This window comes from Lactuca virosa, chromosome 1, assembly GCF_052849685.1.
Source record: "Lactuca virosa cultivar CGN04683 chromosome 1, Lactuca_virosa_CGN04683_v6, whole genome shotgun sequence".
NCBI lineage: Eukaryota > Viridiplantae > Streptophyta > Magnoliopsida > Asterales > Asteraceae > Lactuca > Lactuca virosa.
Window position 1 is genome coordinate 256611194 of NC_136426.1, and position 225665 is coordinate 256836858.

General features: G+C 46.1%; 453 non-coding genes and 50 pseudogenes across 453 annotated transcripts; 2 read left to right on the top strand and 501 right to left on the bottom strand.

Annotated features, from left to right (window-relative positions):
* Positions 1 to 41707: 41707 nt before the first annotated feature.
* Positions 41708 to 41826, bottom strand: LOC145151106 (5S ribosomal RNA). Its single transcript, XR_013731897.1, has one exon. It is a non-coding gene; the product is annotated as a 5S ribosomal RNA (ribosomal RNA).
* Positions 41827 to 42044: 218 nt separating this feature from the next.
* Positions 42045 to 42163, bottom strand: LOC145149294 (5S ribosomal RNA). The gene has a single exon (XR_013730144.1). It is a non-coding gene; the product is annotated as a 5S ribosomal RNA (ribosomal RNA).
* Positions 42164 to 42380: 217 nt separating this feature from the next.
* Positions 42381 to 42499, bottom strand: LOC145145762 (5S ribosomal RNA). Its single transcript, XR_013726720.1, has one exon. It is a non-coding gene; the product is annotated as a 5S ribosomal RNA (ribosomal RNA).
* A 219-nt stretch (positions 42500 to 42718) lies between these two features.
* On the bottom strand, positions 42719 to 42837 carry LOC145147835 (5S ribosomal RNA). The gene has a single exon (XR_013728724.1). It is a non-coding gene; the product is annotated as a 5S ribosomal RNA (ribosomal RNA).
* Positions 42838 to 43055: 218 nt separating this feature from the next.
* On the bottom strand, positions 43056 to 43174 carry LOC145148971 (5S ribosomal RNA). The gene has a single exon (XR_013729832.1). It is a non-coding gene; the product is annotated as a 5S ribosomal RNA (ribosomal RNA).
* A 220-nt stretch (positions 43175 to 43394) lies between these two features.
* On the bottom strand, positions 43395 to 43513 carry LOC145148261 (5S ribosomal RNA). Its single transcript, XR_013729154.1, has one exon. It is a non-coding gene; the product is annotated as a 5S ribosomal RNA (ribosomal RNA).
* A 217-nt stretch (positions 43514 to 43730) lies between these two features.
* Positions 43731 to 43849, bottom strand: LOC145149017 (5S ribosomal RNA). Its single transcript, XR_013729879.1, has one exon. It is a non-coding gene; the product is annotated as a 5S ribosomal RNA (ribosomal RNA).
* A 523-nt stretch (positions 43850 to 44372) lies between these two features.
* LOC145147018 (5S ribosomal RNA) lies at positions 44373 to 44491 on the bottom strand. The gene has a single exon (XR_013727936.1). It is a non-coding gene; the product is annotated as a 5S ribosomal RNA (ribosomal RNA).
* Positions 44492 to 44710: 219 nt separating this feature from the next.
* Positions 44711 to 44829, bottom strand: LOC145143813 (5S ribosomal RNA). Its single transcript, XR_013724848.1, has one exon. It is a non-coding gene; the product is annotated as a 5S ribosomal RNA (ribosomal RNA).
* Positions 44830 to 45046: 217 nt separating this feature from the next.
* LOC145150661 (5S ribosomal RNA) lies at positions 45047 to 45165 on the bottom strand. The gene has a single exon (XR_013731471.1). It is a non-coding gene; the product is annotated as a 5S ribosomal RNA (ribosomal RNA).
* Positions 45166 to 45379: 214 nt separating this feature from the next.
* On the bottom strand, positions 45380 to 45498 carry LOC145147836 (5S ribosomal RNA). Its single transcript, XR_013728725.1, has one exon. It is a non-coding gene; the product is annotated as a 5S ribosomal RNA (ribosomal RNA).
* A 217-nt stretch (positions 45499 to 45715) lies between these two features.
* LOC145147926 (5S ribosomal RNA) lies at positions 45716 to 45834 on the bottom strand. The gene has a single exon (XR_013728826.1). It is a non-coding gene; the product is annotated as a 5S ribosomal RNA (ribosomal RNA).
* Positions 45835 to 46048: 214 nt separating this feature from the next.
* On the bottom strand, positions 46049 to 46167 carry LOC145147838 (5S ribosomal RNA). The gene has a single exon (XR_013728727.1). It is a non-coding gene; the product is annotated as a 5S ribosomal RNA (ribosomal RNA).
* Positions 46168 to 46379: 212 nt separating this feature from the next.
* Positions 46380 to 46498, bottom strand: LOC145147927 (5S ribosomal RNA). Its single transcript, XR_013728827.1, has one exon. It is a non-coding gene; the product is annotated as a 5S ribosomal RNA (ribosomal RNA).
* Positions 46499 to 46718: 220 nt separating this feature from the next.
* Positions 46719 to 46837, bottom strand: LOC145148263 (5S ribosomal RNA). Its single transcript, XR_013729155.1, has one exon. It is a non-coding gene; the product is annotated as a 5S ribosomal RNA (ribosomal RNA).
* A 217-nt stretch (positions 46838 to 47054) lies between these two features.
* LOC145146401 (5S ribosomal RNA) lies at positions 47055 to 47173 on the bottom strand. Its single transcript, XR_013727347.1, has one exon. It is a non-coding gene; the product is annotated as a 5S ribosomal RNA (ribosomal RNA).
* Positions 47174 to 47698: 525 nt separating this feature from the next.
* LOC145148160 (5S ribosomal RNA) lies at positions 47699 to 47817 on the bottom strand. The gene has a single exon (XR_013729058.1). It is a non-coding gene; the product is annotated as a 5S ribosomal RNA (ribosomal RNA).
* Positions 47818 to 48034: 217 nt separating this feature from the next.
* LOC145149019 (5S ribosomal RNA) lies at positions 48035 to 48153 on the bottom strand. Its single transcript, XR_013729881.1, has one exon. It is a non-coding gene; the product is annotated as a 5S ribosomal RNA (ribosomal RNA).
* A 219-nt stretch (positions 48154 to 48372) lies between these two features.
* LOC145145096 (5S ribosomal RNA) lies at positions 48373 to 48491 on the bottom strand. Its single transcript, XR_013726087.1, has one exon. It is a non-coding gene; the product is annotated as a 5S ribosomal RNA (ribosomal RNA).
* Positions 48492 to 48711: 220 nt separating this feature from the next.
* Positions 48712 to 48830, bottom strand: LOC145148272 (5S ribosomal RNA). The gene has a single exon (XR_013729164.1). It is a non-coding gene; the product is annotated as a 5S ribosomal RNA (ribosomal RNA).
* A 220-nt stretch (positions 48831 to 49050) lies between these two features.
* On the bottom strand, positions 49051 to 49169 carry LOC145148905 (5S ribosomal RNA). Its single transcript, XR_013729769.1, has one exon. It is a non-coding gene; the product is annotated as a 5S ribosomal RNA (ribosomal RNA).
* A 217-nt stretch (positions 49170 to 49386) lies between these two features.
* On the bottom strand, positions 49387 to 49505 carry LOC145148103 (5S ribosomal RNA). Its single transcript, XR_013729002.1, has one exon. It is a non-coding gene; the product is annotated as a 5S ribosomal RNA (ribosomal RNA).
* Positions 49506 to 49724: 219 nt separating this feature from the next.
* On the bottom strand, positions 49725 to 49843 carry LOC145148620 (5S ribosomal RNA). Its single transcript, XR_013729496.1, has one exon. It is a non-coding gene; the product is annotated as a 5S ribosomal RNA (ribosomal RNA).
* Positions 49844 to 50061: 218 nt separating this feature from the next.
* LOC145145764 (5S ribosomal RNA) lies at positions 50062 to 50180 on the bottom strand. Its single transcript, XR_013726722.1, has one exon. It is a non-coding gene; the product is annotated as a 5S ribosomal RNA (ribosomal RNA).
* Positions 50181 to 50398: 218 nt separating this feature from the next.
* On the bottom strand, positions 50399 to 50516 carry LOC145148423 (5S ribosomal RNA). Its single transcript, XR_013729308.1, has one exon. It is a non-coding gene; the product is annotated as a 5S ribosomal RNA (ribosomal RNA).
* Positions 50517 to 50733: 217 nt separating this feature from the next.
* Positions 50734 to 50852, bottom strand: LOC145145794 (5S ribosomal RNA). The gene has a single exon (XR_013726751.1). It is a non-coding gene; the product is annotated as a 5S ribosomal RNA (ribosomal RNA).
* Positions 50853 to 51069: 217 nt separating this feature from the next.
* LOC145150630 (5S ribosomal RNA) lies at positions 51070 to 51188 on the bottom strand. The gene has a single exon (XR_013731441.1). It is a non-coding gene; the product is annotated as a 5S ribosomal RNA (ribosomal RNA).
* Positions 51189 to 51406: 218 nt separating this feature from the next.
* LOC145150561 (5S ribosomal RNA) lies at positions 51407 to 51525 on the bottom strand. The gene has a single exon (XR_013731378.1). It is a non-coding gene; the product is annotated as a 5S ribosomal RNA (ribosomal RNA).
* A 217-nt stretch (positions 51526 to 51742) lies between these two features.
* LOC145148972 (5S ribosomal RNA) lies at positions 51743 to 51861 on the bottom strand. The gene has a single exon (XR_013729833.1). It is a non-coding gene; the product is annotated as a 5S ribosomal RNA (ribosomal RNA).
* Positions 51862 to 52081: 220 nt separating this feature from the next.
* Positions 52082 to 52200, bottom strand: LOC145149172 (5S ribosomal RNA). Its single transcript, XR_013730027.1, has one exon. It is a non-coding gene; the product is annotated as a 5S ribosomal RNA (ribosomal RNA).
* Positions 52201 to 52418: 218 nt separating this feature from the next.
* On the bottom strand, positions 52419 to 52536 carry LOC145150643 (5S ribosomal RNA). The gene has a single exon (XR_013731454.1). It is a non-coding gene; the product is annotated as a 5S ribosomal RNA (ribosomal RNA).
* A 238-nt stretch (positions 52537 to 52774) lies between these two features.
* Positions 52775 to 52893, bottom strand: LOC145135034 (5S ribosomal RNA). The gene has a single exon (XR_013719519.1). It is a non-coding gene; the product is annotated as a 5S ribosomal RNA (ribosomal RNA).
* Positions 52894 to 53113: 220 nt separating this feature from the next.
* LOC145147134 (5S ribosomal RNA) lies at positions 53114 to 53232 on the bottom strand. Its single transcript, XR_013728048.1, has one exon. It is a non-coding gene; the product is annotated as a 5S ribosomal RNA (ribosomal RNA).
* A 219-nt stretch (positions 53233 to 53451) lies between these two features.
* Positions 53452 to 53570, bottom strand: LOC145149866 (5S ribosomal RNA). The gene has a single exon (XR_013730706.1). It is a non-coding gene; the product is annotated as a 5S ribosomal RNA (ribosomal RNA).
* Positions 53571 to 53789: 219 nt separating this feature from the next.
* LOC145150468 (5S ribosomal RNA) lies at positions 53790 to 53908 on the bottom strand. Its single transcript, XR_013731292.1, has one exon. It is a non-coding gene; the product is annotated as a 5S ribosomal RNA (ribosomal RNA).
* Positions 53909 to 54126: 218 nt separating this feature from the next.
* LOC145149605 (5S ribosomal RNA) lies at positions 54127 to 54245 on the bottom strand. The gene has a single exon (XR_013730460.1). It is a non-coding gene; the product is annotated as a 5S ribosomal RNA (ribosomal RNA).
* Positions 54246 to 54463: 218 nt separating this feature from the next.
* LOC145145480 (5S ribosomal RNA) lies at positions 54464 to 54582 on the bottom strand. Its single transcript, XR_013726451.1, has one exon. It is a non-coding gene; the product is annotated as a 5S ribosomal RNA (ribosomal RNA).
* A 378-nt stretch (positions 54583 to 54960) lies between these two features.
* On the bottom strand, positions 54961 to 55078 carry LOC145151263 (5S ribosomal RNA). The gene has a single exon (XR_013732022.1). It is a non-coding gene; the product is annotated as a 5S ribosomal RNA (ribosomal RNA).
* A 229-nt stretch (positions 55079 to 55307) lies between these two features.
* Positions 55308 to 55426, bottom strand: LOC145147169 (5S ribosomal RNA). Its single transcript, XR_013728081.1, has one exon. It is a non-coding gene; the product is annotated as a 5S ribosomal RNA (ribosomal RNA).
* A 220-nt stretch (positions 55427 to 55646) lies between these two features.
* Positions 55647 to 55765, bottom strand: LOC145148931 (5S ribosomal RNA). Its single transcript, XR_013729794.1, has one exon. It is a non-coding gene; the product is annotated as a 5S ribosomal RNA (ribosomal RNA).
* Positions 55766 to 55984: 219 nt separating this feature from the next.
* LOC145146809 (5S ribosomal RNA) lies at positions 55985 to 56103 on the bottom strand. Its single transcript, XR_013727736.1, has one exon. It is a non-coding gene; the product is annotated as a 5S ribosomal RNA (ribosomal RNA).
* Positions 56104 to 56321: 218 nt separating this feature from the next.
* On the bottom strand, positions 56322 to 56439 carry LOC145150645 (5S ribosomal RNA). Its single transcript, XR_013731456.1, has one exon. It is a non-coding gene; the product is annotated as a 5S ribosomal RNA (ribosomal RNA).
* Positions 56440 to 56666: 227 nt separating this feature from the next.
* Positions 56667 to 56785, bottom strand: LOC145155256 (5S ribosomal RNA). Its single transcript, XR_013735705.1, has one exon. It is a non-coding gene; the product is annotated as a 5S ribosomal RNA (ribosomal RNA).
* Positions 56786 to 57005: 220 nt separating this feature from the next.
* On the bottom strand, positions 57006 to 57124 carry LOC145147137 (5S ribosomal RNA). Its single transcript, XR_013728050.1, has one exon. It is a non-coding gene; the product is annotated as a 5S ribosomal RNA (ribosomal RNA).
* Positions 57125 to 57342: 218 nt separating this feature from the next.
* On the bottom strand, positions 57343 to 57461 carry LOC145145027 (5S ribosomal RNA). The gene has a single exon (XR_013726020.1). It is a non-coding gene; the product is annotated as a 5S ribosomal RNA (ribosomal RNA).
* Positions 57462 to 57679: 218 nt separating this feature from the next.
* Positions 57680 to 57798, bottom strand: LOC145150478 (5S ribosomal RNA). The gene has a single exon (XR_013731302.1). It is a non-coding gene; the product is annotated as a 5S ribosomal RNA (ribosomal RNA).
* A 221-nt stretch (positions 57799 to 58019) lies between these two features.
* Positions 58020 to 58138, bottom strand: LOC145150469 (5S ribosomal RNA). Its single transcript, XR_013731293.1, has one exon. It is a non-coding gene; the product is annotated as a 5S ribosomal RNA (ribosomal RNA).
* A 219-nt stretch (positions 58139 to 58357) lies between these two features.
* On the bottom strand, positions 58358 to 58476 carry LOC145148723 (5S ribosomal RNA). Its single transcript, XR_013729594.1, has one exon. It is a non-coding gene; the product is annotated as a 5S ribosomal RNA (ribosomal RNA).
* A 219-nt stretch (positions 58477 to 58695) lies between these two features.
* LOC145145481 (5S ribosomal RNA) lies at positions 58696 to 58814 on the bottom strand. Its single transcript, XR_013726452.1, has one exon. It is a non-coding gene; the product is annotated as a 5S ribosomal RNA (ribosomal RNA).
* A 376-nt stretch (positions 58815 to 59190) lies between these two features.
* Positions 59191 to 59308, bottom strand: LOC145151245 (5S ribosomal RNA). The gene has a single exon (XR_013732006.1). It is a non-coding gene; the product is annotated as a 5S ribosomal RNA (ribosomal RNA).
* A 230-nt stretch (positions 59309 to 59538) lies between these two features.
* Positions 59539 to 59657, bottom strand: LOC145147170 (5S ribosomal RNA). The gene has a single exon (XR_013728082.1). It is a non-coding gene; the product is annotated as a 5S ribosomal RNA (ribosomal RNA).
* A 220-nt stretch (positions 59658 to 59877) lies between these two features.
* Positions 59878 to 59996, bottom strand: LOC145150836 (5S ribosomal RNA). The gene has a single exon (XR_013731648.1). It is a non-coding gene; the product is annotated as a 5S ribosomal RNA (ribosomal RNA).
* A 219-nt stretch (positions 59997 to 60215) lies between these two features.
* Positions 60216 to 60334, bottom strand: LOC145146810 (5S ribosomal RNA). The gene has a single exon (XR_013727737.1). It is a non-coding gene; the product is annotated as a 5S ribosomal RNA (ribosomal RNA).
* Positions 60335 to 60551: 217 nt separating this feature from the next.
* LOC145150941 (5S ribosomal RNA) lies at positions 60552 to 60670 on the bottom strand. The gene has a single exon (XR_013731745.1). It is a non-coding gene; the product is annotated as a 5S ribosomal RNA (ribosomal RNA).
* Positions 60671 to 60890: 220 nt separating this feature from the next.
* On the bottom strand, positions 60891 to 61009 carry LOC145148928 (5S ribosomal RNA). The gene has a single exon (XR_013729791.1). It is a non-coding gene; the product is annotated as a 5S ribosomal RNA (ribosomal RNA).
* Positions 61010 to 61226: 217 nt separating this feature from the next.
* Positions 61227 to 61344, bottom strand: LOC145148592 (5S ribosomal RNA). The gene has a single exon (XR_013729470.1). It is a non-coding gene; the product is annotated as a 5S ribosomal RNA (ribosomal RNA).
* Positions 61345 to 61562: 218 nt separating this feature from the next.
* On the bottom strand, positions 61563 to 61681 carry LOC145149736 (5S ribosomal RNA). Its single transcript, XR_013730585.1, has one exon. It is a non-coding gene; the product is annotated as a 5S ribosomal RNA (ribosomal RNA).
* A 218-nt stretch (positions 61682 to 61899) lies between these two features.
* On the bottom strand, positions 61900 to 62018 carry LOC145155191 (5S ribosomal RNA). The gene has a single exon (XR_013735644.1). It is a non-coding gene; the product is annotated as a 5S ribosomal RNA (ribosomal RNA).
* A 156-nt stretch (positions 62019 to 62174) lies between these two features.
* LOC145151496 (5S ribosomal RNA) lies at positions 62175 to 62283 on the bottom strand (annotated as a pseudogene).
* A 219-nt stretch (positions 62284 to 62502) lies between these two features.
* Positions 62503 to 62621, bottom strand: LOC145145978 (5S ribosomal RNA). Its single transcript, XR_013726927.1, has one exon. It is a non-coding gene; the product is annotated as a 5S ribosomal RNA (ribosomal RNA).
* Positions 62622 to 62843: 222 nt separating this feature from the next.
* Positions 62844 to 62962, bottom strand: LOC145145996 (5S ribosomal RNA). Its single transcript, XR_013726945.1, has one exon. It is a non-coding gene; the product is annotated as a 5S ribosomal RNA (ribosomal RNA).
* Positions 62963 to 63180: 218 nt separating this feature from the next.
* Positions 63181 to 63299, bottom strand: LOC145146208 (5S ribosomal RNA). Its single transcript, XR_013727152.1, has one exon. It is a non-coding gene; the product is annotated as a 5S ribosomal RNA (ribosomal RNA).
* Positions 63300 to 63518: 219 nt separating this feature from the next.
* LOC145147228 (5S ribosomal RNA) lies at positions 63519 to 63637 on the bottom strand. The gene has a single exon (XR_013728137.1). It is a non-coding gene; the product is annotated as a 5S ribosomal RNA (ribosomal RNA).
* Positions 63638 to 63856: 219 nt separating this feature from the next.
* On the bottom strand, positions 63857 to 63975 carry LOC145145979 (5S ribosomal RNA). Its single transcript, XR_013726928.1, has one exon. It is a non-coding gene; the product is annotated as a 5S ribosomal RNA (ribosomal RNA).
* Positions 63976 to 64196: 221 nt separating this feature from the next.
* On the bottom strand, positions 64197 to 64315 carry LOC145149801 (5S ribosomal RNA). Its single transcript, XR_013730646.1, has one exon. It is a non-coding gene; the product is annotated as a 5S ribosomal RNA (ribosomal RNA).
* Positions 64316 to 64533: 218 nt separating this feature from the next.
* On the bottom strand, positions 64534 to 64652 carry LOC145148600 (5S ribosomal RNA). The gene has a single exon (XR_013729478.1). It is a non-coding gene; the product is annotated as a 5S ribosomal RNA (ribosomal RNA).
* A 219-nt stretch (positions 64653 to 64871) lies between these two features.
* On the bottom strand, positions 64872 to 64991 carry LOC145149212 (5S ribosomal RNA). The gene has a single exon (XR_013730065.1). It is a non-coding gene; the product is annotated as a 5S ribosomal RNA (ribosomal RNA).
* A 218-nt stretch (positions 64992 to 65209) lies between these two features.
* On the bottom strand, positions 65210 to 65328 carry LOC145142382 (5S ribosomal RNA). The gene has a single exon (XR_013723443.1). It is a non-coding gene; the product is annotated as a 5S ribosomal RNA (ribosomal RNA).
* A 219-nt stretch (positions 65329 to 65547) lies between these two features.
* On the bottom strand, positions 65548 to 65667 carry LOC145148498 (5S ribosomal RNA). The gene has a single exon (XR_013729380.1). It is a non-coding gene; the product is annotated as a 5S ribosomal RNA (ribosomal RNA).
* A 218-nt stretch (positions 65668 to 65885) lies between these two features.
* On the bottom strand, positions 65886 to 66004 carry LOC145144651 (5S ribosomal RNA). The gene has a single exon (XR_013725659.1). It is a non-coding gene; the product is annotated as a 5S ribosomal RNA (ribosomal RNA).
* Positions 66005 to 66222: 218 nt separating this feature from the next.
* LOC145145797 (5S ribosomal RNA) lies at positions 66223 to 66341 on the bottom strand. Its single transcript, XR_013726753.1, has one exon. It is a non-coding gene; the product is annotated as a 5S ribosomal RNA (ribosomal RNA).
* Positions 66342 to 68187: 1846 nt separating this feature from the next.
* Positions 68188 to 68306, bottom strand: LOC145149756 (5S ribosomal RNA). Its single transcript, XR_013730604.1, has one exon. It is a non-coding gene; the product is annotated as a 5S ribosomal RNA (ribosomal RNA).
* Positions 68307 to 68524: 218 nt separating this feature from the next.
* On the bottom strand, positions 68525 to 68643 carry LOC145147999 (5S ribosomal RNA). Its single transcript, XR_013728895.1, has one exon. It is a non-coding gene; the product is annotated as a 5S ribosomal RNA (ribosomal RNA).
* A 218-nt stretch (positions 68644 to 68861) lies between these two features.
* On the bottom strand, positions 68862 to 68980 carry LOC145147148 (5S ribosomal RNA). The gene has a single exon (XR_013728061.1). It is a non-coding gene; the product is annotated as a 5S ribosomal RNA (ribosomal RNA).
* Positions 68981 to 69199: 219 nt separating this feature from the next.
* Positions 69200 to 69318, bottom strand: LOC145147475 (5S ribosomal RNA). The gene has a single exon (XR_013728377.1). It is a non-coding gene; the product is annotated as a 5S ribosomal RNA (ribosomal RNA).
* A 217-nt stretch (positions 69319 to 69535) lies between these two features.
* Positions 69536 to 69654, bottom strand: LOC145146308 (5S ribosomal RNA). Its single transcript, XR_013727259.1, has one exon. It is a non-coding gene; the product is annotated as a 5S ribosomal RNA (ribosomal RNA).
* A 218-nt stretch (positions 69655 to 69872) lies between these two features.
* LOC145149012 (5S ribosomal RNA) lies at positions 69873 to 69991 on the bottom strand. Its single transcript, XR_013729874.1, has one exon. It is a non-coding gene; the product is annotated as a 5S ribosomal RNA (ribosomal RNA).
* A 222-nt stretch (positions 69992 to 70213) lies between these two features.
* LOC145149035 (5S ribosomal RNA) lies at positions 70214 to 70332 on the bottom strand. The gene has a single exon (XR_013729897.1). It is a non-coding gene; the product is annotated as a 5S ribosomal RNA (ribosomal RNA).
* A 217-nt stretch (positions 70333 to 70549) lies between these two features.
* Positions 70550 to 70668, bottom strand: LOC145149740 (5S ribosomal RNA). The gene has a single exon (XR_013730589.1). It is a non-coding gene; the product is annotated as a 5S ribosomal RNA (ribosomal RNA).
* Positions 70669 to 70886: 218 nt separating this feature from the next.
* LOC145148635 (5S ribosomal RNA) lies at positions 70887 to 71005 on the bottom strand. The gene has a single exon (XR_013729510.1). It is a non-coding gene; the product is annotated as a 5S ribosomal RNA (ribosomal RNA).
* A 218-nt stretch (positions 71006 to 71223) lies between these two features.
* Positions 71224 to 71342, bottom strand: LOC145155192 (5S ribosomal RNA). The gene has a single exon (XR_013735645.1). It is a non-coding gene; the product is annotated as a 5S ribosomal RNA (ribosomal RNA).
* Positions 71343 to 71561: 219 nt separating this feature from the next.
* Positions 71562 to 71680, bottom strand: LOC145147378 (5S ribosomal RNA). The gene has a single exon (XR_013728284.1). It is a non-coding gene; the product is annotated as a 5S ribosomal RNA (ribosomal RNA).
* A 220-nt stretch (positions 71681 to 71900) lies between these two features.
* LOC145147963 (5S ribosomal RNA) lies at positions 71901 to 72019 on the bottom strand. Its single transcript, XR_013728862.1, has one exon. It is a non-coding gene; the product is annotated as a 5S ribosomal RNA (ribosomal RNA).
* Positions 72020 to 72241: 222 nt separating this feature from the next.
* LOC145148709 (5S ribosomal RNA) lies at positions 72242 to 72360 on the bottom strand. Its single transcript, XR_013729581.1, has one exon. It is a non-coding gene; the product is annotated as a 5S ribosomal RNA (ribosomal RNA).
* Positions 72361 to 72579: 219 nt separating this feature from the next.
* LOC145149860 (5S ribosomal RNA) lies at positions 72580 to 72699 on the bottom strand. Its single transcript, XR_013730701.1, has one exon. It is a non-coding gene; the product is annotated as a 5S ribosomal RNA (ribosomal RNA).
* Positions 72700 to 72918: 219 nt separating this feature from the next.
* Positions 72919 to 73037, bottom strand: LOC145142791 (5S ribosomal RNA). The gene has a single exon (XR_013723857.1). It is a non-coding gene; the product is annotated as a 5S ribosomal RNA (ribosomal RNA).
* Positions 73038 to 73257: 220 nt separating this feature from the next.
* On the bottom strand, positions 73258 to 73376 carry LOC145148821 (5S ribosomal RNA). Its single transcript, XR_013729688.1, has one exon. It is a non-coding gene; the product is annotated as a 5S ribosomal RNA (ribosomal RNA).
* Positions 73377 to 73594: 218 nt separating this feature from the next.
* Positions 73595 to 73713, bottom strand: LOC145135604 (5S ribosomal RNA). Its single transcript, XR_013719924.1, has one exon. It is a non-coding gene; the product is annotated as a 5S ribosomal RNA (ribosomal RNA).
* A 232-nt stretch (positions 73714 to 73945) lies between these two features.
* On the bottom strand, positions 73946 to 74063 carry LOC145151286 (5S ribosomal RNA). The gene has a single exon (XR_013732042.1). It is a non-coding gene; the product is annotated as a 5S ribosomal RNA (ribosomal RNA).
* Positions 74064 to 74282: 219 nt separating this feature from the next.
* Positions 74283 to 74401, bottom strand: LOC145146844 (5S ribosomal RNA). Its single transcript, XR_013727769.1, has one exon. It is a non-coding gene; the product is annotated as a 5S ribosomal RNA (ribosomal RNA).
* A 221-nt stretch (positions 74402 to 74622) lies between these two features.
* LOC145148782 (5S ribosomal RNA) lies at positions 74623 to 74741 on the bottom strand. The gene has a single exon (XR_013729650.1). It is a non-coding gene; the product is annotated as a 5S ribosomal RNA (ribosomal RNA).
* Positions 74742 to 74958: 217 nt separating this feature from the next.
* LOC145146354 (5S ribosomal RNA) lies at positions 74959 to 75077 on the bottom strand. The gene has a single exon (XR_013727302.1). It is a non-coding gene; the product is annotated as a 5S ribosomal RNA (ribosomal RNA).
* A 218-nt stretch (positions 75078 to 75295) lies between these two features.
* Positions 75296 to 75414, bottom strand: LOC145140671 (5S ribosomal RNA). Its single transcript, XR_013722234.1, has one exon. It is a non-coding gene; the product is annotated as a 5S ribosomal RNA (ribosomal RNA).
* Positions 75415 to 75928: 514 nt separating this feature from the next.
* On the bottom strand, positions 75929 to 76046 carry LOC145151248 (5S ribosomal RNA). The gene has a single exon (XR_013732009.1). It is a non-coding gene; the product is annotated as a 5S ribosomal RNA (ribosomal RNA).
* A 219-nt stretch (positions 76047 to 76265) lies between these two features.
* Positions 76266 to 76384, bottom strand: LOC145148938 (5S ribosomal RNA). Its single transcript, XR_013729800.1, has one exon. It is a non-coding gene; the product is annotated as a 5S ribosomal RNA (ribosomal RNA).
* Positions 76385 to 76605: 221 nt separating this feature from the next.
* On the bottom strand, positions 76606 to 76724 carry LOC145146127 (5S ribosomal RNA). The gene has a single exon (XR_013727077.1). It is a non-coding gene; the product is annotated as a 5S ribosomal RNA (ribosomal RNA).
* A 219-nt stretch (positions 76725 to 76943) lies between these two features.
* On the bottom strand, positions 76944 to 77062 carry LOC145146355 (5S ribosomal RNA). Its single transcript, XR_013727303.1, has one exon. It is a non-coding gene; the product is annotated as a 5S ribosomal RNA (ribosomal RNA).
* Positions 77063 to 77284: 222 nt separating this feature from the next.
* LOC145150899 (5S ribosomal RNA) lies at positions 77285 to 77402 on the bottom strand. The gene has a single exon (XR_013731706.1). It is a non-coding gene; the product is annotated as a 5S ribosomal RNA (ribosomal RNA).
* A 219-nt stretch (positions 77403 to 77621) lies between these two features.
* LOC145145939 (5S ribosomal RNA) lies at positions 77622 to 77740 on the bottom strand. The gene has a single exon (XR_013726889.1). It is a non-coding gene; the product is annotated as a 5S ribosomal RNA (ribosomal RNA).
* Positions 77741 to 77962: 222 nt separating this feature from the next.
* Positions 77963 to 78081, bottom strand: LOC145148783 (5S ribosomal RNA). Its single transcript, XR_013729651.1, has one exon. It is a non-coding gene; the product is annotated as a 5S ribosomal RNA (ribosomal RNA).
* A 217-nt stretch (positions 78082 to 78298) lies between these two features.
* On the bottom strand, positions 78299 to 78417 carry LOC145146356 (5S ribosomal RNA). The gene has a single exon (XR_013727304.1). It is a non-coding gene; the product is annotated as a 5S ribosomal RNA (ribosomal RNA).
* A 218-nt stretch (positions 78418 to 78635) lies between these two features.
* Positions 78636 to 78754, bottom strand: LOC145140674 (5S ribosomal RNA). Its single transcript, XR_013722235.1, has one exon. It is a non-coding gene; the product is annotated as a 5S ribosomal RNA (ribosomal RNA).
* A 513-nt stretch (positions 78755 to 79267) lies between these two features.
* On the bottom strand, positions 79268 to 79385 carry LOC145151249 (5S ribosomal RNA). Its single transcript, XR_013732010.1, has one exon. It is a non-coding gene; the product is annotated as a 5S ribosomal RNA (ribosomal RNA).
* A 219-nt stretch (positions 79386 to 79604) lies between these two features.
* LOC145148939 (5S ribosomal RNA) lies at positions 79605 to 79723 on the bottom strand. Its single transcript, XR_013729801.1, has one exon. It is a non-coding gene; the product is annotated as a 5S ribosomal RNA (ribosomal RNA).
* Positions 79724 to 79944: 221 nt separating this feature from the next.
* LOC145146128 (5S ribosomal RNA) lies at positions 79945 to 80063 on the bottom strand. Its single transcript, XR_013727078.1, has one exon. It is a non-coding gene; the product is annotated as a 5S ribosomal RNA (ribosomal RNA).
* Positions 80064 to 80281: 218 nt separating this feature from the next.
* LOC145146357 (5S ribosomal RNA) lies at positions 80282 to 80400 on the bottom strand. The gene has a single exon (XR_013727305.1). It is a non-coding gene; the product is annotated as a 5S ribosomal RNA (ribosomal RNA).
* A 221-nt stretch (positions 80401 to 80621) lies between these two features.
* LOC145151344 (5S ribosomal RNA) lies at positions 80622 to 80739 on the bottom strand (annotated as a pseudogene).
* Positions 80740 to 80957: 218 nt separating this feature from the next.
* On the bottom strand, positions 80958 to 81076 carry LOC145148320 (5S ribosomal RNA). Its single transcript, XR_013729209.1, has one exon. It is a non-coding gene; the product is annotated as a 5S ribosomal RNA (ribosomal RNA).
* A 219-nt stretch (positions 81077 to 81295) lies between these two features.
* LOC145138956 (5S ribosomal RNA) lies at positions 81296 to 81414 on the bottom strand. The gene has a single exon (XR_013721798.1). It is a non-coding gene; the product is annotated as a 5S ribosomal RNA (ribosomal RNA).
* A 218-nt stretch (positions 81415 to 81632) lies between these two features.
* On the bottom strand, positions 81633 to 81751 carry LOC145149836 (5S ribosomal RNA). The gene has a single exon (XR_013730678.1). It is a non-coding gene; the product is annotated as a 5S ribosomal RNA (ribosomal RNA).
* A 217-nt stretch (positions 81752 to 81968) lies between these two features.
* Positions 81969 to 82087, bottom strand: LOC145143830 (5S ribosomal RNA). Its single transcript, XR_013724863.1, has one exon. It is a non-coding gene; the product is annotated as a 5S ribosomal RNA (ribosomal RNA).
* A 226-nt stretch (positions 82088 to 82313) lies between these two features.
* LOC145149040 (5S ribosomal RNA) lies at positions 82314 to 82432 on the bottom strand. Its single transcript, XR_013729903.1, has one exon. It is a non-coding gene; the product is annotated as a 5S ribosomal RNA (ribosomal RNA).
* Positions 82433 to 82660: 228 nt separating this feature from the next.
* Positions 82661 to 82778, bottom strand: LOC145151250 (5S ribosomal RNA). The gene has a single exon (XR_013732011.1). It is a non-coding gene; the product is annotated as a 5S ribosomal RNA (ribosomal RNA).
* A 219-nt stretch (positions 82779 to 82997) lies between these two features.
* On the bottom strand, positions 82998 to 83116 carry LOC145148940 (5S ribosomal RNA). Its single transcript, XR_013729802.1, has one exon. It is a non-coding gene; the product is annotated as a 5S ribosomal RNA (ribosomal RNA).
* Positions 83117 to 83337: 221 nt separating this feature from the next.
* Positions 83338 to 83456, bottom strand: LOC145154178 (5S ribosomal RNA). The gene has a single exon (XR_013734663.1). It is a non-coding gene; the product is annotated as a 5S ribosomal RNA (ribosomal RNA).
* Positions 83457 to 83674: 218 nt separating this feature from the next.
* LOC145146358 (5S ribosomal RNA) lies at positions 83675 to 83793 on the bottom strand. Its single transcript, XR_013727306.1, has one exon. It is a non-coding gene; the product is annotated as a 5S ribosomal RNA (ribosomal RNA).
* A 222-nt stretch (positions 83794 to 84015) lies between these two features.
* Positions 84016 to 84133, bottom strand: LOC145151451 (5S ribosomal RNA; annotated as a pseudogene).
* A 218-nt stretch (positions 84134 to 84351) lies between these two features.
* Positions 84352 to 84470, bottom strand: LOC145150276 (5S ribosomal RNA). Its single transcript, XR_013731095.1, has one exon. It is a non-coding gene; the product is annotated as a 5S ribosomal RNA (ribosomal RNA).
* A 221-nt stretch (positions 84471 to 84691) lies between these two features.
* Positions 84692 to 84810, bottom strand: LOC145154179 (5S ribosomal RNA). The gene has a single exon (XR_013734664.1). It is a non-coding gene; the product is annotated as a 5S ribosomal RNA (ribosomal RNA).
* Positions 84811 to 85028: 218 nt separating this feature from the next.
* Positions 85029 to 85147, bottom strand: LOC145146360 (5S ribosomal RNA). The gene has a single exon (XR_013727307.1). It is a non-coding gene; the product is annotated as a 5S ribosomal RNA (ribosomal RNA).
* Positions 85148 to 85369: 222 nt separating this feature from the next.
* LOC145151405 (5S ribosomal RNA) lies at positions 85370 to 85487 on the bottom strand (annotated as a pseudogene).
* Positions 85488 to 85714: 227 nt separating this feature from the next.
* On the bottom strand, positions 85715 to 85832 carry LOC145144002 (5S ribosomal RNA). The gene has a single exon (XR_013725024.1). It is a non-coding gene; the product is annotated as a 5S ribosomal RNA (ribosomal RNA).
* Positions 85833 to 86051: 219 nt separating this feature from the next.
* On the bottom strand, positions 86052 to 86169 carry LOC145151341 (5S ribosomal RNA; annotated as a pseudogene).
* Positions 86170 to 86388: 219 nt separating this feature from the next.
* Positions 86389 to 86507, bottom strand: LOC145148942 (5S ribosomal RNA). Its single transcript, XR_013729804.1, has one exon. It is a non-coding gene; the product is annotated as a 5S ribosomal RNA (ribosomal RNA).
* A 220-nt stretch (positions 86508 to 86727) lies between these two features.
* On the bottom strand, positions 86728 to 86846 carry LOC145141373 (5S ribosomal RNA). The gene has a single exon (XR_013722623.1). It is a non-coding gene; the product is annotated as a 5S ribosomal RNA (ribosomal RNA).
* A 219-nt stretch (positions 86847 to 87065) lies between these two features.
* LOC145146362 (5S ribosomal RNA) lies at positions 87066 to 87184 on the bottom strand. The gene has a single exon (XR_013727309.1). It is a non-coding gene; the product is annotated as a 5S ribosomal RNA (ribosomal RNA).
* A 220-nt stretch (positions 87185 to 87404) lies between these two features.
* Positions 87405 to 87522, bottom strand: LOC145151390 (5S ribosomal RNA; annotated as a pseudogene).
* A 219-nt stretch (positions 87523 to 87741) lies between these two features.
* Positions 87742 to 87860, bottom strand: LOC145149165 (5S ribosomal RNA). The gene has a single exon (XR_013730021.1). It is a non-coding gene; the product is annotated as a 5S ribosomal RNA (ribosomal RNA).
* A 221-nt stretch (positions 87861 to 88081) lies between these two features.
* On the bottom strand, positions 88082 to 88200 carry LOC145144988 (5S ribosomal RNA). The gene has a single exon (XR_013725983.1). It is a non-coding gene; the product is annotated as a 5S ribosomal RNA (ribosomal RNA).
* Positions 88201 to 88418: 218 nt separating this feature from the next.
* LOC145150586 (5S ribosomal RNA) lies at positions 88419 to 88537 on the bottom strand. The gene has a single exon (XR_013731401.1). It is a non-coding gene; the product is annotated as a 5S ribosomal RNA (ribosomal RNA).
* A 216-nt stretch (positions 88538 to 88753) lies between these two features.
* Positions 88754 to 88872, bottom strand: LOC145143832 (5S ribosomal RNA). Its single transcript, XR_013724864.1, has one exon. It is a non-coding gene; the product is annotated as a 5S ribosomal RNA (ribosomal RNA).
* A 226-nt stretch (positions 88873 to 89098) lies between these two features.
* On the bottom strand, positions 89099 to 89217 carry LOC145146228 (5S ribosomal RNA). The gene has a single exon (XR_013727171.1). It is a non-coding gene; the product is annotated as a 5S ribosomal RNA (ribosomal RNA).
* Positions 89218 to 89442: 225 nt separating this feature from the next.
* Positions 89443 to 89560, bottom strand: LOC145151251 (5S ribosomal RNA). Its single transcript, XR_013732012.1, has one exon. It is a non-coding gene; the product is annotated as a 5S ribosomal RNA (ribosomal RNA).
* Positions 89561 to 89779: 219 nt separating this feature from the next.
* LOC145148943 (5S ribosomal RNA) lies at positions 89780 to 89898 on the bottom strand. Its single transcript, XR_013729805.1, has one exon. It is a non-coding gene; the product is annotated as a 5S ribosomal RNA (ribosomal RNA).
* Positions 89899 to 90119: 221 nt separating this feature from the next.
* LOC145154180 (5S ribosomal RNA) lies at positions 90120 to 90238 on the bottom strand. The gene has a single exon (XR_013734665.1). It is a non-coding gene; the product is annotated as a 5S ribosomal RNA (ribosomal RNA).
* A 219-nt stretch (positions 90239 to 90457) lies between these two features.
* LOC145146363 (5S ribosomal RNA) lies at positions 90458 to 90576 on the bottom strand. The gene has a single exon (XR_013727310.1). It is a non-coding gene; the product is annotated as a 5S ribosomal RNA (ribosomal RNA).
* Positions 90577 to 90797: 221 nt separating this feature from the next.
* Positions 90798 to 90915, bottom strand: LOC145151404 (5S ribosomal RNA; annotated as a pseudogene).
* A 219-nt stretch (positions 90916 to 91134) lies between these two features.
* On the bottom strand, positions 91135 to 91253 carry LOC145149551 (5S ribosomal RNA). The gene has a single exon (XR_013730407.1). It is a non-coding gene; the product is annotated as a 5S ribosomal RNA (ribosomal RNA).
* Positions 91254 to 91474: 221 nt separating this feature from the next.
* LOC145154181 (5S ribosomal RNA) lies at positions 91475 to 91593 on the bottom strand. Its single transcript, XR_013734666.1, has one exon. It is a non-coding gene; the product is annotated as a 5S ribosomal RNA (ribosomal RNA).
* A 219-nt stretch (positions 91594 to 91812) lies between these two features.
* LOC145146364 (5S ribosomal RNA) lies at positions 91813 to 91931 on the bottom strand. Its single transcript, XR_013727311.1, has one exon. It is a non-coding gene; the product is annotated as a 5S ribosomal RNA (ribosomal RNA).
* Positions 91932 to 92152: 221 nt separating this feature from the next.
* Positions 92153 to 92270, bottom strand: LOC145151408 (5S ribosomal RNA; annotated as a pseudogene).
* Positions 92271 to 92494: 224 nt separating this feature from the next.
* On the bottom strand, positions 92495 to 92612 carry LOC145144003 (5S ribosomal RNA). Its single transcript, XR_013725025.1, has one exon. It is a non-coding gene; the product is annotated as a 5S ribosomal RNA (ribosomal RNA).
* A 221-nt stretch (positions 92613 to 92833) lies between these two features.
* On the bottom strand, positions 92834 to 92951 carry LOC145151253 (5S ribosomal RNA). The gene has a single exon (XR_013732013.1). It is a non-coding gene; the product is annotated as a 5S ribosomal RNA (ribosomal RNA).
* Positions 92952 to 93170: 219 nt separating this feature from the next.
* LOC145148944 (5S ribosomal RNA) lies at positions 93171 to 93289 on the bottom strand. Its single transcript, XR_013729806.1, has one exon. It is a non-coding gene; the product is annotated as a 5S ribosomal RNA (ribosomal RNA).
* Positions 93290 to 93510: 221 nt separating this feature from the next.
* On the bottom strand, positions 93511 to 93629 carry LOC145145479 (5S ribosomal RNA). Its single transcript, XR_013726450.1, has one exon. It is a non-coding gene; the product is annotated as a 5S ribosomal RNA (ribosomal RNA).
* Positions 93630 to 93848: 219 nt separating this feature from the next.
* Positions 93849 to 93967, bottom strand: LOC145146365 (5S ribosomal RNA). Its single transcript, XR_013727312.1, has one exon. It is a non-coding gene; the product is annotated as a 5S ribosomal RNA (ribosomal RNA).
* Positions 93968 to 94194: 227 nt separating this feature from the next.
* Positions 94195 to 94312, bottom strand: LOC145151345 (5S ribosomal RNA; annotated as a pseudogene).
* Positions 94313 to 94534: 222 nt separating this feature from the next.
* LOC145144004 (5S ribosomal RNA) lies at positions 94535 to 94652 on the bottom strand. The gene has a single exon (XR_013725026.1). It is a non-coding gene; the product is annotated as a 5S ribosomal RNA (ribosomal RNA).
* A 219-nt stretch (positions 94653 to 94871) lies between these two features.
* LOC145151255 (5S ribosomal RNA) lies at positions 94872 to 94989 on the bottom strand. Its single transcript, XR_013732015.1, has one exon. It is a non-coding gene; the product is annotated as a 5S ribosomal RNA (ribosomal RNA).
* Positions 94990 to 95208: 219 nt separating this feature from the next.
* LOC145148945 (5S ribosomal RNA) lies at positions 95209 to 95327 on the bottom strand. Its single transcript, XR_013729807.1, has one exon. It is a non-coding gene; the product is annotated as a 5S ribosomal RNA (ribosomal RNA).
* Positions 95328 to 95547: 220 nt separating this feature from the next.
* On the bottom strand, positions 95548 to 95667 carry LOC145148997 (5S ribosomal RNA). Its single transcript, XR_013729858.1, has one exon. It is a non-coding gene; the product is annotated as a 5S ribosomal RNA (ribosomal RNA).
* Positions 95668 to 95884: 217 nt separating this feature from the next.
* Positions 95885 to 96003, bottom strand: LOC145149837 (5S ribosomal RNA). The gene has a single exon (XR_013730679.1). It is a non-coding gene; the product is annotated as a 5S ribosomal RNA (ribosomal RNA).
* Positions 96004 to 96226: 223 nt separating this feature from the next.
* On the bottom strand, positions 96227 to 96344 carry LOC145149084 (5S ribosomal RNA). The gene has a single exon (XR_013729945.1). It is a non-coding gene; the product is annotated as a 5S ribosomal RNA (ribosomal RNA).
* A 221-nt stretch (positions 96345 to 96565) lies between these two features.
* On the bottom strand, positions 96566 to 96683 carry LOC145151185 (5S ribosomal RNA). Its single transcript, XR_013731953.1, has one exon. It is a non-coding gene; the product is annotated as a 5S ribosomal RNA (ribosomal RNA).
* A 219-nt stretch (positions 96684 to 96902) lies between these two features.
* LOC145148845 (5S ribosomal RNA) lies at positions 96903 to 97021 on the bottom strand. The gene has a single exon (XR_013729711.1). It is a non-coding gene; the product is annotated as a 5S ribosomal RNA (ribosomal RNA).
* A 223-nt stretch (positions 97022 to 97244) lies between these two features.
* Positions 97245 to 97363, bottom strand: LOC145144352 (5S ribosomal RNA). The gene has a single exon (XR_013725362.1). It is a non-coding gene; the product is annotated as a 5S ribosomal RNA (ribosomal RNA).
* Positions 97364 to 97582: 219 nt separating this feature from the next.
* Positions 97583 to 97701, bottom strand: LOC145146366 (5S ribosomal RNA). Its single transcript, XR_013727313.1, has one exon. It is a non-coding gene; the product is annotated as a 5S ribosomal RNA (ribosomal RNA).
* Positions 97702 to 98173: 472 nt separating this feature from the next.
* Positions 98174 to 98296, top strand: LOC145151413 (5S ribosomal RNA; annotated as a pseudogene).
* A 160-nt stretch (positions 98297 to 98456) lies between these two features.
* On the bottom strand, positions 98457 to 98574 carry LOC145146071 (5S ribosomal RNA). Its single transcript, XR_013727023.1, has one exon. It is a non-coding gene; the product is annotated as a 5S ribosomal RNA (ribosomal RNA).
* A 222-nt stretch (positions 98575 to 98796) lies between these two features.
* LOC145151186 (5S ribosomal RNA) lies at positions 98797 to 98914 on the bottom strand. The gene has a single exon (XR_013731954.1). It is a non-coding gene; the product is annotated as a 5S ribosomal RNA (ribosomal RNA).
* A 219-nt stretch (positions 98915 to 99133) lies between these two features.
* LOC145148748 (5S ribosomal RNA) lies at positions 99134 to 99252 on the bottom strand. The gene has a single exon (XR_013729618.1). It is a non-coding gene; the product is annotated as a 5S ribosomal RNA (ribosomal RNA).
* Positions 99253 to 99471: 219 nt separating this feature from the next.
* On the bottom strand, positions 99472 to 99590 carry LOC145148243 (5S ribosomal RNA). The gene has a single exon (XR_013729137.1). It is a non-coding gene; the product is annotated as a 5S ribosomal RNA (ribosomal RNA).
* A 223-nt stretch (positions 99591 to 99813) lies between these two features.
* Positions 99814 to 99932, bottom strand: LOC145147127 (5S ribosomal RNA). The gene has a single exon (XR_013728040.1). It is a non-coding gene; the product is annotated as a 5S ribosomal RNA (ribosomal RNA).
* Positions 99933 to 100152: 220 nt separating this feature from the next.
* LOC145146367 (5S ribosomal RNA) lies at positions 100153 to 100271 on the bottom strand. Its single transcript, XR_013727314.1, has one exon. It is a non-coding gene; the product is annotated as a 5S ribosomal RNA (ribosomal RNA).
* Positions 100272 to 100495: 224 nt separating this feature from the next.
* Positions 100496 to 100613, bottom strand: LOC145147230 (5S ribosomal RNA). The gene has a single exon (XR_013728139.1). It is a non-coding gene; the product is annotated as a 5S ribosomal RNA (ribosomal RNA).
* Positions 100614 to 100836: 223 nt separating this feature from the next.
* Positions 100837 to 100954, bottom strand: LOC145151277 (5S ribosomal RNA). The gene has a single exon (XR_013732034.1). It is a non-coding gene; the product is annotated as a 5S ribosomal RNA (ribosomal RNA).
* Positions 100955 to 101177: 223 nt separating this feature from the next.
* On the bottom strand, positions 101178 to 101295 carry LOC145149196 (5S ribosomal RNA). Its single transcript, XR_013730050.1, has one exon. It is a non-coding gene; the product is annotated as a 5S ribosomal RNA (ribosomal RNA).
* A 223-nt stretch (positions 101296 to 101518) lies between these two features.
* Positions 101519 to 101636, bottom strand: LOC145151348 (5S ribosomal RNA; annotated as a pseudogene).
* Positions 101637 to 101855: 219 nt separating this feature from the next.
* Positions 101856 to 101974, bottom strand: LOC145148222 (5S ribosomal RNA). The gene has a single exon (XR_013729116.1). It is a non-coding gene; the product is annotated as a 5S ribosomal RNA (ribosomal RNA).
* Positions 101975 to 102196: 222 nt separating this feature from the next.
* LOC145154612 (5S ribosomal RNA) lies at positions 102197 to 102315 on the bottom strand. The gene has a single exon (XR_013735079.1). It is a non-coding gene; the product is annotated as a 5S ribosomal RNA (ribosomal RNA).
* Positions 102316 to 102534: 219 nt separating this feature from the next.
* On the bottom strand, positions 102535 to 102653 carry LOC145146368 (5S ribosomal RNA). The gene has a single exon (XR_013727315.1). It is a non-coding gene; the product is annotated as a 5S ribosomal RNA (ribosomal RNA).
* A 227-nt stretch (positions 102654 to 102880) lies between these two features.
* Positions 102881 to 102998, bottom strand: LOC145151349 (5S ribosomal RNA; annotated as a pseudogene).
* Positions 102999 to 103217: 219 nt separating this feature from the next.
* Positions 103218 to 103336, bottom strand: LOC145148223 (5S ribosomal RNA). The gene has a single exon (XR_013729117.1). It is a non-coding gene; the product is annotated as a 5S ribosomal RNA (ribosomal RNA).
* Positions 103337 to 103556: 220 nt separating this feature from the next.
* LOC145147612 (5S ribosomal RNA) lies at positions 103557 to 103675 on the bottom strand. Its single transcript, XR_013728510.1, has one exon. It is a non-coding gene; the product is annotated as a 5S ribosomal RNA (ribosomal RNA).
* A 219-nt stretch (positions 103676 to 103894) lies between these two features.
* Positions 103895 to 104013, bottom strand: LOC145147744 (5S ribosomal RNA). The gene has a single exon (XR_013728637.1). It is a non-coding gene; the product is annotated as a 5S ribosomal RNA (ribosomal RNA).
* Positions 104014 to 104237: 224 nt separating this feature from the next.
* LOC145151350 (5S ribosomal RNA) lies at positions 104238 to 104355 on the bottom strand (annotated as a pseudogene).
* Positions 104356 to 104574: 219 nt separating this feature from the next.
* Positions 104575 to 104693, bottom strand: LOC145148224 (5S ribosomal RNA). The gene has a single exon (XR_013729118.1). It is a non-coding gene; the product is annotated as a 5S ribosomal RNA (ribosomal RNA).
* A 220-nt stretch (positions 104694 to 104913) lies between these two features.
* Positions 104914 to 105032, bottom strand: LOC145155995 (5S ribosomal RNA). Its single transcript, XR_013736422.1, has one exon. It is a non-coding gene; the product is annotated as a 5S ribosomal RNA (ribosomal RNA).
* A 217-nt stretch (positions 105033 to 105249) lies between these two features.
* On the bottom strand, positions 105250 to 105368 carry LOC145149838 (5S ribosomal RNA). The gene has a single exon (XR_013730680.1). It is a non-coding gene; the product is annotated as a 5S ribosomal RNA (ribosomal RNA).
* A 223-nt stretch (positions 105369 to 105591) lies between these two features.
* Positions 105592 to 105709, bottom strand: LOC145151187 (5S ribosomal RNA). The gene has a single exon (XR_013731955.1). It is a non-coding gene; the product is annotated as a 5S ribosomal RNA (ribosomal RNA).
* A 220-nt stretch (positions 105710 to 105929) lies between these two features.
* LOC145146761 (5S ribosomal RNA) lies at positions 105930 to 106048 on the bottom strand. The gene has a single exon (XR_013727689.1). It is a non-coding gene; the product is annotated as a 5S ribosomal RNA (ribosomal RNA).
* A 220-nt stretch (positions 106049 to 106268) lies between these two features.
* LOC145147208 (5S ribosomal RNA) lies at positions 106269 to 106387 on the bottom strand. The gene has a single exon (XR_013728118.1). It is a non-coding gene; the product is annotated as a 5S ribosomal RNA (ribosomal RNA).
* Positions 106388 to 106606: 219 nt separating this feature from the next.
* On the bottom strand, positions 106607 to 106725 carry LOC145146369 (5S ribosomal RNA). Its single transcript, XR_013727316.1, has one exon. It is a non-coding gene; the product is annotated as a 5S ribosomal RNA (ribosomal RNA).
* A 223-nt stretch (positions 106726 to 106948) lies between these two features.
* On the bottom strand, positions 106949 to 107066 carry LOC145151326 (5S ribosomal RNA; annotated as a pseudogene).
* Positions 107067 to 107285: 219 nt separating this feature from the next.
* On the bottom strand, positions 107286 to 107404 carry LOC145148225 (5S ribosomal RNA). The gene has a single exon (XR_013729120.1). It is a non-coding gene; the product is annotated as a 5S ribosomal RNA (ribosomal RNA).
* A 221-nt stretch (positions 107405 to 107625) lies between these two features.
* LOC145147933 (5S ribosomal RNA) lies at positions 107626 to 107744 on the bottom strand. The gene has a single exon (XR_013728833.1). It is a non-coding gene; the product is annotated as a 5S ribosomal RNA (ribosomal RNA).
* Positions 107745 to 107963: 219 nt separating this feature from the next.
* Positions 107964 to 108082, bottom strand: LOC145146371 (5S ribosomal RNA). The gene has a single exon (XR_013727317.1). It is a non-coding gene; the product is annotated as a 5S ribosomal RNA (ribosomal RNA).
* Positions 108083 to 108307: 225 nt separating this feature from the next.
* On the bottom strand, positions 108308 to 108425 carry LOC145151351 (5S ribosomal RNA; annotated as a pseudogene).
* A 219-nt stretch (positions 108426 to 108644) lies between these two features.
* On the bottom strand, positions 108645 to 108763 carry LOC145148226 (5S ribosomal RNA). Its single transcript, XR_013729121.1, has one exon. It is a non-coding gene; the product is annotated as a 5S ribosomal RNA (ribosomal RNA).
* A 219-nt stretch (positions 108764 to 108982) lies between these two features.
* LOC145145377 (5S ribosomal RNA) lies at positions 108983 to 109101 on the bottom strand. Its single transcript, XR_013726352.1, has one exon. It is a non-coding gene; the product is annotated as a 5S ribosomal RNA (ribosomal RNA).
* Positions 109102 to 109320: 219 nt separating this feature from the next.
* Positions 109321 to 109439, bottom strand: LOC145146372 (5S ribosomal RNA). The gene has a single exon (XR_013727318.1). It is a non-coding gene; the product is annotated as a 5S ribosomal RNA (ribosomal RNA).
* A 220-nt stretch (positions 109440 to 109659) lies between these two features.
* Positions 109660 to 109777, bottom strand: LOC145151353 (5S ribosomal RNA; annotated as a pseudogene).
* Positions 109778 to 109996: 219 nt separating this feature from the next.
* LOC145148227 (5S ribosomal RNA) lies at positions 109997 to 110115 on the bottom strand. Its single transcript, XR_013729122.1, has one exon. It is a non-coding gene; the product is annotated as a 5S ribosomal RNA (ribosomal RNA).
* A 220-nt stretch (positions 110116 to 110335) lies between these two features.
* Positions 110336 to 110454, bottom strand: LOC145155996 (5S ribosomal RNA). The gene has a single exon (XR_013736423.1). It is a non-coding gene; the product is annotated as a 5S ribosomal RNA (ribosomal RNA).
* Positions 110455 to 110671: 217 nt separating this feature from the next.
* Positions 110672 to 110790, bottom strand: LOC145149840 (5S ribosomal RNA). The gene has a single exon (XR_013730682.1). It is a non-coding gene; the product is annotated as a 5S ribosomal RNA (ribosomal RNA).
* Positions 110791 to 111008: 218 nt separating this feature from the next.
* On the bottom strand, positions 111009 to 111127 carry LOC145145209 (5S ribosomal RNA). The gene has a single exon (XR_013726195.1). It is a non-coding gene; the product is annotated as a 5S ribosomal RNA (ribosomal RNA).
* Positions 111128 to 111350: 223 nt separating this feature from the next.
* LOC145149085 (5S ribosomal RNA) lies at positions 111351 to 111468 on the bottom strand. The gene has a single exon (XR_013729946.1). It is a non-coding gene; the product is annotated as a 5S ribosomal RNA (ribosomal RNA).
* A 218-nt stretch (positions 111469 to 111686) lies between these two features.
* On the bottom strand, positions 111687 to 111805 carry LOC145146762 (5S ribosomal RNA). Its single transcript, XR_013727690.1, has one exon. It is a non-coding gene; the product is annotated as a 5S ribosomal RNA (ribosomal RNA).
* Positions 111806 to 112024: 219 nt separating this feature from the next.
* On the bottom strand, positions 112025 to 112143 carry LOC145146763 (5S ribosomal RNA). Its single transcript, XR_013727691.1, has one exon. It is a non-coding gene; the product is annotated as a 5S ribosomal RNA (ribosomal RNA).
* A 220-nt stretch (positions 112144 to 112363) lies between these two features.
* On the bottom strand, positions 112364 to 112482 carry LOC145147209 (5S ribosomal RNA). Its single transcript, XR_013728119.1, has one exon. It is a non-coding gene; the product is annotated as a 5S ribosomal RNA (ribosomal RNA).
* A 219-nt stretch (positions 112483 to 112701) lies between these two features.
* LOC145146374 (5S ribosomal RNA) lies at positions 112702 to 112820 on the bottom strand. Its single transcript, XR_013727320.1, has one exon. It is a non-coding gene; the product is annotated as a 5S ribosomal RNA (ribosomal RNA).
* A 470-nt stretch (positions 112821 to 113290) lies between these two features.
* On the top strand, positions 113291 to 113413 carry LOC145151414 (5S ribosomal RNA; annotated as a pseudogene).
* A 155-nt stretch (positions 113414 to 113568) lies between these two features.
* On the bottom strand, positions 113569 to 113686 carry LOC145146072 (5S ribosomal RNA). The gene has a single exon (XR_013727024.1). It is a non-coding gene; the product is annotated as a 5S ribosomal RNA (ribosomal RNA).
* A 224-nt stretch (positions 113687 to 113910) lies between these two features.
* On the bottom strand, positions 113911 to 114028 carry LOC145151188 (5S ribosomal RNA). Its single transcript, XR_013731956.1, has one exon. It is a non-coding gene; the product is annotated as a 5S ribosomal RNA (ribosomal RNA).
* A 219-nt stretch (positions 114029 to 114247) lies between these two features.
* LOC145148749 (5S ribosomal RNA) lies at positions 114248 to 114366 on the bottom strand. Its single transcript, XR_013729619.1, has one exon. It is a non-coding gene; the product is annotated as a 5S ribosomal RNA (ribosomal RNA).
* A 219-nt stretch (positions 114367 to 114585) lies between these two features.
* On the bottom strand, positions 114586 to 114704 carry LOC145149792 (5S ribosomal RNA). Its single transcript, XR_013730638.1, has one exon. It is a non-coding gene; the product is annotated as a 5S ribosomal RNA (ribosomal RNA).
* A 222-nt stretch (positions 114705 to 114926) lies between these two features.
* LOC145147128 (5S ribosomal RNA) lies at positions 114927 to 115045 on the bottom strand. The gene has a single exon (XR_013728041.1). It is a non-coding gene; the product is annotated as a 5S ribosomal RNA (ribosomal RNA).
* Positions 115046 to 115266: 221 nt separating this feature from the next.
* LOC145146375 (5S ribosomal RNA) lies at positions 115267 to 115385 on the bottom strand. Its single transcript, XR_013727321.1, has one exon. It is a non-coding gene; the product is annotated as a 5S ribosomal RNA (ribosomal RNA).
* Positions 115386 to 115607: 222 nt separating this feature from the next.
* On the bottom strand, positions 115608 to 115725 carry LOC145147231 (5S ribosomal RNA). Its single transcript, XR_013728140.1, has one exon. It is a non-coding gene; the product is annotated as a 5S ribosomal RNA (ribosomal RNA).
* Positions 115726 to 115949: 224 nt separating this feature from the next.
* On the bottom strand, positions 115950 to 116067 carry LOC145151256 (5S ribosomal RNA). Its single transcript, XR_013732016.1, has one exon. It is a non-coding gene; the product is annotated as a 5S ribosomal RNA (ribosomal RNA).
* A 219-nt stretch (positions 116068 to 116286) lies between these two features.
* LOC145148946 (5S ribosomal RNA) lies at positions 116287 to 116405 on the bottom strand. Its single transcript, XR_013729808.1, has one exon. It is a non-coding gene; the product is annotated as a 5S ribosomal RNA (ribosomal RNA).
* A 221-nt stretch (positions 116406 to 116626) lies between these two features.
* LOC145154182 (5S ribosomal RNA) lies at positions 116627 to 116745 on the bottom strand. The gene has a single exon (XR_013734667.1). It is a non-coding gene; the product is annotated as a 5S ribosomal RNA (ribosomal RNA).
* A 219-nt stretch (positions 116746 to 116964) lies between these two features.
* Positions 116965 to 117083, bottom strand: LOC145146376 (5S ribosomal RNA). The gene has a single exon (XR_013727322.1). It is a non-coding gene; the product is annotated as a 5S ribosomal RNA (ribosomal RNA).
* Positions 117084 to 117308: 225 nt separating this feature from the next.
* LOC145151354 (5S ribosomal RNA) lies at positions 117309 to 117426 on the bottom strand (annotated as a pseudogene).
* A 219-nt stretch (positions 117427 to 117645) lies between these two features.
* On the bottom strand, positions 117646 to 117764 carry LOC145148229 (5S ribosomal RNA). Its single transcript, XR_013729124.1, has one exon. It is a non-coding gene; the product is annotated as a 5S ribosomal RNA (ribosomal RNA).
* A 222-nt stretch (positions 117765 to 117986) lies between these two features.
* LOC145155997 (5S ribosomal RNA) lies at positions 117987 to 118105 on the bottom strand. Its single transcript, XR_013736424.1, has one exon. It is a non-coding gene; the product is annotated as a 5S ribosomal RNA (ribosomal RNA).
* A 219-nt stretch (positions 118106 to 118324) lies between these two features.
* Positions 118325 to 118443, bottom strand: LOC145146377 (5S ribosomal RNA). The gene has a single exon (XR_013727323.1). It is a non-coding gene; the product is annotated as a 5S ribosomal RNA (ribosomal RNA).
* A 222-nt stretch (positions 118444 to 118665) lies between these two features.
* LOC145151355 (5S ribosomal RNA) lies at positions 118666 to 118783 on the bottom strand (annotated as a pseudogene).
* Positions 118784 to 119002: 219 nt separating this feature from the next.
* On the bottom strand, positions 119003 to 119121 carry LOC145148231 (5S ribosomal RNA). The gene has a single exon (XR_013729125.1). It is a non-coding gene; the product is annotated as a 5S ribosomal RNA (ribosomal RNA).
* A 221-nt stretch (positions 119122 to 119342) lies between these two features.
* LOC145155998 (5S ribosomal RNA) lies at positions 119343 to 119461 on the bottom strand. Its single transcript, XR_013736425.1, has one exon. It is a non-coding gene; the product is annotated as a 5S ribosomal RNA (ribosomal RNA).
* Positions 119462 to 119680: 219 nt separating this feature from the next.
* LOC145146378 (5S ribosomal RNA) lies at positions 119681 to 119799 on the bottom strand. Its single transcript, XR_013727324.1, has one exon. It is a non-coding gene; the product is annotated as a 5S ribosomal RNA (ribosomal RNA).
* A 223-nt stretch (positions 119800 to 120022) lies between these two features.
* Positions 120023 to 120140, bottom strand: LOC145151356 (5S ribosomal RNA; annotated as a pseudogene).
* A 219-nt stretch (positions 120141 to 120359) lies between these two features.
* Positions 120360 to 120478, bottom strand: LOC145148232 (5S ribosomal RNA). The gene has a single exon (XR_013729126.1). It is a non-coding gene; the product is annotated as a 5S ribosomal RNA (ribosomal RNA).
* Positions 120479 to 120698: 220 nt separating this feature from the next.
* Positions 120699 to 120817, bottom strand: LOC145155999 (5S ribosomal RNA). The gene has a single exon (XR_013736426.1). It is a non-coding gene; the product is annotated as a 5S ribosomal RNA (ribosomal RNA).
* A 217-nt stretch (positions 120818 to 121034) lies between these two features.
* Positions 121035 to 121153, bottom strand: LOC145149841 (5S ribosomal RNA). The gene has a single exon (XR_013730683.1). It is a non-coding gene; the product is annotated as a 5S ribosomal RNA (ribosomal RNA).
* Positions 121154 to 121371: 218 nt separating this feature from the next.
* Positions 121372 to 121490, bottom strand: LOC145146379 (5S ribosomal RNA). The gene has a single exon (XR_013727325.1). It is a non-coding gene; the product is annotated as a 5S ribosomal RNA (ribosomal RNA).
* Positions 121491 to 121712: 222 nt separating this feature from the next.
* On the bottom strand, positions 121713 to 121830 carry LOC145151357 (5S ribosomal RNA; annotated as a pseudogene).
* A 219-nt stretch (positions 121831 to 122049) lies between these two features.
* LOC145149455 (5S ribosomal RNA) lies at positions 122050 to 122168 on the bottom strand. Its single transcript, XR_013730316.1, has one exon. It is a non-coding gene; the product is annotated as a 5S ribosomal RNA (ribosomal RNA).
* Positions 122169 to 122389: 221 nt separating this feature from the next.
* On the bottom strand, positions 122390 to 122508 carry LOC145156000 (5S ribosomal RNA). The gene has a single exon (XR_013736427.1). It is a non-coding gene; the product is annotated as a 5S ribosomal RNA (ribosomal RNA).
* A 219-nt stretch (positions 122509 to 122727) lies between these two features.
* Positions 122728 to 122846, bottom strand: LOC145146380 (5S ribosomal RNA). The gene has a single exon (XR_013727326.1). It is a non-coding gene; the product is annotated as a 5S ribosomal RNA (ribosomal RNA).
* A 224-nt stretch (positions 122847 to 123070) lies between these two features.
* On the bottom strand, positions 123071 to 123188 carry LOC145151358 (5S ribosomal RNA; annotated as a pseudogene).
* Positions 123189 to 123407: 219 nt separating this feature from the next.
* On the bottom strand, positions 123408 to 123526 carry LOC145148233 (5S ribosomal RNA). Its single transcript, XR_013729127.1, has one exon. It is a non-coding gene; the product is annotated as a 5S ribosomal RNA (ribosomal RNA).
* Positions 123527 to 123746: 220 nt separating this feature from the next.
* On the bottom strand, positions 123747 to 123865 carry LOC145156001 (5S ribosomal RNA). The gene has a single exon (XR_013736428.1). It is a non-coding gene; the product is annotated as a 5S ribosomal RNA (ribosomal RNA).
* A 218-nt stretch (positions 123866 to 124083) lies between these two features.
* Positions 124084 to 124202, bottom strand: LOC145146381 (5S ribosomal RNA). Its single transcript, XR_013727327.1, has one exon. It is a non-coding gene; the product is annotated as a 5S ribosomal RNA (ribosomal RNA).
* A 226-nt stretch (positions 124203 to 124428) lies between these two features.
* Positions 124429 to 124546, bottom strand: LOC145151360 (5S ribosomal RNA; annotated as a pseudogene).
* A 219-nt stretch (positions 124547 to 124765) lies between these two features.
* LOC145148234 (5S ribosomal RNA) lies at positions 124766 to 124884 on the bottom strand. The gene has a single exon (XR_013729128.1). It is a non-coding gene; the product is annotated as a 5S ribosomal RNA (ribosomal RNA).
* A 220-nt stretch (positions 124885 to 125104) lies between these two features.
* Positions 125105 to 125223, bottom strand: LOC145156003 (5S ribosomal RNA). Its single transcript, XR_013736430.1, has one exon. It is a non-coding gene; the product is annotated as a 5S ribosomal RNA (ribosomal RNA).
* Positions 125224 to 125440: 217 nt separating this feature from the next.
* On the bottom strand, positions 125441 to 125559 carry LOC145149842 (5S ribosomal RNA). The gene has a single exon (XR_013730684.1). It is a non-coding gene; the product is annotated as a 5S ribosomal RNA (ribosomal RNA).
* A 218-nt stretch (positions 125560 to 125777) lies between these two features.
* On the bottom strand, positions 125778 to 125896 carry LOC145145210 (5S ribosomal RNA). The gene has a single exon (XR_013726196.1). It is a non-coding gene; the product is annotated as a 5S ribosomal RNA (ribosomal RNA).
* A 223-nt stretch (positions 125897 to 126119) lies between these two features.
* On the bottom strand, positions 126120 to 126237 carry LOC145149586 (5S ribosomal RNA). Its single transcript, XR_013730442.1, has one exon. It is a non-coding gene; the product is annotated as a 5S ribosomal RNA (ribosomal RNA).
* A 222-nt stretch (positions 126238 to 126459) lies between these two features.
* LOC145151189 (5S ribosomal RNA) lies at positions 126460 to 126577 on the bottom strand. The gene has a single exon (XR_013731957.1). It is a non-coding gene; the product is annotated as a 5S ribosomal RNA (ribosomal RNA).
* A 219-nt stretch (positions 126578 to 126796) lies between these two features.
* LOC145144205 (5S ribosomal RNA) lies at positions 126797 to 126915 on the bottom strand. Its single transcript, XR_013725220.1, has one exon. It is a non-coding gene; the product is annotated as a 5S ribosomal RNA (ribosomal RNA).
* A 220-nt stretch (positions 126916 to 127135) lies between these two features.
* Positions 127136 to 127254, bottom strand: LOC145147210 (5S ribosomal RNA). Its single transcript, XR_013728120.1, has one exon. It is a non-coding gene; the product is annotated as a 5S ribosomal RNA (ribosomal RNA).
* Positions 127255 to 127473: 219 nt separating this feature from the next.
* Positions 127474 to 127592, bottom strand: LOC145146382 (5S ribosomal RNA). The gene has a single exon (XR_013727328.1). It is a non-coding gene; the product is annotated as a 5S ribosomal RNA (ribosomal RNA).
* A 223-nt stretch (positions 127593 to 127815) lies between these two features.
* LOC145151432 (5S ribosomal RNA) lies at positions 127816 to 127933 on the bottom strand (annotated as a pseudogene).
* Positions 127934 to 128152: 219 nt separating this feature from the next.
* Positions 128153 to 128271, bottom strand: LOC145148235 (5S ribosomal RNA). The gene has a single exon (XR_013729129.1). It is a non-coding gene; the product is annotated as a 5S ribosomal RNA (ribosomal RNA).
* A 219-nt stretch (positions 128272 to 128490) lies between these two features.
* Positions 128491 to 128609, bottom strand: LOC145156004 (5S ribosomal RNA). Its single transcript, XR_013736431.1, has one exon. It is a non-coding gene; the product is annotated as a 5S ribosomal RNA (ribosomal RNA).
* Positions 128610 to 128828: 219 nt separating this feature from the next.
* On the bottom strand, positions 128829 to 128947 carry LOC145146383 (5S ribosomal RNA). Its single transcript, XR_013727329.1, has one exon. It is a non-coding gene; the product is annotated as a 5S ribosomal RNA (ribosomal RNA).
* Positions 128948 to 129173: 226 nt separating this feature from the next.
* On the bottom strand, positions 129174 to 129291 carry LOC145151361 (5S ribosomal RNA; annotated as a pseudogene).
* A 219-nt stretch (positions 129292 to 129510) lies between these two features.
* On the bottom strand, positions 129511 to 129629 carry LOC145148236 (5S ribosomal RNA). Its single transcript, XR_013729130.1, has one exon. It is a non-coding gene; the product is annotated as a 5S ribosomal RNA (ribosomal RNA).
* A 220-nt stretch (positions 129630 to 129849) lies between these two features.
* On the bottom strand, positions 129850 to 129968 carry LOC145135144 (5S ribosomal RNA). Its single transcript, XR_013719627.1, has one exon. It is a non-coding gene; the product is annotated as a 5S ribosomal RNA (ribosomal RNA).
* Positions 129969 to 130185: 217 nt separating this feature from the next.
* LOC145149843 (5S ribosomal RNA) lies at positions 130186 to 130304 on the bottom strand. The gene has a single exon (XR_013730685.1). It is a non-coding gene; the product is annotated as a 5S ribosomal RNA (ribosomal RNA).
* A 218-nt stretch (positions 130305 to 130522) lies between these two features.
* LOC145147743 (5S ribosomal RNA) lies at positions 130523 to 130641 on the bottom strand. The gene has a single exon (XR_013728636.1). It is a non-coding gene; the product is annotated as a 5S ribosomal RNA (ribosomal RNA).
* Positions 130642 to 130864: 223 nt separating this feature from the next.
* Positions 130865 to 130982, bottom strand: LOC145149086 (5S ribosomal RNA). Its single transcript, XR_013729947.1, has one exon. It is a non-coding gene; the product is annotated as a 5S ribosomal RNA (ribosomal RNA).
* Positions 130983 to 131203: 221 nt separating this feature from the next.
* LOC145151190 (5S ribosomal RNA) lies at positions 131204 to 131321 on the bottom strand. The gene has a single exon (XR_013731958.1). It is a non-coding gene; the product is annotated as a 5S ribosomal RNA (ribosomal RNA).
* A 219-nt stretch (positions 131322 to 131540) lies between these two features.
* Positions 131541 to 131659, bottom strand: LOC145146764 (5S ribosomal RNA). Its single transcript, XR_013727692.1, has one exon. It is a non-coding gene; the product is annotated as a 5S ribosomal RNA (ribosomal RNA).
* A 220-nt stretch (positions 131660 to 131879) lies between these two features.
* On the bottom strand, positions 131880 to 131998 carry LOC145149218 (5S ribosomal RNA). Its single transcript, XR_013730071.1, has one exon. It is a non-coding gene; the product is annotated as a 5S ribosomal RNA (ribosomal RNA).
* A 219-nt stretch (positions 131999 to 132217) lies between these two features.
* Positions 132218 to 132335, bottom strand: LOC145151243 (5S ribosomal RNA). The gene has a single exon (XR_013732004.1). It is a non-coding gene; the product is annotated as a 5S ribosomal RNA (ribosomal RNA).
* Positions 132336 to 132555: 220 nt separating this feature from the next.
* Positions 132556 to 132674, bottom strand: LOC145145746 (5S ribosomal RNA). The gene has a single exon (XR_013726704.1). It is a non-coding gene; the product is annotated as a 5S ribosomal RNA (ribosomal RNA).
* Positions 132675 to 132893: 219 nt separating this feature from the next.
* On the bottom strand, positions 132894 to 133012 carry LOC145148244 (5S ribosomal RNA). The gene has a single exon (XR_013729138.1). It is a non-coding gene; the product is annotated as a 5S ribosomal RNA (ribosomal RNA).
* Positions 133013 to 133234: 222 nt separating this feature from the next.
* Positions 133235 to 133353, bottom strand: LOC145147130 (5S ribosomal RNA). Its single transcript, XR_013728043.1, has one exon. It is a non-coding gene; the product is annotated as a 5S ribosomal RNA (ribosomal RNA).
* Positions 133354 to 133577: 224 nt separating this feature from the next.
* On the bottom strand, positions 133578 to 133696 carry LOC145146385 (5S ribosomal RNA). The gene has a single exon (XR_013727331.1). It is a non-coding gene; the product is annotated as a 5S ribosomal RNA (ribosomal RNA).
* A 217-nt stretch (positions 133697 to 133913) lies between these two features.
* On the bottom strand, positions 133914 to 134032 carry LOC145140682 (5S ribosomal RNA). Its single transcript, XR_013722237.1, has one exon. It is a non-coding gene; the product is annotated as a 5S ribosomal RNA (ribosomal RNA).
* A 223-nt stretch (positions 134033 to 134255) lies between these two features.
* LOC145148856 (5S ribosomal RNA) lies at positions 134256 to 134373 on the bottom strand. Its single transcript, XR_013729721.1, has one exon. It is a non-coding gene; the product is annotated as a 5S ribosomal RNA (ribosomal RNA).
* Positions 134374 to 134597: 224 nt separating this feature from the next.
* On the bottom strand, positions 134598 to 134715 carry LOC145151336 (5S ribosomal RNA; annotated as a pseudogene).
* A 219-nt stretch (positions 134716 to 134934) lies between these two features.
* On the bottom strand, positions 134935 to 135053 carry LOC145146115 (5S ribosomal RNA). The gene has a single exon (XR_013727066.1). It is a non-coding gene; the product is annotated as a 5S ribosomal RNA (ribosomal RNA).
* A 221-nt stretch (positions 135054 to 135274) lies between these two features.
* On the bottom strand, positions 135275 to 135393 carry LOC145144022 (5S ribosomal RNA). Its single transcript, XR_013725043.1, has one exon. It is a non-coding gene; the product is annotated as a 5S ribosomal RNA (ribosomal RNA).
* A 220-nt stretch (positions 135394 to 135613) lies between these two features.
* Positions 135614 to 135732, bottom strand: LOC145149855 (5S ribosomal RNA). The gene has a single exon (XR_013730696.1). It is a non-coding gene; the product is annotated as a 5S ribosomal RNA (ribosomal RNA).
* Positions 135733 to 135950: 218 nt separating this feature from the next.
* LOC145146997 (5S ribosomal RNA) lies at positions 135951 to 136069 on the bottom strand. Its single transcript, XR_013727915.1, has one exon. It is a non-coding gene; the product is annotated as a 5S ribosomal RNA (ribosomal RNA).
* A 222-nt stretch (positions 136070 to 136291) lies between these two features.
* On the bottom strand, positions 136292 to 136409 carry LOC145149011 (5S ribosomal RNA). The gene has a single exon (XR_013729872.1). It is a non-coding gene; the product is annotated as a 5S ribosomal RNA (ribosomal RNA).
* Positions 136410 to 136628: 219 nt separating this feature from the next.
* Positions 136629 to 136747, bottom strand: LOC145148245 (5S ribosomal RNA). Its single transcript, XR_013729139.1, has one exon. It is a non-coding gene; the product is annotated as a 5S ribosomal RNA (ribosomal RNA).
* A 219-nt stretch (positions 136748 to 136966) lies between these two features.
* LOC145149041 (5S ribosomal RNA) lies at positions 136967 to 137085 on the bottom strand. Its single transcript, XR_013729904.1, has one exon. It is a non-coding gene; the product is annotated as a 5S ribosomal RNA (ribosomal RNA).
* Positions 137086 to 137304: 219 nt separating this feature from the next.
* On the bottom strand, positions 137305 to 137423 carry LOC145149142 (5S ribosomal RNA). Its single transcript, XR_013729999.1, has one exon. It is a non-coding gene; the product is annotated as a 5S ribosomal RNA (ribosomal RNA).
* A 223-nt stretch (positions 137424 to 137646) lies between these two features.
* Positions 137647 to 137765, bottom strand: LOC145149539 (5S ribosomal RNA). The gene has a single exon (XR_013730396.1). It is a non-coding gene; the product is annotated as a 5S ribosomal RNA (ribosomal RNA).
* Positions 137766 to 137988: 223 nt separating this feature from the next.
* LOC145149763 (5S ribosomal RNA) lies at positions 137989 to 138107 on the bottom strand. Its single transcript, XR_013730611.1, has one exon. It is a non-coding gene; the product is annotated as a 5S ribosomal RNA (ribosomal RNA).
* A 219-nt stretch (positions 138108 to 138326) lies between these two features.
* On the bottom strand, positions 138327 to 138445 carry LOC145144522 (5S ribosomal RNA). Its single transcript, XR_013725533.1, has one exon. It is a non-coding gene; the product is annotated as a 5S ribosomal RNA (ribosomal RNA).
* Positions 138446 to 138664: 219 nt separating this feature from the next.
* On the bottom strand, positions 138665 to 138783 carry LOC145155500 (5S ribosomal RNA). The gene has a single exon (XR_013735936.1). It is a non-coding gene; the product is annotated as a 5S ribosomal RNA (ribosomal RNA).
* Positions 138784 to 139005: 222 nt separating this feature from the next.
* On the bottom strand, positions 139006 to 139123 carry LOC145150476 (5S ribosomal RNA). Its single transcript, XR_013731300.1, has one exon. It is a non-coding gene; the product is annotated as a 5S ribosomal RNA (ribosomal RNA).
* Positions 139124 to 139348: 225 nt separating this feature from the next.
* Positions 139349 to 139467, bottom strand: LOC145149764 (5S ribosomal RNA). Its single transcript, XR_013730612.1, has one exon. It is a non-coding gene; the product is annotated as a 5S ribosomal RNA (ribosomal RNA).
* A 218-nt stretch (positions 139468 to 139685) lies between these two features.
* Positions 139686 to 139804, bottom strand: LOC145145576 (5S ribosomal RNA). The gene has a single exon (XR_013726541.1). It is a non-coding gene; the product is annotated as a 5S ribosomal RNA (ribosomal RNA).
* A 217-nt stretch (positions 139805 to 140021) lies between these two features.
* On the bottom strand, positions 140022 to 140140 carry LOC145150223 (5S ribosomal RNA). The gene has a single exon (XR_013731046.1). It is a non-coding gene; the product is annotated as a 5S ribosomal RNA (ribosomal RNA).
* A 220-nt stretch (positions 140141 to 140360) lies between these two features.
* Positions 140361 to 140479, bottom strand: LOC145146618 (5S ribosomal RNA). Its single transcript, XR_013727554.1, has one exon. It is a non-coding gene; the product is annotated as a 5S ribosomal RNA (ribosomal RNA).
* A 221-nt stretch (positions 140480 to 140700) lies between these two features.
* LOC145144085 (5S ribosomal RNA) lies at positions 140701 to 140819 on the bottom strand. The gene has a single exon (XR_013725105.1). It is a non-coding gene; the product is annotated as a 5S ribosomal RNA (ribosomal RNA).
* Positions 140820 to 141042: 223 nt separating this feature from the next.
* On the bottom strand, positions 141043 to 141161 carry LOC145149765 (5S ribosomal RNA). Its single transcript, XR_013730613.1, has one exon. It is a non-coding gene; the product is annotated as a 5S ribosomal RNA (ribosomal RNA).
* A 219-nt stretch (positions 141162 to 141380) lies between these two features.
* On the bottom strand, positions 141381 to 141499 carry LOC145155501 (5S ribosomal RNA). The gene has a single exon (XR_013735937.1). It is a non-coding gene; the product is annotated as a 5S ribosomal RNA (ribosomal RNA).
* Positions 141500 to 141721: 222 nt separating this feature from the next.
* Positions 141722 to 141840, bottom strand: LOC145149179 (5S ribosomal RNA). Its single transcript, XR_013730034.1, has one exon. It is a non-coding gene; the product is annotated as a 5S ribosomal RNA (ribosomal RNA).
* Positions 141841 to 142059: 219 nt separating this feature from the next.
* LOC145146588 (5S ribosomal RNA) lies at positions 142060 to 142178 on the bottom strand. Its single transcript, XR_013727525.1, has one exon. It is a non-coding gene; the product is annotated as a 5S ribosomal RNA (ribosomal RNA).
* Positions 142179 to 142398: 220 nt separating this feature from the next.
* On the bottom strand, positions 142399 to 142517 carry LOC145145822 (5S ribosomal RNA). Its single transcript, XR_013726777.1, has one exon. It is a non-coding gene; the product is annotated as a 5S ribosomal RNA (ribosomal RNA).
* A 224-nt stretch (positions 142518 to 142741) lies between these two features.
* On the bottom strand, positions 142742 to 142860 carry LOC145149768 (5S ribosomal RNA). Its single transcript, XR_013730615.1, has one exon. It is a non-coding gene; the product is annotated as a 5S ribosomal RNA (ribosomal RNA).
* Positions 142861 to 143082: 222 nt separating this feature from the next.
* On the bottom strand, positions 143083 to 143201 carry LOC145149769 (5S ribosomal RNA). The gene has a single exon (XR_013730616.1). It is a non-coding gene; the product is annotated as a 5S ribosomal RNA (ribosomal RNA).
* Positions 143202 to 143420: 219 nt separating this feature from the next.
* Positions 143421 to 143539, bottom strand: LOC145134831 (5S ribosomal RNA). The gene has a single exon (XR_013719377.1). It is a non-coding gene; the product is annotated as a 5S ribosomal RNA (ribosomal RNA).
* A 219-nt stretch (positions 143540 to 143758) lies between these two features.
* On the bottom strand, positions 143759 to 143877 carry LOC145149856 (5S ribosomal RNA). Its single transcript, XR_013730697.1, has one exon. It is a non-coding gene; the product is annotated as a 5S ribosomal RNA (ribosomal RNA).
* Positions 143878 to 144096: 219 nt separating this feature from the next.
* LOC145146555 (5S ribosomal RNA) lies at positions 144097 to 144215 on the bottom strand. Its single transcript, XR_013727494.1, has one exon. It is a non-coding gene; the product is annotated as a 5S ribosomal RNA (ribosomal RNA).
* A 224-nt stretch (positions 144216 to 144439) lies between these two features.
* On the bottom strand, positions 144440 to 144558 carry LOC145146386 (5S ribosomal RNA). The gene has a single exon (XR_013727332.1). It is a non-coding gene; the product is annotated as a 5S ribosomal RNA (ribosomal RNA).
* Positions 144559 to 144776: 218 nt separating this feature from the next.
* Positions 144777 to 144895, bottom strand: LOC145155609 (5S ribosomal RNA). Its single transcript, XR_013736040.1, has one exon. It is a non-coding gene; the product is annotated as a 5S ribosomal RNA (ribosomal RNA).
* Positions 144896 to 145116: 221 nt separating this feature from the next.
* On the bottom strand, positions 145117 to 145235 carry LOC145150462 (5S ribosomal RNA). Its single transcript, XR_013731287.1, has one exon. It is a non-coding gene; the product is annotated as a 5S ribosomal RNA (ribosomal RNA).
* A 219-nt stretch (positions 145236 to 145454) lies between these two features.
* On the bottom strand, positions 145455 to 145569 carry LOC145151328 (5S ribosomal RNA; annotated as a pseudogene).
* Positions 145570 to 145788: 219 nt separating this feature from the next.
* LOC145146767 (5S ribosomal RNA) lies at positions 145789 to 145907 on the bottom strand. The gene has a single exon (XR_013727695.1). It is a non-coding gene; the product is annotated as a 5S ribosomal RNA (ribosomal RNA).
* A 218-nt stretch (positions 145908 to 146125) lies between these two features.
* Positions 146126 to 146244, bottom strand: LOC145140402 (5S ribosomal RNA). Its single transcript, XR_013722159.1, has one exon. It is a non-coding gene; the product is annotated as a 5S ribosomal RNA (ribosomal RNA).
* Positions 146245 to 146459: 215 nt separating this feature from the next.
* On the bottom strand, positions 146460 to 146578 carry LOC145143854 (5S ribosomal RNA). The gene has a single exon (XR_013724885.1). It is a non-coding gene; the product is annotated as a 5S ribosomal RNA (ribosomal RNA).
* Positions 146579 to 146797: 219 nt separating this feature from the next.
* On the bottom strand, positions 146798 to 146916 carry LOC145146558 (5S ribosomal RNA). Its single transcript, XR_013727497.1, has one exon. It is a non-coding gene; the product is annotated as a 5S ribosomal RNA (ribosomal RNA).
* A 219-nt stretch (positions 146917 to 147135) lies between these two features.
* Positions 147136 to 147254, bottom strand: LOC145155502 (5S ribosomal RNA). The gene has a single exon (XR_013735938.1). It is a non-coding gene; the product is annotated as a 5S ribosomal RNA (ribosomal RNA).
* A 252-nt stretch (positions 147255 to 147506) lies between these two features.
* On the bottom strand, positions 147507 to 147625 carry LOC145149204 (5S ribosomal RNA). Its single transcript, XR_013730057.1, has one exon. It is a non-coding gene; the product is annotated as a 5S ribosomal RNA (ribosomal RNA).
* Positions 147626 to 147845: 220 nt separating this feature from the next.
* LOC145138865 (5S ribosomal RNA) lies at positions 147846 to 147964 on the bottom strand. Its single transcript, XR_013721768.1, has one exon. It is a non-coding gene; the product is annotated as a 5S ribosomal RNA (ribosomal RNA).
* A 219-nt stretch (positions 147965 to 148183) lies between these two features.
* Positions 148184 to 148302, bottom strand: LOC145147766 (5S ribosomal RNA). The gene has a single exon (XR_013728658.1). It is a non-coding gene; the product is annotated as a 5S ribosomal RNA (ribosomal RNA).
* Positions 148303 to 148521: 219 nt separating this feature from the next.
* Positions 148522 to 148640, bottom strand: LOC145149310 (5S ribosomal RNA). The gene has a single exon (XR_013730158.1). It is a non-coding gene; the product is annotated as a 5S ribosomal RNA (ribosomal RNA).
* Positions 148641 to 148860: 220 nt separating this feature from the next.
* Positions 148861 to 148979, bottom strand: LOC145145118 (5S ribosomal RNA). Its single transcript, XR_013726107.1, has one exon. It is a non-coding gene; the product is annotated as a 5S ribosomal RNA (ribosomal RNA).
* A 219-nt stretch (positions 148980 to 149198) lies between these two features.
* On the bottom strand, positions 149199 to 149316 carry LOC145150823 (5S ribosomal RNA). Its single transcript, XR_013731635.1, has one exon. It is a non-coding gene; the product is annotated as a 5S ribosomal RNA (ribosomal RNA).
* A 218-nt stretch (positions 149317 to 149534) lies between these two features.
* Positions 149535 to 149653, bottom strand: LOC145145462 (5S ribosomal RNA). Its single transcript, XR_013726434.1, has one exon. It is a non-coding gene; the product is annotated as a 5S ribosomal RNA (ribosomal RNA).
* Positions 149654 to 149872: 219 nt separating this feature from the next.
* On the bottom strand, positions 149873 to 149991 carry LOC145147793 (5S ribosomal RNA). The gene has a single exon (XR_013728683.1). It is a non-coding gene; the product is annotated as a 5S ribosomal RNA (ribosomal RNA).
* Positions 149992 to 150209: 218 nt separating this feature from the next.
* Positions 150210 to 150328, bottom strand: LOC145140406 (5S ribosomal RNA). The gene has a single exon (XR_013722160.1). It is a non-coding gene; the product is annotated as a 5S ribosomal RNA (ribosomal RNA).
* A 215-nt stretch (positions 150329 to 150543) lies between these two features.
* LOC145143855 (5S ribosomal RNA) lies at positions 150544 to 150662 on the bottom strand. Its single transcript, XR_013724886.1, has one exon. It is a non-coding gene; the product is annotated as a 5S ribosomal RNA (ribosomal RNA).
* A 219-nt stretch (positions 150663 to 150881) lies between these two features.
* On the bottom strand, positions 150882 to 151000 carry LOC145146560 (5S ribosomal RNA). The gene has a single exon (XR_013727499.1). It is a non-coding gene; the product is annotated as a 5S ribosomal RNA (ribosomal RNA).
* Positions 151001 to 151219: 219 nt separating this feature from the next.
* Positions 151220 to 151338, bottom strand: LOC145155504 (5S ribosomal RNA). The gene has a single exon (XR_013735940.1). It is a non-coding gene; the product is annotated as a 5S ribosomal RNA (ribosomal RNA).
* A 252-nt stretch (positions 151339 to 151590) lies between these two features.
* On the bottom strand, positions 151591 to 151709 carry LOC145149205 (5S ribosomal RNA). Its single transcript, XR_013730058.1, has one exon. It is a non-coding gene; the product is annotated as a 5S ribosomal RNA (ribosomal RNA).
* Positions 151710 to 151929: 220 nt separating this feature from the next.
* On the bottom strand, positions 151930 to 152048 carry LOC145154744 (5S ribosomal RNA). The gene has a single exon (XR_013735204.1). It is a non-coding gene; the product is annotated as a 5S ribosomal RNA (ribosomal RNA).
* A 220-nt stretch (positions 152049 to 152268) lies between these two features.
* On the bottom strand, positions 152269 to 152387 carry LOC145145119 (5S ribosomal RNA). Its single transcript, XR_013726108.1, has one exon. It is a non-coding gene; the product is annotated as a 5S ribosomal RNA (ribosomal RNA).
* Positions 152388 to 152606: 219 nt separating this feature from the next.
* Positions 152607 to 152724, bottom strand: LOC145150824 (5S ribosomal RNA). Its single transcript, XR_013731636.1, has one exon. It is a non-coding gene; the product is annotated as a 5S ribosomal RNA (ribosomal RNA).
* A 218-nt stretch (positions 152725 to 152942) lies between these two features.
* LOC145145463 (5S ribosomal RNA) lies at positions 152943 to 153061 on the bottom strand. The gene has a single exon (XR_013726435.1). It is a non-coding gene; the product is annotated as a 5S ribosomal RNA (ribosomal RNA).
* Positions 153062 to 153279: 218 nt separating this feature from the next.
* On the bottom strand, positions 153280 to 153398 carry LOC145149426 (5S ribosomal RNA). The gene has a single exon (XR_013730284.1). It is a non-coding gene; the product is annotated as a 5S ribosomal RNA (ribosomal RNA).
* A 219-nt stretch (positions 153399 to 153617) lies between these two features.
* LOC145148985 (5S ribosomal RNA) lies at positions 153618 to 153736 on the bottom strand. The gene has a single exon (XR_013729846.1). It is a non-coding gene; the product is annotated as a 5S ribosomal RNA (ribosomal RNA).
* Positions 153737 to 153953: 217 nt separating this feature from the next.
* Positions 153954 to 154072, bottom strand: LOC145149362 (5S ribosomal RNA). Its single transcript, XR_013730219.1, has one exon. It is a non-coding gene; the product is annotated as a 5S ribosomal RNA (ribosomal RNA).
* Positions 154073 to 154292: 220 nt separating this feature from the next.
* On the bottom strand, positions 154293 to 154411 carry LOC145150751 (5S ribosomal RNA). The gene has a single exon (XR_013731559.1). It is a non-coding gene; the product is annotated as a 5S ribosomal RNA (ribosomal RNA).
* A 220-nt stretch (positions 154412 to 154631) lies between these two features.
* LOC145145547 (5S ribosomal RNA) lies at positions 154632 to 154750 on the bottom strand. Its single transcript, XR_013726514.1, has one exon. It is a non-coding gene; the product is annotated as a 5S ribosomal RNA (ribosomal RNA).
* Positions 154751 to 154960: 210 nt separating this feature from the next.
* LOC145149226 (5S ribosomal RNA) lies at positions 154961 to 155079 on the bottom strand. The gene has a single exon (XR_013730078.1). It is a non-coding gene; the product is annotated as a 5S ribosomal RNA (ribosomal RNA).
* A 220-nt stretch (positions 155080 to 155299) lies between these two features.
* LOC145144892 (5S ribosomal RNA) lies at positions 155300 to 155418 on the bottom strand. Its single transcript, XR_013725893.1, has one exon. It is a non-coding gene; the product is annotated as a 5S ribosomal RNA (ribosomal RNA).
* Positions 155419 to 155637: 219 nt separating this feature from the next.
* Positions 155638 to 155755, bottom strand: LOC145151415 (5S ribosomal RNA; annotated as a pseudogene).
* Positions 155756 to 155975: 220 nt separating this feature from the next.
* LOC145151434 (5S ribosomal RNA) lies at positions 155976 to 156093 on the bottom strand (annotated as a pseudogene).
* Positions 156094 to 156314: 221 nt separating this feature from the next.
* On the bottom strand, positions 156315 to 156433 carry LOC145150151 (5S ribosomal RNA). Its single transcript, XR_013730978.1, has one exon. It is a non-coding gene; the product is annotated as a 5S ribosomal RNA (ribosomal RNA).
* A 219-nt stretch (positions 156434 to 156652) lies between these two features.
* LOC145151040 (5S ribosomal RNA) lies at positions 156653 to 156771 on the bottom strand. Its single transcript, XR_013731838.1, has one exon. It is a non-coding gene; the product is annotated as a 5S ribosomal RNA (ribosomal RNA).
* A 219-nt stretch (positions 156772 to 156990) lies between these two features.
* LOC145150568 (5S ribosomal RNA) lies at positions 156991 to 157109 on the bottom strand. The gene has a single exon (XR_013731384.1). It is a non-coding gene; the product is annotated as a 5S ribosomal RNA (ribosomal RNA).
* Positions 157110 to 157329: 220 nt separating this feature from the next.
* Positions 157330 to 157448, bottom strand: LOC145149901 (5S ribosomal RNA). The gene has a single exon (XR_013730739.1). It is a non-coding gene; the product is annotated as a 5S ribosomal RNA (ribosomal RNA).
* A 220-nt stretch (positions 157449 to 157668) lies between these two features.
* LOC145148006 (5S ribosomal RNA) lies at positions 157669 to 157787 on the bottom strand. Its single transcript, XR_013728903.1, has one exon. It is a non-coding gene; the product is annotated as a 5S ribosomal RNA (ribosomal RNA).
* A 220-nt stretch (positions 157788 to 158007) lies between these two features.
* Positions 158008 to 158126, bottom strand: LOC145148670 (5S ribosomal RNA). Its single transcript, XR_013729543.1, has one exon. It is a non-coding gene; the product is annotated as a 5S ribosomal RNA (ribosomal RNA).
* A 220-nt stretch (positions 158127 to 158346) lies between these two features.
* Positions 158347 to 158465, bottom strand: LOC145150338 (5S ribosomal RNA). The gene has a single exon (XR_013731156.1). It is a non-coding gene; the product is annotated as a 5S ribosomal RNA (ribosomal RNA).
* Positions 158466 to 158685: 220 nt separating this feature from the next.
* Positions 158686 to 158803, bottom strand: LOC145151318 (5S ribosomal RNA; annotated as a pseudogene).
* Positions 158804 to 159023: 220 nt separating this feature from the next.
* LOC145151471 (5S ribosomal RNA) lies at positions 159024 to 159141 on the bottom strand (annotated as a pseudogene).
* Positions 159142 to 159360: 219 nt separating this feature from the next.
* On the bottom strand, positions 159361 to 159479 carry LOC145149380 (5S ribosomal RNA). Its single transcript, XR_013730241.1, has one exon. It is a non-coding gene; the product is annotated as a 5S ribosomal RNA (ribosomal RNA).
* Positions 159480 to 159699: 220 nt separating this feature from the next.
* On the bottom strand, positions 159700 to 159817 carry LOC145150872 (5S ribosomal RNA). Its single transcript, XR_013731683.1, has one exon. It is a non-coding gene; the product is annotated as a 5S ribosomal RNA (ribosomal RNA).
* Positions 159818 to 160037: 220 nt separating this feature from the next.
* LOC145145664 (5S ribosomal RNA) lies at positions 160038 to 160156 on the bottom strand. Its single transcript, XR_013726626.1, has one exon. It is a non-coding gene; the product is annotated as a 5S ribosomal RNA (ribosomal RNA).
* Positions 160157 to 160376: 220 nt separating this feature from the next.
* On the bottom strand, positions 160377 to 160495 carry LOC145147384 (5S ribosomal RNA). Its single transcript, XR_013728290.1, has one exon. It is a non-coding gene; the product is annotated as a 5S ribosomal RNA (ribosomal RNA).
* A 221-nt stretch (positions 160496 to 160716) lies between these two features.
* Positions 160717 to 160835, bottom strand: LOC145151050 (5S ribosomal RNA). The gene has a single exon (XR_013731847.1). It is a non-coding gene; the product is annotated as a 5S ribosomal RNA (ribosomal RNA).
* Positions 160836 to 161055: 220 nt separating this feature from the next.
* On the bottom strand, positions 161056 to 161173 carry LOC145151453 (5S ribosomal RNA; annotated as a pseudogene).
* A 141-nt stretch (positions 161174 to 161314) lies between these two features.
* Positions 161315 to 161433, bottom strand: LOC145150830 (5S ribosomal RNA). The gene has a single exon (XR_013731642.1). It is a non-coding gene; the product is annotated as a 5S ribosomal RNA (ribosomal RNA).
* A 220-nt stretch (positions 161434 to 161653) lies between these two features.
* On the bottom strand, positions 161654 to 161772 carry LOC145150599 (5S ribosomal RNA). The gene has a single exon (XR_013731413.1). It is a non-coding gene; the product is annotated as a 5S ribosomal RNA (ribosomal RNA).
* Positions 161773 to 161987: 215 nt separating this feature from the next.
* LOC145136416 (5S ribosomal RNA) lies at positions 161988 to 162106 on the bottom strand. Its single transcript, XR_013720445.1, has one exon. It is a non-coding gene; the product is annotated as a 5S ribosomal RNA (ribosomal RNA).
* Positions 162107 to 162326: 220 nt separating this feature from the next.
* On the bottom strand, positions 162327 to 162445 carry LOC145150681 (5S ribosomal RNA). Its single transcript, XR_013731489.1, has one exon. It is a non-coding gene; the product is annotated as a 5S ribosomal RNA (ribosomal RNA).
* Positions 162446 to 162606: 161 nt separating this feature from the next.
* On the bottom strand, positions 162607 to 162725 carry LOC145150727 (5S ribosomal RNA). The gene has a single exon (XR_013731534.1). It is a non-coding gene; the product is annotated as a 5S ribosomal RNA (ribosomal RNA).
* Positions 162726 to 162945: 220 nt separating this feature from the next.
* On the bottom strand, positions 162946 to 163064 carry LOC145150985 (5S ribosomal RNA). The gene has a single exon (XR_013731786.1). It is a non-coding gene; the product is annotated as a 5S ribosomal RNA (ribosomal RNA).
* Positions 163065 to 163284: 220 nt separating this feature from the next.
* On the bottom strand, positions 163285 to 163403 carry LOC145147455 (5S ribosomal RNA). The gene has a single exon (XR_013728358.1). It is a non-coding gene; the product is annotated as a 5S ribosomal RNA (ribosomal RNA).
* Positions 163404 to 163623: 220 nt separating this feature from the next.
* Positions 163624 to 163742, bottom strand: LOC145150752 (5S ribosomal RNA). Its single transcript, XR_013731561.1, has one exon. It is a non-coding gene; the product is annotated as a 5S ribosomal RNA (ribosomal RNA).
* A 220-nt stretch (positions 163743 to 163962) lies between these two features.
* On the bottom strand, positions 163963 to 164080 carry LOC145151376 (5S ribosomal RNA; annotated as a pseudogene).
* Positions 164081 to 164300: 220 nt separating this feature from the next.
* Positions 164301 to 164419, bottom strand: LOC145150608 (5S ribosomal RNA). The gene has a single exon (XR_013731421.1). It is a non-coding gene; the product is annotated as a 5S ribosomal RNA (ribosomal RNA).
* Positions 164420 to 164639: 220 nt separating this feature from the next.
* On the bottom strand, positions 164640 to 164758 carry LOC145149125 (5S ribosomal RNA). The gene has a single exon (XR_013729983.1). It is a non-coding gene; the product is annotated as a 5S ribosomal RNA (ribosomal RNA).
* Positions 164759 to 164978: 220 nt separating this feature from the next.
* Positions 164979 to 165097, bottom strand: LOC145150188 (5S ribosomal RNA). The gene has a single exon (XR_013731012.1). It is a non-coding gene; the product is annotated as a 5S ribosomal RNA (ribosomal RNA).
* Positions 165098 to 165316: 219 nt separating this feature from the next.
* On the bottom strand, positions 165317 to 165435 carry LOC145150849 (5S ribosomal RNA). The gene has a single exon (XR_013731663.1). It is a non-coding gene; the product is annotated as a 5S ribosomal RNA (ribosomal RNA).
* A 220-nt stretch (positions 165436 to 165655) lies between these two features.
* Positions 165656 to 165774, bottom strand: LOC145149557 (5S ribosomal RNA). Its single transcript, XR_013730413.1, has one exon. It is a non-coding gene; the product is annotated as a 5S ribosomal RNA (ribosomal RNA).
* Positions 165775 to 165994: 220 nt separating this feature from the next.
* On the bottom strand, positions 165995 to 166113 carry LOC145150672 (5S ribosomal RNA). The gene has a single exon (XR_013731481.1). It is a non-coding gene; the product is annotated as a 5S ribosomal RNA (ribosomal RNA).
* A 220-nt stretch (positions 166114 to 166333) lies between these two features.
* On the bottom strand, positions 166334 to 166451 carry LOC145150842 (5S ribosomal RNA). The gene has a single exon (XR_013731655.1). It is a non-coding gene; the product is annotated as a 5S ribosomal RNA (ribosomal RNA).
* A 220-nt stretch (positions 166452 to 166671) lies between these two features.
* LOC145151232 (5S ribosomal RNA) lies at positions 166672 to 166790 on the bottom strand. The gene has a single exon (XR_013731995.1). It is a non-coding gene; the product is annotated as a 5S ribosomal RNA (ribosomal RNA).
* Positions 166791 to 167010: 220 nt separating this feature from the next.
* Positions 167011 to 167129, bottom strand: LOC145148552 (5S ribosomal RNA). The gene has a single exon (XR_013729432.1). It is a non-coding gene; the product is annotated as a 5S ribosomal RNA (ribosomal RNA).
* Positions 167130 to 167460: 331 nt separating this feature from the next.
* LOC145154739 (5S ribosomal RNA) lies at positions 167461 to 167579 on the bottom strand. The gene has a single exon (XR_013735199.1). It is a non-coding gene; the product is annotated as a 5S ribosomal RNA (ribosomal RNA).
* Positions 167580 to 167799: 220 nt separating this feature from the next.
* On the bottom strand, positions 167800 to 167918 carry LOC145150915 (5S ribosomal RNA). Its single transcript, XR_013731721.1, has one exon. It is a non-coding gene; the product is annotated as a 5S ribosomal RNA (ribosomal RNA).
* Positions 167919 to 168138: 220 nt separating this feature from the next.
* Positions 168139 to 168257, bottom strand: LOC145150329 (5S ribosomal RNA). Its single transcript, XR_013731148.1, has one exon. It is a non-coding gene; the product is annotated as a 5S ribosomal RNA (ribosomal RNA).
* Positions 168258 to 168477: 220 nt separating this feature from the next.
* Positions 168478 to 168596, bottom strand: LOC145148696 (5S ribosomal RNA). Its single transcript, XR_013729569.1, has one exon. It is a non-coding gene; the product is annotated as a 5S ribosomal RNA (ribosomal RNA).
* Positions 168597 to 168816: 220 nt separating this feature from the next.
* LOC145149468 (5S ribosomal RNA) lies at positions 168817 to 168935 on the bottom strand. The gene has a single exon (XR_013730332.1). It is a non-coding gene; the product is annotated as a 5S ribosomal RNA (ribosomal RNA).
* A 220-nt stretch (positions 168936 to 169155) lies between these two features.
* LOC145149808 (5S ribosomal RNA) lies at positions 169156 to 169274 on the bottom strand. Its single transcript, XR_013730653.1, has one exon. It is a non-coding gene; the product is annotated as a 5S ribosomal RNA (ribosomal RNA).
* A 220-nt stretch (positions 169275 to 169494) lies between these two features.
* Positions 169495 to 169613, bottom strand: LOC145149353 (5S ribosomal RNA). Its single transcript, XR_013730208.1, has one exon. It is a non-coding gene; the product is annotated as a 5S ribosomal RNA (ribosomal RNA).
* Positions 169614 to 169833: 220 nt separating this feature from the next.
* On the bottom strand, positions 169834 to 169952 carry LOC145150753 (5S ribosomal RNA). Its single transcript, XR_013731562.1, has one exon. It is a non-coding gene; the product is annotated as a 5S ribosomal RNA (ribosomal RNA).
* Positions 169953 to 170172: 220 nt separating this feature from the next.
* LOC145149987 (5S ribosomal RNA) lies at positions 170173 to 170291 on the bottom strand. The gene has a single exon (XR_013730819.1). It is a non-coding gene; the product is annotated as a 5S ribosomal RNA (ribosomal RNA).
* Positions 170292 to 170511: 220 nt separating this feature from the next.
* LOC145154552 (5S ribosomal RNA) lies at positions 170512 to 170630 on the bottom strand. Its single transcript, XR_013735024.1, has one exon. It is a non-coding gene; the product is annotated as a 5S ribosomal RNA (ribosomal RNA).
* Positions 170631 to 170850: 220 nt separating this feature from the next.
* On the bottom strand, positions 170851 to 170969 carry LOC145149177 (5S ribosomal RNA). The gene has a single exon (XR_013730032.1). It is a non-coding gene; the product is annotated as a 5S ribosomal RNA (ribosomal RNA).
* Positions 170970 to 171189: 220 nt separating this feature from the next.
* LOC145148757 (5S ribosomal RNA) lies at positions 171190 to 171308 on the bottom strand. Its single transcript, XR_013729627.1, has one exon. It is a non-coding gene; the product is annotated as a 5S ribosomal RNA (ribosomal RNA).
* Positions 171309 to 171528: 220 nt separating this feature from the next.
* LOC145150364 (5S ribosomal RNA) lies at positions 171529 to 171647 on the bottom strand. Its single transcript, XR_013731183.1, has one exon. It is a non-coding gene; the product is annotated as a 5S ribosomal RNA (ribosomal RNA).
* A 221-nt stretch (positions 171648 to 171868) lies between these two features.
* LOC145150527 (5S ribosomal RNA) lies at positions 171869 to 171987 on the bottom strand. Its single transcript, XR_013731348.1, has one exon. It is a non-coding gene; the product is annotated as a 5S ribosomal RNA (ribosomal RNA).
* Positions 171988 to 172207: 220 nt separating this feature from the next.
* LOC145151273 (5S ribosomal RNA) lies at positions 172208 to 172326 on the bottom strand. Its single transcript, XR_013732030.1, has one exon. It is a non-coding gene; the product is annotated as a 5S ribosomal RNA (ribosomal RNA).
* A 220-nt stretch (positions 172327 to 172546) lies between these two features.
* LOC145148758 (5S ribosomal RNA) lies at positions 172547 to 172665 on the bottom strand. Its single transcript, XR_013729628.1, has one exon. It is a non-coding gene; the product is annotated as a 5S ribosomal RNA (ribosomal RNA).
* A 220-nt stretch (positions 172666 to 172885) lies between these two features.
* LOC145148159 (5S ribosomal RNA) lies at positions 172886 to 173004 on the bottom strand. Its single transcript, XR_013729056.1, has one exon. It is a non-coding gene; the product is annotated as a 5S ribosomal RNA (ribosomal RNA).
* Positions 173005 to 173224: 220 nt separating this feature from the next.
* LOC145147203 (5S ribosomal RNA) lies at positions 173225 to 173343 on the bottom strand. Its single transcript, XR_013728114.1, has one exon. It is a non-coding gene; the product is annotated as a 5S ribosomal RNA (ribosomal RNA).
* Positions 173344 to 173563: 220 nt separating this feature from the next.
* On the bottom strand, positions 173564 to 173682 carry LOC145151261 (5S ribosomal RNA). Its single transcript, XR_013732020.1, has one exon. It is a non-coding gene; the product is annotated as a 5S ribosomal RNA (ribosomal RNA).
* A 220-nt stretch (positions 173683 to 173902) lies between these two features.
* LOC145145796 (5S ribosomal RNA) lies at positions 173903 to 174021 on the bottom strand. The gene has a single exon (XR_013726752.1). It is a non-coding gene; the product is annotated as a 5S ribosomal RNA (ribosomal RNA).
* A 214-nt stretch (positions 174022 to 174235) lies between these two features.
* Positions 174236 to 174354, bottom strand: LOC145150596 (5S ribosomal RNA). The gene has a single exon (XR_013731410.1). It is a non-coding gene; the product is annotated as a 5S ribosomal RNA (ribosomal RNA).
* Positions 174355 to 174574: 220 nt separating this feature from the next.
* On the bottom strand, positions 174575 to 174693 carry LOC145151004 (5S ribosomal RNA). Its single transcript, XR_013731802.1, has one exon. It is a non-coding gene; the product is annotated as a 5S ribosomal RNA (ribosomal RNA).
* A 221-nt stretch (positions 174694 to 174914) lies between these two features.
* LOC145145322 (5S ribosomal RNA) lies at positions 174915 to 175033 on the bottom strand. The gene has a single exon (XR_013726301.1). It is a non-coding gene; the product is annotated as a 5S ribosomal RNA (ribosomal RNA).
* A 183-nt stretch (positions 175034 to 175216) lies between these two features.
* LOC145146855 (5S ribosomal RNA) lies at positions 175217 to 175335 on the bottom strand. The gene has a single exon (XR_013727779.1). It is a non-coding gene; the product is annotated as a 5S ribosomal RNA (ribosomal RNA).
* A 220-nt stretch (positions 175336 to 175555) lies between these two features.
* LOC145151194 (5S ribosomal RNA) lies at positions 175556 to 175673 on the bottom strand. Its single transcript, XR_013731962.1, has one exon. It is a non-coding gene; the product is annotated as a 5S ribosomal RNA (ribosomal RNA).
* A 220-nt stretch (positions 175674 to 175893) lies between these two features.
* On the bottom strand, positions 175894 to 176011 carry LOC145151196 (5S ribosomal RNA). Its single transcript, XR_013731964.1, has one exon. It is a non-coding gene; the product is annotated as a 5S ribosomal RNA (ribosomal RNA).
* A 220-nt stretch (positions 176012 to 176231) lies between these two features.
* Positions 176232 to 176350, bottom strand: LOC145149803 (5S ribosomal RNA). The gene has a single exon (XR_013730648.1). It is a non-coding gene; the product is annotated as a 5S ribosomal RNA (ribosomal RNA).
* Positions 176351 to 176570: 220 nt separating this feature from the next.
* LOC145147661 (5S ribosomal RNA) lies at positions 176571 to 176688 on the bottom strand. Its single transcript, XR_013728557.1, has one exon. It is a non-coding gene; the product is annotated as a 5S ribosomal RNA (ribosomal RNA).
* Positions 176689 to 176908: 220 nt separating this feature from the next.
* LOC145143806 (5S ribosomal RNA) lies at positions 176909 to 177027 on the bottom strand. Its single transcript, XR_013724841.1, has one exon. It is a non-coding gene; the product is annotated as a 5S ribosomal RNA (ribosomal RNA).
* Positions 177028 to 177247: 220 nt separating this feature from the next.
* Positions 177248 to 177366, bottom strand: LOC145150570 (5S ribosomal RNA). The gene has a single exon (XR_013731386.1). It is a non-coding gene; the product is annotated as a 5S ribosomal RNA (ribosomal RNA).
* Positions 177367 to 177586: 220 nt separating this feature from the next.
* On the bottom strand, positions 177587 to 177705 carry LOC145150860 (5S ribosomal RNA). Its single transcript, XR_013731671.1, has one exon. It is a non-coding gene; the product is annotated as a 5S ribosomal RNA (ribosomal RNA).
* Positions 177706 to 177923: 218 nt separating this feature from the next.
* On the bottom strand, positions 177924 to 178042 carry LOC145149080 (5S ribosomal RNA). The gene has a single exon (XR_013729941.1). It is a non-coding gene; the product is annotated as a 5S ribosomal RNA (ribosomal RNA).
* A 218-nt stretch (positions 178043 to 178260) lies between these two features.
* LOC145149203 (5S ribosomal RNA) lies at positions 178261 to 178378 on the bottom strand. Its single transcript, XR_013730056.1, has one exon. It is a non-coding gene; the product is annotated as a 5S ribosomal RNA (ribosomal RNA).
* A 220-nt stretch (positions 178379 to 178598) lies between these two features.
* On the bottom strand, positions 178599 to 178716 carry LOC145149899 (5S ribosomal RNA). Its single transcript, XR_013730737.1, has one exon. It is a non-coding gene; the product is annotated as a 5S ribosomal RNA (ribosomal RNA).
* A 220-nt stretch (positions 178717 to 178936) lies between these two features.
* Positions 178937 to 179054, bottom strand: LOC145151308 (5S ribosomal RNA; annotated as a pseudogene).
* A 220-nt stretch (positions 179055 to 179274) lies between these two features.
* Positions 179275 to 179393, bottom strand: LOC145150723 (5S ribosomal RNA). The gene has a single exon (XR_013731531.1). It is a non-coding gene; the product is annotated as a 5S ribosomal RNA (ribosomal RNA).
* Positions 179394 to 179613: 220 nt separating this feature from the next.
* Positions 179614 to 179732, bottom strand: LOC145151104 (5S ribosomal RNA). Its single transcript, XR_013731896.1, has one exon. It is a non-coding gene; the product is annotated as a 5S ribosomal RNA (ribosomal RNA).
* Positions 179733 to 179951: 219 nt separating this feature from the next.
* On the bottom strand, positions 179952 to 180070 carry LOC145150835 (5S ribosomal RNA). The gene has a single exon (XR_013731647.1). It is a non-coding gene; the product is annotated as a 5S ribosomal RNA (ribosomal RNA).
* Positions 180071 to 180259: 189 nt separating this feature from the next.
* Positions 180260 to 180378, bottom strand: LOC145150318 (5S ribosomal RNA). The gene has a single exon (XR_013731138.1). It is a non-coding gene; the product is annotated as a 5S ribosomal RNA (ribosomal RNA).
* A 220-nt stretch (positions 180379 to 180598) lies between these two features.
* LOC145151470 (5S ribosomal RNA) lies at positions 180599 to 180716 on the bottom strand (annotated as a pseudogene).
* Positions 180717 to 180935: 219 nt separating this feature from the next.
* LOC145150964 (5S ribosomal RNA) lies at positions 180936 to 181054 on the bottom strand. Its single transcript, XR_013731766.1, has one exon. It is a non-coding gene; the product is annotated as a 5S ribosomal RNA (ribosomal RNA).
* A 220-nt stretch (positions 181055 to 181274) lies between these two features.
* Positions 181275 to 181393, bottom strand: LOC145155510 (5S ribosomal RNA). The gene has a single exon (XR_013735946.1). It is a non-coding gene; the product is annotated as a 5S ribosomal RNA (ribosomal RNA).
* Positions 181394 to 181613: 220 nt separating this feature from the next.
* LOC145150926 (5S ribosomal RNA) lies at positions 181614 to 181732 on the bottom strand. The gene has a single exon (XR_013731731.1). It is a non-coding gene; the product is annotated as a 5S ribosomal RNA (ribosomal RNA).
* A 220-nt stretch (positions 181733 to 181952) lies between these two features.
* LOC145151192 (5S ribosomal RNA) lies at positions 181953 to 182071 on the bottom strand. The gene has a single exon (XR_013731960.1). It is a non-coding gene; the product is annotated as a 5S ribosomal RNA (ribosomal RNA).
* A 220-nt stretch (positions 182072 to 182291) lies between these two features.
* Positions 182292 to 182410, bottom strand: LOC145148816 (5S ribosomal RNA). The gene has a single exon (XR_013729682.1). It is a non-coding gene; the product is annotated as a 5S ribosomal RNA (ribosomal RNA).
* Positions 182411 to 182630: 220 nt separating this feature from the next.
* On the bottom strand, positions 182631 to 182749 carry LOC145150901 (5S ribosomal RNA). The gene has a single exon (XR_013731708.1). It is a non-coding gene; the product is annotated as a 5S ribosomal RNA (ribosomal RNA).
* Positions 182750 to 182969: 220 nt separating this feature from the next.
* On the bottom strand, positions 182970 to 183088 carry LOC145149598 (5S ribosomal RNA). The gene has a single exon (XR_013730453.1). It is a non-coding gene; the product is annotated as a 5S ribosomal RNA (ribosomal RNA).
* Positions 183089 to 183621: 533 nt separating this feature from the next.
* Positions 183622 to 183740, bottom strand: LOC145147843 (5S ribosomal RNA). The gene has a single exon (XR_013728731.1). It is a non-coding gene; the product is annotated as a 5S ribosomal RNA (ribosomal RNA).
* Positions 183741 to 183960: 220 nt separating this feature from the next.
* Positions 183961 to 184079, bottom strand: LOC145150808 (5S ribosomal RNA). Its single transcript, XR_013731620.1, has one exon. It is a non-coding gene; the product is annotated as a 5S ribosomal RNA (ribosomal RNA).
* A 220-nt stretch (positions 184080 to 184299) lies between these two features.
* On the bottom strand, positions 184300 to 184418 carry LOC145148527 (5S ribosomal RNA). Its single transcript, XR_013729408.1, has one exon. It is a non-coding gene; the product is annotated as a 5S ribosomal RNA (ribosomal RNA).
* A 220-nt stretch (positions 184419 to 184638) lies between these two features.
* On the bottom strand, positions 184639 to 184755 carry LOC145151378 (5S ribosomal RNA; annotated as a pseudogene).
* Positions 184756 to 184975: 220 nt separating this feature from the next.
* LOC145150430 (5S ribosomal RNA) lies at positions 184976 to 185094 on the bottom strand. Its single transcript, XR_013731256.1, has one exon. It is a non-coding gene; the product is annotated as a 5S ribosomal RNA (ribosomal RNA).
* A 220-nt stretch (positions 185095 to 185314) lies between these two features.
* LOC145150896 (5S ribosomal RNA) lies at positions 185315 to 185433 on the bottom strand. The gene has a single exon (XR_013731703.1). It is a non-coding gene; the product is annotated as a 5S ribosomal RNA (ribosomal RNA).
* A 219-nt stretch (positions 185434 to 185652) lies between these two features.
* On the bottom strand, positions 185653 to 185771 carry LOC145147636 (5S ribosomal RNA). The gene has a single exon (XR_013728533.1). It is a non-coding gene; the product is annotated as a 5S ribosomal RNA (ribosomal RNA).
* Positions 185772 to 185847: 76 nt separating this feature from the next.
* Positions 185848 to 185965, bottom strand: LOC145148836 (5S ribosomal RNA). Its single transcript, XR_013729702.1, has one exon. It is a non-coding gene; the product is annotated as a 5S ribosomal RNA (ribosomal RNA).
* A 219-nt stretch (positions 185966 to 186184) lies between these two features.
* LOC145151306 (5S ribosomal RNA) lies at positions 186185 to 186303 on the bottom strand (annotated as a pseudogene).
* A 220-nt stretch (positions 186304 to 186523) lies between these two features.
* Positions 186524 to 186642, bottom strand: LOC145149777 (5S ribosomal RNA). The gene has a single exon (XR_013730624.1). It is a non-coding gene; the product is annotated as a 5S ribosomal RNA (ribosomal RNA).
* A 220-nt stretch (positions 186643 to 186862) lies between these two features.
* On the bottom strand, positions 186863 to 186981 carry LOC145151262 (5S ribosomal RNA). Its single transcript, XR_013732021.1, has one exon. It is a non-coding gene; the product is annotated as a 5S ribosomal RNA (ribosomal RNA).
* Positions 186982 to 187201: 220 nt separating this feature from the next.
* On the bottom strand, positions 187202 to 187320 carry LOC145150495 (5S ribosomal RNA). The gene has a single exon (XR_013731318.1). It is a non-coding gene; the product is annotated as a 5S ribosomal RNA (ribosomal RNA).
* A 220-nt stretch (positions 187321 to 187540) lies between these two features.
* Positions 187541 to 187659, bottom strand: LOC145151329 (5S ribosomal RNA; annotated as a pseudogene).
* Positions 187660 to 187879: 220 nt separating this feature from the next.
* LOC145151056 (5S ribosomal RNA) lies at positions 187880 to 187996 on the bottom strand. The gene has a single exon (XR_013731853.1). It is a non-coding gene; the product is annotated as a 5S ribosomal RNA (ribosomal RNA).
* A 219-nt stretch (positions 187997 to 188215) lies between these two features.
* Positions 188216 to 188334, bottom strand: LOC145151013 (5S ribosomal RNA). Its single transcript, XR_013731811.1, has one exon. It is a non-coding gene; the product is annotated as a 5S ribosomal RNA (ribosomal RNA).
* Positions 188335 to 188554: 220 nt separating this feature from the next.
* LOC145150720 (5S ribosomal RNA) lies at positions 188555 to 188672 on the bottom strand. The gene has a single exon (XR_013731527.1). It is a non-coding gene; the product is annotated as a 5S ribosomal RNA (ribosomal RNA).
* A 220-nt stretch (positions 188673 to 188892) lies between these two features.
* On the bottom strand, positions 188893 to 189011 carry LOC145149535 (5S ribosomal RNA). Its single transcript, XR_013730392.1, has one exon. It is a non-coding gene; the product is annotated as a 5S ribosomal RNA (ribosomal RNA).
* Positions 189012 to 189231: 220 nt separating this feature from the next.
* On the bottom strand, positions 189232 to 189350 carry LOC145151274 (5S ribosomal RNA). The gene has a single exon (XR_013732031.1). It is a non-coding gene; the product is annotated as a 5S ribosomal RNA (ribosomal RNA).
* Positions 189351 to 197800: 8450 nt separating this feature from the next.
* Positions 197801 to 197920, bottom strand: LOC145151400 (5S ribosomal RNA; annotated as a pseudogene).
* A 220-nt stretch (positions 197921 to 198140) lies between these two features.
* Positions 198141 to 198258, bottom strand: LOC145151007 (5S ribosomal RNA). Its single transcript, XR_013731805.1, has one exon. It is a non-coding gene; the product is annotated as a 5S ribosomal RNA (ribosomal RNA).
* A 220-nt stretch (positions 198259 to 198478) lies between these two features.
* LOC145150073 (5S ribosomal RNA) lies at positions 198479 to 198597 on the bottom strand. Its single transcript, XR_013730902.1, has one exon. It is a non-coding gene; the product is annotated as a 5S ribosomal RNA (ribosomal RNA).
* Positions 198598 to 198817: 220 nt separating this feature from the next.
* Positions 198818 to 198936, bottom strand: LOC145151323 (5S ribosomal RNA; annotated as a pseudogene).
* A 221-nt stretch (positions 198937 to 199157) lies between these two features.
* LOC145146300 (5S ribosomal RNA) lies at positions 199158 to 199276 on the bottom strand. Its single transcript, XR_013727251.1, has one exon. It is a non-coding gene; the product is annotated as a 5S ribosomal RNA (ribosomal RNA).
* Positions 199277 to 199496: 220 nt separating this feature from the next.
* On the bottom strand, positions 199497 to 199615 carry LOC145151097 (5S ribosomal RNA). Its single transcript, XR_013731889.1, has one exon. It is a non-coding gene; the product is annotated as a 5S ribosomal RNA (ribosomal RNA).
* A 220-nt stretch (positions 199616 to 199835) lies between these two features.
* Positions 199836 to 199953, bottom strand: LOC145151247 (5S ribosomal RNA). Its single transcript, XR_013732008.1, has one exon. It is a non-coding gene; the product is annotated as a 5S ribosomal RNA (ribosomal RNA).
* A 220-nt stretch (positions 199954 to 200173) lies between these two features.
* Positions 200174 to 200292, bottom strand: LOC145150887 (5S ribosomal RNA). The gene has a single exon (XR_013731696.1). It is a non-coding gene; the product is annotated as a 5S ribosomal RNA (ribosomal RNA).
* A 219-nt stretch (positions 200293 to 200511) lies between these two features.
* LOC145151380 (5S ribosomal RNA) lies at positions 200512 to 200631 on the bottom strand (annotated as a pseudogene).
* Positions 200632 to 200851: 220 nt separating this feature from the next.
* LOC145147082 (5S ribosomal RNA) lies at positions 200852 to 200970 on the bottom strand. The gene has a single exon (XR_013727997.1). It is a non-coding gene; the product is annotated as a 5S ribosomal RNA (ribosomal RNA).
* Positions 200971 to 201190: 220 nt separating this feature from the next.
* Positions 201191 to 201309, bottom strand: LOC145150995 (5S ribosomal RNA). The gene has a single exon (XR_013731794.1). It is a non-coding gene; the product is annotated as a 5S ribosomal RNA (ribosomal RNA).
* Positions 201310 to 201529: 220 nt separating this feature from the next.
* Positions 201530 to 201647, bottom strand: LOC145150343 (5S ribosomal RNA). The gene has a single exon (XR_013731161.1). It is a non-coding gene; the product is annotated as a 5S ribosomal RNA (ribosomal RNA).
* A 220-nt stretch (positions 201648 to 201867) lies between these two features.
* Positions 201868 to 201986, bottom strand: LOC145151179 (5S ribosomal RNA). The gene has a single exon (XR_013731947.1). It is a non-coding gene; the product is annotated as a 5S ribosomal RNA (ribosomal RNA).
* Positions 201987 to 202174: 188 nt separating this feature from the next.
* Positions 202175 to 202293, bottom strand: LOC145151024 (5S ribosomal RNA). Its single transcript, XR_013731822.1, has one exon. It is a non-coding gene; the product is annotated as a 5S ribosomal RNA (ribosomal RNA).
* Positions 202294 to 202512: 219 nt separating this feature from the next.
* On the bottom strand, positions 202513 to 202632 carry LOC145151292 (5S ribosomal RNA; annotated as a pseudogene).
* A 220-nt stretch (positions 202633 to 202852) lies between these two features.
* On the bottom strand, positions 202853 to 202971 carry LOC145150479 (5S ribosomal RNA). The gene has a single exon (XR_013731303.1). It is a non-coding gene; the product is annotated as a 5S ribosomal RNA (ribosomal RNA).
* A 220-nt stretch (positions 202972 to 203191) lies between these two features.
* On the bottom strand, positions 203192 to 203310 carry LOC145150996 (5S ribosomal RNA). The gene has a single exon (XR_013731795.1). It is a non-coding gene; the product is annotated as a 5S ribosomal RNA (ribosomal RNA).
* A 220-nt stretch (positions 203311 to 203530) lies between these two features.
* LOC145150345 (5S ribosomal RNA) lies at positions 203531 to 203648 on the bottom strand. Its single transcript, XR_013731163.1, has one exon. It is a non-coding gene; the product is annotated as a 5S ribosomal RNA (ribosomal RNA).
* A 220-nt stretch (positions 203649 to 203868) lies between these two features.
* Positions 203869 to 203987, bottom strand: LOC145150529 (5S ribosomal RNA). Its single transcript, XR_013731349.1, has one exon. It is a non-coding gene; the product is annotated as a 5S ribosomal RNA (ribosomal RNA).
* Positions 203988 to 204175: 188 nt separating this feature from the next.
* Positions 204176 to 204294, bottom strand: LOC145151235 (5S ribosomal RNA). Its single transcript, XR_013731998.1, has one exon. It is a non-coding gene; the product is annotated as a 5S ribosomal RNA (ribosomal RNA).
* A 219-nt stretch (positions 204295 to 204513) lies between these two features.
* Positions 204514 to 204633, bottom strand: LOC145151381 (5S ribosomal RNA; annotated as a pseudogene).
* Positions 204634 to 204852: 219 nt separating this feature from the next.
* Positions 204853 to 204971, bottom strand: LOC145145825 (5S ribosomal RNA). Its single transcript, XR_013726780.1, has one exon. It is a non-coding gene; the product is annotated as a 5S ribosomal RNA (ribosomal RNA).
* Positions 204972 to 205191: 220 nt separating this feature from the next.
* On the bottom strand, positions 205192 to 205310 carry LOC145150997 (5S ribosomal RNA). The gene has a single exon (XR_013731796.1). It is a non-coding gene; the product is annotated as a 5S ribosomal RNA (ribosomal RNA).
* Positions 205311 to 205530: 220 nt separating this feature from the next.
* Positions 205531 to 205648, bottom strand: LOC145150592 (5S ribosomal RNA). Its single transcript, XR_013731406.1, has one exon. It is a non-coding gene; the product is annotated as a 5S ribosomal RNA (ribosomal RNA).
* Positions 205649 to 205868: 220 nt separating this feature from the next.
* Positions 205869 to 205987, bottom strand: LOC145150530 (5S ribosomal RNA). The gene has a single exon (XR_013731350.1). It is a non-coding gene; the product is annotated as a 5S ribosomal RNA (ribosomal RNA).
* Positions 205988 to 206175: 188 nt separating this feature from the next.
* On the bottom strand, positions 206176 to 206294 carry LOC145151025 (5S ribosomal RNA). Its single transcript, XR_013731823.1, has one exon. It is a non-coding gene; the product is annotated as a 5S ribosomal RNA (ribosomal RNA).
* Positions 206295 to 206513: 219 nt separating this feature from the next.
* On the bottom strand, positions 206514 to 206633 carry LOC145151382 (5S ribosomal RNA; annotated as a pseudogene).
* A 220-nt stretch (positions 206634 to 206853) lies between these two features.
* LOC145145826 (5S ribosomal RNA) lies at positions 206854 to 206972 on the bottom strand. Its single transcript, XR_013726781.1, has one exon. It is a non-coding gene; the product is annotated as a 5S ribosomal RNA (ribosomal RNA).
* A 220-nt stretch (positions 206973 to 207192) lies between these two features.
* On the bottom strand, positions 207193 to 207311 carry LOC145150998 (5S ribosomal RNA). The gene has a single exon (XR_013731797.1). It is a non-coding gene; the product is annotated as a 5S ribosomal RNA (ribosomal RNA).
* Positions 207312 to 207531: 220 nt separating this feature from the next.
* Positions 207532 to 207649, bottom strand: LOC145150346 (5S ribosomal RNA). Its single transcript, XR_013731164.1, has one exon. It is a non-coding gene; the product is annotated as a 5S ribosomal RNA (ribosomal RNA).
* Positions 207650 to 207869: 220 nt separating this feature from the next.
* LOC145150532 (5S ribosomal RNA) lies at positions 207870 to 207988 on the bottom strand. The gene has a single exon (XR_013731352.1). It is a non-coding gene; the product is annotated as a 5S ribosomal RNA (ribosomal RNA).
* A 188-nt stretch (positions 207989 to 208176) lies between these two features.
* Positions 208177 to 208295, bottom strand: LOC145151026 (5S ribosomal RNA). The gene has a single exon (XR_013731824.1). It is a non-coding gene; the product is annotated as a 5S ribosomal RNA (ribosomal RNA).
* A 219-nt stretch (positions 208296 to 208514) lies between these two features.
* Positions 208515 to 208634, bottom strand: LOC145151384 (5S ribosomal RNA; annotated as a pseudogene).
* Positions 208635 to 208854: 220 nt separating this feature from the next.
* LOC145150079 (5S ribosomal RNA) lies at positions 208855 to 208973 on the bottom strand. Its single transcript, XR_013730908.1, has one exon. It is a non-coding gene; the product is annotated as a 5S ribosomal RNA (ribosomal RNA).
* Positions 208974 to 209193: 220 nt separating this feature from the next.
* On the bottom strand, positions 209194 to 209312 carry LOC145150999 (5S ribosomal RNA). Its single transcript, XR_013731798.1, has one exon. It is a non-coding gene; the product is annotated as a 5S ribosomal RNA (ribosomal RNA).
* A 220-nt stretch (positions 209313 to 209532) lies between these two features.
* LOC145150593 (5S ribosomal RNA) lies at positions 209533 to 209650 on the bottom strand. The gene has a single exon (XR_013731407.1). It is a non-coding gene; the product is annotated as a 5S ribosomal RNA (ribosomal RNA).
* Positions 209651 to 209870: 220 nt separating this feature from the next.
* Positions 209871 to 209989, bottom strand: LOC145151075 (5S ribosomal RNA). Its single transcript, XR_013731871.1, has one exon. It is a non-coding gene; the product is annotated as a 5S ribosomal RNA (ribosomal RNA).
* A 191-nt stretch (positions 209990 to 210180) lies between these two features.
* Positions 210181 to 210299, bottom strand: LOC145150898 (5S ribosomal RNA). Its single transcript, XR_013731705.1, has one exon. It is a non-coding gene; the product is annotated as a 5S ribosomal RNA (ribosomal RNA).
* A 219-nt stretch (positions 210300 to 210518) lies between these two features.
* On the bottom strand, positions 210519 to 210638 carry LOC145151385 (5S ribosomal RNA; annotated as a pseudogene).
* Positions 210639 to 210858: 220 nt separating this feature from the next.
* LOC145147624 (5S ribosomal RNA) lies at positions 210859 to 210977 on the bottom strand. Its single transcript, XR_013728521.1, has one exon. It is a non-coding gene; the product is annotated as a 5S ribosomal RNA (ribosomal RNA).
* A 220-nt stretch (positions 210978 to 211197) lies between these two features.
* Positions 211198 to 211316, bottom strand: LOC145151001 (5S ribosomal RNA). The gene has a single exon (XR_013731800.1). It is a non-coding gene; the product is annotated as a 5S ribosomal RNA (ribosomal RNA).
* A 220-nt stretch (positions 211317 to 211536) lies between these two features.
* LOC145150728 (5S ribosomal RNA) lies at positions 211537 to 211654 on the bottom strand. Its single transcript, XR_013731535.1, has one exon. It is a non-coding gene; the product is annotated as a 5S ribosomal RNA (ribosomal RNA).
* A 220-nt stretch (positions 211655 to 211874) lies between these two features.
* LOC145151076 (5S ribosomal RNA) lies at positions 211875 to 211993 on the bottom strand. The gene has a single exon (XR_013731872.1). It is a non-coding gene; the product is annotated as a 5S ribosomal RNA (ribosomal RNA).
* Positions 211994 to 212181: 188 nt separating this feature from the next.
* Positions 212182 to 212300, bottom strand: LOC145151027 (5S ribosomal RNA). The gene has a single exon (XR_013731825.1). It is a non-coding gene; the product is annotated as a 5S ribosomal RNA (ribosomal RNA).
* A 219-nt stretch (positions 212301 to 212519) lies between these two features.
* On the bottom strand, positions 212520 to 212639 carry LOC145151386 (5S ribosomal RNA; annotated as a pseudogene).
* A 220-nt stretch (positions 212640 to 212859) lies between these two features.
* LOC145142693 (5S ribosomal RNA) lies at positions 212860 to 212978 on the bottom strand. Its single transcript, XR_013723761.1, has one exon. It is a non-coding gene; the product is annotated as a 5S ribosomal RNA (ribosomal RNA).
* A 220-nt stretch (positions 212979 to 213198) lies between these two features.
* On the bottom strand, positions 213199 to 213317 carry LOC145151002 (5S ribosomal RNA). The gene has a single exon (XR_013731801.1). It is a non-coding gene; the product is annotated as a 5S ribosomal RNA (ribosomal RNA).
* A 220-nt stretch (positions 213318 to 213537) lies between these two features.
* LOC145150347 (5S ribosomal RNA) lies at positions 213538 to 213655 on the bottom strand. Its single transcript, XR_013731165.1, has one exon. It is a non-coding gene; the product is annotated as a 5S ribosomal RNA (ribosomal RNA).
* A 220-nt stretch (positions 213656 to 213875) lies between these two features.
* LOC145150533 (5S ribosomal RNA) lies at positions 213876 to 213994 on the bottom strand. Its single transcript, XR_013731353.1, has one exon. It is a non-coding gene; the product is annotated as a 5S ribosomal RNA (ribosomal RNA).
* A 220-nt stretch (positions 213995 to 214214) lies between these two features.
* LOC145151121 (5S ribosomal RNA) lies at positions 214215 to 214333 on the bottom strand. Its single transcript, XR_013731912.1, has one exon. It is a non-coding gene; the product is annotated as a 5S ribosomal RNA (ribosomal RNA).
* A 219-nt stretch (positions 214334 to 214552) lies between these two features.
* Positions 214553 to 214671, bottom strand: LOC145146830 (5S ribosomal RNA). The gene has a single exon (XR_013727756.1). It is a non-coding gene; the product is annotated as a 5S ribosomal RNA (ribosomal RNA).
* A 220-nt stretch (positions 214672 to 214891) lies between these two features.
* LOC145149873 (5S ribosomal RNA) lies at positions 214892 to 215010 on the bottom strand. The gene has a single exon (XR_013730713.1). It is a non-coding gene; the product is annotated as a 5S ribosomal RNA (ribosomal RNA).
* A 220-nt stretch (positions 215011 to 215230) lies between these two features.
* Positions 215231 to 215348, bottom strand: LOC145150750 (5S ribosomal RNA). The gene has a single exon (XR_013731558.1). It is a non-coding gene; the product is annotated as a 5S ribosomal RNA (ribosomal RNA).
* Positions 215349 to 215673: 325 nt separating this feature from the next.
* Positions 215674 to 215791, bottom strand: LOC145147513 (5S ribosomal RNA). The gene has a single exon (XR_013728413.1). It is a non-coding gene; the product is annotated as a 5S ribosomal RNA (ribosomal RNA).
* A 220-nt stretch (positions 215792 to 216011) lies between these two features.
* On the bottom strand, positions 216012 to 216130 carry LOC145150442 (5S ribosomal RNA). Its single transcript, XR_013731268.1, has one exon. It is a non-coding gene; the product is annotated as a 5S ribosomal RNA (ribosomal RNA).
* Positions 216131 to 216351: 221 nt separating this feature from the next.
* LOC145149499 (5S ribosomal RNA) lies at positions 216352 to 216469 on the bottom strand. The gene has a single exon (XR_013730365.1). It is a non-coding gene; the product is annotated as a 5S ribosomal RNA (ribosomal RNA).
* Positions 216470 to 216688: 219 nt separating this feature from the next.
* On the bottom strand, positions 216689 to 216807 carry LOC145148959 (5S ribosomal RNA). The gene has a single exon (XR_013729821.1). It is a non-coding gene; the product is annotated as a 5S ribosomal RNA (ribosomal RNA).
* A 220-nt stretch (positions 216808 to 217027) lies between these two features.
* Positions 217028 to 217146, bottom strand: LOC145151234 (5S ribosomal RNA). Its single transcript, XR_013731997.1, has one exon. It is a non-coding gene; the product is annotated as a 5S ribosomal RNA (ribosomal RNA).
* A 220-nt stretch (positions 217147 to 217366) lies between these two features.
* LOC145147374 (5S ribosomal RNA) lies at positions 217367 to 217485 on the bottom strand. Its single transcript, XR_013728280.1, has one exon. It is a non-coding gene; the product is annotated as a 5S ribosomal RNA (ribosomal RNA).
* Positions 217486 to 217705: 220 nt separating this feature from the next.
* LOC145148378 (5S ribosomal RNA) lies at positions 217706 to 217823 on the bottom strand. Its single transcript, XR_013729265.1, has one exon. It is a non-coding gene; the product is annotated as a 5S ribosomal RNA (ribosomal RNA).
* A 220-nt stretch (positions 217824 to 218043) lies between these two features.
* Positions 218044 to 218162, bottom strand: LOC145151017 (5S ribosomal RNA). Its single transcript, XR_013731815.1, has one exon. It is a non-coding gene; the product is annotated as a 5S ribosomal RNA (ribosomal RNA).
* Positions 218163 to 218382: 220 nt separating this feature from the next.
* On the bottom strand, positions 218383 to 218500 carry LOC145150142 (5S ribosomal RNA). The gene has a single exon (XR_013730967.1). It is a non-coding gene; the product is annotated as a 5S ribosomal RNA (ribosomal RNA).
* Positions 218501 to 218720: 220 nt separating this feature from the next.
* On the bottom strand, positions 218721 to 218839 carry LOC145148475 (5S ribosomal RNA). Its single transcript, XR_013729358.1, has one exon. It is a non-coding gene; the product is annotated as a 5S ribosomal RNA (ribosomal RNA).
* Positions 218840 to 219059: 220 nt separating this feature from the next.
* On the bottom strand, positions 219060 to 219178 carry LOC145151108 (5S ribosomal RNA). Its single transcript, XR_013731899.1, has one exon. It is a non-coding gene; the product is annotated as a 5S ribosomal RNA (ribosomal RNA).
* A 533-nt stretch (positions 219179 to 219711) lies between these two features.
* Positions 219712 to 219829, bottom strand: LOC145147514 (5S ribosomal RNA). Its single transcript, XR_013728414.1, has one exon. It is a non-coding gene; the product is annotated as a 5S ribosomal RNA (ribosomal RNA).
* Positions 219830 to 220049: 220 nt separating this feature from the next.
* Positions 220050 to 220168, bottom strand: LOC145151018 (5S ribosomal RNA). Its single transcript, XR_013731816.1, has one exon. It is a non-coding gene; the product is annotated as a 5S ribosomal RNA (ribosomal RNA).
* A 220-nt stretch (positions 220169 to 220388) lies between these two features.
* LOC145151293 (5S ribosomal RNA) lies at positions 220389 to 220505 on the bottom strand (annotated as a pseudogene).
* A 220-nt stretch (positions 220506 to 220725) lies between these two features.
* On the bottom strand, positions 220726 to 220844 carry LOC145150812 (5S ribosomal RNA). Its single transcript, XR_013731625.1, has one exon. It is a non-coding gene; the product is annotated as a 5S ribosomal RNA (ribosomal RNA).
* Positions 220845 to 221064: 220 nt separating this feature from the next.
* LOC145151375 (5S ribosomal RNA) lies at positions 221065 to 221183 on the bottom strand (annotated as a pseudogene).
* Positions 221184 to 221403: 220 nt separating this feature from the next.
* On the bottom strand, positions 221404 to 221522 carry LOC145144629 (5S ribosomal RNA). Its single transcript, XR_013725639.1, has one exon. It is a non-coding gene; the product is annotated as a 5S ribosomal RNA (ribosomal RNA).
* Positions 221523 to 221742: 220 nt separating this feature from the next.
* Positions 221743 to 221860, bottom strand: LOC145150642 (5S ribosomal RNA). Its single transcript, XR_013731453.1, has one exon. It is a non-coding gene; the product is annotated as a 5S ribosomal RNA (ribosomal RNA).
* A 220-nt stretch (positions 221861 to 222080) lies between these two features.
* On the bottom strand, positions 222081 to 222199 carry LOC145150607 (5S ribosomal RNA). Its single transcript, XR_013731420.1, has one exon. It is a non-coding gene; the product is annotated as a 5S ribosomal RNA (ribosomal RNA).
* Positions 222200 to 222419: 220 nt separating this feature from the next.
* Positions 222420 to 222538, bottom strand: LOC145150745 (5S ribosomal RNA). Its single transcript, XR_013731552.1, has one exon. It is a non-coding gene; the product is annotated as a 5S ribosomal RNA (ribosomal RNA).
* A 220-nt stretch (positions 222539 to 222758) lies between these two features.
* On the bottom strand, positions 222759 to 222877 carry LOC145144517 (5S ribosomal RNA). The gene has a single exon (XR_013725527.1). It is a non-coding gene; the product is annotated as a 5S ribosomal RNA (ribosomal RNA).
* Positions 222878 to 223096: 219 nt separating this feature from the next.
* LOC145151208 (5S ribosomal RNA) lies at positions 223097 to 223212 on the bottom strand. The gene has a single exon (XR_013731976.1). It is a non-coding gene; the product is annotated as a 5S ribosomal RNA (ribosomal RNA).
* Positions 223213 to 223432: 220 nt separating this feature from the next.
* LOC145151178 (5S ribosomal RNA) lies at positions 223433 to 223551 on the bottom strand. The gene has a single exon (XR_013731946.1). It is a non-coding gene; the product is annotated as a 5S ribosomal RNA (ribosomal RNA).
* A 220-nt stretch (positions 223552 to 223771) lies between these two features.
* Positions 223772 to 223888, bottom strand: LOC145151309 (5S ribosomal RNA; annotated as a pseudogene).
* Between the last annotated feature and the right edge of the window lie 1777 nt (positions 223889 to 225665).

Consider the following 225665-nt stretch of genomic DNA (forward strand, 5'->3'; position numbering starts at 1 on the left):
GTCTAGTAATGCTCTAACGCCCATGCATGTCTAAATGGTATTACTGGGCATTCTAACGTAGTCAAACTACTAGCAACAACGATGGTTTTTAAGTTCACTCCGTCTTTCTATCCTTGCATTATGGGGGTTGATATACTACCATGCCACAACAAGTAGCAACTCTATCCACTAGTTGCTTCACCCCAACGAAGGCTGTAATTCTTTTGTCGATCATTTTGATTACTTCCTTCCTAAATCTCACGACTAAAGTCGACACTATGTCGGACAAGGTTCTCAGAACCTAACTCACTTACACAAATCTACTTAATGTGGATTCGATTATCTCATGGACACTTGGGCCTGAACTTAGAGCCACTCTTTTAGACATCACCATAGAACAGGTGGAAACAAATTCATAGGTTTAGCCACACTTTCTACCTAACTACCAGTGCCTTAGAAACTTTGTGACTCTTCCTGATCCGAGTGTGAGTCATATGCTTCGGGAGTATAGGCATCTACTACCTTTCACACTTACTCATACTCGTCCCAAGAGTTACCTCACAGTTTCCAATTCACTACTCAACACAACTCAACGATTTCTAAACATATATATGTATGTGTCCCAAACGAGCACACACAACAGATTTTCCTAGACTCCACTAGCATTTTGCATATTTACTGATGCCCGATCAAGCACTTACTATACTTCCTAAACTATCTTTCTAGGATTCCTTCCGCTTCACCCTACTACTTACCAAGGAAAAACTTCTACATACATTAACTTGTTATGAGGTGTAAGCCTATAGGACCATATCGTAATAGAAAATATCATTTCATAATAATTCTTGATCATAAAGATCTTTCAGATGGAGCCTTCGCATACTAAATTTTATAATGTATTTTATCTACTTTTTAGTTGTTGTTTGTATTCAAAATATAAATGATAGTGAGTAAGGTATAATCCCAAAAGAAAATTATAAAAGAAGATAAATTATATCGATTAGAAAGTAAATCGTATATAGTATGACTTAATCCATCCTTTGTTATCTATACGGCTTTTATATAGTGCTGCTAATTTTTTTTCTTAGCTTTATATTTGAAACTTCAAAAGGCTTCACATTTATCTTTTATCATATAAAATATAACTATAATGACTATAGTTGTTTATTAAGTTGATAAGGATATCTTGTATTAAATCTAGACATCCATTAGAAACTAAGTCATACATAGTTTCCTAATAATTATTTTTTTCTACTATTTAGTTAAAATATCTGTAGTAATCTTTTATACATAAATAAGATTCGCATATGTCAAATAAACTACAGTATTTTCCTTCAAAAATCCATTTCTTGAAGTTGTAATATGTGTATTTTGTTTATATAATAAAGATAAAATGTCATAGATAAGTTTGATTCAAATCATGTTTAAGTCAAAAGGTGTTTACTTTTAGAACTTGTTATTCAGAAAAACTTTTATATTTACTTTTTAATTCTATTAAGAGATTTATTTCTCTAAAACATAATTTAATCATTTCAGAATATGAAGGTGATTGTTGTGAAAAAAGATTAAGTATATAATCGAACATTTAATTAATTAACTGAGACATATATTTAGTCAAGCTAAAATTCAATAAGACATTGTTCAAAACAAACCTTGTTTTACAATACATGTATTTTATGTTCAAAGTATAAATAATAAACTCCAAGAGTGAATTTCCAACTTGCTTGTTCTCAGCGGCTTACTCTTCTTGAATTTTTGAAAAACATTTAAAAATATTAGATTAACACCAAGTATCAAGTACTTGAGTATTAAATGAAAAGAATAAGTTGTATTTTATAGATACCTGAAGCTCTATTCTCCCCATACTTGCTCAGATTAGTAAGATAAGATGAGTAATTCCTCTTCTAGTGTCTTGTTTCTCCACAATAGAAACGAGATCAATCTTTAAGGGCCTTTCATGATTTCTGATCATTCTTGAGAACAATTTTTTCTATACATGAAATTATATATTGAAATTATAATCATTAAATGTCATTGTATCTTTTAGATCATTAAGAGAAGGATGATACATGGTAGTGAGAGTGGATTTTGTTATCATCTAAAAAATTTAACAGAATTCATTTAGTATTTTCAATATTTAAATATTCAATAACTAATATAGTTTAAGTTTCTAAAGCATTAATTATCAATGTTTAGGATCCAAGTTGCAAAATAAATAAATGATTAGGTATCTTTTATCCCATTTATTTAATTCAAATAGGTAGATAGTGATTATCAATTATATGCTAATACATAATTCCTAGTTGTATAAGATCGCTAACAACTTATGTTGGTAGACATGTTTGATCTCATATGTTCCTCATATCTTTCTTGATTAGGTGCCTTTATCACAAAAGATTTTTTTATCAAGACATCCATTTTAAAAGACATGTAGAACCGGCACATAACTAGCGGTTAGGTATCATTTATCCCAATAGAAAGCCTGAAACTACCTCAACCATTAAGAGATAATGCAAGTGGTTAGGTATCCTTAATCCCACAAGTTTTGTGTTTATTAAGGGGTCTTTTAATGTTTTTATAATTATAGTTTTAAAAACATATGATATCATGGTTATTGCACGTATCCAATAAGTCATGGTATACTTTTAGAAAAATCACATTTTAATAAAATGCTTCTTTTATAAAATTCAATTTTATATAATCAACATGATCAAATTTTAAATTTAATATCTTGTATGGAGTTTTGAAGTTTGAGCGCTAAAGAAACTTTTATAAACCTTTTAATAAATCTTTGATTTCATTATATAAGGTTTGGACTTTGATACATCTCAAAAATCTCAATTTTAAACTTGTAAAATTTAATCGTCAAAATTTGTCGTTATTAAGGTTTTTATAAAAAAACATTTTTATTTATCAAATAACAATTTATTACATCTTATATAAAAGACAAATTTTATTAAAACTAAAATGCATATGATCATTTTATGTATACAAAATATCTAGCATTTATAATCTTATTTTACAATCATGTATAATATATAAACATAAAACAAGCATCAAAAAGCATAAAACATACGTGCATAAAACAATCATAAACTAGTGACATTTTGTGAGCCATCACAAAAATGTTAAGTACATTCCTAAGAGACATAAGGGACCAAATCTTCTTATGATGTTTTCGCAGTGCTATATGCTTTGTTTTGGAGTGTTGCACTGGATTGTGGTAGATTCTTATTGCACTTTCGGAATCATAATACAAGGGAATTCGCTTCATATTGATTCCATAATCTCTTAACTGAATATGAATCCACACCACTTGGGAAGTGCATGATGCTGCTGTGATGTATTCTTCTTCAGCTGTAGACAATGAGGCACATGTCTGCTTCTTAGATTGCCAACTAACAAGCTTGCCATGCAGAAACTGACATCCTCCTGATGTACTTTTCTGATCAAGATCACAGCCACCTAAGTCAGCATCAGAGTAAGCATGCACAAAGAAACCTGAATTGGATGGATACCATAGACCAAGAGAAGTGGTTCGCTTCAGATACCGGAGTATGTTCTTAACTGCCAACATGTGTGGTTCTCTAGGATTTGCTTGAAACCTGGCACAGTAAAAGACAACAAACATAATGTCAGGACGACTAGAGGTTAAATATAACAAGGATCCAATCATCTGACGATATAGAGTGATATATGCTGCTAGTTTATCAATAGAAGGTGTGAGTTTCGTTCCGAACGCCATAGGGACTTTGACTTTTGAATCACCCATCATTCTGAATATACCTTTTTCTTAGATTTAAACCAAGAAAAAAGTTAATTTTACCTATAGAACTCATTTCAAATTTAGTTTCCATTAGTTTCCGAAATTTGGCAGTTAAGTTGGGATTAGTTGATCCGAAAATAATGTCATCAACATAAATCTGAACAATCATTACATGGTTACCTTCCTTATTTCGAAAGAAAGTAGGATCAACAGAACCTTGTTTGAACTTAGACTGTTTAAGAAAACGAGTTAGAGTTTCATACCATGCCCTCGGAGCTTATTTAAGACCATACACTGCTTTATCCAGAATGTAACAATGATTTGGAAATTTTTTGTTCACAAAACCTGGAGGTTGTTCGACATAGAATGTTTCTTCGAGCTCCCCATTCAGAAATGCACACTTCACATCCATTTAATAGACATCAATTTTTTTGTGAGCAGCATAGGCGAGAAATATGCAAACTGATTTAAGTCTAGCCACATGTGCGAACGTCTCTTCGTAATCTATTCCTTCTTCTTGACAATAGCCTTTAACAACCAAACGTGCCTTATTGTGAATAATGTTCCCTTCTTTGTCCGTCTTATTTCGGAATACCCATTTCATACCAACCACAGATGTATCTTCCGGAGTAGGAACCAATCGCCATACTTTGTTACGATCAAACTCATTCAGTTTTTCTTGCATAGCTTGAACCCAATCTGCATGGTCAAGAGCAACTTTAATAGTTTTAGGCTCAATTTTTGAGATAAATGAATTAAACATGTAAATTCCATTTTAAAAAATAATGTAGTTTGCTTTGCTTTTTGTTGAGCACGCGTAAGAACTCCTGATGAAGAGTGCCCTATCACTTGAGATTGAGGATGATCTTTGGTCCATTTTGTCATTGGAGGATAGTTTTGATCATAGGCTGGATCAATTTCAGCAAACACTTCTTCAAATTCTGGTTGTGCATCCAAGTCATTATTTTCATTATTCTCCCCCTAAGAAGTTTGCATGCGACCCGATATTCAGAATTGGATTCTCCCCCTGGAGAGGAATATCGATATTGAAGTTTGGAGTGGAACTCTCCCCCTGGATTGGAGCATCGAAAGATTATGGTTGAGATTCATTCAAAATTGGTTGCTCGTGAGGAATCTATATATTTTTAGCAGCTTCGTCAACAATCTTGATCAATTCATCCTCTTGATTGTCTTTTGCTTTTGATTCTGAGGAAATTGACTTGTCAGGTTCATCAAACAAATTTAGAAAATCCTCATATAAATCCATAAGGGGAATAGTCTTAGAATTTGTTGATGGAAAATTTCCTCAGCTTGACAATCTTCTTTTTGATATTTCTTCATGTAATTGTCATTAAACATAACGTAGTAGGTTTGCTCAATCTTCTTTGACTTCTTGTTCAGAACTCGATAATCCTTTGATGTCAATGAATACCCCAAAAAGATTCCTTCGTCTGCTTTCACATCGAATTTATTCTGATTTTCTTTTGAATTGAGTAAGAAGCACCTGGAACCAAACACATGAAAGAATTTAACGTTTGGTTTCCGATTGTTCAAAATTTCATATGGAGTAATCAGAAAATGTTTGTTGATGTAGGATCATTTCTGAGTGAAAACAAGCGGTGGCAATAGCATCTGCCCAGAAATACAAAGGAAGATTCGCAAATGATAGCATTGTCCTTGCAGCTTCACAAAGAGATCGATTTCGTCTTTCAACTACACCGTTGTGTTGTGGAGTGTAAGGCGAAGAGAAATTGTGAGAAATCCCTTTCCCGATCAGGAATTCTTCAAACACATGATTTTTGAATTCTGATCTATTATCACTACGAATTTTCCGAACTGGTTTTCGTAATTGTAGCTCAACCTGCTTGATGAAATCTACCAGCTTCTGTGTAGCTTCGGATTTCTGTTTAAAAAAGAATACCCACGTGAATCTAGAAAAATCATCAAAAATAACCAAAATATATTTGTTACCACCAATACTCTCGATAGATGAAGGACCACAGAGATCAATATGCAGTAGTTCCACTGGCTCAATGATTTTGGTATTGATGATAGATGAATAGCTCTTTCTACTTTGTTTTCCGAGCTCACAAGCAGCACATAAGTGTTCCTTTTCAAATTTCAGAAGAGGTAGTCCGCGTACGAGATCACCAATCACAAGCTTGTTGATATCCTTCAAGTTCAGATGAGAAATCCAAGGGGAGAGTTCCACTCCAAACTTCAATACCATTTTCCTCTCCAGGGGGAGAATCCAATTCCAAATACCAGGTCGCATGCAAACTTCCAGGGGAGAATAATGAAAATAATGACTCGGATGCACAATCGTCAGATGATTGGATCTTTGTTATATTTAACCTCTATTCGTACTGACATTATGTTTGTTATCTGTTACTATGCCAGGTTTCACACAAATCCCAAAGAACCACATATGTTGGCAGTTAAGAACATACTCTGGTATCTGAAGCGAACCACTTATCTTGGTCTATGGTATCCATCCAATTCAGGTTTCTTTGTGCAAGCTTACTCCGATGTTGACTTAGGGGGTTGCGGTCTTGATCGGAAAGTACATCAGGATGATGTCAGTTTCTGGATGGCAAGCTTATTAGTTGGCAAGCTTGTTAGTTGGCAATCTAAGAAGCAGACATGTGTCTCATTGTCTACAGATGAAGTAGAATACATCGCAGCAGCATCATGCACTTCCCAAGTGGTGTTGATTCAGAATCAATTAAGAGATTATGGAATCAATATGAAGCGAATTCCCTTGTATTGTGATTCCGAAAGTGCAATAAGAATCGGCCACAATCCAGTGCAACACTCCAAAACAAAGCATATGGCACTGCGATACCACTTCATAAAAAGATCATGTCGAGGATGGAAATGTAGAAGTTCACTTTGTTAGATCCTCAGATCAGTTAGCTGATATATTCACTAAGGCCCTACCTGAAGCATCATTTAATCATATTTTACAAGGGTTAGGAATGGTTAAAGCCAAATCTGTTCCGAAATCCGCTTCGTAATGATCATTGTTCGGAAGTTACTGTTCACATTCCGAATGGTTCCGAGCTTCGGAATGGTTCAAAATCTACTGTTCATATTCTGACTTGTTTTGAGCTTCAGAATGGTTCGAAATTCTTTGTTTACTTTCGACTCGCTTCGATCGTCGGAATGATTCTGAAGTTATTGTTCATTATGGCTCTGAAATCTTTCATCTTTGTTAGTCTTTTCTTATTTTCTTTACTTTTGTATACTTCTTTGTTTATGTTCTGAAGGTACTGTTTAATTTCATTATTTTTAGAAAATGAAAATTCCAAAATATTTATTTGTTTCTGTATTTTTCCTTTTCAAAATTAAAAAATATCAAAAATATTTTCTTTTTTTTAGCGTTTTCAAAAATCAAAAACATTTTCGTTTCTAAATTCATTTATGTTTTTAAGTCTGCAACAAGGAATTGACGGTCGACTTAATCAACTCTTTCTACCATATCTCATTGCAACTTTCATGTAGCTTCCTTGACCATCGGAACAAAACCAGTTTCAGTATAGGGCTACAAAACTCTAGTTAACGATCGTAAAATTATTTTCAACATGATTTTCGTGAAACTCCCAACCATTCTACTACCAATCTTACTTATGTATCATAACCCCTAAGACTCTCAGATTTTACGAATGAAGTTTAGGTTATAAAACATTTGTGTTTGTGATCTTGAAATTGTTATTACCATGATTTTGAGTGAAACCCAAAATCCGAAAATACCATTTCTGAATTGACGGTCAACAGTTCATTGTTCTAGTTATATTACCAAGTGAATTGACGGATAAAACCTTTTTGGTTTGTACCCTTGTGTGTTTAAAATCTCATATTTTATTTTTGAGTGATCTTAATGAAATGCTCTTGACCTAAGACATTTCTTCCTCATAGATCCAGTTTTTTTATGAGATTTCGTAATAAAGATTTGCCAAAATTACAAGCTACTTTCAAAGAATATCCCACGCTTACTTGTTTTATGGCTACACTGGTCAAACAAGTATTTCTTTCAGATCTTCGGACTTATTTTAAGTTTCGGAATCTGGCTGAAGCTGAAACCACCCCTTAAAGCCTTTATAAAAAAAAATCCTTTCACGGTTTCTCAACAAACTGATGATCGTAATTCAACGGGACACCACACAAGCACTTCATAGTCACTCTTGACTCAAAAGGAAAAGATCGTTTCCCGGGATCAATTAGTCTTTCTGTAAAACCCAAAATGCTACAATGTATCAATCGGATTCACTTGATGGTGCAGAATCCTAATCAAGTGAATTAGACAAGACGAAATATAGAATAAGAACACAATGGTTAATCTTCAATGCACACTATTATTGAATAGTCGGGTACATAAGATTCTTGATTACACTTGGTTCTCTCTTGTTTCTTTCCAAAATCACGTTCTAAGCTTATGGCAGCCCCCCAAAACGTCCCACTCTCTTTACAAGGCTCAAATGACACTATTTATACCTAGACCTAATAACCAAGGCCCAGGCCAAAACCCAAACAAAATAATATTAAGCCTAACCGAAATCACATGTGATTTCGGTCCAAACAACACCAAAACATGGTGTTTTCGTTCCTAGACCGAGAACTCTAGTATCTAATGAAAAGCAAAGTATAAACCACAATTTATGACCTAACAATCTCCCCCTTGGTTTATAGCTTTCTTTTCTTATGTCCTAACAATCTCCCCATTGGTTTATAGCTTTCTTTTCACTTAGAATAAACCATAATTTAGCCCTAACAATCTCCCCCTTGGTTTATTGCTTTCTTTTCTTTTCAGTCTTCCTTGATCTTTGGCTTTCAACTCTAATCTTCGATTTCTTCACAACTTCAAGATGAACATATGAATTTTCTTCATGAATAACTTCATCTTTAGTAGTTGGACTTCCTTCTAAGAATTTGACTTTGAACGCACATTGGGTGTAGGGGCTTCTTGTAAAGATTCTTGAAAACTAACACTTTCAGCTTTGAAATACTTCAAAGAAAATAACAAAGAAAATGATTCTTCTAGATCGCTTCAGCAAGTTCATAGATAGCAACAAATTGATTGAGGAGGCTTCAATGCAATCTATCACATAACTTCAAGTACAGCTTCACCGTGCTTCTGGGTTGAAAAATTGAATGTTGAAAAATAATCTTCACTTCTAGTTCCTTCGAATAAGTATTCTTTTGTAAGAACCTAACTTTCTAAACTTTCGTATTTCTGAAAACATTGTTACTCAAAAACATGCTACATACATATTCATAAAACAATATTTTACATTGATAATTTATTTACATAGACTGGATACAAACTATATTGGATGCTTATCACCTGCAATAGTTTTATATTACATATTAAGATTTTTACAAAGTTTTATATATTACATATTTTCCCAGGAATACATTACAAAAGTTATAATATTATCTATTCTACATCTTTTACCAGTATAAAACTATATTGGATGCTTATCACCTGCAATAGTTTAAACATTGAGAGGGATAAGCGGGTGACGCTTAATGAGTTCAATAACAGTTACAATATAACATTATGCCATATACGTATCAATATGACAGAAGCAAAGAGGGACAATGAACAAGAAAGACAAATGAGTATCATATGACAGGCTTTCCATATCAACGAATAATCTGATTCAAAGATTTGTAATAAATGAGACATAACAATTTCAATGATAGCCCCTGTATATCCTAGATCACGGAGGAACGCACTGCGATTTGTTGAGTATCGGAGAACTACTCATGGCCTTTTTAATGATAGCCCATGTATATCCTAGATCAAAGATCTCAATACAGTTTTTCAAGTTAACAAGTTAACTTGGCCCTTGGCGAGACTTTCAGCGATAATCGTGCCTTGCGAGGTGCATCGCCCTAGTACCATGACATCTGTACAGTTTTAGACTTTTAATTTCTTAAATACGACAGTTCTTAGAAAGAAACTGCCTAACTGACAATTTGTAGAGTTTCAATTCTTCAATTCCATGTGAAAATTGAGTGAAGTGTAATGACCGTCAATTCCTTTCCAAGTTTCTTCTCCTTGCTCAGAAAATTCTGACACAGTCTCCTTGAGTCTCTTCTTCTTTTTGAATTCGATTTATAAGACAAATGAAACTTTAAGATAAAAAATAAAAGTAAAAATAAACTTAGCACACAATAAAAGTAACTAAGAAATAAAAATAAAATATTTTTGGATTTTTAATTTTCTGAAAAGGAATAAAACATAAATAAACATATTTTTGGATTTTTAAATCTTTTGATTTTTGTTTTTTTTAATTATCCCCCTAAATTTGTGTATAGAGGAAAAATATGAACAAATTTAAGAAAAACAAAAATAAGATACAAAATGTACAAAACAGAAACTTTTGAGATCAAAGTTGTCAAGCAATTCAATATCGTTTATCGGCACACACATGCATGTTTAGCCCTGGTCAATCACCAATATTGTGGTCCACTTAAACACAAAGGATAGTGACAAGTTGTACATATTATAAATGACAAGACATTGTGATTATATTCCTAAATAGACCATTTTGCTGACGACGACCAAGGATATTGTTGTCCACTTAAATTCAGCAGTGAGATCTACAGTCAGGCTTTGGCTAGTTCAATTTTAAGTGCACTAGAACATATTCCCCAGTTCACGACATACCCTAGCAATCAAGGAATTCCAAAGAGCTCTTTACTTTAGGTGAGTGCTCAATTATTTGAGAGAGAAGATAGATATAGAGATGCATATGTTTTTTTTGGAAAGGGAACTTCCCTAACGAGGGTTTTCGGGCCAGCTTTCGCGCATCGACTAATCCCCCGCTGCAAACATGAGGCTTTGCTTCATGCCCTGGAGTCACTGCAGGCGAACCTCCATGGCCACAAAGGCTGAGTGGTGCCAGGATTTGAACATGGGTCAATAGGTTATCCACCATATCTTCCACATGTCTTACCAAGTCACCACAACCCAAGTGGTTGAGATGCATATGTTGTATCCCATGTCAGATGTCTTCCAATCACGCAGAGGGACACCATATGACTAACATAGATAGAGGGTTAGAGAGATAGAAAGTTACATATGCTGTGTCCCAGGTCGGATCTTCCAATCACGCAGAGGGGACAGCATATGACTGACATAGATAGATAGAGAGAAGCATAAATAGAGATGTATAGAAATAGAGGTGCATATGTTGCGTCCCAGGTCGGATCTTCCGATCACACAAAAGGGGCAACATATGACTGACAGAGAGGATAATAAAGAAAAACAATTTCACACCGACCTACTTTATCAAAACCCCGAGTCACCCTATCAGCACCCGAATTAAGGACATAAGTCCGTACACCGAAGAAATGTTGAGCCACAGTTCTAAATGATAAGTAACTGTAATGTATCTCATAGGCTCCCTTGTTTATCTCACTGCTCAATCTATCCAAGTGTCGTATGGTCAGTCCAAATGAAACTATCTAAGTCCAGATGAGTCAACATTGTCAAGTCCTTTCATTGTTAGATATGTCTAGTCCTTTTGAATCCTTCGTGCCTACCAACACATTGAACACAGAGTCTAAACAATTTGGCTTCAGTGCATTACACACATCTCATATTTCCCTTTAGCACTAAACTTCATATCACTTCCCAATAATACTTACAAAAGAAAACATATTTTTGTATTTTTGAATTTTATAAATTTCTTTGTATTTTGATTTCTCCCCCTTAATTTGGGCATGGGGAAGAAAGAAAATAAAATAAATGCGCAAATTTAAAAAAATTTATCTTCAAAACAAATCATTTTAAGAAAAACTTAGAAGTATCGAAAAGAAAACTCAAACTGTAATTCAGCAATTGATGTTGCATCCAGATGATCTGAGAACAGCACGCATATACAGCAACACATTCAACCTTAGCTGTGTTTCAATTCCGTAACAGATTCAAAAATTCTTCACATCGTTAAGTACAATCCCCATTTGTGATCCTCTTCTTTCTTCCCTTCCCGCAAAGGATACATGCTCTCAATTAAAGTTCTGAATGTAATGTAGTTGAGAGATGTCTCCTATCATATGCCTGGAACAGCCACTATCAACAAACCAAAGTCTGATGATATTCCTCCATAGCTGCTCCGACACAGAGTGCGGGATTAGTTAGCTTTTGGAACCCATACCATTTTGAAGTTGGGTTGACCGTTATCATCTACACAAGGTACTCTCTCCCACGACATATCCTGTTTATAAGACACAAAAGATGAAGAAATGTTAGAATCATTAGATGATTTGGGAGTGTGAACCTTCGGTACCCATCTGTAGTCGGGTTTAACCCATTTCTTGTTCGATTGAATGGATGCCTCAGCACTCATTTTAGAACTTGAAACCGACCGCCGAGATGACTTCGACCTAACCGATCTTGATCTAACATAACCATCTCTTGAATTTGGCTTCTTGTCAGGCATTCCCTTATTATCCTTGGGAGATTGATTCTTGCCCTTCTTAGCATTCCAGTCACCATTGTGTGAACGTGACCTCGAAGGGTTTCTTTTGGAGGATCTCCCTCTTGGCATATTCTGCCAACCTTGTGCATAGTAGGGGACATAAGCACGATTTAGACAATTTCTGGAAATGTGTCCAGGTGTTCCATAGTGGAAACATGTCTGTTTCTTCACGTAATAGTTGTTTCTGCCTGCCCCTGGTAGCATGCCCATGCCTTGTCTCTGATTGTTCCCACAAGCACACTTACAACAACCAGTCTGTTTCGTTTGTTTTGGTGGCCTGTATTTACCAATAGCATGTTTATTAGAAGTAACAGAATTAGAATCAACAGATTCAGAGTTAAAAGAGACATTGGTTTGACAGTCAACATAATTAACAGAAGTAGAATTATTTATGTTCTCATTTTTCTCATCTTCCACTACTTTACCTGCACATGAAGTAGAAGCATTAGTATCGTTCACCTCAATATTCTTAGTTGGGCCAGATTGTTCAGTCTTAACTAAAGCTGGTACAGGGGGCAGGCCAAACTGAGCAGGTGTCTCTACCTCATTGGTTTCAAGGGGTGGGGTATAGTTGTCATTGAAAGGAGGTGGAACACTGTGATACCCTAGACCCTTATTCTGATTATCTTTATATTTTAATTGTTTCTCAATCATGGACACAACTACCTCACCTAACACGTCAAATTTCTTAAAGTTAAATTCAACATCTTTATATTTAGCTTTTAGTGCATCAAGTTCGGCAGTTAAGCTGGCAATCTATCTCTTAACACGGTTATAGTTCTCACATTTGTTACTATAGTCTTCCTGAAGCTGTCTAAAGTCTCTTGTCTTGGCCTCTAGTTGTTCTTTTAGAGGTTTTTGGCCCTTCCTGAGAGTATAGCCTTCATACCTAAGGTCCTCATTGTCTCTACGTAATATATCAATTTGATCACGATAAAGTTTAATTTTAGCTTCACAGGACTGAGAACATGAAGTTTCATTAACCTTGGTGATTGGAGAACTCATTATTCACCAAAAAGAATAATTTGCCAAAACTAGAAGTGATTGTGAAACCAAAAAAAATGCCCTTTGACTTGAAACCTCGAAAGTCAAACTTGAAAAGTCAAACTTGAAAGTGAAAATTGAAAGTCAAACCTAAAAGTCAAAATTGAAAGTCAAACTTGAAGGTCAAACGTGAAAACTTGAAAGTCAAAGGTCAAATTTGAAAGTCAAACGTCAAATTTGAAAGTCAAAAGTCAAACTTGAAAGTCAAAAGTCGAAAGTCAAAACTTTAGGCTGAAAACGAGGCTTCAAAACCAAAAATTTGATTTTTAGACCGAAATCGCGAGGCTTCTCATCCACACCGAGAAGTCTCGCACCAAAAACAGCAGAGCCAAAAGCCGATACCGAAATGTGAAGACACCGAGAAGCGAGACCGAAATGCGAAAAGACCGAGAAGCGAGACCGAAAACGAGGAAGCGAACCGAAATCAGGCGCGCCGAGAACCTCGCAGTGAGAACCCTCGCCGCCGCCGAAAACTGGTACTGACCTAACCGCGAGCGAAGCCACCTCCGAGATTTCCTAGGAATCTTGACCGAGACCGAGGTTTAGCACCGAAATCTCGCAGATTTTGACCTAAAACACCCAAAACTTGCCAAAAACGAGATTTTCAAATCTTTTATGCCAAAACTCAATCAAAACTCCAAAAATATGAAGAACACGAAGAACAAACAACCAATAATTTGTCCAAAACAATTCAAAAACACCCGGAAATCCAAGAAAAAATCCAAGAAACTCTTAATATCTTGTCAATTCGATTGATACTGATCCAAGCTCTGATACCAATTGTAAAACCCAAAATGCTACGATGTATTAATTGGATTCACTTGATGGTGCGGAATCCCAATCAAGTTAATTAGACAAGATGAAATATCGAATAAGAACACAATGGTTAATCTTCACTGCACACTATTGTTGAATAGTCGGGTACATAAGATTCTTGATTACACTTGGTTCTCTCTTGTTTCTCTCCAAAATCACGTTCTAAGCTTATGGCAGCCCCCAAAAACGTCCCACTCTCTTTACAAGGCTCAAATGACAATATTTATACCTAGAACTAATAACCAAGGCCCAGGCCAAAACCCAAACAAAACAATATTAAGCCTAACCGAAATCACATGTGATTTCGGTCCAGACAACACCAAAACAAGGTGTTTTCTGGCCTAGACCAAGAACTCTAGTATCTAATGAAAAACAAAGTATAAACCACAATTTATGACCTAACAATCTCCCCTTTGGTTTATAGCTTTCTTTTCACTTAGAATAAACCATAATTTAGTCCTAACACTTTAATATCAACATTGCTTGATATCACTAAATCCCACATATTATTTGCTTTATTTCTTTTTCTTTGGCATACTCTTGAACTAAAATCCTCGTGATTTTACCAAGTCTGGTTTCAATTCTGACTGGATGTTTACAGAGTTGGAAGGTAAAACAACAATTCTGAAACGACTAGTTCAGAACATGGTGAATCTGAAACGTCTAATGGCTTTTGGATAACTTCACTTCTTGGCGCGGTTTTTGAATTTCCCTGACACGCGTGGTTGTTGTAACGGATTCTGACAGTCATTGATTAGTTGTCACGGTTTTATTGGCTGATTTTTCGGCGTGCACGAATATGAAACGGCGGTTTCTCTCACCACTCATCATATACCAGGACAATACAATTAGACATGAGGAAGAGGATACTACAGCAACTTCGGAACCAACCCCTACAGAACAGATTCTGAAGGTATCTTCTCCACCATCCTCCATTGTTCCAACTTCTGACATTTTTTGGGAACATTCTGAAAGAACCATTTCTGAACCACTCTACTACTCCATCATCACCAGTTATTATTCCACCAACTTTACCCATGTCATCCTCACCTACTACATCCACAATTTCGATATCATCCATCCCTCCCTTACCACCAATGAATTTTATTGGAATTTCTCTTCCTCAGATTTCAATCCCTCTATCCTCACCCATCTTTACTGATTCAACCGCTCCTACTACATCATCAGTCTCAACTCCACCAGAAGTCACAATAATCAAATTTGTTTCGGAGGAGATACAAACTTTAGGCGTCCCTGTCAACATATCTTATACGGGGGCAAATGCCAATATCAGTGTGACTTCCGAACCTGGTACATCTACTGCTTCTCCTTTCAATGAGGATGAAGAGATGCTACTCGGAGATGAACAAGAACCCATAGAGGACTTCGTTTTTCAACTATTCAATCTTAACATCAATAGTGATGAATACGAAGCTCCGATGACGAAGGGACAGTTCAAGCAGTTACAAGATAAGCTTGACTCAATTTTGGATTCCTCTTAAGCCTTTTCGTCTTCTAAGTGGGAAAATATTCTGACCACCCATCGAGCAACTGTGGAGATGCTCACTTCTGCAAATTCAAAGGTCATTGAAGAATCCACTAAGGCTACCCAAGCCTCAGACAAGAAAATCACTGAAGCTGTGGAAAAGGTTTCACTCTTACAATCCGAAGTCAAAGAACTCATGGCTGATTTTAGGGCGTCTTCGGATAAGAGTACAATAGATATGAACAAAGTTATTGAATCTTTTGGTTCTTCTTTGAAGGCTGAGAAGGAAGATTTGTCCAAGATTTGTGTTGATATTAAGTTGGACAACGTCGATCTGAACTCCACCCACTCAACTTGATAACTTAAAGGATGACTTGGCTACAGAGAATAAAATCATGGATGTCGTAGCAGAGCAAACTCAGAAGGCAAAAGTTCTGAATGAAAATTGAAGCATGCCAAATCAGAAGTTGCTAGGCTTCAAGAGGAGAAGTTTTCTATATAGGCTTGCAATTCAAAAATTCATCAAAGACTGTTGAGAATCGTTGAGACCAGATCTCATCCATTCAATGATACAGTACGCCTTGCTCTCTCAAAAAACCTTAATCCAGTGTTCGCCTTGCTGAATCAGATCCTTGGTGGTTCGAGAAGCGGTGCTCTTTCGAAACAAGGGGGAGAAGAGGAAGTTAAAGTGAAAGATGAAATCGATTAGAAGGGTAATGAGGCTTCTGGATCAAGGAAAGACAAGGGAAAAGAAATTGATGAAGACGATGAAGAAGAAGAGTTGTCCGAATCAGAGAAGCTTGTAAAAAAGAAACGGGACAAAGAGCTTGATGATCTCATTGCTCTTCGACAGAAGCTTAAGGCAGAAGAGGCTGAAGTCAAAAATTCAGCTTTCATTCTCGAAAGTCAAAAGTCCTTGTTTCCTGTTTGGACTATTCAGCGAATTTAGAAGGAAGCCATCGATCTTCCAGAACTATACTGGCTGTAACCAAAGACATCATTTGATACTTGCAATGACATCGAATGCCAGTTGGACTTTCCCCTCATCCCAGGAGCATTTCTGTTCCGATGCTTCCAAAAGATTGAGAAGACTCAAATCTCCAACAACACGATCAACAGAAAACTCTTCAACTTTTATCTCAAGTATGGAAAGCCTCAATATGAGTCCTGGAGTCTGAAGAGGATCGTAGGTTTGAAGGTTGGATTACCTATTGATACTGAAGATTTTCCGAACATTCACTTCAAAGGATTTCGGGGTTCGAATCATGTGCTTCATGAATTTACTTTGCCTTATTTGCCTTTCATGAATCCATATGATCAGATTTCGCTATTCAACATAATTGCAAAGGATGTAAACAAATACGAGCCCATCTTCAACCATCTGAAGAAGATGATTAAATGCTACATCATAGAGATTGCGAAGATGGATATAGAGATCGCCTCAGTTCTGAACAAAATAGCCTTAATGAAGCCATTTGAAGAACCTGAGGACATCCAAGATATGCCAGGAGGATTAATCGAGAAGGAATATTGGAGCATCGTGTATAATAAGAAGGATGGTGGTGTTCTGAAGAATCACGTGCTCTTTTTAAGAGACAAACACTTGTATTCCACAAGCGCAATGAATCAGATTCTGGCAAGGGCTAAAGCGAACAAGGCCAATACTGATTCGGATTTAAAATGTGTGTTGGATATGATTGAGTGGTATTAAGCTGTCAGGGCATCCCTTCTGAAAATAATGCCTAAGGTTTTTGAAGTGCAAAGACAACAATGAAGACTCTCTTCCGATTTGACATAAAGGGGGAGATTGTTAGGTCTAAATAATATGTTGTGTCAAATGTATGCTCTTAAAGTTTTGTTTATTCTGAAATGGGCATGTCCATGATTGGAATTAATATCATTTTCTTAGTCTATAAATAACGTGCGTGTAATCTTTTAGGGTTACACTTTTCAGAGGCAAGTACATAGTAGTTCCTCCTTAAGAACTATTCTATTGTCGTGAATAATAATCATTCGGCACTCTTTTGATCTTCATTATTTCTCATCTTTAATTTGTGTTGCAAATATAGAATCTATCGATCTTTATTGTTTTTACAAATTATTTAAGAGACAAAACTAGAGAGAATATGGATAGGGGAAGTCCAATTTTTTGTGGTTTTTGGCTAATAAAAGAAGAGACATATGTTGTAACGTCCCAAAAGTTAAGACTAAAAATTTTGATTTTTAAATAAATAAAACCATTATCCAAAACATCATCATAATAATCATGGTGAATAAGAGTGTATCAATAACATCAAAATAAATCAGAGTAATAAAGAAATACAGAACGAGGTGGTGTGTGCACTACAATCATCTTGGGCTCTTCCCATTCAAACCAGCAGTACCTGAAAACATAAACTGAAAACCGTAAGCACAAAGCTTAGTGAGTTCCCCAAAATACCATATACCATACATATCAAACATATAGTAGGCCCCGCCCGACATCAGGCCCCGCCTGGCATCGATCCCCACTCGATATACAGATATGTCAGTCATCGGGCCCCGCCCAGTATACATATAACATACAAACACATAATCATACAAACACATGCAATAATCACACAAAAAACATATAAACACATATCACATGCCAGAATCACACAGAAAACTATCATACTAAACATACAAACCATGGGTTGGCATTATTGCCTTCGACACGCTAAACACAGTGAGGAAACTCACCTATAGCTGCTGAAACACTCGATGAATCTCTTTCTGCTGGTCCAGAAAATCCTCTTGCTATCATCATCAAAATAATGTCCAATTAATAATTGGATCCTGACCCAAGACCAAGAGTCTAAGCTTCCTAGCCCATAACCAGGGTAAAAGACCATTTTATCCTTGTTCATACATGGCCCAAAATCAAGGCCCAATCCACTATTTAAAAGACCCAAATCCTATTTGGCAACCCAAAGCCCAATATGGCCCAATCTTCCAAATTGGGCCCAAAACCCACCATGGTCCTAAATCCAAGGAAGCCCAAAAGTACAAGCAAGTCCAAAATCAGAAGTATAATGGCCCTGCAAAGGCCCAAATCTTAATGGTCTAAATCATGGCCCAAAAATACAAACCCACAATCTATTCAGCCCAGACTAGCATAGGCTCGGCCTACCATGCTTGTATGCCCTGCGTACGCGATCGATGCAGACACAGACTCGTAGCTAGTACACTCAGCGTACCCAGGAGTACGCCCCGCGTACCGACCTGATCCCAAATCTTTGGCCAAATGACTTAATCACTTCAGAACTTACTATCCCTTCCATTGCTTGATGACCCGGCTTGGGACTTTCCCTTCCAATTATGCTTTGGAGGACCTTTCCTCTTATTCCCTTTTCCGTACCCAATGGCAAGGACTGGAGCAGCAGCAGGGGTGGAGGCAACACTTTTTCCCTTCATTCCTGCTTCAGCAGTTCGCAGGAGGTTCTAAAGTAGGGCCAATGTGGTCTCTTGGTTGTTCAGATGATAAGTTAAGATAAACTGATCATAACAACTGGGAAATGAGTGCAAGACTATATCAATAGCCAATTCCTCATCAAAGTTCACATTGAGCTTTAGCAAGCGCTCCATGTATCGTTGCATTCTTTGCGCGTGGCTACTGACGAACTCTCCATCTTTCATCTTGCTAGTGATAAGGGACTTTACTACCTCATACTTCTCTTGAAGAGCTTGTTGATGGTACTTTTCCATGAAGTCCTTGTTCATCTCGTATGGCCAGTAATCCTCGTAGAATCTTTGTAGCTCGGGAGTCATAGTCGCCACTATGATGCATGCAACTTTAGTTGTATCATTGTAATGTTTCCTATACTCAGCTAGTTCTGCGGCAGTAGCTTTGGTTTCATCAATCTCGAGAAGTTCCTTTTCGAGCACATACTCCTTGTCCTCGAAACGTAGAGCCATTTTGATGTTTCGCATCCAATCATTATAATTGGTGCCATCAAAAGTAACCCTCGAGCAGATGTTCAAAAGTGAGAAGTTGTTGTTGGAGGAGTTGTTGTTGGAGGAGGAACCATAAGCATCGTTAGGAGTAGACATCTGAAATAGAAGAAAGATAAGTTTTGGTTAGATAGGAGTAATCCTCAATATAACACCCAAATGAAATATTAAGTCTAGGATCCAACTAGATAATTCATAACTTAGAAAAGGGATGTAGTAATCTAATTGTGAAATAAATAAAGGTAGGTAAATGACGATTTACCAATTTCACCACGAAAAACGAAATTTGAACGAATTAGGTTTTTAATGAGATTCCTAGATCTTTTAAGATTCATTGAACTATTCAATAGCATGTTTAATCTCGATTATGCTCTTCCATTTGTGACTGGGATACCGAGGATCACAAACAAGATGTGAATAACCATGCAAATTAGCTTGGTACTCTCGATGTCATTTATCATCTCAATTTAATGTGCCGGTTAGCCGCACGCGCTCCATTAATCAAAGATAATTTCTGAGGCACCCATTGCCACTCTTTATAAGCCCATATTAGTGTGTTGGTTAACCATGAACGCTCCACTAACGACTTATAAACTGCAATGTGCTATAACATGGGTTAGCATACAAATTCACATTTTTTCCTAAAGTAACTAAGATTGGGAATTTTATAAAAGATTTAGTTACTTTATAATTCATTATACTTATTAATGAGATTTATTTGTCCTATCAAACCCATTCGGATAACGACCCTCCACCAATCAAGGAAGCGCTGAGTGATAATGGACACCCATTCAACTACCATTTTATAGGCAGTTTCCTTATACCTCCCTTATAGACCGGCTTCGTGAATGAGATGTACTAGCGGTTCGACTGACTTGGTCTTATACATATAGTAAATATTAAACATTTAATTTTGCATATAGTATAAGGTGTATTTTAAACATTTCAAAATACTAGGTTTAATTACTAAATTTCGAAAATTAAAACCTTTAATTTAATTTTAAAATTAAACCATATGATTTAATAATTGTCCATTAATTAAAAATTTAATTAACTTACTAAATCAATCTGAGGATTATCCAATTAAATTAATCAAGATAGTTTAACCTAATCATCTCCCCCTAAATTTCAAAAATCATGGGAGGGATAAATCAAATTTTATAATTATTCAGTTAATCAAATAAGGAGATAATTACCAAAAATAAGATAACCCTACCAGAAACCCTAATATTTGAAAATTGGCTTATCTTGGGGAGGAAGGCAAGGATTTGAATCATTGACATTTTCAAAATTCTTGAGGGTTAAGGAAACCCTAATTTCGAAATTTGTAGGGCAAGGGAAAGGGTTAAAACCCTTTCTAATTTTTCGAAACCTAGGGTTCAAGAAACCCTAAAATTGAAAATCCCTAAGTCCAAAAGGGTTTAATTGCCATAAACCCTGATTCCTAAGGCTAAGGGGTCTATTTATAGTGTAGATAGGATGTCCTGGATAACCCTAATCCGAATATAATATTATTAATTCAAATTGGTAATTATCCAGCTCCTTATTTATCCACATGGGATAATCTAGAAACCCCAGATTATCCATATGAAACCGTCCACCTCCTTCCCTACGAAGGTTCTGGAACCTCTTACTCAACTATTGAAAAATTGCATTTTAGCCCCTCCACTTTTAATTAATTATTTTAATCCCAAAAATAATTCCAATTAATTTCTCATTAAATATTAATTAAATATTGATATTTATAAATAATATATTATTCTCATAATATATTAACAAATTATTTATTTCAATTTATTAATCAAAAAATAAATTCAACCTCTCTCTCCAAAAGTCATCTTGTCTAGTTGCTAGTTTTGAGGGCAACCCAAAATGACTATGCTACTATCAATTCAAGTATATACCAATTATAGTTATGGGCTTAGACACCTAATCCAACAGGACCAACCAAAAGGGACCAAAATAAGACATAAATCAACCCAAACTAGATCTACACAAGGATTTGTCAAGCTAAGAACTTTATACCTTCAATGGCTTGCAAAATAGGTGATAATTCTGGATCTCTAGACTTCACTCCAAGAAATGAGTTTTCAATACCCTTCTATCACTTCAAAATGTATAAGAAAACACCAATATTTTTCACAAGATCTCAAGAGCACAAAAATGGTGGCTAAGGGTCCAAATTAGGGGTTGGGAGATATGGAGGCTGGTAAGACGCTAAGCTAATGGGACTTATGAGGTTATATAGGGGTAAAATCCTAGAAATTAGGGTTTCAAGTTGGTCAGACTACGCTCCGTGTTCTCCCACGTACGCCCAACATATGTGGGTGCATCTGCGATCCGAAGGAGAGCCAGTACCCATAGGGACCAAAGGAAACATAGCAAATAAAAGTCAAGAGTTATAACTCGGGGTAATGCTCCCTTTTCTCGTCTACCGGCCCCTACATCCACTCTGAACCCTTGCGGTGCTGCCACTGAACTTTCACCAGCTCAACAACCTTGTTCCTCAAGGTTTTCGTCTTCCGATCAAGAATCGCCACTGGTCTCTAGATATAATTCAACTGATCATCCACCTGAATATCCTCTAATGGCACCACCGAGGAATCATCCACTAAATACTTCCACAACTGAGAGATGTGGAATGTGCTATGGATCTGACTAAGCTCCTTGGGAAGATCCAAGTGGTAAGCAACTCGGCCCACTCGGGCCAAAACCCTTAAAGGACCGATGAACCTGGGGCCCAATTTGCCCCTCTTCCTGAATCGGATGACACATTTCCAAGGTGACACCTTCAAGAGAACCATGTCTGTCACAACTGGCAGTTTAGCTAGGAAATTCTATTCATGTGTAACCATTCTTCAATTGTAAAACATATACTTTAAGTAAATCTCCCTCAATGCTCATTTAGATTCACCATTCATGTTCATCAAAGAGTCTGAAGCCCTAAGATCCATGGTTTAAGTCCATATTGGACTAGGGGTTCCTTATCGGGCCAAATGGACCAATAAGTACCCAATTCAACTTTATTGGACTTAGAAGCCCTAATTGGATCCTAATTGGACCCAATTCATAAATCTAAAACAATTTAGGCCATTTGGGTCTAGAATGATTCATTCTAACCCTAATGGGCCTTATTGGGCCATAACTAATCCAATTAACCTTAGTGAGCCATAAGCCCATTCTTTTATTCTAATTGGGCCGTGAATGCTTCCAAGAGCCCAATGGGCCGAAAAACCTTATGTTTAGGGTCCAAGTATCCTAGCTAAAGTTAATGGGCCCAAACTACTCTTTCCTCCTAGCCCAAATCTCGGCCCATGTATAATAAAAAAAGGGAAAAGAAGAGAATTAAGGGGGGTTTGACTTGGAGATGCCACCTCCATATTACCCAACATATATCCATAAAATTCTCATATCTCAATGCAACCATCACCTCAAGACTTCTTTCTCTCCCCTCTCTTCTTCTCTCGGCCGAAGACAACAAACACACACACCCACACACATTACACAAATTCTCTCAAACACTCTCAAGGATCATCCTACTCCTTCCATCAAAAATCTCGAAAATTGTGTGTGTTTCAAGAAGGATTTCACAAGATAATCATCACCTCTTGGTAAGTATTTACACATCCAAGTTTATAACTCCATTCTTATGTTAGATCACTCTTTTAAGCAAAGTTTTTGGTGATTTTGCTTCCTAGAACTTCTTAAGTTCGAAATCTACTCAAGAAAGCTTCCTAGGACCAAAATCTTCTTCATTTCTTCTTCAAAACCGAAACATCAAAGCAAAGGTGAGTTCATACCCTCTTGTTTTCGATTTTCATATGATTTTTGGGGGAGAATACAAGTAAAATATGTAGGTATATGTGTTATATGCATGTTTGGTGTGAATACTTAGTTTATTTGGTAAAAATGTGTTGGATCTCAACAAATCTCGAAATTCTAAGTGTTATTTAGCAAAGTTCTATGAACTATAACATTATATACAACATATTATTATGCCAAAAATGATTACATGTTTTAGATACAAAGGATTCCAACAAAAACCTTGTTAAGGGTCAAAATTGTCAAGAAAACAAAAGATAAAGGCAAAAAGGGTCATTTACGTTTTTAAAAGGGCCAAACAGGTTCTACATGTATAAAGAGGTATTTTTATGCTAAACATACTTTTAAAAGGGTAAAAAATGCAAAATTAAGCTTATTGGGCCAAACTTTTGGGCCTCACGGCTTTTGGGCCCAATTTGCAAAAAAATGAAGATTTGAGGTTAAAAATGTTATTTGGCCAAAGTTTGAGTCATAAATGTAAACAAACCAAATTTAGAGGTGAAAATATCATTTATTTTCAAATTGGACCAAAAATGTACAGTTTTCCAAAATTGGGCCGAAAGTGTAAACTTTTACCAATAAGGGGCTGAAAATGTATTTTTCTGCGAAACAGGGTTTTAAATGTGAAAATATAACATTTTGGGTCAAACCGTAAATTTACAGACATTTGGGACAAAACTGCAAACTTTTATAAATTATTGACTAAAGCGTCATTTTTTTTTACAAAACTTTGGGCCTTAATTAAAGATTTGAGTATTATTGGCCAAAAATGTCATTTTTACAAAATGAAAGCTTTTTATCATCAATCTATTAAGCCTCGAACTAAAACAAACAACTGAATCGAACGAACGAAATACGTCAAAAAAACTATTTATTGGGCCCAAAATTCACATTTCTTGGCCATTGGGCCCTAAGGGCCCAATTAAGTGTGTATAAGCCCAATGTTTTCCATGACATGTTTATTGGGTTTTGTGGCCCACTTACATGTTAATTTGGGCCTAAGTTATGGATTACATGTTTATTGGACTTTTGTGGCCCATTTACATGCCTATTGGGCCTAAATTACCCTTTTACATGTGATTGAGCCTTTGTGGCCAAATTTCATACTACTAGGGCTTGGAATGGAAATTTCATGTGTTAGTAAGCCATAACGATACCCTTATGTAATCATTAAACTTCGTGAACTTATTCAAGTACTTTTCGAATACAAAAACATCTCACAAATACGTAAACATTAAACATAATACAAAAAGAGGTTGAGAATCTAGTGAGACTTGTCGGTTGGCACCACTGAGTGTACAATCGTAGCCTGTAGTTATAATCAGAGTTTCCTGGTAGGAAAGCGGGAGTTTGTGTATAGATCTATATGGGGGTGACCCCCCACGCCTTAGCTATTCGCTACAGCTAGACTAGGCCAGTCTAGGGCGACAACATCCTTAGCAAGACTGGCATTTGGAAAAATACCAAGACGGTCAACCTAGTCAATATCATGCATGGTTATAACGACTCATATAGGGATTCAATACCAAAAGTAAACTTTCGAAGATAAACTCTTTGATTGTGTCGATACAAAACAACTTATTTAACGATACACAAATCTAGACATTGTTATAAAACAGAAAATATCGGATTTTCTGGGGGAAATTATTCATATACATTTATCATTCATTCACAATACAATGAAACTAAACTACTCTCTTATAAACAATAACTATGAAATTCACACATGCATTTACACTTGATTTTCACAACATTTTCAGACATTTTACAGAAAATATCGGATTTTCTGGGTTTTTATGAAAGATACATAGACTTTTACTCAAACATACTTATGAACTCACCAACATTATATATGTTGACCGTTTTCAAAATAACTTGTATTCTCAGGTAATCGTTAAGCCGGAAGATATGCAAGTGTGTATGGTTTTGTTTTATGTAACAACACTTATCGTACTTTTAACAATGTGAACTTATGTATTTTAACAATGTACTTAATGTAAACAATGACAGTTGTATTATGTAATGTTGGTGATGATCATGTTATGATTCATGTATATTCATTGTGATGCTTATTCAATTGTTAGTCACACGAGCCCCCGGACGTTTCCGCCGTCTGGTTCGGGGGTGTGACAATGTCCCCAACCTGGAACTATAGATATAATCGGTGCTTGTCTGCATAACTCTTTTGCCGACTCTGAGCTGTCTGGAGTCTACTACGACCCTGCTGTATGAACTCAATAGTCTTGAGTACCACCTCGGTACTCCCCATGACTCGCTGACCAACCCCACCTGAACAAATCGGGGTCCTGCATTTCCTCCCATAGAGCATCTCAAAAGGACGTCGATCGATGATGGCATGATAGTTGTTGTTATACGAAAATTCCGATAATTGAAAATATGTATCCCAACTCCCACCGAAATCCAAAACACACACCCGAAGCATATTGTAACGACGTAAATTTCCAAAACAATTTTTCATTTTAAAAACATGCTTTCATTCATAAAATATCATAGTATTCCAATGTATCACGTGTTATCACAATAACAATTCCCAAGATCCTCAAATACATAAATCCTCTCCGTGTGTACGGATCATGTCGGCGCCTTCCCGCGATCATCGCTAGTACCTGAAACACATAACACAACAACTGTAAGCATAAATGCTTAGTGAGTTCCCCAAAATACCACATACAACACATACGCCACTCGAGGCTATAATACGACCCTTCGGTCGATGTGTCTCAGTGGGACCCCCCAGTCCCGTAGCTCGTTGGACCCTCTGGTCCGGTCATAGCTCGTCGGACCCTTCGGTCCAGTCTATGTCGTTGGACCGTTCGGTCCGGTCTATATCGTTGGGCCCTCCGACCCGGTCTGTTCAACACATAGCATACATATAACACAATGCACATAATCTCATACATACACATAGCACATAAGACCCTCTGGTCTACACATAAATACCACTCTAGGTAATGTATAGTGAGAAGACTCACCTCGGGTATCTCGGATAATCTCGCACACGAAAACACTGACCTAGTCCCCGCCTAAACACATAAACAGTACTCTCGAATAAATAATGGCTCTCAAAGACTAGATCACATCCCTTCCTACAATCCCACAGAAGGGTAAAAGACCATTTTACCCCTCCCTGACCCAAAAGTCCAAACGTTGACCAAAACCCTAAAAGTCAATGAAAGTCAACAGGGGCAGTACGCGGCACGTACTAGCTCTTGTACGCTGGGCGTACTCCGGCGATCCAGAATCGGGGTCTCAGACCCTTACGCTGCGCATACTGAGATTTACGCCCAGCGTAAGTCTCAGTTTCATGCATTCATGGATTTTGGTCTTAAATGGTTAAGACATAAACTCAAACTCCAGATCTAACTTCTCTAAGACCACTTAATCCATAAAGTCGAGACCTTTAAGCCTTTGCATGGCTGTAAAGGTCCCTAATCACTTTAACACCTTTCCCTCTTCCTCATAAGGTCTAGATCTCATGCATGGCTCAATATTCACGTCCAAGATTGGATTTTTATGAACCTACAACTCATTTTACTCTGAAATATAGCAGATCTAGGCTTATGGAGACCATTTGCTCATAAAGTCTCCACCTTGGGACCAAAAACCCTAAAAGTTGGTCCAAGAAACACAAATCACAAATGACAAGGAAAGCTTTGAGCTTTTTACCTCAGGAAGAAGCTCCAACCTCTGTAGAACTCAGATCTACTCTTGTCCACCAACTTCTAGCTCCTAAAATGGCCTCCTCTTCTCTTTCACCACCTTGAAATGACACTTTGAAGCTTAGAACACACACACAAAAGCTAGGAGCGAAGGGTAGCTCTCTATTAGGGTTTCACTCTCTAAAATGGTGGCTGAGGATAAGGCCTTAACATTCCTTTTATAGTGCACAAGCCACAATTTAGGGTTTGCATCTGGGCCGGTTACGCCCGGTGTAACCTTGGGTACGCCCAACGTACCTAGGCGAGTCCGCGTCCAAACATGAGTACGCGCAGCGTACTCTTCAGTGCGCCCAGCGTACTCATTTGCTTTAATATTTCCTTTAAGGGCCAAACTTGACAACTTGGAAAAGAAGAAGGGTATAAGAGATGCACCTGAATTTCGGGATGTTACAATTCTCCCCCACTAGAACCAGACTTCGCCCTCGAAGTCTCATGTTGTAAACAACTCCGGATGCTGCTCCCGCATCTCTGACTCTGTCTCCCAAGTCAGCTCAGACCCCCTCCGATGTTGCCACTAAACCTGAACCAGGGGCACCTCCTTGTTCCTTAGAACCTTGATCTTTCGATCCACAATCGCGATTGGCCTCTCAGCATAATTCAGGCTCGCATCCACCTGAATATCCTCCAGCGGTACCACCGCCGACTCGTCGGCTATACACTTCCTCAACTGAGACACGTGGAAGGTATCATGAATCGGGCTCAACTCCGCAGGTAGCTCCAGCCGATATGCTACCTTGCCCACCCTCGCGGTCACCATGAACGGACCGATGCACCGGGGCCCCAGCTTGCCCCTCCTCCTGAATCGGATCACTCCTTTCCAAGGGGACACTTTCAGGAGTACGAAGTCCCCCACCTGGAACTCCAGCTCGGATCGTCGCTGATCCGCATAACTCTTCTGACGACTCTGAGCCGTCAGTAACCTCTATCTAACCTGCTGTATCTGCTCTGTCGTCTGCAGCACTATCTCAGTGCTACCCATCACCCGCTGTCCTACCTCTCCCGAGCAAATGGGAGTCCGACACCTCCTCCCATACAACAACTCGAAGGGAGGCATACCAATACTAAAATGGTGGCTGTTGTTGTAGGAAAACTCAGCCAACGGCAAGTACGTGTCCCAACTTCCTCCGAAGTCCAACACACATGCTCGAAGCATGTCCTCGAGCGTCTGAATTGTCCGCTCACTCTGTCCGTCTGACTGGGGATGGTAAGCGGTACTGAAGTGCAACCTCGTGCCCAACTCCTCATGTAACTTCTTCCAGAACCTGGAAGTGAAACGTACATCTCGATCTGACACAATCAAGATCGGTACTCCATGACGCGATACCACCTCCCTCACATACAACTCTGCCAACTTCTCAGTTGAAGAGTTCTCACTGATAGCGAGAAAATGCGTGCTCTTCGTCAGCCGGTCGACGATCACCCAAATTGCATCGACACCCCTCGCGGTCCTCGGCAATTTGGTGATGAAATCCATGGAAATCTGTTCCCACTTCCACTGGGGAACCTCAAGCGGCTGCAACTTGCCATGCGGACGCTGGTGCTCGGCCTTAACCTTGCGACAGGTCAAGCACCTCTCGACAAACCACACGACATCCCTCTTCATACAGGGCCACCAATAATCCTTCTTCAGGTCCAAGTACATCTTCGTGGCCCCGGGATGGATCGAGAACCTCTATCTATGCGCCTCCTCCATCAGGATGGTACGTGCCCCGCCTGCATACGGCACCCAAATCTGACCTTGAAAGGTCATCAGCCCTCGACTATCGGTAACGAATTCGGACACCTGCCCGATCACCCGCTCCCTCTTGCGGTTCTCCGGTATCACGACCTCTGCCTGGGCCTCCCGAATGGTGTCCAACACCTGATTCATCACTGTCAGTCGCATACAAATGTCTCGAATCAGGGCACTCTCCGCCCTACGGCTCAGCGCATCAGCTACAACATTAGCTTTGCCCGGGTGGTACAGGATCTCACAATCGTAATCCTTTACCACATCCAACCATCTCCTCTGGCGCATATTCAGGTTGGGTTGATTCATCAGATACTTCAAACTCTTGTGGTCCGTGTATATGGTACACCGAACCCCGTACAGGTAATGGCGCCAGATCTTGAGGGCGAACACCACTGCCCCCAACTCCAGATCGTGGGTGGGATACCTCGTCTCATGAGGCTTCAGCTGCCTCGATGCATACGCTATCACATGCCCTCTCTGCATAAGCACCGCACCCAAACCTGATATCGATGCGTCGCAGTACACCACAAAATCCTCCATTCCCTCTGGAAGGGATAACATCGGGGCTTCGCACAACCTCTGGCGAAGAGTCTCAAATGAGGCCTGCTGCTCAGGACCCCACGAAAAAGTAACGCCCTTCCGGGTCAATCTGGTGAGAGGCACGACGATCTTGGAGAAATCTTTAATAAATCTCCTATAATAGCCGACCAACCCCAGAAAACTCCTGATCTCGGTGGAGGTTCTCAGCACCTCCCAACTCATCACCACCTCAATCTTGGCCGGATCGACCAATATCCCATTCTGATTAACGAGGTGTCCCGGGAACTGGACCTCTCGTAACCAGAAATCACACTTGGAGAATTTGGCGTAAAGCCTCTCCGATCTCAGAACTCCGAGGATCTCCCTCAAATGCTCCTCATGCTGCTCTCTGGATCTCGAATACACCAATATGTCATCGATGAACACGATCACCGATCGATCCAACATCGGCCTACACACTCTATTCATGAGATCCATGAACGCTGCCGGTGCATTGGTGAGCCCGAAAGGCATCACCACGAACTCGTAATTCCCATAACGAGTCCTGAACGCCGTCTTATGGATATCATCATCCCGCACTCTCATCTGATGATATTCAGACCTCAGATCAATCTTGGAGAACCAAGACGCTCCCTGTAACTGATCAAACAGATCATCAATCCTCGGCAGTGGGTAACGATTCTTGACCGTTAACTTGTTCAACTCCCGGTAATCAATGCACATCCGATGTGAACCATCCTTTTTTTGACAAAAAGGATCGGCGCTCCCCACGGTGAGCTACTTGGTCGAATAAACCCCTTCCCCAACAGCTGTGAGGATAACTCCTGCATCTCTGGTGGTGCAAGGCGATAGGGCGCCTTGGCGATAGGCGCCGCTCCCGGAACCAAATCGATGCGAAACTCCACCTGCCTCTCAGGAGGCACACCCAGTAACTCCTCGGGGAAAACGTCCGGGAACTCATGCACTATCGGCACATCATCAATAGAACTAGGTCTCTCCGCTGCTACTCGTGTGTCCATCACATAGGCCACAAACCCACTACATCCCTGCTGTAGACTCTGCCTCGCTCTAGCAGCCGAACAGAATGCTGACCCTGAACGGGTACCCTCGCCGTACACCGTAAGAACTCCCCCACTAGGGTTTCGTATCGTCACCAACTGTCGCTCGCAGTCTATAACTGCCCCAAAACGGCTCAACCAATCCATACCCACTATAACACACACGTCCCCCATCGCAATCGGAACCAGATCAATCGAAAACTCAACCCCGAAGATCTCAAGTACACATCCCCGAATCACCTCCGTAGCATATACCGCTCGCACGTCAGCTATGGAAACTCGTTGAGGTAGTCTCAACGCCTCCCGCTGGATACTGATGTGTTGACTAAACGCTAACGACACAAAAGACCGACTCGCACCCGAGTCAAATAACACCAAAGCAGGTACAGAACTCACAAGAAAAGTACCTACGCATAACATTATATAAGCACAAAATCTCAAACTCAGCATAAATAAATGAAAGAATACATACCAGCCACGACATCGGGCACTGCGCGGACCTCCTCTGCTGTCAACTGGAAGGCTCTCCCGCGAGCCTTCGGTGCCTCGGCCTTCACTGGCCGGGTCTCAGTAGCTCGAGCAACAGGTGCAGATCCCTGCGCTGATCCCTGCAGCAACTATGGGCACTCAGCCTTCCGATGGCCGGTCTGGTTGCAACGAAAGCAAACCGAGAATCCCTTGGGGCAATCCCTCGCGTAATGCCCCTCCTTCCCACACTTGTAACACACCCCAGCCCTGCACCCTCCCTCGTGGCTCTTGCCGCACTTTCCACAAGTGTGGCCCTTCGGACCCCCAGATCTTGAATCAGCGGCCTTTGCCCACTTGGCTGCCGGCTGCACCTGTGTCGGTCGCCTGTCCCTCCTCTGAGACTCGGCCTCCTCCCTAACCTGAGTCTCCAACTCAATCTCTCTCTTCCAGGCATTTGCCTGAAGCTCGGCAAATGTCCGGTATGACGAGTTCGCCACGAACTCCCGGATATCCCTCCTCAGTATGCTCAAGTACCGGCTCATACATGCCTGCTCAGTCGACACGTGCTCAGGGCAAAACAACGCCCTCTCGTGAAACATCCTCGTAATCACCGTCACAGACTCAGTTCCCTGCTTGAGGGATAAGAACTCCTGGGCCAGACGTTCCCTCTCCACAGGGGGAACATACTCATCTCGAAACATCGTGGTGAACCTCTCCCAGGTCACCGCAGTAAGCTCTGCCGTAATGAAGTCTGCCGTCACAAACTTCCACCAGTCCTTCGCTCCCAAGCGAAGCTGGTTCAGCGCAAACCTAACCCTCGGATGCTCCGGACACGAGCAGGTGTAGAAGCATCCCTCGATATCAGAAATCCACCTCATCGCAGCAATCGGGTCCTGCGTCCCATCAAACTCTGGTGGCTTCGTGTTGCTGAACTCTCGGTACAACAACGAGTCACCCCCTGCGGCCTGGCAGCAGCGACGGTTGCGGTGGCCGCAGCAACAGCAGCCTCAGTAAGAGCAGCGTACCGCTCATCAAAAGTCTCGATCAGCGTGGTCTTGATAGACCCGAACATCTCTGGTTTCTCAGCTCGAATGGCCGCAGCCACCTCCTCGTGAATCAACTTACGAATCTCCTCATCGCTGGTACCACTGGTACCACTGCCTCCTGGGTGGTGGCGCGTCCCAACCATGATGTCTCTGAAACACAACACAAAAGAATCAGAGACTCGTTCGAGTATACTCGCACTCGATACTCAACCCTACTTGTTCTTTAGTACCCTGAGGATTCTTACTTGGACTGCTCACCGATCCGGTGTTTCCAGTAGTACAGGCCCTTATACTACCTTCCACAGCGCATCGGTATTCAGCCCAAGTCCTCCTCCTAGGATCCCAGATCACAAGTACACTATATCTCACTAAACTTAGGCTACTCTCTAGTAGACCACTCATAAGTTCCTCGCTGCTACCTACTTACTCTCGAAGCATCTCATAGTAGCAGTAACTCCTAGGCTAAGGCATTACAGATCAGGCCACTCTCGTCCTAATAAGAACACCTAGCCTACTCGAGCATGCATATCATATCATAACATATCTCATAACACATAATGTAAGGGTATTTTGGGAAATCATCGTTCAGGCGCTGGCTGATCGTACACACTGCTCCGTTCTACTTTTCTCAAAATCTTTTACTCTCTTAGAAAAATTGTTTATTTTATGAAAACTTTCTCAATTCCTCAGTTTGAGTTCAGATTCATCCGAAGATGCACCCGAATCCCTCAAACCAAGGCTCTGATACCAACTGGTAATGACGTAAATTTCCAAAACAATTTTTCATTTTAAAAACATGCTTTCATTCATAAAATATCATAGTATTCCAATGTATCACGTGTTATCACAATAACGATTCCCAAGATCCTCAAATACATAAATCCTCTCAGTGTGTACGGATCATGTCGGCGCCTTCCCGCGATCCTCGCTAGTACCTGAAACACATAACACAACAACTGTAAGCATAAATGCTTAGTGAGTTCCCCAAAATACCACATACAACACATACGCCACTCGAGGCTATAATACGACCCTTCGGTCGATGTGTCTCAGCGGGACCCCCCAGTCCCGTAGCTCGTTGGACCCTCTGGTCCGGTCATAGCTCGTCGGACCCTTCGGTCCAGTCTATGTCGTTGGACCCTTCGGTCCGGTCTATATCGTTGGGCCCTCCGACCCGGTCTGTTCAACACATAGCATACATATAACACAATGCATATAATCTCATACATACACATAGCACACAAGACCCTCTCGTCTACACATAAATACCACTCTAGGTAATGTATAGTGAGAAGACTCATCTCGGGTATCTCGGATAATCTCGCACACGAAAACACTGATCTAGTCCCCGCCTAAACACATAAACAGTACTCTCGAATAAATAATGGCTCTCAAAGACTAGATCACATCCCTTCCTACAATCCCACAGAAGGTTAAAAGACCATGTTACCCCTCCCTGACCCAAAAGTCCAAATGTTGACCAAAACTCTAAAAGTCAACGAAAGTCAACAGGGGCAGTACGCGACGCGTACCAGCTCTTGTACGCTGGGCGTACTCCGACGATCCAGAATCGGCGTCTCAGACCCTTACGCTGCGCGTACTGAGATTTACGCCCAGCGTAAGTCTCAGTTTCATGCATTCATGGATTTTGGTCTTAAATGGTTAATACATAAACTCAAACTCCAGATCTAACTTCTCTAAGACCACTTAATCCATAAAGTCGAGACCTTTAAGCCTTTGCATGGCTGTAAAGGTCCCTAATCACTTTAACACCTTTCCCTCTTCCTCATAAGGTCTAGATCTCATGCATGGCTCAATATTCACGTCCAAGATTGGATTTTTATGAACCTACAACTCATTTTACTCTGAAATATAGCAGATCTAGGCTTATGGAGACCATTTGCTCATAAAGTCTCCACCTTGGGACCAAAAACCCTAAAAGTTGGTCCAAGAAACACAAATCACAAGTGACAAGGAAAGCTTTGAGCTTTTTACCTCAGGAAGAAGCTCCAACCTCTGTAGAACTCAGATCTACTCTTGTCCACCAACTTCTAGCTCCTAAAATGGCCTCCTCTTCTCTTTCACCACCTTGAAATGACACTTTGAAGCTTAGAACACACACACACAAGCTAGGAACGAAGGGTAGCTCTCTATTAGGGTTTCACTCTCTGAAATGGTGGCTGAGGATAAGGCCTTAACATTCCTTTTATAGTGCACAAGCCACAATTTATGGTTTGCATCTGGGCCGGTTACGCCCGGCGTAACCTTGGGTACGCCCAGCGTACCTAGGCGAGTCCGCGTCCAAATTAAGCGCATGAGTACGCGCAGCGTACTCTTCAGTGCGCCCAGCGTACTCATTTGCTTTAATATTTCCTTTAAGGGCCAAACTTGACAACTTGGAAAAGAAGAAGGGTATAAGAGATGCACCTGAATTTCGGGATGTTACACATATCCTCCAATGTTTGAATAGTCCACTTGCTCTGACCGTCAGTCTGCGGATGGAATGTCGTGCTGAAATGGAGACGAGTACCCAACTCGTCGTGGAATCTCTTCCAAAATCTGGAAGTGAACCATACGTCCCTGTCTGAAACCACCAAAACCGGCACCCCATGACGTGTTACGACCTCCCTGATGTATACCTTAGCCAACTTCTCCGCAGAGATACTCTCCTGAATCGGGATCAAATGTGAGATCTTGGTCAATCGATCCACGATAACCCAAATCGAATACGCTCTGCGCGCAGTCTAGAAACTTTGTAATGAAATCCATGGTAATCTCCTCCCATTTCCACACTGGAATATCCAACGGCTGCATCTTGTCATGAGGTCGCTGATACTTGGCCTTGACTTTCTTGCAAGTCAAGCACCCCTCCACATACCAAGCTACATCCCTCTTCATACAGGGCCACCAATAATTAGGACGAAGATATCTATATATACATATATATATATATATATATATATATATATATATATATATATATATATATGTGTTGCCCTGGGATGAATAGAGAACCTTGATTTATGCGCCTCCTCCATCAGAACCTTATTGTCACACCCCAAAACCGGAACGGCGGAAACGTTCTGGGGTGGAGGACGTCATGTTAAGTATCACAAGACATGCATCATAGTAAGCAAAGTAATAAACAACCATTTCATTAGAAAGAAAGTGTTTACAAAGTATGATTCACACAATATAGACTACAAAGCAAATAACAAAAAGACATGAAGCTATACTGCTCCATCTTCTGAATCCCAGTGCGCGTACATGTCTACTGGTCTCCTGAGAATACAAGTTATTTTGAAAGCGTAGATCAGCATTTAAGCTGGTGAGTTCATAAGATTTTAGTGATGTAAGTAAGTTTTAAGTAAGTTGTAGTAGGTTTGTAAGTTCTGTTTAGAAAAGTTCGCATGTTCCTCCAGAAAATCCAATATTTCCTGCTTTGATGAAAGATAAGTAAAAATGACTCTACAATTCTTTCTATGAGTACTAAATGGATACAAGTTATATAAAAGCCAGAGTAAACAAACAATCGGTTGTGTGTATCTGCCCTAAGCCCACAACCAAACAAGGAACAGGAAATGAGGCGGAAGACACACATCTCATTGTTTGTTAGATCATTGTTGTATATAACCCTGGCGTATTCACTTGGTACTCACGGAGTTAACTGTAATAGTTCCTTTATATTTGATGAAAAGATTCTTTAAGAAAACCCTTATTTCTTATAATTAAAATGGTAACCACAGTGGTTCCTTCTATAATCACTTAGTTTATACTAGCTATATATAATCTAATATCGAACAGATAGCTAATTGTGTGAATCTGCCCTAAGCCCACAATCAAACAAGGAACAGGGAATGAGGCGGAAGGCACACATCCAACTACCTATCGGGTATTAATTATATATAACCCTGATGTATAAACTAAGGTATTATAGAATTAACCACCTAAGGTCCTTTAAGTTATACTGGTTTAATAAAATGGATTAAACCCTTTACTGGTAAGTTTCTAGTTTTGTTTATCAAAGTTCTATTTGAAAAGTATGTTTTGTACTAGAAAATTGTGCATTGAATTAATGTCCTATGACCTGGCCCATACCTGGTACCCCTTATGATTACTTGATGTATACAGCACATATATATAGCTAAGATCGGATAGATAGTAGGCTGGGTGAATCTGCTCTAAGCCCACAACTAAACAAGGAACAGGAAATGAAGCGGAAAGCGCACATCCTACTACTTGTCGGACCCGATTAATATATATCCCTGGATGCATACACTAAGGAATCATAAAGTTAGCATTATAGGCCCCCTTTCTACTGAATGTACTAGACTCGACTGTTCTGGTTGTCGTTTGTAAAATGTAAGTTTTTCCTTGGTTTATAACTATCTTGACTCGAAAATAGTTTGCATTAACTTTCAAGTGGAACTGTCACAAAATGAAAGTAATGGGAAAGTATAAGTACACAGTTGTCTTTTGAATTGACATCCTGACGTACTGATTACCTTAAAACGTAATTGATTTATTAAGGTCATAATGTGATGAATAATCCCCATACTATACGCTCTCCCTGCAAGAGATTCTGGGAACCAAACGCGACTTTAGCAAACCAGTTGTTGAGCCGTGAAGTAGGCTCACATTAAAGTTATACGATCATGTATACCCAAATTAACTATCACCTTTTGTTTAGAACAATGAGTTAGTGATTCATTGGTATGCTTAGATCCTGTAGTTGTTCTATGCTATAGCATCTTAGTAAGTTCGTTCTGTTATAGTATCTTAGTATGCTCTTTCTGTTATAGTATCTTAGTATGCTCTTTCTGTTATAGTATCTTAGTATATTATCTTTGTTATCGCGTATTGTTTCTACCTCCCTGTTTCTCTTTATAGTATGCTCTAGTATCTAGTGTGAACTGAACCCCTAAACTATACCCCTTATAGTTTACTAGTATTTTACTTGAACTGTTATTGAAAAGACTCATTTTACTACTAAGTTATGCTTGTACTTTAAAATGGAGTTTTATTAAACTATAAAGTAACATAACTTTAAAAGAGTTTTTGAAATGTTGTGATCACTTATAAAAGATTTAAGCAATCTTTTGAAAGATGTTTATAACAAACAATTACACAATTATCATTGTGTTCAACTTGTATTCCCCCCCCCCCCCCTAAAAGCATTTAAAACAATTAAAAGATTCATTATAGGGGTATGAACTTACCTTATGTGGGTGATTCAACGAATATGCACGTAAGGATGAGAAGTTCCACGAATGAAGTCCCGAGACACAACAAGTCCTAAATGACATATATTGGCATGAATATAGTGTTTAGAAGCAACCACATGCAAGGAAACACCTTTAGGGACTAGGAAACACTTGGACCAAGTGTTAGAATCACATGTGATTCATCTAAGGGATGTTTAAGGCCATCATTTGGTGTTTACGGCCATGGGTTTACGGCCATGGAGCTTTGGGTCGTAAACTCATGGTAAAAGGTGCATAAGAGGGTGTTTGAATGGTAGGGAAGCTTGAGGGACTATTGCTCTACAAGAGGGTGAGCAAAACTAACCTTTTAGGAGGTGTTGAGGTGTTTACGGCCACACCAAAAGTCTATGGCCGTAAACTCTCAAAATGGTGTCTTTTTGGGTCTTAAAGGGAAGGGTTCTCAAAGGTTCATGTGTCCCGAAGGATAGCTAGTGTCTAGAAGTGTTTAGGGCTCAATACTTGGCCATAATTAGGGTTTACGGCCAAGGGAGATTCCATGGCCGTAAACTCTTGGTAAATATGCCTAGATTGTTGTTTCAAGGCTATGATCTAGTGAATAACATGTCTAACTAGATGATAGATGGAATACTCACACTTTTGAGGGCCTTAGACGAGTTTACGGCCACCAAGAACAAGTGTGTGTTCTTGGTGTTCTTGGTGAAAGATGAAGATCTAGCAAAAAGTTGATTTCCATGGATGAAATCAAAGGGTGATTCATGAGTAAGAAGGATAATCAACAACTAGAGGGAAGAATCACTTACTTTTTGAAGATCAGAAATGAAAATCTCGATGATACTTGAGAGAGAACTCAAGTGTTCTTGAGGTGAAAGTGTAAGAATGAAGGAAAAGTGAAGGGAAGGAGACTTATAGGGGAGTTTACGGCCAGCCTTGACTTTATGGCCGTAAACTCATGTGTCATGGCCGTGAACACCTTTTTGGTGGTGCTTAGGCTTGAATGTTGCATAATGACTCTAGCAGGTACATTCTAACACCCATTCTTAAGTGTACTAGGCTTAAAACTCCTTAGAATGACCCTTACCAAGGCTAGAACTCATGAGAAATGAGTCTGACACTCAGTTGAGTTGAATGGTTGGACTTTACAAGGCAAGAATTTTCGGGTTGTCACACTTATACACACCACCCCAATACAGAACCCATACTCTCCGATGAAGAGTCAAAAACCCTCGGCTATCATAATCAAAGGAAGCCACCTGACCCACTCTTTTGGTGCTCTTCCTTCATAGCCTCGATCTGAGCCTCACGAATCCGCTCCAAAAGCGGAGTAATCACGGTCATCCTTAAGAAAATATTCCTGATCGGAGTCGCGACCGCATTGCGGCTAAGAGCATTGGCCTTCCCTGGATGGTAAAGGATCTCACAGTCATAATCTTTCACCACATCCAACCACCGGCGGTGCCTCATGTTCAGATTTGGTTGATCCATCAGATACCTCAGGTTCTTGTGATCTGTGTAAGTAGTACAACGGACCCCATAAAGGTTATGTCGCCAAATCTTGAGGGCGAAAACCACAGCCTCCAGCTCCAAATCATGCGTCAGATAGTTTGCCTCATGAGTCTTCAATTGCCTCGAAGTGTAAGCAATCACGCGACCCCTTTGCATCAGAACTGCACCCAAACCTGTGATCGACGCATCACAATAAACCATGAAGTCCTCAACACCCTCCCGCAAGTCGAACAAATCAATCTTGGAAAACCAAGATGCTCCCTGAAGTTGGTCGAACAAATAGTCAATCCTCGAGAGTGGATAACGGTTCTTCACCATTAGCTTATTCAGCTCCCGGTAGTCAATACACATCCAATGAGACCCATCCTTCTTCTTCACAAACATGATCGATGCTCCCGATGGTGAACTGCTCAGACGAGTGAATCCCTTGTCTAACAGCTCCTGCAGCTGTGTAAACAACTCCTGCATCTCAGGAGGAGACAACCGATACGGTGCCTTGGCTATCAAAGCCGCACCCGAAACCAGGTCAATCCTGAACTATATGTGCCTCTCCGGAGGCACCCCACACAAATCTTCAGAAAACACATTCGGGTACTCCCACACAATCGGCACATCATCCATGATCACCCTACCTTTATCCCAGGTATCCATAACATAGGCGACATATCCGGAACATCCCTGATGTAGATAGCGTCTGGCCCTCTGTTGAACATAAAATTGGCCCACGTTGAGCTCTCTCTCCTTGAACCACTAAGTCTCCCCCAGTTGAGGTTCGAATATGAGCTAACTGATGCTCACAATCGATCATCGCCCCATTGGGGCTCAACCAGCCCATACCCACGATAACCTTGTTCCCGTGCAAAGGAATGAGAACCAAATCAATCGGATACTGCTCACTGAACATCTGAAGAACACAATCCCGATGAACTCTCGCTACCCGAACAGATCGATCATCTGCAATCTCAACGTCTAAAGGACAATCCAACTCCCCCAGAGCTCCAGCAAACCTCCTGCTAAGCACAAGCGATATATACGATCGGGTAGCCCCCGAATCAAACAATACCAATGCGGAAATATCGTTCACAAGGAACAATCCTAAAATAAAACACACAAATATAAGCAGAGAAATCAACAAAAATAACGAGTTAAGGAGAAGATGCATACCCGTCACAACATCAGGTGTTGCGCAAGCCTCCTCGACTGCCAGCTGAAAAGACATGCTCCTCGCCACAGGCGACTCCGCCTTGCCCTGGCGGCCATCAGTGATCCGTAGAGTCGCAGGAGCAGGTGCTACCACCGGTCCTGCTGCTGTCAAACTCGGAAAATGGTCCTTCTTGTGGCCCCTCTGATTGCGTTAATGAGATGTTAATTTTCATCCTTAGCCTGATTAAATTCGGCTACCCCGATACCTGTAATTGTTAATCTTGCTGGTTGTTGTCGTTTAATAAAATTCTTCTTGCCAACGCCTTAAAGCCCTAATACTTATTGCAAACAAAACAACAAACATATGGAAACATTAATAAACTATTAGCAATAATGAAGATATACTATTGAAAGTATATATGTATATGTTTAAAATATTCATATATTCTATAAAATGGTTAGCTAAATAAAAGTCAAGAGTTATAATTATAAATTTTAGAAATCAATATATGTATTTTGTATGTTTATGTGTAAGTATGTATATACGTATTACATTAGTTCTCCTACTTGTAAGTTGTAACTATGTAGGCTACTGCCCAGCATACAATATTACACGAGCAGAGAGATGGATGCCATGTTGAACTTGAATTCACAACATGTATGCATTACAAGTAGGAGAAAGTCAAGCAATGTTTCTTTTCCATGATAATGAGTTTTATGGAACAGCTTACTATATAGCCTCTCCTTTTCGTCCTAGCTTACTACAGGAATACGAGGTCATACTTTATCCAGTAGGCTTATTGCCTAATTATTTTATAATTGGATTTATTCTCAAGGATCTAGTATCAGACAAAGTGTTGTAACCTTGGTGGAGTAGTCGGATAGATGCATGAGTAGCAGGAAAGATAAGTCGGAGTGTCGGACGATAGCTATGGAGTTCACATTAAGAATATTTAAATTATACATTGAATTATTAAGTTATTAGCTTATTATGATGTAGACAAAAATCAAGGGTTTCCGTTTAAACGAAACTGATAGATTAAGGTGTGGATGATAAATAATAAATTCAAAGGTTAGAAGGCACACTAAAATGAAAATGTTGGACTGATCGTAACTTCAACTTTAGGTATCTACATTTACTTACAAGGAAACAAGGTTATATGTATAGAAAGTTATGTGTTTTTATTTCAAACTTTGAAAAGGTATATCTTTTGACTCGGACCTCGGATCGAGGAGCGGTTTTTTTTTAAATTTGCGTATTTTTTCGAGATCTACGTCATGGCAAACTGCCCAAGGCGGTTTGGCCAAAAAACAAAATCGAAAATCGGCCTCTAGGGCATTCAATTTATAGAATTTTCACTAATGTTGACTCTTAAAAGGACTTTGACCGATCGTAGGTTTTAATAGAAAATGATAATTTTACATTTTTAAATTTTGGAGGCCTTATATGTATGAATGTCAAAAGTGGGTCAAACATCTTCTGAAACAGGATTATTCTTTATTTATCAACACGTTGTAAGATATTGATTCAAAACAAACTCAAAAGTATAGTTGTAGATTAATTGGTCATTTTGCTTTTAATGATTCGAAGTATCTTACAGATCCCATGTTCAAATCTTTGGATTTCCTTATTCTTCCAAATCATTTTCAATTTTTTATTATCATTTGTTCACTTATTGTTTTTATGTCTTAAAAGACGCAGAACCTCCTTTGTTTTCGTACGCGAGGCGTGGGACCCACGTGACCGATCGGGTCCGTTCCAAAAATACGAAAAACAACAACCATGAAGCGGAGGCTAACCAAGCATAGAAACAGCAAGAAACAAAAAAAACCGCACGTAAAATCTAAAAAAACGCAAACGGACAACGAAAAAGGGGGGTGCAACACGAGGACTTCCCAGGGGGTCACCCATCCTAGTACTACTCTCGCACAAGCACGCTTAACTGCGGAATTCTAATGGGATCCGATGCACTACTGCTGGTACGATCGCACCCGAAATATTATCCATGCTTATTGTTTTTATGTCTTAAAAGACGCAGAACCTCATTTGTTTTCGTACGCGAAGCGTGGGACCCACGTGACCGATCGGGTTTGTTCCAAAAATACGAAAACCATCAACCATGAAGCGGAGGCCACCCGAGCATAGAAACAGCAAGAAACAAAAAAAACCGCACGTAAAATCTAAAACAACGCAAACGGGCAACGAAAAAGGGGTGTGCAACACGAGGACTTCCCATGGGGTAACCCATCCTAGTACTACTCTCGCCCAAGCACGCTTAACTGTGGAGTTCTTATGGGATCCGGTACATTAGTGCTGGTATGATCGCACCCGAAATATTATCCATGCTTATTGCTTTTATGTCTTAAAAGACGCAGAACCTCCTTTGTTTTTGTACGCGAGGCGTGGGACCCACGTGACCGATCGGGTCCGTTCCAAAAATACGAAAACCATCAACCATGAAGCGGAGGCCACCCGAGCATTGAAACAGCAAGAAACAAAAAAAACCGCACGTAAAATCTAAAAAAACGCAAACGGGCAACGAAAAATGGGGTGCAACACAAGGACTTCCCAGGGGGTAACCCATCCTAGTACTACTCTCGCCCAAGCACGCTTAACTGTGGAGTTCTGATGGGATCCGGTGCATTAGTGCTGGTATGATCGCACCCGAAATATTATTCATGCTTATTGCTTTTATGTCTTAAAAGACGCAGAACCTCCTTTGTTTTCGTACGCGAGGCGTGGGACCCACGTAACCGATCGGGTCCGTTCCAAAAATACGAAAACCATCAACCATGAAGCGGAGGCCACCCGAGCATAGATACAGCAAGAAACAAAAAAAAACCGCACGTAAAATCTAAAAAAACGCAAACGGGCAACGAAAAAGAGGGGTGCAACACAAGGACTTCCCAGGGGGTCACCCATCCTAGTACTACTCTCGCCCAAGCACGCTTCACTGCGGAGTTCTGATGCGATCCGGTACATTAGTGCTGGTATGATCGCACCCGAAATATTATCCATGCTTATTGCTTTTATGTCTTAAAAGACGCGGAACCTCCTTTGTTTTCATACGCGAGGCGTGGGACCCACGTGACCGATCGGGTCCGTTCCAAAAATACGAAAACCATCAACCATGAAGCGGAGGCCACCCGAGCATAGAAACAGCAAGAAACAAAAAAAACCGCACGTAAAATCTAAAAAAACGCAAACGGGCAACGAAAAAGGGGGGTGCAACACGAGGACTTCCCAGGGGGTAACCCATCCTAGTACTACTCTCGCCCAAGCACGCTTAACTGGGGAGTTCTGATGGGATCCGCTGCATTAGTGCTGGTATGATCGCACCCGAAATATTATCCATGCTTATTGCTTTTATGTCTTAAAAGACGCAGAACCTCCTTTGTTTTCGTACGCGAGGCGTGGGACCCACGTGACCGATCGGGTCCGTTCCAAAAATACGAAAACCATCAACCATGAAGCGGAGGCTAACCAAGCATAGAAACAGCAAGAAACAAAAAAAAAACCACACGTAAAAACTAAAAAAACGCAAACGGGCAACGAAAAAGGGGGGTGCAACACAAGGAATTCCCAGGGGGTCACCCATCCTAGTACTACTCTCGCCCGAGCGCACTTAACTGCGGAGTTCTGATGGGATCCGGTACATTAGTGCTGGTATGATCGCACCCGAAATATTATCCATGCTTATTGCTTTTATGTCTTAAAAGACAAAGAACCTCCTTTGTTTTCGTACGCGAGGCGTGGGACCCACGTGACCGATCGGGTCCGTTCCAAAAATACGAAAACCATCAACCATGAAGCGGAGGCCACCCGAGCATTGAAACAGCAAGAAACAAAAAAAACCGCACGTAAAATCTAAAAAAACGCAAACGGGCAACGAAAAATGGGGTGCAACACAAGGACTTCCCAAGGGGTAACCCATCCTAGTACTACTCTCGCCCAAGCACGCTTAATTGTGGAGTTCTGATGGGATCCGGTGCATTAGTGCTGGTATGATCGCACCCGAAATATTATTCATGCTTATTGTTTTTATGTCTTAAAAGACGCAGAACCTCCTTTGTTTTCGTATGCGAGGCGTGGGACCCACGTGACCGATCGGGTCTGTTCCAAAAATACGAAAACCATCAACTATAAAGCGGAGGCCACCCGAGCATAGATACAGCAAGAAACAAAAAAAAACCGCACGTAAAATTTAAAAAAACGCAAACGGGCAACGAAAAAGGGGGGTGCAACACGAGGACTTCCCAGGCACGCTTAACTGTGGAGTTCTGATGGGATCCGCTGCATTAGTGCTGGTATGATCGCACCCGAAATATTATCCATGCTTATTGCTTTTATGTCTTAAAAGACACAGAACCTCCTTTGTTTTCGTACGCGAGGCGTGGGACCCACGTGACCGATCGGGTCCGTTCCAAAAATACGAAAAAAATCAACCATGAAGCGGAGGCTAACCAAGCATAGAAACAGCAAGAAACAAAAAAAATCACAAGTAAAATCTAAAAAAACGCAAACGGGCAACGAAAAAGGGGGGTGCAACACAAGGACTTCCCAGGGGGTCACCCATCCTAGTACTACTCTCGCCCGAGCGCGCTTAACTGCGGAGTTCTGATGGGATCCGGTACATTAGTGCTGGTATGATCGCACCCGAAATATTATCCATGTTTATTGCTTTTATGTCTTAAAAGACGCATAACCTCCTTTGTTTTCGTACGCGAGGCGTGGGACCCACGTGACCGATCGGGTCCGTTCCAAAAATATGAAAACCATCAACCATAAAGCGGAGGCCACCCGAGCATAGAAACAGCAAGAAACAAACAAAAACCGCACGTAAAATCTAAAAAAACGCAAACGGGCAACGAAAAAGGGGGGTGCAACACGAGGACTTCCCAGGGGGTAACCCATCCTAGTACTACTCTCGCCCAAGCACGCTTAACTGTGGAGTTCTGATGGGATCCGGTGCATTAGTGCTGGTATGATCGCACCCGAAATATTATCCATGCTTATTGCTTTTATGTCTTAAAAGATGCAGAACCTCCTTTGTTTTCGTACGCGAGGCGTGGGACCCACGTGACCGATCGGGTCCGTTCCAAAAATACGAAAACCATCAACCATGAAGCGGAGGCTAACAAAGCATAGAAACAGCAAGAAACAAAAAAAACCACACGTAAAATCTAAAAAACGCAAACGGGCAACGAAAAAGGGGGATGCAACACAAGGACTTCCCAGGGGGTCACACATCCTAGTACTACTCTCGCCCGAGCGCGCTTAACTGCAGAGTTCTGATGGGATCCGGTACATTAGTGCTGGTATGATCGCACCCGAAATATTATCCATGCTTATTGCTTTTATGTCTTAAAAGACGCAGAACCTCCTTTGTTTTCGTACACGAGGCGTGGGACCCACGTGACCGATCGGGTCCAAAATACGAAAACCATCAACCATGAAGCGGAGGCCACCCGAGCATAGATACAGCAAGAAACAAAAAAAAAACTGCACGTAAAATCTAAAAAAACGCAAACGGGCAACGAAAAAGAGGGGTGCAACACAAGGACTTCCCAGGGGGTCACCCATCCTAGTACTACTCTCGCCCAAGCACGCTTCACTGCGGAGTTCTGATGCGATCCGGTACATTAGTGCTGGTATGATCGCACCCGAAATATTATCCATGCTTATTGCTTTTATGTCTTAAAAGACGCAGAACCTCCTTTGTTTTCATACGCGAGGCGTGGGACCCACGTGACCGATCGGGTCCGTTCCAAAAATACGAAAACCATGAACCATGAAGCGGAGGCCACCCGAGCATAGAAACAGCAAGAAACAAAAAAAACCGCACGTAAAATCTAAAAAAACGCAAACGGGCAACAAAAAAGGGGGTGCAACACGAGGACTTCCCAGGGGGTAACCCATCCTAGTACTACTCTCGCCCAAGCACGCTTAACTGTGGAGTTCTGATGGGATCCGCTGCATTAGTGCTGGTATGATCGCACCCGAAATATTATCCATGCTTATTGCTTTTATGTCTTAAAAGACGCAGAACCTCCTTTGTTTTCGTACGCGAGGTGTGGGACCCACGTGACCGATCGTGTCCAAAATACGAAAACCATCAACCATGAAGCGGAGGCCACCCGAGCATAGATACAGCAAGAAACAAAAAAAAAAACGCACGTAAAATCTAAAAAAACGCAAACGGGCAACGAAAAAGAGGGGTGCAACACAAGGACTTCCCAGGGGGTCACCCATCCTAGTACTACTCTCGCCCAAGCACGCTTCACTGCGGAGTTCTGATGCGATCCGGTACATTAGTGCTGGTATGATCGCACCCGAAATATTATCCATGCTTATTGCTTTTATGTCTTAAAAGACGCAGAACCTCCTTTGTTTTCGTACGCGAGGTGTGGGACCCACGTGACCGATCGGGTCCAAAATACGAAAACCATCAACCATGAAGCGGAGGCCACCCGAGCATAGAAACAGCAAGAAACAAAAAAAAACCGCACGTAAAATCTAAAAAAACGCAAACGGGCAACGAAAAAGGGGGTGCAACACGAGGACTTCCCAGGGGGTAACCCATCCTAGTACTACTCTCGCCCAAGCACGCTTAACTGTGGAGTTCTGATGGGATCCGCTGCATTAGTGCTGGTATGATCGCACCCGAAATATTATCCATGCTTATTGCTTTTATGTCTTAAAAGACGCAGAACCTCCTTTGTTTTCGTACGCGAGGCGTGGGACCCACGTGACCGATCGGGTCCGTTCCAAAAATACGAAAACCATCAACCATGAAGCGGAGGCTAACCAAGCATAGAAACAGCAAGAAACAAAAAAAAAACCACACGTAAAAACTAAAAAAACGCAAACGGGCAACGAAAAAGGGGGGTGCAACACAAGGAATTCCCAGGGGGTCACCCATCCTAGTACTACTCTCGCCCGAGCGCACTTAACTGCGGAGTTCTGATGGGATCCGGTACATTAGTGCTGGTATGATCGCACCCGAAATATTATCCATGCTTATTGCTTTTATGTCTTAAAAGACAAAGAACCTCCTTTGTTTTCGTACGCGAGGCGTGGGACCCACGTGACCGATCGGGTCCGTTCCAAAAATACGAAAACCATCAACCATGAAGCGGAGGCCACCCGAGCATTGAAACAGCAACAAACAAAAAAAACCGCACGTAAAATCTAAAAAAACGCAAACGGGCAACGAAAAATGGGGTGCAACACAAGGACTTCCCAAGGGGTAACCCATCCTAGTACTACTCTCGCCCAAGCACGCTTAACTGTGGAGTTCTGATGGGATCCGGTGCATTAGTGCTGGTATGATCGCACCCGAAATATTATTCATGCTTATTGTTTTTATGTCTTAAAAGACGCAGAACCTCCTTTGTTTTCGTATGCGAGGCGTGGGACCCACGTGACCGATCGGGTCTGTTCCAAAAATACGAAAACCATCAACCATGAAGCGGAGGCCACCCGAGCATAGATACAACAAGAAACAAAAAAAAACCGCACGTAAAATTTAAAAAAACGCAAACGGGCAACGAAAAAGGGGGGTGCAACACGAGGACTTCCCAGGCACGCTTAACTGTGGAGTTCTGATGGGATCCGCTGCATTAGTGCTGGTATGATCGCACCCGAAATATTATCCATGCTTATTGCTTTTATGTCTTAAAAGACGCAGAACCTCCTTTGTTTTCGTACGCGAGGCGTGGGACCCACGTGACCGATCGGGTCCGTTCCAAAAATACGAAAACCATCATCCATGAAGCGGAGGCTAACCAAGCATAGAAACAGCAAGAAACAAAAAAAAAACCACACGTAAAATCTAAAAAAACGCAAACGGGCAACGAAAAAGGGGGGTGCAACACAAGGACTTCCCAGGGGGTCACCCATCCTAGTACTACTCTCGCCCGAGCGCACTTAACTGCGGAGTTCTGATGGGATCCGGTACATTAGTGCTGGTATGATCGCACCCGAAATATTATCCATGCTTATTGCTTTTATGTCTTAAAAGACAAAGAACCTCCTTTGTTTTTGTACGCGAGGCGTGGGACCCACGTGACCGATCGGGTCCGTTCCAAAAATACGAAAACCATCAACCATGAAGCGGAGGCCACCCGAGCATTGAAACAGCAAGAAACAAAAAAAACCGCACGTAAAATCTAAAAAAACGCAAACGGGCAACGAAAAATGGGGTGCAACACAAGGACTTCCCAGGGGGTAACCCATCCTAGTACTACTCTCGCCCAAGCACGCTTAACTGTGGAGTTCTGATGGGATCCGGTGCATTAGTGCTGCTATGATCGCACCCGAAATATTATTCATGCTTATTGCTTTTATGTCTTAAAAGACGCAGAACCTCCTTTGTTTTCGTATGCGAGGCGTGGGACCCACGTGACCGATCGGGTCTGTTCCAAAAATACTAAAACCATCAACCATGAAGCGGAGGCCACCCGAGCATAGATACAGCAAGAAACAAAAAAAAACCGCACGTAAAATTTAAAAAAACGCAAACGGGCAACGAAAAAAGGGGGTGCAACACAAGGACTTCCCAAGGGGTCACCCATCCTAGTACTACTCTCGCCCAAGCACACTTAACTGCGGAGTTCTGATGGGATCCGGTACATTAGTGCTGGTATGATCGCACCCGAAATATTATCCATGCTTATTGCTTTTATGTCTTAAAAGACGCAGAACCTCCTTTGTTTTCGTACGCGAGGCGTGGGACCCACGTGACCGATCGGGTCCGTTCCAAAAATACAAAAACCATCAACCATGAAGCGGAGGCCACCCGAGCATAGAAACAGCAAGAAACAAAAAAAAAACCGCAAGTAAAATATAAAAAAACGCAAACAGGCAATGAAAAAGAGGGGTACAACACGAGGACTTCCGACGGGGTCACCCATCCTAGTACTACTCTCGCCCAAGCACGCTTAACTATGGAGTTCTGATGGGATCCGGTGCATTAGTGCTGGTATGATCGCACCCGAAATATTATCCATGCTTATTGCTTTTATGTCTTAAAAGACGCAGAACCTCCTTTGTTTTCGTACGCGAGGCGTGGGACCCACGTGACCGATCGGGTCCGTTCCAAAAATACGAAAACCATCAACCATGAAGCGGAGGCTAACCAAGCATATAAACAGCAAGAAACAAAAAAAAAACCACACGTAAAATCTAAAAAAACGCAAACGGGCAACGAAAAAGGGGGGTGCAACACAAGTACTTCCCAGGGGGTCACCCATCCTAGTACTACTCTCGCCCGAGCGCACTTAACTGCGGAGTTCTGATGGGATCCGGTACATTAGTGCTGGTATGATCGCACCCGAAATATTATCCATGCTTATTGCTTTTATGTCTTCAAAGACGCAGAACCTCCTTTGTTTTCGTACACATGGCGTGGGACCCACGTGACCGATCGGGTCCGTTCCAAAAATACGAAAACCATCAACCATGAAGTGGAGGGCACCCGAGCATAGAAACAACAAGAAACAAAAAAAACCGCACGTAAAATCTAAAAAAACGCAAACGGGCAACGAAAAAGGAGGTGCAACACGAGGACTTCCCAGGGGGTAACCCATCCTAGTACTACTCTCGCCCAAGCACGCTTAACTGTAGAGTTCTGATGGGATCCGGTGCATTAGTGCTGGTATGATCGCACCCGAAATATTATCCATGCTTATTGCTTTTATGTCTTAAAAGACGCAGAACCTCCTTTGTTTTCATACACGAGGCGTGGGACCCACGTGACCGATCGGGTCCGTTCCAAAAATACGAAAGCCATCAACCATGAAGCGGAGGCTAACCAAGCATAGAAACAGCAAGAAACAAAAAAAAAACCACACGTAAAATCTAAAAAACGCAAACGGGCAACGAAAAAGGGGGATGCAACACAAGGACTTCCCAGGGGGTCACCCATCCTAGTACTACTCTCGCCCAAGCACGCTTCACTGCGGAGTTCTGATGCGATCCGGTACATTAGTGCTGGTATGATCGCACCCGAAATATTATCCATGCTTATTGCTTTTATGTCTTAAAAGACGCAGAACCTCCTTTGTTTTCGTACGCGAGGCGTGGGACCCACGTGACCGATCGGGTCCGTTCCAAAAATACGAAAACCATCAACCATGAAGCGGAGGCCACCCGAGCATAGAAACAGCAAGAAACAAAAAAAAACGCACGAAAAATCTAAAAAAACGCAAACGGGCAACGAAAAAGGGGGGTGCAACACAAGGACTTCCCAGGGGGTAACCCATCCTAGTACTACTCTCGCCCAAGCACGCTTAACTGTGGAGTTCTGATGGGATCCGGTGCATTAGTGCTGGTATGATCGCACCCGAAATATTATCCATGCTTATTGCTTTTATGTCTTAAAAGACGCAGAACCTCCTTTGTTTTCGTACGCGAGGCGTAGGACCCACGTGACCGATCGGGTCCGTTCCAAAAATACGAAAACCATCAACCTTGAAGCGGAGGCCACCCGAGCGTAGATACAGCAAGAAACAAAAAAAACCGCACGTAAAATCTAAAAAAACGCAAACGGGCAACGAAAAAGGGGGGTGCAACACATGGACTTCCCAAGGGTCACCCATCCTAGTACTACTCTCGCCCAAGCACGCTTAACTGCGGAGATCTGATGGGATCCGGTACATTAGTGCTGGTATGATCGCACCCGAAATATTATCCATGCTTATTGCTTCTATGTCTTAAAAGACACAGAACCTCCTTTGTTTTCGTACGCGAGGCGTGGGACCCACGTGACCGATCGGGTCCTTTCCAAAAATACGAAAACCATCAACCATGAAGCGGAGGCCACCCGAGCATAGAAACAGCAAGAAACAAACAAAACCGCACGTAAAATCTAAAAAAACGCAAACGGGCAACGAAAAAGGGGGTGCAACACGAGGACTTCCCAAGGGGTCACCCATCCTAGTACTACTCTCGCCCAAACACGCTTAACTGCGGAGTTCTGATGGGATCCGGTGCATTAGTGCTGGTACGATTGCACCCGAAATATTATCCATGCTTATTGCTTTTATGTCTTAAAAGACGCAGAACCTCCTTTGTTTTCGTACGCGAGTCGTGGGACCCACGTGACCGATCGGGTCCGTTCCAAAAATACGAAAACCATCAACCATGAAGCGGAGGCCACCCGAGCATAGAAACAGCAAGAAACAAAAAAAACTGCACGTAAAATCTAAAAAAACGCAAACGGGCAACGAAAAAGGGGGTGCAACACGAGGACTTCCCAGGGGGTAACCCATCCTAGTACTACTCTCGCCCAAGCACGCTTAACTGTGGTGTTCTGATGGGATCCGGTGCATTAGTGCTCGTATGATCGCACCAGAAATATTATCCATGCTTATTGCTTTTATGTCTTAAAAGACGTAGAACCTCCTTTGTTTTCGTACGCGAGGCGTGGGACCCACGTGACCGATCGGGTCCGTTCCAAAAATACGAAAACCATCAACCATGAAGCGGAGGCCACCCGAGCATAGAAACAGCAAGAAACAAAAAAAACCGCACGTAAAATCTAAAAAAACGCAAACAGGCAACGAAAAAGTGGGGTGCAACATGAGGACTTCCCAGGGGGTCACCCATCCTAATACTACTCTCGCCCAAGCACGCTTAACCGCGAAGTTCTGATGGGATCCGGTGCATTAGTGCTAGTATGATCGCACCCGAAATATTATCCATGCTTATTGCTTTTATGTCTTAAAAGACGCAGAACCTCCTTTGTTTTCGTACGCGAGTCGTGGGACCCACGTGACCGATCGGGTCCGTTCCAAAAATACGAAAACCATCAACCATGAAGCGGAGGCCACCCGAGCATAGAAACAGCAAGAAACAAAAAAAACTGCACGTAAAATCTAAAAAAACGCAAACGGGCAACGAAAAAGGGGGTGCAACACGAGGACTTCCCAGGGGGTAACCCATCCTAGTACTACTCTCGCCCAAGCACGCTTAACTGGGGAGTTCTGATGGGATCCGCTGCATTAGTGCTGGTATGATCGCACCCGAAATATTATTCATGCTTATTGTTTTTATGTCTTAAAAGACGCAGAACCTCCTTTGTTTTCGTACGCGAGGCGTGGGACCCACGTGACCGATCGGGTCCGTTCCAAAAATACGAAAACCATCAACCATGAAGGGGAGGCCACCCGAGCATAGAAACAGCAAAAAACAAAAAAAAACCGCAAGTAAAATCTAAAAAAAACGCAAACGGACAATGGAAAAGGGGGGTACAACACGAGGACTTCCGACGGGGTCACCCATCCAAGTACTACTCTTGCCCAAGCACGCTTAACTGCGGAGTTCTGATGGGATCCGGTGCATTAGTGCTGGTATGATCGAACCCGAAATATTATCCATGCTTATTGCTTTTATGTCTTAAAAGACGCAGAACCTCCTTTGTTTTCGTACGCAAGGCGTGGGACCCACGTGACCGATCGGTTCCGTTCCAAAAATACGAAAACCATCAACCATGAAGCGGAGGCCACCCGAGCATAGAAACAGCAAGAAACAAACAAAAACCGCACGTAAAATCTAAAATAACGCAAACGGGCAACGAAAAAGGGGGTGCAACACGAGGACTTCCCAGGGGTCACCCATCCTAGTACTACTATCGCCCAAACACGCTTAACTGCGGAGTTCTGATGGGATTCGGTGCATTAGTGCTGGTATGATCGCACCCTCAATATTATCCATGCTTATTGCTTTTATGTCTTAAAAGACGTTAAAAGACGCAGAACCTCATTTGTTTTCGTACGCCAGGCGTGGGACCCGCGTGACCGATCGGCTCCGTTCCAAAAATACGAAAACCAGCAACCATGAAGCGGAGGCCACCCTAGCATAGAAACAGCAAGAAAGAAAAAAAACAAAAAAAAACCGCACGTAAAATCTAAAAAAACGCAAACGTGCAACGAAAAAGGGGGGTGCAACACGAGGACTTCCCAAGGGGTCACCCATCCTAGTACCACTCTCGCCCAAGCACGCTTAACTGCGGAGTTCTGATGGGATCCGGTGCATTAGTGCTGGTATGATCGCACCCGAAATACTATCCATGCTTATTGCTTTTATGTCTTAAAAGACGCAGAACCTCCTTTGTTTTCGTACACGAGGCGTGGGACCCACGTGACCGATCGGGTCCGTTCCAAAAATACGAAAACCATCAAGCATGAAGCGGAGGGCACCCGAGCATAGAAACAGCAAAAAACCAAAAAAAAATTGCACGTAAAATCTAAAAAAACGCAAACGGGCAACGAAAAAGGGGGGTGCAACACGAGGACTTCCCATGGGGTCACCCATCCTAGTACTACTCTCGCCCAAGCACGCTTAACCGCGGAGTTCTGATGGGATCCGGTGCATTAGTGCTAGTATAATCGCACCCGAAATATTATCTATGCTTATTGCTTTTATGTCTTAAAAGACGCAGAACCTCCTTTGTTTTCGTACGCGAGGCGTGGGACCCACGTGACCGATCGGGTCCGTTCCAAAAATACGAAAACCATCAACCATGAAGCGGAGGCCACCCGAGCATAGAAACAGCAAGAAACAAAAAAAAACCGCACGTAAAATCTAAAAAAACGCAAACGGGCAACGAAAAAGAGGGGTGCAACACGAGGACTTCCCAGGGGGTAACCCATCCTAGTACTACTCTCGCCCAAGCACGCTTAACTGTGGTGTTCTGACGGGATCCGGTGCATTAGTGCTGGTATGATCGCACCAGAAATATTATCCATGCTTATTGCTTTTATGTCTTAAAAGACGTAGAACCTCCTTTGTTTTCGTACGCGAGGCGTGGGACCCACGTGACCGATCGGGTCCGTTCTAAAAATACGAAAACCATCAACCATGAAGCGGAGGCCACCCGAGCATAGAAACAGTAAGAAACAAAAAAAAACCGCACGTAAAATCTAAAAAAACGCAAACAGGCAAAGAAAAAGTGGGGTGCAACATGAGGACTTCCCAGGGGGTAACCCATCCTAATACTACTCTCCCCCAAGCACGCTTAACTACAGAGTTCTGATGGGATCCGGTGCATTAGTGCTAGTATGATCGCACCCGAAATATTATCCATGCTTATTGCTTTTATGTCTTAAAAGACGCAGAACCTCCTTTGTTTTCGTACGCGAGGCGTGGGACCCACGTGACCGATCGGGTCCGTTCCAAAAATACGAAAACCATCAACCATGAAGGGGAGGCCACCCGAGCATAGAAACAGCAAGAAACAAAAAAAACCGCAAGTAAAATCTAAAAAAACGCAAACGGACAATGGAAAAGGGGGGTACAACACGAGGACTTCGGACGGGGTCACCCATCCAAGTACTACTCTTGCCCAAGCACGCTTAACTGCGGAGTTCTGATGGGATCCGGTGCATCAGTGCTGGTATGATCGCACCCGAAATAATATCCATGCTTATTGCTTTTATGTCTTAAAAGACGCAGAACCTCCTTTGTTTTCGTACGCGAGGCGTGGGACCCACGTGACCGATCGGGCCCGTTCCAAAAATACGAAAACCATCAACCATGAAGCGGAGGGCACCCGAGCATAGAAACAGCAAAAAACAAAAAAAAACCGCACGTAAAATATAAAAAAACGCAAACTGGCAACGAAAAAGGGGGTGCAACACGAGGACTTCCAAGGGGGTCACCCATCCTAGTACTACTCTCGCCCAAGCACGCTTAACCGCGGAGTTCTGATGGGATCCGGTGCATTAGTGCTGGTATGATCGCACCCGAAATATTATCCATGCTTATTTCTTTTATGTCTTAAAAGACGCAGAACCTCCTTTGTTTTCGTACGCAAGGCGTGGGATCCACGTGACCGATCGGTTCCGTTCCAAAAATACGAAAACCATCAACCATGAAGCGGAGGCCACCCGAGCATAGAAACAGCAAGAAACAAACAAAAACCGCACGTAAAATCTAAAAAAACCTAAACGGGCAACGAAAAAGGGGGTGCAACACGAGGGATCCACGTGACCGATCGGTTCCGTTCCAAAAATACGAAAACCATCAACCATGAAGCGGAGGCCACCCGAGCATAGAAACAGCAAGAAACAAACAAAAACCGCACGTAAAATCCAAAAAAAAACCCAAACGGGCAACGAAAAAGGGTGTGCAACACGAGGACTTCCCAGGGGTCACCCATCCTAGTACTACTATCGCCCAAACACGCTTAACTGCGGAGTTCTGATGGGATTCGGTGCATTAGTGCTGCTATGATCGCACCCTCAATATTATTCATGCTTATTGCTTTTATGTCTTAAAAGACGCAGAACCTCATTTGTTTTCGTACGCGAGGCGTGGGACCCACGTGACCGATCGGCTCCGTTCCAAAAATACGAAAACCTGCAACCATGAAGCGGAGGCCACCGTAGCATAGAAACAGCAAGAAAGAAAAAAAAACAAAAAAAAACCGCACATAAAATCTAAAAAAACGCAAACGTGCAACGAAAAAGGGGGGTGCAACACGAGGACTTCCCAGGGGGTCACCCATCCTAGTACCACGCTCGCCCAAGCACGCTTAACTGCGGAGTTCTGATGGGATCCGGTGCATTAGTGCTGATATGATCGCACCCGAAATACTATCCATGCTTATTGCTTTTATGTCTTAAAAGACGCAGAACCTCCTTTGTTTTCGTACGCGAGGCGTGGGACCCACGTGACCGATCGGGTCCGTTCCAAAAATACGAAAAAACCATCAACCATGAAGCGGAGGCCACCCGAGCATAGAAACAGCAAGAAACAAAAAAAACAGCAAGTAAAATCTAAAAAAACGCAAACGGGCAATGAAAAAGGGGGGTACAACACGAGCACTTCCAACGGGGTCACCCATCCTAGTACTACTCTCGCCCAAGCACGCTTAACTGTGGAGTTCTGATGGGATCCGGTGCATTAGTGCTGGTATGATCGCACCCGAAATATTATCCATGCTTATTGCTTTTATGTCTTAAAAGACGCAGAACCTCCTTTGTTTTCGTACGCGAGGCGTGGGACCCACGTGACCGATCGGGTCCGTTCCAAAAATACGAAAACCATCAAGCATGAAGCGGAGGGCACCCGAGCATAGAAACAGCAAAAAACCAAAAAAAATTGCACGTAAAATCTAAAAAAACGCAAACGGGCAACGAAAAAGGGGGGTGTAACACGAGGACTTCCCATGGGGTCACCCATCCTAGTACTACTCTCGCCCAAGCACGCTTAACCGCGGAGTTCTGATGGGATCCGGTGCATTAGTGCTGGTATGATCGCACCCGAAATATTATCCATGCTTATTGCTTTTATGTCTTAAAAGACGCAGAACCTCCTTTGTTTTCGTACGCAAGGCGTGGGACCCACGTGACCGATCGGTTCCGTTCCAAAAATACGAAAACCATCAACCATGAAGCGGAGGCCACCCGAGCATAGAAACAGCAAGAAACAAACAAAAACCGCACGTAAAATCTAAAATAACGCAAACGGGCAACGAAAAAGGGGGTGCAACACGAGGACTTCCCAGGGGTCACCCATCCTAGTACTACTATCGCCCAAACACGCTTAACTGCGGAGTTCTGATGGGATTCGGTGCATTAGTGCTGGTATGATCGCACCCTCAATATTATCCATGCTTATTGCTTTTATGTCTTAAAAGACGCAGAACCTCATTTGTTTTCGTACGCGAGGCGTGGGACCCGCGTGACCGATCGGCTCCGTTCCAAAAATACGAAAACCAGCAACCATGAAGCGGAGGCCACCCTAGCATAGAAACAGCAAGAAAGAAAAAAAACAAAAAAAAACCGCACGTAAAATCTAAAAAAACGCAAACGTGCAACAAAAAAGGGGGTGCAACACGAGGACTTCCCAGGGGGTCACCCATCCTAGTACCACTCTCGCCCAAGCACGCTTAACTGCGGAGTTCTGATGGGATCCGGTGCATTAGTGCTGGTATGATCGCACCCGAAATACTATCCATGCTTATTGCTTTTATGTCTTAAAAGACGCAGAACCTCCTTTGTTTTCGTACACGAGGCGTGGGACCCACGTGACCGACCGGGTCCGTTCCAAAAATACGAAAACCATCAAGCATGAAGCGGAGGGCACCCGAGCATAGAAACAGCAAAAAACCAAAAAAAAATTGCACATAAAATCTAAAAAAACGCAAACGGGCAACGAAAAAGGGGGGTGCAACACGAGGACTTCCCATGGGGTCACCCATCCTAGTACTACTCTCGCCCAAGCACGCTTAACCGCGGAGTTCTGATGGGATCCGGTGCATTAGTGCTAGTATAATCGCACCCGAAATATTATCTATGCTTATTGCTTTTATGTCTTAAAAGACGCAGAACCTCCTTTGTTTTCGTACGCGAGGCGTGGGACCCACGTGACCGATCGGGTCCGTTCCAAAAATACGAAAACCATCAACCATGAAGCGGAGGCCACCCGAGCATAGAAACAGCAAGAAACAAACAAAAACCGCACGTAAAATCTAAAAAAACGCAAACGGGCAACGAAAAAGGGGGTGCAACACGAGGACTTCCCAGGGGGTCACCCATCCTAGTACTACTCTCGCCCAAGCACGCTTAACTGCAGAGATCTGATGGGATCCGGTACATTAGTGCTGGTATGATCGCACCCGAAATATTATCCATGCTTATTGCTTTTATGTCTTAAAAGACGCAGAACCTCCTTTGTTTTCGTACGCGAGGCGTGGGACCCACGTGACCGATCGGGTCCGTTCCAAAAAACGAAAACCATCAACCATGAAGCGGAGGCCACCCGAGCATAGAAACAGCAAGAAACAAAAAAAAACCGCACGTAAAATCTAAAAAAACGCAAACGGGCAACGAAAAAGAGGGGTGCAACACGAGGACTTCCCAGGGGGTAACCCATCCTAGTACTACTCTCGCCCAAGCACGCTTAACTGTGGTGTTCTGACGGGATCCGGTGCATTAGTGCTAGTATGATCGCACCAGAAATATTATCCATGCTTATTGCTTTTATGTCTTAAAAGACGTAGAACCTCCTTTGTTTTCGTACGCGAGGCGTGGGACCCACGTGACCGATCGGGTCCGTTCCAAAAATACGAAAACCATCAACCATGAAGCGGAGGCCACCCGAGCATAGAAACAGCAAGAAACAAAAAAAAAAAACGCACGTAAAATCTAAAAAAACGCAAACAGGCAAAGAAAAAGTGGGGTGCAACATGAGGACTTCCCAGGGGGTAACCCATCCTAATACTACTCTCCCCCAAGCACGCTTAACTACAGAGTTCTGATGGGATCCGGTGCATTAGTGCTAGTATGATCGCACCCGAAATATTATCCATGCTTATTGCTTTTATGTCTTAAAAGACGCAGAACCTCCTTTGTTTTCGTACGCGAGGCGTGGGACCCACGTGACCGATCGGGTCCGTTCCAAAAATACGAAAACCATCAACCATGAAGGGGAGGCCACCCGAGCATAGAAACAGCAAGAAACAAAAAAAAACCGCAAGTAAAATCTAAAAAAACGCAAACGGACAATGGAAAAGGGGGGTACAACACGAGGACTTCCGACGGGGTCACCCATCCAAGTACTACTCTTGCCCAAGCACGCTTAACTGCGGAGTTCTGATGGGATCCGGTGCATCAGTGCTGGTATGATCGCACCCGAAATAATATCCATGCTTATTGCTTTTATGTCTTAAAAGACGCAGAACCTCCTTTGTTTACGTACGCGAGGCGTGGGACCCACGTGACCGATCGGGCCCGTTCCAAAAATACGAAAACCATCAACCATGAAGCGGAGGGCACCCGAGCATAGAAACAGCAAAAAACAAAAAAAAAACCGCACGTAAAATATAAAAAAACGCAAACTGGCAACGAAAAAGGGGGTGCAACACGAGGACTTCCAAGGGGGTCACCCATCCTAGTACTACTCTCGCCCAAGCACGCTTAACCGCGGAGTTCTGATGGGATCCGGTGCATTAGTGCTGGTATGATCGCACCCGAAATATTATCCATGCTTATTTCTTTTATGTCTTAAAAGACGCAGAACCTCCTTTGTTTTCGTACGCATGGCGTGGGATCCACGTGACCGATCGGTTCCGTTCCAAAAATACGAAAACCATCAACCATGAAGCGGAGGCCACCCGAGCATAGAAACAGCAAGAAACAAACAAAAACCGCACGTAAAATCTAAAAAAACCCAAAAGGGCAACGAAAAAGGGGGTGCAACACGAGGGATCCACGTGACCGATCGGTTCCGTTCCAAAAATACGAAAACCATCAACCATGAAGCGGAGGCCACCCGAGCATAGAAACAGCAAGAAAGAAACAAAAACCGCACGTAAAATCTAAAAAAACCCAAACGGGCAACGAAAAAGGGGGTGCAACACGAGGACTTCCTAGGGGTCACCCATCCTAGTACTACTATCGCCCAAACACGCTTAACTGCGGAGTTCTGATGGGATTCGGTGCATTAGTGCTGCTATGATCGCACCCTCAATATTATTCATGCTTATTGCTTTTATGTCTGAAAAGACGCAGAACCTCATTTGTTTTCGTACGCGAGGCGTGGGACCCACGTGACCGATCGGCTCCGTTCCAAAAATACGAAAACCTGCAACCATGAAGCGGAGGCCACCGTAGCATAGAAACAGCAAGAAAGAAAAAAAAAACAAAAAAAAACCGCACATAAAATCTAAAAAAACGCAAACGTGCAACGAAAAAGGGGGGTGCAACACGAGGACTTCCCAGGGGGTCACCCATCCTAGTACCACGCTCGCCCAAGCACGCTTAACTGCGGAGTTCTGATGGGATCCGGTGCATTAGTGCTGATATGATCGCACCCGAAATACTATCCATGCTTATTGCTTTTATGTCTTAAAAGACGCAGAATCTCCTTTGTTTTCGTACGCGAGGCGTGGGACCCACGTGACCGATCGGGTCCGTTCCAAAAATACGAAAAAACCATCAACCATGAAGCGGAGGCCACCCGAGCATAGAAACAGCAAGAAACAAAAAAAACAGCAAGTAAAATCTAAAAAAACGCAAACGGGCAATGAAAAAGGGGGGTACAACACCAGCACTTCCAACGGGGTCACCCATCCTAGTACTACTCTCGCCCAAGCACGCTTAACTGTGAAGTTCTGATGGGATCCGGTGCATTAGTGCTGGTATGATCGCACCCGAAATATTATCCATGCTTATTGCTTTTATGTCTTAAAAGACGCAAAACCTCCTTTGTTTTCGTACGCGAGGCGTGGGACCCACGTGACCGATCGGGTCCGTTCCAAAAATACGAAAACCATCAAGCATGAAGCGGAGGGCACCCGAGCATAGAAACAGCAAAAAACCAAAAAAAATTGCACGTAAAATCTAAAAAAACGCAAACGGGCAACGAAAAAGGGGGGTGTAACACGAGGACTTCCCATGGGGTCACCCATCCTAGTACTACTCTCGCCCAAGCACGCTTAACCGCGGAGTTCTGATGGGATCCGGTGCATTAGTGCTGGTATGATCGCACCCGAAATATTATCTATGCTTATTGCTTTTATGTCTTAAAAGACGCAGAACCTCCTTTGTTTTCGTACGCGAGGCGTGGGACCCACGTGACCGATCGGGTCCGTTCCAAAAATACGAAAACCATCAACCATGAAGCGGAGGCCACCCGAGCATAGAAACAGCAAGAAACAAACAAAAACCACACGTAAAATCTAAAAAAACGCAAACGGGCAACGAAAAAGGGGTGCAACACGAGGACTTCCCAGGGGGTCACCCATCCTAGTACTACTCTCGCCCAAGCACGCTTCACTGCGCAGTTCTGATGGGATCCGGTGCATTAATGCGAAAATGATCGCACCCGAAATATTATCCATGCTTATTGCTTTTATGTCTTAAAAGACGCAGAACTTCCTTTGTTTTCGTACGCGAGGCGTGGGACCCACGTGACGGATCGGGTCCGTTCCAAAAATACGAAAACCATCAACCATGAAGCGGAGGGAACCCGAGCATAGAAACAGGAAAAAACAAAAAAAAAACCGCTCGTAAAATCTAAAAAAACGCAAACGGGCAACGAAAAAGGGGGGTGCAACACGAGGACTTCCCATGGGGTCACCCATCCTAGTACTACTCTCGCCCAAACACGTTTAACCGCGGAGTTCTGATGGGATCTGGTGCATTAGTGCTGGTATGATCGCACCCGAAATATTATCCATGCATATTGCTTTTATGTCTTAAAAGACGTAGAACCTCCTTTGTTTCGTACGCGAGGCGTGGGACCCACGTGACCGATCGGGTCCGTTCCAAAAATACGAAAACCATCAACCATGAAGCGGAGGCCACCCGAGCATAGAAACAGCAAGAAACAAACAAAAACCGCACGTAAAATCTAAAAAAACGCAAACGGGCAACGAAAAAGGGGGTGCAACACGAGGACTTCCCAGGGGTCACCCATCCTAGTACTACTCTCACCCAAACACGCTTAACTGCGGAGTTCTGATGGGATCCGGTGCATTAGTGCTGGTATGATCGCACCCGAAATATTATCCTTGCTTATTGCTTTTATTTCTTAAAAGACGCAGAACCTCCGTTGTTTTCGTACGCGAGGCGTGGGACCCACGTGACCGATCGGGTCCGTTCCAAAAATACAAAAACCATCAACCATGAAGCGGAGGCCACCCGAGCATAGAAACAGCAAGAAACAAAAAAAACCGCAAGTAAAATCTAAAAAAACGCAAACGGGCAATGAAAAAGGGGGGTACAACACGAGCACTTCCGACGGGGTCACCCATCCTAGTACTACTCTCGCCCAAGCACGCTTAACTGCGGAGTTTTGATGGGATCCGGTGCATTAGTGCTGGTATGATCGCACCCGAAATATTATCCATGCTTATTGCTTTTATGTCTTAAAAGACGCAGAACCTCCTTTATTTTCATACGCGAGGCGTGGGACCCACGTGACCGATCGGGTCCGTTCCAAAAATACGAAAACCATCAACCATGAAGCGGAGGCCACCCGAGCATAGAAACAGCAAGAAACAAACAAAAACCGCACGTAAAATCTAAAAAAACGCAAACGGGCAACGAAAAAGGGGGTGCAACACGAGGACTTCCCAGGGGGTCACCCATCCTAGTACTACTCTCGCCCAAACACGCTTAACTGCGGAGTTCTGATGGGATCCGGTGCATTAGTGCTGGTATGATCGCACCCGAAATATTATCCATGCTTATTGCTTTTATGTCTTAAATTACGCAGAACCTCCTTTGTTTTCGTACGCGAGGCGTGGGACCCACGTGACCGATCGGGTCCGTTCCAAAAATACGAAAACCATCAACCATGAAGCGGAGGCCACCTGAGCATAGAAACAGCAAGAAACAAACAAAAACCACCCATCCTAGTACTACTCTCGCCCAAGCACGCTTAACTGCGGAGTTCTGATGGGATCCGGTGCATTAGTGCTGGTATGATCGCACCCGAAATATTATCCATGCTTATTGCTTTTATGTCTTAAAAGACGCAGAACCTCCTTTGTTTTCGTACGCGAGGCGTGGGACTCACGTGACCGATCGGGTCCGTTCCAAAAATACGAAAACCATCAACCATGAAGCGGAGGCCACCCGAGCATAGAAACAGCAAGAAACAAAAAAAAACCACAAGTAAAATCTAAAAAAACGCAAACGGGCAATGAAAAAGGGGGGTACAACACGAGGACTTCCGACGGGGTCACCCATCCTAGTACTACTCTCGCCCAAGCACGCTTAACTGCGGAGTTCTGATGGGATCCGGTGCATTAGTGCTGGTATGATCGCACCCAGAATATTATCCATGCTTATTGCTTTTATGTCTTAAAATACGCAGAACCTCCTTTGTTTTCGTACGCGAGGCGTGGGACCCACGTGACCGATCGGGTCCGTTCCAAAAATACGAAAACCATCAACCATGAAGCGGAGGGCACCCGAGCATTGAAAACAGCAAAAAACAAAAAAAAAAACCGCACGTAAAATCTGAAAAAACGCAAACGGGCAACGAAAAAAGGGGGTGCAACACGAGGACTTCCCATGGGGTCACCCATCCTAGTACCACTCTCGCCCAAGCACGCTTAACCGCGGAGTTCTGATGGGATCCGGTGCATTAGTGCTGGTATGATCGCACCCGAAATATTATCCATGCTTATTGCTTTTATGTCTTAAAACACACAGAACCTCCTTTGTTTTCGTACGCGAGGCGTGGGACCCACGTGACCGATCGGGTCCGTTCCAAAAATACGAAAACCATCAACCATGAAGCGGAGGCCACCCGAGCATAGAAACAGCAAGAAACAAACAAAAACCGCACGTAAAATCTAAAAAAACACAAACGGGCAACGAAAAAGGGGGTGCAACACGAGGACTTCCCAGGGGGTCACCCATTCTAGTACTACTCTCGCCCAAACACGCTTAACTGCGGAGTTCTGATGGAATCCGGTGCATTAGTGCTGGTATGATCGCACCCGAAATATTATCCATGCTTATTGCTTTTATGTCTTAAAAGACGCAGAACCTCCTTTGTTTTCGTACGCGAGGCGTGGGACCCACGTGACCGATCGGCTCCGTTCCAAAAATACGAAAACCATCAACCATGAAGCGGAGGCCACCCGAGCATAGAAACAGCAAGAAACAAAAAAAAACCGCAAGTAAAATCTAAAAAAACGCAAACGGGCAATTAAAAAGAGGGGTACAACACGAGTACTTCCGACGGGGTCACCCATCCTAGTACTACTCTCGCCCAAGCACGCTTAACTGCGGAGTTCTGATGGGATCCGGTGCATTAGTGCTGGTATGATCGCACCCGAAATATTATCCATGCTTATTGCTTTTATGTCTTAAAAGACACAGAACCTCCTTTGTTTTCGTACACGAGGCGTGGGACTCACGTGACCGATCGGGTCCGTTCCAAAAATACGAAAACCATCAACCATGAAGCGGAGGCCACCCGAGCATAGAAACAGCAAGAAACAAAAAAAACCGCAAGTAAAATCTAAAAAAAACGCAAACGGGCAATGAAAAAGGGGGGTACAACACGAGGACTTCCGACGGGGTCACCCATCCTAGTACTACTCTCGCCCAAGCACGCTTAACTGCGGAGTTCTGATGGGATCCGGTGCATTAGTGCTGGTATGATCGCACCCAGAATATTATCCATGCTTATTGCATTTATGTCTTAAAATACGCAGAACCTCCTTTGTTTTCGTACGCGAGGCGTGGGACCCACGTGACCGATCGGGTCCGTTCCAAAAATACGAAAACCATCAACCATGAAGCGGAGGGCACCCGAGCATTGAAAACAGCAAAAAACAAAAAAAAAACCGCACGTAAAATCTGAAAAAACGCAAACGGGCAACGAAAAAGGGGGGTGCAACACGAGGACTTCCCATGAGGTCACCCATCCTAGTACCACTCTCAGCCAAGCACGCTTAACCGCGGAGTTCTGATGGGATCCGGTGCATTAGTGCTGGTATGATCGCACCCGAAATATTATCCATGCTTATTGCTTTTATGTCTTAAAACACGCAGAACCTCCTTTGTTTTCGTACGCGAGGCGTGGGACCCACGTGACCGATCGGGTCCGTTCCAAAAATACGAAAACCATCAACCATGAAGCGGAGGCCACCCGAGCATAGAAACAGCAAGAAACAAACAAAAACCGCACGTAAAATCTAAAAAAACGCAAACGGGCAATGAAAAAGGGGGTGCAACACGAGGCCTTCCCAGGGGGTCACCCATCCTTGTACTACTCTCGCCCAAACACGCTTAACTGCGGAGTTCTGATGGGATCCGGTGCATTAGTGGTGGTATGATCGCACCCGAAATATTATCCAAGCTTATTGCTTTTATGTCTTAAAAGACGCAGAACCTCCTTTGTTTTTGTACGCGAGGCGTGGGACCCACGTGACCGATCGGGTCCGTTCCAAAAATACGAAAACCATCAACCATGAAGCGGAGGCCACCTGAGCATAGAAACAGCAAGAAACAAAAAAAAACCGCACGTAAAATCTAAAAAAAACACAAACGAGCAACGAAAAAGGGGGTGCAACACGAGGACTTTCCCAAGGGGTCACCCATCCTAGTACTACTCTCGCCCAAGCACGCTTAACTGCGGAGTTCTGATGGGATCCGGTGCATTAGTGCTCATATGATCGCACCCGAAATATTATCCATTCTTATTGCTTTTATGTCTTAAAAGACGCAGAACCTCCTTTGTTTTCGTACGTGAGGCGTGGGACCCACGTGACCGATCGGGTCCGTTCCAAAAATACGAAAACCATCAACCATGAAGCGGAGGCCACCCGAGCATATAAACAGCAAGAAACAAAAAAAAACTGCACGTAAAATCTAAAAAAACGCAAACGGGCAACGAAAAAGGGGGTGCAATACAAGGACTTCCCAGGGGGTCACCCATCCTAGTACTACTCTCGCCCAAGCACGCTTACCTGCGGAGTTCTGATGGGATCCGGTGCATTAGTGCTGGTATGATCGCACCCGAAATATTATCCATGCTTATTGCTTTTATGTCTTAAAAGACGCAGAACCTCATTTGTTTTCGTACGCGAGGCGTGGGACCCACGTGACCGATCGGGTCCGTTCCAAAAATACTAAAACCATCAACCGTGAATCGGAGGCCACCCGAGCATAGAAACAGCAAGAAACAAAAAAAAACCGCACGTAAAATCTAAAAAAACACAAACGGGCAACGAAAAAGGGGGGTGCAACACGAGGACTTTCCCAGGGGGTCGCCCATCCTAGTACTACTCTCGCACAAGCACGCTTAACTGCGGAGTTCTGATGGGATCCGGTGCATTAGTGCTGGTATGATCGCACCCGAAATATCATCCATTCTTATTGCTTTTATGTCTTAAAAGACGCAGAACCTCCTTTGTTTTCGTACGCGAGGCGTGGCACCCACGTGACCGATCGGGTCCGTTCCAAAAATACGAAAACCATCAACCATGAAGCGGAATCCACCCGAGCATAGAAACAACAAGAAACAAAAAAAAACCGCACGTAAAATTTAAAAAAACGCAAACGGGCAACGAAATACGGGGTGCAACACGAGGACTTCACAGGGGGTCACCCATCCTAGTACTACTCCCGCCCAAGCACGCTTAACTGCGGAGTTCTGATGGGATCTGGTGCATTAGTGCTGGTATGATCGCACCCGAAATATTATCCATGCTTATTGCTTTTATGTCTTAAAAGACGCAGAGCCTCCTTTGTTTTCGTACGCGAGGCGTGGGACCCACGTGACCGATCGGGTCCGTTCCAAAAATACGATAACCGTCAACCATGAAGCGGAGGGCACCCGAGCATAGAAACAACAAGAAACAAAAAAAACCGCACGTAAAATCTAAAAAAACGCAAACGGGCAACGAAAAAGGGGGGTGCAACACGAGGACTTCTTAGGGGGTCACCCATCCTAGTACTACTCTCGCCCAAGCACGCTTAACCGCGGAGTTCTGATGGGATCCGGTGCATTAGTGCTGGTATGATCGCACCCAAAATATTATTCATGCTTATTGCTTTTATGTATTAAAAGACACAGAACCTCCTTTGTTTTCGTACGCGAGGCGTGGGACCCACGTGACCGATCGGGCCCGTTCCAAAAATACGAAAACCATCAACCATGAAGTGGAGGCCACCCGAGCTGTAACATCCGGATACCCAGGTATCTTATTTTAAGTATTTTGTTGAATTTTAAAAGGGGACTCGGCGAGTAGGCGCTCAAACTCGCCGAGTGGAATCGCGCTTCTGCCAGCCTGGATTTAATGAAGGGACTCGGCGAGTCCGCGCTGTTAAATGAAGCCCTAATTTTCGGGGCTTGTGCCCTATTTAAAGGCCCTTATGGCCGTCATTTGAGGCCACCTTGTTCCAGAGAAACCCTAGAGAGAGTGAGGAAGGCTTGAGTGCAAGTAAGGGCTTATAATCTTCATTTTGGGGTGATTTTTGCTAGAGAAAGAAGAGAGGATCCATCTAGAACGTGAAGGGAGCTTGGATTGGAGCTAATCATCTTGAGATATTGTCTCTGGAGGTATAATCCCTTCTATTTCGTATTGATATGATAGATTTCATGATTTTAGGGTTTTTACCTCCCTTTTTTTATAAGATCTAGTGAGTATGAGGTCCGCTTTGTGTTGATGATATCAGATCTGGACCTTGAGAGGTCCATAGAGTCACTACCTTCTAGCTTTTTGCAAGCAAATAAGCAATTGGAGACTAGGTTGCCATTTCTAGTGATATTTCTCCATTTGAGGCTTGATATGGGTTGCATGCACGTAAAGGTTGCACCTTTACGTGACTTTTGAATGTTAGAAGGATGGATCTACTGTTTGGTGAAGCAGATCTGACCTCAAGAGATCTTTTGAGAGTTTTCATGGGAGGAACTCGCCGAGTCCATAAGGGACTCGACGAGTCGAGTCGGGTTGCCCCGTGACTCGTGATCTGTAACGACCCGGGGAGTATAGGGTTGACTCAGTGAGTCATGTGAGGACCAGGGACGAGGAGGCAGGCATGTACTCGCCGAGTCACTCTAGTGCACTCGGCGAGTCTGGTCAATGTTGACTGTTGACTTCTGTTGACTTTTAGGGATTAGTCAGTGTTTGGACTTATGAGCCATTAGAGGGGCAGAATGGTCTTTTACCCTTCTTAGAGAACTTATAGAGAGGAGTTGGCCTAGCCTTTAGAAGTTGTATTAATTAGAGAATTTATTTATGTGATTAGGTGAAGGCTAGTGCAGTATTTCAGAGTTCGAGGTTTACCGAGTTACTCGAGGTGAGTCTTCTCACTATACTTTACATAGGGTGGTAATTAGAGTTATGTGACAGAGTATTTTGTATGCCTTTGCATGATGTGATTTCTATGTGATTTATGCTATGTATGTTACAGAGTTTACAGAGTTAGGACCGGAAGGTCCACAGAGTTAGGGCCAGAGGGCCCACAGAGTTATGGGACTAGAGGGTCCCACTGAGACACATTGACCAGAGGGTCAAACAGAGTTATAGCCTCGAGTGGCTAATATGTGTGTGCGTGGTATTTTGGGGAACTCACTAAACATTTATGCTTACAGTGTTTTCTGTTATGTGTTTCAGGTACCAGTGAGGATCGCGGGAAGGCGCCGGCATGATCAGTACACACTATTGGAGTTTTATACATTATGATCTTGGAATGTGTTTATATGAATTTGATATGTGATACATTGGGATTCGAGAATATTTATGAATGAAATTATATTTTAAAAAGTGAAAAATTGTTTTGAAATTTACGGTGTTACACGAGCATAGAAACAGCAAGAAACAAAAAAAACCGCACGTAAAATCTAAAAAAACGCAAACGGGCAAAGAGAAAGGTAGGTGCAACACAAGGACTTCCCAGGGGGTCAACCATCCTAGTACTACTCTCGCCCAAGCACGCTTAACTGCGAAGTTCTGATGGGATCCGGTGCATTAGTGCTGGTATGATCGCAACCGAAATATTATCCATGCTTATTGCTTTTATGTCTTAAAAGACGCAGAACCTCCTTTGTTTTCGTACGCGAGGCGTGGGACCCACGTGACCGATCGGGTCCGTTCCAAAAATACGAAAGCCATCAACCATGAAGCGGGGGCCACCCGAGCATAGAAACAGCAAGAAACAAAAAAAACCGCACGTAAAATCTAAAAAAACGCAAACGGGCAACGAGAAAGGGAGGTGCAACACAAGGACTTCCCAGGGGGTCACCCATCCTAGTACTACTCTCGCCCAAGCACGCTTAACTGCGAAGTTCTGATGGGATCCGGTGCATTAGTGCTGGTATGATCGCAACCGAAATATTATCCATGCTTATTGCTTTTATGTCTTAAAAGACGCAGAACCTCCTTTGTTTTCGTACGCGAGGCGTGGGACCCACGTGACCGATCGGGTCCGTTCCAAAAATACGAAAACCATCAACCATGAAGCGGAGGCGACCCGAGCATAGAAACAGCAAGAAACAAAAAAAACCGCACGTAAAATCTAAAACAACGCAAACAGGCAACGAAAAAGGGGTGTGCAACACGAGGACTTCCCATGGGGTAACCCATCCTAGTACTACTCTCGCCCAAGCACGCTTAACTGTGGAGTTCTGATGGGATCCGGTGCATTAGTGCTGGTATGATCGCACCCGAAAGGTTATCCATTCTTATTGCTTTTATGTCTTAAAAGACGCAGAACCTCCTTTGTTTTCGTACGCGAGGCGTGGGACCCACGTGACCGATCGGGTCCGTTCCAAAAATACGAAAACCATCAACCATGAAGCGGAGGCCACCCGAGCATAGAAACAGCAAGAAACAAAAAAAAAACGCACGTAAAATCTAAAAAAAAGCAAACGGGCAACGAAAAAGGGGGGTGCAACACGAGGACTTCCCAGGGAGTCACCCATCCTAGTACTACTCTCGCCCAAGCACGCTTAACTGCGGAGTTCTGATGAGATCCGTTGCATTAGTGCTGGTATGATCGCACCCGAAAGATTATCCATTCTTATTGCTTTTATGTCTTAAAAGACGCAGAACCTCCTTTGTTTTCGTACGTGAGGCGTGGGACCCACGTGACCGATCGGGTCCGTTCCAAAAATACGAAAACCATCAACCATGAAACGGAGGGCACCCGAGCATAGAAACAGCAAGAAACAAAAAAACCACACGTAAAATCTAAAAAAACGCAAACGGGCAACGAAAAAGGAGGGTGCAACACGAGGACTTCCCAGGGGGTCACCCATCCTAGTACTACTCTCGCCCAAGCACGCTTAACCGCGAAGTTCTGATGGGATCCGGTGCATTAGTGCTGGTATGATCGCACCCGAAATTTTATCCATGCTTATTGCTTTTATGTCTTAAAAGACGCAGAACCTCATTTGTTTTCGTACGCGAGGCGTGGGACCCACGTGACCGATCGGGTCCGTTCCAAAAATACGAAAACCATCAACCATGAAGCGGAGGCCACCCGAGCATAGAAACAGCAAGAAACAAACAAAAACCGCACGTAAAATCTAAAAAAACGCAAACGGGCAACAAAAAAGGGGGTGTAACACGAGGACTTCCCAGGGGGTCACCCATCCTAGTACTACTCTCGCCCAAGCACGCTTAACTGGGGAGTTCTGATGTGATCCGGTGCATTAGTGCTGGTATGATCGCACCCGAAATGTTATCCTTGCTTATTGCTTTTATGTCTTAAAAGACGCAGAACCTCCTTTGTTTTCGTACGCGAGGCGTGGGACCCACGTGACCGATCGGGTCTGTTCCAAATATACGAAAACCATCAACCATGAAGCGGAGGCCACCCGAGCATAGAAACAGCAAGAAACAAAAAAAAAAACGCACGTAAAATCTAAAAAAACGCAAACGGGCAACGAAAAAGGGGGGGGTGCAACACGAGGACTTCCTAGGGGGTCACCCATCCTAGTACTACTCTAGCCCAAGCACGCTTAACTGCGGACTTCTGATGGGATCCGGTGCATTAGTGCTGGTATGATCGCACCCGAAATATTATCCATGCTTATTGCTTTTATGTCTTAAAACACGCAGAACCTCCTTTGTTATCGTACGCGAGGCGTGGGACCCACGTGACCGATCGGGTCCGTTCCAAAAATACGAAAACCATCAACCATGAATCGGAGGGCACCCGAGCATAGAAACAGAAAGAAACAAAAAAAACCGCACGTAAAATCTAAAAAAACGCAAACGGGCAACGAAAAAGCGGGTGCAACACGAGGACTTCCCAGGGGGTCACCCATCCTAGTACTACTCTCGCCCAAGCACGCTTAACCGCGTAGTTCTGATGGGATCCAGTGCATTAGTGCTGGTATGATCGCACCCGAAATATTATCCATGCTTATTGCTTTTTTGTCTTAAAAGACGCAGAACCTCCTTTGTTTTCGTACGTGAGGCGTGGGACCCACGTGACCGATCGGGTCCGTTCCAAAAATACGAAAACCATCAACCATGAAGCGGAGGCCACCCGAGCATAGAAACAGCAAGAAACAAAAAAAAACGCACGTAAAATCTAAAAAAACGCAAACGGGCAACGAAAAAGTGGGGTGCAACACGAGGACTTCCTAGGGGGTCACCCATCCTAGTACTACTCTCGCCCAAGCACGCATAACCGCGGAGTTCTGATGGGATCCGGTGCATTAGTGCTGGTATGATCGCACCCGAAATATTATCCATGCTTATTGCTTTTATCTCTTAAAAGACGCAGAACCTCCTTTGTTTTCGTACGCGAGGCGTGGGACCCACGTGACCGATCGGGTCCGTTCCAAAAATACGAAAACCATCAACCATGAAGCGGAGGCCACCCAACCATAGAAACAGCAAGAAACAAACAAAAACCACACGTAAAATCTAAAAAAACGCAAACGGGCAACGAAAAAGGGGGTGCAACACGAGGACTTCCCAGGGGGTCACCCATCCTAGTACTACTCTCGCCCAAACACGCTTAACTGCGGAGTTCTGATGGGATCCGGTGCATTAGTGCTGGTATGATCGCACCCGAAATATTATCCATGCTTATTGCTTTTATGTCTTAAAAGACGCAGAACCTCCTTTGTTTTCGTACGCGAGGCGTGGGACCCACGTGACCGATCGGGTCCGTTGCAAAAATACAAAAACCATCAACCATGAAGCGGAGGCCACCCGAGCATAGAAACAGCAAGAAACAAAAAAAAACCGCAAGTAAAATCTAAAAAAACGCAAACGGGCAATGAAAAAGGGGGGTACAACACGAGGACTTCCGACGGGGTCACCCATCCTAGTACTGCTCTCGCCCAAGCACGCTTAACTGCGGAGTTCTGATGGGATCCGGTGCATTAGTGCTGGTATGATCGCACCCGAAATATTATCCATGCTTATTGCTTTTATGTCTTAAAAGACGCACAACCTCCTTTGTTTTCGTACGCGAGGCGTGGGACCCACATGACCGATCGGGTCCGTTCCAAAAATACGAAAACCATCAACCATGAAGCGGAGGCCACCCGAGCATAGAAACAGCAAAAAACAAAAAAAAAACCGCACGTAAAATCTAAAAAAACGCAAACGGGCAACGAAAAAGGGGGGTGCAACACGAGTACTTCCCAGGGGGTTACCCATCCTAGTACTACTCACGCCCAAGCACGCTTAACCGCGGAGTTCTTATGGGATCCGGTGCATTAGTGCTGGTATGATCGCACCCGAAATATTATCCATGCTTAATGCTTTTATGTCTTAAAAGACGCGGAACCTGCTTTGTTTTCGTACACGAGGCATGGGACCCACGTGACCGATCGGGTCCGTTCCAAAAATACGAAAACCATCAACCATGAAGCGGAGGCCACCCGAGCATAGAAACAGCAAGAAACAAAAAAAAAACCGCAAGTAAAATCTAAAAAAACGCAAACGGGCAATGAAAAAGGGGGGGGTACAACACGAGGACTTTCGACGGGGTCACCCATCCTAGTACTACTCTCGCCCAAGCACGCTTAACTGCGGAGTTCTGATGGGATCCGGTGCATTAGTGCCGGTATGATCGCACCCGAAATATTATCCATGCTTATTGCTTTTATGTCTTAAAAGACGCAGCACCTCCTTTGTTTTCGTACGCGAGGCGTGGGACCCACGTGACCGATCGGGTCCGTTCCAAAAATACGAAAACCATCAACCATGAAGCGGAGGCCACCCGAGCATAGAAACAGCAAGAAACAAAAAAAATCGCACGTAAAATCTAAAAAAAACGCAAACGGGCAACGAAAATGGGGGGTGCAACACGAGGACTTTCCCAGGGGGTCACCCATCCTGGTACTACTCTCGCGCAAGCATGCTTAACTGCGGAGTTCTGATGGGATCCGGTGCATTAGTGCTGGTATGATCGCACCCGAAAGATTATCCATTCTTATTGCTCTTATGTCTTAAAACACGCAGAACCTCCTTTGTTTTCGTACGCGAGGCGTGGGACCCACGTGACCGATCGGGTCCGTTCCAAAAATACGAAAACCATCAACCACGAAGCGGAGGCCACCCGAGCATAGAAACAGCAAGAAACAAAAAAAAACCGCACGTAAAATTTAAAAAAAAGCAAACGGGCAACGAAAAAGGGGGGTGCAACACGAGGACTTCCCAGGGAGTCACCCATCCTAGTACTACTCTCGCCCAAGCACGCTTAACTGCGGAGTTCTGATGAGATCCGGTGCATTAGTGCTGGTATGATCGCACCCAAAATATTATCCATGCTTATTGCTTTTATGTCTTAAAAGACGCAGAACCTCCTTTGTTTTCGTACGTGAGGCGTGGGACCCACGTGACCGATCGGGTCCGTTCCAAAAATACGAAAACCATCAACCATGAAACGGAGGGCACCCGAGCATAGAAACAGCAAGAAACAAAAAACAAACCGCACGTAAAAACTAAAAAAACGCAAACGGGCAACGAAAAAGGAGGGTGCAACACGAGGACTTCCCAGGGGGTCACCTATCCTAGTACTACTCTCGCCCAAGCACGCTTAACCGCGAAGTTCTGATGGGATCCGGTGCATTAGTGCTGGTATGATCGCACCCGAAATATTATCCTTGCTTATTGCTTTTATGTCTTAAAAGACGCAGAACCTCCTTTGTTTTCGTAAGCGAGGCGTGGCACCCACGTGACCGATCGGGTCCGTTCCAAAAATACGAAAACCATCAACCATGAAGTGGAGGCCACCCGAGCATAGAAACAGCAAGAAACAAACAAAAACCACACGTAAAATCTAAAAAAACGCAAACGGGCAACGAAAAAGGGGGTGCAACACGAGGACTTCCCAGGGGGTCACCCATCCTAGTACTACTCTCGCCCAAGCGCGCTTAACTGCGGAGTTCTGATGGGATCCGGTGCATTAGTGCTGGTATGATCGCACCCGAAATATTATCCATGCTTATTGCTTTTATGTCTTAAAAGACGCAGAACCTCCTTTGTTTTCGTACGCGATGCGTGGGACCTACGTGACCGATCGCATTCGTTCCAAAAATACGAAAACCATCAACCATGAAGCGGAGGCCACCCGAACATAGAAACAGCAAGAAACAAAAAAAAACCTCACGTAAAATCTAAAAAAACGCAAACGGGCAACGAAAAGGGGGGGGGGGGGGGGGGGGTGCAACACGAGGACTTCCCAGGGGTCACCCATCCTAGTACTACTCTCAACCAAGTACGCTTAATTGCGGAGTTCTGATTGGATCCAGTGCATTAGTCCTGGTATGATCGCACCCGAAATATTATCCATGCTTATTGCTTTTATGTCTTAAAAGACGCAGAACCTCCTTTGTTTTCGTACGCGAGGCGTGGGACCCACGTGACCGATCGGGTCCGTTCCAAAAATACGAAAACCATCAGCCATGAAGCGGAGGCAACCCGAACATAGAAACAGCAATAAACAAAAAAAAACCGCACGTAAAATCTAAAAAAACGCAAACGGGCAACGAAAAAGGGGGGTGCAACACGAGGACTTCCCAGAGGGTCACCCATCCTAGTAGTACTCTCGCCCAAGCAAGCTTAACTGCGGAGTTCTGATGGGATCCGGTGCATTACTGCTGGTATGATCGCACCCGAAATATTATCCATGCTTATTGCTTTTATGTCTTAAAAGACGCAGAACCTCCTTTGTTTTCGTACGCGAGGCGTGGGACCCACGTGACCGATCGGGTCCGTTCCAAAAATTCGAAAACCATCAACCATGAAGCGTAGGCCACCCGAGCATAGAAACAGCAAGAAACAAAAAAAAACCGCACGTAAAAAATTAAAAAAAACGCAAACGGGCAACGAAAAAGAGGGGTGCAACACGAGGACTTCCCAGGGGGTCACCCATCCTAGTACTACTCTCGCCCAAGCACGCTTACCTGCGAAGTTCTGATGGGATCCGGTGCATTAGTGTTGGTATGATCGCACCCGAAATATTATCCATGCTTATTGCTTTTATGTATTAAAAGACGCAGAACCTCCTTTGTTTTCGTACGTGAGGCGTGGCACCCATGTGACCGATCGGGTCCGTTCCAAAAATACGAAAACCATCAACCATGAAGCGGAGGCCACCCGAGCATAGAAACAGCAAGAAACAAAAAAAACCGCACGCAAAATATAAAAAAAGCAAACGGGCAAGGAAAAAGGGGGGTGCAACACGAGGACTTCCCAGGGGGTCACCCATCCTAGTACTACTCTCGCCCAAGCATGCTTAACTGCGGAGTTCTGATGGGATCCGGTGCATTAGTGCTGGTATGATCGCACCGGAAATATTATCCATGCTTGTTGCCTTTATGTCTTAAAAGACGCAGAACCTCCTTTGTTTTCGTACGCGAGGCGTGGGACCCACGTGACCGATCGGGTCCGTTCCAAAAATACGAAAACCATCAACCATGAAGCGGAGGCCACCCGAGCATAGAAACAACAAGAAACAAAAAAAACCGCACGTAAAATCTAAAAAAACGCAAACGGGCAACGAAAAAGGGGGGTGCAACACGAGGACTTCCCAGGGGGTCACCCATCCTAGTACTACTCTCGCCCAAGCACGCTTAACTGCGGAGTTCTGATGGGATCCGCTGCATTAGTGCTGGTATGATCGCACCCGAAATATTATCCATGCTTATTGCTTTTATGTCTTAAAAGACGCAGAACCTCCTTTGTTTTCGTACGTGAGGCGTGGCACCCATGTGACCGATCGGGTCCGTTCCAAAAATACGAAAACCATCAACCATGAAGTGGAGGCCACCCGAGCATAGAAACAGCAAGAAACAAAAAAAAAAACGCACGTAAAACCTAAAAAAAGCAAACGGGCAACGAAAAAGGGTAGGGGGTGCAAGCACGCTTAACTGCGGAGTTCTGATGGGATCCGGTGCATTAGTGCTGGTATTATCGCACCCGAAATATTATCCATGCTTATTGCTTTTATGTCTTAAAAGACGCAGAACCTCCTTTGTTTTCGTACGCGAGGCGTGGGACCCACGTGACCGATCGGGTCCGTTCCAAAAATACGAAAACCATCAACCATGAAGCGGAGGCCACCCGAGCATAGAAACAGCAAGAAACAAAAAAAAACCGCACGTAAAATCTAAAAAAACGCAAACGGGCAACGAAAAGGGGGGGGGTGCAACACAAGGACTTCCCAGGGGTCACCCATCCTAGTACTACTCTCGCCCAAGTACGCTTAATTGCGGAGTTCTGATTGGATCCAGTGCATTAGTCCTGGTATGATCGCACCGGAAATATTATCCATGCTTATTGCTTTTATGTCTTAAAAGACGCAGAACCTCCTTTGTTTTCGTACGCGAGGCGTGGGACCCACGTGACCGATCGGGTCCGTTCCAAAAATACAAAAACCATCAACCATGAAGCGGAGGCCACCCGAACATAGAAACAGCAAGAAACAAAAAAAAACCGCACGTAAAATCTAAAAAAACGCAAACGGGCAACGAAAAAGGGGGGTGCAACACGAGGACTTCCCAGGGGGTCACCCATCCTAGTAGTACTCTCGCCCAAGCAAGCTTAACTGTGGAGTTCTGATGGGATCCGGTGCATTAGTGCTGGTATGATCGCACCCGAAATATTATCCATGCTTATTGCTTTTATGTCTTAAAAGACGCAGAACCTCCTTTGTTTTCGTACGCGAGGCGTGGGACCCACGTGACCGATCGGGTCCGTTCCAAAAATACGAAAACCATCAACCATGAAGCGGAGGCCACCCGAGCATAGAAACAGCAAGAAACAAAAAAAAACCGCACGTAAAAAATTAAAAAAAACACAAACGGGCAACGAAAAAGTGGGGTGCAACACGAGTACTTCCCAGGGGGTCACCCATCCTAGTACTACTCTCGCCCAAGCACGCTTAACTGCGGTGTTCTGATGGGATCCGGTGCATTAGTGCTGGTATGATCGCACCCGAAATATTATCCATGCTTATTGCTTTTATGTATTAAAAGACGCAGAACCTCCTTTGTTTTCGTACGTGAGGCGTGGCACCCATGTGACCGATCGGGTCCGTTCCAAAAATACGAAAACCATCAACAATGAAGCGGAGGCCACCCGAGCATAGAAACAGCAAGAAACAAAAAAAAATCGCATGCAAAATATAAAAAAAGCAAACGGGCAAGGAAAAAGGGGGGGTGCAACACGAGGACTTCCCAGGGGGTCACCCATCCTAGTACTACTCTCGCCCAAGCATGCTTAACTGCGGAGTTCTGATGGGATCCGGTGCATTAGTGCTGGTATGATCGCACCGGAAATATTATCCATGCTTGTTGCGTTTATGTCTTAAAAGACGCATAACCTCCTTTGTTTTCGTACGCGAGGCGTGGGACCCACGTGACCGATCGGGTCCGTTCCAAAAATACGAAAACCATCAACCATGAAGCGGAGGCCACCCGAGCATAGAAACAACAAGAAACAAAAAAAACCGCACGTAAAATCTAAAAAAACGCAAACGGGCAATGAAAAGGGGGGGGGGGTGCAACACGAGGACTTCCCAGGGGTCACCCATCCTAGTACTACTCTCGCCCAAGTACGCTTAATTGCGGAGTTCTGATTGGATCCAGTGCATTAGTCCTGGTATGATCGCACCCGAAATATTATCCATGCTTATTGCTTTTATGTCTTAAAAGACGCAGAACCTCCTTTGTTTTCGTACGCGAGGCGTGGGACCCACGTGACCGATCGGGTCCGTTCCAAAAATACGAAAACCATCAGCCATGAAGCGGAGGCAACCCGAACATAGAAACAGCAATAAACAAAAAAAAACCGCACGTAAAATCTAAAAAAACGCAAACGGGCAACGAAAAAGGGGGGTGCAACACGAGGACTTCCCAGGGGGTCACCCATCCTAGTAGTACTCTCGCCCAAGCAAGCTTAACTGCGGAGTTCTGATGGGATCCGGTGCATTACTGCTGGTATGATCGCACCCGAAATATTATCCATGCTTATTGCTTTTATGTCTTAAAAGACGCAGAACCTCCTTTGTTTTCGTACGCGAGGCGTGGGACCCACGTGACCGATCGGGTCCGTTCCAAAAATTCGAAAACCATCAACCATGAAGCGTAGGCCACCCGAGCATAGAAACAGCAAGAAACAAAAAAAAAACCGCACGTAAAAAATTAAAAAAAACGCAAACGGGCAACGAAAAAGAGGGGTGCAACACGAGGACTTCCCAGGGGGTCACCCATCCTAGTACTACTCTCGCCCAAGCACGCTTACCTGCGAAGTTCTGATGGGATCCGGTGCATTAGTGTTGGTATGATCGCACCCGAAATATTATCCATGCTTATTGCTTTTATGTATTAAAAGACGCAGAACCTCCTTTGTTTTCGTACGTGAGGCGTGGCACCCATGTGACCGATCGGGTCCGTTCCAAAAATACGAAAACCATCAACCATGAAGCGGAGGCCACCCGAGCATAGAAACAGCAAGAAACAAAAAAAACCGCACGCAAAATATAAAAAAAGCAAACGGGCAAGGAAAAAGGGGGGTGCAACACGAGGACTTCCCAGGGGGTCACCCATCCTAGTACTACTCTCGCCCAAGCATGCTTAACTGCGGAGTTCTGATGGGATCCGGTGCATTAGTGCTGGTATGATCGCACCGGAAATATTATCCATGCTTGTTGCCTTTATGTCTTAAAAGACGCAGAACCTCCTTTGTTTTCGTACGCGAGGCGTGGGACCCACGTGACCGATCGGGTCCGTTCCAAAAATACGAAAACCATCAACCATGAAGCGGAGGCCACCCGAGCATAGAAACAACAAGAAACAAAAAAAACCGCACGTAAAATCTAAAAAAACGCAAACGGGCAACGAAAAAGGGGGGTGCAACACGAGGACTTCCCAGGGGGTCACCCATCCTAGTACTACTCTCGCCCAAGCACGCTTAACTGCGGAGTTCTGATGGGATCCGCTGCATTAGTGCTGGTATGATCGCACCCGAAATATTATCCATGCTTATTGCTTTTATGTCTTAAAAGACGCAGAACCTCCTTCGTTTTCGTACGTGAGGCGTGGCACCCATGTGACCGATCGGGTCCGTTCCAAAAATACGAAAACCATCAACCATGAAGTGGAGGCCACCCGAGCATAGAAACAGCAAGAAACAAAAAAAAAACGCACGTAAAACCTAAAAAAAGCAAACGGGCAACGAAAAAGGGTAGGGGGTGCAAGCACGCTTAACTGCGGAGTTCTGATGGGATCCGGTGCATTAGTGCTGGTATTATCGCACCCGAAATATTATCCATGCTTATTGCTTTTATGTCTTAAAAGACGCAGAACCTCCTTTGTTTTCGTACGCGAGGCGTGGGACCCACGTGACCGATCGGGTCCGTTCCAAAAATACGAAAACCATCAACCATGAAGCGGAGGCCACCCGAGCATAGAAACAGCAAGAAACAAAAAAAAACCGCACGTAAAATCTAAAAAAACGCAAACGGGCAACGAAAAGGGGGGGGGTGCAACACAAGGACTTCCCAGGGGTCACCCATCCTAGTACTACTCTCGCCCAAGTACGCTTAATTGCGGAGTTCTGATTGGATCCAGTGCATTAGTCCTGGTATGATCGCACCGGAAATATTATCCATGCTTATTGCTTTTATGTCTTAAAAGACGCAGAACCTCCTTTGTTTTCGTACGCGAGGCGTGGGACCCACGTGACCGATCGGGTCCGTTCCAAAAATACAAAAACCATCAACCATGAAGCGGAGGCCACCCGAACATAGAAACAGCAAGAAACAAAAAAAAACCGCACGTAAAATCTAAAAAAACGCAAACGGGCAACGAAAAAGGGGGGTGCAACACGAGGACTTCCCAGGGGGTCACCCATCCTAGTAGTACTCTCGCCCAAGCAAGCTTAACTGTGGAGTTCTGATGGGATCCGGTGCATTAGTGCTGGTATGATCGCACCCGAAATATTATCCATGCTTATTGCTTTTATGTCTTAAAAGACGCAGAACCTCCTTTGTTTTCGTACGCGAGGCGTGGGACCCACGTGACCGATCGGGTCCGTTCCAAAAATACGAAAACCATCAACCATGAAGCGGAGGCCACCCGAGCATAGAAACAGCAAGAAACAAAAAAAAACCGCACGTAAAAAATTAAAAAAAACACAAACGGGCAACGAAAAAGTGGGGTGCAACACGAGTACTTCCCAGGGGGTCACCCATCCTAGTACTACTCTCGCCCAAGCACGCTTAACTGCGGTGTTCTGATGGGATCCGGTGCATTAGTGCTGGTATGATCGCACCCGAAATATTATCCATGCTTATTGCTTTTATGTATTAAAAGACGCAGAACCTCCTTTGTTTTCGTACGTGAGGCGTGGCACCCATGTGACCGATCGGGTCCGTTCCAAAAATACGAAAACCATCAACAATGAAGCGGAGGCCACCCGAGCATAGAAACAGCAAGAAACAAAAAAAATCGCACGCAAAATATAAAAAAAGCAAACGGGCAAGGAAAAAGGGGGGGTGCAACACGAGGACTTCCCAGGGGGTCACCCATCCTAGTACTACTCTCGCCCAAGCATGCTTAACTGCGGAGTTCTGATGGGATCCGGTGCATTAGTGCTGGTATGATCGCACCGGAAATATTATCCATGCTTGTTGCGTTTATGTCTTAAAAGACGCAGAACCTCCTTTGTTTTCGTACGCGAGGCGTGGGACCCACGTGACCGATCGGGTCCGTTCCAAAAATACGAAAACCATCAACCATGAAGCGGAGGCCACCCGAGCATAGAAACAACAAGAAACAAAAAAAACCGCACGTAAAATCTAAAAAAACGCAAACGGGCAATGAAAAAGGGGGGGGGTGCAACACGAGGACTTCCCAGGGGTCACCCATCCTAGTACTACTCTCGCCCAAGTACGCTTAATTGCGAAGTTCTGATTGGATCCAATGCATTAGTCCTGGTATGATCGCACCGGAAATATTATCCATGCTTATTGCTTTTATGTCTTAAAAGACGCAGAACCTCCTTTGTTTTCGTACGCGAGGCGTGGGACCCACGTGACCGATCGGGTCCGTTCCAAAAATACGAAAACCATCAACCATGAAGCGGAGGCCACCCGAACATAGAAACAGCAAGAAACAAAAAAAACCGCACGTAAAATCTAAAAAAACGCAAACGGGCAACGAAAAAGGGGGATGCAACACGAGGACTTCCCAGGGGGTCACCCATCCTAGTAGTACTCTCGCCCAAGCAAGCTTAACTACGGAGTTCTGATGGGATCCGGTGCATTAGTGCTGGTATGATCGCACCCGAAATATTATCCATGCTTACTGCTTTTATGTCTTAAAAGACGCAGAACCTCCTTTGTTTTCGTACGCGAGGCGTGGGACCCACGTGACCGATCGGGTCCGTTCCAAAAATACGAAAACCATCAACCATGAAGCGGAGGCCACCCGAGCATAGAAACAGCAAGAAACAAAAAAAACGCACGTAAAAAATTAAAAAAAACGCAAACGGGCAACGAAAAAGAAGGGTGCAACACGAGGACTTCCCAGGGGGTCACCCATCCTAGTACTACTCTCGCCCAAGCACGCTTAACTACGAAGTTCTGATGGGATCCGGTGCATTAGTGCTGGTATGATCGCACCCGAAATATTATCCATGCTTATTGCTTTTATGTATTAAAAGACGTAGAACCTCCTTTGTTTTCGTACGTGAGGCGTGGCACCCATGTGACCGATCGGGTCCGTTCCAAAAATACGAAAACCATCAACCATGAAGCGGAGGCCACCCGAGCATAGAAATAGCAAGAAACAAAAAAAAAATCGCACGCAAAATATAAAAAAAGCACACGGGCAAGGAAAAAGGGGGTGCAACACGAGGACTTCCCAGGGGGTCACCCATCCTAGTACTACTCTCGCCCAAGCATACTTAACTGCGGAGTTCTGATGGGATCCGGTGCATTAGTGCTGCTATGATCGCACCGGAAATATTATCCATGCTTGTTGCCTTTATGTCTTAAAAGACGCAGAACCTCCTTTGTTTTCGTACGCGAGGCGTGGGACAAACGTGACCGATCGGGTCCGTTCCAAAAATACGAAAACCATCAACCATGAAGCGGAGGCCACCCGAGCATAGAAACAACAAGAAACAAAAAAAACCGCACGTAAAATAAAAAAAAAACACAAACGGGGAACGAAAAAGGGGTGCAACACGAGGACTTCGCAGGGGGTCACCCATCCTAGTACTACTCTCGCCCAAACACGCTTAACTGCGGAGTTCTGATGGGATCCGGTGCATTAGTGCTGGTATGATCGCACCCGAAATATTATCCATGCTTAATGCTTTTATGTCTTAAAAGACGCAGAACCTGGTTTGTTTTCGTACACGAGGCATGGGACCCACGTGACCGATCGGGTCCGTTCCAAAAATACGAAAACCATCAACCATGAAGCGGAGGCCACCCGAGCATAGAAACAGCAAGACACAAAAAAAAACCGCAAGTAAAATCTAAAAAAACGCAAACGGGCAATGAAAAAGGGGGGGGGGGGGTACAACACGAGGACTTCCGACGGGGTCACCCATCCTAGTACTACTCTCGCCCAAGCACGCTTAACTGCGGAGTTCTGATGGGATCCGGTGCATTAGTGTCGGTATGATCGCACCCGAAATATTATCCATGCTTATTGCTTTTATGTCTTAAAAGACGCAGAACCTCCTTTGTTTTCGTACGCGAGGCGTGGGACCCACGTGACCGATCGGGTCCGTTCCAAAAATACGAAAACCATCAACCATGAAGCGGAGGCCACCCGAGCATAGAAACAGCAAGAAACAAAAAAAAAACCGCACGTAAAATCTAAAAAAACGCAAACGGGCAACGAAAAGGGGGGGGGGGGGGGTGCAACACAAGGACTTCCCAGGGGTCACCCATCCTAGTACTACTCTCGCCCAAGTACGCTTAATTGCGGAGTTCTGATTGGATCCAGTGCATTAGTCCTGGTATGATCGCACCGGAAATATTATCCATGCTTATTGCTTTTATGTCTTAAAAGACGCAGAACCACCTTTGTTTTCGTACGCGAGGCGTGGGACCCACGTGACCGATCGGGACCGTTCCAAAAATACGAAAACCATCAACCATGAAGCGGAGGCCACCCGAACATAGAAACAGCAAGAAACAAAAAAAAATCGCACGTAAAATCTAAAAAAACGCAAACGGGCAACGAAAAAGGGGGGTGCAACACGAGGACTTCCCAGGGGGTCACCCATCCTAGTAGTACTCTCGCCCAAGCAAGCTTAACTGTGGAGTTCTGATGGGATCCGGTGCATTAGTGCTGGTATGATCGCACCCGAAATATTATCCATGCTTATTGCTTTTATGTCTTAAAAGACGCAGAACCTCCTTTGTTTTCGTACGCGAGGCGTGGGACCCACGTGACCGATCGGGTCCGTTCCAAAAATACGAAAACCATCAACCATGAAGCGGAGGCCACCCGAGCATAGAAACAGCAAGAAACAAAAAAAAACCGCACGTAAAAAATTAAAAAAAACGCAAACGGGCAACGAAAAAGTGGGGTGCAACACGAGTACTTCCCAGGGGGTCACCCATCCTAGTACTACTCTCGCCCAAGCACGCTTAACTGCGGAGTTCTGATGGGATCCGGTGCATTAGTGCTGGTATGATCGCACCCGAAATATTATCCATGCTTATTGCTTTTATGTATTAAAAGACGCAGAACCTCCTTTGTTTTCGTACGTGAGGCGTGGCACCCATGTGACCGATCGGGTCCGTTCCAAAAATACGAAAACCATCAACAATGAAGCGGAGGCCACCCGAGCATAGAAACAGCAAGAAACAAAAAAAAATCGCACGCAAAATATAAAAAACGCAAACGGGCAAGGAAAAAGGGGGGTGCAACACGAGGACTTCCCAGGGGGTCACCCATCCTAGTACTACTCTCGCCCAAGCATGCTTAACTGCGGAGTTCTGATGGGATCCGGTGCATTAGTGCTGGTATGATCGCACCGGAAATATTATCCATGCTTGTTGCGTTTATGTCTTAAAAGACGCAGAACCTCCTTTGTTTTCGTACGCGAGGCGTGGGACCCACGTGACCGATCGGGTCCGTTCCAAAAATACGAAAACCATCAACCATGAAGCGGAGGCCAGCCGAGCATAGAAACAACAAGAAACAAAAAAAACCGCACGTAAAATCTAAAAAAACGCAAACGGGCAATGAAAAAGGGGGGGGGGTGCAACACGAGGACTTCCCAGGGGTCACCCATCCTAGTACTACTCTCGCCAAAGTACGCTTAATTGCGAAGTTCTGATTGGATCCAATGCATTAGTCCTGGTATGATCGCACCGGAAATATTATCCATGCTTATTGCTTTTATGTCTTAAAAGACGCAGAACCTCCTTTGTTTTCGTACGCGAGGCGTGGGACCCACGTGACCGATCGGGTCCGTTCCAAAAATACGAAAACCATCAACCATGAAGCGGAGGCCACCCGAACATAGAAACAGCAAGAAACAAAAAAAACCGCACGTAAAATCTAAAAAAACGCAAACGGGCAACGAAAAAGGGGCATGCAACACGAGGACTTCCCAGGGGGTCACCCATCCTAGTAGTACTCTCGCCCAAGCAAGCTTAACTGTGGAGTTCTGATGGGATCCGGTGCATTAGTGCTGGTATGATCGCACCCGAAATATTATCCATGCTTATTGCTTTTATGTCTTAAAAGACGCAGAACCTCCTTTGTTTTCGTACGCGAGGCGTGGGACCCACGTGACCGATCGGGTCCGTTCCAAAAATACGAAAACCATCAACCATGAAGCGGAGGCCACCCGAGCATAGAAACAGCAAGAAACAAAAAAAAACCGCACGTAAAAAATTAAAAAAAACGCAAACGGGCAACGAAAAAGTGGGGTGCAACACGAGTACTTCCCAGGGGGTCACCCATCCTAGTACTACTCTCGCCCAAGCACGCTTAACTGCGGAGTTCTGATGGGATCCGGTGCATTAGTGCTGGTATGATCGCACCCGAAATATTATCCATGCTTATTGCTTTTATGTATTAAAAGACGCAGAACCTCCTTTGTTTTCGTACGTGAGGCGTGGCACCCATGTGACCGATCGGGTCCGTTCCAAAAATACGAAAACCATCAACAATGAAGCGGAGGCCACCCGAGCATAGAAACAGCAAGAAACAAAAAAAAATCGCACGCAAAATATAAAAAAAGCAAACGGGCAAGGAAAAAGGGGGGTGCAACACGAGGACTTCCCAGGGGGTCACCCATCCTAGTACTACTCTCGCCCAAGCATGCTTAACTGCGGAGTTCTGATGGGATCCGGTGCATTAGTGCTGGTATGATCGCACCGGAAATATTATCCATGCTTGTTGCCTTTATGTCTTAAAAGACGCAGAACCTCCTTTGTTTTCGTACGCGAGGCGTGGGACCCACGTGACCGATCGGGTCCGTTCCAAAAATACGAAAACCATCAACCATGAAGCGGAGGCCACCCGAGCATAGAAACAACAAGAAACAAAAAAAACCGCACGTAAAATCTAAAAAAACGCAAACGGGCAATGAAAAAGGGGGGGGGGTGCAACACGAGGACTTCCTAGGGGTCACCCATCCTAGTACTACTCTCGCCCAAGTACGCTTAATTGCGAAGTTCTGATTGGATCCAATGCATTAGTCCTGGTATGATCGCACCGGAAATATTATCCATGCTTATTGCTTTTATGTCTTAAAAGACGCAGAACCTCCTTTGTTTTCGTACGCGAGGCGTGGGACCCACGTGACCGATCGGGTCCGTTCCAAAAATACGAAAACCATCAACCATGAAGCGGAGGCCACCCGAGCATAGAAACAACAAGAAACAAAAAAAACCGCACGTAAAATCTAAAAAAACGCAAACGGGCAATGAAAAAGGGGGGGGGGGGGGGTGCAACACGAGGACTTCCCAGGGGTCACCCATCCTAGTACTACTCTCGCCCAAGCACGCTTAACTGCGGAGTTCTGATGGGATCCGGTGCATTAGTGCCGGTATGATCGCACCCGAAATATTATCCATGCTTATTGCTTTTATGTCTTAAAAGACGCAGAACCTCCTTTGTTTTCGTACGCGAGGCGTGGGACCCACGTGACCGATCGGGTCCGTTCCAAAAATACGAAAACCATCAACCATGAAGCGGAGGCCACCCGAGCATAGAAACAGCAAGAAACAAAAAAAAACCGCACGTAAAATCTAAAAAAACGCAAACGGGCAACGAAAAGGGGGGGTGCAACACAACGACTTCCCAGGGGTCACCCATCCTAGTACTACTCTCGCCCAAGTACGCTTAATTGCGGAGTTCTGATTGGATCCAGTGCATTAGTCCTGGTATGATCGCACCGGAAATATTATCCATGCTTATTGCTTTTATGTCTTAAAAGACGCAGAACCACCTTTGTTTTCGTACGCGAGGCGTGGGACCCACGTGACCGATCGGGTCCGTTCCAAAAATACGAAAACCATCAACCATGAAGCGGAGGCCACCCGAACATAGAAACAGCATGAAACAAAAAAAAACCGCACGTAAAATCTAAAAAAACGCAAACGGGCAACGAAAAAGGGGGGTGCAACACGAGGACTTCCCAGGGGGTCACCCATCCTAGTAGTACTCTCGCCCAAGCAAGCTTAACTGTGGAGTTCTGATGGGATCCGGTGCATTAGTGCTGGTATGATCGCACCCGAAATATTATCCATGCTTATTGCTTTTATGTCTTAAAAGACGCAGAACCTCCTTAGTTTTCGTACGCGAGGCGTGGGACCCACGTGACCGATCGGGTCCGTTCCAAAAATACGAAAACCATCAACCATGAAGCGGAGGCCACCCGAGCATAGAAACAGCAAGAAACAAAAAAAACCGCACGTAAAAAATTAAAAAAAACGCAAACGGGCAACGAAAAAGTGGGTTGCAACACGAGTACTTCCCAGGGGGTCACCCATCCTAGTACTACTCTCGCCCAAGCACGCTTAACTACGGAGTTCTGATGGGATCCGGTGCATTAGTGCTGGTATGATCGCACCCGAAATATTATCCATGCTTATTGCTTTTATGTATTAAAAGACGCAAAACCTCCTTTGTTTTCGTACGTGAGGCGTGGCACCCATGTGACCGATCGGGTCCGTTCCAAAAATACGAAAACCATCAACAATGAAGCGGAGGCCACCCGAGCATAGAAACAGCAAGAAACAAAAAAAAATCGCACGCAAAATATAAAAAAAGCAAACGGGCAAGGAAAAAGGGGGGGTGCAACACGAGGACTTCCCAGGGGGTCACCCATCCTAGTACTACTCTCGCCCAAGCATGCTTAACTGCGGAGTTCTGATGGGATCCGGTGCATTAGTGCTGGTATGATCGCACCGGAAATATTATCCATGCTTGTTGCGTTTATGTCTTAAAAGACGCAGAACCTCCTTTGTTTTCGTACGCGAGGCGTGGGACCCACGTGACCGATCGGGTCCGTTCCAAAAATACGAAAACCATCAACCATGAAGCGGAGGCCACCCGAGCATAGAAACAACAAGAAACAAAAAAAACCGCACGTAAAATCTAAAAAAACGCAAACGGGCAATGAAAAAGGGGGGGGTGCAACACGAGGACTTCTCAGGGGTCACCCATCCTAGTACTACTCTCGCCCAAGTACGCTTAATTGCGAAGTTCTGATTGGATCCAATGCATTAGTCCTGGTATGATCGCACCGGAAATATTATCCATGCTTATTGCTTTTATGTCTTAAAAGACGCAGAACCTCCTTTGTTTTCGTACGCGAGGCGTGGGACCCACGTGACCGATCGGGTCCGTTCCAAAAATACGAAAACCATCAACCATGAAGCGGAGGCCACCCGAACATAGAAACAGCAAGAAACAAAAAAAAACCGCACGTAAAATCTAAAAAAACGCAAACGGGCAACGAAAAAGGGGGATGCAACACGAGGACTTCCCAGGGGGTCACCCATCCTAGTAGTACTCTCGCCCAAGCAAGCTTAACTGCGGAGTTCTGATGGGATCCGGTGCATTAGTGCTGGTATCATCGCACCCGAAATATTATCCATGCTTACTGCTTTTATGTCTTAAAAGACGCAGAACCTCCTTTGTTTTCGTACGCGAGGCGTGGGACCCACGTGACCGATCGGGTCCGTTCCAAAAATACGAAAACCATCAACCATGAAGCGGAGGCCACCCGAGCATAGAAACAGCAAGAAACAAAAAAAAACGCACGTAAAAAATTAAAAAAAAACGCAAACGGGCAACGAAAAAGAGGGGTGCAACACGAGGACTTCCTAGGGGGTCACCCATCCTAGTACTACTCTCGCCCAAGCACGCTTAACTACGAAGTTCTGATGGGATCCGGTGCATTAGTGCTGGTATGATCGCACCCGAAATATTATCCATGCTTATTGCTTTTATGTATTAAAAGACGCAGAACCTCCTTTGTTTTCGTACGTGAGGCGTGGCACCCATGTGACCGATCGGGTCCGTTCCAAAAATACGAAAACCATCAACCATGAAGCGGAGGCCACCCGAGCATAGAAATAGCAAGAAACAAAAAAAAAATCGCACGCAAAATATAAAAAAAGCACACGGGCAAGGAAAAAGGGGGTGCAACACGAGGACTTCCCAGGGGGTCACCCATCCTAGTACTACTCTTGCCCAAGCATACTTAACTGCGGAGTTCTGATGGGATCCGGTGCATTAGTGCTGCTATGATCGCACCGGAAATATTATCCATGCTTGTTGCCTTTATGTCTTAAAAGACGCAGAACCTCCTTTGTTTTCGTACGCGAGGCGTGGGACCCACGTGACCGATCGGGTCCGTTCCAAAAATACGAAAACCATCAACCATGAAGCGGAGGCCACCCGAGCATAGAAACAACAAGAAACAAAAAAAACCGCACGTAAAATAAAAAAAAACACAAACGGGGAACGAAAAAGGGGTGCAACACGAGGACTTCGCAGGGGGTCACCCATCCTAGTACTACTCTCGCCCAAACACGCTTAACTGCGGAGTTCTGATGGGATCCGGTGCATTAGTGCTGGTATGATCGCACCCGAAATATTATCCATGCTTAATGCTTTTATGTCTTAAAAGACGCAGAACCTGCTTTGTTTTCGTACACGAGGCATGGGACCCACGTGACCGATCGGGTCCGTTCCAAAAATACGAAAACCATCAACCATGAAGCGGAGGCCACCCGAGCATAGAAACAGCAAGAAACAAAAAAAAACCGCAAGTAAAATCTAAAAAAACGCAAACGGGCAATGAAAAAGGGGGGGGGGGGGTACAACACGAGGACTTCCGACGGGGTCACCCATCCTAGTACTACTCTCGCCCAAGCACGCTTAACTGCGGAGTTCTGATGGGATCCGGTGCATTAGTGCCGGTATGATCGCACCCGAAATATTATCCATGCTTATTGCTTTTATGTCTTAAAAGACGCAGAACCTCCTTTGTTTTCGTACGCGAGGCGTGGGACCCACGTGACCGATCGGGTCCGTTCCAAAAATACGAAAACCATCAACCATGAAGCGGAGGCCACCCGAGCATAGAAATAGCAAGAAACAAAAAAAAACCGCACGTAAAATCTAAAAAAACGCAAACGGGCAACGAAAAGGGGGGGGGGGGGTGCAACACAAGGACTTCCCAGGGGTCACCCATCCTAGTACTACTCTCGCCCAAGTACGCTTAATTGCGGAGTTCTGATTGGATCCAGTGCATTAGTCCTGGTATGATCGCACCGGAAATATTATCCATGCTTATTGCTTTTATGTCTTAAAAGACGCAGAACCACCTTTGTTTTCGTACGCGAGGCGTGGGACCCACGTGACCGATCGGGTCCGTTCCAAAAATACGAAAACCATCAACCATGAAGCGGAGGCCACCCGAACATAGAAACAGCAAGAAACAAAAAAAAACCGCACGTAAAATCTAAAAAAACGCAAACGGGCAACGAAAAAGGGGGGTGCAACACGAGGACTTCCCAGGGGGTCACCCATCCTAGTAGTACTCTCGCCCAAGCAAGCTTAACTGTGGAGTTCTGATGGGATCCGGTGCATTAGTGCTGGTATGATCGCACCCGAAATATTATCCATGCTTATTGCTTTTATGTCTTAAAAGACGCAGAACCTCCTTTGTTTTCGTACGCGAGGCGTGGGACCCACGTGACCGATCGGGTCCGTTCCAAAAATACGAAAACCATCAACCATGAAGCGGAGGCCACCCGAGCATAGAAACAGCAAGAAACAAAAAAAAACCGCACGTAAAAAATTAAAAAAAACGCAAACGGGCAACGAAAAAGTGGGGTGCAACACGAGTACTTCCCAGGGGGTCACCCATCCTAGTACTACTCTCGCCCAAGCACGCTTAACTGCGGAGTTCTGATGGGATCCGGTGCATTAGTGCTGGTATGATCGCACCCGAAATATTATCCATGCTTATTGCTTTTATGTATTAAAAGACGCAGAACCTCCTTTGTTTTCGTACGTTAGGCGTGGCACCCATGTGACCGATCGGGTCCGTTCCAAAAATACGAAAACCATCAACAATGAAGCGGAGGCCACCCGAGCATAGAAACAGCAAGAAACAAAAAAAAATCGCACGCAAAATATAAAAAAAGCAAACGGGCAAGGAAAAAGGGGGGGTGCAACACGAGGACTTCCCAGGGGGTCACCCATCCTAGTACTACTCTCGCCCAAGCATGCTTAACTGCGGAGTTCTGATGGGATCCGGTGCATTAGTGCTGGTATGATCGCACCGGAAATATTATCCATGCTTGTTGCGTTTATGTCTTAAAAGACGCAGAACCTCCTTTGTTTTCGTACGCGAGGCGTGGGACCCACGTGACCGATCGGGTCCGTTCCAAAAATACGAAAACCATCAACCATGAAGCGGAGGCCAGCCGAGCATAGAAACAACAAGAAACAAAAAAACCGCACGTAAAATCTAAAAAAACGCAAACGGGCAATGAAAAGGGGGGGGGGGTGCAACACGAGCACTTCCCAGGGGTCACCCATCCTAGTACTACTCTCGCCCAAGTACGCTTAATTGCGAAGTTCTGATTGGATCCAATGCATTAGTCCTGGTATGATCGCACCGGAAATATTATCCATGCTTATTGCTTTTATGTCTTAAAAGACGCAGAACCTCCTTTGTTTTCGTACGCGAGGCGTGGGACCCACGTGACCGATCGGGTCCGTTCCAAAAATACGAAAACCATCAACCATGAAGCGGAGGCCACCCGAACATAGAAACAGCAAGAAACAAAAAAAAACCGCACGTAAAATCTAAAAAAACGCAAACGGGCAACGAAAAAGGGGGATGCAACACGAGGACTTCCCAGGGGGTCACCCATCCTAGTAGTACTCTCGCCCAAGCAAGCTTAACTGTGGAGTTCTGATGGGATCCGGTGCATTAGTGCCGGTATGATCGCACCCGAAATATTATCCATGCTTATTGCTTTTATGTCTTAAAAGACGCAGAACCTCCTTTGTTTTCGTACGCGAGGCGTGGGACCCAGGTGACCGATCGGGTCCGTTCCAAAAATACGAAAACCATCAACCATGAAGCGGAGGCCACCCGAGCATAGAAACAGCAAGAAACAAAAAAAAACCGCACGTAAAAAATTAAAAAAAACGCAAACGGGCAACGAAAAAGTGGGGTGCAACACGAGTACTTCCCAGGGGGTCACCCATCCTAGTACTACTCTCGCCCAAGCACGCTTAACTGCGGAGTTCTGATGGGATCCGGTGCATTAGTGCTGGTATGATCGCACCCGAAATATTATCCATGCTTATTGCTTTTATGTATTAAAAGACGCAGAACCTCCTTTGTTTTCGTACGTGAGGCGTGGCACCCATGTGACCGATCGGGTCCGTTCCAAAAATACGAAAACCATCAACAATGAAGCGGAGGCCACCCGAGAATAGAAACAGCAAGAAACAAAAAAAAATCGCACGCAAAATATAAAAAAAGCAAACGGGCAAGGAAAAAGGGGGGGTGCAACACGAGGACTTCCCAGGGGGTCACCCATCCTAGTACTACTCTCGCCCAAGCATGCTTAACTGCGGAGTTCTGATGGGATCCGGTGCATTAGTGCTGGTATGATCGCACCGGAAATATTATCCATGCTTGTTGCGTTTATGTCTTAAAAGACGCAGAACCTCCTTTGTTTTCGTACGCGAGGCGTGGGACCCACGTGACCGATCGGGTCCGTTCCAAAAATACGAAAACCATCAACCATGAAGCGGAGGCCACCCGAGCATAGAAACAACAAGAAACAAAAAAAACCGCACGTAAAATCTAAAAAAACGCAAACGGGCAATGAAAAGGGGGGGGGGTGCAACACGAGGACTTCCTAGGGGTCACCCATCCTAGTACTACTCTCGCCCAAGTACGCTTAATTGCGAAGTTCTGATTGGATCCAATGCATTAGTCCTGGTATGATCGCACCGGAAATATTATCCATGCTTATTGCTTTTATGTCTTAAAAGACGCAGAACCTCCTTTGTTTTCGTACGCGAGGCGTGGGACCCACGTGACCGATCGGGTCCGTTCCAAAAATACGAAAACCATCAACCATGAAGCGGAGGCCACCCGAGCATAGAAACAACAAGAAACAAAAAAAACCGCACGTAAAATCTAAAAAAACGCAAACGGGCAATGAAAAAGGGGGGGGGGGGTGCAACACGAGGACTTCCCAGGGGTCACCCATCCTAGTACTACTCTCGCCCAAGCACGCTTAACTGCGGAGTTCTGATGGGATCCGGTGCATTAGTGCCGGTATGATCGCACCCGAAATATTATCCATGCTTATTGCTTTTATGTCTTAAAAGACGCAGAACCTCCTTTGTTTTCGTACGCGAGGCGTGGGACCCACGTGACCGATCGGGTCCGTTCCAAAAATACGAAAACCATCAACCATGAAGCGGAGGCCACCCGAGCATAGAAACAGCAAGAAACAAAAAAAAACCGCACGTAAAATCTAAAAAAACGCAAACGGGCAACGAAAAGGGGGGGGGTGCAACACAAGGACTTCCCAGGGGTCACCCATCCTAGTACTACTCTCGCCCAAGTACGCTTAATTGCGGAGTTCTGATTGGATCCAGTGCATTAGTCCTGGTATGATCGCACCGGAAATATTATCCATGCTTATTGCTTTTATGTCTTAAAAGACGCAGAACCACCTTTGTTTTCGTACGCGAGGCGTGGGACCCACGTGACCGATCGGGTCCGTTCCAAAAATACGAAAACCATCAACCATGAAGCGGAGGCCACCCGAACATAGAAACAGCAAGAAACAAAAAAAAACCGCACGTAAAATCTAAAAAAACGCAAACGGGCAACGAAAAAGGGGGGTGCAACACGAGGACTTCCCAGGGGGTCACCCATCCTAGTAGTACTCTCGCCCAAGCAAGCTTAACTGTGGAGTTCTGATGGGATCCGGTGCATTAGTGCTGGTATGATCGCACCCGAAATATTATCCATGCTTATTGCTTTTATGTCTTAAAAGACGCAGAACCTCCTTTGTTTTCGTACGCGAGGCGTGGGACCCACGTGACCGATCGGGTCCGTTCCAAAAATACGAAAACCATCAACCATGAAGCGGAGGCCACCCGAGCATAGAAACAACAAGAAACAAAAAAAAACCGCACGTAAAAAATTAAAAAAAACGCAAACGGGCAACGAAAAAGTGGGGTGCAACACGAGTACTTCCCAGGGGGTCACCCATCCTAGTACTACTCTCGCCCAAGCACGTTTAACTGCGGAGTTCTGATGGGATCCGGTGCATTAGTGCTGGTATGATCGCCCCCGAAATATTATCCATGCTTATTGCTTTTATGTATTAAAAGACGCAGAACCTCCTTTGTTTTCGTACGTGAGGCGTGGCACCCATGTGACCGATCGGGTCCGTTCCAAAAATACGAAAACCATCAACAATGAAGCAGAGGCCACCCGAGCATAGAAACAGCAAGAAACAAAAAAAAATCGCACGCAAAATATAAAAAAAGCAAACGGGCAAGGAAAAAGGGGGGGTGCAACACGAGGACTTCCCAGGGGGTCACCCATCCTAGTACTACTCTCGCCCAAGCATGCTTAACTGCGGAGTTCTGATGGGATCCGGTGCATTAGTGCTGGTATGATCGCACCGGAAATATTATCCATGCTTGTTGCGTTTATGTCTTAAAAGACGCAGAACCTCCTTTGTTTTCGTACGCGAGGCGTGGGACCCACGTGACCGATCGGGTCCGTTCCAAAAATACGAAAACCATCAACCATGAAGCGGAGGCCACCCGAGCATAGAAACAACAAGAAACAAAAAAAACCGCACGTAAAATCTAAAAAAACGCAAACGGGCAATGAAAAAGGGGGGGGGGGGGGGTGCAACACGAGGACTTCCCAGGGGTCACCCATCCTAGTACTACTCTCGCCCAAGTACGCTTAATTGCGAAGTTCTGATTGGATCCAATGCATTAGTCCTGGTATGATCGCACCGGAAATATTATCCATGCTTATTGCTTTTATGTCTTAAAAGACGCAGAACCTCCTTTGTTTTCGTACGCGAGGCGTGGGACCCACGTGACCGATCGGGTCCGTTCCAAAAATACGAAAACCATCAACCATGAAGCGGAGGCCACCCGAGCATAGAAACAACAAGAAACAAAAAAAACCGCACGTAAAATCTAAAAAAACGCAAACGGGCAATGAAAAAGGGGGGGGGGTGCAACACGAGGACTTCCCAGGGGTCACCCATCCTAGTACTACTCTCGCCCAAGCACGCTTAACTGCGGAGTTCTGATGGGATCCGGTGCATTAGTGCCGGTATGATCGCACCCGAAATATTATCCATGCTTATTGCTTTTATGTCTTAAAAGACGCAGAACCTCCTTTGTTTTCGTACGCGAGGCGTGGGACCCACGTGACCGATCGGGTCCGTTCCAAAAATACGAAAACCATCAACCATGAAGCGGAGGCCACCCGAGCATAGAAACAGCAAGAAACAAAAAAAAACCGCACGTAAAATCTAAAAAAACGCAAACGGGCAACGAAAAGGGGGGGTGCAACACAAGGACTTCCCAGGGGTCACCCATCCTAGTACTACTCTCGCCCAAGTACGCTTAATTGCGGAGTTCTGATTGGATCCAGTGCATTAGTCCTGGTATGATCGCACCGGAAATATTATCCATGCTTATTGCTTTTATGTCTTAAAAGACGCAGAACCACCTTTGTTTTCGTACGCGAGGCGTGGGACCCACGTGACCGATCGGGTCCGTTCCAAAAATACGAAAACCATCAACCATGAAGCGGAGGCCACCCGAACATAGAAACAGCAAGAAACAAAAAAAAAACGCACGTAAAATCTAAAAAAACGCAAACGGGCAACGAAAAAGGGGGGTGCAACACGAGGACTTCCCAGGGGGTCACCCATCCTAGTAGTACTCTCGCCCAAGCAAGCTTAACTGTGGAGTTCTGATGGGATCCGGTGCATTAGTGCTGGTATGATCGCACCCGAAATATTATCCATGCTTATTGCTTTTATGTCTTAAAAGACGCAGAACCTCCTTTGTTTTCGTACGCGAGGCGTGGGACCCACGTGACCGATCGGGTCCGTTCCAAAAATACGAAAACCATCAACCATGAAGCGGAGGCCACCCGAGCATAGAAACAGCAAGAAACAAAAAAAAACGCACGTAAAAAATTAAAAAAAACGCAAACGGGCAACGAAAAAGAGGGGTGCAACACGAGGACTTCCCAGGGGGGTCACCCATCCTAGTACTACTCTCGCCCAAGCACGCTTAACTGCGAAGTTCTGATGGGATCCGATGCATTAGTGCTGGTATGATCGCACCCGAAATATTATCCATGCTTATTGCTTTTATGTATTAAAAGACGCAGAACCTCCTTTGTTTTCGTACGTGAGGCGTGGCACCCATGTGACCGATCGGGTCCGTTCCAAAAATACGAAAACCATCAACCATGAAGCGGAGGCCACCCGAGCATAGAAATAGCAAGAAACAAAAAAAAATCGCACGCAAAATATAAAAAAAGCAAACGGGCAAGGAAAAAGGGGGTGCAACACGAGGACTTCCCAGGGGGTCACCCATCCTAGTACTACTCTCGCCCAAGCATACTTAACTGCGGAGTTCTGATGGGATCCGGTGCATTAGTGCTGCTATGATCGCACCGGAAATATTATCCATGCTTGTTGCCTTTATGTCTTAAAAGACGCAGAACCTCCTTTGTTTTCGTACGCGAGGCGTGGGACCCACGTGACCGATCGGGTCCGTTCCAAAAATACGAAAACCATCAACCATGAAGCGGAGGCCACCCGAGCATAGAAACAGCAAGAAACAAAAAAAAAACGCACGTAAAATCTAAAAAAAGCAAACGGGCAACGAAAAAGGGTGGTGGGGTGCAACACGAGGACTTCCCAGGGGTCACCCATCCTAGTACTACTCTCGCCCAAGCACGCTTAACTGCGGAGTTCTGATGGGATCCGGTGCATTAGTGCTCGTATTATCGCACCCGAAATATTATCCATGCTTATTGCTTTTATGTCTTAAAAGACGCAGAACCTCCTTTGTTTTCGTACGCGAGGCGTAGGACCCACGTGACCGATCGGGTCCGTTCCAAAAATACGAAAACCATCAACCATGAAGCGGAGGCCACCCGAGCATAGAAACAGCAAGAAACAAAAAATACCGCACGTAAAATCTAAAAAAACGCAAACGGGCAACGAAAAGGGGGGGGGGTGCAACACGAGGACTTCCCAGGGGTCACCCATCCTAGTACTACTCTCGCCCAAGTACGCTTAATTGCGGAGTTCTGATTGGATCCAGTGCATTAGTCCTGGTATGATCGCACCGGAAATATTATCCATGCTTATTGCTTTTATGTCTTAAAAGACGCAGAACCTCCTTTGTTTTCGTACGCGAGGCGTGGGACCCACGTGACCGATCGGGTCCGTTCCAAAAATACGAAAACCATCAACCATGAAGCGGAGGCCACCCGAACATAGAAACAGCAAGAAACAAAAAAAAACCGCACGTAAAATCTAAAAAAACGCAAACGGGCAACGAAAAAGGGGGGTGCAACACGAGGACTTCCCAGGGGGTCACCCATCCTAGTACTACTCTTGCCCAAGCAAGCTTAACTGCGGAATTCTGATGGGATCCGGTGCATTAGTGCTGGTATGATCGCACCCGAAATATTATCCATGCTTATTGCTTTTATGTCTTAAAAGACGCAGAATCTCCTTTGTTTTCGTAAGCGAGGCGTGGGACCCACGTGACCGATCGGGTCCGTTCCAAAAATACGAAAACCATCAACAATGAAGCGGAGGCCACCCGAGCATAGAAACAACAAGAAACAAAAAAAAAAACCGCACGTAAAAAATTAAAAAAAACGCAAACGGGCAACGAAAAAGAGGGGTGCAACACGAGGACTTCCCAGGGGGTAACCCATCCTAGTACTACTCTCGCCCAAGCACGCTTAACTGCGAAGTTCTGATGGGATCCGGTGCATTAGTGCTGGTATGATCGCACCCGAAATATTATCCATGCTTATTGCTTTTATGTATTAAAAGACGCAGAACCTCCTTTGTTTTCGTACGTGAGGCGTGGCACCCATGTGACCGATCGGGTCCGTTCCAAAAATACGAAAACCATCAACCATGAAGCGGAGGCCACCCGAGCATAGAAAGAGCAAGAAACAAAAAAAAATCGCACGCAAAATATAAAAAAAGCAAACGGGCAAGGAAAAAGGGGGGGTGCAACACGAGGACTTCCCAGGGGGTCACCCATCCTAGTACTACTCTCGCCCAAGCATGCTTAACTGCGGAGTTCTGATGGGATCCGGTGCATTAGTGCTGGTATGATCGCACCGGAAATATTATCCATGCTTGTTGCCTTTATGTCTTAAAAGACGCAGAACCTCCTTTGTTTTCGTACGCGAGGCGTGGGACCCACGTGACCGATCGGGTCCGTTCCAAAAATACGAAAACCATCAACCATGAAGCGGAGGCCACCTGAGCATAGAAACAACAAGAAACAAAAAAAGCCGCACGTAAAATCTAAAAAAACGCAAACAGGTTGATGGTTCATCCTAGTACTACTCTCGCCCAAGCACGCACCCCCCCCCCTTTTCGTTGCCCGTTTGCGTTTTTTTAGATTTTACGTGCGGTTTTTTTTTGTTTCTTGCTGTTTCTATGCTCGGGTGGCCTCCGCTTCATGGTTGATGGTTTTCGTATTTTTGGAACGGACCCGATCGGTCACGTGCGTCCCACGCCTCGCGTACGAAAACAAAGGAGGTTCTGCGTCTTTTAAGACATAAAAGCAATAAGCATGGATAATATTTCGGGTGCGATACTACCAGCACTAATGCACCGGATCCCATCAGAACTCCGCAGTTAAGCGTGCTTGGGCGAGAGTAGTACTAGGATGGGTGACCCCTGGGAAGTCCTCCTTTGTTTTCGTACGTGAGGCGTGGCACCCATGTGACCAATCGGGTCCGTTCCAAAAATACGAAAACCATCAACCATGAAGCGGAGGCCACCCGAGCATAGAAACAGCAAGAAACAAAAAAAAAAAAAAACGCACGTAAAATCTAAAAAAAGCAAACGGGCAACGAAAAAGGGTGGTGGGGTGCAACACGAGGACTTCCCAGGGGTCACCCATCCTAGTACTACTCTCGCCCAAGCACGCTTAACTGCGGAGTTCTGATGGGATCCGGTGCATTAGTGCTGGTATTATCGCACCCGAAATATTATCCATGCTTATTGCTTTTATGTCTTAAAAGACGCAGAACCTCCTTTGTTTTCGTACGCGAGGCGTGGGACCCACGTTACCGATCGGGTCCGTTCCAAAAATACGAAAACCATCAACCATGAAGCGGAGGCCACCCGAGCATAGAAACAGCAAGAAACAAAAAAAAACCGCACGTAAAATCTAAAAAACCGCAAACGGGCAACGAAAAGGGGGGGGGGTGCAACACGAGGACTTCCCAGGGGTCACCCATCCTAGTACTACTCTCGCCCAAGTACGCTTAATTGCGGAGTTCTGATTGGATCCAGTGCATTAGTCCTGGTATGATCGCACCGGAAATATTATCCATGCTTATTGCTTTTATGTCTTAAAAGACGCAGAACCTCCTTTGTTTTCCTACGCGAGGCGTGGGACCCACGTGACCGATCGGGTCCGTTCCAAAAATACGAAAACCATCAACCATGAAGCGGAGGCCACCCGAACATAGAAACAGCAAGAAACAAAAAAAAACCGCACGTAAAATCTAAAAAAACGCAAAAGGGCAACGAAAAAGGGGGGTGCAACACGAGGACTTCCCAGGGGGTCACCCATCCTAGTACTACTCTCGCCCAAGCAAGCTTAACTGCGGAGTTCTGCTGGGATCCGGTGCATTAGTGCTGGTATTATCGCACCCGAAATATTATCCATGCTTATTGCTTTTATGTCTTAAAAGACGCAGAACCTCCTTTGTTTTCGTACGCGAGGCGTGGGACCCACGTGACAGATCGGGTCCGTTCCAAAAATACGAAAACCATCAACCATGAAGCGGAGGCCACCCGAGCATAGAAACAGCAAGAAACAAAAAAAAACCGCACGTAAAATCTAAAAAAACGCAAACGGGCAACGAAAAAGAGGGGTGCAACACGAGGACTTCCCAGGGGGTCACCCATCCTAGTACTATTCTCGCCCAAGCACGCTTAACTGCGGAGTTCTGATGGGATCCGGTGCATTAGTGCTCGTATGATCGCACCGGAAATATTATCCATGCTTATTGCTTTTATGTCTTAAAAGACGCAGAACCTCCTTTGTTTTCGTACGCGAGGCGTGGGACCCACGTGACCGATCGGGTCCGTTCCAAAAATACGAAAATCATCAACAATGAAGCGGAGGCCACCCGAGCATAGAAACAACAAGAAACAAAAAAAAAAACCGCACGTAAAAAATTAAAAAAAACGCAAACGGGCAACGAAAAAGAGGGGTGCAACACGAGGACTTCCCAGGGAGTAACCCATCCTAGTACTACTCTCGCCCAAGCACGCTTAACTGCGAAGTTCTGATGGGATCCGGTGCATTAGTGCTGGTATGATCGCACCCGAAATATTATCCATGCTTATTGCTTTTATGTATTAAAAGACGCAGAACCTCCTTTGTTTTCGTACGTGAGGCGTGGCACCCATGTGACCGATCGGGTCCGTTCCAAAAATACGAAAACCATCAACCATGAAGCGGAGGCCACCCGAGCATAGAAAGAGCAAGAAACAAAAAAAAATCGCACGCAAAATATAAAAAAAGCAAACGGGCAAGGAAAAAGGGGGGGGTGCAACACGAGGACTTCCCAGGGGGTCACCCATCCTAGTACTACTCTCGCCCAAGCATGCTTAACTGCGGAGTTCTGATGGGATCCGGTGCATTAGTGCTGGTATGATCGCACCGGAAATATTATCCATGCTTGTTGCCTTTATGTCTTAAAAGACGCAGAACCTCCTTTGTTTTCGTACGCGAGGCGTGGGACCCACGTGACCGATCGGGTCCGTTCCAAAAATACGAAAACCATCAACCATGAAGCGGAGGCCACCCGAGCATAGAAACAACAAGAAACAAACAAAAACCGCACGTAAAACCTAAAAAAACGCAAACGGGCAATGAAAAGGGGGGGGGGGGTGCAACACGAGGACTTCCCAGGGGTCACCCATCCTAGTACTACTCTCGCCCAAGCACGCTTAACTGCGGAGTTCTGAGGGGATCCGGTGCATTAGTGCCGGTATGATCGCACCCGAAATATTATCCATGCTTATTGCTTTTATGTCTTAAAAGACGCAGAACGTCCTTTGTTTTCGTACGCGAGGCGTGGGACCCACGTGACCGATCGGGTCCGTTCCAAAAATACGAAAACCATCAACCATGAAGCGGAGGCCACCCGAGCATAGAAACAGCAACAAACAAAAAAAAACCGCACGTAAAATCTAAAAAAACGCAAACGGGCAACGAAAAGGGGGGGGGGGTGCAACACAAGGACTTCCCAGGGGTCACCCATCCTAGTACTACTCTCGCCCAGGTACGCTTAATTGCGGAGTTCTGATTGGATCCAGTGCATTAGTCCTGGTATGATCGCACCGGAAATATTATCCATGCTTATTGCTTTTATGTCTTAAAAGACGCAGAACCACCTTTGTTTTCGTACGCGAGGCGTGGGACCCACGTGACCGATCGGGTCCATTCCAAAAATACGAAAACCATCAACAATGAAGCGGAGGCCACCCGAGCATAGAAACAGCAAGAAACAAAAAAAAAACGCACGTAAAATCTAAAAAAAGCAAACGGGCAACGAAAAAGGGTGGTGGGGTGCAACACGAGGACTTCCCAGGGGTCACCCATCCTAGTACTACTCTCGCCCAAGCATGCTTAACTGCGGAGTTCTGATGGGATCCGGTGCATTAGTGCTGGTATGATCGCACCGGAAATATTATCCATGCTTGTTGCGTTTATGTCTTAAAAGACGCAGAACCTCCTTTGTTTTCGTACGCGAGGCGTGGGACCCACGTGACCGATCGGGTCCGTTCCAAAAATACGAAAACCATCAACCATGAAGCGGAGGCCACCCGAGCATAGAAACAACAAGAAACAAAAAAAACCGCACGTAAAATCTAAAAAAACGCAAACGGGCAATGAAAAAGGGGGGGGGGGTGCAACACGAGGACTTCCCAGGGGTCACCCATCCTAGTACTACTCTCGCCCAAGTACGCTTAATTGCGAAGTTCTGATTGGATCCAATGCATTAGTCCTGGTATGATCGCACCGGAAATATTATCCATGCTTATTGCTTTTATGTCTTAAAAGACGCAGAACCTCCTTTGTTTTCGTACGCGAGGCGTGGGACCCAGGTGACCGATCGGGTCCGTTCCAAAAATACGAAAACCATCAACCATGAAGCGGAGGCCACCCGAACATAGAAACAGCAAGAAACAAAAAAAAACCGCACGTAAAATCTAAAAAAACGCAAACGGGCAACGAAAAAGGGGGATGCAACACGAGGACTTCCCAGGGGGTCACCCATCCTAGTAGTACTCTCGCCCAAGCAAGCTTAACTGCGGAGTTCTGATGGGATCCGGTGCATTAGTGCTGGTATGATCGCACCCGAAATATTATCCATGCTTATTGCTTTTATGTCTTAAAAGACGCAGAACCTCCTTTGTTTTCGTACGCGAGGCGTGGGACCCACGTGACCGATCGGGTCCGTTCCAAAAATACGAAAACCATCAACCATGAAGCGGAGGCCACCCGAGCATAGAAACAGCAAGAAACAAAAAAAAAAACGCACGTAAAAAATTAAAAAAAACGCAAACGGGCAACGAAAAAGAGGGGTGCAACACGAGGACTTCCCAGGGGGTCACCCATCCTAGTACTACTCTCGCCCAAGCACGCTTAACTGCGAAGTTCTGATGGGATTCGGTGCATTAGTGCTGGTATGATCGCACCCGAAATATTATCCATGCTTATTGCTTTTATGTATTAAAAGACGCAGAACCTCCTTTGTTTTCGTACGTGAGGCGTGGCACCCATGTGACCGATCGGGTCCGTTCCAAAAATACGAAAACCATCAACAATGAAGCGGAGGCCACCCGAGCATAGAAACAGCAAGAAACAAAAAAAAATCGCACGCAAAATATAAAAAAAGCAAACGGGCAAGGAAAAAGGGGGGGTGCAACACGAGGACTTCCCAGGGGGTCACCCATCCTAGTACTACTCTCGCCCAAGCATGCTTAACTGCGGAGTTCTGATGGGATCCGGTGCATTAGTGCTGGTATGATCGCACCGGAAATATTATCCATGCTTGTTGCGTTTATGTCTTAAAAGACGCAGAACCTCCTTTGTTTTCGTACGCGAGGCGTGGGACCCACGTGACCGATCGGGTCCGTTCCAAAAATACGAAAACCATCAACCATGAAGCGGAGGCCACCCGAGCATAGAAACAACAAGAAACAAAAAAAACCGCACGTAAAATCTAAAAAAACGCAAACGGGCAATGAAAAAGGGAGGGGGGGGGGGTGCAACACGAGGACTTCCCAGGGGTCACCCATCCTAGTACTACTCTCGCCCAAGTACGCTTAATTGCGAAGTTCTGATTGGATCCAATGCATTAGTCCTGGTATGATCGCACCGGAAATATTATCCATGCTTATTGCTTTTATGTCTTAAAAGACGCAGAACCTCCTTTGTTTTCGTACGCGAGGCGTGGGACCCAGGTGACCGATCGGGTCCGTTCCAAAAATACGAAAACCATCAACCATGAAGCGGAGGCCACCCGAACATAGAAACAACAAGAAACAAAAAAAAACCGCACGTAAAATCTAAAAAAACGCAAACGGGCAACGAAAAAGGGGGATGCAACACGAGGACTTCCCAGGGGGTCACCCATCCTAGTAGTACTCTCGCCCAAGCAAGCTTAACTGCGGAGTTCTGATGGGATCCGGTGCATTAGTGCTGGTATGATCGCACCCGAAATATTATCCATGCTTATTGCTTTTATGTCTTAAAAGACGCAGAACCTCCTTTGTTTTCGTACGCGAGGCGTGGGACCCACGTGACCGATCGGGTCCGTTCCAAAAATACGAAAACCATCAACCATGAAGCGGAGGCCACCCGAGCATAGAAACAGCAAGAAACAAAAAAAAACGCACGTAAAAAATTAAAAAAAACGCAAACGGGCAACGAAAAAGAGGGGTGCAACACGAGGACTTCCCAGGGGGTCACACATCCTAGTACTACTCTCGCCCAAGCACGCTTAACTGCGAAGTTCTGATGGGATCCGGTGCATTAGTGCTGGTATGATCGCACCCGAAATATTATCAATGCTTATTGCTTTTATGTATTAAAAGACGCAGAACCTCCTTTGTTTTCGTACGTGAGGCGTGGCACCCATGTGACCGATCGGGTCCGTTCCAAAAATACGAAAACCATCAACAATGAAGCGGAGGCCACCCGAGCATAGAAACATCAAGAAACAAAAAAAAATCGCACGCAAAATATAAAAAAAGCAAACGGGCAAGGAAAAAGGGGGGGTGCAACACGAGGACTTCCCAGGGGGTCACCCATCCTAGTACTACTCTCGCCCAAGCATGCTTAACTGCGGAGTTCTGATGAGATCCGGTGCATTAGTGCTGGTATGATCGCACCGGAAATATTATCCATGCTTGTTGCGTTTATGTCTTAAAAGACGCAGAACCTCCTTTGTTTTCGTACGCGAGGCGTGGGACCCACGTGACCGATCGGGTCCGTTCCAAAAATACGAAAACCATCAACCATGAAGCGGAGGCCACCCGAGCATAGAAACAACAAGAAACAAAAAAAACCGCACGTAAAATCTAAAAAAACGCAAACGGGCAATGAAAAAGGGGGGGGGGGGTGCAACACGAGGACTTCCCAGGGGTCACCCATCCTAGTACTACTCTCGCCCAAGTACGCTTAATTGCGAAGTTCTGATTGGATCCAATGCATTAGTCCTGGTATGATCGCACCGGAAATATTATCCATGCTTATTGCTTTTATGTCTTAAAAGACGCAGAACCTCCTTTGTTTTCGTACGCGAGGCGTGGGACCCAGGTGACCGATCGGGTCCGTTCCAAAAATACGAAAACCATCAACCATGAAGCGGAGGCCACCCGAACATAGAAACAACAAGAAACAAAAAAAAACCGCACGTAAAATCTAAAAAAACGCAAACGGGCAACGAAAAAGGGGGATGCAACACGAGGACTTCCCAGGGGGTCACCCATCCTAGTAGTACTCTCGCCCAAGCAAGCTTAACTGCGGAGTTCTGATGGGATCCGGTGCATTAGTGCTGGTATGATCGCACCCGAAATATTATCCATGCTTATTGCTTTTATGTCTTAAAAGACGCAGAACCTCCTTTGTTTTCGTACGCGAGGCGTGGGACCCACGTGACCAATCGGGTCCGTTCCAAAAATACGAAAACCATCAACCATGAAGCGGAGGCCACCCGAGCATAGAAACAGCAAGAAACAAAAAAAAACGCACGTAAAAAATTAAAAAAAACGCAAACGGGCAACGAAAAAGAGGGGTGCAACACGAGGACTTCCCAGGGGGTCACCCATCCTAGTACTACTCTCGCCCAAGCACGCTTAACTGCGAAGTTCTGATGGGATCCGGTGCATTAGTGCTGGTATGATCGCACCCGAAATATTATCCATGCTTATTGCTTTTATGTATTAAAAGACGCAGAACCTCCTTTGTTTTCGTACGTGAGGCGTGGCACCCATGTGACCGATCGGGTCCGTTCCAAAAATACGAAAACCATCAACCATGAAGCGGAGGCCACCCGAGCATAGAAATAGCAAGAAACAAAAAAAAATCGCACGCAAAATATAAAAAAAGCAAACGGGCAAGGAAAAAGGGGGTGCAACACGAGGACTTCCCAGGGGGTCACCCATCCTAGTACTACTCTCGCCCAAGCATACTTAACTGCGGAGTTCTGATGGGATCCGGTGCATTAGTGCTGCTATGATCGCACCGGAAATATTATCCATGCTTGTTGCCTTTATGTCTTAAAAGACGCAGAACCTCCTTTGTTTTCGTACGCGAGGCGTGGGACCCACGTGACCGATCGGGTCCGTTCCAAAAATACGAAAACCATCAACCATGAAGCGGAGGCCACCCGAGCATAGAAACAGCAAGAAACAAAAAAAACCGCACGTAAAATCTAAAAAAACGCAAACGGGCAACGAAAAGGGGGGGGGGGGTGCAACACGAGGACTTCCCAGGGGTCACCCATCCTAGTACTACTCTCGCCCAAGTACGCTTAATTGCGGAGTTCTGATTGGATCCAGTGCATTAGTCCTGGTATGATCGCACCGGAAATATTATCCATGCTTATTGCTTTTATGTCTTAAAAGACGCAGAACCTCCTTTGTTTTCGTACGCGAGGCGTGGGACCCACGTGACCGATCGGGTCCGTTCCAAAAATACGAAAACCATCAACCATGAAGCGGAGGCCACCCGAACATAGAAACAGCAAGAAACAAAAAAAAAACCGCACGTAAAATCTAAAAAAACGCAAACGGGCAACGAAAAAGGGGGGTGCAACACGAGGACTTCCCAGGGGGTCACCCATCCTAGTACTACTCTTGCCCAAGCAAGCTTAACTGCGGAGTTCTGATGGGATCCGGTGCATTAGTGCTGGTATGATCGCACCCGAAATATTATCCATGCTTATTGCTTTTATGTCTTAAAAGACGCAGAACCTCCTTTGTTTTCGTACGCGAGGCGTGGGACCCACGTGACCGATCGGGTCCGTTCCAAAAATACGAAAACCATCAACCATGAAGCGGAGGCCACCCGAACATAGAAACAGCAAGAAAAAAAAAAAAACCGCACGTAAAATCTAAAAAAACGCAAACGGGCAACGAAAAAGGGGGGGTGCAACACGAGGACTTCCCAGGGGGTAACCCATCCTAATACTACTCTCGCCCAAGCACGCTTAACTGCGAAGTTCTGATGGGATCCGGTGCATTAGTGCTGGTATGATCGCACCCGAAATATTATCCATGCTTATTGCTTTTATGTATTAAAAGACGCAGAACCTCCTTTGTTTTCGTACGTGAGGCGTGGCACCCATGTGACCGATCGGGTCCGTTCCAAAAATACGAAAACCATCAACAATGAAGCGGAGGCCACCCGAGCATAGAAACAGCAAGAAACAAAAAAAAATCGCACGCAAAATATAAAAAAAGCAAACGGGCAAGGAAAAAGGGGGGGTGCAACACGAGGACTTCCCAGGGGGTCACCCATCCTAGTACTACTCTCGCCCAAGCATGCTTAACTGCGGAGTTCTGATGGGATCCGGTGCATTAGTGCTGGTATGATCGCACCGGAAATATTATCCATGCTTGTTGCGTTTATGTCTTAAAAGACGCAGAACCTCCTTTGTTTTCGTACGCGAGGCGTGGGACCCACGTGACCGATCGGGTCCGTTCCAAAAATACGAAAACCATCAACCATGAAGCGGAGGCCACCCGAGCATAGAAACAACAAGAAACAAAAAAAACCGCACGTAAAATCTAAAAAAACGCAAACGGGCAATGAAAAAGGGGGGGGGGGTGCAACACGAGGACTTCCCAGGGGTCACCCATCCTAGTACTACTCTCGCCCAAGAACGCTTAATTGCGAAGTTCTGATTGGATCCAATGCATTAGTCCTGGTATGATCGCACCGGAAATATTATCCATGCTTATTGCTTTTATGTCTTAAAAGACGCAGAACCTCCTTTGTTTTTGTACGCGAGGCGTGGGACCCAGGTGACCGATCGGGTCCGTTCCAAAAATACGAAAACCATCAACCATGAAGCGGAGGCCACCCGAACATAGAAACAGCAAGAAACAAAAAAAAACCGCACGTAAAATCTAAAAAAACGCAAACGGGCAACGAAAAAGGGGGATGCAACACGAGGACTTCCCAGGGGGTCACCCATCCTAGTAGTACTCTCGCCCAAGCAAGCTTAACTGCGGAGTTCTGATGGGATCCGGTGCATTAGTGCTGGTATGATCGCACCCGAAATATTATCCATGCTTATTGCTTTTATGTCTTAAAAGACGCAGAACCTCCTTTGTTTTCGTACGCGAGGCGTGGGACCCACGTGACCGATCGGGTCCGTTCCAAAAATACGAAAACCATCAACCATGAAGCGGAGGCCACCCGAGCATAGAAACAGCAAGAAACAAAAAAAAAACGCACGTAAAAAATTAAAAAAAACGCAAAGGGGCAACGAAAAAGAGGGGTGCAACACGAGGACTTATCAGGGGGTCACCCATCCTAGTACTACTCTCGCCCAAGCACGCTTAACTGCGAAGTTCTGATGGGATCCGGTGCATTAGTGCTGGTATGATCGCACCCGAAATATTATCCATGCTTATTGCTTTTATGTATTAAAAGACGCAGAACCTCCTTTGTTTTCGTACGTGAGGCGTGGCACCCATGTGACCGATCGGGTCCGTTCCAAAAATACGAAAACCATCAACAATGAAGCGGAGGCCACCCGAGCATAGAAACAGCAAGAAACAAAAAAAAATCGCACGCAAAATATAAAAAAAGCAAACGGGCAAGGAAAAAGGGGGGGTGCAACACGAGGACTTCCCAGGGGGTCACCCATCCTAGTACTACTCTCGCCCAAGCATGCTTAACTGCGGAGTTCTGATGGGATCCGGTGCATTAGTGCTGGTATGATCGCACCGGAAATATTATCCATGCTTGTTGCGTTTATGTCTTAAAAGACGCAGAACCTCCTTTGTTTTCGTACGCGAGGCGTGGGACCCACGTGACCGATCGGGTCCGTTCCAAAAATACGAAAACCATCAACCATGAAGCGGAGGCCACCCGAGCATAGAAACAACAAGAAACAAAAAAAACCGCACGTAAAATCTAAAAAAACGCAAACGGGCAATGAAAAAGGGGGGGGGGGGGTGCAACACGAGGACTTCCCAGGGGTCACCCATCCTAGTACTACTCTCGCCCAAGTACGCTTAATTGCGAAGTTCTGATTGGATCCAATGCATTAGTCCTGGTATGATCGCACCGGAAATATTATCCATGCTTATTGCTTTTATGTCTTAAAAGACGCAGAACCTCCTTTGTTTTCGTACGCGAGGCGTGGGACCCAGGTGACCGATCGGGTCCGTTCCAAAAATACGAAAACCATCAACCATGAAGCGGAGGCCACCCGAACATAGAAACAACAAGAAACAAAAAAAAACCGCACGTAAAATCTAAAAAAACGCAAACGGGCAACGAAAAAGGGGGATGCAACACGAGGACTTCCCAGGGGGTCACCCATCCTAGTAGTACTCTCGCCCAAGCAAGCTTAACTGCGGAGTTCTGATGGGATCCGGTGCATTAGTGCTGGTATGATCGCACCCGAAATATTATCCATGCTTATTGCTTTTATGTCTTAAAAGACGCAGAACCTCCTTTGTTTTCGTACGCGAGGCGTGGGACCCACGTGACCGATCGGGTCCGTTCCAAAAATACGAAAACCATCAACCATGAAGCGGAGGCCACCCGAGCATAGAAACAGCAAGAAACAAAAAAAACGCACGTAAAAAATTAAAAAAAACGCAAACGGGCAACGAAAAAGAGGGGTGCAACACGAGGACTTCCCAGGGGGTCACCCATCCTAGTACTACTCTCGCCCAAGCACGCTTAACTGCGAAGTTCTGATGGGATCTGGTGCATTAGTGCTGGTATGATCGCACCCGAAATATTATCCATGCTTATTGCTTTTATGTATTAAAAGACGCAGAACCTCCTTTGTTTTCGTACGTGAGGCGTGGCACCCATGTGACCGATCGGGTCCGTTCCAAAAATACGAAAACCATCAACAATGAAGCGGAGGCCACCCGAGCATAGAAACAGCAAGAAACAAAAAAAAATCGCACGCAAAATATAAAAAAAGCAAACGGGCAAGGAAAAAGGGGGGGTGCAACACGAGGACTTCCCAGGGGGTCACCCATCCTAGTACTACTCTCGCCCAAGCATGCTTAACTGCGGAGTTCTGATGGGATCCGGTGCATTAGTGCTGGTATGATCGCACCGGAAATATTATCCATGCTTGTTGCGTTTATGTCTTAAAAGACGCAGAACCTCCTTTGTTTTCGTACGCGAGGCGTGGGACCCACGTGACCGATCGGGTCCGTTCCAAAAATACGAAAACCATCAACCATGAAGCGGAGGCCACCCGAGCATAGAAACAACAAGAAACAAAAAAAACCGCACGTTAAATCTAAAAAAACGCAAACGGGCAATGAAAAAGGGGGGGGTGCAACACGAGGACTTCCCAGGGGTCACCCATCCTAGTACTACTCTCGCCCAAGTACGCTTAATTGCGAAGTTCTGATTGGATCCAATGCATTAGTCCTGGTATGATCGCACCGGAAATATTATCCATGCTTATTGCTTTTATGTCTTAAAAGACGCAGAACCTCCTTTGTTTTCGTACGCGAGGCGTGGGACCCAGGTGACCGATCGGGTCCGTTCCAAAAATACGAAAACCATCAACCATGAAGCGGAGGCCACCCGAACATAGAAACAACAAGAAACAAAAAAAAACCGCACGTAAAATCTAAAAAAACGCAAACGGGCAACGAAAAAGGGGGATGCAACACGAGGACTTCCCAGGGGGTCACCCATCCTAGTAGTACTCTCGCCCAAGCAAGCTTAACTGCGGAGTTCTGATGGGATCCGGTGCATTAGTGCTGGTATGATCGCACCCGAAATATTATCCATGCTTATTGCTTTTATGTCTTAAAAGACGCAGAACCTCCTTTGTTTTCGTACGCGAGGCGTGGGACCCACGTGACCGATCGGGTCCGTTCCAAAAATACGAAAACCATCAACCATGAAGCGGAGGCCACCCGAGCATAGAAACAGCAAGAAACAAAAAAAAACGCACGTAAAAAATTAAAAAAAACGCAAACGGGCAACGAAAAAGAGGGGTGCAACACGAGGACTTCCCAGGGGGTCACCCATCCTAGTACTACTCTCGCCCAAGCACGCTTAACTGCGAAGTTCTGATGGGATCCGGTGCATTAGTGCTGGTATGATCGCACCCGAAATATTATCCATGCTTATTGCTTTTATGTATTAAAAGACGCAGAACCTCCTTTGTTTTCGTACGTGAGGCGTGGCACCCATGTGACCGATCGGGTCCGTTCCAAAAATACGAAAACCATCAACCATGAAGCGAAGGCCACCCGAGCATAGAAATAGCAAGAAACAAAAAAAAATCGCACGCAAAATATAAAAAAAGCAAACGGGCAAGGAAAAAGGGGGTGCAACACGAGGACTTCCCAGGGGGTCACCCATCCTAGTACTACTCTCGCCCAAGCATACTTAACTGCGGAGTTCTGATGGGATCCGGTGCATTAGTGCTGCTATGATCGCACCGGAAATATTATCCATGCTTGTTGCCTTTATGTCTTAAAAGACGCAGAACCTCCTTTGTTTTCGTACGCGAGGCGTGGGACCCACGTGACCGATCGGGTCCGTTCCAAAAATACGAAAACCATCAACCATGAAGCGGAGGCCACCCGAGCATAGAAACAACAAGAAACAAAAAAAACCGCACGGAAAATCTAAAAAAACGCAAACAGGCAACGAAAAAAGGGGGTGCAACACGAGGACTTCCCAGGGGGTCACCCATCCTAGTACTACTCTCGCCCAAGCACGCTTAACTGCGGAGTTCTGATGGGATCCGCTGCATTAATGCTGGTATGATCGCACCCGAAATATTATCCATGCTTATTGCTTTTATGTCTTAAAAGACGCAGAACCTCCTTTGTTTTCGTACGTGAGGCGTGGCACCCATGTGACCGATCGGGTCCGTTCCAAAAATACGAAAACCATCAACCATTAAGCGGAGGCCACCCGAGCATAGAAACAGCAAGAAACAAAAAAAAAACGCACGTAAAATCTAAAAAAAGCAAACGGGCAACGAAAAAGGGTGGTGGGGTGCAACACGAGGACTTCCCAGGGGTCACCCATCCTAGTACTACTCTCGCCCAAGCACGCTTAACTGCGGAGTTCTGATGGGATCCGGTGCATTAGTGCTCGTATTATCGCACCCGAAATATTATCCATGCTTATTGCTTTTATGTCTTAAAAGACGCAGAACCTCCTTTGTTTTCGTACGCGAGGCGTAGGACCCACGTGACCGATCGGGTCCGTTCCAAAAATACGAAAACCATCAACCATGAAGCGGAGGCCACCCGAGCATAGAAACAGCAAGAAACAAAAAAAACCGCACGTAAAATCTAAAAAAACGCAAACGGGCAACGAAAAATGGGGGTGCAACACGAGGACTTCCCAGGGGGTCACCCATCCTAGTACTACTCTTGCCCAAGCAAGCTTAACTGCGGAGTTCTGATGGGATCCGGTGCATTAGTGCTGGTATGATCGCACCCGAAATATTATCCATGCTTATTGCTTTTATGTCTTAAAAGACGCAGAACCTCCTTTGTTTTCGTACGCGAGGCGTGGGACCCACGTGACCGATCGGGTCCGTTCCAAAAATACGAAAACCATCAACCATGAAGCGGAGGCCACCCGAACATAGAAACAGCAAGAAACAAAAAAAAACCGCACGTAAAATCTAAAAAAACGCAAACGGGCAACGAAAAATGGGGGTGCAACACGAGGACTTCCCAGGGGGTCACCCATCCTAGTACTACTCTTGCCCAAGCAAGCTTAACTGCGGAGTTCTGATGGGATCCGGTGCATTAGTGCTGGTATGATCGCACCCGAAATATTATCCATGCTTATTGCTTTTATGTCTTAAAAGACGCAGAACCTCCTTTGTTTTCGTACGCGAGGCGTGGGACCCACGTGACCGATCGGGTCCGTTCCAAAAATACGAAAACCATCAACCATGAAGCGGAGGCCACCCGAACATAGAAACAGCAAGAAACAAAAAAAAACCGCACGTAAAATCTAAAAAAACGCAAACGGGCAACGAAAAAGGGGGGGTGCAACACGAGGACTTCCCAGGGGGTAACCCATCCTAATACTACTCTCGCCCAAGCACGCTTAACTGCGAAGTTCTGATGGGATCCGGTGCATTAGTGCTGGTATGATCGCACCCGAAATATTATCCATGCTTATTGCTTTTATGTATTAAAAGACGCAGAACCTCCTTTGTTTTCGTACGTGAGGCGTGGCACCCATGTGACCGATCGGGTCCGTTCCAAAAATACGAAAACCATCAACCATGAAGCGGAGGCCACCCGAGCATAGAAAGAGCAAGAAACAAAAAAAAATCGCACGCAAAATATAAAAAAAGCAAACGGGCAAGGAAAAAGGGGGGGTGCAACACGAGGACTTCCCAGGGGGTCACCCATCCTAGTACTACTCTCGCCCAAGCATGCTTAACTGCGGAGTTCTGATGGGATCCGGTGCATTAGTGCTGGTATGATCGCACCGGAAATATTATCCATGCTTGTTGCCTTTATGTCTTAAAAGACGCAGAACCTCCTTTGTTTTCGTACGCGAGGCGTGGGACCCACGTGACCGATCGGGTCCGTTCCAAAAATACGAAAACCATCAACCATGAAGCGGAGGCCACCTGAGCATAGAAACAACAAGAAACAAAAAAAACCGCACGTAAAATCTAAAAAAACGCAAACAGGTTGATGGTTCATCCTAGTACTACTCTCGCCCAAGCACGCACCCCCCCCTTTTCGTTGCCCGTTTGCGTTTTTTTAGATTTTACGTGCGGTTTTTTTTTGTTTCTTGTTGTTTCTATGCTCGGGTGGCCTCCGCTTCATGGTTGATGGTTTTCGTATTTTTGGAACGGACCCGATCGGTCACGTGCGTCCCACGCCTCGCGTACGAAAACAAAGGAGGTTCTGCGTCTTTTAAGACATAAAAGCAATAAGCATGGATAATATTTCGGGTGCGATACTACCAGCACTAATGCACCGGATCCCATCAGAACTCCGCAGTTAAGCGTGCTTGGGCGAGAGTAGTACTAGGATGGGTGACCCCTGGGAAGTCCTCCTTTGTTTTCGTACGTGAGGCGTGGCACCCATGTGACCAATCGGGTCCGTTCCAAAAATACGAAAACCATCAACCATGAAGCGGAGGCCACCCGAGCATAGAAACAGCAAGAAACAAAAAAAAAACGCACGTAAAATCTAAAAAAAGCAAACGGGCAACGAAAAAGGGTGGTGGGGTGCAACACGAGGACTTCCCAGGGGTCACCCATCCTAGTACTACTCTCGCCCAAGCACGCTTAACTGCGGAGTTCTGATGGGATCCGGTGCATTAGTGCTGGTATTATCGCACCCGAAATATTATCCATGCTTATTGCTTTTATGTCTTAAAAGACGCAGAACCTCCTTTGTTTTCGTACGCGAGGCGTGGGACCCACGTTACCGATCGGGTCCTTTCCAAAAATACGAAAACCATCAACCATGAAGCGGAGGCCACCCGAGCATAGAAACAGCAAGAAACAAAAAAAAACCGCACGTAAAATCTAAAAAAACGCAAACGGGCAACGAAAAGGGGGGGGGGGGTGCAACACGAGGACTTCCCAGGGGTCACCCATCCTAGTACTACTCTCGCCCAAGTACGCTTAATTGCGGAGTTCTGATTGGATCCAGTGCATTAGTCCTGGTATGATCGCACCGGAAATATTATCCATGCTTATTGCTTTTATGTCTTAAAAGACGCAGAACCTCCTTTGTTTTCCTACGCGAGGCGTGGGACCCACGTGACCGATCGGGTCCGTTCCAAAAATACGAAAACCATCAACCATGAAGCGGAGGCCACCCGAACATAGAAACAGCAAGAAACAAAAAAAAACCGCACGTAAAATCTAAAAAAACGCAAACGGGCAACGAAAAAGGGGGGTGCAACACGAGGACTTCCCAGGGGGTCACCCATCCTAGTACTACTCTCGCCCAAGCAAGCTTAACTGCGGAGTTCTGCTGGGATCCGGTGCATTAGTGCTGGTATTATCGCACCCGAAATATTATCCATGCTTATTGCTTTTATGTCTTAAAAGACGCAGAACCTCCTTTGTTTTCGTACGCGAGGCGTGGGACCCACGTGACAGATCGGGTCCGTTCCAAAAATACGAAAACCATCAACCATGAAGCGGAGGCCACCCGAGCATAGAAACAGCAAGAAACAAAAAAAAACCGCACGTAAAATCTAAAAAAACGCAAACGGGCAACGAAAAAGAGGGGTGCAACACGAGGACTTCCCAGGGGGTCACCTATCCTAGTACTATTCTCGCCCAAGCACGCTTAACTGCGGAGTTCTGATGGGATCCGGTGCATTAGTGCTCGTATGATCGCACCGGAAATATTATCCATGCTTATTGCTTTTATGTCTTAAAAGACGCAGAACCTCCTTTGTTTTCGTACGCGAGGCGTGGGACCCACGTGACCGATCGGGTCCGTTCCAAAAATACGAAAATCATCAACAATGAAGCGGAGGCCACCCGAGCATAGAAACAACAAGAAACAAAAAAAAAACCGCACGTAAAAAATTAAAAAAAACGCAAACGGGCAACGAAAAAGAGGGGTGCAACACGAGGACTTCCCAGGGAGTAACCCATCCTAGTACTACTCTCGCCCAAGCACGCTTAACTGCGAAGTTCTGATGGGATCCGGTGCATTAGTGCTGGTATGATCGCACCCGAAATATTATCCATGCTTATTGCTTTTATGTATTAAAAGACGCAGAACCTCCTTTGTTTTCGTACGTGAGGCGTGGCACCCATGTGACCGATCGGGTCCGTTCCAAAAATACGAAAACCATCAACCATGAAGCGGAGGCCACCCGAGCATAGAAAGAGCAAGAAACAAAAAAAAATCGCACGCAAAATATAAAAAAAGCAAACGGGCAAGGAAAAAGGGGGGGGGTGCAACACGAGGACTTCCCAGGGGGTCACCCATCCTAGTACTACTCTCGCCCAAGCATGCTTAACTGCGGAGTTCTGATGGGATCCGGTGCATTAGTGCTGGTATGATCGCACCGGAAATATTATCCATGCTTGTTGCCTTTATGTCTTAAAAGACGCAGAACCTCCTTTGTTTTCGTACGCGAGGCGTGGGACCCACGTGACCGATCGGGTCCGTTCCAAAAATACGAAAACCATCAACCATGAAGCGGAGGCCACCCGAGCATAGAAACAACAAGAAACAAACAAAAACCGCACGTAAAACCTAAAAAAACGCAAACGGGCAATGAAAAGGGGGGGGGGTGCAACACGAGGACTTCCCAGGGGTCACCCATCCTAGTACTACTCTCGCCCAAGCACGCTTAACTGCGGAGTTCTGAGGGGATCCGGTGCATTAGTGCCGGTATGATCGCACCCGAAATATTATCCATGCTTATTGCTTTTATGTCTTAAAAGACGCAGAACCTCCTTTGTTTTCGTACGCGAGGCGTGGGACCCACGTGACCGATCGGGTCCGTTCCAAAAATACGAAAACCATCAACCATGAAGCGGAGGCCACCCGAGCATAGAAACAGCAACAAACAAAAAAAAACCGCACGTAAAATCTAAAAAAACGCAAACGGGCAACGAAAAGGGGGGGGGGGGTGCAACACAAGGACTTCCCAGGGGTCACCCATCCTAGTACTACTCTCGCCCAAGTACGCTTAATTGCGGAGTTCTGATTGGATCCAGTGCATTAGTCCTGGTATGATCGCACCGGAAATATTATCCATGCTTATTGCTTTTATGTCTTAAAAGACGCAGAACCACCTTTGTTTTCGTACGCGAGGCGTGGGACCCACGTGACCGATCGGGTCCATTCCAAAAATACGAAAACCATCAACCATGAAGCGGAGGCCACCCGAACATAGAAACAACAAGAAACAAAAAAAAACCGCACGTAAAATCTAAAAAAACGCAAACGGGCAACGAAAAAGGGGGGTGCAACACGAGGACTTCCCAGGGGGTCACCCATCCTAGTAGTACTCTCGCCCAAGCAAGCTTAACTGTGGAGTTCTGATGGGATCCGGTGCATTAGTGCTGGTATGATCGCACCCGAAATATTATCCATGCTTATTGCTTTTATGTCTTAAAAGACGCAGAACCTCCTTTGTTTTCGTACGCGAGGCGTGGGACCCACGTGACCGATCGGGTCCGTTCCAAAAATACGAAAACCATCAACCATGAAGCGGAGGCCACCCGAGCATAGAAACAGCAAGAAACAAAAAAAAACCGCACGTAAAAAATTTAAAAAAACGCAAACGGGCAACGAAAAAGTGGGGTGCAACACGAGTACTTCCCAGGGGGTCACCCATCCTAGTACTACTCTCGCCCAAGCACGCTTAACTGCGGAGTTCTGATGGGATCCGGTGCATTAGTGCTGGTATGATCGCACCCGAAATATTATCCACGCTTATTGCTTTTATGTATTAAAAGACGCAGAACCTCCTTTGTTTTCGTACGTGAGGCGTGGCACCCATGTGACCGATCGGGTCCGTTCCAAAAATACGAAAACCATCAACAATGAAGCGGAGGCCACCCGAGCATAGAAACAGCAAGAAACAAAAAAAAATCGCACGCAAAATATAAAAAAAGCAAACGGGCAAGGAAAAAGGGGGGGTGCAACACGAGGACTTCCCAGGGGGTCACCCATCCTAGTACTACTCTCGCCCAAGCATGCTTAACTGCGGAGTTCTGATGGGATCCGGTGCATTAGTGCTGGTATGATCGCACCGGAAATATTATCCATGCTTGTTGCGTTTATGTCTTAAAAGACGCAGAACCTCCTTTGTTTTCGTACGCGAGGCGTGGGACCCACGTGACCGATCGGGTCCGTTCCAAAAATACGAAAACCATCAACCATGAAGCGGAGGCCACCCGAGCATAGAAACAACAAGAAACAAAAAAAACCGCACGTAAAATCTAAAAAAACGCAAACGGGCAATGAAAAAGGGGGGGGGGGGGTGCAACACGAGGACTTCCCAGGGGTCACCCATCCTAGTACTACTCTCGCCCAAGTACGCTTAATTGCGAAGTTCTGATTGGATCCAATGCATTAGTCCTGGTATGATCGCACCGGAAATATTATCCATGCTTATTGCTTTTATGTCTTAAAAGACGCAGAACCTCCTTTGTTTTCGTACGCGAGGCGTGGGACCCAGGTGACCGATCGGGTCCGTTCCAAAAATACGAAAACCATCAACCATGAAGCGGAGGCCACCCGAACATAGAAACAGCAAGAAACAAAAAAAAACCGCACGTAAAATCTAAAAAAACGCAAACGGGCAACGAAAAAGGGGGATGCAACACGAGGACTTCCCAGGGGGTCACCCATCCTAGTAGTACTCTCGCCCAAGCAAGCTTAACTGCGGAGTTCTGATGGGATCCGGTGCATTAGTGCTGGTATGATCGCACCCGAAATATTATCCATGCTTATTGCTTTTATGTCTTAAAAGACGCAGAACCTCCTTTGTTTTCGTACGCGAGGCGTGGGACCCACGTGACCGATCGGGTCCGTTCCAAAAATACGAAAACCATCAACCATGAAGCGGAGGCCACCCGAGCATAGAAACAGCAAGAAACAAAAAAAAAAACGCACGTAAAAAATTAAAAAAAACGCAAACGGGCAACGAAAAAGAGGGGTGCAACACGAGGACTTCCCAGGGGGTCACCCATCCTAGTACTACTCTCGCCCAAGCACGCTTAACTGCGAAGTTCTGATGGGATCCGGTGCATTAGTGCTGGTATGATCGCACCCGAAATATTATCCATGCTTATTGCTTTTATGTATTAAAAGACGCAGAACCTCCTTTGTTTTCGTACGTGAGGCGTGGCACCCATGTGACCGATCGGGTCCGTTCCAAAAATACGAAAACCATCAACAATGAAGCGGAGGCCACCCGAGCATAGAAACAGCAAGAAACAAAAAAAAATCGCACGCAAAATATAAAAAAAGCAAACGGGCAAGGAAAAAGGGGGGGTGCAACACGAGGACTTCCCAGGGGGTCACCCATCCTAGTACTACTCTCGCCCAAGCATGCTTAACTGCGGAGTTCTGATGGGATCCGGTGCATTAGTGCTGGTATGATCGCACCGGAAATATTATCCATGCTTGTTGCGTTTATGTCTTAAAAGACGCAGAACCTCCTTTGTTTTCGTACGCGAGGCGTGGGACCCACGTGACCGATCGGGTCCGTTCCAAAAATACGAAAACCATCAACCATGAAGCGGAGGCCACCCGAGCATAGAAACAACAAGAAACAAAAAAAACCGCATGTAAAATCTAAAAAAACGCAAACGGGCAATGAAAAAGGGGGGGGGGTGCAACACGAGGACTTCCCAGGGGTCACCCATCCTAGTACTACTCTCGCCCAAGTACGCTTAATTGCGAAGTTCTGATTGGATCCAATGCATTAGTCCTGGTATGATCGCACCGGAAATATTATCCATGCTTATTGCTTTTATGTCTTAAAAGACGCAGAACCTCCTTTGTTTTCGTACGCGAGGCGTGGGACCCAGGTGACCGATCGGGTCCGTTCCAAAAATACGAAAACCATCAACCATGAAGCGGAGGCCACCCGAACATAGAAACAACAAGAAACAAAAAAAAACCGCACGTAAAATCTAAAAAAACGCAAACGGGCAACGAAAAAGGGGGATGCAACACGAGGACTTCCCAGGGGGTCACCCATCCTAGTAGTACTCTCGCCCAAGCAAGCTTAACTGCGGAGTTCTGATGGGATCCGGTGCATTAGTGCTGGTATGATCGCACCCGAAATATTATCCATGCTTATTGCTTTTATGTCTTAAAAGACGCAGAACCTCCTTTGTTTTCGTACGCGAGGCGTGGGACCCACGTGACCGATCGGGTCCGTTCCAAAAATACGAAAACCATCAACCATGAAGCGGAGGCCACCCGAGCATAGAAACAGCAAGAAACAAAAAAAAAACGCACGTAAAAAATTAAAAAAAACGCAAACGGGCAACGAAAAAGAGGGGTGCAACACGAGGACTTCCCAGGGGGTCACCCATCCTAGTACTACTCTCGCCCAAGCACGCTTAACTGCGAAGTTCTGATGGGATCCGGTGCATTAGTGCTGGTATGATCGCACCCGAAATATTATCAATGCTTATTGCTTTTATGTATTAAAAGACGCAGAACCTCCTTTGTTTTCGTACGTGAGGCGTGGCACCCATGTGACCGATCGGGTCCGTTCCAAAAATACGAAAACCATCAACAATGAAGCGGAGGCCACCCGAGCATAGAAACAGCAAGAAACAAAAAAAAACCGCACGCAAAATATAAAAAAAGCAAACGGGCAAGGAAAAAGGGGGGGTGCAACACGAGGACTTCCCAGGGGGTCACCCATCCTAGTACTACTCTCGCCCAAGCATGCTTAACTGCGGAGTTCTGATGGGATCCGGTGCATTAGTGCTGGTATGATCGCACCGGAAATATTATCCATGCTTGTTGCGTTTATGTCTTAAAAGACGCAGAACCTCCTTTGTTTTCGTACGCGAGGCGTGGGACCCACGTGACCGATCGGGTCCGTTCCAAAAATACGAAAACCATCAACCATGAAGCGGAGGCCACCCGAGCATAGAAACAACAAGAAACAAAAAAAACCGCACGTAAAATCTAAAAAAACGCAAACGGGCAATGAAAAAGGGGGGGGGGGTGCAACACGAGGACTTCCCAGGGGTCACCCATCCTAGTACTACTCTCGCCCAAGTACGCTTAATTGCGAAGTTCTGATTGGATCCAATGCATTAGTCCTGGTATGATCGCACCGGAAATATTATCCATGCTTATTGCTTTTATGTCTTAAAAGACGCAGAACCTCCTTTGTTTTCGTACGCGAGGCGTGGGACCCAGGTGACCGATCGGGTCCGTTCCAAAAATACGAAAACCATCAACCATGAAGCGGAGGCCACCCGAACATAGAAACAACAAGAAACAAAAAAAAACCGCACGTAAAATCTAAAAAAACGCAAACGGGCAACGAAAAAGGGGGATGCAACACGAGGACTTCCCAGGGGGTCACCCATCCTAGTAGTACTCTCGCCCAAGCAAGCTTAACTGCGGAGTTCTGATGGGATCCGGTGCATTAGTGCTGGTATGATCGCACCCGAAATATTATCCATGCTTATTGCTTTTATGTCTTAAAAGACGCAGAACCTCCTTTGTTTTCGTACGCGAGGCGTGGGACCCACGTGACCGATCGGGTCCGTTCCAAAAATACGAAAACCATCAACCATGAAGCGGAGGCCACCCGAGCATAGAAACAGCAAGAAACAAAAAAAAACGCACGTAAAAAATTAAAAAAAACGCAAACGGGCAACGAAAAAGAGGGGTGCAACACGAGGACTTCCCAGGGGGTCACCCATCCTAGTACTACTCTCGCCCAAGCACGCTTAACTGCGAAGTTCTGATGGGATCCGGTGCATTAGTGCTGGTATGATCGCACCCGAAATATTATCCATGCTTATTGCTTTTATGTATTAAAAGACGCAGAACCTCCTTTGTTTTCGTACGTGAGGCGTGGCACCCATGTGACCGATCGGGTCCGTTCCAAAAATACGAAAACCATCAACCATGAAGCGGAGGCCACCCGAGCATAGAAATAGCAAGAAACAAAAAAAAATCGCACGCAAAATATAAAAAAAGCAAACGGGCAAGGAAAAAGGGGGTGCAACACGAGGACTTCCCAGGGGGTCACCCATCCTAGTACTACTCTCGCCCAAGCATACTTAACTGCGGAGTTCTGATGGGATCCGGTGCATTAGTGCTGCTATGATCGCACCGGAAATATTATCCATGCTTGTTGCCTTTATGTCTTAAAAGACGCAGAACCTCCTTTGTTTTCGTACGCGAGGCGTGGGACCCACGTGACCGATCGGGTCCGTTCCAAAAATACGAAAACCATCAACCATGAAGCGGAGGCCACCCGAGCATAGAAACAACAAGAAACAAAAAAAACCGCACGGAAAATCTAAAAAAACGCAAACAGGCAACGAAAAAAGGGGGTGCAACACGAGGACTTCCCAGGGGGTCACCCATCCTAGTACTACTCTCGCCCAAGCATGCTTAACTGCGGAGTTCTGATGGGATCCGGTGCATTAGTGCTGGTATGATCGCACCGGAAATATTATCCATGCTTGTTGCGTTTATGTCTTAAAAGACGCAGAACCTCCTTTGTTTTCGTACGCGAGGCGTGGGACCCACGTGACCGATCGGGTCCGTTCCAAAAATACGAAAACCATCAACCATGAAGCGGAGGCCACCCGAGCATAGAAACAACAAGAAACAAAAAAAACCGCACGTAAAATCTAAAAAAACGCAAACGGGCAATGAAAAAGGGGGGGGGGTGCAACACGAGGACTTCCCAGGGGTCACCCATCCTAGTACTACTCTCGCCCAAGTACGCTTAATTGCGAAGTTCTGATTGGATCCAATGCATTAGTCCTGGTATGATCGCACCGGAAATATTATCCATGCTTATTGCTTTTATGTCTTAAAAGACGCAGAACCTCCTTTGTTTTCGTACGCGAGGCGTGGGACCCAGGTGACCGATCGGGTCCGTTCCAAAAATACGAAAACCATCAACCATGAAGCGGAGGCCACCCGAACATAGAAACAGCAAGAAACAAAAAAAAACCGCACGTAAAATCTAAAAAAACGCAAACGGGCAACGAAAAAGGGGGATGCAACACGAGGACTTCCCAGGGGGTCACCCATCCTAGTAGTACTCTCGCCCAAGCAAGCTTAACTGTGGAGTTCTGATGGGATCCGGTGCATTAGTGCTGGTATGATCGCACCCGAAATATTATCCATGCTTATTGCTTTTATGTCTTAAAAGACGCAGAACCTCCTTTGTTTTCGTACGCGAGGCGTGGGACCCACGTGACCGATCGGGTCCGTTCCAAAAATACGAAAACCATCAACCATGAAGCGGAGGCCACCCGAGCATAGAAACAGCAAGAAACAAAAAAAAAACGCACGTAAAAAATTAAAAAAAACGCAAACGGGCAACGAAAAAGAGGGGTGCAACACGAGGACTTCCCAGGGGGTCACCCATCCTAGTACTACTCTCGCCCAAGCACGCTTAACTGCGAAGTTCTGATGGGATCCGGTGCATTAGTGCTGGTATGATCGCACCCGAAATATTATCCATGCTTATTGCTTTTATGTATTAAAAGACGCAGAACCTCCTTTGTTTTCGTACGTGAGGCGTGGCACCCATGTGACCGATCGGGTCCGTTCCAAAAATACGAAAACCATCAACAATGAAGCGGAGGCCACCCGAGCATAGAAACAGCAAGAAACAAAAAAAAATCGCACGCAAAATATAAAAAAAGCAAACGGGCAAGGAAAAAGGGGGGGTGCAACACGAGGACTTCCCAGGGGGTCACCCATCCTAGTACTACTCTCGCCCAAGCATGCTTAACTGCGGAGTTCTGATGGGATCCGGTGCATTAGTGCTGGTATGATCGCACCGGAAATATTATCCATGCTTGTTGCGTTTATGTCTTAAAAGACGCAGAACCTCCTTTGTTTTCGTACGCGAGGCGTGGGACCCACGTGACCGATCGGGTCCGTTCCAAAAATACGAAAACCATCAACCATGAAGCGGAGGCCACCCGAGCATAGAAACAACAAGAAACAAAAAAAACCGCATGTAAAATCTAAAAAAACGCAAACGGGCAATGAAAAAGGGGGGGGGGGGTGCAACACGAGGACTTCCCAGGGGTCACCCATCCTAGTACTACTCTCGCCCAAGTACGCTTAATTGCGAAGTTCTGATTGGATCCAATGCATTAGTCCTGGTATGATCGCACCGGAAATATTATCCATGCTTATTGCTTTTATGTCTTAAAAGACGCAGAACCTCCTTTGTTTTCGTACGCGAGGCGTGGGACCCAGGTGACCGATCGGGTCCGTTCCAAAAATACGAAAACCATCAACCATGAAGCGGAGGCCACCCGAACATAGAAACAACAAGAAACAAAAAAAAACCGCACGTAAAATCTAAAAAAACGCAAACGGGCAACGAAAAAGGGGGATGCAACACGAGGACTTCCCAGGGGGTCACCCATCCTAGTAGTACTCTCGCCCAAGCAAGCTTAACTGCGGAGTTCTGATGGGATCCGGTGCATTAGTGCTGGTATGATCGCACCCGAAATATTATCCATGCTTATTGCTTTTATGTCTTAAAAGACGCAGAACCTCCTTTGTTTTCGTACGCGAGGCGTGGGACCCACGTGACCGATCGGGTCCGTTCCAAAAATACGAAAACCATCAACCATGAAGCGGAGGCCACCCGAGCATAGAAACAGCAAGAAACAAAAAAAAACGCACGTAAAAAATTAAAAAAAACGCAAACGGGCAACGAAAAAGAGGGGTGCAACACGAGGACTTCCCAGGGGGTCACCCATCCTAGTACTACTCTCGCCCAAGCACGCTTAACTGCGAAGTTCTGATGGGATCCGGTGCATTAGTGCTGGTATGATCGCACCCGAAATATTATCAATGCTTATTGCTTTTATGTATTAAAAGACGCAGAACCTCCTTTGTTTTCGTACGTGAGGCGTGGCACCCATGTGACCGATCGGGTCCGTTCCAAAAATACGAAATCATCAACAATGAAGCGGAGGCCACCCGAGCATAGAAACAGCAAGAAACAAAAAAAAATCGCACGCAAAATATAAAAAAAGCAAACGGGCAAGGAAAAAGGGGGGGTGCAACACGAGGACTTCCCAGGGGGTCACCCATCCTAGTACTACTCTCGCCCAAGCATGCTTAACTGCGGAGTTCTGATGGGATCCGGTGCATTAGTGCTGGTATGATCGCACCGGAAATATTATCCATGCTTGTTGCGTTTATGTCTTAAAAGACGCAGAACCTCCTTTGTTTTCGTACGCGAGGCGTGGGACCCACGTGACCGATCGGGTCCGTTCCAAAAATACGAAAACCATCAACCATGAAGCGGAGGCCACCCGAGCATAGAAACAACAAGAAACAAAAAAAACCGCACGTAAAATCTAAAAAAACGCAAAAGGGCAATGAAAAAGGGGGGGGGGGGGGTGCAACACGAGGACTTCCCAGGGGTCACCCATCCTAGTACTACTCTCGCCCAAGTACGCTTAATTGCGAAGTTCTGATTGGATCCAATGCATTAGTCCTGGTATGATCGCACCGGAAATATTATCCATGCTTATTGCTTTTATGTCTTAAAAGACGCAGAACCTCCTTTGTTTTCGTACGCGAGGCGTGGGACCCAGGTGACCGATCGGGTCCGTTCCAAAAATACGAAAACCATCAACCATGAAGCGGAGGCCACCCGAACATAGAAACAACAAGAAACAAAAAAAAACCGCACGTAAAATCTAAAAAAACGCAAACGGGCAACGAAAAAGGGGGATGCAACACGAGGACTTCCCAGGGGGTCACCCATCCTAGTAGTACTCTCGCCCAAGCAAGCTTAACTGCGGAGTTCTGATGGGATCCGGTGCATTAGTGCTGGTATGATCGCACCCGAAATATTATCCATGCTTATTGCTTTTATGTCTTAAAAGACGCAGAACCTCCTTTGTTTTCGTACGCGAGGCGTGGGACCCACGTGACCGATCGGGTCCGTTCCAAAAATACGAAAACCATCAACCATGAAGCGGAGGCCACCCGAGCATAGAAACAGCAAGAAACAAAAAAAAACGCACGTAAAAAATTAAAAAAAACGCAAACGGGCAACGAAAAAGAGGGGTGCAACACGAGGACTTCCCAGGGGGTCACCCATCCTAGTACTACTCTCGCCCAAGCACGCTTAACTGCGAAGTTCTGATGGGATCCGGTGCATTAGTGCTGGTATGATCGCACCCGAAATATTATCCATGCTTATTGCTTTTATGTATTAAAAGACGCAGAACCTCCTTTGTTTTCGTACGTGAGGCGTGGCACCCATGTGACCGATCGGGTCCGTTCCAAAAATACGAAAACCATCAACCATGAAGCGGAGGCCACCCGAGCATAGAAATAGCAAGAAACAAAAAAAAATCGCACGCAAAATATAAAAAAAGCAAACGGGCAAGGAAAAAGGGGGTGCAACACGAGGACTTCCCAGGGGGTCACCCATCCTAGTACTACTCTCGCCCAAGCATACTTAACTGCGGAGTTCTGATGGGATCCGGTGCATTAGTGCTGCTATGATCGCACCGGAAATATTATCCATGCTTGTTGCCTTTATGTCTTAAAAGACGCAGAACCTCCTTTGTTTTCGTACGCGAGGCGTGGGACCCACGTGACCGATCGGGTCCGTTCCAAAAATACGAAAACCATCAACCATGAAGCGGAGGCCACCCGAGCATAGAAACAACAAGAAACAAAAAAAACCGCACGGAAAATCTAAAAAAACGCAAACAGGCAACGAAAAAAGGGGGTGCAACACGAGGACTTCCCAGGGGGTCACCCATCCTAGTACTACTCTCGCCCAAGCACGCTTAACTGCGGAGTTCTGATGGGATCCGCTGCATTAATGCTGGTATGATCGCACCCGAAATATTATCCATGCTTATTGCTTTTATGTCTTAAAAGACGCAGAACCTCCTTTGTTTTCGTACGTGAGGCGTGGCACCCATGTGACCGATCGGGTCCGTTCCAAAAATACGAAAACCATCAACCATTAAGCGGAGGCCACCCGAGCATAGAAACAGCAAGAAACAAAAAAAAAACGCACGTAAAATCTAAAAAAAGCAAACGGGCAACGAAAAAGGGTGGTGGGGTGCAACACGAGGACTTCCCAGGGGTCGCCCATCCTAGTACTACTCTCGCCCAAGCACGCTTAACTGCGGAGTTCTGATGGGATCCGGTGCATTAGTGCTCGTATTATCGCACCCGAAATATTATCCATGCTTATTGCTTTTATGTCTTAAAAGACGCAGAACCTCCTTTGTTTTCGTACGCGAGGCGTAGGACCCACGTGACCGATCGGGTCCGTTCCAAAAATACGAAAACCATCAACCATGAAGCGGAGGCCACCCGAGCATAGAAACAGCAAGAAACAAAAAAAACCGCACGTAAAATCTAAAAAAACGCAAACGGGCAACGAAAAGGGGGGGGGGGTGCAACACGAGGACTTCCCAGGGGTCACCCATCCTAGTACTACTCTCGCCCAAGTACGCTTAATTGCGGAGTTCTGATTGGATCCAGTGCATTAGTCCTGGTATGATCGCACCGGAAATATTATCCATGCTTATTGCTTTTATGTCTTAAAAGACGCAGAACCTCCTTTGTTTTCGTACGCGAGGCGTGGGACCCACGTGACCGATCGGGTCCGTTCCAAAAATACGAAAACCATCAACCATGAAGCGGAGGCCACCCGAACATAGAAACAGCAAGAAACAAAAAAAAACCGCACGTAAAATCTAAAAAAACGCAAACGGGCAACGAAAAAGGGGGGTGCAACACAAGGACTTCCCAGGGGGTCACCCATCCTAGTACTACTCTTGCCCAAGCAAGCTTAACTGCGGAGTTCTGATGGGATCCGGTGCATTAGTGCTGGTATGATCGCACCCGAAATATTATCCATGCTTATTGCTTTTATGTCTTAAAAGACGCAGAACCTCCTTTGTTTTCGTACGCGAGGCGTGGGACCCACGTGACCGATCGGGTCCGTTTCAAAAATACGAAAACCATCAACCATGAAGCGGAGGCCACCCGAACATAGAAACAGCAAGAAACAAAAAAAAACCGCACGTAAAATCTAAAAAAACGCAAACGGGCAACGAAAAAGGGGGGGTGCAACACGAGGACTTCCCAGGGGGTAACCCATCCTAATACTACTCTCGCCCAAGCACGCTTAACTGCGAAGTTCTGATGGGATCCGGTGCATTAGTGCTGGTATGATCGCACCCGAAATATTATCCATGCTTATTGCTTTTATGTATTAAAAGACGCAGAACCTCCTTTGTTTTCGTACGTGAGGCGTGGCACCCATGTGACCGATCGGGTCCGTTCCAAAAATACGAAAACCATCAACAATGAAGCGGAGGCCACCCGAGCATAGAAACAGCAAGAAACAAAAAAAAATCGCACGCAAAATATAAAAAAAGCAAACGGGCAAGGAAAAAGGGGGGGTGCAACACGAGGACTTCCCAGGGGGTCACCCATCCTAGTACTACTCTCGCCCAAGCATGCTTAACTGCGGAGTTCTGATGGGATCCGGTGCATTAGTGCTGGTATGATCGCACCGGAAATATTATCCATGCTTGTTGCGTTTATGTCTTAAAAGACGCAGAACCTCCTTTGTTTTCGTACGCGAGGCGTGGGACCCACGTGACCGATCGGGTCCGTTCCAAAAATACGAAAACCATCAACCATGAAGCGGAGGCCACCCGAGCATAGAAACAACAAGAAACAAAAAAAACCGCACGTAAAATCTAAAAAAACGCAAACGGGCAATGAAAAAGGGGGGGGGGGTGCAACACGAGGACTTCCCAGGGGTCAACCATCCTAGTACTACTCTCGCCCAAGTACGCTTAATTGCGAAGTTCTGATTGGATCCAATGCATTAGTCCTGGTATGATCGCACCGGAAATATTATCCATGCTTATTGCTTTTATGTCTTAAAAGACGCAGAACCTCCTTTGTTTTTGTACGCGAGGCGTGGGACCCAGGTGACCGATCGGGTCCGTTCCAAAAATACGAAAACCATCAACCATGAAGCGGAGGCCACCCGAACATAGAAACAGCAAGAAACAAAAAAAAACCGCACGTAAAATCTAAAAAAACGCAAACGGGCAACGAAAAAGGGGGATGCAACACGAGGACTTCCCAGGGGGTCACCCATCCTAGTAGTACTCTCGCCCAAGCAAGCTTAACTGCGGAGTTCTGATGGGATCCGGTGCATTAGTGCTGGTATGATCGCACCCGAAATATTATCCATGCTTATTGCTTTTATGTCTTAAAAGACGCAGAACCTCCTTTGTTTTCGTACGCGAGGCGTGGGACCCACGTGACCGATCGGGTCCGTTCCAAAAATACGAAAACCATCAACCATGAAGCGGAGGCCACCCGAGCATAGAAACAGCAAGAAACATAAAAAACGCACGTAAAAAATTAAAAAAAACGCAAACGGGCAACGAAAAAGAGGGGTGCAACACGAGGACTTCCCAGGGGGTCACCCATCCTAGTACTACTCTCGCCCAAGCACGCTTAACTGCGAAGTTCTGATGGGATCCGGTGCATTAGTGCTGGTATGATCGCACCCGAAATATTATCCATGCTTATTGCTTTTATGTATTAAAAGACGCAGAACCTCCTTTGTTTTCGTACGTGAGGCGTGTCACCCATGTGACCGATCGGGTCCGTTCCAAAAATACGAAAACCATCAACAATGAAGCGGAGGGCACCCGAGCATAGAAACAGCAAGAAACAAAAAAAAATCGCACGCAAAATATAAAAAAAGCAAACGGGCAAGGAAAAAGGGGGGGTGCAACACGAGGACTTCCCAGGGGGTCACCCATCCTAGTACTACTCTCGCCCAAGCATGCTTAACTGCGGAGTTCTGATGGGATCCGGTGCATTAGTGCTGGTATGATCGCACCGGAAATATTATCCATGCTTGTTGCGTTTATGTCTTAAAAGACGCAGAACCTCCTTTGTTTTCGTACGCGAGGCGTGGGACCCACGTGACCGATCGGGTCCGTTCCAAAAATACGAAAACCATCAACCATGAAGCGGAGGCCACCCGAGCATAGAAACAACAAGAAACAAAAAAAACCGCACGTAAAATCTAAAAAAACGCAAACGGGCAATGAAAAAGGGGGGGGGGGGGGTGCAACACGAGGACTTCCCAGGGGTCACCCATCCTAGTACTACTCTCGCCCAAGTACGCTTAATTGCGAAGTTCTGATTGGATCCAATGCATTAGTCCTGGTATGATCGCACCGGAAATATTATCCATGCTTATTGCTTTTATGTCTTAAAAGACGCAGAACCTCCTTTGTTTTCGTACGCGAGGCGTGGGACCCAGGTGACCGATCGGGTCCGTTCCAAAAATACGAAAACCATCAACCATGAAGCGGAGGCCACCCGAACATAGAAACAACAAGAAACAAAAAAAAACCGCACGTAAAATCTAAAAAAACGCAAACGGGCAACGAAAAAGGGGGATGCAACACGAGGACTTCCCAGGGGGTCACCCATCCTAGTAGTACTCTCGCCCAAGCAAGCTTAACTGCGGAGTTCTGATGGGATCCGGTGCATTAGTGCTGGTATGATCGCACCCGAAATATTATCCATGCTTATTGCTTTTATGTCTTAAAAGACGCAGAACCTCCTTTGTTTTCGTACGCGAGGCGTGGGACCCACGTGACCGATCGGGTCCGTTCCAAAAATACGAAAACCATCAACCATGAAGCGGAGGCCACCCGAGCATAGAAACAGCAAGAAACAAAAAAAAACGCACGTAAAAAATTAAAAAAAACGCAAACGGGCAACGAAAAAGAGGGGTGCAACACGAGGAATTCCCAGGGGGTCACCCATCCTAGTACTACTCTCGCCCAAGCACGCTTAACTGCGAAGTTCTGATGGGATCCGGTGCATTAGTGCTGGTATGATCGCACCCGAAATATTATCCATGCTTATTGCTTTTATGTATTAAAAGACGCAGAACCTCCTTTGTTTTCGTACGTGAGGCGTGGCACCCATGTGACCGATCGGGTCCGTTCCAAAAATACGAAAACCATCAACCATGAAGCGAAGGCCACCCGAGCATAGAAATAGCAAGAAACAAAAAAAAATCGCACGCAAAATATAAAAAAAGCAAACGGGCAAGGAAAAAGGGGGTGCAACACGAGGACTTCCCAGGGGGTCACCCATCCTAGTACTACTCTCGCCCAAGCATACTTAACTGCGGAGTTCTGATGGGATCCGGTGCATTAGTGCTGCTATGATCGCACCGGAAATATTATCCATGCTTGTTGCCTTTATGTCTTAAAAGACGCAGAACCTCCTTTGTTTTCGTACGCGAGGCGTGGGACCCACGTGACCGATCGGGTCCGTTCCAAAAATACGAAAACCATCAACCATGAAGCGGAGGCCACCCGAGCATAGAAACAACAAGAAACAAAAAAAACCGCACGGAAAATCTAAAAAAACGCAAACAGGCAACGAAAAAAGGGGGTGCAACACGAGGACTTCCCAGGGGGTCACCCATCCTACTACTACTCTCGCCCAAGCACGCTTAACTGCGGAGTTCTGATGGGATCCGCTGCATTAATGCTGGTATGATCGCACCCGAAATATTATCCATGCTTATTGCTTTTATGTCTTAAAAGACGCAGAACCTCCTTTGTTTTCGTACGTGAGGCGTGGCACCCATGTGACCGATCGGGTCCGTTCCAAAAATACGAAAACCATCAACCATTAAGCGGAGGCCACCCGAGCATAGAAACAGCAAGAAACAAAAAAAAAACGCACGTAAAATCTAAAAAAAGCAAACGGGCAACGAAAAAGGGTGGTGGGGTGCAACACGAGGACTTCCCAGGGGTCACCCATCCTAGTACTACTCTCGCCCAAGCACGCTTAACTGCGGAGTTCTGATGGGATCCGGTGCATTAGTGCTCGTATTATCGCACCCGAAATATTATCCATGCTTATTGCTTTTATGTCTTAAAAGACGCAGAACCTCCTTTGTTTTCGTACGCGAGGCGTAGGACCCACGTGACCGATCGGGTCCGTTCCAAAAATACGAAAACCATCAACCATGAAGCGGAGGCCACCCGAGCATAGAAACAGCAAGAAACAAAAAAAACCGCACGTAAAATCTAAAAAAACGCAAACGGGCAACGAAAAGGGGGGGGGGTGCAACACGAGGACTTCCCAGGGGTCACCCATCCTAGTACTACTCTCGCCCAAGTACGCTTAATTGCGGAGTTCTGATTGGATCCAGTGCATTAGTCCTGGTATGATCGCACCGGAAATATTATCCATGCTTATTGCTTTTATGTCTTAAAAGACGCAGAACCTCCTTTGTTTTCGTACGCGAGGCGTGGGACCCACGTGACCGATCGGGTCCGTTCCAAAAATACGAAAACCATCAACCATGAAGCGGAGGCCACCCGAACATAGAAACAGCAAGAAACAAAAAAAAACCGCACGTAAAATCTAAAAAAACGCAAACGGGCAACGAAAAAGGGGGGTGCAACACGAGGACTTCCCAGGGGGTCACCCATCCTAGTACTACTCTTGCCCAAGCAAGCTTAACTGCGGAGTTCTGATGGGATCCGGTGCATTAGTGCTGGTATGATCGCACCCGAAATATTATCCATGCTTATTGCTTTTATGTCTTAAAAGACGCAGAACCTCCTTTGTTTTCGTACGCGAGGCGTGGGACCCACGTGACCGATCGGGTCCGTTCCAAAAATACGAAAACCATCAACCATGAAGCGGAGGCCACCCGAACATAGAAACAGCAAGAAACAAAAAAAAACCGCACGTAAAATCTAAAAAAACGCAAACGGGCAACGAAAAAGGGGGGGTGCAACACGAGGACTTCCCAGGGGGTAACCCATCCTAATACTACTCTCGCCCAAGCATGCTTAACTACGAAGTTCTGATGGGATCCGGTGCATTAGTGCTGGTATGATCGCACCCGAAATATTATCCATGCTTATTGCTTTTATGTATTAAAAGACGCAGAACCTCCTTTGTTTTCGTACGTGAGGCGTGGCACCCATGTGACCGATCGGGTCCGTTCCAAAAATACGAAAACCATCAACCATGAAGCGGAGGCCACCCGAGCATAGAAAGAGCAAGAAACAAAAAAAAATCGCACGCAAAATATAAAAAAACGCAAACGGGCAACGAAAAAGGGGGGTGCAACACGAGGACCTCCCAGGGGTCACCCATCCTAGTACTACTCTCGCCCAAGTACGCTTAATTGCGGAGTTCTGATTGGATCCAGTGCATTAGTCCTGGTATGATCGCACCGGAAATATTATCCATGCTTATTGCTTTTATGTCTTAAAAGACGCAGAACCTCCTTTGTTTTCGTACGCGAGGCGTGGGACCCACGTGACCGATCGGGTCCGTTCCAAAAATACGAAAACCATCAACCATGAAGCGGAGGCCACCCGAACATAGAAACAGCAAGAAACAAAAAAAAAACCGCACGTAAAATCTAAAAAAACGCAAACGGGCAACGAAAAAGGGGGGTGCAACACGAGGACTTCCCAGGGGGTCACCCATCCTAGTACTACTCTCGCCCAAGCAAGCTTAACTGCGGAGTTCTGATGGGATCCGGTGCATTAGTGCTGGTATTATCGCACCCGAAATATTATCCATGCTTATTGCTTTTATGTCTTAAAAGACGCAGAACCTCCTTTGTTTTCGTACGCGAGGCGTGGGACCCACGTGACAGATCGGGTCCGTTCCAAAAATACGAAAACCATCAACCATGAAGCGGAGGCCACCCGAGCATAGAAACAGCAAGAAACAAAAAAAAACCGCACGTAAAATCTAAAAAAACGCAAACGGGCAACGAAAAAGAGGGGTGCAACACGAGGACTTCCCAGGGGGTCACCCATCCTAGTACTATTCTCGCCCAAGCACGCTTAACTGCGGAGTTCTGATGGGATCCGGTGCATTAGTGCTCGTATGATCGCACCGGAAATATTATCCATGCTTATTGCTTTTATGTCTTAAAAGACGCAGAACCTCCTTTGTTTTCGTACGCGAGGCGTGGGACCCACGTGACCGATCGGGTCCGTTCCAAAAATACGAAAACCATCAACAATGAAGCGGAGGCCACCCGAGCATAGAAACAACAAGAAACAAAAAAGAAACCGCACGTAAAAAATTAAAAAAAACGCAAACGGGCAACGAAAAAGAGGGGTGCAACACGAGGACTTCCCAGGGAGTAACCCATCCTAGTACTACTCTCGCCCAAGCACGCTTAACTGCGAAGTTCTGATGGGATCCGGTGCATTAGTGCTGGTATGATCGCACCCGAAATATTATCCATGCTTATTGCTTTTATGTATTAAAAGACGCAGAACCTCCTTTGTTTTCGTATGTGAGGCGTGGCACCCATGTGACCGATCGGGTCCGTTCCAAAAATACGAAAACCATCAACCATGAAGCGGAGGCCACCCGAGCATAGAAAGAGCAAGAAACAAAAAAAAATCGCACGCAAAATATAAAAAAAGCAAACGGGCAAGGAAAAAGGGGGGGGGGGGTGCAACACGAGGACTTCCCAGGGGGTCACCCATCCTAGTACTACTCTCGCCCAAGCATGCTTAACTGCGGAGTTCTGATGGGATCCGGTGCATTAGTGCTGGTATGATCGCACCGGAAATATTATCCATGCTTGTTGCCTTTATGTCTTAAAAGACGCAGAACCTCCTTTGTTTTCGTACGCGAGGCGTGGGACCCACGTGACCGATCGGGTCCGTTCCAAAAATACGAAAACCATCAACCATGAAGCGGAGGCCACCCGAGCATAGAAACAACAAGAAACAAAAAAAACCGCACGTAAAATCTAAAAAAACGCAAACGGGCAACGAAAAAGGGGGTGCAACACGAGGACTTCCCAGGGGGTCACCCATCCTAGTACTACTCTCGCCCAAGCACGCTTAACTGCGGAGTTCTGATGGGATCCGCTGCATTAGTGCTGGTATGATCGCACCCGAAATATTATCCATGCTTATTGCTTTTATGTCTTAAAAGACGCAGAACCTCCTTTGTTTTCGTACGTGAGGCGTGGCACCCATGTGACCAATCGGGTCCGTTCCAAAAATACGAAAACCATCAACCATGAAGCGGAGGCCACCCGAGCATAGAAACAGCAAGAAACAAAAAAAAAACGCACGTAAAATCTAAAAAAAGCAAACGGGCAACGAAAAAGGGTGGTGGGGTGCAACACGAGGACTTCCCAGGGGTCACCCATCCTAGTACTACTCTCGCCCAAGCACGCTTAATTGCGGAGTTCTGATGGGATCCGGTGCATTAGTGCTGGTATTATCGCACCCGAAATATTATCCATGCTTATTGCTTTTATGTCTTAAAAGACGCAGAACCTCCTTTGTTTTCGTACGCGAGGCGTGGGACCCACGTGACCGATCGGGTCCGTTCCAAAAATACGAAAACCATCAACCATGAAGCGGAGGCCACCCGAGCATAGAAACAGCAAGAAACAAAAAAAAACCGCACGTAAAATCTAAAAAAACGCAAACGGGCAACGAAAAGGGGGGGGGGGGTGCAACACGAGGACTTCCCAGGGGTCACCCATCCTAGTACTACTCTCGCCCAAGTACGCTTAATTGCGGAGTTCTGATTGGATCCAGTGCATTAGTCCTGGTATGATCGAACCGGAAATATTATCCATGCTTATTGCTTTTATGTCTTAAAAGACGCAGAACCTCCTTTGTTTTCGTACGCGAGGCGTGGGACCCACGTGACCGATCGAGTCCGTTCCAAAAATACGAAAACCATCAACCATGAAGCGGAGGCCACCCGAACATAGAAACAGCAAGAAACAAAAAAAAACCGCACGTAAAATCTAAAAAAACGCAAACGGGCAACGAAAAAGGGGGGTGCAACACGAGGACTTCCCAGGGGGTCACCCATCCTAGTACTACTCTCGCCCAAGCAAGCTTAACTGCGGAGTTCTGATGGGATCCGGTGCATTAGTGCTGGTATGATCGCACTCGAAATATTATCCATGCTTATTGCTTTTATGTCTTAAAAGACGCAGAACCTCCTTTGTTTTCGTACGCGAGGCGTGGGACCCACGTGACCGATCGGGTCCGTTCCAAAAATTCGAAAACCATCAACCATGAAGCGGAGGCCACCCGAGCATAGAAACAGCAAGAAACAAAAAAAAACCGCACGTAAAAAATTAAAAAAAACGCAAACGGGCAACGAAAAAGAGGGGTGCAACACGAGGACTTTCCAGGGGGTCACCCATCCTAGTACTACTCTCGCCCAAGCACGCTTAACTGCGGAGTTCTGATGGGATCCGGTGCAATAGTGCTGGTATGATCGCACCCGAAATATTATCCATGCTTATTGCTTTTATGTATTAAAAGACGCAGAACCTCCATTGTTTTCGTACGTGAGGCGTGGCACCCATGTGACCGATCGGGTCCGTTCCAAAAATACGAAAACCATCAACCATGAAGCGGAGGCCACTCGAGCATAGAAACAGCAAGAAACAAAAAAAAAATCGCACGCAAAATATAAAAAAAGCAAACGGGCAAGCAAAAACGGGGGGTGCAACATGAGGACTTCCCAGGGGGTCACCCATCCTAGTACTACTCTCGCCCAAGCATGCTTAACTGCGGAGTTCTGATGGGATCCGGTGCATTGGTGCTGGTATGATCGCACCGGAAATATTATCCATGCTTGTTGCCTTTATGTCTTAAAAGACGCAGAACCTCCTTTGTTTTCGTACGCGAGGCGTGGGACCTACGTGACCGATCGGGTCCGTTCCAAAAATACGAAAACCATCAACCATGAAGCGGAGGCCACCCGAGCATAGAAACAACAAGAAACAAAAAAAACTACACGTAAAATCTAAAAAAACGCAAACGGGCAACGAAAAACGGGGGTGCAACACGAGGACTTCCCAGGGGGTCACCCATCCTAGTACTACTCTCGCCCAAGCACGCTTAACTGCGGAGTTCTGATGGGATCCGCTGCATTAGTGCTGGTATGATCGCACCGGATATATTATCCATGCTTATTGCTTTTATATCTTAAAAGACGCAGAACCTCCTTTGTTTTCGTACGTGAGGCGTGGCACCCATGTGACCGATCGGGTCCGTTCCAAAAATACGAAAACCATCAACCATGAAGCGGAGGCCACCCGAGCATAGAAACAGCAAGAAACAAAAAAAAACGCACGTAAAATCTAAAAAAAGCAAACGGGCAACGAAAAAGGGTGGGGGGGTGCAACACGAGGACTTCCCAGGGGTCACCCATCCTAGTACTACCCTCGCCCAATCACGCTTAACTGCGGAGTTCTGATGGGATCCGGTGCATTAGTGCTGGTATTATCGCACCCGAAATATTATCCATGCTTATTGCTTTTATGTCTTAAAAGACGCAGAACCTCCTTTGTTTTTGTACGCGAGGCGTGGGACCCACGTGACAGATCGGGTCCGTTCCAAAAATACGAAAACCATCAACCATGAAGCGGAGGCCACCCGAGCATAGAAACAGCAAGAAACAAAAAAAAACCGCATGTAAAATCTAAAAAAACGCCAACGGGCAACGAAAAAGAGGGGTGCAACACGAGGACTTCCCAGGGGGTCACCCATCCTAGTACTATTCTCGCCCAAGCACGCTTAACTGCGGAGTTCTGATGGGATCCGGTGCATTAGTGCTCGTATGATCGCACCGGAAATATTATCCATGCTTATTGCTTTTATGTCTTAAAAGACGCAGAACCTCCTTTGTTTTCGTACGCGAGGCGTGGGACCCACGTGACCGATCGGGTCCGTTCGAAAAATACGAAAACCATCAACCATGAAGCGGAGGCCACCCGAGCATAGAAACAGCAAGAAACAAAAAAAAAACCGCACGTAAAATCTAAAAAAAGCAAACGAGCAACGAAAAAGAGGGGTGCAACACGAGGACTTCCCAGGGAGTAACCCATCCTAGTACTACTCTTGCCCAAGCACGCTTAACTGCGAAGTTCTGATGGGATCCGGTGCATTAGTGCTGGTATGATCGCACCCGAAATATTATCCATGCTTATTGCTTTTATGTCTTAAAAGACGCAGAACCTCCTTTGTTTTCGTACGCGAGGCGTGGGACCCACGTGACCGATCGGGTTCATTCCAAAAATACGAAAACTATCAACCATGAAGCGGAGGCCACCCGAACATAGAAACAGCAAGAAACAAAAAAAAACCGCACGTAAAATCTAAATAAACGCAAACGGGCAACGAAAAAGGGGGGTGTAACACGAGGACTTCCCAGGGGGTCACCCATCTTAGTACTACGCTCGCCCAAGCAAGCTTAACTGCGGAGTTCTGATGGGATCCGGTGCATTAGTGCTGGTATGATCGCACCCGAAATATTATTCATGCTTATTGCTTTTATGTCTTAAAAGACGCACAACCTCCTTTGTTTTCGTACGCGAGGCGTGGCACCCACGTGACCGATCGGGTCCGTTCCAATAATACGAAAACCATCAACCATGAAGCGGAGGCCACTCGAGCATAGAAACAGCAAGAAACAAAAAAAAAACGCACGCAAAATCTAAAAAAAGCAAACGGGCAACGAAAAAGGGGGGGGGGGTGCAACACGAGGACTTCCCAGGAGGTCAGCCATCCTAGTACTACTCTCGCCCAAACACGCTTAACTGCGGAGTTCTGATGGGATCCGGTGCATTAGTGCTGGTATGATCGCGCCGAAAATATTATCCATGCTTATTGCTTTTATGTCTTAAAAGACGCAGAACCTCGTTTGTTTTCGTACGCGAGGCGTGGCACCCACGTGACCGATCGGGTCCGTTCCAATAATACGAAAACCATCAACCATGAAGCGGAGGCCACTCGAGCATAGAAACAGCAAGAAACAAAAAAAAAACGCACGCAAAATCTAAAAAAAGCAAACGGGCAACGAAAAAGGGGGGGGGGGTGCAACACGAGGACTTCCCAGGGGGTCAGCCATCCTAGTACTACTCTCGCCCAAACACGCTTAACTGCGGAGTTCTGATGGGATCCGGTGCATTAGTGCTGGTATGATCGCGCCGGAAATATTTTCCATGCTTATTGCTTTTATGTCTTAAAAGACGCAGAACCTCGTTTGTTTTCGTACGCGAGGCGTGGGACCCACGTGAGCGATCGCGTTCGTTCCAAAAATACGAAAACCATCAACCATGAAGCGGAGGCCACCCGAACATAGAAAAAGCAAGAAACAAAAAAAAACCTCACGTAAAATTTAAAAAAACGCAAACGGGCAACGAAAAAGGGGGGTGCAACACGAGGACTTCCCAGGGGGTCACCCATCCTAATACTACTCTCGCCCAAGCACGCTTAACTGCGGAGTTCTGATGGGATCCGGTGAATTAGTGCTGGTATGATCGCACCCGAAATGTTATTCATGCTTATTGCTTTCATGTCTTAAAAGACGCAGAACCTCCTTTGTTTTCGTACGCGAGGCGTGGGACCCACGTGACCGATCGGGTTCATTCCAAAAATACGAAAACCATCAACCATGAAGCGGAGGCCACCTGAACATAGAAACAGCAAGAAACAAAAAAAAACCGCACGTAAAATCTAAAAAAACGCAAACGGGCAACGAAAAAGGGGGGTGCAACACGAGGACTTCCCAGGGGGTCACCCATCCTAGTACTACGCTCGCCCAAGCACGCTTAACTGCGGAGTTCTGATGGGATCCGGTGCATTAGTGCTGGTATGATCGCACCCGAAATATTATTCATGCTTATTGCTTTTATGTCTTAAAAGACGCACAACCTCCTTTGTTTTCGTACGCGAGGCGTGGCACCCACGTGACCGATCGGGTCCGTTCCAATAATACGAAAACCATCAACCATGAAGCGGAGGCCACTCGAGCATAAAAACAGCAAGAAACAAAAAAAAACGCACGCAAAATCTAAAAAAAGCAAACAGGCAACGAAAAAGGGGGGGGGGCTGCAACACGAGGACTTCCCACGGGGTCAGCCATCCTAGTACTACTCTCGCCCAAACACGCTTAACTGCGGAGTTCTGATGGGATCCGGTGCATTAGTGCTGGTATGATCGCGCCGGAAATATTATCCATGCTTATTGCTTTTATGTCTTAAAAGACGCAGAACCTCGTTTGTTTTCGTACGCGAGGCGTGGCACCCACGTGACCGATCGGGTCCGTTCCAATAATACGAAAACCATCAACCATGAAGCGGAGGCCACTCGAGCATAGAAACAGCAAGAAACAAAAAAAAAACGCACGTAAAATCTAAAAAAAAGCAAACGGGCAACGAAAAGGGGGGGGGGGGTGCAACACGAGGACTTCCCAGGGGGTCAGCCATCCTAGTACTACTCTCGCCCAAACACGCTTAACTGCGGAGTTCTGATGGGATCCGGTGCATTAGTGCTGGTATGATCGCGCCGGAAATATTTTCCATGCTTATTGCTTTTATGTCTTAAAAGACGCAGAACCTCGTTTGTTTTCGTACGCGAGGCGTGGGAACCACGTGAGCGATCGCGTTCGTTCCAAAAATACGAAAACCATCAACCATGAAGCGGAGGCCACCCGAACATAGAAACAGCAAGAAACAAAAAAAACCGCACGTAAAATCTAAAAAAACGCAAACGGGCAACGAAAAAGGGGGGTGCATCACGAGGACTTCCCAGGGGGTCACCCATCCTAGTACTACGCTCGCCCAAGCACGCTTAACTGCGGAGTTCTGATGGGATCCGGTGCATTAGTGCTGGTATGATCGCACCCGAAATATTATTCATGCTTATTGCTTTTATGTCTTAAAAGACGCACAACCTCCTTTGTTTTCGTACGCGAGGCGTGGCACCCACGTGACCGATCGGGTCCGTTCCAATAATACGAAAACCATCTACCATGAAGCGGAGGCCACTCGAGCATAGAAACAGCAAGAAACAAAAAAAAACGCACGCAAAATCTAAAAAAAGCAAACAGGCAACGAAAAAGGGGGGTGCAACACGAGGACTTCCCAGGGGGTCACGCATCCTAGTACTACTCTCGCCCAAGCACGCTTAATTGCGGAGTTCTGATGGGATCCGGTGCATTAGTGCTCGTATGATCGCACCCGAAATATTATCCATGCTTATTGCTTTTATGTCTTAAAAGACGCAGAACCTCCTTTGTTTTCGTACGCGAGGCGTGGGACCCACGTGACCGATCGGGTCCGTTCCAAAAATACGAAAACCATCAACCATGAAGCGGAGGCCACCCGAGCATAGAAACAGCAAGAAACAAAAAAAAAACCGCACGTAAAATCTAAAAAAACGCAAACGGGCAACGAAAAAGAGGGGTGCAACACGAGGACTTCCCAGGGGGTCACCCATCCTAGTACTACTCTCGCCCAAGCACGCTTAACTGCGGAGTTCTGATAGGATCCGGTGCATTAGTGCTGGTATGATCGCACCGGAAATATTATCCATGCTTATTGCTTTTATGTCTTAAAAGACGCAGAACCTCCTTTGTTTTCGTACGCGATGCATGGGACCCACGTGACCGATCGGGTTCATTCCAAAAATACGAAAACCATCAACCATGAAGCGGAGGCCACCCGAACATAGAAACAGCAAGAAACAAAAAAAAAAACCGTACGTAAAATCTAAAAAAACGCAAACGGGCAACGAAAAAGGGGGGTGCAACACGAGGACTTCCCAGTGGGTCACCCATCCTAGTACTACGCTCGCCCAAGCACGCTTAACTGCGGAGTTCTGATGGGATCCGGTGCATTAGTGCTGGTATGATCGCACCCGAAATATTATTCATGCTTATTGCTTTTATGTCTTAAAAGACGCAGAACCTCGTTTGTTTTCGTACGCGAGGCGTGGCACCCACGTGACCGATCGGGTCCGTTCCAATAATACGAAAACCATCAACCATGAAGCGAAGGCCACTCGAGCATAGAAACAGCAAGAAACAAAAAAAAAACGCACGCAAAATCTAAAAAAAGCAAACGGGCAACGAAAAAGGGGGGGGGGGTGCAACACGAGGACTTCCCAGGGGGTCAGCCATCCTAGTACTACTCTCGCCCAAACACGCTTAACTGCGGAGTTCTGATGGGATCCGGTGCATTAGTGCTGGTATGATCGCGCCGGAAATATTTTCCATGCTTATTGCTTTTATGTCTTAAAAGACACAGAACCTCGTTTGTTTTCGTACGCGAGGCGTGGGACCCACGTGAGCGATCACGTTCGTTCCAAAAATACGAAAACCATCAACCATGAAGCGGAGGCCACCCGAACATAGAAACAGCAATAAACAAAAAAAAACCTCACGTAAAATTTAAAAAAACGCAAACGGGCAACAAAAAAGGGGGGTGCAACACGAGGACTTCCCAGGGGGTCACCCATCCTAGTACTACGCTCGCCCAAGCACGCTTAACTGCGGAGTTCTGATGGGATCCGGTGCATTAGTGCTGGTATGATCGCACCCGAAATGTTATTCATGCTTATTGCTTTTATGTCTTAAAAGACGCAGAACCTCATTTGTTTTCGTACGCGAGGCGTGACACCCACGTGACCGATCGGGTCCGTTCCAATAATACGAAAACCATCAACCATGAAGCGGAGGCCACCCGAGTATAGAAACAGCAAGAAACAAAAAAAAAAAAACGCACGCAAAATCTAAAAAAAGCAAACGGGCAACGAAAAAGGGGGGGTGCAACACGAGGACTTCCCAGGGGGTCACACATCCTAGTACTACACTCGCCCAAGCACGCTTAACTGCGGAGTTCTGATGGGATCCGGTGCATTAGTGCTCGTATGATCGCACCCGAAATATTATCCATGCTTATTGCTTTTATGTCTTAAAAGACGCAGAACCTCCTTTGTTTTCGTACGCGAGGCGTGGGACCCACGTGACCGATCGGGTCCGTTCCAAAAATACGAAAACCATCAACCATGAAGCGGAGGCCACCCGAGCATAGAAACAGCAAGAAACAAAAAAAAACCGCACGTAAAATCTAAAAAAACGCAAACGGGCAACGAAAAAGAGGGGTGCAACACGAGGACTTCCCAAGGGGTCACCCATCCTAGTACTACTCTCGCCCAAGCACGCTTAACTGCGGAGTTCTGATGGGATCCGGTGCATTAGAGCTGGTATGATCGCACCGGAAATATTATCCATGCCTATTGCTTTTATGTCTTAAAAGACGCAGAACCTCCTTCGTTTTCGTACGCGAGGCGTGGGACCCATGTGACCGATCGGGTTCATTCCAAAAATACGAAAACCATCAACCATGAAGCGGAGGCCACCCGAACATAGAAACAGCAAGAAACAAAAAAAAAACCGCACGTAAAATCTAAAAAAACGCAAACGGGCAACGAAAAAGAGGGGTGCAACACGAGGACTTCCCAGGGGGTCACCCATCCTAGTACTACGTTCGCCCAAGCACGCTTAACTGCGGAGTTCTGATGGGATCCGGTGCATTAGTGCTGGTATGATCGCACCCGAAATATTATTCATGCTTATTGCTTTTATGTCTTAAAAGACGCACAACCTCCTTTGTTTTCGTACGCGAGGCGTGGCACCCACGTGACCGATCGGGTCCGTTCCAATAATACGAAAACCATCAACCATGAAGCGGAGGCCACTCGAGCATAGAAACAACAATAAACAAAAAAAAAACGCACGAAAAATCTAAAAAAAGCAAACGGGCAACGAAAAGGGGGGGGGGGGGTGCAACACGAGGACTTCCCAGGGGGTCAGCCATCCTAGTACTACTCTCGCCCAAACACGCTTAACTGCGGAGTTCTGATGGGATCCGGTGCATTAGTGCTGGTATGATCGCGCCGGAAATATTATCCATGCTTATTGCTTTTATGTCTTAAAAGACGCAGAACCTCGTTTGTTTTCGTACGCGAGGCGTGGCACCCACGTGACCGATCGGGTCCGTTCCAATAATACGAAAACCATCAACCATGAAGCGGAGGCCACTCGAGCATAGAAACAGCAAGAAATAAAAAAAAAACGCACGCAAAATCTAAAAAAAGCAAACGGGCAACGAAAAAGGGGGGGGGGTGCAACACGAGGACTTCCCAGGGGGTCAGCCATCCTAGTACTACTCTCGCCCAAACACGCTTAACTGCGGAGTTCTGATGGGATCCGGTGCATTAGTGCTGGTATGATCGCGCCGGAAATATTTTCCATGCTTATTGCTTTTATGTCTTAAAAGACGCAGAACCTCGTTTGTTTTCGTACGCGAGGCGTGGGACCCACGTGAGCGATCGCGTTCGTTCCAAAAATACGAAAACCATCAACCATGAAGCGGAGGCCACCCGAACATAGAAACAGCAAGAAACAAAAAAAAACCGCACGTAAAATTTAAAAAAACGCAAACGGGCAACGAAAAAGGGGGGTGCAACACGAGGACTTCCCAGGGGGTCACCCATCCTAGTACTACTCTCGCCCAAGCACGCTTAACTGCGGAGTTCTGATGGGATCCGGTGCATTAGTGCTGGTATGATCGCACCCGAAATGTTATTCATGCTTATTGCTTTTATGTCTTAAAAGACGCAGAACCTCCTTTGTTTTCGTACGCGAGGCGTGACACCCACGTGACCTATCGGGTCCGTTCCAATAATACGAAAACCATCAACCATGAAGCGGAGGCCACCCGAGCATAGAAACAGCAAGAAACAATAAAAAAAACGCACGCAAAATCTAAAAAAAGCAAACGGGCAACGAAAAAGGGGGGTGCAACACGAGGACTTCCCAGGGGGTCACGCATCCTAGTACTACTCTCGCCCAAGCACGCTTAACTGTGGAGTTCTGATGGGATCCGGTGCATTAGTGCTCGTATGATCGCACCCGAAATATTATCCATGCTTATTGCTTTTATGTCTTAAAAGACGCAGAACCTCCTTTGTTTTCGTACGCGAGGCGTGGGACCCACGTGACCGATCGGGTCCGTTCCAAAAATACGAAAACCATCAACCATGAAGCGGAGGCCACCCGAGCATAGAAACAGCAAGAAACAAAAAAAAACCGCACGTAAAATCTAAAAAAACGCAAACGGGCAACGAAAAAGAGGGGTGCAACACGAGGACTTCCCAGGGGGTCACCCATCCTAGTACTACTCTCGCCCACGCACGCTTAACTGCGGAGTTTAGATGGGATCCGGTGCATTAGTGCTGGTATGATCGCACCCGAAATATTATCCATGCTTATTGCTTTTATGTATTAAAAGACGCAGAACCTCCTTTGTTTTCGTACGTGAGGCGTGGCACCCATGTGACCGATCGGGTCCGTTCCAAAAATACGAAAACCATCAACCATGAAGCGGATGCCACCCGAGCATAGAAACAGCAAGAAACAAAAAAAAACCGCACGTAAAATCTAAAAAAAGCAAACGAGCAACGAAAAAGGGGGGGGGGGGTGCAACACGAGGACTTCCCAGGGGGTCACCCATCCTAGTACTACTCTCGCCCAAGCATGCTTAACTGCGGAGTTCTGATGGGATCCGGTGCATTAGTGCTGGTATGATCGCACCGGAAATATTATCCATGCTTATTGCTTTTATGTCTTAAAAGACGCAGAACCTCGTTTGTTTTCGTACGCGAGGCGTGGGACCCACGTCACCGATCGGGTTCGTTCCAAAAATACGAAAACCATCAACCATGAAGCGGAGGCCACCCGAACATAGAAACAGCAAGAAACAAAAAAAAACCGCACGTAAAATCTAAAAAAACGCAAACGGGCAACGAAAAAGGGGGTGCAACACGAGGACTTCCCAGGGGGTCACCCATCCTAGTACTACCCTCGCCCAAGCACGCTTAACTGCGGAGTTCTGATGGGATCCGGTGCATTAGTGCTGGTATGATCGCACCGGAAATATTATTCATGCTTATTGCTTTTATGTCTTAAAAGACGCACAACCTCCTTTGTTTTCGTATGCGAGGCGTGGCACCCACGTGACCGATCGGGTCCGTTCCAATAATACGAAAACCATCAACCATGAAGCGGAGGCCACTCGAGCATAGAAACAGCAAGAAACAAAAAAAAAACGCACGCAAAATCTAAAAAAAGCAAACGGGCAACGAAAAAGGGGGGGGGTGCAACACGAGGACTTCCCAGGGGGTCAGCCATCCTAGTACCACTCTCGCCCAAACACGCTTAACTGCGGAGTTCTGATGGGATCCGGTGCATTAGTGCTGGTATGATCGCGCCGGAAATATTTTCCATGCTTATTGCTTTTATGTCTTAAAAGACGCAGAACCTCGTTTGTTTTCGTACGCGAGGCGTGGGACCCACGTGAGCGATCGCGTTCGTTCCAAAAATACGAAAACCATCAACCATGAAGCGGAAGCCACCCGAACATAGAAACAGCAAGAAACAAAAAAAAACCGCACGTAAAATTTAAAAAAACGCAAACGGGCAACGAAAGAGGGGGGTGCAACACGAGGACTTCCCAGGGGGTCACCCATCCTAGTACTACTCTCGCCCAAGCAAGCTTAAGGAGTTCTGATGGGATCCGGTGCATTAGTACCGGTATGATCGCACCCGAAATGTTATTCATGCTTATTGCTTTTATGTCTTAAAAGACGCAGAACCTCCTTTGTTTTCGTACGCGAGGCGTGACACCCACGTGACCGATCGGGTCCGTTCCAATAATACGAAAACCATCAACCATGAAGCGGAGGCCACCCGAGCATAAAAACAGCAAGAAACAAAAAAAAACCGCACGTAAAATCTAAAAAAACGCAAACGGGCAACGAAAAAGAGGGGTGCAACACGAGGACTTCCCAGGGGATCACCCATCCTAGTACTACTCTCGCCCAAGCACGCTTAACTGCGGAGTTCTGATGGGATCCGGTGCATTAGTGCTCGTATGATCGCACCCGAAATATTATCCATGCTTATTGCTTTTATGTCTTAAAAGACGCAGAACCTCCTTTGTTTTCGTACGCGAGGCGTGGGACCCACGTGACCGATCGGGTCCGTTCCAAAAATACGAAAACCATCAACCATGAAGCGGAGGCCACCCGAGCATAGAAACAACAAGAAACAAAAAAAACCGCACGTAAAATCTAAAAAAACGCAAACGGGCAACGAAAAAGGGGGGTGCAACACGAGGACTTCCCAGGGGGTCACCCGTCCTAGTACTACCCTCGCCCAAGCACGCTTAACTGCGGAGTTCTGATGGGATCCAGTGCATTAGTGCTGGTATGATCGCACCCGAAATATTATTCATGCTTATTGCTTTTATGTCTTAAAAGACGCACAACCTCCTTTGTTTTCGTACGCGAGGCGTGGCACCCACGTGACCGATCGGGTCCGTTCCAATAATACGAAAACCATCAACCATGAAGCGGAGGCCACCCGAGCATAGAAACAACAAGAAAAAAAAAACGCACGCGAAATCTAAAAAAAGCAAACGGGCAACGAAAAAGGGGGGGTGCAACACGAGGACTTCCCAGGGGGTCACCCATCCTAGTACTATTCTCGCCCAAGCACGCTTAACTGCGGAGTTCTGATGGGATCCGGTGCATTAGTGCTGGTATGATCGCACCGGAAATATTATCCTTGCTTATTGCTTTTATGTCTTAAAAGACGCAGAACCTCCTTTGTTTTCGTACGCGAGGCGTGGGACCCACGTGACCAATCGGGTTCGTTCCAAAAATACGAAAACCATCAACCATGAAGCGGAGGCCACCCGAACATAGAAACAGCAAGAAACAAAAAAAAAACGCACGTAAAATCTAAAAAAACGCAAACGGGCAACGAAAAAGGGGGGTGCAACACGAGGACTTCCCAGGGGGTCACCCGTCCTAGTACTACCCTCGCCCATGCACGCTTAACTGCGGAGTTCTGATGGGATCCGGTGCATTAGTGCTGGTATGATCGCACCGGAAATATTATCCATGCTTATTGCTTTTATGTCTTAAAAGACGCAGAACCTCGTTTGTTTTCGTACGCGAGGCGTGGGACCCACGTGACCGATCGCGTTCGTTCCAAAAATACGAAAACCATCAACCATGAAGCGGAGGCCACCCGAACATAGAAACAGCAAGAAACAAAAAAAAACCGCACGTAAAATCTAAAAAAACGCAAACGGGCAACGAAAAAGGGGGGTGCAACACGAGGACTTCCCAGGGGGTCACCCATCCTAGTACTACGCTCGCCCAAGCACGCTTAACTGCGGAGTTCTGATGGGATCCGGTGCATTAGTGCTGGTATGATCGCACCCGAAATATTATTCATGCTTATTGCTTTTATGTCTTAAAAGACGCACAACCTCCTTTGTTTTCGTACGCGAGGCGTGGCACCCACGTGACCGATCGGGTCCGTTCCAATAATACGAAAACCATCAACCATGAAGCGGAGGCCACTCGAGCATAGAAACATGAAGCGGAGGCCACTCGAGCATAGAAACAGCAAGAAACAAAAAAAAAACGCACGCAAAATCTAAAAAAAGCAAACGGGCAACGAAAAAGGGGGGGGGGTGCAACACGAGGACTTCCCAGGGGGTCAGCCATCCTAGTACTACTCTCGCCCAAACACGCTTAACTGCGGAGTTCTGATGGGATCCGGTGCATTAGTGTTGGTATGATCGCGCCGAAAATATTTTCCATGCTTATTGCTTTTATGTCTTAAAAGACGCAGAACCTCGTTTGTTTTCGTACGCGAGGCGTGGGACCCACGTGAGCGATCGCGTTCGTTCCAAAAATACGAAAACCATCAACCATGAAGCGGAGGCCACCCAAACATAGAAACAGCAAGAAACAAAAAAAAAACCGCACGTAAAATTAAAAAAAACGCAAACGGGCAACGAAAAAGGGGGGTGCAACACGAGGACTTCCCAGGGGGTCACCCATCCTAGTACTACCCTCGCCCAAGCACGCTTAACTGCAGAGTTCTGATGGGATCCGGTGCATTAGTACCGGTATGATCGCACCCGAAATGTTATTCATGCTTACTGCTTTTATGTCTTAAAAGACGCAGAACCTCCTTTGTTTTCGTACGCGAGGCGTGACACCCACGTGACCGATCGGGTCCGTTCCAATAATACGAAAACCATCAACCAGGAAGCGGAGGCCACCCGAGCATAGAAACAGCAAGAAACAAAAAAAAACCGCACGTAAAATCTAAAAAAACGCAAACGGGCAACGAAAAAGAGAGGTGCAACACGAGGACTTCCCAGGGGGTCACCCATCCTAGTACAACTCTCGCCCAAGCACGCTTAACTGCGGAGTTCTGATGGGATCCGGTGCATTAGTGCTCGTATGATCGCACCCGAAATATTATACATGCTTATTGCTTTTATGTCTTAAAAGACGCAGAACCTCCTTTGTTTTCGTACTCGAAGCGTGGGACCCACGTGACCGATCGGGTTCATTCCAAAAATACGAAAACCATCAACCATGAAGCGGAGGCCACCCGAACATAGAAACAGCAAGAAACAAAAAAAAACCGCACGTAAAATCTAAAAAAACGCAAACGGGCAACGAAAAAGGGGGGTGCAACATGAGGACTTCCCAGGGGGTCACCCGTCCTAGTACTACCCTCGCCCATGCACGCTTAACTGCGGAGTTCTGATGGGATCCGGTGCATTAGTGCTGGTATGATCGCACCGGAAATATTATCCATGCTTATTGCTTTTATGTCTTAAAAGACGCAGAACCTCGTTTGTTTTCGTACGCGAGGCGTGGGACCCACGTGACCGATCGCGTTCGTTCCAAAAATACGAAAACCATCAACCATGAAGCGGAGGCCACCCGAACATAGAAACAGCAAGAAACAAAAAAAAAACCGCACGTAAAATCTAAAAAAACGCAAACGGGCAACGAAAAAGGGGGGTGCAACACGAGAACTTCCCAGGGGGTCACCCATCCTAGTACTACGCTCGCCCAAGCACGCTTAACTGCGGAGTTCTGATGGGATCCGGTGCATTAGTGCTGGTATGATCGCACCGGAAATATTATTCATGCTTATTGCTTTTATGTCTTAAAAGACGCAGAACCTCCTATGTTTTCGTACGCGAGGCGTGGGACCCACATGACCAATCGGGTCCGTTCCAAAAATACGAAAACCATCAACCATGATGCGGAGGCCACCCGAACATAGAAACAACAAGAAACAAAAAAAAACCGCACGTAAAATCTAAAAAAACGCAAACGGGCAACGAAAAAGGGGGGTGCAACACGAGGACTTCCCAGGGGTCACCCGTCCTAGTACTACCCTCGCCCAAGCATGCTTAACTGCGGAGTTCTGATGGGATCCGGTGCATTAGTGTTGGTATGATCGCACCGGAAATATTATCCATGCTTATTGCTTTTATGTCTTAAAAGACGCAGAACCTCGTTTGTTTTCGTACGCGAGGCGTGGGACCCACGTGACCGATCGGGTCCGTTCCAAAAATACGAAAACCATCAACCATGAAGCGGAGGCCACCCGAGCATAGAAACAACAAGAAACAAAAAAAACCGCACGTAAAATAAAAAAAAACGCAAACGGGCAACGAAAAAGGGGGATGCAACACGAGGACTTCCCAGGGGGTCACCCATCCTAGTACTACTCTCGCCCAAGCACGCTTAACTGCGGAGTTTTGATGGGATCCGGTGCATTAGTGCTGGTATGATCGCACCCGAAATATTATCCATGCTTATTGCTTTTATGTCTTAAAAGACGCAGAACCTCCTTTGTTTTCGTACGTTAGGCGTGGCACCCATGTGACCGATCGGGTCCGTTCCAAAAATACGAAAACGATCAACCATGAAGCGGAGGCCACCCGAGCATAGAAACAGCAAGAAACAAAAAAAAACCGCACGTAAAATCTAAAAAAACGCAAACGGGCAACGAAAAAGAGGGATGCAACACGAGGACTTCCCAGGGGATCACCCATCCTAGTACTACTCTCGCCCAAGCACGCTTAACTGCGGAGTTCTGATGGGATCCGGTGCATTAGTGCTCGTATGATCGCACCCGAAATATTATCCATGCTTATTGCTTTTATGTCTTAAAAGACGCAGAACCTCCTTTGTTTTCGTACGCGAGGCGTGGGACCCACGTGACCGATCGGGTCCGTTCCAAAAATACGAAAACCATCAACCATGAAGCGGAGGCCACCCGAGCATAGAAACAACAAGAAACAAAAAAAACCGCACGTAAAATCTAAAAAAACGCAAACGGGCAACGAAAAAGGGGGGTGCAACACGAGGACTTCCCAGGGGGTCACCCGTCCTAGTACTACCCTCGCCCAAGCACGCTTAACTGCGGAGTTCTGATGGGATCCAGTGCATTAGTGCTGGTATGATCGCACCCGAAATATTATTCATGCTTATTGCTTTTATGTCTTAAAAGACGCACAACCTCCTTTGTTTTCGTACGCGAGGCGTGGCACCCACGTGACCGATCGGGTCCGTTCCAATAATACGAAAACCATCAACCATGAAGCGGAGGCCACCCGAGCATAGAAACAACAAGAAAAAAAAAACGCACGCGAAATCTAAAAAAAGCAAACGGGCAACGAAAAAGGGGGGGTGCAACACGAGGACTTCCCAGGGGGTCACCCATCCTAGTACTATTCTCGCCCAAGCACGCTTAACTGCGGAGTTCTGATGGGATCCGGTGCATTAGTGCTGGTATGATCGCACCGGAAATATTATCCTTGCTTATTGCTTTTATGTCTTAAAAGACGCAGAACCTCCTTTGTTTTCGTACGCGAGGCGTGGGACCCACGTGACCAATCGGGTTCGTTCCAAAAATACGAAAACCATCAACCATGAAGCGGAGGCCACCCGAACATAGAAACAGCAAGAAACAAAAAAAAAACGCACGTAAAATCTAAAAAAACGCAAACGGGCAACGAAAAAGGGGGGTGCAACACGAGGACTTCCCAGGGGGTCACCCGTCCTAGTACTACCCTCGCCCATGCACGCTTAACTGCGGAGTTCTGATGGGATCCGGTGCATTAGTGCTGGTATGATCGCACCGGAAATATTATCCATGCTTATTGCTTTTATGTCTTAAAAGACGCAGAACCTCGTTTGTTTTCGTACGCGAGGCGTGGGACCCACGTGACCGATCGCGTTCGTTCCAAAAATACGAAAACCATCAACCATGAAGCGGAGGCCACCCGAACATAGAAACAGCAAGAAACAAAAAAAAACCGCACGTAAAATCTAAAAAAACGCAAACGGGCAACGAAAAAGGGGGGTGCAACACGAGGACTTCCCAGGGGGTCACCCATCCTAGTACTACGCTCGCCCAAGCACGCTTAACTGCGGAGTTCTGATGGGATCCGGTGCATTAGTGCTGGTATGATCGCACCCGAAATATTATTCATGCTTATTGCTTTTATGTCTTAAAAGACGCACAACCTCCTTTGTTTTCGTACGCGAGGCGTGGCACCCACGTGACCGATCGGGTCCGTTCCAATAATACGAAAACCATCAACCATGAAGCGGAGGCCACTCGAGCATAGAAACATGAAGCGGAGGCCACTCGAGCATAGAAACAGCAAGAAACAAAAAAAAAACGCACGCAAAATCTAAAAAAAGCAAACGGGCAACGAAAAAGGGGGGGGGGTGCAACACGAGGACTTCCCAGGGGGTCAGCCATCCTAGTACTACTCTCGCCCAAACACGCTTAACTGCGGAGTTCTGATGGGATCCGGTGCATTAGTGTTGGTATGATCGCGCCGAAAATATTTTCCATGCTTATTGCTTTTATGTCTTAAAAGACGCAGAACCTCGTTTGTTTTCGTACGCGAGGCGTGGGACCCACGTGAGCGATCGCGTTCGTTCCAAAAATACGAAAACCATCAACCATGAAGCGGAGGCCACCCAAACATAGAAACAGCAAGAAACAAAAAAAAAACCGCACGTAAAATTAAAAAAAACGCAAACGGGCAACGAAAAAGGGGGGTGCAACACGAGGACTTCCCAGGGGGTCACCCATCCTAGTACAACTCTCGCCCAAGCACGCTTAACTGCGGAGTTCTGATGGGATCCGGTGCATTAGTGCTGGTATGATCGCACCCGAAATATTATCCATGCTTATTGCTTTTATGTCTTAAAAGACGCAGAACCTCGTTTGTTTTCGTACGCGAGGCGTGGGACCCACGTGACCGATCGCGTTCGTTCCAAAAATACGAAAACCATCAACCATGAAGCGGAGGCCACCCGAACATAGAAACAGCAAGAAACAAAAAAAAAACCGCACGTAAAATCTAAAAAAACGCAAACGGGCAACGAAAAAGGGGGGTGCAACACGAGAACTTCCCAGGGGGTCACCCATCCTAGTACTACGCTCGCCCAAGCACGCTTAACTGCGGAGTTCTGATGGGATCCGGTGCATTAGTGCTGGTATGATCGCACCGGAAATATTATTCATGCTTATTGCTTTTATGTCTTAAAAGACGCAGAACCTCCTATGTTTTCGTACGCGAGGCGTGGGACCCACATGACCGATCGGGTCCGTTCCAAAAATACGAAAACCATCAACCATGATGCGGAGGCCACCCGAACATAGAAACAACAAGAAACAAAAAAAAACCGCACGTAAAATCTAAAAAAACGCAAACGGGCAACGAAAAAGGGGGGTGCAACACGAGGACTTCCCAGGGGTCACCCGTCCTAGTACTACCCTCGCCCAAGCATGCTTAACTGCGGAGTTCTGATGGGATCCGGTGCATTAGTGTTGGTATGATCGCACCGGAAATATTATCCATGCTTATTGCTTTTATGTCTTAAAAGACGCAGAACCTCGTTTGTTTTCGTACGCGAGGCGTGGGACCCACGTGACCGATCGGGTCCGTTCCAAAAATACGAAAACCATCAACCATGAAGCGGAGGCCACCCGAGCATAGAAACAACAAGAAACAAAAAAAACCGCACGTAAAATAAAAAAAAACGCAAACGGGCAACGAAAAAGGGGGATGCAACACGAGGACTTCCCAGGGGGTCACCCATCCTAGTACTACTCTCGCCCAAGCACGCTTAACTGCGGAGTTTTGATGGGATCCGGTGCATTAGTGCTGGTATGATCGCACCCGAAATATTATCCATGCTTATTGCTTTTATGTCTTAAAAGACGCAGAACCTCCTTTGTTTTCGTACGTTAGGCGTGGCACCCATGTGACCGATCGGGTCCGTTCCAAAAATACGAAAACGATCAACCATGAAGCGGAGGCCACCCGAGCATAGAAACAGCAAGAAACAAAAAAAAACCGCACGTAAAATCTAAAAAAACGCAAACGGGCAACGAAAAAGAGGGTGCAACACGAGGACTTCCCAGGGGGTCACCCATCCTAGTACTACTCTCGCCAAAGCACACTTAACTGCGGTGTTCTGATGGGATCCGGTGCATTAGTGCTGGTATGATCGCACCCGAAATATTTCTCATGCTTGTTGTTTTTATGTCTTACAAGAGGCAGATCGTGATTACGCTCCGTTCTTTTCCGTGCGCGAGGTGTGGGACCCACGTGAACGACCGACTCCGATCGAAAAATAGGAAACCCTACAACCATAAACCGGAGACCACGCAAGCATAGAAATAACGAAAAAACTCGTACGTGCATGCTAAAAGTAGAACATCGGGCAGTAAAAAAGGGGTGCAACACGAGGACTTCCTAGGGGGTCACCCATCGTAGTACTACTCTCGCCCAAGCACGCTTAACTACGGAGTTCTGATGTGATCCGGTGCATTAGTGCTGCTATGATCGCACCCAAAATACTTCTCATGCTTGTTGTTTTTATCTTACAAGAGGCGGATAGTGAATACCCTCCGTTCTTTTCCGTGCGCGACGCGTGGAACCAACGTGACCGACCGGCTCCGATCGAAAAATAGGAAACCCTACAACCATGAACCGGAGACCACGCAAGCATAGAAATAACGAAAAAACTCGTACGTGCATGCTAAAAGTAGAACATCGGGCAGTAAAAAAGGGGTGCAACACGAGGACTTCCTAGGGGGTCACCCATCCTAGTACTACTCTCGCCCAAGCACGCTTGACTGCGGAGTTCTGATGTGATCCGGTGCATTAGTGCTGCTATGATCGCACCCGAAATACTTCTCATGCTTATTGTTTTTATGTCTTACAAGACGCAGATCGTGATTACCCTCCGTTCTTTGCCGTGCGCGAGGCGTGGGACCAACGTGACCGACCGACTCCGATCAAAAAATAGGAAACCCTACAACCATGAACCGGAGACCACGCAAGCATAGAAATAACGACAAAACTCGTACGTGCATGCTAAAAGTAGAACATCGGGCAGTAAAAAAGGAGGTGCAACGCGAGGACTACCCAGGGGGTCACCCATCCTAGTACTACTCTCGCCCAAGCATGCTTGACTGCGGAGTTCTGATTGGATCCGGTGCATTAGTGCTGGTATGATCGCACCCGAAATATTTCTCATGCTTATTGTTTTTATGTCTTAAGAGACACATATCGTAATTACCCTCCGTTCTTTTCCGTGTACGAGGAGTGGGACCCACGTGACTGACCGACTCTAATCGAAAAATAGAAAATCCTACAACCATGAACCGGAGACCACGCAAGCATAGAAATAAAGAAAATACTCGTATGTGCATGCTAAAAGTAGAACATCGGGCAGTAAAAAAGGGGGTGCAACACGAGGACTTCCCAGGGGGTCACCTATCGTAGTACTACTCTCGCCCAAGCACACTTAACTGCGGAGTTCTGATGGGATCCGGTGCATTAGTGCTGGTATGATCGCACCCGAAATACTTCTCATGCTTGTTGTTTTTATGTCTTACAAGAGGTTACCCTCCGTTCTTTTCCGTGCGCGAGGCGTGGGACCCACGTGACCAACCGACTCCGATCGAAAAATAGGAAACCCTACAACCATGAACTGGAGACCACGCAAGCATAGAAATAACGACAAAAGTCGTATGTGCATGGTAAAAGTAGAACATCGGGCAGTAAAAAAGGGGGTGCAACACGAGGACTTCCCAGGGGGTCACCCATCCGAGTACTACTCTCGCCCAAGCACGCTTAACTGCGGATTTCTGATGGGATCCGGTGCATTAGTGCTGCTATGATCACACCCAAAATACTTCTCATGCTTGTTGTTTTTATGTCTTCCAAGAGGTAGATAGTGATTAGCCTCCGTTCTTTTCCATGGGCGAGGCGTGGCACCCACGTGACCGACCGACTTCGATTGAAAAACAGGAAACCCTACAACCATGAACCGGAGACCACGCAAGCATAGAAATAACGACAAAAGTCGTATGTGCATGCTAAAAGTAGAACATCGGTCAGTAAAAAAGGGGGTGCAACACGAGGAATTCCCAGGGGGTCACCCATCCTAGTACTACTCTCGCCCAAGCACGCTTAACTGCGGAGTTCTGATGGGATCCGGTGCATTAGTGGTGGTATGATCGCACCCGAAATACTTCTCATGCTTGTTCTTTTTATGTCTTACAAGAGGTAGATCGTGATTACCCTCCGTTCTTTTTCGTGCGCGAGGCGTGGGACCCACGTGACCGACCGGCTCCGATCGAAAAACAGGAAACCCTACAAACATGAACCGGAGACCACGCAAGCATAGAAATAACGACAAAACTTGTACGTGCATGCTAAAAGTAGAACAACGGGCAGTAAAAAGGGGGTGCAACACGAAGACTTCCCAGGGGGCACCCATCCTAGTACTACTCTCGCAAAAGCACGCTTAACTGCAGCGTTCTGATTGGATCCGGTGCATTAGTGCTGGTATGATCGCACCCGAAATACTTCTCTTACTTGTTGTTTTTATGTCTTACAAGAGGCAGATCGTGATTACCCTCCGTTCTTTTCTGTGCGCGAGGCGTGGGACCCACGTGACCGACCGGCTCCGATCGAAAAATAGGAAACCTTACAACCATGAACCGGAGACCACACAAGCATAGAAATAACGACAAAGCTCGTACGTGCATGCTAAAAGTAGAACATCGGGCAGTAAAAAAGGGGGTGCAACACGAGGACTTCCCAGGGGGCACCCATCCTAGTACTACTCTCGCAAAATCATGCTTAACTGCAGAGTTCTGATGGGATCCGGTGCATTAGTGCTGGTATGATCGCACCGGAAATATTATCCATGCTTATTGCTTTTATGTCTTAAAAGACGCAGAACCTCCTTTGTTTTCGTACGCGAGGCGTGGACCCACGTGACCGATCGGGTTCGTTCCAAAAATACGAAAACCATCAACCATGAAGCGGAGGCCACCCGAACATAGAAACAGCAAGAATCAAAAAAAAAAAACCGCACGTAAAATCTAAAAAAACGCAAACGGGCAACGAAAAAGGGGGGTGCAACACGAGGACTTCCCAGGGGGTCACCCATCCTAGTACTACTCTCGCCAAAGCACACTTAACTGCGGTGTTCTGATGGGATCCGGTGCATTAGTGCTGGTACGATCGCACCCGAAATATTTCTCATGCTTGTTGTTTTTATGTCTTACAAGAGGCAGATCGTGATTACGCTCCGTTCTTTTCCGTGCGCGAGGTGTGGGACCCACGTGAACGACCGACTCCGACCGAAAAATAGGAAACCCTACAACCATAAACCAGAGACCACGCAAGCATAGAAATAACGACAAAACTCGTACGTGCATGCTAAAAGTAGAACATCGGGCAGTAAAAAAGGGGTGCAACACGAGGACTTCCTAGGGGGTCACCCATCCTAGTACTACTCTCGCCCAAGCACGCTTAACTGCGGAGTTCTGATGTGATCTGGTGCATTAGAGCTGCTATGATCGTACCCAAAATACTTCTCATGCTTGTTATTTTTATGTCTTACAAGAGGCAGATAGTGAATACCCTCCGTTCTTTTCCGTGCGCGACGCGTGGAACCAACGTGACCGACCGGCTCCGATCGAAAAATAGGAAACCCTACAACCATGAACCGGAGACCACGCAAGCATAGAAATAACGACAAAACTCGTACGTGTATGCTAAAAGTAGAACATCGGGCAGTAAAAAAGGTGTGCAATACGAGGACTTCCTTGGGGGTCACCCATCCTAGTACTACTCTCGCCCAAGCACGCTTGACTGCGGAGTTCTGATGTGATCCGGTGCATTAGTGCTGCTATGATCGCACCCGAAATACTTCTCATGCTTATTGTTTTTATGTCTTACAAGACGCAGATCGTGATTACCCTCCGTTCTTTGCCGTGCGCGAGGCGTGGGACCAACGTGACCGACCGACTCCGATCAAAAAATAGGAAACCCTACAACCATGAACCGGAGACCACGCAAGCATAGGAATAACGACAAAACTCGTATGTGCATGCTAAAAGTAGAACATCGGACAGTAAAAAAGGAGGTGCAACACGAGGACTACCCAGGGGGTCACCCATCCTAATACTACTCTCGCCCAAGCACGCTTGACTGCGGAGTTCTGATGGGATCTGGTGCATTAGTGCTGGTATGATCGCACCCGAAATACTTCTCATGCTTATTGTTTTTATGTCTTAAGAGACGCATATCGTGATTACCCTCCGTTCTTTGCCGTGTACGAGGAGTGGGACCCACGTGACTGACCGACTCTAATCGAAAAATAGAAAACCCTACAACCATGAACTGGAGACCACGCAAGCATAGAAATAAAGAAAATACTCGTATGTGCATGCTAAAAGTAGAACATCGGGCAGTAAAAAAGGGGGTGCAACACGAGGACTTCCCAGGGGGTCACCTATCGTAGTACTACTCTCACCCAAGCACACTTAACTGCGGAGTTCTGATGGGATCCGGTGCATTAGTGCTGGTATGATCGCACCCGAAATACTTCTCATGCTTGTTGTTTTTATGTCTTACAAGAGGCAGATCGTGATTACCCTCCGTTCTTTTCCGTGCGCGAGGTGTGGGACCCACGTGACCAACCGGCTCCGATCGAAAAATAGGAAACCCTACAACCATGAACTGGAGACCACGCAAGCATAGAAATAATGACAAAAGTCGTATGTGAATGGTAAAAGTAGAACATCGGGCAGTAAAAAAGGGGGTGCAACACGAGGACTTCCCAGGGGGTCACCCATCCTAGTACTACTCTCGCCCAAGCACGCTTAATTGCGGAGTTCTGATGGGATCCGGTGCATTAGTGCTGCTATGATCACACCCAAAATACTTCTCATGCTTGTTGTTTTTATGTCTTCCAAGAGGTAGATAGTGATTACCCTCCGTTCTTTTCCATGCGCGAGGCGTGGGACCCACGTGACCGACCGACTCCGATCGAAAAATAGGAAACCCTACAACCATGAACCGGAGACCACGCAAGCATAGAAATAACGACAAAAGTCGTATGTGCATGCTAAAAGTAGAACATCGGGCAGTAAAAAAGGGGGTGCAACACGAGGAATTCCCACGGGGTCACCAACCCTAGTACTACTCTCGCCCAAGCACGCTTAACTGTGGAGTTCTGATGGGATCCGGTGCATTAGTGGTGGTATGATCGCACCCGAAATACTTCTCATGCTTGTTCTTTTTATGTCTTACAAGAGGTAGATCGTGATTACCCTCCGTTCTTTTTCGTGCGCGAGGCGTGGGACCCACGTGACCGACCGACTCCGATCGAAAAACAGGAAACCCTACAAACATGAACCGGAGACCACGCAAGCATAGAAATAACGACAAAACTCGTACGTGCATGCTAAAAGTAGAACATCGGGCAGTAAAAAAGGGGGTGCAACACGAAGACTTCCCAGGGGGCACCCATCCTAGTACTACTCTCGCAAAAGCACGCTTAACTGCAGCGTTCTGATGGGATCCGGTGCATTAGTGCTGGTATGATCGCACCCGAAATACTTCTCATGCTTGTTGTTTTTATGTCTTAGAAGAGGCAGATCGTGATTACCCTCCGTTCTTTTCTGTGCGCGAGGCGTGGGACCCACGCGACCGACCGGCTCCGATCGAAAAATAGGAAACCCTACAACCATGAACCGGGGACCACGCAAGCATAGAAATAACGACAAAACTCGTACCTGCATGCTAAAAGTAGAACATCGGGCAGTAAAAAAGGGGGTGCAACACGAGGACTTCCCAGGGGGCACCCATCCTAGTACTACTCTCGCAAAATCATGCTTAACTGCAGAGTTCTGATGGGATTCGGTGCATTAGTGCTGGTATGATCGGACCCGAAATAATTCTCATGCTTGTTGTTTTTATGTCTTACAAGAGGCAGATCGTGATTACCCTCTGTTCTTTTCCGTGCGCGAGGCGTGGGACCCACGTGACCGACCGGCTCCGATCGAAAAATAGGTAACCCTACAACCATGAACCGGAGACAACGCAAGCATAGAAATAACGAGAAAACTCGTACGTGCATGCTAAAAGTAGAACACCGGGCAGTAAAAAAGGGGTGCAACACGAGGACTTCCTAGGGTGTCACCCATTCTAGTACTACTCTCGCCCAAGCACGCTTGACTGCGGAGTTCTGATGGGATCCGGTGCATTAGTGCTGGTATGATCGCACCCGAAATACTTCTCATGCTTATTGTTTTTATGTCTTACGAGATGCATATCGTGATTACCCTCCGTTCTTTGCCGTGTACGAGGAGTGGGACCCACGTGACTGACCGACTCTAATCGAAAAATAGAAAACCCTACAACCATGAACTGGAGACCACACAAGCATAGAAATAAAGAAAATACTCGTATGTGCATGCTAAATGTAGAACATCGGGCAGTAAAAAAGGGGGTGCAACACGAGGACTTCCCAGGGGGTCACCTATCGTAGTACTACTCTCGCCCAAGTAACTTAACTGCGGAGTTCTGATGGGATCCGGTGCATTAGTGCTGGTATGATCGCACCCGAAATACTTCTCATGCTTGTTGTTTTTATGTCTTACAAGAGGCAGATCGTGATTACCCTCCGTTCTTTTCCGTGCGCGAGGTGTGGGACCCACGTGACCAACCGGCTCCGATCGAAAAATAGGAAACCCTACAACCATGAACTGGAGACCACGCAAGCATAGAAATAACGACAAAAGTCGTATGTGCATGGTAAAAGTAGAACATCGGGCAGTAAAAAAGGGGGTGCAACACGAGGACTTCCCAGGGGGTCACCCATCCTAGTACTACTCTCGCCCAAGCACGCTTAACTGCGGAGTTCTGATGGGATCCGGTGCATTAGTGCTGCTATGATCACACCCAAAATACTCCTCATGCTTGTTGTTTTTATGTCTTCCAAGAGGAAGATAGTGATTACCCTCCGTTCTTTTCCATACGCGAGGCGTGGGACCCACGTGACCGACCGACTCCGATCGAAAAATAGGAAACCCTACAACCATGAACCGGAGAGCACGCAAGCATAGAAATAACGACAAAAGTCGTATGTGCATGCTAAAAGTAGAACATCGGGCAGTAAAAAAGGGGGTGCAACACGAGGAATTCCCAGGGGGTCACCCATCCTAGTACTACTCTCGCCCAAGCACGCTTAACTGTGGAGTTCTGATGGGATCCGGTGCATTAGTGGTGGTATGATCGCACCCGAAACACTTCTCATGCTTGTTCTTTTTATGTCTTACAAGAGGTAGATCGTGATTACCCTCCGTTCGTTTTCGTGCGCGAGGCGTGGGACCCAAGTGACCGACCGGCTCCGATCGAAAAACAGGAAACCCTACAAACATGAACCGGAGACCACGCAAGCATAGAAATAATGACAAAACTCGTACGTGCATGCTAAAAGTAGAACATCGGGCAAGTAAAAAAGGGGGTGCAACACGAAGACTTCCCAGGGGGGCACCCATCCTAGTACTACTCTCGCAAAAGCACGCTTAACTGCAGAGTTCTGATGGGATCCGGTGCATTAGTGCTGGTATGATCGCACCAGAAATACTTCTCATGCTTGTTGTTTTTATGTCTTACAAGAGGCAGATCGTGATTACCCTCCGTTCTTTTCTGTGCGCGAGGCGTGGGACCCACGCGACCGACCGGCTCCGATCGAAAAATAGGAAACCCTACAACCATGAACCGGGGACCACGCAAGCATAGAAATAACGACAAAACTCGTACGTGCATGCTAAAAGTAGAACATCGGGCAGTAAAAAAGGGGGTGCAACACGAGGACTTCCCAGGGGGCACCCATCCTAGTACTACTCTCGCAAAATCATGTTTAACTGCAGAGTTCTGATGGGATTCGGTGCATTAGTGCTGGTATGATCGCACCCGAAATAATTCTCATGCTTGTTGTCTTTATGTCTTACAAGAGGCAGATCGTGATCAACCATGAACCGGAGACAACGCAAGCATAGAAATAACGAGAAAACTCGTACGTGCATGCTAAAAGTAGAACATCGGGCAGTAAAAAAGGGGTGCGACACAAGGACTTCCCAGGGGGTCACCCATCCTAGTACTACTCTCGCCCAAGCACGCTTAACTGCGTAGTTCTGATGGGATCCAGTGCATTAGTGTCGCTATGATCGCACCCGAAATACTTCTCATGCTTGGTGTTTTTACGTCTTACAAGAGGCAGATAGTGACTACCCTCCGTTCTTTTCCGTACGCGAGGCGTGGGACCCACGTGACCGCCCGACTCCGATCGAAAAATAGGAAACCCTACAACCATGAACCGGAGACCACGCATGCATAGATATAACGACAAAACTCGTACATGCATGCTAAAATTAAAACATCGGGCAGTGAAAAAGGGGGTGCAAGACGAGGACTTCCCATGGGGTCACCCATCCTAGTACTACTCTCGCCCAAGCACGCTTAACTGCGGAGTTCTGATGGGATCCAGTGCATTAGTGCTTGTATGATAGCAACCGAAATACATCTCATGCTTGTTGTTTTTATGTCTTACAAGAGGCAGATAGTGATTACCCTCCGTTCTTTTCCGTGCGCGAGGCGTGGGACCCACGTGACCGACTAACTCCGATCGAAAAATAGGAAACCCTACAACCATGAACCGGAGACGATGCAAGCATAGAAAGAACGACAAAACTCGTACGTAAAAAAGGGGGTGCAACACGAGTAAAAAAGGGGGTGCAACACGAGGACTTCCCAGGGGGTCACCCATCCTAGTACTACTCTCGCCCAAGCACGCTTAACTGCAGAGTTCTAATGGGATCCGGTGCATTAGTGCTGGTATGATCGCACCCGAAATACTTCTCATGCTTGTTGTTTTTATGTCTTACAAGAGGCAGATAGTGATTACCCTCCATTCTTTTCCGTGCGCGAGGCGTGGGACCAACGTGACCGACCGGCTCCGATCGAAAAATAGGAAACCCTACAACCATGAACCGGAGACCACACAAGCATAGAATTAACGACAAAACTCGTAAGTGCATGCTAAAAGTAGAACATCGGGCAGTAAAAAAGGGGGTGCAACACGAGGAATTTCCAGGGGGTCAGCAATCCTAGTACTACTCTCGCCCAAGCACGCTTAACTGCGGAGTTCTGATGGGATCCAGTGCATTAGTGCTGGAATGATCGCACCCGAAATACTTTTCATGCGCGAGGCGTGGGACCCACGTGACCGATCGGCTCCGATCGAAAAATAGGAAACCCTACAACCATGAACCGGAGACCACGCAAGCATAGAAATAACGACCAAACTCGTACGTGCATGCTAAAAGTTGAACATCGGGCAGTAAAAAAAGGGGTGCAACACGAGGACTTCCCAGGGGGTCACCCATCCTAGTAGAACTCTTGCCCAAGTACGCTTAACTGCGGAGTTTTGATGGGATCCGGTGCATTAGTGCTGGTATGATCGCACCCGTAATACTTCTCATGCTTGTTGTTTTTATGTCTTACAAGAGGCAGATCGTGATTACCCTCCGTTCTTTTCCATGCGCGAGGCGTGGGACCCACGTGACCGACCGACTCCGATCGAAAAATAGGAAACCCTACAACCATGAACTGGAGACCATGCAAGCATAGAAATAACGACAAAACTCGTACGTGCATGCTAAAAGTAGAACATCGGGCAGTAAAAAAAGAGGTGCAACAGGAGGACTTCCCAGGGGGTCGCCCATCCTAGTACTACTCTCGTCCACGCACGCTTAACTGCGGAGTTCTGATGGGATCCGGTGCATTAGTGCTGCTATGATCACACCCAAAATACTTCTCATTCTTGTTGTTTTTATGTCTTACAAGAGGCAGATAGTGATTACCCTCCGTTCTTTTCCGTGCGCGACGCGTGGAACCAACGTGACCGACCGGCTCCGATCGAAAAATAGGAAACCCTACAACCATGAACCGGAGACCACGCAAGCATCGAAATAACGACAAAACTCATACGTGCATGCTAAAAGTAGAACATCGGGCAGTAAAAAAGAAGGTGCAACACGAGGACTACCCAGGGGGTCACCCATCCTAGTACTACTCTCGCCCAAGCACGCTTGACTGCGGAGTTCTGATGGGATCCGGTGCATTAGTGCTGGTATGATCGCACCCGAAATACTTCTCATGCTTATTGTTTTTATGTCTTACAAGACGCATATCGTGATTACCCTCCGTTCTTTGCCGTGCGTGAGGCGTGGGACCAACGTGACCGACCGGCTCCGATCGAAAAATAGGAAACCCTACAACCATGAACCGGAGACCACGCAAGCATAGAAATAACGACAAAACTCGTACGTGCATGCTAAAACTAGAACATCGGGTAGTAAAAAAGGGGGTGCAACACGAGGACTTCTCAGGGGGTCACCCATCCTAGTACTACTCTCTCCCAAGCATGCTTGACTGTGGAGTTCTGATGGGATCCGATGCATTAGTGCTGGTATGATCGCACCCGAAATACTTCTCATGCTTACTGTTTTTATGTCTTAAGAGATGCATATCGTGATTACCCACCGTTCTTTGCCGTGCACGAGGAGTGGGACCCACGTGACCGACCGACTCCGATCGAAAAATAGAAAACCCTATAACCATGAACCGGAGACCACGCAAGCATAGAAAAAAAGAAAATACTCGTATGTGCATTCTGAAAGTAGAACATCGGGCAGTAAAAAAGGTGGTGCAACACGAGGACTTTGTAGGGGTCACCTATCGTAGTACTACTCTCGCCCAAGCACACTTAACTGCGGAGTTCTGATGGGATCCGGGGCATTAGTGCTGGTATTTTCGCACCCGAAATACTTCTCATGCTTGTTGTTTTTATGTCTTACAAGAGGCAGATCGTGATTACCCTCCGTTCTTTTCCGTGCGCGAGGCGTGGGACGCACGTGACCGACCGGCTCCGATCGAAAAATAGGAAACCCTACAACCATGAACCGGACACCACGCAAGCATAGAAATAACGACAAAACTCGTATGTACATGCTAAAAGTAGAACATCGGGCAGTAAAAAAGGGGTTGCAACACGAGGACTTCTCAGGGGGTCACCCATCCTAGTACTACTCTCACCCAAGCACGCTTAATTGCGGAGTTCTGATGGGATCCGGTGCATTTGTGCTGCTATGATCGCACCCAAAATACTTCTCATGCTTGTTGTTTTTATGTCTTCCAAGAGGCAGATAGTGATTACCCTTCGTTCTTTTCCGTGCGCGACGCGTGGAACCAACGTGACCGACCGGCTCCGATCGAAAAATAGGAAACCCTACAACCATGAACCGGAGACCACGCAAGCATAGAAATAATGACAAAACACGTACGTGCATGCTAAAAGTAGAACATCGGGCAGTAAAAAAGGAGGTGCAACACGAGGACTACCCAGGGGGTCACCCATCGTAGTACTACTCTCGCCCAAGCACGCTTGACTGCAGAGTTCTGATGGGATCCGGTGCATTAGTGCTGGTATGATCGCACCCGAAATACTTCTCATGCTTATTGTTTTTATGTCTTAGAAGACGCAGATCGTGATTACCCTCCGTTCTTTGCCGTGCGCGAGGCGTGGGACCAACGTGACCGACCGGCTCCGATCGAAAAATAGGAAACCCTACAACCATGAACCGGAGACCACGCAAGCATAGAAATAACGACAAAACTCGTACGTGCATGCTAAAACTAGAACATCGGGTAGTAAAAAAGGGGGTGCAACACGAGGACTTCTTAAGGGGTCACCCATCCTAGTACTACTCTCTCCCAAGCACGCTTGACTGCGGAGTTCTGATGGGATCCGATGCATTAGTGCTGGTATGATCGCACCCGAAATACTTCTCATGCTTATTGTTTTTATGTCTTAAGAGACGCATCTCGTGATTACCCTCCGTTCTTTGCCGTGCACGAGGAGTGGGACACACGTGACCGACCGACTCCGATCGAAAAATAGAAAACCCTACAACCATGAACCGGACACCACGCAAGCATAGAAATAAAGAAAATACTCGTATGTGCATGCTAAAAGTAGAACATCGGGCAGAAAAAAAAGTGTGCAACACGAGGACTTCCCTTGGGGTCACCTATCGTAGTACTACTTTCGCCCAAGCACACTTAACTGCGGAGTTCTGATGGGATCTGGTGCATTAGTGCTGGTATGATCGCACCCAAAATACTTCTCATGCTTGTTGTTTTTATGTCTTACAAGAGGCAGATCGTGATTACCCTCCGTTCTTTTCCGTGCACGAGGCGTGGGACCCACGTGACCGACCGGCTCCGATTGAAAAATAGGAAACCCTACAACCATGAACCGGAGACCACGCAAGCATAGAAATAACGACAAAACTCGTGTGTGCATGCTAAAAGTAGAGCATCGGGCAATAAAAAAGGGGGTGCAACACAAGGACTTCCCAGGGGGTCACCCATCCTAGTACTACTCTCGCCCAAGCACGCTTAACTGCGGGGTTCTGATGGGATCCGGTGCATTTGTGCTGCTATGATCGCACCCACAATACTTCTCATGCTTGTTGTTTTTATGTCTTCCAAGAGGCAGATAGTGATTACCCTCCGTTCTTTTCTGTGCGCGACGCGTGGAACCAACGTGACCGACCGGCTCCGATCGAAAAATAGGAAACCCTACAACCATGAACCGGAGACCACACAAGCATAGAAATAATGACAAAACTCGAACGTGCATGCTAAAAGTAGAACATCGGGCAGTAAAAAAGGAGGTGCAACACGAGGACTACCCAGGGGGTCACCCATCCTAGTACTACTCTCGCCCAATCACGCTTAACTGCGGAGTTCTGATGGGATCCGGTGCATTTGTGCTGCTATGATCGCACCCAAAATACTTCTCATGCTTGTTGTTTTTATGTCTTCCAAGAGGCAGATAGTGATTACCCTCCATTCTTTTCCGTGCGCGACGCGTGGAACCAACGTGACCGACCGGCTCCGATCGAAAAATAGGAAACCCTACAACCATGAACCGGAGACCACGCAAGCATAGAAATAACGACAAAACACGTACGTGCATGCTAAAAGTAGAACATCGGGCAGTAAAAAAGGAGGTGCAACACGAGGACTACCCAGGGGGTCACCCATCCTAGTACTACTCTCGCCCAAGCACGCTTGACTGCAGAGTTCTGATGGATCCGGTGCATTAGTGCTGGTATGATCGCACCCGAAATACTTCTCATGATTATTGTTTTTATGTCTTACAAGACGCAGATCGTGATTACCCTCCGTTCTTTGCCGTGCGCGAGGCGTGGGACCAACGTGACCGACCGGCTCCGATCGAAAAATAGGAAACCCTACAACCATGAACCGGAGACCACGCAAGCATAGAAATAACGACAAAACTCGTACGTGCATGCTAAAACTAGAACATCGGGTAGTAAAAAAGGGGGTGCAACACGAGGACTTCTCAGGGGGTCATCCATCCTAGTACTACTCTCTCCCAAGCAAGCTTGAGTGCGGAGTTCTGATGGGATCCGATGCATTAGTGCTGGTATGATCGCACCCGAAATACTTTTCATGCTTATTGTTTTTATGTCTTAAGAGACGCATAACATGATTACCCTCCGTTCTTTGCCGTGCACGAGGAGTGGGACTCACGTAACCGACCGACTCCGATCGAAAAATAGAAAACCCTACAACCATGAACCGGAGACCACGCAAGCATAGAAATAAAGAAAATACTCGTATGTGCATGCTAAAAGTAGAACATCAGGCAGTAAAAAAGGGGGTGCAACACGAGGCCTTCCCAGGGGGTCACCTATCCTAGTACTACTCTCGCCCAAGCGCACTTAACTGCGGAGTTCTGATGGGATCCGGTGCATTAGTGCTGGTATGATTGCACCCGAAATACTTCTCATGCTTGTTGTTTTTATGTCTCACAAGAGGCAGATCGTGATTACCCTCCGTTCTTTTCCGTGCGCGAGGCGTGGGACCCACGTGACCGACCGGCTCCGATCAAAAAATAGGAAACCCTACAACCATGAACCGGAGATAATGCAAGCATAGAAATAACGACAAAACTCGTACGTGGATGCTAAAAGTTGAACATCAGGCAGTAAAAAAGGGGGCGCAACACGAGGAATTCCTAGGGGGTCACCGGAGACAATGCAAGCATAGAAATAACGACAAAACTCGTACGTGGATGCTAAAAGTTGAACATCGGGCAGTAAAAAAGGGGGCGCAACACGAGGAATTCCCAGGGGGTCACCCATCCTAGTACTACTCTCGCCCAAGCACGCTTAACTACGGAGTTCTGATGGGATCCGGTGCATTAGTGCTGGTATGATCGCACCCGAAATACTTCTCATGCTTGTTGTTTTTATGTCTTCGAAGAGGCAGATAGTGATTACCCTCCGTTCTTTTCCGTGCGCGACGCGTGGAACCAACGTGACCGACTGGCTCCGATCGAAAAATAGGAAACCCTACAACCATGAACCGGAGACCACGCAAGCATAGAAATAACGACAAAACTCGTATGTGCATGCTAAAAGTAGAACATCGGGCATTAAAAAATGAGGTGCAACACGAGGACTACCCAGGGGGTCACCCATCCTAGTACTACTTTCACCCAAGCACGCTTGACTGCGGAGTTCTGATGGGATCCGGTGCATTAGTGTTGGTATGATCGCACCCGAAATAATTCTCATGATTATTGTTTTTATGTCTTACAAGACGCAGATCGTGATTACCCTCCGTTCTTTGCCGTGCGCGAGGCGTGGGACCAACGTGACCAACCGACTCCGATCGAAAAATAGGAAACCCTACAACCATGAACCGGAGACCACGCAAGCATAGAAATAACGACAAAACTCGTACGTGCATGCTAAAACTATAACATCGGGTAGTAAAAAAGGGGGTGCAACACGCGGACTTCTCAGGGGGTCACCCATCCTTGTACTACTCTCTCCCAAGCACGCTTGACTGCGGAGTTCTGATGGGATCCGATGCATTAGTGCTGGTATGATCGCACCCGAAATACTTCTCATGCTTATTGTTTTTATGTCTTAAGAGACGCATAACATGATTACCCTCCGTTCTTTGCCGTGCACGAGGAGTGGGACCCACGTGACCGACCGACTCCGATCGAAAAATAGAAAACCCTACAACCATGAACCGGAGACCACGCAAGCATAGAAATAAAGAAAATACTCGTATGTGCATGCTAAAAGTAGAACATTGGGAAGTAAAAAAGGGGGTGCAACACGAGGACTTCCCAGGGGGTCACCTATCCTAGTACTACTCTCGCCCAAGCACACTTAACTGCGGTGTTCTGATGGGATCCGGTGCATTAGTGCTGGTATGATCGCACCCGAAATACTTCTCATGCTTGTTGTTTTTCTGTCTTACAAGAGGCATATCGTGATTACCCTCCGTTCTTTTCCGTGCGCGAGACCTGGGACCCACGTGACCGACCGGCTCCGATCGAAAAATAGGAAACCCTACAACCATGAACCGGAGACCACGCAAGCATAGAAATAACGACAAAACTCGTATGTGCATGCTAAAAGTAGAACATCGGGCAGTAAAAAAGGGGGTGCAACACGAGGACTTCCCAAGGGGTCACCCATCCTAGTACCACTCTCGCCCAAGCACGCTTAACTGGGGAGTTCTAATGGGATCCGGTGCATTAGTGCTGGTATGATCCCACCCGAAATACTTCTCATGCTTGTTGTTTTTATGCCTTACAAGAGGCAGATTGTGATTACCCTCTGTTCTTTTCCGTGTGCGAGGCGTGGGACCCACATGACCGACCGGCTCCGATCGAAATATAGGAAACCCTACAACCATGAACCGGAGACCACGCAAGCATAGAAAGAACGACAAAACTCATAAGTGCATGCTAAAAGTAGAGCATTAGGAAGTAAAAAAGGGGGTGCAACACGAGGACTTCCCAGGGGGTCAACAATCCTAGTACTACTCTCGCCCAAGCGCACTTAACTGCGGAGTTCTGATGGGATCCGGTGCATTAGTGCTGGTATGATCGCACCCGAAATACTTCTCAAGCTTGTTGTTTTTATGTCTTGCAAGAGGCAGATCGTGATTACCATCCGTTCTTTTCCGTGCGCGAGGCGTGGGACCCACGTGACCGACCGGCTCCGATCGAAAAATAGGATACCCTACAACCATGAACCGGAGACCATGCAAGCATAGAAATAACGACAAAACTCGTACGTGCATGCTAAAAGTTGAACATCGGGCAGTAAAAAAGGGGGCGCAACATGAGGAATTCCCAGGGGGTCACCCATCCTAGTACTACTCTCGCCCAAGCACACTTAACTGCGGAGTTCTGATGGGATCCGGTTCATTAGTGCTGGTATGATCGCACCCGAAATACTTCTCATGCTTGTTGTTTTTATGTCTTCGAAGAGGCAGATAATGATTACCCTCCGTTCTTTTCTGTGCGCGACGCGTCGAACCAACGTGACCGACCGGCTCCGATCGAAAAATAGGAAACCCTACAACCATGAACCGGAGACCACGCAAGCATAGAAATAACGACAAAACTCGTACGTGCATGCTAAAAGTAGAACATCGGGCAGTAAAAAAGGAGGTGCAACACGAGGACTACCCAGGGGGTCACCCATCCTAGTACTACTTTCACCCAAGCACGCTTGACTGCGGAATTCTGATGGGATCCGGTGCATTAGTGCTGGTATGATCGCACCCGAAATACTTCTCGTGATTATTGTTTTTATGTCTTACAAGACGCAGATCGTGATTACCCTCCATTCTTTGCCGTGCGCGAGGCGTGGGACCAACGTGACCGACCGGCTCCGATCGAAAAATAGGAAACCCTACAACCATGAACCGGAGACCACGCAAGCATAGAAATAAGGACAAAACTCGTATGTGCATGCTAAAAGTAGAACATCGGGCAGTAAAAAAGGGGGTGCAACACGAGGACTTCCCAGGGGGTCACCCATCCTAGTACTCCTCTCGCCCAAGCACGCTTAACTGCGGAGTTCTAATGAGATCCGGTGCATTAGTGCAAGTATGATCCCACTCAAAATACTTCTAATTCTTGTTGTTTTTATGTCTTACAAGAGGCAGATCGTGATTAGCATCCGTTCTTTTCCGTGCGCGAGGCGTGGGACCCACGTGACCGACCGGCTCCGATCGAAAAATAGGAAACCCTACAACCATGAACCGGAGACCATGCAAGCATAGAAATAACGACAAAACTCGTACGTGCATGCTAAAAGTTGGACATCGGGCAGTAAAAAAGGGGGCGCAACACGAGGAATTCCCAGGGGGTCACCCATCCTAGTACTACTCTCGCCCAAGCACGCTTAACTGCGGAGTTCTGATGGGATCCGGTGCATTAGTGCTGGTATGATCGCACCCGAAATACTTCTCATGATTATTGTTTTTATGTCTTACAAGACGCAGATCGTGATTACGCTCCGTTCTTTTCCGTGCGCGACGCGCGGAACCAACGTGACCGACCGGCTCCGATCGAAAAATAGGAAACCCTACAACGATGAACCGGAGACCACGCAAGCATAGAAATAACGACAAAACTCGTACGTGCATGCTAAAACTATAACATCGGGTAGTAAAAAAGGGGGTGCAACACGAGGACTTCTCAGGGGGTCACCCATCCTAGTACTACTCTCTCCCAAGCACGCTTGACTGCGGAGTTCTGATGGGATCCGATGCATTAGTGCTGGTATGATCGCACCCGAAATACTTCTCATGCTTATTGTTTTTATGTCTTAAGAGACGCATAACATGATTACCGTCCGTTCTTTGCCGTGCACGAGGAGTGGGACCCATGTGACCGACCGACTCCGATCGAAAAATAGAAAACCCGACAACCATGAACCGGAGACCACGCAAGCATAGAAATAAAGAAAATACTCGTATGTGCATGCTAAAAGAAGAACACCAGGCAGTAAAAAAGGGGGTGCAACACGAGGACTTCCCAGGGGGTCACCTATCCTAGTACTACTCTCGCCCAAGCACACTTAACTGTAGAGTTCTGATGGGATCCGGTGCATTAGTGCTGGTATGATCGCACCCGAAATACTTCTCATGCTTGTTGTTTTTATGTCTTACAAGAGGCATATCGTGATTACCCTCCGTTCTTTTCCGTGCGCGAGGCGTGGGACCCACGTGACCGACCGGCTCCGATCGAAAAATAGGAAACCCTACAACCATGAACCGGAGACCACGCAAGCATAGAAAGAACGACAAAACTCATAAGTACATGCTAAAAGTAGAGCATTGGGCAGTAAAAAAGGGGGTGAAACACGAGGACTTCCCAGGGGGTCACCAATCCTAGTACTACTCTCGCCCAAGCACGCTTAACTGCGGAGTTCTGATGGGATCCGGTGGATTAGTGCTGGTACGATCGCACCCGAAATACTTCTCATGCTTATTGTTTTTATGTCTTACAAGAGGCAGATCGTGATTACCCTTCCGTTCTTTTCCGTGCGCGAGGCGTGGGACCCACGTGACCGACCGGCTCCGATCGAAAAATAGGAAACCCTACAACCATGAACCGGAGACCACGCAAGCATAGAAATAACGAAAAAATTCGTATGTGCAAGCTAAAAGTTGAACATCGGGTAGTAAAAAAGGGGGTGCAACACGAGGTCTTCCCAGGGGGTCACCGATCCTAGTACTACTCTCGCCCAAGCACGCTTAACTATAGAGTTTTGATGGGATCCGGTGCATTAGTGCTGGTATGATCGCACCCGTAATATTTCTCATGCTTGTTGTTTTTATGTCTTCCAAGAGGCAGATCGTGATTACCCTCCGTTCTTTTCCGTGCGCGAGGCGTGGGACCCACATGACCGACCGGCTCCGATCGAAAAATAGGAAACCCTACAACCATGAACCGGAGACCATGCAAGCATAGAAATAACGACAAAACTCGTACGTGCATGCTAAAACTATAACATCGAGTTGTAAAAAAGGGGGTGCAACACGAGGACTTCTTTGGGGGTCACCCATCCTAGTACTACTCTCTCTCAAGCACGCTTGACTGCGGAGTTCTGATGGGATCCGATGCATTAGTGTTGGTATGATCGCACCCGAAATACATCTCATGCTTATTGTTTTTATGTCTTAAGAGACGCATAACATGATTACCCTCCGTTCTTTGCCGTGCACGAGGAGTGGGACCCACGTGACCAACCGACTCCGATCGAAAAATAGAAAACCCGACTACCTTGAACCGGAGACCACGCAAGCATAGAAATAAAGAAAATACTCGTATGTGCATGCTTAAAGAAGAACATCGGGCAGTAAAAAAGGGGGTGCAACACGAGGACTTCCCAGGGGGTCACCTATCCTAGTACTACTCTCGCCCAAGCACACTTAACTGTAGAGTTCTGATGGGATCCGGTGCATTAGTGCTGGTATGATCGCACCCGAAATACTTCTCATGCTTGTTGTTTTTATGTCTTACAAGAGGCATATCGTGATTACCCTCCGTTCTTTTCCGTGCGCGAGGCGTGGGACCCACGTGACCGACCGGCTCCGATCGAAAAATAGGAAACCCTACAACCATGAACCGGAGACCACGCAAGCATTGAAATAACGACAAAACTCGTATGTGCATGCTAAAAGTAGAACATCGGGCAGTAAAAAAGGGGGTGCAACACGAGGACTTCCCAGGGGGTCACCTATCCTAGTACTACTCTCGCCCAAGCACACTTAACTGCGGAGTTCTAATGGGATCCGGTGCATTAGTGCTGGTATGATCCCACCCGAAATACTTCTCATGCTTGTTGTTTTTATGTCTTACAAGAGGCAGATAGTGATTACCCTTCGTTCTTTTCCGTGCGCGAGGCGTGGGACCGACGTGACCGACCGGCTCCGATCGAAAAATAGGAAACCCTACAACCATGAACCGTAGACCACGCAAGCATAGAAATAACGACAAGACTCGTACGTGCATGCTAAAAGTAGAACATCGGGCAGTAAAAAAGGGGGTGCAACACGAGGATTTCCCAGGGGGTCACCCATCCTAGTACTACTCTCGCCCAAGCACGCTTAACTGTGGAGTTTTGATGGGATCCGGTGCATTAGTGCTGGTATGATCGCACCCGTAATATTTCTCATGCTTGTTGTTTTTATGTCTTACAAGAGGCAGATCGTGATTACCCTCCGTTCTTTTCCGTGCGCGAGGCGTGGGACCCACATGACCGACCGGCTCCGATCGAAAAATAGGAAACCCTACAACCATGAACCGGAGACCACGCAAGCATAGAAATAACGACAAAACTCGTACGTGCATGCTAAAACTATAACATCGGGTAGTAAAAAAGGGGGTGCAACACGAGGACTTCTCTGGGGGTCGCCCATCCTAGTACTACTCTCTCCCAAGCACGATTGACTGCGGAGTTCTGATAGGATCTGATGCATTAGTGCTGGTATGATCGCACCCGAAATACTTCTCATGCTTATTGTTTTTATGTCTTAAGAGACGCATAACATGATTACCCTCCGTTCTTTGCCGTGCACGAGGAGTGGGACCCACGTGACCCACCGACTCCGATCGAAAAATAGAAAACCCGACAACCATGAACCGGAGACCACGCAAGCATAGAAATAAAGAAAATACTCGTAGGTGCATGCTAAAAGTAGAACATCGGGCAGTAAAAAAGGGGGTGCAACACGAGGACTTCCCAGGGGGTCACCTATCCTAGTACTATTCTCGCCCAAGCACACTTAACTGCGGAGTTCTGATGGGATCCGGTGCATTAGTGCTGGTATGATCGCACCCGAATCTTATGCTTGTTGTTTTTATGTCTTACAAGAGGCAGATCGTGATTACCATCCGTTCTTTACCGTGTGCGAGGCGTGGGACCCACGTGACCGACCGGCTCCGATCGAAAAGTAGGAAACCCTACAACGATGAACCGGAGATCACACAAGCATAGAAATAACGACAAAACTCGTACGTGCAAGCTAATAGTTGAACATCGGGCCGTAAAAAGGGGGTGCAACACGAGGACTTCCCAGGGGGTCACCCATCCTAGTACTACTCTCGCCCAAGCACGCTCAACTATTGAGTTTTGATGGGATCCGGTGCATTAGTGCTGGTATGATCGCACCCGTAATATTTCTCATGCTTGTTGTTTTTATGTCTTACAAGATTCAGATCGTGATTACCCTCCGTTCTTTTCCGTGCGCGAGGCGTGGGACCCACATGACCGACCGACTCCGATCGAAAAATAGGAAACCCTACAACCATGAACCGGAGACCACGCAAGCATAGAAATAATGACAAAACTTGTACGTGCATGCTAAAAGTAGAACATCGGGAAGTAAAAAAGGGGGTGCAACACGAGGACTTCCCAGGGGGGCACCCATCCTAGTACTACTCTCGCAAAAGCACGCTTAACTGCAAAGTTCTGATGGGATCCGGTGCATTTGTGCTGGTATGATCGCACCCGAAATACTTCTCATGCTTGTTGTTTTTATGTCTTACAAGAGGTAGATCGTGATTACCCTCCGTTCTTTTCCATGCGCGAGGCGTGCGACCCACGTGACCGACCGGCTCCGATCGAAAAAAATAGGAAACCCTACAACCATGAAACGGAGACCACGCTAGCATAGAAATAACGACAAAACTCGTACGTGCATGCTAAAAGTAGAACACCGGGCAGTAAAAAAGGGGTGCAACACGAGGACTTCCCAGGGGGTCACCTATCCTAGTACAACTCTCGCCCAAGCACGCTTAACTGCGGAGTTCTGATGGGATCCGGTGCATTAGTGCTGGTATGATCGCACCCGAAATACTTCTCATGCTTGTTGTTTTTATGTCTTACAAGAGGCAGATCGTGATTACCCTCCGTTCTTTTCCGTGCGCGAGGCGTGGGACCCACGTGACCGACTGGCTCCGATTGAATAATAGGAAACCCTAATGACAAAACTTGTATGTGCATGCTAAAAGTAGAACATCGGGCAATAAAAAAGGGGTGCAACACGAGGACTTCCCAAGGAGGCACCCATCCTAGTACTACTCTCGCCCAAGCACGCTTAACTGCGGAGTTCTGACGGGATCCGGTGCATTAGTGCCGGTATGATCGCACCCGAAATACTTCTCATGCTTGTTGTTTTTATGTCTTACAAGAGGCAGATAGTGATTACCTTCCGTTCTTTTCCGTGCACGAGGCGTGGGACCCACGTGACCGACCGGCTCCGATCGAAAAATAGGAAACCCTACAACCATGAACCGGTGACCACGCAAGCATAGAAATAACGACAAAAGTCGTACGTGCATGCTAAAAGTAGAATATCGGGCAGTAAAAAAGGGGGTGCAGCACGAGGACTTCCCAGGGGGCACCCATCCTAGTACTACTCTCGCGAAAGCACGCTTAACTGCAGAGTTCTGATGGGATCCGGTGCATTAGTGCTGGTATGATCGCACCCAAAATACTTCTCATGCTTGTTGTTTTTATGTATTACAAGAGGCAGATCGTGATTACCCTCCGTTCTTTTCCGTGCGCGAGTCGTGGGACCCACGTGACCGACCGGCTCCGATCGAAAAATAGGAAACCCTACAACCATGAACCGGAGACCACGCAAGCATAGAAATAACGACAAAACTCGTACGTGCATGCTAAAAGTAGAACATCGGACAGTAAAAAAGGGGGTGCAACACGAGGACTTCCCAGGGGGCACCCATCCTAGTACTACTCTCGCAAAAGCATGCTTAACTGCAGAGTTCTGATGGGATCCGGTGCATTAGTGCTGGTATGATCGCACCCAAAATACTTCTCATGGTTGTTGTTTGTATGTCTTACAAGAGGCAGATCGTGATTACCCTTTGTTCTTTTCCGTACGCGAGGCGTGGGACCCACGTGACCGACCGGCTCTGATCGAAAAATAGGAAACCCTACAACCATGAACCGGAGACCATGCAAGCATAGAAATAACGACAAAACTCGTACGTGCATTCTAAAAGTAGAACATCGGGCAGTAAAAAAGGGGGAGCAACACGAGGACTTCCCAGGGGGTCACCCATCCTAGTACTACTCTCGCCCAAGCACGCTTAACTGCGGATTTCTAATGGGATCCGGTGCATTAGTGCTAGTATGATCCCACCCGAAATACTTCTCATGCTTGTTGTTTTTATGTCTTACAAGAGGCAGATAGTGATTACCCTCCGTTCTTATCCGTGCGCGAGGCGTGGGACCCACGTAACCGACCGGCTCCGATCGAAAAATAGGAAACCCTACAACCATGAACCGGAGACCACGCATGCATAGAAATAATGACAAAACTCGTAAGTGCATGCTAAAAGTAGAGCATCGGGCAGTAAAAAAGGGGGTGCAACACGAGGACTTCCCAGGGGTCACCCATCCTAGTACTAATCTCGCCCAAGCACGCTTAACTACGGAGTTCTGATGGGATCCGATGCATTAGTGCTGGTATGATCGCACCCGAAATACTTCTCATGCTTGTTGTTTTTATGTGTTACAAGAGGCAGATAGTGATTACCCTCCGTTCTTTTCCGTGCGCGAGGCGTGGGACCCATGTGACCGACCCGCTCCGATCGAAAAATAGGAAACCCTACAACCATGAACCGAAGACCACGCAAGCATAGAAATAACGACAAAACTCGTAAGTGCATGCTAAAAGTAGAGCATCGGGCAGTAAAAAAGGGGGTGCAACACGAGGACTTCCCAGGGGGTCACCCATCCTAGTACTACTCTCGCCCAAGCACGTTTAACTACGGAGTTCTGATGGGATCCGATGCATTAGTGCTGGTATGATCGCACCCGAAATAATTCTCATGCTTGTTGTTTTTATGTCTTACAAGAGGCAGATCGTGATTACCATCCGTTCTTTTCCGTGCGCGAGGCGTGAGACCCACGTGACCGACCGGCTCCGATCGAAAAATAGGAAACCCTACAACCATGAACCGGAGACCACGCAAGCATAGAAATAACGACAAAACTCGTACGTGCATGCTAAAAGTAGAACATCGGGCAGTAAAAAAGGGGGTGCAACACGAGGACTTCCCAGGGGGTCACCCATCCTATTACTACTCTCGCCCAAGCACGCTTAATTGCGGAATTTTGATGGGATCCGGTGCATTAGTGCTGGTATGATCGCACCCGTAGTATTTCTCATGCTTTGTTATTTTATGTCTTACAAGAGGCAGATCGTGATTACCCTCCGTTCTTTTCCGTGCGCGAGGCGTGGGACCCACATGACCGATCGACTCCGATCGAAAAATAGGAAACCCTACAACCATGAACCGGAGACCACGCAAGCATAGAAATAATGACAAAACTTGTACGTGCATGCTAAAAGTAGTACATCGGGCAGTAAAAAAGGGGGTGCAACACGAGGACTTCCCAGGGGGGCACCCATCCTAGTACTACTCTCGCAAAAGCACGCTTAACTGCAAAGTTCTGATGGGATCCGGTGCATTAGTGCTGGTATGATCGCACCCGAAATACTTCTCATGCTTGTTGTTTTTATGTCTTACAAGAGGTAGATCGTGATTACCCTCCGTTCTTTTCCATGCGCGAGGCGTGGGACCCACGTGACCGACCGGCTCCGATTGAAAATAGGAAACCCTACAACCATGAACCGGAGACCACGCTAGCATAGAAATAACGACAAAACTCGTACGTGCATCCTAAAAGTAGAACACCGGGCAGTAAAAAAGGGGTGCAACACGAGGACTTCCCAGGGGGTCACATATCCTAGTACAACTCTCGCCCAAGCACGCTTAACTGCGGAGTTCTGATGGGATCCGGTGCATTAGTGCTGGTATGATCGCACCCGAAATACTTCTCATGCTTGTTGTTTTTATGTCTTACAAGAGGCAGATCGTGATTACCCTCCGTTCTTTTCCGTGCGCGCGGCGTGGGACCCACGTGACCGACTGGCTCCGATTGAAAAATAGAAACCCTACAACCATGAACCGGAGACCACGCAAGCATATCAATAACGACAAAACTCGTATGTGCATGCTAAAAGTAGAACATCGGGCAGTAAAAAAGGGGCGCAACACGAGGACTTCCCAGGGGGCACCTATCCTAGTACTACTCTCGCCCAAGCACGCTTAACTGCGGAGTTCTGATGGGATCCGGTGCATTAGTGCTGGTATGATCGCACCCGAAATACTTCTCATGCTTGTTGTTTTTATGTCTTACAAGAGGCAGATAGTGATTACCTTATGTTCTTTTCCGTGCGCGAGGCGTGGGACCGACGTGACCGACCAGCTCCGATCGAAAAATAGGAAACCCTACAACCATGAACCGGAGACCACGCCAGCATAGAAATAACGACAAAACTCGTACGTGCATGCTAAATGTAGAACATCGGACAGTAAAAAAGGGGGTGCAACACGAGGACTTCCCAGGGGGCACCCATCCTAGTACTACTTTCGCCCAAGCACGCTTAACTGCGGAGTTCTAATGGGATCCGGTGCATTAGTGCTGGTATGATCGCACCTAAAATACTTCTCATGCTTGTTGTTTTTATGTCTTACAAGAGGTAGATCGTGATTACCCTCCGTTCTTTTCCATGCGCGAGGCGTGGGACCCACGTGACCGACCGGCTCCGATCGAAAATTAGGAAACCCTACAACCATGAACCGGAGACCACGCAAGCATAGAAATAACGACAAAACTCGTACGTGCATGCTAAGAGTAGAATATCGGGCAGTAAAAAAGGGGGTGCAACACGATGACTTCCCAGGGGGCACCCATCCTAGTACTACTCTCGCGAAAGCACGCTTAACTGCAGAGTTCTGATGGGATCCGGTGGATTAGTGCTAGTATGATCGCACCCGAAATACTTCTCATGCTTGTTGTTTTTATGTCTTACAAGAGGCAGATCGTGATTACCCTCCGTTCTTTTCCGTGCGCGAGGCGTGGGACCCACGTGACCGACCGGCTCCGATCGAAAAATAGGAAACCCTACAACCATGAACCGGAGACCACGCAAGCATAGAAATAACGACAAAACTCGTACGTGCAAGCTAAAAGTTAAGCATCGGGCAGTAAAAAAGGGGGTGCAACACGAGGACTTCCCAGGGGGTCACCCATCCTAGTACTACTCTCGCCCAAGCACGCTTAAGTGGGAAGTTTTGATGGGATCCGGTGCATTAGTGCTGGTATGATCGCACCCGTAATATTTCTCATGCTTGTTGTTTTTATGTCTTACAAGAGGCAGATCGTGATTACCCTCCGTTCTTTTCCGTGCGCGAGACGCGGGACCCACATGACCGATCGACTCCGATCGAAAAATAGGAAACCCTACAACCATGAACCCGAGACCACGCAAGCATAGAAATAATGACAAAACTTGTACGTGCATGCTAAAAGTAGAACATCGGGCAGTAAAAAAGGGGGTGCAACACGAGGACTTCCCAGGGGGGCACCCATCCTAGTACTACTCTCGCAAAAGCACGCTTAACTGCAAAGTTCTGATGGGATCCGGTGCATTAGTGCTGGTATGATCGCACCTGAAATACTTCTCATGCTTGTTGTTTTTATGTCTTACAAGAGGTAGATCGTGATTACCCTCCGTTCTTTTCCATGCACGAGGCGTGGGACCCACGTGACCGACCGGCTCCGATCGAAAAATAGGAAACCCTACAACCATGAACCGGAGACCACGCAAGCATATAAATAACGACAAAACTCGTATGTGCATGCTAAAAGTAGAACATCAGGCAGTAAAAAAGGGGTGCAACACGAGAACTTCCCAGGGGGGCACCCATCCTAGTACTACTCTCGCTGAAGCACACTTAACTGCGGAGTTCTGATTGGATCCGGTGCATTAGTGCTGGTATGATCGCACCCGAAATACTTATCATGCTTGTTGTTTTTATGTCTTACAAGAGGCAGATAGTGATTACCTTCCGTTCTTTTCCGTGCACGAGGCGTGGGACCCACGTGACCGACCGGCTCCGATCGAAAAATAGGAAACCCTACAACCATGAACCGGAGACCACACAAGCATAGAAAGTAGAACATCGGGCAGTTAAAAAGGGGGTGCAACACGAGGACTTCTCAGGGGGTCACCCATCCTAGTACTCTTCTCGCCCAAGCACGCTTAACTGCGGAGTTCTAATGAGATCCGGTGCATTAGTGCTAGTATGATCCCACTCGAAATACTTCTCATTCTTGTTGTTTTTATGTCTTATAAGAGGCAGATCGTGATTAGCATCCGTTCTTTTCCGTGCGCGAGGCGTGGGACCCACGTGACCGACCGGCTCCGATCGAAAAATAGGAAACCCTACAACCATGAACCGGAGACCACGCAAGCATAGAAATAACGACAAAACTCATACGTGCATGCTAAAAGTAGAACATCGGGCAGTAAAAAAGGGGGTGCAACACGAGGACTTCCCAGGGGGCACCCATCCTAGTACTACTCTCGCAAAATCATGCTTAACTGCAGAGTTCTGATTGGATTCGGTGCATTAGTGCTGGTATGATCGCACCCGAAATACTTCTCATGCTTGTTGTTTTTATGTCTTACAAGAGGCAGATCGTGATTACCCTCTGTTCTTTTCCGTGCGCATGGCGTGGGACCCACGTGACCGACCGACTCCGATCGAAAAATAGGTAACCCTACAACCATGAACCGGAGACCACGCAAGCATAGAAATAACGAGAAAACTCGTAGGTGCATGCTAAAAGTAGAACATCGGGCAGTAAAAAAGGGGTGCGACACGAGGACTTCCCAGGGGGTCACCCATCCTAGTTCTACTCTCGCCCAAGCACGCTTAACTGCGGAGTTCTGATGGGATCCAGTGCATTAGTGTCGCTATGATCGCACCAGAAATACTTCTCATGCTTGTTGTTTTTACGTCTTACAAGAGGCAGATAGTGACTACCCTCCGTTCTTTTCCGTGCGCGAGGCGTGGGACCCACGTGACCGCCCGACTCCGATCGAAAAATAGGAAACCCTACAACCATGAACCGGAGACCACGCAAGCATAGAAATAACGACAAAACTCGTACGTGCATGCTAAAAGTAGAACATCGGGCAGTAAAACAGGGGGTGCAACACGAGGACTTCCCAGGGGGTCAACCATCCTAGTACTACTCTCGCCCAAGCACGCTTAACTGCGGAGTTCTGATGGGATCCGGTGCATTAGTGCTGGTATGATCGCACCCGAAATACTTCTCATGCTTGTTGTTTTTATGTCTTACAAGAGGCAGATAGTGATTACCCTCCGTTCTTTTCCTTGCGCGAGGCGTGGGACCCACGTGACCGATCGACTCCGATCGAAAAATAGGAAATCCTACAACCATGAACCGGAGACCACGCAAGCATAGAAATAACGACACAACTCGTACTTGCATGCTAAAAGTAGAACATCGGGCAGTAAAAAAGGGGGTGCAACACGAGAACTTCCCAGGGGGTCACCCATCCTAGAACTACTCTCTCCCAAGCACGCTTGACTGCGGTGTTCTGATGGGATCCGGTGCATTAGTGCTGATATGATCGCACCCGAAATACTTCTCATGCTTATTGTTTTTATGTCTTAAGAGACGCATATCGTGATTACCCTCCGTTCTTTGTCGTGCACGTGGAGTAGGACCCACGTGACCGACCGACTCCGATTGAAAAATAGAAAACCTTACAACCATGAACCGGAGACCACGCAAGCATAGAAATAAAGAAAATACTCGTATGTGCATGCTAAAAGTAGAACATCGGGCAGTAAAAACGGGGGTGCAACATAAGGACTTCCCAGGGGTTCACTCATCCAAGTACTACTCTCGCCCAACCACGCTTAACTGTGGAGTTCTGATGGGATCCGATGCTTTAGTGTCGGTATGATCGCACCCGAAATATTTCTCATGCTTATTGTTTTTATGCCTTACAAGACGCAGATCATGATTACCCTCCACTCTTTGCCGTGCGCGAGGCGTGGGACCAGCGTGACCGACCGGCTCCGATCGAAAAATAGGAAACCCTACAACCATGACCCGGAGACCACGCAAGCATAGAAATAACGGCAAAACTCGTACCTGCATGGTAAAAGTACAACATCGGGGAATAAAAAAGGGGGTGCAACACGAGGACTTCCCTGGGGGTCACCCATCCTAGTACTACTCTCGCCTAAGCACGCTTAACTGCGGAGTTCTGATGAGATCTGGTGCATTAGTGCTGGTATGATCGCACCCGAAATACTTCTCATGCTTGTTGTTTTTATGTCTTACAATAGGCAGATCGTGATTACCCTCCGTTCTTTTCCGTGCGCGAGGCGTGGGACCCACGTGACCGACCGACTCCGATCGAAAAATAGGAAACCCTACAACCATGAACCGGAGACCCCGCAAGCATAGAAATAACGACAAAACTCGTACGTGCATGCTAAAAGTAGAACATCGGGCAGTAAAAAAAAGGGTGCAACACGAGGACTTCCCAGGGGGTCACCCATCCTAGTACTACTCTCGCAAAAGCACGCTTAACTGCAAAGTTCTGATGGGATCCGGTGCATTAGTGCTGGTATGATCGCACCTGAAATACTTCTCATGCTTATTGTTTTTATGTCTTACAAGACGCAGATCGTGATTACCCTCCGTTCTTTGCCGTGCGCGAGGCGTGGGACCAACTTGACCGACCGACTCCGATCGAAAAATAGGAAACCCTACAACGCTGAACCGGAGACCACGCAACCATAGAAATAATGACAAAACTCGTACGTGCATGCTAAAACTAGAACATCGGGTAGTAAAAAAGGGGGTGCAACACGAGGACTTCTCAGGGGGTCACCCATCCTTGTACTACTCTCTCCCAAGCACACTTGACTGCGGAGTTCTGATGGGATCCGGTGCATTAGTGCTGGTATGATCGCACCCGAAATACTTCTCATGCTTGTTGTTTTTATATCTTAAGAGACGCATATCGTGACTACCCTCCGTTCCTTGCCGTGCTCGAGGAGTAGGACCCACGTGACCGACCGACTCCGATTGAAAAATAGAAAACCCTACAACCATGAACCGGAGACCACGCAAGCATAGAAATAAAGAAAATACTCTTATGTGCATGCTAAAAGTAGAACATCGGGTAGTAAAAAAGGGGGTGCAACATAAGGACTTCCCAGGGGGTCACCCATCTTAGTACTACTCTCGCCCAAGCACGCTTAACTGTGGAGTCGGTATGATCGCAGCCGAAATATTTCTCATGCTTATTGTTTTTATGCCTTACAAGACGCAGATCGTGATTACCCTCCGTTCTTTACCGTGCGCGAGGCGTGGGATCAGCGTGACCGACTGGCTCCGATCGAAAAATAGGAAACCCTACAACCATGAACCGGAGACCACGCAAGCATAGAAATAACGACAAAACTCGTACGTGCATGCTAAAAGTAGAACATCGGGGAATAAAAAAGGGGGTGCAACACGAGGACTTCCCTGGGGGTCACCCATCCTAGTACTACTCTCGCCCAAGCACGCTTAACTGCGGAGTTCTGATGAGATCCGGTGCATTAGTGCTGTTATGATCGCACCCGAAATACTTCTCATGCTTGTTGTTTTTATGTCTTACAAGAGGCAGATCGTGATTACCCTCTGTACTTTTCCGTGCGCGAGGCGTGGGACCCACATGGCCGACCGGCTCCGATCGAAAAATAGGAAACCCTACAACAATGAACCGGAGACCCCGCAAGCATAGAAATAACGAGAAAACTCGTACGTGCATGCTAAAAGTAGAACATCGGGCAGTAAAAAAGGGGGTGCAACAAGAGGACTTCCCAGGGGGTCACCCATCCTAGTACTACTCTCGTCCAAGCACGCTTAACTGCGGAGTTCTAATGGGATCCGGTGCATTAGTGTCGCTATGATCGCACCCGAAATACTTTTCATGCTTGTTTTTTTTATGTCTTACAAGTGGCAGATCGTGATTACCCTCCGTTCTTTTCCGTGCGCGAGGCGCGGGACCCACGTGACCGACCGGCTCCGATCGAAAAATAGGAAATCCTACAACCATGAACCGGAGACCACGCAAGCATAGAAATAACGACAAAACTCGTACGTGCATGCTAAAAGTAGAACATCGGGCAGTAAAAAAGGGGGTGCAACACGAGAACTTCGCAGGGGGTCACCCATCCTAGTACTACTCTCGCCCTAAAACGCTTAACTGTGGAGTTCTGATGGGATCCGGTGCATTAGTGTCGGTATGATCGCACCCGAAATATTTCTCATGCTTATTGTTTTTATGTCTTACAAGACGCAGATTGTGATTACCCTCCGTTCTTTCCCGTACGCGAGGCGTGGGACCAACGTGACCGACCGGCTCCGATCGAAAAATAGGAAACCCTACAACCATGCACCGGAGACCACGCAAGCATAGAAATAACGACAAAACTCGTACGTGCATGCTAAAAGTAGAACATCGGGCAGTAAAAAAGGAGGTGCAACAAGAGGACTACCCAGGGTCACCCATCCTAGTACTACTCTCGCCCAAGCACGCTTGACTCGGGAGTTCTCATGGGATCCGGTGCATTAGTGCTGGTATGATCGCACCCGAAATACTTTTCATGCTTATTGTTTTTATGTCTTACAAGACGCAGATCGTGATTACCCTCCGTTCTTTGCCGTGCGCGAGGCGTGGGACCAACGTGACCGACCGACTCCGATCGAAAAATAGGAAACCCTACAACCATGAACCGGAGACCACGCAAGCATAGAAATAACGACAAAACTCGTACGTGCATGCTAAAACTAGAACATCGGGTAGTAAAAAAGGGGGTGCAACACGAGTACTTCTCATGGGGTCACCCATCCTAGTACTACTCTCTCCCAAGCACACTTGACTGCGGAGTTCTGTTGGGATCCGGTGCATTAGTGCTGGTATGATCGCACCCGAAATACTTCTCATGCTTATTGTTTTTATGTCTTAAGAGACGCATATCGTGATTACCCTCCGTTCTTTGCCGTGCACGAGGAGTGGGACCCACGTGACCGACCGACTCCGATTTAAAAATAGAAAACCCTACAACCATGAACCGGAGACCACGCAAGCATAGAAATAAAGAAAATACTCGTATGTGCATGCTAAAAGTAGAACATCAGGCAGTAAAAAAGGGGGTGCAACATAAGGACTTCCGAGGGGGTCACCCATCCTAGTACTACTCTCGCCCAAGCACGCTTAACTGTGGAGTTCTGATGGGATCCGATGCTTTAGTGTCGGTATGATCGCACCCGAAATATTTTTCATGCTTATTGTTTTTATGCCTTACAAGCGCAGATCGTGATTACCCTCCATTCTTTGCCATGCGCGAGGCGTGGGACCAGCGTGACCGACCGGCTCCGATCGAAAAATAGGAAACCCTACAACCATGAACCGGAGACCACGCAAGCATAGAAATAACGACAAAACTCGTACGTGCATGCTAAAAGTAGAACATCGGGCAGTAAAAAAGGGGGTGCAACACAAGGACTTCCCAGGGGGTCACCCATCCTAGTACTACTCTCGCACAAGCACGCTTAACTGCGGAGTTCTGATGAGATCCGGTGCATTAGTGCTGTTATGATCGCACCGGAGACCCCTCAAGCATAGAAATATCGAGAAAACTCGTACGTGCATGCTAAAAGTAGAACATCGGGCAGTAAAAAAGGGGGTGCAACACGAGGACTTCCAGAGGGTCACCCATCCTAGTACTACTCTCGCCCACGCACGCTTAACTGCGGAGTTCTGATGGGATCCGGTGCATTAGTGCGGGTATGATCGCACCCGAAATACTTCTCATGCTTGTTGTTTTTACGTCTTACAAGAGGCAGATAGTGATTACCCTCCGTTCTATTCCGTACGCGACGCGTGGAACCCATGTAACCGACCGGCTCCGATCGAAAAATAGGAAACCCTACAACCATGAACCGGAGACCACGTAAGCATAGAAATAAGGACAAAACTCGTACGTGCATGATAAAAGTAGAACATCGGGCAGTAAAAAAGGGGTGCAACACGAGGACTTACCAGGGGGTCACCCATCCTAGTACTACTCTCGCCCTAAAACGCTTAACTGTGGAGTTGTGATGGGATCCGGTGCGTTAGTGTCGGTATGATCGTACCCGAAATATTTCTCATGCTTATTGTTTTTATGTCTTACAAGACGTAGATTGTGATTACCCTCCGTTCTTTGCCGTGCGGGAGGTGTGGGACCAACGTGACCGACCGGCTTCGATCGAAAAATAGGAAACCCTACAACCATGAACCGGAGACCACGCAAGCATAGAAATAACGACAAAACTCGTACGTGCATGCTAAAACTAGAACATCGGGTAGTAAAAAAGAGGGTGCAACACGAGGACTTCTCAGGGGGTCACCCATCCTTGTACTACTCTCTCCCAAGCACACTTGACTGCGGAGTTCTGATGGGATCCGGTGCATTAGTGCTGGTATGATCGCACCCGAAATACTTCTCATGCTTATTGTTTTTATGTCTTAAGAGACGCATATCCTGATTACCCTCCGTTCTTTGCCGTGCACGAGGAGTAGGACCCACGTGACCGACCGACTCCGATTGAAAAATAGAAAACCCTACAACCATGAACCGGAGACCACGCAAGCGTAGAAATAAAGAAAATACTCGTATGTGCATGCTAAAAGTAGAACATCGGGCAGTAAAAAAGGGGGTGCAACATAAGGACTTCCTAGGGGGTCACCCATCTTAGTACTACTCTCGCCCAAGCACGCTTAACTGTGGAGTTCTGATGGGATCCGATGCTTTAGTGTCGATATGATCGCATCCGAAATATTTCTCATGCTTATTATTTTTATGCCTTACAAGACGCAGATCGTGATTACCCTCCGTTCTTTACCGTGCGCGAGGCGTGGGATCAGCGTGACCGACCGGCTCCGATCGAAAAATAGGAAACCCTACAACCATGAACCGGACACCACGCAAGCATAGAAATAACGACAAAACTCGTACGTGTATGCTAAAAGTAGAACATCAGGCTGTAAAAAAGGGGGTGCAATATGAGGACTTCCTAGGGGGTCATCCATCCTAGTTCTACTCTCGCCCAAGCACGCTTAACTGCGGAGTTCTGATGGGATCCGGTGCATTAGTGCTGGTATGATCGCACCCGAAATACTTCTCATGCTTGTTGTTTTTATGTCTTACAAGAGGCAGATAGTGATTACCCTCCGTTCTTTTCCGTACGCGATGCGTGGAACCCACGTAACCGACCGGCTCCGATCGAAAAATAGGAAACCCTACAACCATGAACCGGAGACCACGTAAGCATAGAAATAACGACAAAACTCGTACGTGCATGATAAAAGTAGAACATCGGGCAGTAAAAAAGGGGGTGAAACACGAGGACTTACCAGGGGGTCACCCATCCTAGTACTACTCTCGCCCTAAAACGCTTAACTGTGGAGTTCAGATGGGATCCGGTGCATTAGTGTTGTTATGATCGCACCGGAAATACTTCTCATGCTTGTTGTTTTTATGTCTTACAAGAGGCAGATCGTGATTACCCTCTGTTCTTTTCTGTGCGCGAGGCGTGGGACCCACGTGACCGACCGACTCCGATCAAAAAATAGGAAACCCTACAACCATGAACCGGAGACCCCGCAAGCATAGAAATATCGAGAAAACTCGTACGTGCATGCTAAAAGTAGAACATCGGGCAGTAAAAAAGGGGGTGCAACACGAGGACTTCCAGGGGTCACCCATCCTAGTACTACTCTCGCTCGAGCACACTTAACTGCGGAGTTTTGATGGGATCCGGTGCATTAGTGCTGGTATGATCGCACCCGAAATACTTCTCATGCTTCTTGTTTTTATGTCTTACAAGAGGCAGATAGTGATTACCCTCCGTTCTATTCCGTACGCGACGCGTGGAACCCATGTAACCGACCGGCTCCGATCGAAAAATAGGAAACCCTACAACCATGAACCGGAGACCACGTAAGCATAGAAATAACGACAAAACTCGTACGTGCATGATAAAAGTAGAACATCGGGCAGTAAAAAAGAGGTGCAACACGAGGACTTACCAGGGGGTCACCCATCCTAGTACTACTCTCGCCCTAAAACGCTTAACTGTGGAGTTCTGATGGGATCCGGTGCATTAGTGTCGGTATGATCGTACCCGAAATATTTCTCATGCTTATTGTTTTTATGTCTTACAAGACGCAGATTGTGATTACCCTCCGTTCTTTGCCGTGCGGGAGGTGTGGGACCAACGTGACCGACCGACTTCGATCGAAAAATAGGAAACCCTACAACCATGAACCGGAGACCACGCAAGCATAGAAATAACGACAAAACTCGTACGTGCATGCTAAAAGTAGAACATCGGGCAGTAAAAAAGGAGGTGCAACACGAGGACTACCCAGGGGTCACCCATCCTAGTACTACTCTCGCCCAAGCACGCTTGACTGCGGAGTTCTGATGGGATCGGGTGCATTAGTGCTGGTATGATCGCACCCGAAATACTTCTCATGCTTATTGTTTTTATGTCTTACAAGACGCAGATCGTGATTACCCTCCGTTCTTTGCCGTGCGCGAGGCGTGGGACCAACTTGACCGACCGACTCCGATCGAAAAATAGGAAACCCTACAACCATGAACCGGAGACCACGCAACCATAGAAATAACGACAAAACTCGTACGTGCATGCTAAAACTAGAACATCGGGTAGTAAAAAAGGGGGTGCAATACGAGGACTTCTCAGGGGGTCACCCATCCTTGTACTACTCTCTCCCAAGCACACTTGACTGCGGAGTTCTGATGGGATCCGGTGCATTAGTGCTGGTATGATCGCACCCGAAATACTTCTCATGCTTATTGTTTTTATGTCTTAAGAGACGCATATCGTGATTACCCTCCGTTCTTTGCCGTGCACGAGGAGTAGGACCCACGTGACCGACCGACTCCGATTGAAAAATAGAAAACCCTACAACCATGAACCGGAGAACACGCTAGCATAGAAATAAAGAAAATACTCGTATGTGCATGCTAAAAGTAGAACATCGGGCAGTAATAAAGGGGGTGCAACATAAGGACTTCCCAGGGGGTCACCCATCTTAGTACTACTCTCGCCCAAGCACGCTTAACTGTGGAGTTCTGATGGGATCCGATGGTTTAGTGTCGATATGATCGCAGCCGAAATATTTCTCATGCTTATTATTTTTATGCCTTAGAAGACGCAGATCGTGATTACCCTCCGTTCTTTACCGTGCGCAAGGCGTGGGATCAGCGTGACCGACCGGCTCCGATCGAAAAATAGGAAACCATACAACCATGAACCGGAGACCACGCAAGCATAGAAATAATGACAAAACTCGTACGTGCATGCTAAAAGTAGAACATCGGGCTGTAAAAAAGGGGGTGCAATACGAGGACTTCCTAGGGGGTCACCCATCCTAGTACTACTCTCGCCCAAGCATGCTTAACTGCGGAGTTCTGATGGTAAATCCGTTTTTGACGTTCTCGAAAAATGTGCCCAATCTTGTAAAATCCATAACATTCTCATACGGACTCCGTTTTTGACGTTCTTTATATGCACGCGTAGAGAAAATTTTGCTCTACAACTTTCGTTTAGACTTCGTCGGAAAATTTTGACTTTATTTTTATATTATTATTTTTAACAGACCGGGACTGGTAAATCCGTTAAAAATTCATAACTTCTTCATCCGACGTCCGTTTTCGTCAGACTTTTTACCGTTTTCAGTCAGACTTTTTAAAAATTCATAACTTCTTCATTCGAGTTTTTAGCTGTCTACTGCTAAGCTGAAACTTGTAAAAATCATAACATCCTCATACGGAGTCAGATTTTGGCGTTCTTTTTATCGAACTTCTCGGTTTAACGAATACTACGACTTTCATTTAGATCACTAAGGCTAAAAAGTAGTTTATCAAAAACTCACTTTTTACGTCATTCGGCACCGTGTCGGTTTTATCGCGGATCTTCGATTGGTCATAACTTCTTCGTTATAACTCGGATTTCGACGAGGTTTTCGCCTACGTGTTTCTAACGAGATTATCTACAACTTTCAACAAAACAATTTTACTTATTTCAAGTTTTATATTTTCGCTAAATTTCACTATTTAGCTTTTAATTGGAATCTCATAAGACTTCCAATAATTTATGAGTGATTCTAAACATAGTTTTACCTTATTTCTAGTAAAAACTATCTGTTAGAACTCAGTACTCAATATCACATAATATTTCATAATATTATTTATATAAAACACGATCTCAAAACGTGTATGTTACAAATACCTCATCCTTTTGAGAATTTCGTCCCCGAAATTACATCGATTAAAATAAATGGGGATATTTCGCTCTTATCTCATTCTTATTCTCCCAAGTATAATTCGGGCCTCGATGGTGTTTCCATTTGACAAGCACCAACTCTACTTCTTTATTACGTAGCCTAGTCGTTCTTTCGTTTACGATCTCTTCAGGCTCTTCTATATAAGTTAACTTATTATCCAGTTTCACCTCGGATAATGGAACTGCCTCATCATAGATGCTTGGGCATTTGCCCAGATAACTCACATGGAAGACATCATGAATACCTGCCAAATCTTCAGGCAATTCCAAGCGGTATGCTTGTTTACCAATCCTCTGGAGGATTTTGAAAGGACCAACAAATCTAGGACTTAGTTTTCCTTTCTTTCCAAATCGCATAAGACCTTTCCATGGGGATACCTTCAACATTACGAAATCCCCCACCTGGAATTCTCTTGGTCGTCTCCTCTTTTCCGTATAGGACTTTTGTCGATCCTGGGCAGCTTTCATTCTTTCTCGTACAATTTGAATCTTGTCGGTGGTGTCTTGAATCATTTCAGGGCCTCCAAGGATTTTCTGTCCTATTTCACGCCAACATAATGGAGTACGACACTTGCGACCATATAATGCCTCATATGGCGGCATTTTGATTGAAGCGTGGTAACTGTTATTATACGAGAATTCGACAAGAGGTAAGTATTTATCCCAGTTACCACCGAACTCCAAGACACATGCACGAAGCATATCTTCTACCGTTTGGATTGTTCTCTCCGTCTGTCCATCTGTCTGGGGATGATAGGTTGTGCTGAGAGAAACTCGAGATCCCAATTCACGTTGCATACTCGCCCAAAAGTGAGAAGTGAAGCGAGTATCACGATCGGAAACGATCTTTAGTGGCACACCATGTCTTGCAACAATTTCATCCAAGTATACTTGTGCGTATTTCTCCATTGGAGCCGTTTCACGCATGGCAAGAAAATGAGCGCTTTTAGTCAGGCGGTCGACGATTACCCAAATGCTATCATGCTGTCTAGCAGTCTTTGGCAATTTGGTAATAAAATCCATGGACAGTTCTTCCCATTTCCATACAGGTACACTAAGGCTTTCTGGGGTTCCGTAAGGCTTTTGGTGCTCTGTTTTGACTTGTAAACATACTAAGCATTCCTGTACATATCTTCCAATGTCTCTCTTTAATCCAAGCCACCAATAATCAGCTCTTACATCATAGTACATTTTACTTGTACCAGGATGTATTGACAGTTTAGACTTATGGGCTTCATCTAAAATCTTCTTTCTTAATTCACCAATCTTCGGAATCCATAGCCGATTCTTGAATACCTTCAATCCCCGTGGATCATCAAGTAAAATATCGGTGTAATGTACCATTCCTTCTTTCTTCACATTTTCTGGCTTTAGGGCTTCTACTTGCCATTTCTCTAGTTCATCTAGAATAGTGAACTTTACTGTGGTGTGAGTAATAGCATAACACATACTATTACGATAAACCTTTCTGCTAAGTGCATCGGCAACTATATTAGCCTTTCCAGGATGATATAGGATTTCACAGTCATAGTCTTTGATCAGCTCCATGGCTCGTTGTTGTCTCATATTCAGAGTTTGCTGACTGAATATATACTTGAGACTCTTGTGGTCGGTATACAATTGACATTTTGTACCAAAGAGGTAATGTCTCCAAAGTTTTAGGGCAAATACCACTGCAGCGAGTTCGAGATCATGAGTGGGATAATTCTTTTCATAATCTTTCAGTTGTCTTGAGGCATAGGCTATCACTTTACCACGTTGCATCAACACACAACCGAGTCCTAATCTTGAAGCATCGCTATATACAGAGAAATCATCATCATCTTCTGGAAGTGATAAGATTGGAGCATGGGTCAAAAGATCTTTTAGAGTCGAGAAAGCTTTTTCTTGGGCTTCACCCCATTCGAACTTCACTTCCTTTCGTGTAAGAATCGTGAGAGGTACGACTATACGAGAAAAATCCTTAATAAATCTCTGGCAATATCCCGCGAGACCCAAGAAACTACGAATTTCGGAAGCATTACGGGGCACTTCCCAATTTTGAATAGCTTCAATTTTAGTAGGATCTACGGATACACCGTCACCAGAAATAACATGGCCGAGAAATTGAACTTGGCGAAGCCAAAATTCACATTTCGAGAATTTAGCATAAAGCTTCTCCTTTCGAAGAAGTTCTAACACCGCACGAATATGAATGGCATGATCAGCTTCAGTCTTGGAATATATTAGAATATCGTCTATGAATACAATGACAGATTTATCGAGCATTGGGCGGCATACCCGATTCATCATATCCATGAATACAGCAGGATCATTCATTAAACCAAACGGCATAACAAGGAATTCGTAATGCCCATATCGAGTACGAAAAGCAGTCTTCGGTACATCCTGCTCGTGAACTTTCAACTGATGATAGCCAGATCTTAGATCAATCTTGGAGAAATAGCTAACACCCTGAAGTTGATCAAATAAATCGTCAATGCGAGGTAGTGGGTATTTGTTCTTGATAGTCACCTTATTCAGCTCACGATAATCAATGCACATCCGCATCGATCCGTCCTTCTTCTTGACAAACAATACCGGAGCACCCCAGGGAGAGGTACTTGGTCGGATAAAGCCTTTGTCAAGTAATTCCTGCAGTTGGATCATCATTTCTTTCATCTCAGCTGGCGCAAGATGATAAAGAGTCTTAGCAATCGGAGCAGCACCAGGCACAAGGTCAATTCGGAATTCTACTTGCCTGTCCGGAGGAAGACCAGGCAATTCTTCGGGAAAAACATTTGGATATTCCTTAGCAATGGGAACATCATTCACCGTTTTCTTATCTTCTTTCGAGACATCGACTGTGTAGGCCAAATAGATAGAACATCCTTTCGATATGAATTTACGGGCTTTAAGGAAAGATATTATTTTTAAGGTTCCTTGTTCACCATAGACATAGATAGGATTCTCCCTTCAATGGGAATACGTACTATCTTTTCATAACACAAAAGGTCTGCGTGGTTCTTCGACAACCAATCCATGCCGAGAATAATGTCAAAGTTGGGCAAGGAGATAGGAATTAGATTAGCAAGAAAATTGTAGCCTTCAATTTCTATAACACAATTCCTATAGACTTTATCGGCAAGTAATGATATACTTCCAGCAGTCTCTACGTGAAAGGGTTGCGCGAGTGCATAGCAAGCAATTTGAAAAGAATGCGCAAATTCATAAGACACAAAAGAATCTGAGGCACCAGAATCAAATAACATGTGAGCAGGTCTAGAGTTAACAAGAAATGTACCCGTCACAACATTCGGGTCCTCGCGTGCCTCTTCTGTGGTGATCTGGAATGCACGACCCTTAGCTTTTGGAACCTCCTCCTTTTTAGTTGGAGTACCCCTTGATTGTTGAACATGAGCTTGACTTTTCGCCGGTTGTTGAACGAAAGCTTGACTTTTCGCCGGTTGTTGAACGGAAGCTTGACTTCCCGTCATCTGACTAGTAAGGGTGGGGCAAAAACGCTTCCTGTGGCCAGTAACACCACATGCAAAGCATGTAACACCTTTCATTGGACACACGGGCCTCTTGTGTCCTACTTCTCCACATCCAAAACAGACCACGGTTCTTTCCTCTAGTCTGCATTCGCCCGGATGATTCTTTCCACAATTTCGACAAGCTGGCGACTGAAGAGAAAAAGATTGTGACCTGCCGCGGCCACGAAAAGCACTCTGAGATTCTACTTGCTTGCTAGGTTCAGATCGAACGAATTGAGTTGGTGGAATAGGGGAAGCAGAAGCAGTCCTTTCAGTACGTGGATGTTTCGGAACAGTAAGAGTGGCACCACGTATTTCTAAGTCATGCTCACGCTTTCGAGCATACTCAACAGCTTTATCAAATGATAGTACTTCCCGATTGGCAACGAAATCGTTAATTTCGTGTCGTAATCCTTCTAAGAATAACTGAATTTTCTCATCTTCAGTTGGAATATACTTTACGGCAAACCGTGCTTTTTGATTGAACTGAGTTTCATACTCATTCACAGTCGTTCCTCCCTGTTTAAGCTCGAGGAATTCTTTCTCCAACCTCCTCCTCATGTCTAGAGGACAGTACTTCTCTAGCACACGAGTTTTGAACATTTCCCAGGATAAATTCTCCTGGTCAAACTTGCTGAGAGCTTCATAGGTTGCTTCCCACCAGACCAAGGCTTCTCCGATGAGCATTGCAGAAGTATAGTTAGCCTTGTCTTCACCATCTACATGAGAAATACGAAACACTTTTTCTGTGTTCTGGATCCAAGTAAGAACAACAATTGGATTAAGAACACCAGAAAACTCTGTAGCACCGCTACTCTTGAAATCTTTAAACGAGGGACGCTTCACCTCTCCTCTCGAATATTCTCCAGTGGCTTTCTCTTTTCCTTTATCACCACTCTTTTTGTGTTCTTCGAGAGTCTGTCGAATAACACCGGTAAGTTTACCCAAGAGTCGCTCCTCACGAGGAGATACTGGAGTATTCACTTCCTCAGGTTGAGGACCTTCACCAACCTCGGGGGTATGGCTACTAACCTGTTCAGCCATTGCTCTGAAATAAGGAGTAATATTGTATTTTAGAATATTAGGGTTTACTATTACCTAATACTTTTATACATATATATTTCCTATGGTTCGTATCCCTATACTTACAATAATTAAGTTCATATATTGAACTTCCAATAGTTTAAGACTAAATACCAATCCGTGGAATTTAGTTCACTTAAACCACTGCTCTGATACCATGATTGAAAGAACCCCTTTCTATACTTTCATATTTCTGAAAGACCCAAACTTTCATATTTGACAATTGTTATTCCGAAACATGCTACATGCATATTCATAAAACAATATTTTATATTGATAAAACGGTTACAAACTACTGGATACAAACCCACTATCTCATAGTGTTATATAGTACATAACTTCCCAGGATTCTATAGATTTATACATATGGGAGTGCAAAATACAATAGTTTCAAACTATTCGAAAATCTTCTATCAATACAATAGTTTCAAACTATTCAAAAATCTGCTACCAGTATATAACTATATTGGATGCTTATCTCCTGCAAATTAGTTAAACATTGAGAGGGGTAAGAGGTGGCGCTTAGTGAGTTCAATAATAGATACAATATAACGTTATACCATATATATATTGTAATATGCCAAAAGCAAAGAGGAACAAGGAACAACAAAGGCATAATGCGAAAAGCTTTCCATATTAATCAATGAGACATAACAAATTCCATACTTGATATAAAATCAATAAAGTTTCAGCACAATTGGCACAGTAAATACTCAAGAATATCATTTTGCTAGAATATTTAGGCTTTCAGCCTTATCTTAGCATACTACCGAAGCCAAAGTGATGCCTATGTCATACACTTCATGGTCAACGGTTCATACCAATACCCAAGTGATGCTTATGTCATACACTTCAAGTCAGAGGTACAACCTTGCTATAAAATAGCAGATACAACAACTCGAGATGATAACATGGAAAAACACATAGCACATATAACACATAACATACAATTGTTCCTATATATTAAACTCACCGAGAAATAACCGGGGGTCAAAATAGTAATTTGGGCAGCACTTCGACTTTAAATATGACTTTCTTCGTTGAAAACCGGGAGTTTTCTTGAAAACCGGGCTCTGCGAAGGTAGAGCTTCGAAATCGAAAAGATAAATTTTTTGGGCTTCTCGGAAATCTCGGGGTGCGCTTCGGGCTTTGGAATAAGTACCGGGGCTTCGGGGAAAGTCGGAATGTAAGAAAATGTTGAAAAGGGGTGAAAAAGACCAAAATTCAAACATGTAACCGGGAGGTCTCGCACCCTTTATATAGGTGCGAGCCTCGGATCCGAAGCGAGGAGAGGAGGGCATGTGTGCGAGGCTCGGAACACGCGGCAGCAGGGCGAAGCTTCGGCCGGAGAGCTGGCTGCTTCGGATTGGGTCGGCAGCTTCGGTCCAATGGGAGGAGGACACGAGGGTCGGATCACGTGTTGCATGCGAGGATCACGTGTGGTATGCGAGGATCACGTGCTTCTTCGGACACCTGTGCGACACGCGTCGCTTCTCGGACATGCCATGCAGCAGCTTCGGACACGTGGCCAACTCCGAGCGAGGGTGACGTGGCAATCACTATTCATGCGAAATTTCTCGAAAAATGTGCCCAATCTTGTAAAATCCATAACTTTCTCATACGGACTCCGTTTTTGACGTTCTTTATATGCACGCGTAGAGAAAATTTTGCTCTACAACTTTCGTTTAGACTTCGTCGGAAAATTTTGACTTTATTTTTATATTATTATTTTTAACAGACCGGGACTGGTAAATCCGTTAAAAATTCACAACTTCTTCATCCGACGTCCGTTTTCGTCAGACTTTTTACCGTTGTACTACTAATGACGAGACCTTCGATTCTCGTTTAGGTTGTGTCGGCTAAAAATCACTCGATCTAAAATTCGAGTTTTTAGCTGTCTACTGCTAAGCTGAAACTTGTAAAAATCATAACTTCCTCATACGAAGTCAGATTTTGGCGTTCTTTTTATCGAACTTCTCGGTTTAACGAATACTACGACTTTCATTTAGATCACTAAGGCTAAAAAGTAGTTTATCAAAAACTCCCTTTTTACGTCATTCGGCACCGTGTCGGTTTTATCGCGGATCTTCGATTGGTCATAACTTCTTCGTTATAACTCGGATTTCGACGAGGTTTTCGCCTACGTGTTTCTAACGAGATTATCTACAACTTTCAACAATAAAATTTTACTTATTTCAAGTTTTATATTTTCGCTAAATTTCACTATTTAGCTTTTAATTGGAATCTCATAAGACTTCCAATAATTTATGAGTGATTCTAAACATAGTTTTACCTTATTTCTAGTAAAAACTATCTGTTAGAACTCAGTACTCAATATCACATAATATTTCATAATATTATTTATATAACACACGATCTCAAAACGTGTATGTTACACAAGCACACTTGACTGCGGAGTTCTGATGGGATCCGGTGCATTAGTGCTGGTATGATCGCACCCGAAATACTTCTCATGCTTATTGTTTTTATGTCTTAAGAGACGCATATCGTGATTACCCTCCGTTCTTTGCCGTGTACGAGGAGTGGGACCCACGTGACCGACCGACTCCGATTGAACAATAGAAAACCCTACAACCATGAACCGGAGACCACGCAAGCATAGAAATAAAGAAAACACTCGTATGTGCATGCTAAAAGTAAAACATCGGGCAGTAAAAAAGGGGTGCAACATAAGGACTTCCCAGGGGGGTCATCCATCCTAGTACTACTCTCGCCCAAGCACACTTAACTGTGGAGTTCTGATGGGATCCGATGCTTTAGTGTCGTTATGATCGCACCCGAAATATTTCTCATGCTTATTGTTTTTATGCCTTACAAGACACAGATCGTGATTACCCTCCGTTCTTTGCCGTGCGCGAGGCGTGGGACCAGCATGACCGACCGGCTCCGATCGAAAAATAGGAAACCCTACAACCATGAACCGGAGATCACGCAAGCATAGAAATAACGACAAAACTCGTACGTGCATGCTAAAAGTTGAACATCGCGCAGTAAAAAAGGAGGTGCAACACGAGGACTACCCAGGGGTCACCCATCCTAGTACTACTCTAGCCCAAGCACGCTTGACTGCGGAGTTCTGATAGGATCCGGTGCATTAGTGCTGGTATGATCGCACCCGAAATACTTCTCATGCTTATTGTTTTTATGTCTTACAAGACGCAGATCGTGATTACCCTCCGTTCTTTGCCGTGCGCGAGGCGTGGGACCAACTTGACCGACCGACTCCGATCGAAAAATAGGAAACCCTACAACCATGAACCGGAGACCACACAACCATAGAAATAACGACAAAACTCGTACGTGCATGCTAAAACTAGAACATCGGGTGGTAACAAAGGGGGTGCAACACGAGGACTTCTCAGGGGGTCACCCATCCTAGTACTACTCTCCCCCAAGCACACTTGACTGCGGAGTTCTGATGGGATCCGGTGCATTAGTGCTGGTATGATCGCACCGGAAATACTTCTCATGCTTATTGTTTTTATGTCTTAAGAGACGCATATCTTGATTACCCTCCGTTCTTTGTCATGCACGAGGAGTGGGACCCACGTGACCGACCGACTCCGATTGAAAAATAGAAAACCCTACAACCATGAACTAGAGACCACGCAAGCATAGAAATAAAGAAAATACTCGTATGTGCATGTTAAAAGTAGAACATCGGACAATAAAAAAGGGGGTGCAACATAAGGACTTCCCAGGGGGTCACCCATGTTAGTACTAATCTCGACCAAGCACGCTTAACTGTGGAGTTCTGATGGGATCCGATGCTTTAGTGTCGGTATGATCGCAGCCGAAATATTTCTCTTGCTTATTATTTTTATGCCTTACAAGACGCAGATCGAGATTACCCTCCGTTCTTTACCGTGCGCGAGGCGTGGGATCAGCGTGACCGACCGGCTCCGATCGAAAAATAGGAAACCCTACAACCATGAACCGGAGAGCACGCAAGTATAGAAATTACGACAAAACTCGTACGTGCATGCTAAAAGTAGAACATCGGGCAGTAAAAAAGGGGGGTGCAATACGAGGACTTCCTAGGGGGTCACCCATCCTAGTACTACTCTCGCCCAAGCACGCTTAACTGCGGAGTTCTGATGGGATTCGGTGCATTAGTGCTGGTATGATCGCACCCGAAATACTTCTCATGCTTGTTGTTTTTATGTCTTACAAGAGGCAGATAGTGATTACCCTCCGTTCTTTTCCGTACGCGACGCGTGGAACCCACGTAACCGACCGACTCCGATCGAAAAATAGGAAACCCTACAACCATGAACCGGAGACCACGTAAGCATAGAAATAACGACAAAACTCGTACGTGCATGATAAAAGTAGAACATCGGGCAGTAAAAAAGGGGGTGCAACACGAGGACTTACCAGGGGGTCACGCAACCTAGTACTACTCTCGCCCTAAAACGCTTAACTGTGGAGTTCTGATGGGATCCGGTGCATTAGTGTCGGTATGATCGCACCCGAAATATTTCTCATGCTTATTGTTTTTATGTCTTACAAGACGCAGATTGTGATTACCCTCCGTTCTTTGCCGTGCGCGAGGTGTGAGACCAACGTGACCGACCGGCTTCGATCGAAAAATAGGAAACCCTACAACCATGAACCGGAGATCACGCAAGCATAGAAATAACGACAAAACTCGTACGTGCATGCTAAAAGTAGAACATCGGGCAGTAAAAAAGGAGGTGCAACACGAGGACTACCCAGGGTTCACCCATCTTAGTACTACTCTCGCCCAAGCACGTTTGACTGCGGAGTTCTGATGGGATCCAGTGCATTAGTACTGGTATGATCGCACCCGAAATACTTCTCATGCTTATTGTTTTTATGTCTTACAAGACGCAGATCGTGATTACCCTCCGTTCTTTGCCGTGCGCGAGGTATGGGACCAACTTGACCGACCGACTCCGATCGAAAAATAGGAAACCCTACAACCATGAACCGGAGACCACGCAACCATAGAAATAACGACAAAACTCGTACGTGCATGCTAAAACTAGAACATCGGGTGGTAAAAAAGGGGGTGCAACACGAGGACTTCTCAGGGGGTCACCCATCCTAGTACTACTCTCTCCCAAGCACACTTGACTGCGGAGTTCTGATGGGATCCGGTTCATTAGTGCTGCTATGATCGCACCCGAAATACTTCTCATGCTTATTGTTTTTATGTCTTAAGAGACGCATATCGTGATTACCCTCCGTTCTTTGCCGTGCACGAGGAGTGGGACCCACGTGACCGACCGACTCCGATTGAACAATAGAAAACCTACAACCATGAACCGGAGACCACGCAAGCATAGAAATAAAGAAAATACTCGTATGTGCATGCTAAAAGTAGAACATCGGGCAGTAAAAAAGGGGGTGCAACATAAGGACTTCCCAGGGGGGTCACCCATCCTAGTACTACTCTCGCCCAAGCACGCTTAGCTGTGGAGTTCTGATGGGATCCGATGCTTTAGTGTTGTTATGATCGCACCTGAAATATTTCTCATGCTTATTGTTTTTGTGCCTTACAAGACGCAGATCGTGATTACCCTCCGTTCTTTGCCGTGCGCGAGGCGTGGGACCAGCGTGACCGACCGGCTCTGATCGAAAAATAGGAAACCCTACAACCATGAACCGGAGACCACGCAAGCATAGAAATAATGACAAAACTCGTACGTGCATGCTAAAAGTAGAACATCGGGCAGTAAAAAAGGAGGTGCAATACGAGGACTTCCCAGGGGGTCACCCATCCTAGTACTACTCTCGCCCAAGCACACGTAACTGCGGAGTTCTGATGGGATCCGGTGCATTAGTGCTGGTATGATCGCACCCAAAATACTTCTCATGCTTGTTGTTTTTATGTCTTACAAGAGGCAGATAGTGATTACCCTCCGTTATTTTCCGTACGCGACGCGTGGAACCCACGTAACCGACCGGCTCCGATCGAAAAATAGGAAACCCTACAACCATGAACCGGAGACCACGTAAGCATAGAAATAACGACAAAACTCGTACGTGCATGATAAAAGTAGAACATCGGGCAATGAAAAAGGGGGTGCAACACGAGGACTTACCAGGGGGTCACCCATCCTAGTACTAATGTCGCCCTAATACGCTTAACTGTGGAGTTCTGATGGGATCCGGTGCATTAGTGTCGGTATGATCGCACCCGAAATATTTCTCATGCTTATTGTTTTTATGTCTTACAAGACGCAGATTGTGATTACCCTCCGTTCTTTTCCGTGCGTGAGGCGTGGGACCAACGTGACCGACCGGCTCCGATCGAAAAATAGGAAACCCTACAACCATGAACCGGAGACCACGCAAGCATAGAAATTACGACAAAACTCGTACGTGCATGCTAAAAGTAGAACATCGGGCAGTAAAAAAGGAGGTGCAACACGAGGACTACCCAGGGGTCACCCATCCTAGTACTACTCTCGCCCAAACACGCTTGACTGCGGAGTTCTGATGGGATCCGGTGCATTAGTGCCGGTATGATCGCACCCGAAATACTTCTCATGCTTATTGTTTTTATGTCTTACAAGACGCAGATCGTGATTACCCTCCGTTCTTTGCCGTGCGCGAGGCGTGGGACCAACTTGACCGACCGACTCCGATCGAAAAATAGGAAACCCTACAACCATGAACCGGAGACCACACAACCATAGAAATAACGACAAAACTCGTACGTGCATACTAAAACTAGAACATCGGGTAGTAAAAAAGGGGGTGCAACACGAGGACTTCTCAGGGGATCACCCAACCTAGTACTACTCTCTCCCAAGCATACTTGACTGCGGAGTTTTGATGGGATCCGGTGCATTAGTGCTGGTATGATCGCACCCGAAATACTTCTCATGCTTATTGTTTTTATGTCTTAAGAGATGTATATCGTGACTACCCTCCGTTCTTTGCCGTGCACGAGGATTGGGACCCACGTGACCGACCGACTCCGATTGAAAAATAGAAAACCCTACAACCATGAACCGGAGACCACACAAGCATAGAAATAAAGAAAATACTTGTATGTGATCCGGTGCAACACGAGGACTTCTCAGGGGGTCACCCATCCTAGTACTACTCTCTCCCAAGCACACTTGACTGCGGAGTTCTGATGGGATCCGGTGCATTAGTGCTGCTATGATCGCACCCGAAATACTTCTCATGGTTATTGTTTTTATGTCTTAAGAGACGCATATCGTGATTACCCTCCGTTCTTTGCCGTGCACGAGGAGTGGGACCCACGTGACCGACCGACTCCGATTGAACAATAGAAAACCTAAAACCATGAACTGGAGACCACGCAAGCATAGAAATAAAGAAAATACTCGTATGTGCATGCTAAAAGTAGAACATCGGGCAGTAAAAAAGGGGGTGCAACATAAGGACTTCCCAGGGGGGTCACCCATCCTAGTACTACTCTCGCCCAAACACGCTTAGCTGTGGAGTTCTGATGGGATCCGATGCTTTAGTGTTGTTATGATCGCACCTGAAATATTTCTCATGCTTATTGTTTTTGTGCCTTACAAGACGCAGATCGTGATTACCCTCCGTTCTTTGCCGTGCGCGAGGCGTGGGACCAGCGTGACCGACCGGCTCCGATCGAAAAATAGGAAACCCTACAACCATGAACCGGAGACCACGCAAGCATAGAAATAATGACAAAACTCGTACGTGCATGCTAAAAGTAGAACATCGGGCAGTAAAAAAGGAGGTGCAATACGAGGAATTCCCAGGGGGTCACCCATCCTAGTACTACTCTCGCCCAAGCACGCGTAACTGCGGAGTTCTGATGGGATCCGGTGCATTAGTGTTGCTATGATCGCACCCGAAATACTTCTCATGCTTATTGTTTTTATGTCTTAAGAGACGCATACCGTGATTACCCTCCGTTCTTTGCCGTGCACGAGGATTGGGACCCATGTGACCGACCGACTCCGATTGAAAAATAGAAAACCCTACAACCATGAACCGGAGACCACGTAAGCATAGAAATAACGACAAAACTCGTACGTGCATGATAAAAGTAGAACATCGGGCAATGAAAAAGGGGGTGCAACACGAGGACTTACCAGGGGGTCACCCATCCTAGTACTAATGTCGCCCTAATACGCTTAACTGTGGAGTTCTGATGGGATCCGGTGCATTAGTGTCGGTATGATCGCACCCGAAATATTTCTCATGCTTATTGTTTTTATGTCTTACAAGACGCAGATTGTGATTACCCTCCGTTCTTTTCCGTGCGTGAGGCGTGGGACCAACGTGACCGACCGGCTCCGATCGAAAAATAGGAAACCCTACAACCATGAACCGGAGACCACGCAAGCATAGAAATTACGACAAAACTCGTACGTGCATGCTAAAAGTAGAACATCGGGCAGTAAAAAAGGAGGTGCAACACGAGGACTACCCAGGGGTCACCCATCCTAGTACTACTCTCGCCCAAACACGCTTGACTGCGGAGTTCTGATGGGATCCGGTGCATTAGTGCCGGTATGATCGCACCCGAAATACTTCTCATGCTTATTGTTTTTATGTCTTACAAGACGCAGATCGTGATTACCCTCCGTTCTTTGCCGTGCGCGAGGCGTGGGACCAACTTGACCGACCGACTCCGATCGAAAAATAGGAAACCCTACAACCATGAACCGGAGACCACACAACCATAGAAATAACGACAAAACTCGTACGTGCATACTAAAACTAGAACATCGGGTAGTAAAAAAGGGGGTGCAACACGAGGACTTCTCAGGGGATCACCCATCCTAGTACTACTCTCTCCCAAGCATACTTGACTGCGGAGTTCTGATGGGATCCGGTGCATTAGTGCTGGTATGATCGCACCCGAAATACTTCTCATGCTTATTGTTTTTATGTCTTAAGAGATGCATATCGTGACTACCCTCCGTTCTTTGCCGTGCACGAGGATTGGGACCCATGTGACCGACCGACTCCGATTGAAAAATAGAAAACCCTACAACCATGAACCGGAGACCACACAAGCATAGAAATAAAGAAAATACTTGTATGTGATCCGGTGCAACACGAGGACTTCTCAGGGGGTCACCCATCCTAGTACTACTCTCTCCCAAGCACACTTGACTGCGGAGTTCTGATGGGATCCGGTGCATTAGTCCTGCTATGATCGCACCCGAAATACTTCTCATGCTTATTGTTTTTATGTCTTAAGAGACGCATATCGTGATTACCCTCCGTTCTTTGCCGTGCACGAGGAGTGGGACCCACGTGACCGACCGACTCCGATTGAACAATAGAAAACCTACAACCATGAACCGGAGACCACGCAAGCATAGAAATAAAGAAAATACTCGTATGTGCATGCTAAAAGTAGAACATCGGGCAGTAAAAAAGGGGGTGCAACATAAGGACTTCCCAGGGGGGTCACCCATCCTAGTACTACTCTCGCCCAAGCACGCTTAGCTGTGGAGTTCTGATGGGATCCGATGCTTTAGTGTTGTTATGATCGCACCTGAAATATTTCTCATGCTTATTGTTTTTGTGCCTTACAAGACGCAGATCGTGATTACCCTCCGTTCTTTGCCGTGCGCGAGGCGTGGGACCAGCGTGACCGACCGGCTCCGATCGAAAAATAGGAAACCCTACAACCATGAACCGGAGACCACGCAAGCATAGAAATAATGACAAAACTCGTACGTGCATGCTAAAAGTAGAACATCGGGCAGTAAAAAGGAGGTGCAATACGAGGACTTCCCAGGGGGTCACCCATCCTAGTACTACTCTCGCCCAAGCACGCGTAACTGCGGAGTTCTGATGGGATCCGGTGCATTAGTGCTGGTATGATCGCACCCAAAATACTTCTCATGCTTGTTGTTTTTATGTCTTACAAGAGGTAGATAGTGATTACCCTCCGTTATTTTCCGTACGCGACGCGTGGAACCCACGTAACCGACCGGCTCCGATCGAAAAAAAGGAAACCCTACAACCATGAACCGGAGACCACGTAAGCATAGAAATAACGACAAAACTCGTACGTGCATGATAAAAGTAGAACATCGGGCAATGAAAAAGGGGGTGCAACACGAGGACTTACCAGGGGGTCACCCATCCTAGTACTAATGTCGCCCTAATACGCTTAACTGTGGAGTTCTGATGGGATCCGGTGCATTAGTGTCGGTATGATCGCACCCGAAATATTTCTCATGCTTATTGTTTTTATGTCTTACAAGACGCAGATTGTGATTACCCTCCGTTCTTTTCCGTGCGTGAGGCGTGGGACCAACGTGACCGACCGGCTCCGATCGAAAAATAGGAAACCCTACAACCATGAACCGGAGACCACGCAAGCATAGAAATTACGACAAAACTCGTACGTGCATGCTAAAAGTAGAACATCGGGCAGTAAAAAAGGAGGTGCAACACGAGGACTACCCAGGGGTCACCCATCCTAGTACTACTCTCGCCCAAACACGCTTGACTGCGGAGTTCTGATGGGATCCGGTGCATTAGTGCCGGTATGATCACACCCGAAATACTTCTCATGCTTATTGTTTTTATGTCTTACAAGACGCAGATCGTGATTACCCTCCGTTCTTTGCCGTGCGCGAGGCGTGGGACCAACTTGACCGACCGACTCCGATCGAAAAACAGGAAACCCTACAACCATGAACCGGAGACTACACAACCATAGAAATAACGACAAAACTCGTACGTGCATACTAAAACTAGAACATCGGGTAGTAAAAAAGGGGGTGCAACACGAGGACTTCTCAGGGGATCACCCATCCTAGTACTACTCTCTCCCAAGCATACTTGACTGCGGAGTTCTGATGGGATCCGGTGCATTAGTGCTGGTATGATCGCACCCGAAATACTTCTCATGCTTATTGTTTTTATGTCTTAAGAGATGCATATCGTGACTACCCTCCGTTCTTTGCCGTGCACGAGGATTGGGACCCACGTGACCGACCGACTCCGATTGAAAAATAGAAAACCCTACAACCATGAACCGGAGACCACACAAGCATAGAAATAAAGAAAATACTTGTATGTGATCCGGTGCAACACGAGGACTTCTCAGGGGGTCACCCATCCTAGTACTACTCTCTCCCAAGCACACTTGACTGCGGAGTTCTGATGGGATCCGGTGCATTAGTGCTGCTATGATCGCACCCGAAATACTTCTCATGCTTATTGTTTTTATGTCTTAAGAGACGCATATCGTGATTACCCTCCATTCTTTGCCGTGCACGAGGAGTGGGACCCACGTGACCGACCGACTCCGATTGAACAATAGAAAACCTACAACCATGAACCGGAGACCACGCAAGCATAGAAATAAAGAAAATACTCGTATGTGCATGCTAAAAGTAGAACATCGGGCAGTAAAAAAGGGGGTGCAACATAAGGACTTCCCAGGGGGGTCACCCATCCTAGTACTACTCTCGCCCAAGCACGCTTAGCTGTGGAGTTCTGATGGGATCCGATGCTTTAGTGTTGTTATGATCGCACCTGAAATATTTCTCATGCTTATTGTTTTTGTGCCTTACAAGACGCAGATCGTGATTACCCTCCGTTCTTTGCCGTGCGCGAGGCGTGGGACCAGCGTGACCGACCGGCTCCGATCGAAAAATAGGAAACCCTACAACCATGAACCGGAGACCACGCAAGCATAGAAATAATGACAAAACTCGTACGTGCATGCTAAAAGTAGAACATCGGGCAGTAAAAAAGGAGGTGCAATACGAGGACTTCCCAGGGGGTCACCCATCCTAGTACTACTCTCGCCCAAGCACGCGTAACTGCGGAGTTCTGATGGGATCCGGTGCATTAGTGCTGGTATGATCGCACCCAAAATACTTCTCATGCTTGTTGTTTTTATGTCTTACAAGAGGCAGATAGTGATTACCCTCCGTTATTTTCCGTACGCGACGCGTGGAACCCACGTAACCGACAGGCTCCGATCGAAAAATAGGAAACCCTACAACCATGAACCGGAGACCACGTAAGCATAGAAATAACGACAAAACTCGTACGTGCATGATAAAAGTAGAACATCGGGCAATGAAAAAGGGGGTGCAACACGAGGACTTACCAGGGGGTCACCCATCCTAGTACTAATGTCGCCCTAATACGCTTAACTGTGGAGTTCTGATGGGATCCGGTGCATTAGTGTCGGTATGATCGCACCCGAAATATTTCTCATGCTTATTGTTTTTATGTCTTACAAGACGCAGATTGTGATTACCCTCCGTTCTTTTCCGTGCGTGAGGCGTGGGACCAACGTGACCGACCGGCTCCGATCGAAAAATAGGAAACCCTACAACCATGAACCGGAGACCACGCAAGCATAGAAATTACGACAAAACTCGTACGTGCATGCTAAAAGTAGAACATCGGGCAGTAAAAAAGGAGGTGCAACACGAGGACTACCCAGGGGTCACCCATCCTAGTACTACTCTCGCCCAAACACGCTTGACTGCGGAGTTCTGATGGGATCCGGTGCATTAGTGCCGGTATGATCGCACCCGAAATACTTCTCATGCTTATTGTTTTTATGTCTTACAAGACGCAGATCGTGATTACCCTCCGTTCTTTGCCGTGCGCGAGGCGTGGGACCAACTTGACCGACCGACTCCGATCGAAAAATAGGAAACCCTACAACCATGAACCGGAGACCACACAACCATAGAAATAACGACAAAACTCGTACGTGCATACTAAAACTAGAACATCGGGTAGTAAAAAAGGGGGTGCAACACGAGGACTTCTCAGGGGATCACCCATCCTAGTACTACTCTCTCCCAAGCATACTTGACTGCGGAGTTCTGATGGGATCCGGTGCATTAGTGCTGGTATGATCGCACCCGAAATACTTCTCATGCTTATTGTTTTTATGTCTTAAGAGATGCATATCGTGACTACCCTCCGTTCTTTGCCGTGCACGAGGATTGGGACCCATGTGACCGACCGACTCCGATTGAAAAATAGAAAACCCTACAACCATGAACCGGAGACCACACAAGCATAGAAATAAAGAAAATACTTGTATGTGATCCGGTGCAACACGAGGACTTCTCAGGGGGTCACCCATCCTAGTACTACTCTCTCCCAAGCACACTTGACTGCGGAGTTCTGATGGGATCCGGTGCATTAGTGCTGCTATGATCGCACCCGAAATACTTCTCATGCTTATTGTTTTTATGTCTTAAGAGACGCATATCGTGATTACCCTCCGTTCTTTGCCGTGCACGAGGAGTGGGACCCACGTGACCGACCGACTCCGATTGAACAATAGAAAACCTACAACCATGAACCGGAGACCACGCAAGCATAGAAATAAAGAAAATACTCGTATGTGCATGCTAAAAGTAGAACATCGGGCAGTAAAAAAGGGGGTGCAACATAAGGACTTCCCAGGGGGGTCACCCATCCTAGTACTACTCTCGCCCAAGCACGCTTAGCTGTGGAGTTCTGATGGGATCCGATGCTTTAGTGTTGTTATGATCGCACCTGAAATATTTCTCATGCTTATTGTTTTTGTGCCTTACAAGACGCAGATCGTGATTACCCTCCGTTCTTTGCCGTGCGCGAGGCGTGGGACCAGCGTGACCGACCGGCTCCGATCGAAAAATAGGAAACCCTACAACCATGAACCGGAGACCACGCAAGCATAGAAATAATGACAAAACTCGTACGTGCATGCTAAAAGTAGAACATCGGGCAGTAAAAAAGGGGGTGCCATACGAGGACTTCCCAGGGGGTCACCCATCCTAGTACTACTCTCGCCCAAGCATGCGTAACTGCAGAGTTCTGATGGGATCCGGTGCATTAGTGCTGGTATGATCGCACCCAAAATACTTCTCATGCTTGTTGTTTTTATGTCTTACAAGAGGCAGATAGTGATTACCCTCCGTTATTTTCCGTACGCGACGCGTGGAACCCACGTAACCAACCGGCTCCGATCGAAAAATAGGAAACCCTACAACCATGAACCGGAGACCACGTAAGCATAGAAATAACGACAAAACTCGTACGTGCATGATAAAAGTAGAACATCGGGCAATGAAAAAGGGGGTGCAACACGAGGACTTACCAGGGGGTCACCCATCCTAGTACTAATGTCGCCCTAATACGCTTAACTGTGGAGTTCTGATGGGATCCGGTGCATTAGTGTCGGTATGATCGCACCCGAAATATTTCTCATGCTTATTGTTTTTATGTCTTACAAGACGCAGATTGTGATTACCCTCCGTTCTTTTCCGTGCGTGAGGCGTGGGACCAACATGACCGACCGGCTCCGATCGAAAAATAGGAAACCCTACAACCATGAACCGGAGACCACGCAAGCATAGAAATTACGACAAAACTCGTACGTGCATGCTAAAAGTAGAACATCGGGCAGTAAAAAAGGAGGTGCAACACGAGGACTACCCAGGGGTCACCCATCCTAGTACTACTCTCGCCCAAACACGCTTGACTGCGGAGTTCTGATGGGATCCGGTGCATTAGTGCCGGTATGATCACACCCGAAATACTTCTCATGCTTATTGTTTTTATGTCTTACAAGACGCAGATCGTGATTACCCTCCGTTCTTTGCCGTGCGCGAGGCGTGGGACCAACTTGACCGACCGACTCCGATCGAAAAATAGGAAACCCTACAACCATGAACCGGAGACCACACAACCATAGAAATAACGACAAAACTCGTACGTGCATACTAAAACTAGAACATCGGGTAGTAAAAAAGGGGGTGCAACACGAGGACTTCTCAGGGGATCACCCATCCTAGTACTACTCTCTCCCAAGCATACTTGACTGCGGAGTTCTGATTGGATCCGGTGCATTAGTGCTGGTATGATCGCACCCGAAATACTTCTCATGCTTATTGTTTTTATGTCTTCTTAAGAGATGCATATCGTGACTACCCTCCGTTCTTTGCCGTGCACGAGGATTGGGACCGACATGACCGACCGACTCCGATTGAAAAATAGAAAACCCTACAACCATGAACCGGAGACCACACAAGCATAGAAATAAAGAAAATACTTGTATGTGATCCGGTGCAACACGAGGACTTCTCAAGGGGTCACCCATCCTAGTACTACTCTCTCCCAAGCACACTTAACTGCGGAGTTCTGATGGGATCCGGTGCATTAGTGCTGCTATGATCGCACCCGAAATACTTCTCATGCTTATTGTTTTTATGTCTTAAGAGACGCATATCGTGATTACCCTCCGTTCTTTGCCGTGCACGAGGAGTGGGACCCACGTGACCGACCGACTCCGATTGAACAATAGAAAACCTACAACCATGAACCGGAGACCACGCAAGCATAGAAATAAAGAAAATACTCGTATGTGCATGCTAAAAGTAGAACATCGGGCAGTAAAAAAGGGGGTGCAACATAAGGACTTCCCAGGGGGGTCACCCATCCTAGTACTACTCTCGCCCAAGCACGCTTAGCTGTGGAGTTCTGATGGGATCCGATGCTTTAGTGTTGTTATGATCGCACCTGAAATATTTCTCATGCTTATTGTTTTTGTGCCTTACAAGACGCAGATCGTGATTACCCTCCGTTCTTTGCCGTGCGCGAGGCGTGGGACTAGCGTGACCGACCGGCTCCGATCGAAAAATAGGAAACCCTACAACCATGAACCGGAGACCACGCAAGCATAGAAATAATGACAAAACTCGTACGTGCATGCTAAAAGTAGAACATCGGGCAGTAAAAAAGGGGGTGCAATACGAGGACTTCCCAGGGGGTCACCCATCCTAGTACTACTCACGCCCAAGCACGCGTAACTGCGGAGTTCTGATGGGGTCCGGTGCATTAGTGCTGGTATGATCGCACCCAAAATACTTCTCATGCTTGTTGTTTTTATGTCTTACAAGAGGCAGATAGTGATTACCCTCCGTTATTTTCCGTACGCGACGCGTGGAACCCACGTAACCGACCGGCTCCGATCGAAAAATAGGAAACCCTACAACCATGAATCGGAGACCACGTAAGCATAGAAATAACGACAAAACTCGTACGTGCATGATAAAAGTAGAACATCGGGCAATGAAAAAGGGGGTGCAACACGAGGACTTACCAGGGGGTCACCCATCCTAGTACTAATGTCGCCCTAATACGCTTAACTGTGGAGTTCTGATGGGATCCGGTGCATTAGTGTCGGTATGATCGCACCCGAAATATTTCTCATGCTTATTGTTTTTATGTCTTACAAGACGCAGATTGTGATTACCCTCCGTTCTTTTCCGTGCGTGAGGCGTGGGACCAACATGACCGACCGGCTCCGATCGAAAAATAGGAAACCCTACAACCATGAACCGGAGACCACGCAAGCATAGAAATTACGACAAAACTCGTACGTGCATGCTAAAAGTAGAACATCGGGCAGTAAAAAAGGAGGTGCAACACGAGGACTACCCAGGGGTCACCCATCCTAGTACTACTCTCGCCCAAACACGCTTGACTGCGGAGTTCTAATGGGATCCGGTGCATTAGTGCCGGTATGATCACACCCGAAATACTTCTCATGCTTATTGTTTTTATGTCTTACAAGACGCAGATCGTGATTACCCTCCGTTGTTTGCCGTGCGTGAGGCGCGGGACCAACTTGACCGACCGACTCCGATCGAAAAATAGGAAACCCTACAACCATGAACCGGAGACCACACAACCATAGAAATAACGACAAAACTCGTACGTGCATACTAAAACTAGAACATCAGGTAGTAAAAAAGGGGGTGCAACACGAGGACTTCTCAGGGGATCACCCATCCTAGTACTACTCTCTCCCAAGCATACTTGACTGCGGAGTTCTGATTGGATCCGGTGCATTAGTGCTGGTATGATCGCACCCGAAATACTTCTCATGCTTATTGTTTTTATGTCTTAAGAGATGCATATCGTGACTACCCTCCGTTCTTTGCCGTGCACGAGGATTGGGACCCACGTGACCGACCGACTCCGATTGAAAAATAGAAAACCCTACAACCATGAACCGGAGACCACACAAGCATAGAAATAAAGAAAATACTTGTATGTGATCCGGTGCAACACGAGGACTTCTCAGGGGGTCACCCATCCTAGTACTACTCTCTCCCAAGCACACTTGACTGCGGAGTTCTGATGGGATCCGGTGCATTAGTGCTGCTATGATCGCACCCGAAATAATTCTCATGCTTATTGTTTTTATGTCTTAAGAGACGCATATCGTGATTACCCTCCGTTCTTTGCCGTGCACGAGGAGTGGGACCCACGTGACCGACCGACTCCGATTGAACAATAGAAAACCTACAACCATGAACCGGAGACCACGCAAGCATAGAAATAAAGAAAATACTCGTATGTGCATGCTAAAAGTAGAACATCGGGCAGTAAAAAAGGGGGTGCAACATAAGGACTTCCCAGGGGGGTCACCCATCCTAGTACTACTCTCGCCCAAGCACGCTTAGCTGTGGAGTTCTGATGGGATCCGATGCTTTAGTGTTGTTATGATCGCACCTGAAATATTTCTCATGCTTATTGTTTTTGTGCCTTACAAGACGCAGATCGTGATTACCCTCCGTTCTTTGCCGTGCGCGAGGCGTGGGACCAGCGTGACCGACCGGCTCCGATCGAAAAATAGGAAACCCTACAACCATGAACCGGAGACCACGCAAGCATAGAAATAATGACAAAACTCGTACGTGCATGCTAAAAGTAGAACATCGGGCAGTAAAAAAGGGGGTGCAATACGAGGACTTCCCAGGGGGTCACCCATCCTAGTACTACTCTCGCCCAAGCACGCGTAACTGCGGAGTTCTGATGGGATCCGGTGCATTAGTGCTGGTATGATCGCACCCAAAATACTTCTCATGCTTGTTGTTTTTATGTCTTACAAGAGGCAGATAGTGATTACCCTCCGTTATTTTCCGTACGCGACGCGTGGAACCCACGTAACCGACCGGCTCCGATCGAAAAATAGGAAACCCTACAACCATGAACCGGAGACCACGTAAGCATAGAAATAACGACAAAACTCGTACGTGCATGATAAAAGTAGAACATCGGGCAATGAAAAAGGGGGTGCAACACGAGGACTTACCAGGGGGTCACCCATCCTAGTACTAATGTCGCCCTAATACGCTTAACTGTGGAGTTCTGATGGGATCCGGTGCATTAGTGTCGGTATGATCGCACCCGAAATATTTCTCATGCTTATTGTTTTTATGTCTTACAAGACGCAGATTGTGATTACCCTCCGTTCTTTTCCGTGCGTGAGGCGTGGGACCAACGTGACCGACCGGCTCCGATCGAAAAATAGGAAACCCTACAACCATGAACCGGAGACCACGCAAGCATAGAAATTACGACAAAACTCGCACGTGCATGCTAAATGTAGAACATCGGGCAGTAAAAAAGGAGGTGCAACACGAGGACTACCCAGGGGTCACCCATCCTAGTACTACTCTCGCCCAAACACGCTTGACTGCGGAGTTCTGATGGGATCCGGTGCATTAGTGCCGGTATGATCGCACCCGAAATACTTCTCATGCTTATTGTTTTTATGTCTTACAAGACGCAGATCGTGATTACCCTCCGTTCTTTGCCGTGCGCGAGGCGTGGGACCAACTTGGCCGACCGACTCCGATCGAAAAATAGGAAACCCTACAACCATGAACCGGAGACCACACAACCATAGAAATAACGACAAAACTCGTACGTGCATACTAAAACTAGAACATCGGGTAGTAAAAAACGGGGTGCAACACGAGGACTTCTCAGGGGATCACCCATCCTAGTACTACTCTCTCCCAAGCATACTTGACTGCGGAGTTCTGATGGGATCCGGTGCATTAGTGCTGGTATGATCGCACCCGAAATACTTCTCATGCTTATTGTTTTTATGTCTTAAGAGATGCATATCGTGACTACCCTCCGTTCTTTGCCGTGCACGAGGATTGGGACCCACGTGACCGACCGACTCCGATTGAAAAATAGAAAACCCTACAACCATGAACCGGAGACCACACAAGCATAGAAATAAAGAAAATACTTGTATGTGTATGCTAAAAGTAGAACATCGGGCAGTAAAAAAGGGGGTGCAACATAAGGACTTCCCAGGGGGTCACCCATCCTAGTACTACTCTCGCCCAAGCACGCTTAACTATGGAGTTCTGATGGGATCTGATGCTTTAGTGTCGGTATGATCGCAACCGAAATATTTCTCATGCTTATTGTTTTATGCCTTACAAGACGTAGATCGTGATTACCCTCCGTTCTTTACCGTGCGCGAGGCGTGGGATCAGCGTGACCGACCGGCTCTGATCGAAAAATAGGAAACCCTACAACCATGAACCGGAGACCACGCAAGCATAGAAATAACGACAAAACTCGTACGTGCATGCTAAAAGTAGAACATCGAGAAGTAAAAAAGGGGGTGCAACACGAGGACTTCCCAGGGGGTCACCCATCCTAGTACTACTCTCGCCCAAGCACGCTTAACTGCGGAGTTCTGTTGGGCTCCGGTGCATTAGTGCTGGTATGATCGCACCCGAAGTACTTCTCATGCTTGTTGTTTTTATGTCTTACAAGAGGCAGATAGTGATTACCCTCCGTTCTTTTCCGTACGCGACGCGTGGAACCCACGTAACCAACCGGCTCCGATCGAAAAATAGGAAACCCTACAACCATGAACCGGAGACCACGTAAGCATAGAAATAACGACAAAACTCGTACATGCATGATAAAAGTAGAACATCGGGCAGTAAAAAAGGGGGTGCAACACGAGGACTTACCAGGGGGTCACCCATCCTAGTACTACTCTCGCCCTAAAACGCTTAACTGTGGAGTTCTGATGGGATCCGGTGCATTAGTGTCGGTATGATCGCACCCGAAATATTTCTCATGCTTATTGTTTTTATGTCTTACAAGACGCAGATTGTGATTACCCTCCGTTCTTTGCCGTGCGCGAGGCGTGGGACCAACGTGACCGACCGACTCCGATCGAAAAACAGGAAACCCTACAACCATGAACCGGAGACCACGCAAGCATATAAATAACGACAAAACTCGTACGTGCATGCTAAAAGTAGAACATCGGGCAGTAAAAAAGGAGGTGCAACACGAGGACTACCCAGGGGTAACCCATCCTAGTACTACTCTCGCCCAAGCATGCTTGACTGCGGAGTTCTGATGGGATCCGGTGCATTAGTGCTGGTATGATCGCACCCGAAATACTTCTCATGCTTATTGTTTTTATGTCTTACAAGACGCAGATCGTGATTACCCTCCGTTCTTTGTCGTGCGCGAGGCGTGGGACCAACTTGACCGCACCCGAAATACTTCTCATGCTTGTTGTTTTTATGTCTTACAAGAGGCAGATCGTGATTACCCTCCGTTCTTTTCTGTGCGCGAGGCGTGGGACCCACGTGACCGACCGACTCCGATCGAAAAATAGGAAACCCTACAACCATGAACTGGAGACCCCGCAAGCATAGAAATAACGAGAAAACTCGTACGTGCATGCTAAAAGTAGAACATCGGGCAGTAAAAAAGGGGGTGCAACACGAGGACTTCCAGGGGGTCACCCATCCTAGTACTACTCTCGCCCAAGCACGCTTAACTGCGGAGTTCTGATGGGATCCGGTGCATTAGTGCTGGTACGATCGCACCCGAAATACTTCTCATGCTTGTTGTTTTTATGTCTTACAAGAGGCAGATAGTGATTACCCTCCGTTCTTTTCCGTACGCGACGCGTGGAACCCACTTAACCGACCGGCTCCGATCGAAAAAGAGGAAACCCTATAACCATGAACCGGAGACCACTGAAGCATAGAAATAACGAAAAAATTCGTACGTGCATGATAAAAGTAGACCATCGGGCAGTTAAAAAGGGGGTGCAACACGAGGACTTACCAGGGGGTCACCCATCCTAGTACTACTCTCGCCCTAAAACGCTTAACTGTGGAGTTCTGATGGGATCCGGTGCATTAGTGTCGGTATTATCGCACCCGAAATATTTCTCATGCTTATTGTTTTTATGTCTTACAAGACGCAGATTGTGATTACCATCCGTTCTTTGCCGTGCGTGAGGCGTGGGACCAACGTGACCGACCGGCTCCGATCGAAAAATAGGAAACCCTACAACCATGAACCGGTGACCACGCAAGCATAGAAATGACGACAAAACTCGTACGTGCATGCTAAAAGTAGAACATCGTGCAGTAAAAAAAGGAGGTGCAACACGAGGACTACCCAGGGGTCACCCATCCTAGTACTACTCTCGCCCAAGCACGCTTGACTGCGGAGTTCTGATGGGATCCGGTGCATTAGTGCTGGTATGATCGCACCCAAATACTTCTCATGCTTATTGTTTTTATGTCTTACAAGACGCAGATCGTGATTACCCTCCGTTCTTTGCCGTGCGCGAGGCGTGGGACCAACTTGACCGACCGACTCCGATCGAAAAAGAGGAAACCCTACAAGCACGAACCGGAGACAACGCAACCATAGAAACAACGACAAAACTCGTACGTGCATGCTAAAACTAGAACATTGGGTAGTAAAAAAGGGGGTGCAACACGAGGACTTCTCAGGGGGTCACCCATCCTAGTACTACTCTCTCCCGAGCACACTTGACTGCGGAGTTCTGATGGGATCCGGTGCATTAGTGCTGGTATGATCGCACCCGAAATACTTCTCATGCTTATTGTTTTTATGTCTTAAGAGACGCATATCGTGATTACCCTCCGTTCTTTGCCGTGCACGAGGAGTGGGACCCACGTGACCGACCGACTCCGATTGAAAAATAGAAAACCCTACAACCATGAACCGGAGACCACACAAGCATAGAAAGAAAGAAAATACTCGTATGTGCATGCTAAAAGTAGAACATCAGGCAGTAAAGAAGGAGGTGCAACATAAGGACTTCCCAGGGGGTCACCCATCCTAGTAATACTCTCGCCCAAGCACGCTTAACTGTGGAGTTCTGATGGGATCCGATGCTTTAGTGTCGGTATGATCGCACCGGAAATATTTCTCATGCTTATTGGTTTTATGCCTTACAAGACGCAGATCGTGATTACCCTCCGTTCTTTGCCGTGTGCGAGGCGTGGGACTAGCGTGACCGACCGGCTCCGATCGAAAAATAGGAAACCCTACAACCATGAACCGGAGACCACACAAGCATAGAAATAACGACAAAACTCGTACCTGCATGCTAAAAATAGAACATCGGGCAGTAAATAAGGGGGTGCAACACGAGGACTTCCCAGGGGGTCACCCATCCTAGTACTACTCTCGCCCAAGCACGCTTAACTGCGGAATTCTGATGGGATCCGGTGCATTAGTGCTGGTATGATCTCACCCAAAATACTTCTCATGCTTGTTGTTTTTATGTCTTACAAGAGGCAGATCGTGATTACCCTCCGGTCTTTTCCGTGCGCGAGGCGTGGGACCCACGTGACCGAGCAACTCCGATCGAAAAATAGGAAACCCTACAACCATGAACCGGAGACCCCGCAAGCATTGAAATAACGAGAAAACTCGTACGTGCATGCTAAAAGTTGAACATTGGGAAGTAAAAAAGGGGGTGCAACACGAGGACTTCCAGGGGGTCACCCATCCTAGTACTACTCTCGCCTAAGCACGCTTAACTGCGGAGTTCTGATGGGATCCGGTGCATTAGTGCTGGTATGATCGCACCCGAAATACTTCTCATGATTGTTGTTTTTATATCTTACAAGAGGCAGATAGTGATTACCCTCCGTTCTTTTCCGTATGCGACGCGTGGAACCCACGTAACCGACCGGCTCCGATCGAAAAAGATTAAACCCTACAACCATGAACCGGAGACCATGTAAGCATATAAATAACGAAAAAACTCGTACGTGCATGATAAAAGTAGAACATCGGGCAGTAAAAAAGGGGGTGCAACACGAGGACTTACCAGGGGGTCACCCATCCTAGTACTGCTCTCGCCCTAAAACGCTTAAGTGTGGAGTTCTGATGGGATCCGGTGCATTAGTGTCGGTATGATCGCACCCGAAATATTTCTCATGCTTATTGTTTTTATGTCTTACAAGACGCAGATTGTGATTACCCTCCGTTCTTTGCCGTGCGCGAGGCGTGGGACCAACGTGACCGACGGGCTCCGATCGAAAAATAGGAAACCCTACAACCATGACCAGGAGACCACGCAAGCATAGAAATAACGACAAAACTCGTACGTGCATGCTAAAAGTAGAACATCGCGCAGTAAAAAAGGAGGTGCAACACGAGGACTACCCAGGGGTAACCCATCCTAGTACTACTCTCGCCCAAGCACGCTTGACTGCGGAGTTCTGATGGGATCCGGTGCATTAGTGCTGGTATGATCGCACCCGAAATACTTCTCATGCTTATTGTTTTTATGTCTTACAAGACGCAGATCGTGATTACCCTCCGTTCTTTGCCGTGCGCGAGACGTGGGACCAACTTGACCGACCGACTCCGATCGAAAAATAGGAAACCCTACAACCATGAACCGGAGACCACGCAACCATAGAAATAACGGCAAAACTCGTACGTGCATGCTAAAACTAGAACATCGGGTGGTAAAAAAGGGGGTGCAACACGAGGACTTCTCAGGGGGTCACCCATCCTAGTACTACTCTCTCCCAAGCACACTTGACTGCGGAGTTCTGATGGGATCCGGTGCATTAGTGCTGGTATGATCGCACCCGAAATACTTCTCATGCTTATTGTTTTTATGTCTTAAGAGACGCATATCGTGACTACCCTCCGATCTTTGTCGTGCACGAGGAGTGGGACCCACGTGACCGACCGACTCCGATTGAAAAATAAAAAACCCTACAACCATGAACCAGAGACCACACAAGCATAGAAATAAAGAAAATACTCGTATGTGCATGCGAAAAGTAGAACATCGGGCAGTAAAAAAGGGGGTGCAACATAAGGACTTCCCAGGGGGTCACCCATCCTAGTACTACTCTTGCCCAAGCACGCTTAACTGTGGAGTTTTGATGGGATCCGATGCTTTAGTGTCGGTATGATCACACCCGAAATATTTCTCATGCTTATTGTTTTTCTGCCTTACAAGACGCAGATCGTGATTACCCTCCGTTCTTTGCCGTGCGCGAGGCGTGGGACCAGCCTGACTGACCGGCTCCGATCGAAAAATAGGAAACCCTACAACCATGAACCGGAGACCGCGCAAGCATAGAAATAACGACAAAACTCGTACGTGCATGCTAAAAGTAGAACATCGGGCAGTAAAAAAGGGGGTGCAACACGAGGACTTCGCAGGGGGTCACCCATCCTAACTGCGGAGTTCTGATGGGATCCGATGCATTAGTGCTGGTATGATCGCACCCAAAATACTTCTCATGCTTGTTGTTTTTATGTCTTACAAGAGGCAGATCATGATTACCCTCCGTTCTTTTCCGTGCGCGAGGCGTGGGACCCACGTGACCGACCGACTCCGATCGAAAAATAGGAAACCCTACAACCATGAACCGGAGACCCCGCAAGCATATAAATAACGAGAAAACTTGTACGTGCATGCTAAAAGTAGAACATCGGGCAGTAAAAAAGGGGGTGCAACACGAGGACTTCCAGGGGGTCACCCATCCTAGTACTACTCTCGCCCAAGCACGCTTAACTGCGGAGTTCTGATGGGATCCGGTGCATTAGTGCTGGTACGATCGCACCCGAAATACTTCTCATGCTTGTTGTTTTTATGTCTTACAAGAGGCAGATAGTGATTACCCTCCGTTCTTTTCCGTACGCGACGCGTGGAACCCACGTAACCGACCGGCTCCGATCGAAAAATAGGAAACCCTACAACCATGAACCGGAGACCACGTAAGCATAGAAATAACGACAAAACTCATACGTGCATGATACAAGTAGACCATCGGGCAGTAAAAAAGGGGGTGCAACACGAGGACTTACCAGGGGGTCACCCATCCTAGTACTGCTCTCGCCCTAAAACGCTTAAGTGTGGAGTTCTGATGGGATCCGGTGCATTAGTGTCGGTATGATCGCACCCGAAATATTTCTCATGCTTATTGTTTTTATGTCTTACAAGACGCAGATTGTAATTACCCTCCCTTCTTTGCCGTGCGCGAGGCGTGGGACCAACGTGACCGACGGGCTCCGATCGAAAAATAGGAAACCCTACAACCATGAACTGGAGACCACGCAAACATAGAAATAACGACAAAACTCGTACGTGCATGCTAAAAGTAGACCATCGGGCAATAAAAAAGGAGGTGCAACACGAGGACTACCCAGGGTCACCCATCCTAGTACTACTCTCGCCCAAGCACGCTTGACTACGTGGTTCTGATGGGATCCGGTGCATTAGTGCTGGTATGATCGCACCCGAAATACTTCTCTTGCTTATTGTTTTTATGTCTTACAAGACGTAGATCGTGATTACCCTCCGTTCTTTGCCGTGCGCGAGGCGTGGGACCAACTTGACCGACCGACTCCGATCGAAAAATAGGAAACCCTACAACCATGAACCGGAGACCACGCAACTATAGAAATAACGACAAAACTCGTACATGCATGCTAAAACTAGAACATCGGGTAGTAAAAAAGGGGGTATAACACGAGGACTTCTCAGGGGGTCACCCATCCTAGTACTACTCTCTCCCAAGCACACTTGACTGCGGAGTTCTGATGGGATCCGGTGCATTAATGCTGGTATGATCGCACCCGAAATACTTCTCATGCTTATTGTTTTTATGTCTTAAGAGACGCATATCGTGATTACCCTCCGTTCTTTGCCGTGCACGAGGAGTGGGACCCACGTGACCGACCGACTCCGATTGAAAAATAGAAAACCCTACAACCATGAACCGGAGACCACGCAAGCATAGAAATAAAGAAAATACTCGTATGTGCATGCTAAAAGTAGAACATCGGGCAGTAAAAAAGGGGGTGCAACATAAGGACTTCCCAGGGGGTCACCCATCCTAGTACTACTCTCGCCCAAGCACGCTTAACTGTGCAGTTCTGATGGGATCCGATGCTTTAGTGTCCGTATAATCGCACCCGAAATATTTCTCATGCTTATTGTTTTTATGTCTTAGAAGACGCAGATCGTGATTAACCTCCGTTCTTTGCCGTGCGCGAGGTGTGGGAACAGCGTGACCGACCGGCTCCGATCGAAAAATAGGAAACCCTACAACCATGAACCGGAGACCACGCAAGCATCGAAATAACGACAAAACTCGTATGTGCATGCTAAAAATAGAACATCGGGTAGTAAAAAAGGGGGTGCAACACGAGGACTTCCCAGGGGGTCACCCATCCTAGTACTACTCTCGCCCAAGCACGCTTGACTGCGAAGTTCTGATGGGATCCGGTGCATTAGTGCTGGTATGATCGCACCCATAATACTTCTCATGCTTGTTGTTTTTATGTCTTACAAGAGGCAGATCGTGATTACCCTCCGTTCTTTTCCGTGCGCGACGCGTGGAACCCACGTGACCGACCGACTCCGATCGAAAAATAGAAAACCCTACAACCGTGAACCGGAGACCATGTAAGCATAGAAATAACGACAAAACTCGTACGTGCATGCTAAAAGTAGCACATCCGGCAGTAAAAAAGGAGGTGCAACACGAGGACTACCCAGGGGTCACCCATCCTAGTACTACTCTCGCCCAAGCACGCTTGACTGCGGGGTTCTGATGGGATCCGGTGCATTAGTGCTGGTATGATCGCACCCGAAATACTTCTCTTGCTTATTGTTTTTATGTCTTACAAGACATAGATCGCGATTACCCTCCGTTCTTTGCCATGCGCGAGGCGTGGGACCAACTTGACCGACCGACTCCGATCGAAAAATAGGAAACCCTACAACCATGAACCGGAGACCACGCAACTATAGAAATAACGACAAAACTCGTACATGCATGCTAAAACTAGAACATCGGGTAGTAAAAAAGGGGGTGCAACACGAGGACTTCTCAGGGGGTCACCCATCCTAGTACTACTCTCTCCCAAGCATACTTGACTGCGGAGTTCTGTTGGGATCCGGTGCATTAGTGCTGGTATGATCGCACCCGAAATACTTCTCATGCTTATTGTTTTTATGTCTTAAGAGACGCATATCGTGATTACCCCCCGTTCTTTGCCGTGCACGAGGAGTGGGACCCACGTGACCGACCGACTCCGATTGAAAAATAGAAAACCCTACAACCATGAACCGGAGACCACGCAAGCATAGAAATAAAGAAAATACTCGTATGTGCATGCTAGAAGTAGAACATCGGGCAGTAAAGAAGGAGGTGCAACATAAGGACTTCCCAGGGGGTCACCCATCCTAGTACTACTCTCGCCCAAGCACGCTTAACTGTGGAGTTCTGATGGGATCCGATGCTTTAGTGTCGGTATGATCGCACCCGAAATATTTCTCATGCTTATTGTTTTTATGCCTTACAAGACGCAGATCGTGATTACCCTCCGTTCTTTGCCGTGCGCGAGGCGTGGGACCAGCGTGACCGACCGGCTCTGATCGAAAAAGAGGAAACCCTACAACCATGAACCGGAGACCACGCAAGCATCGAAATAAGGACAAAACTCGTACGTGCATGCTAAAAGTAGAACAACGGGCAGTAAAAAAGGGGGTGCAACACGAGGACTTCCCAGGGGGTCACCCATCCTAGTACTACTCTCGCCCAGGCATGCTTAACTGCGGAGTTCTGATGGGATCCGGTGCATAAGTGCTGGTATGATCGCACCCGAAATACTTCTCATGCTTGTTGTTTTTATGTCTTACAAGAGGCAGATCGTGATTACCCTCCATTCTTTTCCGTGCGCGAGGCGTGGGACCCACCTGACCGACCGACTCCGATCGAAAATAGGAAACCCTACAATCATGAACCGGAGACCCCGCAAGCATAGAAATAACAAGAAAAATCGTACGTGCATGCTAAAAGTAGAACATCGGGTAGTTAAAAAGGGGGTGCAACACGAGGACTTCCAGGGGGTCACCCATCCTAGTACTACTCTCGGCCAAGCACGCTACTGCAGAGTTCTGATGGGATCCGGTGCATTAGTGCTGGTATGATCGCACCCGAAATACTTCTCATGATTGTTGTTTTTATGTCTTACAAGAGGCAGATAGTGATTACCCTCCGTTCTTTTCCGTATGCGACGCGTGGAACCCACGTAACTGACCGGCTCCGATCGAAAAAGAGGAAACCCTACAACCATGAACCGGAGACCATGTAAGCATATAAATAACGACAAAACTCGTACGTGCATGATAAAAGTAGAACATCGAGCAGTAAAAAAGGGGGTGCAATACGAGGACTTACCAGGGGGTCACCCATCCTAGTACTGCTCTCGCCCTAAAACGCTTGATTGTGGAGTTCTAATGGGATCCGGTGCATTAGTGTCGGTATGATCGCACCCGAAATATTTCTCATGCTTATTGTTTTTATGTCTTACAAGACGCAGATTGTGATTACCCTCCGTTCTTTGCCGTGCGCGAGGCGTGGGACCAACGTGACCGACGGGCTCTGATCGAAAAATAGGAAACCCTACAACCATGATCCGGAGACCACGCAAGCATAGAAATAACGACAAAACTCGTACGCGCATGCTAAAAGTAGAACATCGGGCAGTAAAAAAGGAGGTGCAAGACGAGGACTACCCAGGGTCACCCATCCTAGTACTACTCTCGCCCAAGCACGCTTGACTGCGGGGTTCTGATGGGATCCGGTGCATTAGTGCTGGTATGATCGCAACAAGGAAAACCACTTTGCGAAAGATTGCAAAGCCAATATAGTGAAAGACAGAGCCTTCTACCTTAGAATGACTCAAGAAATGGAAGAAAAAGAGAAAGCAAGGGCATACGTAGCCCAAGTTAAAAGAGACCATCAAGTGTGGTCATCCGGAGATGAGGATGAAGATATCAACAACATCAAGGGTAAAGGCAAAATCTGCATGATGGCAAGTGTGGATGAGGATGGATCAACCAAGATGGAAAAGAACTACTGCTACATGGAAAAAGATGGAACTCTGAGCATTGTTGAGCAGGTAAAACTCATGATCCAAACTTATAATTATAGCATGCATGATTGTCAACCATTCATAGACAACCTAAATGACACTTGTGTTGCCGTCCTTTCAGACTATAACAAAGCCCTAGATGAGAAGAATATAGCGTCCCAAGCGATGTTTCATGTGAGAGGACGACTACAAGACAAGAGACTCAAATTAGCTTTGTTAGAAAAAGATCTAGTGTTAGAAAAGGATGCTAGAATGTTATGTGAAACACAGTTAGGAATAGCCTTGCATCAAAGAGATTTAGCTCAAAATGAAAATGTACGCTTAAATCTACTAATAGAAAAGTTGTTTAATTAAAGCGAAGCTATTGAGAATCTCGTGAATAATGGAACCACAGATAACACATACAATTGGGGTTGGTCCAATGGGTACTCTACCGCAATGGATTCATCATCCCGATTTAACAAAGACCGTCCCTATGTCCCTCCGGACCGAGAGTTCCATTTCCCAGTCAATGACAAAACCTTTACCGAGGACATCAGAGCTCATTTTGGTCGACTTCATAATCTGCGTAATAATTGTGTTATTAAGGAAATTCTTCCTGAATTTTCGGGTCACTCAAGTGATCAAACTCCTATATCTGGCACAATTTATCCCAACTCTCAAACTTCATCGGTTGTTGATGAAGAAATTATTGTAGAAGGACCTGAAGTTCTTATGAACTTTCCACCTCTACCTTCGGACCGCAGTGTCTCTCACTGTAATCCTGAACCACAGTCTGACCAACTGCCTCTCATCAAATGTCCCACAAAGAAATCAACTCATACCTACTCTGCGTTAGTCCAATCTTCTCTATTGCAAACCGCAGTTAAAAGTTCAATGATCATTCAGCCAATTCATCATGAGTTGCCTATAGAAAACTTCGAGTATGGTCAATGCTCCAAAAATCCTGAAGTTTCTAGTTCAGATAAATCTAGTCCTCATTTTCAAAAGCAATCTAAGGATTCCAAGAAACCGCAGTTGAACCTCATTGACTGCGATTCGCCAAAAACTCAGGCAAAAATGGCCTTCAAAGAGGAATTTCAATCTCGTGGTAAAAAGCGGGAATTCTTTTCAAAAAAAAAAAAGACAAACCAAAATTTCAAAACCCAAGAGTCCAGAAAAACTTGTTTTCTCAAACTATTTTTCTAAATACACGGCAGTCAAGAAATCGAGCAAAAAGGAATGTACAGTTCCTAAAACCTTTTCAAGGTCTTCTGACAAAACCCAAAAAACAAGTAAAGTCTTTTTGAAGTAATGGTTTTCAGATCTATTCCTCAGATGATCCAAAATGGAAGGGGATTTTACCAACTCCAACACTTTCTAAGTCACCTCAACTTTTCAGAAAGACACAACCTATGAGACTTTCACGTACTCACACTTTGTCAAATCATACTTTTTCAAATTCCAAGAGCACCACTGTCAGGTCTTAGTCTCGGACTGGTCACAAGACTAATTCCACACCCTCTAGACCGCTG